The following is a 288,358-nucleotide window of genomic DNA, read 5'->3' on the forward strand; positions in this document are numbered from 1 at the left end:
AGTCCTAGCCAGAGAAATCAGGCAAGAAAAAGAAATAAAAGCCATCTGAATTGGAAACAGAAAGTAAAATACTCTCTATTTGCAGATGACATAATTTTATAGAGAGCAAATCCTAGACACTCCACAAAAAATTAGATCTAATCAATGAATTCAGTAAAGCTGCCGTATAGAAAATTAGCATTCAAAAATCAGCCACTCTATATGCTAACAATGACTTATCTGAAAAGGAAATAAAGAAAATGGTCCCATTTACAATAGCATCAAAAACAATAAAATACTTAGGAACACAATTAACCAAGGAGGTCAAAGATTTCTACACTGAAAACTATAAGACACTGAGAAAAGAAATTTAAGAAGACACAAATAAATGGAAAGGTACCCTGTGTTCATGGATTGGAAGAATTGATATTGTTAAAATGTTCACGCTACCCAAAGCCATCTATAGATTCAATTCATCGCAATCTCTATCAAGATTCCAATGGCAGAAGTAGAAAAAACAATCTTAAAATTTATATGGAACCACAAAAGACCCCAAATAGCCAAAGCAATCCTGAGAAAGAAGAACAAAGCAGGAGGCATCACACTTCCTCATTTCAAGCTATGTTATAAAGCTATAGTAATCAAAACAGTATGGCACTAGCATAAAAACAGACACATAGACCAATGGCACAGAACTGAGAGCCTGGAAATAAAATCTGCATATGCAGTCAACTAATATTTGACAATGGAGCCAAGAACACTCAATGTAGAAAAGACAGTCTCTTCAATAAGTGGTGCTGGAAAAACTGGATAGTCACATGTAAAAGAATGAAACTAGACCCCCATCTTACACCATTCACAAAAATTAACTCAAAAATAGGGTTTAAAGATGTAAATCTTATACTGGAAACCATAAAACTCCTAGAAGAAAACATAAGAAAAAAGCTTCTTGACAATGGTCATGACAATGATTTTTTGGATATGATACCTAAAGCACAAGCAACAAAATAAAAAATAAGTGGATGTACATTAAACTGAAAAGCTTCTGCACAGCAAAAGAAATAATGAACAAAATGAAAAGACAACCTACAGAATGGGAAAAATATTTGCAAACCATATACCTGATAAGAAGTTAATATACAAAATATATAAAAAACTCATAGAACTCAATAGCAAAAAAACAAATAATCCAATTAAAAAATGGGCAAAGCACCTGAACAGAAATTTTTCCAAAAAAAGATATACAAATGGCCAACAGGTACATGAAAAGGTGTTCAGCATCATTAATCATTAGGGAAATGCAAATCAAAACCACAGTGAGATATCATCTCATGCTTGTTAGAATGACCATCATCAAAAAGACAAGAGATAACAAGTGTTGGTGAGGATGTGGAGAAAAGGGAACCCTTGTGCAGTGTTGGTGAGATTGTAAATTGGTACAGCTACTATAGAAAACACTATGAGGATTCCTTAAAAAATTAAAAATAAAACTACCATATGATCCAGCAATTTCACTTCTGGGAATATACCCGAAGAAAAAGAGAACACTATGTTGAAGAGATATCTGCACCCCCGCATGTTCATAGCAGCATTATTTACAATAGCCAAAACATGGAAACAACCTAAGTGTCCACTGACATATATATAATGGAATATTATTCAGCCAAAAAAAGAATGAAATCTTGCCATTTGCTACAACATGGATGGACCTTGAGGGCATTCTGCTAAGTGAAATAAGTCAGACAAAGAAAGATAAATACTGTATGAGCTCAGTTTTATGTGGAATCTAAAAAAACAAAACAAAGCTCATAGAAAAAGAGGTCAGATTTGTGGTTACCAGAGGTGGGGGTTGGGGGAAATGGATGGAGGTGTTCAAAAGACCCAAACTTCTAGTTATAAGATAAATAAGTACTGGGGATGTGATGTACAACATGATGACTATAGTTAACACTGCTGCATGGTATATTCGAAAGTTGTTAAGAGAGTAGACCCTAACAGTTTTCATCACAAGGAGAAAAACATTTTTTCTTTCTTTTTGGTATCTATATGAGATGATGGATGTTAATTAAACTTACTGTGATAATCATTTCACAATATATGAAAGTCAAATCATTATGCTGTACAGTGCTGTATGTAAATTATATCTCAATAAAATGGAAAAAATAGAACTGGATAAAAAAATTAAGTTAATGAGTATCTTTTTCTTCTTGCTCAACAACTTAAAGACTTTAGTTTTTGAACTCTAATCACCCCCTATCAATATATAAGCTGTTGTCAAATTCTTTAATTCTATCTTGTTATTTTCCCACAAATCAGACATTACATTTTTTTTGCGTATAGTCAACATATGTTTAGATTTATCCACATGTTTACCAATATCTTTGCTCACTATTACCTCTTGCATCTCAGATCTGCCATCCAAGATCTTTTCTCATCCAGCTGAAGCATGTCACTTAGAATTTCCTTTAATGAGGGTCTAGTTAAAAATATCTTTATTTTAAATTAAAAAATAATTCTGCTGGGTAGAGAATTCTCTCAGTACATCAAACATAATTTTCCACTGCCTTCTGCTGCCATTATTATTATTAATAAGTTAATCTTAAGTGTAATGGCTATTTCTTTATACATGATTTGTTTTGTTGTCGTTTTCCCCTCCTCACGGACTGCTTTTATAATATTCTTTTTCTTTAGTGTTCTGTAAAATCACGATGATGTGTCTACTGTTGATTTCTTTTATTTTTCTAGCTTGAGATTTGTCAGGATTCTAGATCTTAAAGATGAATGTCTTTTGAGAAGAGAAGTCAAGATGGCAGCGTAAGCAGACTCTGAACTCATCTCCTCCCGCGGAGACAGCCAATTTACAACTACTCGTGGAAAAATTACCCCTGAGAGAGAACTGAAAACTGGATAAGAGCAACTCCTGCAACAAAGGAAAATCCTAATCGAGGTGGAAGAGGCAAAAACTCCTTTCTGGAGAGAAAAAAAGCCGCCTTCACAAGCTGCCAGCTTCACGGCCGCCCAGGAGTAGCCCAAATGCACGCAGCCTCCCTGGAGGATCAGGCCCCTGAGCCGGGGAGCACCCCCGCTGTAGGAATTTTGTGGACCCATGGAAAAACAGAAGACCCCGAATAGCTACAGGAATCCTGAGAAAAAAGAACAAAGCTGGAGGTATCACACTCCCTGATTTCAAAATATACTACAAAGCTTTGGTAACCAAAACAGCATGGTACTGGCACAAAAACAGGCACACAGATCAATGGAATAGAATTGAAAGCCCAGAAATAAACCCACGCATCTATGGACAGCTAATCTTTGACAAAGGAGCCAAGAACATGCAATGGAGAAAAGAAAGTCTCTTCAACAAATGGTGTTGGGAAAACTGGATAGCCACATGCAAAAAAATGAAAGTAGACCCTTACCTTACACCATACACAAAAATTAACTCCAAATGGATTAAAGACTTGAATGTAAGACCTGAAACTATGAAACTTCTAGAAGAAAACATAGGCAGTACGCTCTTCGACATCGGTCCTAGCAACATATTTTCAAGAACCATGTCTGACCAGGCAAGAGAAACAATAGAAAAAATAAACAAATGGGACTACATCAAACTAAAAACTTCCCCACAGCAAAGGAAACCATCAACAAAATGAAAAGACAACCTAACAATTGGGAGAAGATATTTGCAAACCATACATCTGATAAGGGGTTAATCTCCAAAATACATAAAGAACTGATGCATCTCAACAACAAAAAAACTAACAACCCAATTTAAAAATGGGCAAAAGACCTAAACAGATATTTCTCCAAAGAAGATATATAGATGGCCAATAGGCACATGAAAAGATGTTCAACATCATTAACTATCAGGGGCATGCAAATCAAAACTACAATGAGATATCACCTCACGCCCGTCAGAATGGCTGTAATTAACAAGACAGGAAACAACAAGTGTTGGAGAGGATGTGGAGAGAAGGGAACTCTCATACACTGCTGGTGGGAGTGCAAACTGGTGCAGCCTCTATGGAAAACAGTATGGAGATTCCTCAAAAAATTAAGGATAGAACTACCATAGGATCCAGCTATTCCACTGCTGGGTATTTATCCAAAGAACTTGAAAACATCAATGAGTAAAGATATACATGTACCCCTGTGTTCATTGCAGCATTATTCACAATAGCCAAGACTTGGAAGCAACCTAAGTGCCCATCAAGGGATGAATGGATAAGGAAGTTGTGGTATATATACCCAATGGAATACTACTCAGCCATAAGAAACAATGAAATCCAGCCATTTGTGACAACATGGATGGACATTGAGGGTATTATGCAAAGTGAAATAAGTCAGAGGGAGAAGGTCAAATACTGTATGATCTCACTCATTAAGTAGTAGATAATAACAACAACAAACAATCACATAGAGACAGAGATTGGATTGGTGGTTACCAGAGGGTAAGGGGGGAGGGAGGAGGGCGAAAGGGGTAATTGGGCACATGTGTGTGGTGATGGGTTGTAATTAGTATTTGGGTGGTGAACATGATGTAATCTATGCAGAAATAGAAGTATAATGATGTACACTTGAAATTTATACAATGTTATAAACCAATGTTACTGCAATAAACAAAAAATTTAAAAAAAAGAAAGAAAAAAAGAAGATGAATGTCTTTCAACAATGTTGAAAAATTCTCAGCTATTATATCTTTCAATATTGCCTCTTTTCTCCTCCATGACCGTGCTCTGGAAGTTGTTAGATATATATTAGATCTATATGCTCTACCTTCATGTCTCTTAACCTCTCATATTTTCCATTTTATTGTCTTTCAGTGCTACATTATAAATAATTTGTTTGCATATATCTTCAATGTCCCTAATTCTCTCTTCAGTTGTTTATATTATGTTCTTTAATCTATCAATATATATTTAATTCTACTATTCTACACTTTTGGTTCTAGATCTTCTATGTTATTCTTTTTCAAATATGTTTGGCTGTTCTTTATAGTCTCTTGTTCCTTGTTCCTTATATTTCAAGCATTTTATGAATCTCTTTAACCACTTTAAATAAAGTTAACTTTATATTCTATATGTGATGGTTCTATGTTCTATAGGTCTGTGGGTATGATTTGATATTTGTTGTTTTTGCTGGCTTTTACTCAGGGTGTCTTGTTTCTTTGCGTTTTGTAACTTTTCACTGTGAGATTCTCATTTTCTTTGGACCTTTATATATAGGAATTTTTGAGGCTTGGATGAAAGTAGCATTCTTCCATAGAGGATATGCCTTTGCGAATCACCTGTGGGAACTGATGATCAGGGATCTCAGGTTTTAGTTTTTCAGACCTCCTAAGTATCTCGGGTTAGGACTATAAAACTATGTGAAGACCACCTATGGTTATAAATTCTCATGAGAGGTTTATTTTTCCCCTCCACCCAGTGCCAAGGTCAAGCCAGGCAGGTTTCCTTACTATCTCTTTCTCTAAGACAGATTTAATTCTTCTTCATTCTTACATCGAGGGTATGGCCCTTTAGGATACCAGCCTTATGTGGAAATCTCCTATAAGACCCCTCATCTTGGGCAAGCCCTAGTCTTTATCTCCTTCTCCCCTCACCTCTTACAGTCGTCAGTGTAGAAATTCAGTATCCCAGGGTCTGGTAAAATCCTCAGTGCAAAATTTGGCTTTGACACTAATTTACCTCCAGAGTTCCTGCTTTCACTTCCTTTTTGGCTGTGGGTTCTTTACTATCATACTAGTTCAGCAATGAATTTTAAAATATTATGTTTATATTTCACCTGACATTGTTTTCATTGGGAGGGTCATTTAGCATATCTAGTAAGACGTATTGCTAGAAATAGAAGTCTCCAGCCAACTTCTAAAATAACAGTGTTTCCTTCCTATCACATATTTAACTGAGATATTAATAATTCCTGCCCTGCTTTCCTTATCTTATAGGGTTCTTGTGAGTCTCCAATGAGATACTGATATCAAAGTACTATAAGATACAAAGTACTATTTAAATGGCAGTGGGTTGCTATTATAACTAACTGTAAGCCAAACGAGTGGTTTAGGCTTATAGGAAGGAGATTCAAAGTTTAAAGGAGAGAGAACTCATTTCCAGTTGAAAAAATCAAAGAAAACATCCTGCAGTTGCCTTTTGAGCTGAGCCTTAATGTGTAGGAAGGATTTGCCTAGGCAGAAATGGAGAAGGGCATTTCACATGAAGGGCACCACTTGAACAAAGGCTAGTAGAATGTACAGCCCTATTCCCAAACGGACGCCTCTCATCTGGTCTCTTGTCCATTAGTACTTATCCGATGGCACTGCCTATACTTTTATTCCCGACCTAGACCATTAACCAAGTCCATACCACTTCCACCTCAGAGACTCCTCAAGCAGTCATAGTTGCCCACATTTATTCTGGATAGGAGATATGTCTAGCAGGGTCTTTGACCTATATCAAAATTGTCCAGGTACAGAATGGCCCAAGAAGCATTAGTAGAAATATACTCCCACTAAGACTGACAGATGTGTACGAATGATAGGCAAGATGGCATGCTGTAGGGTGGAGGTTGCTATGAAACAACAAGCAATGCAATACTGGATGTGTTGTCAAGGAGGCTATTGACCGGGCATTTGCAAGTAGAGAAAACTCTATTATTAGTCTTTTCTATGATACAGATGCTAAAATGTAGGAATAAGATTATAGGTATTGGAGTGAGATAAAGCTGGAAATTCCCAGATTGACAAAATTCTAGTTTTAGCCAAAAGTTTCACAGACTCTAAGAGGGTATGCTAGAGCTGGAAGAAACTAGCGTAGTCCTTATCTCCCTTGCTCTTCAGATGGGGAGACTGAGGCCCAGAAAGGGGAAGGGGCCTGCTAAATTTTACCTTCTGGTTAGTGGCAGAAGCTGGTATCCAGATTCCTGATCCAATGCTCTTTCCCCCTGACTGCCTTTATAGACAAATATGCTCATAGGTTCTCTGGACACCTGATGAACTGCTGTACCCCAGGTACCTCTAACTAGAGACAGGAGGGAGAGCAAGAGACTTGGCAAGACACTTGGGAGATGGCAGGGCTGGAGAAGACCATTTTTTTCTCCCAACAGGACTCATCTGAAGTTTGGGGAAGAGGCGGCTGCTCTGCAGAAATCATGGGCTCACGTACACCAGACATCACTGTCATTCCTGGAGTGAGTGGTTGTGAAGACAATTCCATTGTGATATAGTTCCTTATTTATTCCTATTTATAACGCTGCCTGCTTTTGAGTTCCTTGGGCCTCTTTGCAAAGACTGAGAAAATCAACCAGCCTTTCAAAAAAGAAAATATAGTGCAGTGATCAAAACTGTAGGCTTTGGCAACAAGTTCAGGCTTTATCACTTAGAAGTAACCTTCGTCTGAGCGAGAAATAATGTTGGGTCAGAGCCTCAGTTTCTTTATCTATATAATGGGAGTAACTGTGCTCAACTCATAGGGTTGATGTGAGGATTATGTAAAACACAATATATAAAGAGCTTAGCTTTAGTATTTCCTGGCCCATAGTAAGTGTTCAATACATATTATTATTATGATTATTATTATATTTCCTTGAGTCAACCTCTGTGTTACCCTCTACTACAGTCTTATACAATATGTTCTAGCATAGCTTCCATCTCCCCAAACTAATCATGTTACAGCTTTGTTCAAAAGTCCTTAATTATCTTAACCCGTGTTCTATAGTCAGTTGTGAGGTGTGGCAAGTGATTTGTTGATATCTTAAACATTGAAGTTGGTGGATAATTTTCTTAAAAATATACTATAGGAGGTTCAAATTTTTCCTTTCTATGCTGTCAGACTCCCTTGTATTTGTATTTGCTTTCTTAAAAAATAAGAAAGAGAAAGGAGCTAAGGAGCTAAGAAAGAAAGAGAGAGAAAGGGGCTTAGTGATAGTGTGTCGGGAATTGCATATAACCCTGGAGCCTCCCTTGAGAGTATGTCACACATGTGGCCATTATTGTTCATGTGTGGCAGCTAAGAATGACTGGCCTACAAGAAGAAATTACACCTCTTAGCAGGACACACAGACTTTTCACAATGGGCCTTAGCGCAGACTCATCTCCAGCTCTTACTCCCCACTAGTTCCTATTTGCTTTGTCTCAAAGCAGAAGCCACGCTCTTTCCTGCCTCTTGGGCATTTACCCATGCCGTTATCTCTGCTTTGGTTGTCTGCTCAGCTACCTTTCCCTCCTACGGAATTTCACCTCATTGTTTAAGGCCTGAGTCAGATGTGATCTCCTCTAGGAAGATGGAATATTGTTTCTTCTCCAGCATTATTTCTGACTTCCTGTTTGAATGAAGAAATGAGGCCCCATGCCCACAGAACACCAATTTGGCTGGTTTCCCACAGCCTGCATTACCCCTTAAGATGATGCTACTGCTCCTCTCTGGGATGCCTTCTGCCATCTAGGAACCCCTAGCCAGTGAATGTCACTTCAGGAAGGTCATGGCACATATGGGTGGGATAGTAGACAGTACATGCTGTCAACACAGAGACTCTTGAACACATTCCAAGAATTGCACCAGGTCTTGAGGTCTTTGATAGATTGGTTTAATGTGAGGGGGCTGAGACTGGAAATCAGGAGATTGAGGGCTTCCAGTTTAGCCTTGGGGCCATTAATTATTCAGGAACAGCCTTTGAGCCAATCACTTTACCATGCTGAGCCTCAGTTTCCCTATCTGCAAAATGGGCTTGATCCCTGGACTGCCCGCCTCCTCAGGATGTTATGACGTTCAGATGAAATCATGTGTTCTGGGAATTGAAATGCTAGCAAGAATTTCTATGGCTCCCCTTTCACCTTGTGATAGACGCCAAACTCTTCAGTGTGACACATAGGCCCTCAATGGCTTTGCTTGTGCCTCCTTCTCTACCTTCTTCTCTCACAGTGACACCCTTCTTCAAACTTTTCCCTTAGGCTAAACTAAACTATTTGTAGTTTCCCTCACAAGGCTGCTGTCTCTTACCCGAGGAAAAATGCCCTTTTCTCCACCCTCAGTCTCATCTTCATTCAACTTGGGTCACAGCCCAGACTTGTCTAAGAAGCCTTCCTTGACCTTCCCACTAGACAAGGCTAGGAATCCTGCTGCTGTACCCCAACAGAACTTTGAACTTCCTTCACTATAGCACCCATTACATTATATTACAATTGTCTGTGTCTTTGTCTGTCTCTCCCACTAGATTGGAGCTCCATGAGGACAGAGATCATGTCTGTCATGTTCCTGTGCAGGGTACATAGTGGTTGCACAAATAAATAGTTGTTGAATAAAGGAAAGAACAAATTAATGAAGGGATGATTCGATATTGTGCCCCTTTGAAGAGTCCCTATAGTCTTTTGAGGTGGTAGGATTCTCTCATAAGGTTAGTCCAACCATGACATTATCCACTCTTCACACTGTGTATAAGCATCAAAAGGGCTTGCTTTCTTTGGGGACAAGTATCACTGCCCAGGTGGCAGGTGATGTGCCTCTCACAGCATCTGCCTGCTGTGCTGGCCTGTCTTCCGGTCTGAAATCTGAAGTGCCCCAATAGGAATTGGTGGGACTGTTTGCATCGAGTCTGGCTTAAGTCAGCTTTTTTGGTAGAGCCTTGTTGGTTGGAAGTCAGACTAAGTTCTCCAAATAGCCTTCTCCTTGCTTGAAGCACCCTGGGAAAGAAGTCGAGGGAAGAGGGAAAGTTGTAGCCTGAAAAAATGGTGGCAGGAGAACCTGAGGATTTGAATTATCTGTATCTGCCTGTTAACTCCTGTTAATTCAGAAAACTACATTTTCATACTTCAGTGTGTCTTTTAAATGATTCCCATTGCTTCTGCAGTCCCTACTCCAGCTCCCCCAGTAATGCTCTCCTTCTCTCACCCTCCCCTGCAGTGGTATGAAGAAAACCTCTGGGAGTGAGTGGTAGGTGAAGTAGGTGCTGCGGTTGGAGTAGAGATCCTTGGGTTGTTTACACAGGAATCATAGACAGGAAGTGGAGGCTCTCTCACTGGGACTCTGAACCAGTGTGCAAGGGGATGGTAGAGGTTCTCAGGTGCCCTGACACCCTAGTATGCTGCCTGCAGGCACAAGAAGGGGATGTGAGCTGGGTGTTCTAGGGCTAGTCCCTTGCCACAGATCCTAGTTCACAGTAACATTCAACAAGGTTTTTGGCCTGGCCTCCTCACATAAAGAATAAGTTTGGGCTAGCTGTTGTCTAAGATCCCTTCTAACTCTAAAAGGCAGCAATTATAAATCAAAGGTTAGCCCAATCTTGCCTGAGGGATGGATGTAGGTGGGTTGGGGGTGGATGTGATGGGTTGAAGTCCCAGACTGGTCTGGCCTAAGGTACTTAATAGACTGTAAACTCACTGAAAGCATGGACTGTGGCATATATAATTCCTATTTATCTCTGCTATTTATGAGATCATCTAACCGGTAAACAAATTATTTCACTTTTGAGCCTCTTCCCCATCCATCCAGGGGTTGACAGCATCTATTACACAGGACTCAATTGTTTTGACCTCCCGCCCCCCAGGGTTCCGTAAATTTTTGTTGAGTACAAACATGGGGCTTTTAGCTTCGAAACTATGTCTTCTAGGGATGATAAAAAGCCATTTCCTTTTCTCTTTATGTCATGATTAAGAAAGGTGTTGCTGCAGTTTGCTACAGCCATGGTGTCCAAATTGGAAGGGGCTTCTCATCTTGTATAGTCCTATTCCACATCTTCAGACACACTCATTTTATAGATGAGAAAAATAAGGTCTAGAAAAGGGCAGAGGGTTGCCCAGTATCATATAGTGAATCAGCAGGCCAGAATCCTAGCTATGCACTAGCTATATGACCATTAGCAAGACACATGTAGGACTCCTGCCTCCAGGCTTTTTTAAATCTACTAGGCGTCCTTGTCCCCCACCCTCTGTGCTTTGCTACCTTTTGGAAAATCTATGGTGGGTACTAATTACCCACTTTAGGCAGGAGCTGAGTGGTAAATGAAACCAAGTAAGGCAGCTGTTATGTCACTCTCTGTAGGTGCAAAAGAACTTAAGCAATGGTGGTTGGAGGGGCTCTTCTAGAGGCAGGCTCTGATTTATACACACAACCCACAAACATATATATTCTCTCTCTCTTACTTAGACATACACAAACACACATCCCAAGAATCTCTGGTTTTCTTCTCTTCTCTATCAAGCACTGTTCTCAGGAAAAATTTCAGAAATCCATCTTTCTGAGGTGGTCAATGACAAACATGGCTCAATGTGGGACTCCCTCTCAGGAGTTCTGGCATTTTAACAGGGAGCAAAGGCAGAGTAATAAGCCCACCAGCTGGGTCACATACATTCTTACTGAATCTCCAACCTAGCCCAGTAAAGAGGCATTATGACAACCCCTATTACAGGTGAGGACATTGAGGCATAGAGAGCTTTCATATCATTCCTTAATACATTTGTCACACCTCACTGATGGCCTGTATCTCAAGATGCCAGAAATTCAATTTGGGATATCATAAGTATTCACACTCAAAGGAGACAGAAGGGAGCCTTGCTTGAACTTTTGAAAACCCCAAGGAAGCCTGGCTTGGATTTTACCTAGATGGTCAAGGACGATATGGCCCCTGAGAAACAGTGAGAATGTGAATATGAACGTGCCCATTACTTTTGTGAGGCTTGGCAAGAACTGTGCAGTGAAGCCTCAATCCATTTTATGCTTCCACAAGGATGAGAATGAGAGTGAACAGCTGGGTTTTGTGTGGCTTTCTCCTGGTTGACAAGCTCAGGGTTTTTGATGAGAGGCTGTAATAGGCCGCCAGTGTCCATCTGTGCTTTCTAGCCCAGACCCTTTGATATTTTGGTGGTCCCAGGTCAACCTATGCTAAGGCCAACACAGGGCAAATTTATAACCCCTGTGCAAAGATTTTTAAAAATACATCAAAATCAAAGTAGCATAAACGGCCACTGGGCATGATACCAACTCTTGACTTCAATAACGACAGCCAATAAAAAAAAGCTAATTAAAAGAACTCTGATGACATTCATCTGAAATTTTAGATTGTTTTATGTTTTAACAAATCAACCACGGTGATAAGAAGACATTAGCAGCTTTTCTTGGGTCTCTTTGTTAACAATAACTCGAGCCTGCAGCCACAACAGGGGGCTGTGGCCAAGTTTTAGCTGGCAGACCAGCAAGCCAATATTTTACACAATGGATGACATTTCTGAAAGCAGAGACAGAGACAAACCCAGAGTCACACATGTATTCCAACAAACAAGTTTCTGCCATTTTTAATTGTATTTAGAGCAACAAAAGATTCCAAGATTACAAAAAGAAAACAGAACACTAGCGCTTGGGGCTGGTCCTGCTGCCCAGTGGAGGCCAAGTGCCGCTGTGAGAATTGAAGCCCCATCGAAAGAAGTTTCAAGCAAAATTAATGATTCTTTAAAAAAAATCTTTATACGATGCTCTCTTTTTTTTTCTTTGTTTTTTCCCTCAACATCGAAAATTAATTCTTACATCTGGTTACATAGTCTGCTCCCGCCTGCTGCCAAATTAATCTCAAGGACAGCACAAGAATGTAATGTCTGAGGCACTCCCTAATCACTGTTCTAGTCTAGGGGAAAGCAGAAAGGTGTCACTGAGAGGTGAGGGGACTGTTTTTTAGCTTGAGTCATCCCAATGGTAGCTACTCTCAGCACTTGAGTGGCTGATGGGATAGGACAATCTCGCAGACACTTCACTACAGGACAGTTAGCACCAAGGGCTAAGGCTGGGAGAGACTGCAGGCCTGGCCTGTCTGCTGTGCAGGGAACAGAGTCCCAAAATGTGAAGCATCAGCCAGGGAGGGCACCACCAGAGAAAGGGCAACATTTCAGAATTTTCTTCCCTTTAGGGTATGTGTGTGTTCCAGTCTTTGGTGGCCAATGGAATCTGTAGCTATATGACAACCTTATTAAGTAGTGCATGTGGGAAACATTTTATGCCACAAGGGCTACTCAGTCCATAGCTTCTCACTTAATTCCATAAAAGGCTAAGAGACAAGTGGAATAAAGAAAGGAACCAGCATCGCTGCTATACCGAATTGGGGTTGGAAACCAATCAATGAATATTACCTGCTTTCTGGCCAAATCAAATGGGGATAAATCAAAGCTGACTCAAAGGCTGTTTTTCCCCTTAAGACTCTACTTGCTAAATTCAAATACCACTCATTTTTGGGGGTGGGAACGTTCCAAATGGTTTGTTACCTCAGCTGAAGTGTCTGGAGAGTAGTGACTAATGTGGATTTTTCTGCCTTCACCTAGAAATGGTTGAGGGTTGGGAGGCTCTGGGCAACAGACCCCAGTGTCAATCTCTTAATTGAAGAAAAACATCCCTACCCATGGGCAGAGATGGACTTGTACCTACAGAAATACAACTTCTAGTAAAATGACAATTTTTTAACAGATGAAAGCACATCTTCATTGTTAAAAGCTTCACATAACATATCCAAAACCAGAATTAGAGCACACAGACACCCAGTAGCAAGAGCACCTCAATCCCAAGTGAGTGAATTACGTGAAAGATGGAGCACTTGCTCCAGGTTCCCAAGTGCAGGAAACTGCCCTTTTCTCACAAGGATGGTGAAGAGCAAAGAATGCCCTTCCTTCTTCTCACTGCCCAGGTCCCATTAGGGGGCCACTGGCTAATTATTTGGGTGGGCCTTTGTCCCCCAGTCTGGGCCTTCCCTATGGTAAATCCCAGTCAGTTCCAATGAGTCTTCACCACCCTTTACACATTCATCTGTCTTGGGCTAGTAAAGTGCAATACGTCATGTACCCTATCCTTTTCCCCACTCTGCTCCTTTACAAGGCCTGTGAGTCAGGCCCCAATAGAGGCAGAGATCTCTTAGTTATATGATCAACCCAGGTGTCTTTTCCTTTCTGAGAGAGCTTCCAAAATGTAACTACAGCCTCTCTCACAAGTACATGGTATCAATTATGACCTGGAACCAAATATAAAGGTGCAGAGAAAGGTAAAGCTATCAGAACACATTATATCTATCTATATATATAAAATTCAATTTTGAAACATGGATACAAATACTCATTTACAATATATTTCAACCTTCTGCCTTAAATCGCAGAGAACTTTTTGTGCCATCCAAAGTGGGCAGAAATGAGAATTTCTGCCTGCTGTCTCTCTAGTGCAAAATCTAGTCCTTTAAATGCTCCCCTTCTCAACAAGGGCTTCACATTTTCAGACAAGCTAACATGGGCACTAGCAAACAGTGGCCAAAACAGCTCCATTTCTAACCATGCAATAATGGAGCTTTAGGAATTTGTTCAGCAACTGCTAGAGAAAAGGAAAGCTAGTTCTGCTTATAAAATCACTTAGTGAAGGACCTATAATCACATTTTTTTTTCAAAATTATTTTCCATTCTTCTAAACATGTATATTGTGGGGGAAAAACCCCACAAAACTCTTATAAGTCAGTCACCAGCAAAGTCCTTCTGTCTGTCTTTGGATAGCTTACCAGAGAGGCACTAATGCTTGTTCCCTCCCTGCCCTTAAAAAATTTGGTATCTTAGCAGATACAGTGTAATCTTTGGTTACATAATGTGATGCTTTCATCTCTTTGTCTTTTTTTTAAACTGCTTTCAAAGATTTTCAAAGAGATTAGTGGTGAGAACAGACCTGCCTATAAAAGGCAGCAGGCGTAGAAACTTCCTTTTACAAGAAATTGCACATGCTAAATGGCTTATTTTGACTTTTAAGTTTGGGATTTGATCCTGTGCTTTAACATTCCTGGTTCCCATGACCCCCTACAGGGGGTCAAGGATGAAGGCCACTCCCTTGGCCCAGTGCCCTCTCACCTGGGCTACTGGCACATGATAATTAGTAGTCAGCCTCTTGTTTTCCCAAGGTCATGCAAGGACCATGCAGGGATAGTTACTGGGCTGTCTGGAGCAAGTCTCATGAAGTGCAACCCTGGCACAGGGCTGGGAAGGGGCAGAGAGAATGGCTTAGGCTTTTGTGCCCTGCCGAATATCAAGGGAGAAAAGGGGTCAAAGCCATGTCTGTGCTGTGCCTAATGAAACAAACACTTAGAAGAGAAGCTACTTGAAGCTCAAAGTTAGGTCATTTGTGTAGTGTGAGTATCATGTGGATGGTGGACATTATTTTCTCTTAAAGTACAAATAGAATACTTCTTGCTATATATATGCATATATGCATTTAGTAGTAAAGTATGGACAGAGAAGGACTCTAGCATCAGTACATTATTTCTGAACCTGGACAATCACCTCAGCAACTACCCAAAGGACAGAGTGAAGCTTTTTTTTTTCTTTTTTAGTACCAGTGAACATATATAAAAATATATATGTTCTGATTTTCTTTTTCAAAGATATATGACAGAATCCTTCAAAAAATCCTTTTCTTATTAAAAAAATGAATTCTCCAAGAACAATGACACTGTCTGTGGCATAGAAAAGCTGTGGAACAAAGAACCCAACCCCATTTCAGCTCAGGGGCCAAGCCTGGGCAAGCTGCCCAATGAACAAGAGCTGGAACCGCCACACGACTCTTTTCTTTGACCACAGAGTTTGTGACCCCGGCAGCTGTCTGCTGCCCAGCACAGACGGGCCCTCCTCCCTGGTGCTCTTTCTTTTTCTCTTATTAATTGTCCATTCCCATCAAGCACTGCAAACCGTGACTTGTCTGGTGAGTGCTCCTCGTCTTCCAGCTCACCAGGTGAGTGGGTCTGGATCGCCGATCCTTCATAGGTGAGCACAGTGTACCAACCACATCTACTCTGTTTGTAGAGCAGAGTGCATGCAAAACGAGACTTCTGTCAATTACATTAGCTGGAACATCAATGGCCAAAAGAAAAAAAAAATCTCCTTTTCATCTGTGGGAGAACAAAACCAAGCTAAAATCTCCTTTGCTCACTGAAACCCCAGTGTAAAAACAGTAGGCTGAAAACCTTGTTTAGGCCATTTTTCCTTGTCTTGCCGTTCGGAAATCTGGAGTAATCCAGTTGTTGCTGCTTTTAATTACACTGCCATTTCACTGGTTTTTGGCTTTCACAAATTAAAAACATTTATATTCATAAAGACAAGAGTCACGATTGGGAAATCCATAAAGATGAAAAATTTGATAGAGAAATGGTAAAGATAGCCTCTAGTACAAGGAGAGGTATTAGAATGACTTAATCGAACCCATGTACCACAAAAGATGAAAATCATTTCAAAAGACATGTAAAGAAACTATTAAGATGTAACCTAGTTTAACTGAAAAGACTGGTGGATTTTTTTCCTGTTTAAAACAGCTAAAAGCGATACTGTGAGCTTACATAAGCCAAGTGGTGTCATAACAAAGAAAACCAGAATTTATCTATCCTACCCTAGAAAGAAAACCTGTCAGCTTTAGTTTTATCCAGCAGTCTTGGATTGGTATATCACCCATCTTAGGTTCCCCTCTCCCTTGTTATTTAAAGAAGCTGTTTTGCAAGTTCATTTGGCTATTAATATCAACACAGAAATCAGGGGAGGAAACCCATGTAGATCATATCATGTCACTCTGAAACTATCTCCTCAACAAGTAGAGTGAACCAACTGAAATGGGCAGCTTGATGACTGGCCCCTAATTTCTTGAGTTTAGCAGATGAATTTAAGAGCTAAGTGAGGAGGCAGTGGCCAAGATGAGAAAGTAGGTGGACACTCCCCCTGCACTGGGGATTAAGGGACAAAGTCAACAGAACAGAGGTGTGCCAAAGGACTATATGAAACCAGTGTCCCAGGAACACACCCTGAGTTCATGGGTGGCAGCCCATTGGAGTCACAACAACCAAACCTTTCCATGGTTCTGTAGTCTCCATGTTTCAGCCTCCCTCTGACACAGAGGCAGCAAGAAAGATGGGAAGTCTGAGTGAGTATGGCCAATGTCAGATCCCAGAATCAGCAACAGAGGAGGAGGATGAGTAAACTCACCAGATGGTGCCCATCTGGCTTTAGATTTTGCCTCTGAAGACTTTAATTTAGTAGTCAGAGTCTCCTCTTGGTTTCTTCTCTCTTCTTTCCATGACTTTTGTAGGTGGATATGCTGGGTGGCAAGGAGAGCATTTATAGAGTTTCTAGTTCTAGTGCCTTCATTCTTCCCGCCCTGGTAATTGAGTTTTCTCTTCAACTCTGGTCTGGGTAGCCCCTTTAGCTGCTATGAAGGAGGAAGTTGGCATTTTTCCACTTGGTGGGACGTTATCATCTCTGGGGGACAAGGGCAAGACGCCCAGGTTGTCCAATCCCATTGATGCCTTCTTTCCAGTTTGTCCAAGGGCTCCAGAAATCTGATAGTTGATGAGAGACTTTTGGTAAGAAGTCTTTGAGCCTACTGGCATCTAGAGACAGATGTCAAGACTGCTGGCTTGCTAGCCGTTTTGGTGGTGGGGGCTCTTAGCAGAGAGTCTGTGAACATGCTGAAAGGAGTGAACAAGCTTCACCACTGTGGCTGTAATGCAGTCTGGTGAAGTTCAGCCCCACAGAACACTAAAGGGAGGGTGGAGGAGCTTGCAGCTGCATGGAGTCAGGCAAAAAATATCGAGGTCTTTTAAAGGTGGGGGCAAAGAAGGATCAAATCTTCAGTGTCCTAAGCAGGATAACAGCCAAGCCACCACTTCCTTTTCCTCTAACTCCAGCCCCAAGCTCCTCCTTGGCCCACAAATGGGAAAGCAGGGCTGGATCTAGATGGGCCCTTTCAAAGGGTCAGATCTCTCCTCTCCTTTTCACTGATCTTACTCTTCACTGGAAGTGGCCAAGTTTTGGCTAAAGAGAACATTCGGTTCAAAGCTCTTAGAAAAGCTACAGAACGTCAATTTGAGAGTGGAGGCAGAGGGTGAAAGAGAAAAGGGATTAGGGGGGAGGCGTTCACATGCAGACAAGTTTTCAAACAAGAAGCACATTTTCAGTACAATGAACTGCACTGTAGTTGAGCAGTCTAGACTTCAGAGGCCAAGGCTGTGGGCAGGTACTGGTGATCCATCTGTCCTCTCCTCTTCATTCTCTTAAATTTGCCCCCTGCCCCAACTCAGCTCTGGGGTCACCTTGCTCTCTAATGGCAATAGCCAATGGCAGAAAATAAAGTCTCCTAGGGAGGAAGGGTTTGGAAAAAAAGCAGTGACTCCCCATGGGCTTGCAATTTTCACCTTATTCTAGTCACTGTTGGCCTCTTTGGGGATTTTGGTTTGTTTTTACACTTTTTAAGAGGAAAAACGCTAGCAAGGTTTTTGTTTTTGTTTTCGTTTTCCCAGATACTCTTAGCTCCCTAAACTTCCTGTGGCATTAGGTAAGTAAACATTTGTGTGGCTGGCACACAGCGCAGTTATAAACAAGCACAACTTGACACTGGGCCACATGAAGATCATCACAGATTTAAAGAAATACACCACCATTCAAAACACAGATAATAGTCATGGCAGGCAGCAGAGTCTGAAAGTGCCATGGGAGGGTAGGACAGGGAGGGGGAACAAAAGAAAGGAGGAAAAGAGAAAAAAGCCCGGCAAACAGAACTCAGGAACATCTTCATGACAGACTATACATCAACAGAGGAAATTCCCCAAGGCACTGCAGAGAAGTAGTACAGAGTTATAACAGGCAGAAGATATCTGAAAAGGGGAGTAGGGTGGGGTGAGGAAATAGGCGCTTCCAAAGCTTCACTGTGTGTGGAAATAGATGGGTTTGACTTTTCCAGAAAGGATCTTGGGCACTTGCACAGAGATGATCTCTGCCATCATTTCTGGAAAGTCCACGCTCACCATGTGGGACTTGATTAGCAGGTCAAAAGTGAACTGATGCAGCTCTCGTGCAATCTGTAAGGGGATAACAGGAGAAACAGAAAACGGGGTTGACAAGGAGTTGGCTTCTGTCGGGTTCTCCCCCCCTTACCTTTGATTCCCTCCTTCTTCCCTGTCCTTGGTCCTCCCTGTGTGTGTGTGTGTGTGTGTGTGCGCGCGCGCGCGCGCACGCACATGTGCATTAAATGGTCTCCAGGGAGTCACTGAGGTCCCCCAAGAGATCTTTTACACCATTACAAGCTCTCTGACTCAGGACTGGGTGTTCCTCTTTCCCAGCACACTCTCTCTCTCTCTCTCTCTCACACACACACACACACACACACACACACACATTAACTCACACGCACATGACTCAAAGAAGAAGGGGAAAACATCTAGGTCTGTTTTGTCTGCCTAGAGAACTTATTTGTTCTAAGCCCCTTCCTTGAATCCCAACTGCTCTGTTCTCAACTCCTCCACTTCTTTCACAACAACCAGCTGGGACATTGTGACCTGTGTTCCTTTCTTTTCCATTGCATTTTCTTCCTGGGCCACACTCAAAGCCAGAAGGGAATGGAAGCACCTCCCAACAGGTGGTGCCAGACCCTAGAAAAGCATATTATCACTTGGCTCTATCAGGCTGCTCTCCCTGCCAAAGCATCCTCCATCGTTTGCTTACAGGCTGCACAGAGTCCAGGAGCTTGGTGAGCTGGTAGAAGCGCCTTGAGCAGGATGTGGGATTTTTTCTCTTGCATGCAATGATACGATCAAGTTCCTTGATGTAGTTCATTCGAAGTTCATCAAAGAATTTTTGATTTTTCAGCCCATCCACTGGAACTGACGTGGGATGAAGACAGAATAGGAAGGGAAGCATGCCCACGAAGGAGCATTAGACAAAGCACCAAGTTTTCTTACCACAAATTTGATCCCCACCCCCACAGGGAGGGAACCATCTACTTGGCTTCCTGTCCATTGAGGTCTGTATGCCCTGGGCCTTCAGTCTGCCCAGAGGTCTTAGGGAAAAAGCTAGCTGGACCCAATCTGAAGGGCATCAAGCAAATAAAATTTACTGAGCCGTTCCTTTTTCTAGTCTTTCTCATCTAATGCATTTATTAGGACCTATGGTTTTACCTTGTCCATGGTCCGGCTCTGATTTAGACAATTAAAACACATGATTTTGAATATAAAATTTTGCCTTCTTTTTCCCTCACAGAGAAGACAGCACTCTGCTTAGAAGAGACATTAAAGAAATGTTCCTTGGCTGCCAAATAAACCCCGTCTGAGTTGTTTACATAGACCTCCTTCTGTTGGCAGAGAAGGCCATTCCTTCCAGGAGGCAATATCTTCTGCCCTGCAAGAAATATAAGGTGGTCCTTGCCTGTTCTATGATAGAAGCTATGGGAAAATTCAGAGACCTGGTATAATCAGCCAAAAAGGCCTTGTCTCAAAGAGAAACTGGGGGTAGGTGGGGATCTAACAGAGATTGAATTCTAGCAAAGAAACTGGTCTCCAGACATGAAATACATCCTTGTTAGAAACAAGGATGCTAAGGGAGTGTAGAGGAGGGAGGGTGAAAGAAGAAGGAAGATGTCTAGGAGTTGACTTCTTTCTGATAACCCTTTAATGATAAAAGCAGCTCTGCTCTGAGCCCCTATGCCCCCAGGGGCATTCCCTGCCCCTCCAGGCACTTACTAATGCTGAACAGCAGCAGTGCCTTCATGCACAGAAATTCTTGGGGGGTGATTTGGAGCCATCCAAATTCTTGAGAGAGGTGCCTCATTCGGACACACTGGCTGTACATCCGGGACTTGTGCATGCGGTACCTGGGAAGAAGACACACAGAGGAAGGAGAGGAGTGAGGGAAGGCTTATAATAAGCCAAGGGAGAATGTCTCTGGTTGCCCTGCCCTCCCCAGGTTCTCCAAGAAGTGCCTGCTGTTTTGCTTGCTTGTGTTTCAGTGACAGGGAACAATGTTGTTTAATTTTTTCCCAAAATCCTGACATTCTGATAACTACTCATCTTCCCCGGCCAGGATATGAGTTAGCACGTGGAATTTCCAGGTCCCCATGCCCCTCTTCTTTACTGAGACAGGGACAGGAAAACCTAACCAAATGAACACAATAGGCGAGGCATACGTTCTCCCTGACTACAGTTCTAACATCCCAGCTAAAGCCAGAGCCAGAACCTACCTCTCAGGCATCCCAACTTGGAGGATTTCTAGGAGACAGGCCTCAGAAATCAACTCTTAACATAAAGACATCGGGATTCCTAAGTGACCACAGTAGTTCATCCTCTCAATTCCCCTGCCTCTTGGCTTAAATGCCATTTCCCATACTAGAAATTTAATCATTTCTTTAAAAACTCCCAGGGAAAGAGATTCCCCATTGTCCTTTCAAAGTAAGTTCTAATGCTCATCAAATCAGCCAGGAAGTATTTCTGAATGTCCAATCTAAACGTCTCCTGCTGAAGGGCAGCCTATTCCCTCATACACTGGCCATTCCTTACCATAGTTTGGGAGTTGTAAACACGTGTGAGCTGCTTTTATTATAGTGACTTGTGAACAGATCACCACGTTATCACCTATAAATGATATAGGGAGGGGGCCAAGCCTTTGACAGCTTCTCGGGGGGAGCAACCTCTCTGTTCCATGAGTGACCATGGCAAGCCTCTGAGAAAGACAGCAAACTCCTGCTAGTAGGCCTTCCTAGTTTTCAGCACTTCAGAAACTCTGTGTGTGTGTGTGTGTGTGTGTGTGTGTATGAGAGAGAAAGAGAGAGAGAGAAATTGATTTTATATCTTGTGGAGAAAGAAAAGGAAATTTGACACCCACTTAAGTGGTGAGGAAGAAGTCCTCCCAGATAGGGCCTGAAGGCTGTGGTTTGACATTTTGGTCCCCAAATCACCAGCCTCCTCCACAAGGTGAGCAGGCCTGGTACTGGCTGGGTGAAAGCTCAGCACTCTATCTCAGAGAAATCTTGGCTGGCCTGGAGAAAGAGGGAAGGGGGCAGATAGTATAGAAGTATTCAATTCAGGCTGGAGCCCAGCTAGAAAGAAAAAGTGTTCAGATAGTATCACAAGTCAATTGAGGAGAACAGTATTGCTCCAAGCTCTTTCACCCTGGAGAATTGTTTAATAAGATCTGCTGACCCTGGGGCCTGGCCCTGCTCAGGTCTCCATTGTACTTCCAAGCCTCTGTTGATGACAACATTGCAGTCTTTTTACCATTGAAATCATGGTCCTGCCGTGGAGGACTGCTGTTAACACTGCCACAGGACCCAGGGATAGAGAAGGTGGGGAAAGGAGAGGAGAAAAGAGAGCAAGACAGGAAGGAGTTCAGAAAGAAAGGGAACAAAAAGCGGGGGGAAAGGGCAAAAAGAATAGGGAGAGAGTTAAAGGAAGGAAAGAAAGAAGACAGTGGAAGGTAGAAAACAAAGGAGCAGGAATGGAGTTCAGAAAGAGAGCAGAAGTAGGTGGAAATAAAAGAGAGTGGATAAAAGGGGAGATAAAAATTGGAAAACATTGAGCACAGTGTCTGGCATATAGTAAGTGCTCAATAAATGGCATGTAGAAAGGTGCCATTATGATACTATTCACCATTCTATGGATGAGGAGATCGAGGTTCAGGGAAGTTCAGTAATTTACCCAAGGTCACACAGCTAGGGTTCAAGCCCATTACCCTCACATTTGTTCGCCACAAAGAGGGGAGGAGGAAAGAAGAAAGCAGGGTTGATGACAGGGTTTGGTGTCACACAGATCAGCAAATGGGTTGGCCCAGAGTCCCTGTCTCCCTTTTTGGGCCTCAGTCTCCTCATTAGTACCTTAAGGAGGCCAGTAGCAATTAGTGGCTTTAACTGGAGAGTTACTGCCTCCCTAGTGGGTGCTATAAATGTGTGGGGGCAGTTTGGGCTGTCACAGTGATTGGGATCCTATTTGATATTTAGGGGGCAAGTTCGAAGGATGTTAAACGTATTCCAATATATGGCAACACAATGAAAAATTATTCCTTCAAAAATGTCAACAGCATCCCCATTGAAAAACATTGGTTTAGATGTTTCTAGGGGCCCTAAGAGCTCTAACATAGTGGGTTCCTACAAAATGAAGGGGGGTGCTATTGTTTCAGGACCCTTGGGCTTGATGGGTCTAGGAGCCTGACCTGTAGGGAGTCCTCTGGTACCTTTTGATGAGATACATGGAAGTGGCCAGAAAGCTGAGGTTGGGTGCCACATATTTATGCAGAGGCATAGAAGGACATGAGGATTGAGAAAACAACCAATTATCACCTTGCAGAGGTTCCAAGGTCTTAGAGCTCTGAATGGGGAGGGCGGTGCAGGTGCCCAGGGAGTTAATTCAATCACTGGAGGACAGCAGGAGAGTGGGGGTGAGAGACAAACAGAAGTGGGCTTTTTAAGGCCTGCCCCAGAAGATGGCATCATAAGTAACTCTTGGGAGATCTGGAAATCACAAAGCACTTTGTGCCAAAAGCCCAATGGATATTCTTAGCTTCTGGCTACCAGGGCTGGCTGGGTTGGAAAAGGGCAGCTGGGGATGCTCATTTTGCCCCACATGGCACTGCTGTACTGGAAGGAACCACTGGCCTACAGATTTAATTTTATTTAAGGCTCTTCTGGGTTAGGGGGCTGGAAGGGAGGGAAGGTCAATTCCTGCCTTGATCAGAGGGATTCTCTGTGGTAAGACTAGCTCAAGGTCCTTGGGAATATTTTTCCGGCCAGTTCCATTCACAATGCCACCAAGGGACCTCAAACAGCAGACATAGAGAAGATCATCACTATTAGGGAAAGAGAGTATCAGAAAGGTACTTTTTAATTTCCTGCCCATTATGGGCCAGACATTTCACATCCATTAGCTCCCATTTTAGTCATAATAACAAATCATTTAAGAAAGTTGTATTTTATTAACAGATGAGGAAACTGAGGGTCAGGGAAGTTAACAGTCTTGCCCGAAGACAATGATGTAGGAAATAACAGAATAGAGATTTTAGCCGAGAAAAGTATAATTCAACAATCTGAGCCCTTGGCCAAATTCATGAAGGATAACTAGAACTGGTGGCAGGGCAAGCATTAATTAAACCTGTTTTTAAAAGAAGGGAAGTAGCTGGGCCATGGTTACATGGCCAGAGAGTGGTGGAGCTGCTCCTCCTCATCACTTACCACCACGAGGCAGTACAAGAACTAGGAGTTACACAGACATACTTTGAATTCTGTTGCCAACATGCACTAGCTGTGTAACCTTGGGTGAGTCATTTTATTTTGTTGAGCCTAATTATCCCCATCAATTAAAAAAAAAAGATTATCTATAAAAAGCGGAAATCAGGTTATCATGAGGTTTCAATGAAAGGATTTAAAAAGTATCTAGTATACTCCTGGCACAAAGGAGTTACTCAACAAATGGTGATTGGCAGCAACCCTCAGTGGTAGCAAAGGGACCAAAGGAACTTTAGCCCTCACAACTAGAGTCTCTCTGCCCATTCCCTATGTTGATCAGAATGAAGGGGAGGGACCTTGACACAGAGTGAGGGGAGGTTCTGAGATACGCTACAAAGCAGGTCAGAAGCATGGCCACAATACCAGGATTGGGTCTTGGGTGGGAAAGGGATGGCTTCAGCACCAACCCTCCTTGCCTCCCACTAGTCGGCCTTTCATCCAGGCAAAGCCACCTCAGATTGGGCAGGCTGGCTGGGGTTTCCACTGCCTCACATACACATCAAATGGGCTAACCTCCTGTTACTCCCATTACCATCATCACCACCAACTGGGTCTGGCTAGGATGCTATGTTTATGTGAGTTCTTGGGTCTTGGGTGGGAAAGGGAAAGGCCCATGAGCACTTACTCATTGAAAACCAGGTCAGGGGCGAAGTAGAGCATCCTGGAGTTGACATTGGTGAAGGACCGCCAGCCCATGGCAAACACCATAAGCCCCATCCAGGAGTACTGAATGACTGCCATCTGGTCGTCCATGTGCAAGTTGCGAAAGCCTGGAGATGGGGCAGAGGCAGTGGTCAGACTGGGCATTGATGGGCTGAGCGAAGTCTAGGCCTCTGGTGGGCTGAGAATCTCTGGCACTCTGGCAGCCCCTGAGGAGCCCCAGGAATGATCAATGCTAGGAGAGCAGGGGAAGAACAAACTATATGGTGGGGATAATATTCCTTGCCCTCCCTCAATACTTCATTGAGCTGCTCAAATGAGATGGTGACGGAGGCAAAAAGGGCATTGTCAGTTGGAAGAGAATAATAATCCAACACTTACTGACTGCTTACAATGAATGAACTCTTTTCTAAGTGTTTTACTTATACTGACTCATTTAATTCTCACAACAATCCACTAAAGTAGGTACTATTAGTATTCCCATTCGTGAATCAGTAAAAGTGAGTTAAAAGGGTTAAAGAACTTGTCCAAGATCATAAGGCTAGTAATTGGCAGATTAAGTTCCAAAGCCAAACAATGCTCTGACTCCAAAGCCCATGCTCTTGATCACTATGCCTTTCTGAAGATGCGGTGTAATAATCATTTCTCCCAGATGAACAGCACTCTTAACTTTACAAAGCTCTTTTCTAGCTATAATCTTATTTGACCCTTCTAACAACCCTGGGAGAGGGATATTATTACATATCAGCATATGGCAGAATGCCTCTGTCAGCCACTGCTTTCTCCATAACCCCTTCAGGCTCTCTCTCTTTTCTGACCCTTTTTCTGCCTCCCATTTCCTCTCCATTATTTTCTATTCAACAAGTACCCTGGCCCCATTAGTTTCCTACTCTACTGCCATTCCTGCCCTACTGCCATTATTATACACAAACTGGCCCTTTATGACCTGCCTCCTTCGACTAATTTCTTGCCATGTGCCTTCTCATAATTTAGGTCCTGGCTATTCTGAAGAACTTACATTTTGCTGAACATGTCATGCTTTCTCATGCCTCTATATGTCTGCTATCTCTGCACGGGCAGTTACCCTTGCCTAGAATGCATTATTCCCTCCCCAGGCTTCCCATCTGATAAACACCTACTCATATTTCAAATCTTCACTGAAAGCTACCTCCTCTGTGAAGCCTTTTCCAACTCATTCAAGCAGAAGACTTAATGATTCTTGTTTTACCTTCTTACTGTACCTTGTGTAACTCCATGCAGTTATAGCACTCATTACACAGTACTGGAATTTATCTATGTACACATCTGTCTCCAAGACTTGGAGCTTCTTGAAGACAGGGACCATCCTTTCTTATTCATCTTTTCCTCCCTAGTACATAGACTAGGCATTTGAAAAATATTAATTAAATGGACTAAGGACTCGATTTTTTTTCATCTTATAAAATGGGAATTATGGCAGAGTAGTATTCCATTGTGTATATATACCACAGCTTCTTTATCCATTCGCCCCATGATGGGCACTTAGGTTGCTTCCAAGTCTTGGCTATTGTGAAGAAATCCAGCCATTTGTGACATCATGGATGGACATTGAGGGTATAATGCAAAGTGAAATAAGTCAGAGGGAGAAGGTCAAATACCGCATGATTTCCTTCATTAAGTAGTAGATAATAACAACAATAAACAAACACATAGGGACAGAGATTGGATTGGTGGTTACCAGAGGGGAAGGGGGGAGGGAGGAGGGTGAAAGGGATAATTCGGTACATGTGTGTGGTGATGGGTTGTAATTAGTATTTTGGTGGTGAACATGATGTAATCTATGCAGAAATAGAAGTACAATGATGTACACCTGAACTTTTTACAATGTTATAAACCAATGTTACTGCAATAAACAAAAAATTAAAAAATAAATAAATAAATAAATAAATAAATAAATAAAATTTAGTGTGTTACTCACACCTGGAAAAAAAAAAAATGGGAATTAGATGATCTCCAAATTACCCCCCTTAAACTCAGAGTACAGAGGCTCCCAGATGTTACCTCCACAATACCACATAGATAGAACAGATGTGGCTATGTTTTCCTGGAGGTTTCCAAACAGTTAGATGCTTAAAGTATCACCTCAGAGCTCATCCCCTACCAGCACCCCGTTTCTCTTCTCCCCAACAGATAGAGAATTGTCTGAAATTTCATCTTGCTATATACTTCATTAAGAATTCTTCCATGGATTTACATAATCCTTCTAACTTTCCTGTTGATGACCCCATTTAACCCTCACAATAACCCTAATGGGAGGCAATGTGACAATTATTTCATCAACAAAGAACCTGAGGGCCAGAGAAGTTAACTGACTTCCCTAAGGTCATACACTCTATATGTGGTTGAACTGGGACTAGAACCCAGGTGTTCTAATTATCTTCTTCAGTGCTTTTTCCACTCTACTGCTGAAGGACATAGCTCAAGAACTACCATGGTCATGAGCTTTTCTTAGCCATAGGCTCAGGTCTGAAGTCTATAATATCTAGACACACTGTTCTGCTTGGTTGGTCCTTGCCCACCCACATACATACCCCATTTCCTTTTCGTTTAGGTCTCAAGCCTACTAGACACCAGGGATTCTAGAGTCCCTCAGATCACCACCCTTGGATACAATCTTAGCTCCCAGGCCTGTGCCTCCCATCTTCACTGTGGTGATATGTTGACAGACTAGCCAGAGCCTCAGACCTCAGAGTATTTCTTGCCTGAAGCCCTTCTGTAGCACAGAATGCCTGGGACTAACTCTTTGCGGTAAGAGACAAAAAGCAGGGGCAAGACATGGAAGATCCAAGGATTTCTTGGGGAGGGGGCCCAGGAGTTTGAACCCCGAACCTCTGGGGTGGGAGGCAATAGGAAGCAAGAAAAGCCTTGACTAGTGGGTGTGTGAATGTGATAGTGCATAGCGGGGGATGAAGATTAAACTGTACAAGTACCAAGGAAGCTGTCAATACTGATGCTTTTTTCTCTCCTTGAGATTTCAGAGAACTAACAAAGAGGAGAAAAAATGGAAAGCTTAGTTCGGCTGTAATACTAATTAACAGTCCTTAGTGAGAGCTGCTTAGCACTCAAGCCTAATTACTGTGTACACATCAGCAACATAGCAGGCTATTTTCCTATAGGTCTAATCTGATTACAATACCTAACTCTGTTCTCTAATGCCCAGCTTTTGAAGCAGGCTGCTCAGATAGCATGGCTATCAAGGAGTGACTTGAGGAAACTGTAGCTCCAGCCTACAGGTTTCCTTCAACACGCATTCACTTAACACCTATTTGGCACTGTATTAAGCTGTTCTGGAGAAACAAAGAAGAGTCGTTCTCAGGTTTTGAAATACACCAAACAGTTTAGTGAGCAGAGGCAGTTTCTTTGGGACTCTGTGTTCTCACTAGAATCCAATCAACATCATTTCTTAGCAATATGCAGTGGAAACGTATCATGTGTAGTCTGGGAGAACATGCCCAAAGAAAGGCCAATTAGAAAATCTTTGCTGCTCTAGTGCACCCAACAGCCAAGGTCTTCAAAGAAGATGATTCATCCTTGGGACCCATGCATGAGCTTCTAGGCAAGCCTGATGGCAGCTTAAATTGATTTTAGTGAAAGCAGTGGCTTAGCACTCAAGCTTCATAATAATCACCCATCATTTACAGAGTATCTACTACGTTTCAGCTGCTGCACTAGGTGCTCTTTATACATGATCTCTATGTTGATAATTTGCAATATAGAGATTGTTCTACAATCTCTACAAATGAGGCAATAGAAGCACATGTAGACGTGATTTGCTCAAGGTCACATAACTAGTATATAGCTAAGATTTCAAACCAGGTACATGTGATTATAAATATACTGTGTATACACAATCTACTCACCCACCCTGAATTAATAGTTATCATCTATTAATGTACCAGGTACTATACTAGGCAATTTACATATATCATCACCATCACAGGTGAACAAAACAAAATTTAATTTTGTTTTAAACACTTAATTTGTTTTAAGGTAAAACAAAATTTATCTGAGTAGGTGCGTAGTACAGTGCCTCACACAGGACCAGAACTCAATCTGTTGAATGAGCAAACAACCTGAACTAGTAGGTTATTATTGATAATATGAAGAACAGTTCTTATGAACGTTGTAACTGGCTTCCTTTTGAAGCTATTCTTTTAAATGACTCAGGGTCAGAGACCATTTCCTTGGACAAGCTAGATGGTGAACTGATGTTGACTTACAGACTTGTTAATGTAAGAAGAGGGCTTCCCATCCTGGGGGTCGGGCTGAGGAAAGCTAGTGACTCGCAGTCATACAAATTCAGCCAAAATGATTTGCACTAGGTTATTGTTAGACCACCAAATTAGAAATCTGGGGATGTGAGTTGAAGTTCTGGCTCCATTTGTTAAGTGACCAAATGGAACAAGTTAGTTAACCTCTCTAAGCCTTGTCATTTGAAATGGAAGTAAGAGTCCTTATACTTTACAAGACTGCTGTGAGGATTAAGTGGAATCATCTATATGAAAAGGTTCTGTATCCTATAAAATGGGTCAATTTAGGTGTTTGGCAACTGCTTGGAAAGATTAAACTGAATGTCTGTTACACACATGACATCAAGACGTCCAGCTAAATAAGTGATAAGAATTAAAGTAACTTTTTATTTTTTGTATGTTTTCCTCCCCGTGTGAACCCTCTGTTTTGGCACAGTGCATATGCAGCCAGAATCCTTGGGCCTTCTTCCCAGCGATCTTATTGGGTAGTCAACCTCAGCTTTCCAAGCTGGGAAGGTGTTAGGGAAGGTCTGATGGCTGAGAATGGGCCTTGTAAGTTGGAAAGACAAAATATGGGCTAGACAGCCAACATACAATGTCTTCAAAGGCAGCAAGTCCACACTATGACCCAAGTGGCCTTGAATGAGACTTTGGCCTCTCACTGTAAAGCCCAGTGCTGCAGAACTACAAGGGCACGATACAGACTATGGGTGGAGTGGGATGAGAAGGAGATTGAAATCAGGAGAGGACCTGGGCTCAAGTTCTGGCCCTGATACTTTCTGATTGTGCTACTGTAGGCCATGCACATCACTTCTCAGAGCTTCAGTGTCTTTATCTATGAAATAGGGAAAAGAATCCCTACTTTATAGAATTCTTATGAGGATCAAGTCAGGTAACACATATGAAACTGCTCTGTTCAATACATATTTTGATCTGAATGGCAGTTCTCATTAGAAGGCAGGTTAATCTTTGACTCCATAAGAAGAGGTTTGGTTGATGTTTCAAAAGAATCTTTGAATCACAGAATTTTAGGACTAGGAGAGTCTTTAAAGAGCTTATGCTTCAATTGTTTCCAAACTGTGTTCCCTGGAGTCCTAAGATTCTGCAAGAGTGACCTGAGGCTTCTCTGTGGGTAGTGATGGAGAGGCACTGGCTTTAAATCAACCAGCTCCACTGGTATCTGTGTAGGATGTTTTTGTGAAACAAAGAGTTTGGCTGCTAAAGGAAACTTTGTGAATCCTTGGGTAGAGGATCTCTGAGGCTTCTTTAAGCTCTAACATTTTAATGATCAGACCTGTTCGAACAACAGATGGCCTATGGAGGAAGTGAGTTCCCCATCACTAGAGGTATACAAGCAGAAGTTAGAAAAACACTTTGTATTTCTTTCACTATCACCTAATATTTCCTCCCACTATGATTCCTAAAGTAGATTAAAGAGCACTACGAGTTCCTTGAAGCAGAATTTGAAAACTATCAATTTAGTCCAAACCACTCTTCACACATTACACAGCTGTAGACACTGAGACCCTGAAAGGGAAGGGATCACACAATGAGTTATCAGCAGAGCTAAGACTAGAACCTAAGTGTTCTGACTCCCAACCCCTTGTTCTTTCTATGACACCATATTATGAGAGTTCTCATGGTATGGCTCCTAAAGGGAATACTGAAGACAGAATATCAGTCAGGCTCAAGATTATCTTTGGGGTACGCATGTGTGTACACATGTAGAGGAGCATCTTAAGGCATATAAGGGTATGTCTATGTGATCTGTGATTATGGGGAAATTTGCTCACTATGTCTGTGGATTGCACATGGAAACATGATTGCTGTGTGCCAATATGAGGCACATGGGACAGTCTATAATGCTACTCTTCTCCTTGGTTTCTGAGTTTCCCTATTTTTAAAGTGGGGATTATACCAATCTCTCCCCCCATAGGGTTATGTTGAGGATTGCATGAGTTAACGAGCAGGAAAGGACTGGACAGGGTACCTGACCCATAGGGGCATTCACTAAATATGATCTCCCCTATCCCATGCCCCCACTTTCCTTTTCCTTACCAGGCAAGGCCTTGGCCCACTTGACCACATGTACAAGCTGTCTTTCGCCCAATTCATTGAGACTAGAGAGCAAGGCTGCAAAGGAGTCGGGCTGGTTGTTGTCATGTCCAGCACACACCACACCAGGCTCGATGGCTTCCAGGACGTTTAGAAAGATGGGCTGACACTCATAGCCTTCAATGTGTGACACCGTCAGCTTCTGGGTTGGCTCCTCAGTGGGGCTGGTGGCTCTGGAAGCCTCCCCTTCCTCCTGTAGTTTCAGATTACCAAGTTTCTTCAGCTTCCGGGCTATTGAAAAGGAAAGGAAACTTTGATTTCTTATCAGTGGTCAAAAACACACAGCACAGCTACCCTGTTAGAAAAGCTGCCTGAACTAAAAAAATAAGGATGTTCCTTCTCCCTGTTCACAGATTCTAAACCCCTTAAGGAGACGTGCTCAGTTTAAACACTGGTTGAAAGAATAATTCATCATTCCAAATCCCTACTAAACTCAAACTTTCATATCATGCTTTCTCTCCAATCCCCTTGCCAAACAGACATAGTATATCCTTGGATTGGGCTCTGCATTGCGTAAATGCAGCCTTCAGTATTCATACCTCAGACGCTCAATTAAATCATTTACTAATATATTCATGACTCATTTGTTCATTCAACAGACATCCATTGCTAGGCCTTCGTTTCTGGGTGACAAAAAGGAAACAGGCACTAACCTAGTTTGGTAGAGGAGAAATAAATGCCCACAAGCAATTCTAGAAAATGTCAAACCAGCAAATGTTTTTTTGTTTTGTTTTGTTTTTTATTCTTTTAATTTTTTTATTTATTGCAGTAACATTGGTTTATAACATTGTATAAATTTCAGGTGTACATCATTATACTTCTATTTCTGCATAGATTACATCATGTTCACCACCAAAATACTAATGACAACCCATCACCACTCACATGTGCCAAATTATCCCTTTCGCCCTCCCCCCTCCCCCTTCCCCTCTGGTAACCACCAATCCAATCCAAACCAGTAAATGTTATAACAAAAGTATTAACAAAAGAGGAAGACAATAGGGGCTGGCCCCGTGGCTTGGCGGTTAAGTGTGCGCACTCCGCTGCTGGTGGCCGGGGTTTGGATCCCGGGCGCGTGCGACACACCGCTTCTTCGGCCATGCTGGGGCCGCGTCCCACATACAGCGGCTGGAAGGAGGTGCGACTATGACATACAACTATCTACTGGGGCTTCGGGGGAAAAAATAAAATAAAAATAAAAGTTTAAAAAAAAAGAGGAAGACAATAATCTCTCTGCATGGTGGCATGTGACCTGGACATTGAAGAATGGTGAGAATTTCACCAGGCGGAGAAGAGTAGAAAGAGCATAAACAAAAGCACTGAGGGGTGTTTGGGGAAAACAGAGACTGATGTGGCTGGAGTGTGTATCACATGTGTGGGGAGAGTGGCTATTTATGAGGTTGAAAACAAAGATCGGGCATGATTTTAAAGAGGCATGTATATCTTAATAAGAAATTTTGGCTTTATCTTATGGGTGATAGGAAAATACAGAATGTTTTAAATCAAGGGAGTGATGTACTTGTGTCTACATCTAGCATGTGTAGCAGAGTGCTAGGGAAAGAGACTAGAAAGGCAGACCTTGGAAGAAGGACTAGACTTGTTCTTTGGGTCCCTAGGGGTACCAGAAAGCATAATGACTTGGATTTTAGTCCTCTCTTTCTCTCTCTCCACACACACACACACACACACATTTTGATACTTAAAGCTCTCTGAAGATTGAAAGGATGCCAGGCACTCAGGTACTCATGTCATTGGAGATGATCAAGCAGAGACTAGACGCACAATGCTTAAGAATTCAAGCAACAGATGAGAATAAGTTAAAAAAAAAAGAATGGCCTCGACTGTCCCTTCCTATCCTCAGACTACAAATTCTATCATCCCACTTTGGGCTCAACGAATGGGAATTTTCTAGTGTTGCAGCATTTCCCATTGAACACTATAACAGCATCAGATATTGTCAGACATTACACCCATAGTTGAACATGCACTGTAACACACATATTGATTTTCTTCTTTAGCAAAGGGCAGAAGAGGAAGTTGAAGGGCTAAAATTCTCAATAGTATCAAATAAATAACAGAATGTCCCTGCTTCTATAATCAGTCTGTAAAATGGGAACTATGCTAGGAGGCAGTCATTAGAAAGGATGATAGAAATAACATTATTTAAAACAACAACAATAATATAAAGCTCAAACCTTAAGAACCATCCTCCCCCATGCTCGCACACACACAATTTAGAGGTCCTTGGGCATCCTGATGTTTACTTTGTGCTATTTTCCCTAGCATTTATATTGGCAGAAATATAAATAATTGAAAAGGTCATAACTCTGAGGCCTAGCATAGACAGTTGCACTGAGGCAGACCATAAACTGCTTGATCTCTAATCCCTTTAAAGTAATAATAATAAATAAAAAAGGTATAAAACAAAGAGAGAAGTGGATTGCTCAACTTAAATGGATAAATACAACAAAACTTGCTGCTGATCTGTTTTTGGCTCCTGCACAAAAATATATTTATCTGGAACTGACTCTCAACTCTAATTAAAAAAATAAGTCCTACAATGCAAACTCCAATCATAGTGCAACTCAGTAAATAAATGCAAGAATAGATCACACATTTGGATTAACAACTAGGGTAGAGGAGGAGAAAATGGTGGGGTTGGTGGTGCAAAAGGAGTATAGAGAAGAACTCAGGGTACATAACAGGAGAGCTTGGTAAATCAACCCAGAGTGCAAGATGACCTTGTCCAACAATCATTTCTGCAGGGCTTGGGCACAGTCAGTAATAAGGAGATATGCATATCCACTGTCAACTCCCACTTCCCACCTCCCACCAAGAGCACAGTCTGGAAGGTATGGGCTGGGCTAGGCTCATCTTCTCCCAGAGCTAGAGGCCTGGCCCCCACAATATCTCATCATCTGGTGAACCCACTGCTGACATGGGTTCTTGTAGGCAGCTCTACAGACTGGCCTATCGGATCTGCTCTCCTGGTACAGTTTCTAGAGGTAGACTCCCTCTTCCTCCTCACTGGCACTTTCTGGCCTTGAGCCCAGGAGTTGCCAGACCAGGTAGCACCCCTTCCATCCTGGGAGAGGACAGAGATGTAATTAGTCCTATGCCTGAGGTAACTAAGAGAAATATGAGTAACTATTTTTTCAGGGCCTTCTATGTGCTTCACTTCATGAACACATTACATCATTTAATTCCACAAGGCCTTAGGAGGTTAGGAATATTTCCTATCCCTGTTTTTCAAGTGAGTAAACTGAGGTAACACAGCTATCAAGAAAGATAACCCAATAACCTGAACCTGGTTTGCTGACTACAAAGCCCATGTTCTTTCTACTATACCATGCTGCCTCCTCAAGGAGTCTGAAGCCGTGAACCCTACTTCTAGCCTAATAGCAGAGTTGAGGAGTAGGGCTGGTGTTCCTTCCATTCTCACCCTTGACTCCAAACTTCAGTAACTAGCATAAAAACCAGAAGGGAAGGGCCGGCCCCGTGGCTTAGCGGTTAAGTGCGCATGCTCTGCTACTGGCAGCCCGGGTTCGGATCCCGGGCGCGCACCGACGCACCACTTCTCCGGCCATGCTGAGGCGGCGTCCCACATACAGCAACTAGAAGGATGTGCAACTATGACATACAACTATCTACTGGGGCTTTGGGGAAAAAAAGGAGTAGGATTGGCAATAGATGTTAGCTCAGAGCCGGTCTTCCTCAGCAAAAAGAGGAGGATTAGCACGGATGTTAGCTCAGGGCTGATCTTCCTCACAAAAAAAAAAAAAAAAACAGAAGGGAAGAGGCAGGAAGCTATGAGAATACTCTAGTTCCGTGCCCAGAGTAGAAACAGGTTTGGGGCACTATAGTGACCTAAAGATTCACAGCATGACAAAATAGGAAGGGTCTTTAGAGATCATCTCATTCAGGGGGTCACAGATTCAAGATACCTCAGAGTCTACACAGGTAATACAGTAGTGGTGTGTGTGTGTGCGCGCATGTGTGTACAGGAGAATGGTGGGAACTCTAGTGAACTGGAGTGAATGCCCTACTGCCTTCCTGCCCCTACCAAGCACACGCACGCACACATACACACACACCGAGAAAGCATTCCCATAATTTTTAAAAGTTTTCCTGAAACTCATCTGTATTCCAAAGTTGAATTCAGTCCTTAGCCACTAGTTTGGGACTTCTAACATTAATCTTATCTTTCAAGTCAAAGAATGGGAGGCTGAGGCCAGAGAGAGGGAGGTCACCTAGCGGCAGAGCTGAGACTAGAACCAGGGCTCTTATTCCTAATCCAGTGTTCCCTGTGCCACATTGGCTCTCTTTTTGACTAACTCATTTCTACTGTATCTCAGTACCTGCCTCTCTGAGCTCCTTCTAGATTTGCACTGTCCAACACAGTAGCCATTAGCCACATGTGGCTACTTAAATTTAATTAAAATTAAATAAAATTAAAAATATAATTCCTTAATCTCACTAGCCACATTTCAAGTGTTCAAAAGCCACATGTGGCTAGTGGCTGCTACACTGGACAGCACATATATAGAACATTCCCATTATCTCAGAAAGTTCTGTGGAATAGTGCTGTGACTCTACACGGTTCTCTGGAGCAGCTGTCCCATTTGTCATGCCCTACTCATGCTATTGATAAAGAAGAAAAGAATCCAAATGAATTTTATACAGATAAATCCATGGGCTTTTCTAAAAGTTGGAGAGACACACAAAGCAATTGGTGTTGGTGTAATCAGTGAGGTACGCTTTGTCACCTCAACTCTCCCACCCATGACTCAGAAGTCAGTGGGGTGATGACTCGTGGACCTAAGCAAACTCCTTGCAATCGAGATCAATATGTGCAGAGACTGTGGGGAGAATCCACCAACATGAAATAATTCCCCTTCTCTGTGTAGTGCTAATGAGAACTTGGCCGGTATTTTCACGTCCTCTTCTTCTATACCTATATGGCATCTGCTTGAGGAAGAGAAGCTGCATTTCCATTTGCCTCTAGGACCTGGGTAACGTGCTGCCCCTGTGGCCACAGTGGCCCAAGCTGCACCAGGTGTTCTGGCCTCTCTGCCTGAAGAGGGTGACTGTACTGAATGTAATTGAAATCAGATTCCATTCATTCTGTTGGGGGATCCTCTGTTCTCTCTCTGCAGCAGAGGCCAGCATGTTGCTAGACGACTTGGAATGCTGGATAATGAGGCTTGCTAGTCTCAGCTGTTACTCAATGCCCAAGGCCTTATTTTCTTCCATGAAGGCCACCCCCACACCCCTTCTGCCTCCTGCACCTGAGCCCCCGTGTCAGACTTAACTCTTTCATATAAGGTATAGGCCTGTCAGCCCCTGTGTTATGGCAGAGACTCACTGGTTTACTTAAATTGAGTGGTGAAGCCAGGAGAAAGGGGACAGTAAAGGTAGATAGTTCTAATGTTGTGTGAGTTGCTTTTCATCTCTTCCCTGTCTTTCAGTCTTAGGTAAGAGCAGTGACAAGAAAAGGCCATTGGCAAGGTACTTCCTTGCCCCTACCTGCTCTTCAGGGGATTGACATGATGCCTGGATACTACTTCCTGGATCTTATGGGGAACTTAATTTTCAGTCTGGTGGCATTAGACTCCTGTGAGGGCTGTCTCTACAGCACCAGAGAAAGATTTTTCATATTAGGTTCCATGCTGTCTCCCTAAGGAGAGGTAGATGTGATTAATCTGTAGCTTCTATAGCCATTGTGACCTTTAGGCACTATTCCTGCCTCATTCCTTGCCATCTCAAGATAGAGGCTTTCTCATTCATGGGCAGGGGAGAGGCAAAGTGAGGTGAAGTTTCCAAAGTCTCAGAAAGTTTGAATCCCTCTCCCTAAGGTCAAATATGTTTCTTTTCTTCATATCTCACCATGGAATATGGAGCATAGAAGAATCACTTTCTGTGGCAGGTAGACTTCTAAGATGGCCCCCAAGATTCCCAACCCCTGCTGTACATATACCTTCTTCCAGTTATTTAGACAAACACTAATCTGGGTGCTATTATAAAAGGACTGGACAGATTTAAGGTCAAAATTCAGTTGAATTTTAAGAGTGATTATCCTTTATGGGCTTGACGTAATCAGATGAGCCTTTAAAAGGGACTAGGCTCTTTCTGGAAAGACATTCATGGAATCAGGAGGATTCAACATAAGGAAGATTCTCTGTTGGTAGCTTTAAAGGTGGAGCAATCCATGTGACAAGAAATGACGGCAGCTTTTAAGAGCTGAGTGGGCTTTGGCAGACAGCCAGAAAGGAAACAGAAACCTTAATCCCACAACTGCAAGGAACTGAATCCTGCCATAATCACATGGGCTTGGAAGAGGACACTGAGCTCCAGATTAGAATGCAGACTGACCAATACCTTGATTTCATCCTTGTGAGATACTGAGCTGAGGATCCAGTCATGCTGTGTCAGACTTCTGACTTTCAGAACTGTGAGCTGATAAATGGGTACTGTTTGAAGCTGCTAAATTTGTGGTAATTTGTTTTGCAGCAATAGAAAACTAATACACTTTCCTTACAGAAGTGTGCTGTAGGGCAAAATAATAGGCTTTGGAGTCAGACAGTCTTGGGTTTAAATCCCAGCTCTGTCAATTACTAGCTTAATAACTTTGAGACCTTTGCTTAGCTTCTCTAAGATTCAGTTTCCTCGTTTGTAAAATGGGGGTGCTGCCACCTCGTTTTTAGGACATTTATGAGAACTAAACGAGAGATAATGCCTGGCACATAGTGAGTCCTCCAAAATGGTTTCTTCACTCTCCACCCCTTCCTAAATAGTAGGGAGTGAATGGCTTGCAGGTGACCTAACTCAGGCATGAGGAGGAAGGGACAGCAGGATTAACAGAGAACCAGATACAGCAGAGAAGGGGAGGGTAGAGTAACACACTATGAAATGAAAAACAGTAACTGAGTTTCTTCTGCAGATAACTGCCTATAAAACTAAATTCAGATCTTAAGTGTAATTCTAAACGTTAAGTAAACATAAAAGTATGTTTGGTGCAGGGCCACAAGTTCTTTGTGAAACCAGTCTAGGCTGTACTCATGTGAATGTATGTGATTATATGTTTGTGCAGGTGCTTATATATTATAACGTTCAAACCTAGGGGTCATGAACTCAAATATCTTCACTAGTCAGGCAGATATGTAAATAAGTAAAACAGCCTAGTAAACATAAATAGGGGGGGCTGGGGACAGTGAAACTGATTGATAATCATGCCAGCCATCTTTCCATCCACTAGGGTTAGAGTCAGAGGATCTCACTGTACAACTTTAGGCTTAGTCAGTCAGAAGAACACTGGATTAGGATCCAGGGGGGCTCAGTGTATGACCTCGGGCACATCCCTTTCCTTCTTTTGCTCTTAGTTTCCTCATATATGTATAACGGGTAGTAGTTAAGAGCAAAGAATCTGGAGCCAGACTGTCTCAGTTGTATGTCTGGCTCTACTGCTTACCAGCTATGTGACTTTGGGCAAGACTTAGCATCTCTGTACCTCAGTTTCCTCATCTGTAAAATGGGGATAATATTAGTACCGAATTTTATAAGGCTGTTAATGAGGAAGATAGAGCCTGGTGGTGTCTGAGAGTAGAGGGAAGATTCTATACCACCGGAAGGGCTATCCCAGACTGATGCATAGTGAATACACCAAATTTAAGGAGGCGGAATGCAATGATGACATCAAAGTCCTAAACTGTTATTCACAGTAAAGGGCTTTTTATTATTGGTGGTGGTAGTTATAGTCTTACAGGATGTGTGAACATATCCCTTGATTTCTCCTACACCTCAGTTTGTCATCTGTATAATGGTGACAATCTGACCTGACTATTGCATAGGGCTGTTATTAGGAGGAAATGAGATGATCTCAGTAAAAGTGCTCTGAATCCTGTAAAAGTGTATGCCAGTGTGTAGGCTAAGACATTTTCCAAGAATAAATCTCTAGCAGAAAACATTGTGAAAAACTGCTTAGGGTAGTAGCCTATAAAAAGTATTGCATTCCAACTTGGGCAACTGGTCTCAAGCCAAATGTTGAGGGCCAAACTGACAGGTTTCAGAATCCTAAGATAATAATAGGACCTAACTCACAGAGTTGTTTTAATTTTCCCTAGGACAATGTATGTAAGGTACTTAACACAGAGTAAATTCTGTAGGTCAATAAATGATGCCTCTTACTCTCGCTAGCTGCTAATACCCACATTGCTCCACTTCATCTCCTTTATCTCAAGCAGGTTAACTTCTTTTTGAAAAAGCTAACTGATAACACATATAGAGGTTCCACAGGGGTTGAAATCAGTTAGGAGAGATAATCACAGTTAGAAGGGTCCCCAGACATCAATCTAGTACATTAGTAGAGTCCCAAGGGTCCTACAAGTTTCTTTAAGGGGCTCTGAGAGGAGGTAAGGTGGGCCTGAGCATGTGGCTCCAGTAACTGCACCTTCTTTCAAGCCAGAGCAGCAGTGTTTTATTCTGTATCTACATTTGAGACTCTGCGTCAGATTTTGTTTGAAGAAAAGGTTCCACTGCCAAGAAAATGTTTGAAGGCCCCAGATTTTGTCTATCCCTTCCCCTCTCATCCAAATCAGTCACTATTTTCAAGATGATTAGACTGAAGGCCAAAACTAAGTCTTTCACAAGGTCACACAGCAAGATATTGGCAGAGCAGGAACTAGAAACAGGTATCTTGACTTCTAGGATGGTAGTCTTTCCATTTCATCAGGTGGACTAGCATGTTAGTCGGGAGAAGGGTCAGTTGGAGATGAGCACGGAAGAACCAGGATAGGGACAAGAGACAGGGAACAGAGCCCAGTCCTTGGCAGGCATGGAATGAGATTAATAGGGGGTGCATCCAAGTGTAAGTGTACACTAATAAGTATAGGCCCAATTCTCTCAGGCAAGAAGGCTCCTTAGTCCTTCCCTCAACTGCCAATCTCCTCCCAGTCCCAATTCTGAGTCAGAGGAATAGCCAGGGAAAAGAGTATAAAATTTTATCTTTCAACGTTTATGTTGGACTATTTAGTCTAATGGTTTTTAGTTCATGGAGGAGTAAACGTAATTAATAATAGAATGATATGCAATGCTGCATATCCTTGCCAAAGCACAGGATCTGGCAGAAACTACTTCTAAGTCTCTTCTTTGACTACTGAGCCAGAAGAAAGGGGCTCACTGTCCAGATGACATCCCAGGGGGTGGGCACAAGGTCATTACCAAAAACCTGCTCATGTGAAATTACAGACCCTGGAAATGCTTTCGTATACCAGGCTTTTCCACTGGAAAAACTAACTCCATGAATTTAGAGCATACATGCTTTTACAATTACATTTAAACTGACATTAAAAACAAATGTGAAACAGTCCAAGCCGAACAGGTCAGCATGACCTGGAAAGCAAACGAGAGAAAGAAAAAAAAAAAAAAATAGAAAAAAGAAAAAGAAAAAAAAGGCCCAATGTTAACAGCATTAATTCTGTCAGTCTCTTGTAAATAAGAAAATACCATTGGTGTATTAATGGCTTTATTAAAGGAAAATTCACTAGCAGAAATATGCAACATTCAAACAAACAGAAAACAGTTAAAAAATAAAGCACATTAGCCTTTCAATCCACATTAGGGAACCTCTTGTTGGCCTGGAGAAGAAAATTCTGCCCCGAGGAGGGGGAAACTCCCCTCCCTCCTGAAGTCCTTCCTTGGCTTTTCTCCAGAATGTTGCTGAATCAGGGGAAAGAGAAAGAACTGTGTGTGTGTGTATCTGTGTGTGTGTGTAGGTGGAGACCGGAGAAGGAACAGGGTGGAAAATGCAGGCCCCAGGCAAGGCAGGGAGATTGCTTCTGACTCTCATATTTGCCTGCTCCTGGCGTCACAGACTCCACATCCACCAGAAGGAAACTGGTTTCAATATGGAGGCTCTGGGGCAGAGACAGAACACAGCAAGATACTCTAAGTGCCTCTTCTCTTACATCAATGCAAAGTTTGAGGCTGGTTTGGGAGAAGAACAAGGTCTCACATCTGATGGAGAGGCAAGTGTATGATGTGAGTGAGTAGTGGGGGAGTGTGAGGGCACTAAGGATAGAAGTAAGAGGTAAAGTCTGATCTATTTTCCTCCATCATCCTAATTTCAGTAGGAAACAAGAGAAGTAGGCACTAGGTCTTAGATTTTGCCTTCCTCTCTCTTTATGAAAGGTTCAAGTGTGCGCTCTTGAAAGCCGTGTCACCTTGACTTTGGGAATAAGGGGAAAAAAACTGTCTGACTCTAGTCTCCTGGTCTGTTTGAAGAGAAGGGCTGGCTGGCTTCTTGGGGCTACTCCTGCAGAAGCAGAAATCTGGTCCTTGTTTTCTGAACTTCTGTGGATCAGCTACTACCTTCAGCTCAGTGATGGAACCTGAGTTTAAGATCTAGTTCTCTGGCAGTGGTCCAGCAGAATGGAGGTAAAGGGAAACTAACAACTTGCCTAATAATCAAGTGAAAATAGCCACAGGAAACTCAGATAGGCACAATGGCTTCTTGTTTAAGGTAGCACCTTGAGTTCCATCAACAAAGCCTCTTCCCAGAAGCACACTGTGGAAAGCGAGCAACCAAGCCAGAGCTTCACTGCATCCTCCTCAGTCAGTACCTGGCTGCCACCATATACAATCAAGAACAATCAGAAAGCACTCTGCTAATGCCAAGTCATATTACAGGAAACAGCAATGATAATACTCACAACTACATGAATGGTAACTGTTGCTACAGTACTCCCCCCCGTCTGTGGGGTATACGTTCAAGATCCCCAGGGGATGACTGAAACCACGGATAGTACCAAACCCTATATATACTATGTTTTTTTCCTATGCATACATATCTATGGTAAAGTTTAATTTATAAATTAGGCACAGTAAGAGATTGACAACAATAACTAATAATAAAGGTGACATTGGGGACATTATAAAGTAAAATAAGGGTTACCTGAACACAAGAACTGTGATACCATGACAGCAGATCTGGTACCTGAGAGGGCTACTAAGTGACTAATGGATGGGTAGCATATATAGAGTAGATATAGAGTGGATACGCTGGACAAAGGGATGCTTCACGTCCCGGGCAGGATGGAGCAGAAGAGCATGAGATTTCATCACACTACTCAAAACAGCATGCAATTTAAAACTTAAGAATTGTTTATTTATGGAATTTTCCATTTAATATTTTTGGACCATAGTTGACTACAGGTAACTGAAACCACAGAAAGCGAAACTGCAGATAAGGGGGTCTACTGTACTTCTAGAGCTAGTCCTCACAACATCCCTGTGAGGTAGAGAAACATCAGTATCATTGGGGGGAGTCATCAACCAAGAGAGTAGCCCCCAGCCCCAAAGTCAGAGTCTGTGTTGAAGAGCGAGGGCTTAAGTCCCTAAGCTTCAGATTCCAGGTGTTTCAGGGCTATCCACTAAAGCCCTCTAGAACAGTCATTCTGAATAAGGCAGGTCAGTCTTTCTTCAGTGTCTGGTCATTTGAGATGTTTGTAATTGCCAACCCGGAATTTTTCTAACATGAAAGAGAGACACTGTTGAATGTAGCAACTTAAAGATGGACTTGCAATTTAGTAGACCCATAATCAGATGCCTAAGTCAGGTCCTCTAATATTGGAGGAAGCATGCAAAATTGGTGAAGGGGGTGGCTGCCATTTTGGACTGAGAGGAGTTTCCTTTTCTCTTTTCCTACCTACCTGTAAGACAGAGGTGAGATGGAGAAATGAAAAATTCTTTACTTGGAGTTTTTTCCCCTTTCTTTTCTTCTTTATTGACAAATATACTAAAGAGCTTGTATATATACTTGTGTGTGCCTGTCCATACACAGTGGGCAAGAGTTAGACGGGCGGAGGTGGGAGGGGCAAGAGAGGATGTAGAGGAAGGGAAGGGAGGTGGAACTTAACAGTCTCATTAGAGCCACTCAGAGCCCTATTTGGTCTTCTGAATTTCTTGCAGCAGTCAAACAAGCCCCTAATATTACAAGCATTATCATTCAGCCTGGAAATGGGAATGCTTCAAAATTAATATCTGTGTGCCTAACAACTCACTAATCAAAGCTTCCTTGTCTCATTTTCCACCATAGGGAGAGTCCTCAGTCTCTTTCAGTTTCATTGTGGTCAGCATGACACACCACACTGTGCAGGCCTGGGCTGGTGACCTTTTGTCTTGGTCAAGATCCAGATTTTCTTCTTAGTTCCAAATGCCAGTCCAAGTTTTCTGCAGGTAATTTCTTCAGGATTGGTGCTTATATTTTTTTTAATTGCTAACTGCTAGAAGGCTGAAATGTCCCTCAAAAATCATTTTTCACTTCAGCCACATAACCATTGGTCCAATGGGGTAATAAATGTGGGAAAGAAAGACATTTCTATGCCTGGTAAATAGATCTAAAAAGTGTAGCAAGGATTAACTGGACTGAGGAGAATGGAACCTGATTCCAAAAGAGGCGATTCAGGGTAGCAATGCCATTTCCAGTTTACTTCCTAGATATCTGTTGTCATGGAAATATTATCAATAATAGACAATCTGAAAGCTCTACTGGTTTCTGGTGGTTGTGTATTTTTCCCCTTAGTTCTACTTCATAGAAACGTGATCCCAAAGGATGTGCAAAAGTCTCTAAAAAAGCATCTTGCTCAGGTAAATTGTCTCTGTATACTTTCAGTACAGTAATAAAATATTTTAAACACTTTTGTGATCTTAAAGAATACATCCCACAATTTGGAAAAACAGGTGACACTCTTCTTAAATCAAAAGCAAAATATTTTCAAATAAGCAGTTATGCTATCAGCTCAAATGAAACTTTTTTTCCTGAATTGTTATATTTGGAAAATATTTGCCTTTGTATATATGACCTATTGTGTACTGTGTACTCTTAGCTTTCTGCCTATTACCTTCAAAAAATATTGCCTATGACATCATTTTACTCTCTCAAGAGCAACTGAGGGATTTTGAAGCACTCACAGCAAAAGTAAACAACAATAAAATCTTTCTGTGCTATTACACTTTAAAAACTCAAGGATTTTAAGTGGAAATTTTACAAGTGAGATACTTATTCAAGTACCAGATATGGGGTATCATCAACTTTGATGATTAGAAAAAATTATTTACCTCTAACCATAGTTTTCTAAAAGCAAACAACTCAGAGACAGACTACAATATATATGTGCTGTTCCAGATAATTTGGTTTGGAGGGATTAAGAAATACAGTCTCTGGTCTCACTATATACAAGTTCACTTGAGAACTTTAATTAGAGAGAAGTATACCTTTTTCCCTCTAATGTGTCACCAAATATGTAGGTAACCAACTGGAAGATGGTGATCTAGGCCATGGAGAACAGATTTCAAGGGTTGATTCAAGGGTGATTCAGAGGCCAGAGAACCAAGGAACCAGTACGAAAAGCCACACTGTGATAGCAGAGAGGGAACAGGCCCCAGTGGTGACCAGGAGCACACAGACCAATTCTCATCCAAAAAAGATTGGAGGGTACAGTGATATTTATTGTGTGCCTACTATGTACCTGTTTCTTTACAAACTTACAACAATTCCGTAAGGAAGATTTTATTATTCTCATAGTGTAGCTGAGGCTCAGAGAGATCTAATGATTTGCCTAAAGTCATCAAGATTCTAAGTAGCAGAGCCAGAACTAGAAACAAGGCCTGTCTGTCTCCAAGTCCATCATGCTATTTCCACTATACCACAGGACCTCTTAAAACAAAAAACACAGAACAAAAAATCCAGAGGCTGTAAATGCTGAGTCGCATGTTGTGCATTTTGATGTCAAAGTTTACAGGGCAATTCTGTTCCTCTGTGCATGCCTCCGTTACACAGATCTGGAACATAAGAGGTGCACTTAGGTATCTGAGAATTGTGTGTGGGGAGTAGTACTTCTCAGAACTGAGACTTACCACTTGCATCTCCAATATGAAGACTTCTAGGGCTCTAATCTAGAGAGTCAAAGCAGAAAGGAGGAAATTCCAGTAACTGAGTTCCACATTGTTGATTCTTTATGATACTCTGCTGCCTGCTGAACAGGATGTAGAGAAGATTCAATCATTGGGTGGGCAATGAGACCCAAATTCTGCAAATCTGGGATTTTTAGGCCTTCTATTTTAGAAATAAGGTTATGTGGTACAACTATGATGAGGTTCTGGGTAGATTCTGGAATGCTGGTCAGAGAGTGCACAAAAAGACTGTTAAATTTTAGGGCAGGATGTCTAGATATCCAAAATATTTAGTGATCACTCTGTGTAACGCTGGAAGTCATTATATTTCTCAGAAATAACTTGTCTAGCATGCCCCTTCAGTCAGGAATATGTATGTGTGGCCATTAAATGACTTGGGAAATAACCTTCTTTGGCCTGGATTACATCCTGTCCTTTGTGTATGACGATAATACTACAGATCCAACATGGTTTACTTTAGTTGCTTTAGTAGCCTCTGGTGCATACTTCTGAGATGTGGTGATGATGGTTTGTTCGTGGTCATAAAAGCATTCTTGATTGATTCTCCTGGTGGGCAATAACATACACATCTACAAAATGGATGAACTGGGCTAGGGGCACTGTTTACCTATAGGAAAGAGTATTTATCTATAACCAAATTTTCCAAAGTGTATTCCAGAAAACAGTGGTTTTGTAGGATATTAAGTATCATGTGAAGAAAGAATTTCTGTGGTTTAATTAAATTTGGGAATCCTGAGTTATCAAGCTCCTCAGGTTACTTTATTGCAGTACTTGCCAATGTCTGTGATATGCTAACATGCACTGTAAATCTTTCTGAGCAGGACCATAATATGCAGGTTTGCCTAACTTATTTGATTAGAGAAATCATTTTTCATGGACTGGTTCATAGAACTAGTTTTCTCAGAAGCCACACTGGAAACCCTGGCCTAGATCAAGGCAACAAACTTATATAAGGGAAGGACTCATGTACATGGTCAGTACTTGCAGTTATCAACCCAAACGAAGGCAACTAAACCCAGGAACTAAGGCTTTAAGCCTAGGTGTTTAGTAAAATTTCATGTTGGAAATTTCTCTCTCTCTCTCTCTCTACTTGGCCTACTACCTCTTTTTCTAAAATTTAAGCCCTCGCCTATACAACATTCATGCTGCCACTAATTCCCTTTTAAAAAAACCAAAGATGCAAATAAACAAAATGATATGTGAACAAGTCTATCCCATGCCATAGATCTTCAACCACCTAAAGTCCAAAACTTTTAGCATAATAACCAAGTTCATTTTCAATGTGGTTTCAGCTTGCCCTCTCCATTTCCCGAGATCTGGCCATATTAAACTACTTGCTATCTCTCAAACCCTCAATGCATTTTTTTAATGTCTCTGTGCCTTTATTCAAACTGTGCCCTTTGCATTGAATGCCCTTCCCCTTCTATCTTACTCGGCTTTTTCCACTCATTTCCTATTTATCCTTTAAGGTTAAGGTGATTCATTATCACCGTCTGTCTCCTCTTGTTTAAGTTTTTGAGGGCAGGAGTTATACCTTATTCATCTCTGATCCCCCCAAATGCCTATCATAGTGTCTGGCACATAGTTGGCACTCAATAAATATTTGCTAAGTGAATAAATAGGTGATGGAATAGATGGAAAGATGGAAGGACTAGCTAGTTGGCTGGTTGGAAGGGTGGATGGATAGATGAATGAATAAATGCTGTGAAACTTGTCTCCTGAAGAACCATGCCATGAATGGCATTTCAGCACTGGAATCACTCTCTTGCATCCAGGACATGTGATCCAGAAGTAGCAATGCTGGGCTGCTCTGGAGCATGGAGAATGATGAAAGAGCAGGCATCAAGACTGTGTTCAACACTGGAAACCACAAGGATGCTCACAGTGTCCATGACGACATCGGACCACGGCTGGGGCCTCCCTTAGCCATTCGCCCACTTATAGAATCATGAAGGTTGTTAAAACCTGCAGATCTGTTAACAGTTTTGAGTCTCAGATGTGGAGTTAGGTTTCCTAATAGAAAAGAGACTTCTCAAATATGCTAGAGTAACTTGTGAAGAAAATATGGCACACCCCAGATTCTCATGCGCTCCAGGGCTTGGTGTTTAATTCTCCTCTTCTGGGGTTTGCCTGCTACCTGAAATTCCTGAAAGGCCTACCATCTCCCATGATACAGGAGAGGAGGGTATAAGCATGGGCCAATGCCATTTATTAAAAGCCAAGAACTCAAAAGTTTTTAAAACACAAAAGAAATAATGTTTGGTGAGGAATAAAAGGAAAAGTGAGAAGGAGAGAAGGGTCAGGGGAGGAGATGGCAGATAAGGGCAATTATTTCTTTCTCATTCCATCTTAGAAACAGGGAGTATATCCTTGGGAAGTGCAGAGAAAAATAAGAGATGGCTGTGCATTTATTCTAATTATGGGCTGTGAAAAAGCTGCAGCTAATTCACCAGAGGAAAGGTCCTTCTCTGGACAGTTGTATTTATAAGTATTTTCTCAAATGAAAAGTAGGCAAAGGGTTTAGATTCTTGAAGCACTTAGCAATATATGGTTTTTCAAAAGCAGCCAAAAATGAACCATGTACAAAGAAAGGCATATCCTTATCATGAATGAGCAGTTGAAAGCAGTCTTTAAGGGAACCACCCTGAGAATCCAACCACCTCCATAATCCTTTCAGAAACACCAAGAGCAGCTAAGAAAAGAAACAATTAACGGGTAGAAAGGCCTAGAAGCAGGAAGGAAAAGGTTATGTGTTTTAAGTATATCTGAGTTGAAGAGATCCCATCACCAAACAGTAGTTCTAACACTATAGAGAAAGCCAGATTAGAGATCTTGAGGCCTCAAGACCAAGCAGCCACCAGCTGCAGAGTACCATCTTCTTTAAGATACAAAGACAGCCTTTCTGCCCTCCACTCCCTCAGTAATCTATCTATCCAGTCTACCTTTAGACACATGATATATCTTATTTAGGTGTGACTTGAGGTAGCTAGAATTACTATGCAAGTCAAAGAACTCAAGTCTAGACTATTTATACTTCTGGGAACAGTGGATAGACAATCCAAAAAAGGGCTGATAGACTTAACAATCCTTTCTCTGTGACTTTAGACATAAAACCACAAAATGGTAGTGCCAGAAAGGTCTTTAGTGAAGCCCACTATCCCAATTTTATGACGGGAAAACTGAGCTTCAGAGGGGCAAAGGGACTTGCCCAAGGCCACATTCATAGTTGTCATTTTAGAATATATTACACAATTTTGAGTTGAGTGATGAAGAATAAAACAAAATTATATAAATTCTCCTTCAAGGTGATCAAAATGTCTATACTAAACCAAAATTTTATGAAAAGGGAAGTCTATTGCTAAAGTACTCAGAAGGGCCACTCTAAATTGATGCTTTCTTTCTTTCTTTTTTCCATTGTTTGAATAAAGATGTGGTATATGCTGAATTTGCAAGTTAACAGTAAACTTGGGAAGGGTTTGCAGCAGGGAAGCAGGGAATGTGGAGATAAGTTTAGCAAAACGGAAAGGTTTGTTTTTCAAACAATGGTGTCTAAGAGGGTAAATATTTGGGTTTTTATTGACATGTTACTTGAACATAATATATGATTCCCTTAATTATTACAATCAGCTTCCAAACAGGATCTTGATGGTACTTTTGGTACAGAATCACTAGAGTGATTTCTGGTGATGCTCTGTCTGTTGCAGCTGTTACATATAACTCAGGGTAAAAGCCAGCTGGGAAGTTCTGTGAACAGCCTTACCAGTGACCACATTGTCATAATAAGCCCTCACATTTGTCTGGCACTTTGTCATTTATGAAGGATGTCCATATTCATCATGTCATCTGATCACCATTACAGAACTATGAGAGTGGTATCTCCAAATTACTGATGAAGAAATTGAGGCTTGTGGGGAGGGGCAAAGTAAATAATAGAGCTGGGCCTTTAACCCAGGTCTGCCTGACTCCAAAGGCAACATCATTTACACAACATCAAGAATCCTTGTATCTCGTAGACATTTCTTGAAGTTTGCCAGCCTGAAGCTCTATTGCTGATCCTGGTGCCTTGTACACAGCAGACATTCGATAAATATCATAGAAACGGAACTGAAAGGAAAGCCAGCCACAGCACTTTTCAGCTTCTTTTCATTGTTTTGACCAAGCCCATTCAAATTTGAGCACTCTATCCAATAAATCAATTTGAAAACTGTACTACTCTCTCCAAGAAATTAATTTACAGATTTATGCCTGACTGTTATATGGAGTAGTGAAATTATCTGTTATACACAGACTCCTTTTCAAAAGGGGTTCACTGTAATCATGTCACAGACTGCTTTATAACGGAGGATGTTGGCTGAGAGATAAAACTAATTTTAATATTTAGACCCAAATGTTATGAGGACTTTTGTTACCATTAAACTTTACCTGTGTCAAAGCAGGCTTGCAATTCATGTCAGCAGATGGAAAACCAAGGGATTCCCTACTTGGGAGCCCCCCTCTCTTACATATAATTCCCAGAGGGCTAAATAATTGAGTGTTGAGTATATCAGAACCCTCAACATGGGGTCACAGCATTCATATGGAGAAAATTTCCTTTTGTCAGTCTCTTTGTCACCTTTCCTGGCTTTCCTTCTGCATTCTCCTACTCCAGTCCTGCTTCTTCCTCTCCACTGTAGACCACAATTGTAGGATTTGTCTGGAGTAAGCCAAGCAAACAAGAACAAGGTTTGTTTTTCTCAGATATTTGAGTCTCATTTGATGTGGCTGCCTGGAAAACCACTCACAGAGCATCTGCTCGCGATGTCTAGGTGTATTAGACACTACTTGAGATGCTTCTGTTGAAACTGTCTCAAATTGAGCCTGGGTCAATTCATTTGTAGTACTTTGGTCTATTTAAAGACTAGTACTGGCCTTTGAGGAGGGCAGGATACAGTTATCCGTATGAAGACTCACACACAGTTAGAAAACAAGTTGGCTTCTATAAATATGCACATAGGCAGACAAGGTATTGAGCACTTCGCAGAAAGCCAGAGATGGACAAGTGTTCTAAATTAGCCTTGAGAGGGTGAGGGAAGAGGGCAGAATTCTAGGCATTTGGGTTTTCCATGGTGATAATGAGTAATCAGGTATGAGGCTACAGTTTCAGGCATTTAGAAATAGGCTTGTCTTTCTTCAAGTTCCATCTCCAAATCAAAGTAGACTAATGAGCTAGCTTTTCTCATGAAAGGTGCATCTTTTTGGAAGCAGCAGGCAGCAGGGAGGACCCTGGCACTGAACAGATGTAAACATGAAGAAATGAGGAATTTGGAGGAGGAAAATATAAGTGTCAGCCAAGCCTTTCTGGAATGGTGACAACACTCATGGTAGACACAGACTAGGGGACAGAGAGCCGTATGATGCGGGTTGCCCTTGAAACAGTTGTATCTTCCTTCTGTCAAGCTACTGTGCTACCGAAAAAAAATGCTTTTGGAAATCATCAATAGATTTGGAAAGAAAAGGAAATGATTAAAAGGCCTGCTCATCCCTGGGAGATATGGGATAGGAAATTGGCTCTGCTTGGCAGCCTAGGCATAGGCTCCAAAGACAAGTAGCATCTCATTCCAGGTGGCCAGCACTACAACATAGGCAACAGTTAACTGAGGGATATTGCTCTGTGTTCAGTACCAGCCTATGTGTGGGTCATCCTGCACCTATGACTGTTCTGGATTCCTTAGTTCTCTCATCTTAGCCACCATTTAACAACATAAGGCCAGTACCATTACGTCCCCTGGGGAACCCTTTATAGTCAAGTCCAAACTCACTCACCCTCAGATGGGTCCTCATCTCTGCTTCACACCTCCTATTCCTATGCTAAGCCCCCGAGAGGGGTGTGGCTTGGTTAAAGATAAAGAAAGTCACCAGCTGGCTGATGGCCACATTGGATATGAAGGGGTTAGCCTGTATCTAGAGCATGGCTGGCCTCCTTGGAAGCATCAAAGAAGGAAATCTGGTTTAAAGAGAGAATGAGAAAATGAGGGAAGTAGAGGGAGAAGGAGTAAGAGGAAGAAAAGTATCATACCTCCCAGAGTCATCCCTGCTTCATAACATTTCCGGAGGCGACAAGATGGACAATTTTTCCTTCGGAATTTATCGATGGTGCAATCATTTCTGCTGGCACACAGGTACTTCTGTTTCCCTGGGAGAACAAATATAAGAGTAGACAGCCCTGTTAATGTGTTTTCAGAAGAGTCTCTCTCCTTGAGTATTTCTAGTCAGAAAGAGCATGAAGAGCCAGATGAGAGAAGTGGACAGAGAATAGCCTCAAACAATTTGATCACACAGATTCTACCTACTAAACCAGGCTGGTTTAATTCGATAGTATAGTGTTTGGTTTTCACAGGTGTTTTTCATAGGGATGAACAATTCAGGTCCTGCTGATACCTCCTTTATTAAATGGACTACTCGCTGTTTTTTTTTTTTAAATAAGATGCTTTACCTTTACTAAAAGCCAAGAATGCCCATGAGAAAATGATCAATGGTGCAAATTGTCACTCCTTTAGCATGGCACAGCAGAGACTTGGGCTCAGGCAATGTTTCCTCCTTCTGAATCCTGTAATCATGAATAGGATCATACCAGAGCTAATAAGATGATTATTTTTCATAATACAAATATAGGTAAAACTTCTAGAAAAGAGAACTCCATGAGATTTCTAATTGTTTTTAAATTGCTAGTGATCATACCCCAAGTCCTGCAGGTTATAGAAATCAAACAGAGATAAAGCCCACTCTTTGTGAAGTGAATCACAGCAAGTAAAAGGAAGTCCTCTGAAGCTAGCGAAAGAAAAACAATCGCTGTCATGCACACTTGGAGTTTTCACAGATACGCAGAAACATATACACACAAACATACACACACACATGCTCAGACCCAGAGATCCTCTCAGTCACAGCTGCTCAAAGAAAGACATGTAGGTCCACTCAAAAACACATATTTTACTAAATACTTTGCCCCTTTGCTCCTAGCACAGGCCTGGCACACAGCAGTCCCTCAATAAACACAGGCTGAATGAATACACAAGTGGAACAGAGAGATCCACAGGCATACAGAGTCACCAGCAGAAATAGAGGTACATACCCTGCTGCTCTGAAACATCAGAACTTCTCATGCTCGCAGCCCTGCCTCAGCCTGAGCTTGTGCATCCCTCACTCCACCCCTTTCTTTCTTCAAGTTCCTGGTATTTTTTCCCTCATTTACTGCTATGCTATAGTTTATGGGATAGACTGAGATTTTAGGGAGGCTTCTTTTGGCAGAAGAGGAATGTCTGTAGTAGGGAAAAGGAAAACAAATGAAGAGCAGAAAATAAAAAAAAAAACTATTTTGATACTATTTGACAGCAGAAAACAAAAATCACATAAATTTAGCTACAGCTTGGCTTTCCTCTCCCTTCACTCAGCCTAAAATGTATAGATCAGGCACAGAAAAACACATCTATTATAGTAGGTTATATTGATGTAGGAGATTCAGTAGTAACCAGGTCAGCAAAACTTTTCTTTTCCTCCCTTCCTCATATCCTCCCTTCTCCCCTTCCTCTTTTCTTTCCTTTTTTCCTCCATCCTTCCCTCCCTTCTTCCCTTCCCTTTGTCAAAGGACTCCAAAATGCTGGGCTTGAAAGAACTGTTAAACATTGTCATAGTACAACCCTTTCATTCCAAGAATGAGTTCTGGGGAGGTGACTTGCCTGAAGAACACTGAATTGGAGGCCACTGAAGGAAGAAAACTACCATTTAATAGGCATCTACTATGAACCAAGCCTGCGTTAAGGGGTTTACATGTGCTATTTAAATGAATTGCCTCAGCTGTGCTTTGAGGTAGGTACTATCATCACTTTCACATAACAGATGAGAAAACTAAGGCCTCTAGGCCAGTACTCTTTTTACCATATCACAGGATTTTATTTGTATAAATAGAATACATAATTTGCTAACAGCTTTTTTTTGCTGCAAACTGAGGACCATAAAATGTGCACAGAAAGGATAGTGCTATGAGTGCCATTCAGCTTTTGGCTGTCAACTTCTAGAAGGCAGGCCCTGTATCCAATTCCAGTGGGTTCATCTCCAGTGCCATGGGTGTTCTAAAACTGGGGCACTCCCACAGTATCAGTGCTGCTGCAATCCGAAAACGAGTTCATCACATTGATTAGTGAAATAAGGTCAAGTTAGGAGTACTTGACTTCTTTGAGGAATCTCTTCTTCCACAGGAAAATGCTAGCTCCTCAACCCCAGTTTGCCGAGGAATGGTTGCACAGCCAACAGAACAGGGCTCCCAGAGGAGTTCTAGATTCCACTTCTGAAAGCGAATCATCCTGTGAATGAGGGCGGTTACAGTGGAAAAATTATGAAAGTGTTTTTTTCAATTGGTAACTCGGATCATTTCCTTAACTATAGTTCATACCTTGTTCCAGAGTGTCTCTTGGCTGAAAACACAGATATCCTTTAGAGTTTACCCAGGAATAAGTGCAAAGCACAGTACAACCAATGCTATTGCATATTAATTCAACATTTACTGAGCATCTATTACGGGCCAGGCACTGTACTAGGTGTTGAGGTTACAGAGGAAAATCTATGCTGAACAAAAATCTTCAAGTCTCAGAGAACAGAGAGAGCACTAGGATAGAAGTCACAAGATTTGAATCCTTGTTCTGTCTTATCACTAATGCACTATGTGACCTTGGACAAGTCCTTTTTCCTCCCTGGTTCCCACTGATAATATGAAATAGGCTGAATTAGAAAATTATTAAAATATTTTCCAGCTCTAGGAGTCTTGAAGAATATCGGGATTTCATCCATAATATATTTGCAGAGTCTTTCATATAAAGGGCAAAAGTATTACCGGTAAGCAAGAAATTAACCAAAATAAGAATCTCTTTTCCCTCTACTCTCTCCTTTTAGGATAGTAACCTACTGTAACATTGTCTCTTATATCTGGAGTCGTGTGGCTTCTTCTCTTTGTTTTCTAAAGCCCTTCAAAAAAATCAAGGCACTTAAGGGGGCTGGCCCAGTGGCACAGCGGTTAAGTGCCCGTGTTCCACTTCGGCAGCTCAGGGGTCACGGGTTCGGATCCCAGGTGTGCACCGACGCACCGCCTGTCAAGCCATGCTGTGGTGGCGTCCCATATAAAGTAGAGGAAGATGGGCACGGACATTAGCCCAGGGCCAATCTTCACTCAGCAAAAAAAAAAAAAGAGGAGGATTGGCATCGGATGTTAGCTCAGGGCTGATCTTCCTCACAAAAAAAAATCAAGGCACTTAATATAGTGTTAGAGAGGCATTGTTATTGCAAGCCATAAGCAACATATGCATAAACAATATGCTTATACACGTGTGTATCCATGTATATGTAAATGCACAGGTGTGTGAGTGGGTACACACACATACAGGGTTTCTGAATTATATTTGTATATATATGTGTATGTGTGATCACATAAAGCATATAACATACTAACACATACAAATATGTACATATGACACATTTGTTTTTTTTTTTGAAGCAGAATAATGACTTGAAAGTTTTAAATTACACTTGATAGTGACAGAAGTGGTTGAGGTTTCCAAAGACGGATATGGAAGGAATCTCCTAAAAGTAGGACTGTGACTCATCTGTACAGTTTGGATTAGGAATAGAGACTGGGGATAGAAAAAACAACCTGTAAATGTTGCCTCCAATCTACTTTTCCCACCTGAATGATCAACTTCTCTAAATGATGGCAGAGCCAATGCACAATCACTGGGTTACTATTACTTCTCTCATATTTATTCTACTTCTGTAATATGGCTGAAGTTATCAGAGTTCTTAACAATAACAATGAACTAAAAAAAATAATATAGAATATACATTGTACATATTCATTTATAAATATTAGATATATAACATAATATATAACATGAAATAACAATAAATTAAAACATAAAATATAAAAGTATAAAATAAAAAAATCCCTCCCATGTGATTTGCTTACAAAGATTGATAACAATCTTGTACAAAGTAAGTATAACAGATTATTATACACCCCATTATATAGCTGAAGAAAATGATGCTCATTAAGATGAGATTGACCTACCTGGCACTACACCATTGATTTCCTCCAAATCACAGTCCATAAGGCTATGAATCTCACAGAGTGGAAAGAATTTTAAACACTATTTGGTCATGCTACACCCACTTCTCCAAACAAGGCTTGAATCCGCTCTGTAGCATCCCTGCAAAGTGGTCCCTAACTCTTTCTTGAATTGCAGCCCATTCTACTTTTGGACTCTGTTATAAAGTTTCTTCCTTCCAGGAAACTCAGTATCTCTCTCCTTGTAGCTCTGACCCATTGGGTCTAATTAGAAATACATGGGCCAGTCCAGTGGTGTAGTGGTTAAGTTCGTGCATTATGCTTTGGTGGTCCAGGGCTCATGGGTTTGGATCCCGGGGGTGGACCTACACACTGCTCGTCAAGCCATGCTGTGGCAGCATCCCACATATAAACATACAAAATAGAGGAAGACTGGCACCGATGTTAGCTCAGGAACAGTCTTCCTCAAGTAACAAGAGAAGGACTGGCAACAGTTGTTACCTCAGGGTCAATCTTCCTCACCAAAAAAAAAAAAAAACAAAAAACACATAATCTTTGGGCTATAAAGTACCTTAAAAGCCTTCTAATAAAATGTCCCAATGCAATGCTTGACACCTCAGTTATGAAAATAGACAGAAAGTATTGAAATAACATGCCACAAGCCACAGGAAATTGGTGGTAGAGCCACTGAAAATCTGGTAATTGCATCCAGTGGAGATGTGGTATGGGTGGGTCTAGTCTTAAGACAGAGCTGTAGTCTCTGAGGGTGTTAGCTATCTTCGTCCATTGTCTAATAAGTGTATGGGCCTGTGGACGCCTTCTCAATATTCAGTTGACAAAAGAAGTGTGTAAGTGAGATCTGGGCCTGCTCCAAGGTAGTCCTAGAAAGTCTTCTGTTCCCATGCTGTAGCCTAGGTGACTGAATAATTAACACAGAGAACACAAACTCCTATCCATCTCCTCCTCCTCAGATTCTACAAACATTACTCCCAGCTCTTTGACACTGTTGACCTCCAACAGTAAAATTACATCAACAACCTATGAGGTCTTCTGCATGCCAGCTGGCTCTGAAATTCTTGACTGCCTAATGGTGTTCTGCATCTTTCTTCATGGTCCTATCCTTTCATCATAAACCTTAAGTATGATTCAAAGCTTCAGCAGGAACAGAGGTCATGAGACAGCCTTCATATATTTTCTCCACAGACTCCACAATTCTATTGTTTTCTGTCAGCCCCATTGGTGCTGCCATGCAGTATGAGTTGAGGTCAACGTCTGATTAGGCTTCTTTCAATATGTTCATTCTGAAAAATACTATTTGGAGCAGAGGAGGCAAGGCAGGGGAGTTACCCACAATCTGTGGCATCACACCATGCAAATTAAGAGATGGTCAAGTCATAATCTTCATTATGAACCTATAGAGAATACTGAAGAATGTAGGACTTCTCATACTTTATAAACAGAGTGTTAATGCAGGACCTATATGAACAAAGCTAAAAACTTTACTGAGGTATGTAAGAGAAGACCTGAATTACATGGAAAGATGTACAATATTCCTGTATGGGAAGTTGCAATATTGCAAGGATGTCAGTTTTCCCCCCAATGAAATCTATAAATTTAAAACAACCCAAACAAAATCTTGACAAAATAATCCCAAAGTTTATGTGAAGGAATAAAATGTGTGATATTGCCAAGACATTTTCAAAACAGAAGAATAATGAGACTTTTCCTACCAGACACTTAAAGTATTATAACCCCATAATAAGTACAACAGTTTGGTATTGACTCCAGTATAGATCCATCAGTGGAAGAGACCAGAAAAGCCAAAAACAAACTCTGTATATGTAACGTATCATTTTAAATCAGTGAAGAAAGGATGACTTATTCACTAAATAGTGTCAGAACAACTGGTTAATCATTTGGAAAAGAGAATAAAGTTAAATTACTAGTTGAAAACAAAATAAATTCCAGATGGATTAAAGATGTCAGTGAAAAAACAAAAATAAAAGGAAATCATTGAAGTATTGTTAGAAAATGTAAGTGAAAATTTTTAAATTTTTGAAGGCAGAAAAGGGCTTTCTAAAGCATGACAATGAAGAAAACATGAATGAACATTTTGATAGACTTGACTAGAAAACATTTAAACTTTCTTATGCGAAATAAACATAATAAAATTTAAAGACAACCACAATCTAAGAAAGACATATTGGCATCAAGTATGTAAAACCAGTGGTCAATTTCCTTGATATATAAAGATGAACAGTACAATAAAATATGGGCAACAGACATGAACAGGCAATTACAAGAAGAAACACAAATGATCAATAGACGTACGAAAATTATTCAATTTCAATAGAAATACAAATTAAATAAGACATTATTTTCACAAGTCAGATTGGTAAAGATTAAATACTAAATACTGGTGAAGGTATTACTGGTGGGAGTGTAAATTTTTTAGAGAGCAATTTTGCAATATATCTTAAAAAAATTTAAAATACGCATAACCTTTAACCAGTGATTCCCACTTCTTGGAATCATAATCAGTTAAGCAAAAAAAGTTCAATGTAGCATTATTTAAACAGGAAATATTGGGAAAATTTAAATGCCCAACATTAGAGGAACGATTAAATAAATTATTTCATATTCACGCAAGGGAATGCTTTGTAGTCAATGTCCTTTTATTTTAACTTGGAAGGATGTTCACAATATACTCTTTTGTTAAAACAACAATAAAAATGAAGTTACCAAACAACATATTTTATTGAATCCCACTTTTAATACCTAAGGAGTTAGGACACATCTATTCAAGTTTTATTTTTCTTTTGCAATGAACCTTTTTTTACAAATGAAATATTACATGGAGGCCCCATATATATAAAACAGATAAAATTAAACCTAATCTGCCTGAAGCAGGCATAGGCAACTTATAAATCCTCCTGCTAGACCTCTCGTTTTCACCTCTTCTCTGCAGCCTTAGCACTGTGGTACACCTTAGAGAAACTCTATAGGACTCCCCAAGGCTTTGTGGAAAAGTTTAGTAGACCTACTGCTTTAGTCCAACCCTCATATCTCCTATTTTACAGATTAAGAAACTGAGACTTAGAGAATGGAAGAAAACTTGCTTAAGGTCATACCATGAGTCAATGTCAAAATAGGGACAAGAATCCAGGTCTTCTTATTCCTAGTCCAGCAGTTCAGTGCTATTCTCACATGAGATAATAGATGTGAAAATAACACATAAAGCATAAAGCATTATACAGATCTTAGCTATTATTCTTATTTAAATAATAAACTCCTTGAATGTCAGAAGAGGCAAGGACCTCTGCAGAGATCATCTAGTCCACTACTCTCATTTTACAGATGGGGAAACTGAGATCCAGAAAGCCGAATGGACCAGACCAAGATTAAACAATGAGTCAATGACAGTGATAGGACTAAAACTCAGGTCTCCTGCCCAACGTATCCTCTGCACATTTGCTTTATTATTTAAAAATCATTTCCATATTCATTATCTTGCTGAGCCTTTCTTCAAAGTAAGGAGGGTACAGACCATCACCCTCAACTTATATATGAGGAAACCTGAAATACAGAGTGTTTACTGATACCAAAGAATATAGCTCAGTTTTAATCCAGGCTGTCATATGCTTTCTACCTAACCACTATAACTGAGCAAATATTTTATTTGCCTCTCTCCTAACTTGTCTGCCCTGTATGTTCTACAGAAACCCACTGCCTCTTCAAAGTGTCAAGTAGGAGTAACATTTGACCTCCCTGGGGAGAGCAATGGAGAGAGGTAGTAACCCACTGTGCTTTGATTGGATACTATTCACGGTGCTTTCAAAGAGGTTACCTCATTTAATTCTTGTCAAAACTCTTCCAGGTAGCTACTATTCCTATTTTAGAATTGAGGAAAATAATAAGACTCACACACTGACAGTCACCAGCTAGTAAGTGGCAGAAGCGGGATCAGAAGCCAGGTCTGTATGACCTGTGAGGTTGATGCTTGCCCTTGTCAATGTGATATCTCTTCTCAAATGGGCCCTATGCTTCAAAGACAGATGCAGTGCAGAATAGTAAAAGAGAACAGAGTAGGAACGTGGAAGACCTAAGGACCAGCCATGCTGTCTCAGTGAATTACTGTGGCCTGGTGTATATCTCTACTTCTCTCTTGACCTTGGTTCCCCTGATCCATTAACAAGAAGGGAATGTGGTAGGCACTAAGAGAACAATAGCAACCTAAGGAAGGTGGGTTCAGAAGTCTTCTATTCATATTATAATTTCTGCTGGGAGTCTCAGAGTCCACTTGAGTGTGACTAAAGGAGGACTGAAGCCAGTCTGCATTCCTATGTTTTTTTTTTTTTTTTTCCAGTCTCAACTCTCTTGACTCTAAGGGCTTCCTCTGAAAAACAAAAACACTATCCTACAGGAAGGAGGATCTAAGTGCCTCTTCCCTGAGTGACCTACATAGACTGGAAACAAGCCCAAGGCCTGTGTGGGGTCATATATCCTATGGACATAACTTCCTCTGGGACTGAGGTGGCCTGGAACCTCTGGTCTAATCGCCAAATGCTCTCTTCTTTGAAAAGGAATCCCAAGCATCGCTGATTCCTAGTAAATTTCTCCTTCCGAGATACTCCTCTTGGGCCTGTGGAACAGGATAGACAACCTAGACAACTCGAGGCACACAGACTTTGCCATGCCAAAAGGAAAGTCTTCTGTTAGACGGTCTTGTAAGGGAGCAGAGTCCCTGTGGGTCCAAGGATACAACCATTCCCCCACCTGTCCCACCCACCCAGAAACACAGGTGGCAGTTAACCCAGTACCACAGATGGGTCCTCAGTCTGGTCCCTCAGCTAATGCTCTACAGGGAGGCTTCTTGGGAGTGGTTATACAGCCATGATCATTCTCGTTTCTTTGGTCTTATTTATGATTAGCTTTAGTGCGAGGGGACAGGAATCAAGCCCAGACTCGTCTTCTTGACTTTCAGTACCTTCCACAATCTGGCCCAAGCTCTATAAAATGGAAATGTAAAGAGTACTGGACTGGCAGTCAGAATAGCAGATATCAAATCCCAGTTCCAATTGGCCTCAAGCAAATCTGAGCATTGATTCCTCATCTAAAAAGTGAGGAAAAAAGTAATGGCATTGTCTACTTCATAGAGTTATACAAAACAAATGATATAGAAGGCATGTGAAAGTGATCTGTAAAAGGGAAAATATTCGATACATTAGAAGAGTTATGTATAATGTTACTGAGTCTATCTTGTTTTCTGTTTCCCTCTATCAGTGACCCTCTTCCGACCATGCTACTCTCTTCACTGTCTCCTGCTCTGGTCACAAACATTCCATCCTCTGCTCCCTGCCTCCAACACACATATGAATACACCTTCCTGCTAAAGCAAACCTGCAGTGTTCAGTTCTAGACCACCTTCCCTAGCTACTGTAGTTTATATAGGCCTCCTGCTTCAAGAAGACAGGAAGTAGAAGTAGGTGAGGCTGACAAGTTAGGTGGTGGCTGGGTCAGGAATAGCCTTGAATGCCATACTTTAACCATGGTATGGTTATTAACCATGAATAACCATGAATGCCATGGTTTAAACCTTAGCACAATGAAGGATTTGAATCTATCACTGAACTCAACTATAGGAGATGTTTAATAATTATGTTCTGATAGTTCAAGAATAATCTTTGAGTGTACACCTACTATGTTACAGGCACTATTTATGAATGAATTTGGTGCGTTCTTGGAATAGCAAGGTGGCCAGTGTGGCTAGCATATGATGAGGGAGGGGAGATGGTAGAAAAAGTTGATTAGATGGCAGAAGCAGGTTGTACAGGGCAGTAATTCACAACCTTGGTTGCAAGTCAGAATCACCTGGGGAGCTTTTACAAAATATTGATGCCTACTTTCACTTCCAGTAGTTCTGATTCAGTTGATTAGGGGTAAGGGTGGGCATTATGATTTTTTAAACATTCCCTTATTGCTTCTCATATGCAGCTAGGAGAGAGAAGTGCTGATGTTGGACCTTGCAGGTGAGATGACTGCTTATGGAGTTTTGCAGCTGATGCTGGATTAATAACAGGATGAATGTTTGACATTGGAATAGCATCTGACAGTTCACAAAGCCCTTTTCTTTTTTTGCTCCTCTTCAGACTAGTGAGGTTCAGGCCACTCAGGTGGTTAGTGTGAAGAACACCAAACAGATATTGTTCCTCTGATGGGATTTGAAAAGACCATCTAGGAGAAGTACAGGCTCCGATCTCACCAAAGAAAACTCTACAAGGATGGGGCCGACGTGGTGGCGCAAGCAGTTAAGTGCATGCGCTCTGCTGCGGCGGCCCGGGTTTGCCGGTTCAGATCCCGGGTGCGCACCGATGCACCGCTTGTCAAGCCATGCTGTGGCGGCGTCCCATAGAAAGTGGAGGAAGATGGGCATGGATGTTAGCCCAGGGCCAGTCTTCCTCAGGAAAAAGAGGAGGATTGGCAGATGTTAGCCCAGGGCCGATCTTCCTCACACACACACACACACAAAAAAAAAAAAAAAAAAAAAAAAAAAAAACACTACAAGGAACAGCCAGCTCACTTCTGCCAAGGTCATTTGACATTTGGTCATACCTAAGTTTTATGTTCTCAAGCTGTCTTTCCTTAGTTTCTGTTCAGTGTTGTGCTGGAGTTGGCTTGTAGTAACTCGTAAAAACCAATTCTGAGCATCTCTTCCCAATTTCACATTCAGTGCTATCACATTGGTAGCTTGAAATTGGTCCTGATAGGAGTATCTACATCATGGAAATCAGCAAACACTAGAAATATCAGGGCTCCCTGTTGCCCCCTGCCCCCTGCCAGGCAGAAATCCAGTTTACTGGCACAGCACTGGTTCTGCCCTTGTGGTAGCTTTATTTCTTTCTAGCTGGGTCTGACCCCCTTGTTCTTTTATCATACACTTACATCTGAGCACACCTCTGGGGTTTGGTAATACAATTGGAACAACAGCTTGTGTAGACTCAATTGCATTTTAGAAACATATTGCCATCATTACATGCTTTACCCAATAGATGTGTTCCTGAACAGTAGTATATAAATCACATTTCTTTAAACTGAATTCTCATTTAAATGTATAGTGGGGATTGACTACTTAAAGAAACTCTGTGTTGAACAGTTCTGTAAGGTCAAGACAATACTCCTTTTTTAAAAGGAACAATAACTATTTCATTCATAAATTTTATCAAATCCAAATTTTGCATAATGATAATCTTACAACCTTTGTGACAATAATCTGGCAAAAGCTTTACAATTAAAATATGCATATGCTTTGACCTAGCACATGTTTGCACATGGGTGACATGACATATAACAAGAACATTTACTGCAACATTGTTTATAATAGCATAATACTGGAAACAACATAAATGCCTATTAATAGATACAGTCATAGGATGCAGCCATTAAAAAAATGAAGCAGTTATACATATACTAAGGTGGAACAATCCATAAGATATGTTGTAAAGTGGAAAAAAAAAACAAGATGCAAAAGAATATGAAACACTAGTTCTGTGGGGAAAATTGATATATTTTCTGTATATGTTTATAAATGCATATCCTATGAATACAAGGGTACACAAGAAACTAATAAACAGTGGTTGCCTCTGAGAAAGAGAACTGCATGCCTGAAGGATGGGGGATTGGAATTATTTTTCACTCTTTAACCTTTTGTGATTTTAAAATTTTGTACTGTGTGCATGTATTGCCTACTCTAAATATACATTTAAAATAATCATAGCTCTGTTATAAAGTTCCCTGTGACCTTGAGACAAATCCTTTCCCCTCTCTGGGCTTCAGTATCCCCATCTACACAATGAGGGGGTTACACTCCATAATAATTCAGAGAGGAAATCAAAAAGGGCTGTTTCCAGCACATCCTAGTTCCCAATTTATAGAGTCACCATTCATAACAGGTGTGTTGCCTATTCACCATACTGTGTAATAAGGGAAGCTGCTCTCCTAATAGGGTCACAGAAAGTGTCTCTGTTATTGACAAAGAAAAAAAAGAAAAAAAAAAAAACAATCAGTTAACAAATGCCTACTGAAAACGGCCCACAATGGTCCAGCTCTATGCTGAAGTCTGTAGAGGAGAAAGAGAAATCATAGCTCCTGCCTTTTAGGAGCTTGCAATCTAGGGGGAGATAAAATAAATACACATGAAGCAGTAATAATACAAAAGAGTATAGGAGAGGTCTGGAATGGGATAAGGAGGTGTAGGTCATGGCTTGACTCCAATGGCTCACTGTGAGGCCTTGAGCAAGTCATTGCTTTCCCTTGAGCCTCAATTTCTTCATATATAAAATGATGGGGGAGTGTGATGAGAATTCAATAATCCCTCAATAAATTAATATTCAGCCCAGAGATTAAGAGACTCTCAAGCATAGACTGTGAAGCTTCTACTACCTGTTCTTAGCTACTTGTTAATTGGCAAAGAAGTATGGTGTGGTGGCAGGAGCATGGACTTAGGAGTCAGAGGGACTGGGTTATGAATCCCAACAATGTCACTTACTAGTTGTGGCAAACAGCATAACCTTGGGCAAATAGCATGACCTCTCTGAATCTGTTTCCTACTCTGTAAAATGGGGATCATATCAACCACCTTTGCAGAGCCATGAGAATTCAAAATAACATATGTGAAGCATCTGGCAAATTTTAGGTACTTGGTAAACAAGAGCTGTTTGAATGGTGTGCATTCTCCTGGAATCATATGGAATGCGGGAAGTGCTGATCAAGGCTGAAGTTACTGCTGAAATCTTTATTGTGCACCATTCAATGTAATTTAATAAGTAATGTTATTTATTTATTGAGTTCTCCACAATAAAGAGCTTTAATCAAATTATTCAGATTTTTCTTCCCACATAGTTCTAAAAAAAAGGTCACCTGAGATCAAATTTGAAAACCGAAATTTAATCTGCAGCTCAGACACACACCTGGAAGATACTCTCCTTCTGGGTGTTGTTCTGATTTGATTTCCTGAATATTCAAAAGCTACTTATCAAAATGATTATAGTATGGAACTTAACCAAAACACTTACATGCTTCTTGACAAGATTAAAGACAGAGAGAAAGAGAAAGAAGGAGGAAGAGGAAGAGGAAGAAGAGGGGGAGGGGGAAGAAGAAGAAAAAGAGGAGGAGGGGGAGGGAGAAGGGAGGAGGCAGGGAAGAGGAGAAGAGAAAAGAAAAAGAAATGAGAAGAAAAGAAAAAGAAAGAAAAGATATATAGAAAGAAAAATCCAAGCCTGGGCCCCACTAAGGACCTATTGAGCTGTGTGACAACTTCAAGAAAAGCTGGAGAAGCTATTACCACCCCCTCGCAAGTGCCTCACTGGGCTCAACATTGCCTATGGTGTCACCACCATGAGGGTAGAAACATTCCTAATGGGAGCAGGGGAGATGTGAACCTGCATCCTAATTATTTCATAGCCACCTTCTGCAAGTCTCTCCCAAGGACCGTTTTGAGTGACTTCCCCTTAGGGAGTCACACTGTGATGGATCCAGAGCAAGAAGCCGCCAAAATTCCTTTCTGAATCTAGGAAAGCCCCACAAAGGTGTCAAAAGATTGAGATGGGACACTCACAGAGGAATCAGTGGAAACTACAGAGACGGGAACCAGTGTAGGATAGTAGGGAAAAAAATGGGTCATTGTAATTTCACAGATTATATTCAAATTCCCGCTCTGACTCTTACTAGCTGGAACTTGGAGCAAGTTAGCTGACTTCTCTGGACCTCAGTTTAGCTCACTGTAAAATAGAGATAATAACTCATGGGTCTGCCAGAACATTTAAATGAAATAACATGTGCAAAACAACTAACACAATGTCTGGCCCTCATAGGCATTCATTAAATATTAAAAGAGAAAGAGAAACAAAGAGGAGTAAATGAATGAGTTTTTGAAAATAGGACCTAGAAGATGTACAAAGAATTGGGCAAAAGAGGGTGACAGCTATTATACCATGTCGTCAGAAGACAAAATAATAGGATGATAATCTGTACAGTAAGAGAAATGCTAACAGCCTACAAATGTTAATTTAAACTCCTAAGAGCAAAGAAGAGTTAGGAGAAGTTGCATTTCACAGAAAGAGTAATCTTGATGGAAACACAGAATTTTAGTAAGTGAACAAAAAAGCACAGGTAGAGTATTCCAGGCTGAGGGAATGATATATGTGAAAAGGCATGGAGGTTGCAAAGAACCAAGATGGACGGATGAAACAAGCTGTGAAACTGATGATGTGTTGGTCATCAAAAACTCTAAAATATTCAATCAGTCTTGACCAAGCACACTGACTCCATTCATTCTTCTTTTCCTTTCTACAAAAAACAAAGGTTTTTCTTCTCACAACTACCTTACGGCAGTCAAACAGGTTTGACTGTTTCTTCCCCCAACCTCTGCTTTGGCCTGCGTTTTAGTGATTACTACCTGAAAGACCAGTTGCTGAAACTTACCAATAGGTGTGGCCAGGAAAAAACCATCTGGAGGCTAGTGGGGCAATAGAAAGTAACTTTGAACCATCAGAGAACAAGAAGGCAGGGAGACTGCATCCATCAAGAAAGGTCCACCCATAACATCCATTTGCCATAATGTATTTTCCTGCCATACACTTGAGTTCCCCAAAGGAATTTTCACCAAAAGTGTTGAAATCAGGTGAATTATGAACAAAAATAATGGTCACTGACAAAATGAAGAGTTTCTCATTAATCTTAAACCTCCTCTATAATGTAGGAACGAAGAAAAGTGAATAAATTACTCCTTTCAATTTGTGGTTTGGAAAGTCAGGAGAACTCAAAGGTACATGTTGCTAGGCTTTCTTTAATGAAAAACAAAATAAAACAGAAAACACCCTGGCCAACTTGAGGAACGTCAGCTGACAAACAGGTCTATCTTCCTCTGTTCTTTTTTCACTGTCCCAAACGTTCCTAGGTATCTGACAGTCTATGTATTTTGGACTATATTTTCAGCAATAAGGGCACCAGAGATTTTCCTGGAAAACATAAGAGTCATCTTTGGCTCCAAAACATATAAAACATCAATAATTCTTAATAATCTAGGGCAAGGAGACTTGAAAAATTCCAGTTTTAAAAGAGGCCCACTCTTGAACATCAGGAATGTAAAATTACCTTCAAGTAATGACAATGCTGAGATTATTCAGGCTTAGCCATTCTCACATTGAGTGTGTCCCTTCTCTGCTCCCTAAACACCCACCAGTAGGAATCAGTCCATATGTATTCAGCGTCTTCCCAAATCATAAACATTTATATCACCTCCACCTTGCATTTCTAGGTAGCTTTACAATTTACAGATAGTGTTCTTATGCATTATCTTCTTTGAACCTCACAACAATCTATGAGTTTTTCAGGGCAGTTATTATTATCATTTTACGAACGATGAAACTGAGGCTCAGAATGGTTAACAGAATTGTCCAAGCTTACACAGCTAAGTAAAAGATAATATCATTGACACAACCAGGTATTCTGACTCTTATTCCTATTATTTTTCCATAGTGTTTCAAATATCAACAAAAAAATGTTAAATTACAGTCACTCTGCTCTGTTCTGGAAGGCATGCAAACCATTTTACCTACTCCATTAAGAGATAATAAAAATATTAAAACCTAGATTTTCTGTAGATCAGTTATCCAGAAAAGATCATTTAGGTGGAACATTTCATTTACCTGACAATACTGGATAAATAAAGAGTTGGAAATGGGACATAATATTCATTATGTAATTCAATGAAAAATTACTAAACACCTAAGTGCCAGAATCTATACTAGACACTGCTGTCTATCCCCATAAAACAGATAAAATATTAAGAGAAATCTGGATAGAATTAATTTATTTAAATATCTATTAAATACTTACTCTATGCCAGGTGCTTGGGATATATCATTGAACAAATAATTTAAAAGACTTATCTTGACTAATATCCACTTCAGTGTGTGGGGAGGTGCAGGAGGGAAGGAAGCAGACAATAAATAATAAACCTAATAAATTAGAATATTAAATAGTATGTTAGAAAGCAACATATGCTATGGACAAAAATGGTAAAGGGGATGTCGAGTGCTCGGAGAGAGTGATTTTAAATTGAGTGGTGAAGGCAGGCTTCATTGAGGTGACATTTGGGAAAAACTGTAAAGAAAGTAAGGGAGTGAGCCCCAGGGATATCTCAGGGAAAAACATTCAAGGCAGAGAGAACAGTTGATGTAAAGTCCCTGATATGGGAGAATGCCTATCATGCTTGAGGATTGGAAAAGAAGCCAGTGCAGCTACAGCAGGGGGAAAAGTGGTAGAAGATGAGGTCTGAGAGGGAAAAACAGTACAGATCATTTGTGACCTTATAGATCATTAACTTATGGGTCAAAGACTTTTATTCTGAGTAAGATGGAGAGACACTGGAGGATTTTGAGTAGAGGGGGAACATGGTGTGGTTTACGTTTTTATATGAATCACATGCAAAAAATAATATCTTTCTTCTTGCTTGCCAAATGAAAAACAACATTGGGGTGAGTGACCTTAGGAGTAGCAGAAGGATCCTGAAAAGTCAACTAAGTTTCAGGGTCATTTTTCCTGGACACTTTAGATATTCACTTTTTTAAAGGTTGGGGATTGCTCAATCAAAACATCTTAGACTGGGGTAATGTCAGAGAAAATAGTAAAGTGAGGAACTCCTAAAATTCTCCCCTCCATAAAAGAAATTAGAAAACTGACCAAAAAAGTTAGAATAAACATTTTCAGAACTCTAGAAATTAACTAAATGCTTGTAGCAATCTGGGGAGCATTTATTCAAAGCTTTGCGACATTTATACTTGCCCTATTGCCCACCACTGCTTCCCCAGCTCCATGAAAACCAACAGTCTGCAAACCACCAGAGGAGGGCCGGCACAGTGGCTTGGTGGTTAGGTGCGTGCTCCACTACTGGCGGCCCGGGTTCGGATCCGGGTGCACACGGACGCACCGCTTCTCCAGCCATGCTGAGGTGGCGTCCCACATACAGCAACTAGAAGGATGTGCAACTATGACATACAACTATCTACTGGGGGTTTTGAGGAAGAAAAAAAGGAGGAGGATTGGCAATAGATGTTAGCTCAGAGCCGGTCTTCCTCAGCAAAAAGAGGAGGATTAGCACGGATGTTAGCTCAGGGCTGATCTCCCTCACAAAAACAAACACACAACAAAAAAAAAAACCACTAGAGGAGGCAGAATGGAGTTGGGATTACTTCCAAGCTCCTTTCTCAGTGAATTGTCATTATTTGACCCATCTAGGGGTTCCCTGAAAGACTCCATTCTCAAGGCTGTGTTTATTTAACCTGACTCAGAGCTTGCCCAGTGTGAACAGTTTTTTCCCTGGGGGAGTTTGTAGAAAATAATCAGAGGTAAATGTTGAATACCAAGGCTGGCTGAGTTGGTGGATAACAATTGTGGCAAACAATGAGCTAACCAAAAAGTTGAAAAAAAAGGTGGGGAAATGAGATGTCATAGGAGGCTCCAACATAGTCCTAAGCATCTGGAATTAGTTCAAAAAAGTCACCAAACAGGCAAACAAGAAAAGCAACAACAAACCATGAGGTTTTGCAGGTGTAAATTCTACCTTATAAGTAATTACGTTAAATAATTGGGTTAAACGCTGCTACTAAAAGACACAGATTTGCAGAATGGATTGAAAAACCAAGATACAACTATAGCTGTCTATAAGAGACACTTTAGATTCAGAGACAAAAATAAGTTCAAAGTAAAATGATGGAAAAAGATATTCTATGCAAACAGTAACCAAAAGAAAGCTGGAGTGGCTATACTAATATCAGACAAAATAGACGTTAAGGCAAAAATTGTGACTAGAGACAAAGACAAACATATTATAATGGTAACAAGTTGAATCTGCTAGGAAGACATACAATTATAAACATATGCACTTAATAACAGAGCCAAAAAAAACAAAGTAAAAACTGGCAGAATTGAATAGACGAATAGATGATTCAACAATAATAGTTGGAGATTTAAATACCCCACTTTCAATAAAGGATAGAAAAAGTAAGCAGAAGGTAAGAAAAGCGAAGTCATGAACAACACTATAAACAAATTAGAACTAATAGACATCTATAGAATACTCCACCCCAAAACACCACAATATATACTCTCAAGAGCACATGAAACATCCTTCAGGAAATAACATATTTAAGTCCATAAAACAAGTCCCAATAAATTTAAATAGATTGAAATTATGCAAAGAATGTTCTGTGATCAAAATACAATGAAATTAGGAATCAATAATGGAAGAGAGTTTGAGAAATTCACAAATATGTGAAAACTAAACAATGCAGCGTAAGTAACCAATGGGTCAAATTAAAAATCACGAAGGAAATAAGAAAATAACTTCAGATGAACTGAAATGTAAAGGCAATTTGCCAAAACTTATGGAATTCAATGAAAGCAGCGCATAGAGGAAAATTTTAGCCATAAATGCCTACATTAAAAAAGAATAAAGATCTCAAATAAATAGCTTCACCTTCTATCCTAAGACACTAGAAAAAGGAGAGCAAACTAAAAATAAAGAAAGAAGGAAAGAAATAATAAAGATTAGAACAGAAATAAATGAAATGGAGAATAGAAAACAAAAATGAACAAAATCAAATCCTGGTTATTTACAAAGATTAACAACTTCACAAACCTTTTAATAGCTTGACCAAGAAAAAAAAAGAGAAAAGACTAAAAATTATAAAAACCAGGTGTGAAAGAAGAGACAATATTACTGAAATAAAGACTATTTATTGAATCTTTTTTACTGACAAAAATCATATTGAAATAAAGAAGATTATAAGGCACAACTACAAACAATTGTATGCCAACAAATTGACTAACACAGATGAAATGAAGAAATTACTAGAAAGTTACAAACTATCAAAACTGACACAAAAATAAATAGAAAATCTGAATAGACCTATAACAAGTAAAGATACTGAATTAGTAATAATAGTAATAATTTCCCACAAAGAAAAGCCCAGGAACATATGGCTTTACTAGGGAATTCTACCAAATGTTTAAAGAAGAACTAATACCAATTCTTCACAAACACTTCCAAAAAAGAAAAAGATGAGGGAATCTTTCCAATTCATTTTGTGAAGGTATTATTACCCTGATAACAAAACAACACAAAGACAGTATGAAATGAAAACTACAGACCACTATCTCTTATGAATATAGAGGTAAATCTGAACAAACCATTAGCAAACAAAACCTACCAATATATAAAAAGGATTATATCCTATAACCAACTGAGATTTATCTCAGGAATGTAAGGTTGGTGCAACAAAGAAAAATCAATGTAATATATAACATTTTAACAGAATAAAGACTAAACCACATGGTGATCTGAATAACCATAGAAAAAGCATTTGACAAAATTCAACCACCTCTCACGATAAAAATACTTCATCACACCAGGACTAAGAGGAAACTTGCTCAACCTGAAAATGGGTATTTATGAAAAACCCACAGCTACACCATGCTAAATGATGGAAGACTGAAAGCTTTCCCCCTAAGATCGGGAACAAGACAAGGATGTCTGCTTTCACCACTTCTATTCAACACTGTACTGGATGTTCTAGCCAGGGCAATTAGACAAGAAAAAGAAATAAAAGGCATACAGATTGGAAAGGAAGATGTAAAACTACCTCTATTCACAGATGACATTATCTTGCAAGAAGAAAATTCTAAAAATTTCACAAAATAACTATTAGAGTTAATAAATGTATTCAACAAGGATGCAGTATAATAGATTAATATACAAATATTAATTTCATTTCTAAAGACTAGCAAGGAATAATCCAAAATGAAATTTTTAAAAAACTCCATTTACAAAAGCATCAAAAATAATAAAATATTGGGGAATAAAGTTAACAAAAGAACTGTAAGACTTGTACATTGAAAACTACAAAACGTAACTGAAAGAAATTAAAGAACAACTAAATAAATGGAAAGACATCTTGAGTTCATGAATTTGAAGGCTTAATATTGTTAACATGACAATACTCCCCACATTGATCTACAAATTCAACGTAATCTCTATCAAAAACCCAGCTGTCACTTTTCCTAAAATTGACAAGGTGATCCAGAAATTCATATGGAAATGCAAGTGTTCTAGAGTAGCCAAAACTATCTTGAAAATGAGGGACAAATTTGGAGGACTCATACTTTTTAATTTCAAACCTTACTACAAAGCTACAGTAATCAAGATAGTGCCATAGTTACATAAGGATAGACACATAGTTCAGTAGAATAAAACTGAGAGTCCAGATATAAGCTCATATATTTATGATTAGTAGTTTTTTAACAAGGATACTAAGACAACTTTATGGAGAAAGAATATTCTTTTTAACAAATGGGACTGGGACAGCAGGATATCTACATGCAAAAAAATGAAGTTGGACTCCCACCTTACAATATATACAAAAATCAACTCAAAATAGATCACAGACCCAAATGTAACAGCTAAAACCACAAAATTCTTAGAAGAAAGCATAGGTATAAATCTTTGTGACCTTGGATTAGGCAATGGATTTTTAGATATGACACCAAAACATAAGCAATAAGAGGGAAAAAATGGATAAATTGGACTTCATCATAATTAAAGATTTTGTTCTTGAATGAATACCATCAAAAAAGGAAAAGACAACTTACAAAATGGGAGAAAATGTTGCAAATCATACATCTGATTAGAGACTTGTATCCAGAATTCATAAAGAACACATACAAGTCAATCATAAAAAAGAAATAATCCAATTAAAACACAGGCAAAGGATATAAATAGTCATTTACTTATAGGAGATACACAAATGTCCAACAACCACATGAGAAGATGAATAACATCAATAGGCATTAGTGAAATGATAATCAAAACCACAACGAAATACCATTTCACACCCACTAGGAGGGAATAATAATAATAATAATTAATAATAATAATAATAATAAAGTAATAGATAATAGCATGTTGGCAAGGATGTGGCGAAGTCCAAACCCTCATACACTGTTGATGGGAATGTAAAATAGCGCAGTATCTACAAAACACACTTTGTCAGGCCCTCAAAAAGTTAAACATAGAGTAATCATATAAACCAGCAATTTTATTCCTAGGTATATACCCAAGAGAATGAAAACATGTCTATGTGAAAATTTGCACACAAATGTTCAAAGAAGTATTATTCATAATAGGGAAAGAATGGAAACAACCCCAATTCACATCAACCCATGAATGAATAAACAAAATGTGGTATATACACACAATGGAATATTATTCTGCCAGAAAAATAAAAGAAGTACTGATACATCCTAAACGGATTAACCTTGAAAACATTATGCTAAGCGAAAGGATCCAGATACAAGAGGCCACATATCGTATTGTTCAATCTACATAAAATGTCCACAATTCACAAATTCATAGAGACAGAAAGCATCTAAGTGGTTGCCAGGGTCTGAGAGGAGGAGAAGTTGGGAGTAAGTGCTCATGGGTACAGTTTATCTTTTTGAGATGATGAAAATGAAAATCTTCTGGAATTAGATAGTGGTGATGTTTGCACGACTTCTCGGACACACTAAAAACCATGGAATTGCACCCTTAAAAAGGGTGAATATTGTGCTATGTGAATTATATCTCAAAAAATAATCCTGACGTGCATTTTGGTGCCAATAATTCTTAGTCTCTGGGAGAGGAGTCAGAAAAGGAAATCAAGAGTGCCTTGTAAGTTGAGGATAAATGATCTAATTTAAAAGCATCCAGAGGTCTTTAAAGATACTCCAAGTCATTAATGAAGGCAGGTCTATCTTTATAAGGTCCTAATAGCAATCTCATACATTTGTAAGATATGTTAACGTTAGCAAAACCCTTCCCATACACCATCTCACAACATACTCATGAAGTAGAAAAGGCAAATACCATGAACGGCTTCGCAGATGCAGAAGTACAAGTCCAGAGAGCTTCAGTGACTTGCCTGGGGTCACATGCTAGCTTTCTTTTTCCTAGTGGTGGTTTTACTCTGCCATCATGCATGCATAAAGTAGATTCTTTTTTAAAAGAAAATGAACTCTAACTCTTCCCAATTTCTCATCTCATTCATCTCATTCCGTCACCCATTTTCTTGCCTCCAGTAACAGCAAGATTCTATTACCTGCAGTGCCATGGGGGTGGGATTTCAAAACAGTCCTTTGAAACTGCAGTCCCAGTATTTCGTAATGAAGATTTGACAGTGGCTAGATCCACACTAAGTCCTTCTTCCACTGTCCTCTTCCCACTTTTCAATCATTCCCTTGTGTCGCTACCATGTGAAGATATCCAGCAGTGTATGAAATATGATAGATCCTTTTATAAAATGAAAGAATGGCTATCTTCCTCATTAGATTGTGAAGGAGATAGCTTATTCCTTTCTGTAATTCTCGTATCTGGCACATAGAAAATTCTCAATATACGTTAGTTGAATGCATGAATGAATGAATGATTGATCTTTTAATATTTTGTTGGCCAAGACAGCTCTCTATAATGTGTTTCTTAAGGAAGCAGCCCAGGTCCTGGAAGATCATGAAGTTTTGCTCGTTTCTTAAAGAAGAGTAGTATCTTTCTGTAGTGAAAAGAATCAATGAAAAGAGCACCATAGTTTTACGAACCCTAAATCTCATTCCTTTCCTCCATAATGGCTGCTTGAAATCCTGGTTCCCCTTCAGTCTTAGTGAGTTTGGTGAGGCTGCTCTGTGGAATGCTGGCTTGTTGCCTCTTGGATGATGGATGGAATGGGTCAAGGGAGGCCAGAAGATAAAGCTCAGCTTGCTGCTACCTCACTGTCAGCCCACCACAGCCACTACTGACCCTGGCAGCTTGGACATCAAGAAAAAAACAAAGAAAAGGACCTTGGAAGCAATTTCGCAAGGTTCATGTGTTAGCCAGGCAGGAATGCCCATGAGCTCAAAGCAAGCATATTAAAGGCAGAGAGATGGCTCCATTTGAGAAAACAGAGTAAGTTTAGAGTGTGATGGGATTGAAAAAGTCCATATATTTATAACTTACAACAAATAAATTCATTCCAATATTGTCACCTCTCTTCTTCAATTTGTATACAACAGCTTAGGAAACTGCCTTGTTTCCAAAGCCATGTCTGCTGGGGATTAAAAATACTAGCCAATAAAATAAATGCTTGCTCTTGGAGCAAGTTTTGCTTTTACCATAAATACTGCAACTTATCGGCACAGGCTTTTAGTATCCTTGCAACTAAGACCCAAAGCTGAGCTGTGATGTAAACGCACTCCTAATGGCCTCTCTTGGCCATTTTCTGGCTACTGCTCACTCGCTGGGAGATAATAAAATTATATATCTGCCTATCCCTACATCATACAAAAGGGTTGGACATATTGTCATCAATTTGGAGGTTATCTTTGTAATAGACTATTTTGGGGGGAATAAAATTCACTTTGAGGAACTCCGAGAGGTACTTCAAAGAGGTAATCATTCTGGTGTGACTGCAGATTGGAGAAGATGTGGCTTACATGTTGAGCTGTGTACATAAAAAACATGCAAATCATGGAGTGATTTGCAAGTAAAGCTGTTTCTCCTATAGGCAACTCCTTGCAAAGGGTTCCAGGGTGGTCAGAGGCAAGTATTTATTTAATAGCCATGACTGTCCTGAACAATGGTAAGGAGATCCCCTAGAAACTAGAAACTAATACTCATATGACACTTTGCAATTTATACAATGTTTTCACAAGCATCTATTCCTTTGGCCTTTTCAACGACTATATTGTCTCCATTTTACAGATGAAGAAACTGAGGCTTAGAGAGGTCAAATGAATTTCCTAAGGCCCAATCTACCACATCCTAGCTGCTTTAAACATCTTTGAAGCTAATCAAAGGAAGGCTTATCTGTAGGATCCATTCTCTGTACCCAGGCGTGAATCAGCAAACTCTGGAATTATATTTCCTAGAACAGTGACGGTCTTCTTAAGGCAATATGCCAATCACATTCTGCTCCTAAGAGGTGTCAGGTCACTCACTGGTGTTGCTAGCAACATGAGTGTCAAACGGTCACAGCATCATAAAAGGGCTTGCTATTACAGAGTGATCTTCCTCTTACTGGATATGTGCGTCAATTTTTGGCATTTTCCTAGGGCCACATAGGAACATAGTGGAAGGGTTAACAAAGAAGGAAGAAGTGTTACCAAGTGAACACTGGGCCAAGTTGACACAGCTAAAAGAGAGCCACCTTATGGGAAGATGTCTAATGCCCAAAGAAGCTCTTTATTGTTTTATCTGGGATTCCAAGGAATAGAATCCTACTTTTATTTTCTGTATTGGATTTCTAGTTTGTTCTCCCTCAGCATTTACTAATGGACATTTTGATGAACGAGAGCTCATCTCTATCATGTTCTGGAAACCCAAAGAATGTGATCTATATTTATACTCAGGGTGAAGAGGGGAAGAACAGTGGGTGGTAGCTCTAGGAATAAAGTAATATAAATTGAGTCCCAAGGGGGAAAAGAAACCCTGGGAGACAGAACTGGAAAACGCTGTCTGACTCCTTACAGAAATCCTCTATCCTCAACCCCAAAGGGTTCCATGTTCTATTCTAACTTGGGAGGACTGTTTTTTCTACATAGAATTTACAGTTCTGGAATGAATCTTGCAGTCTCTCCCTAAATAAATAAACAAAAAAACCCTGAGTATCTGGAAGCCACAACCCTCAAACTATCTCAATGAAGTTAACCAATAGGTCAATATAGCTACCTGCCTCCATATAATTCCTTGAATGCACCTACCATTCCTAAAGATCTGCCCATCACACAGGGCAGTGGCAGCTGGCCTCTATCCTGCATCAGTAGTCATAATCCTGTGTGATGACTGGAGTGAACTTACTTGTATGTGCTGAGTCTGCCATCCTGCCCTGAGTTCTCCCATCCTTTCTGATTTTCTGATGTCCACAGAAGCTGACATGGACCTGCATGTCCCCTTAGGCCTTAACCCCTACAATTCTATCTAAAGCCAACTATTGGTTGCCTAGAACTCATTCATCTCTCTCCAGTATAAAGTAAGGAGAGAGTACTGTTGTACCCACAAACCCAGCATAATTTTAAGTCCTGTTAAGTAGGTGAAACTTGCTCATCTCTCTCCACAACTCTTCCTCTGCTTCTCTTTTCCCCTTCTGTTCTTTCATCCTACCAAATGCTCAATGCCTTAATTTGATCCTTGGCTCCTCAGAGCTTGCCACTTTGATGCTATATCTAAGCCTTCCTATTCCAGATGAGCACCTTATATTCATAACTTGACCTGAACTCTCTGTCCCTTTCAAAATTTATCAGACTAGTGTTCCATTCCTCCAGAGTCCTGCCAAAAAACATACCGACAACCTAATTCCCAACAGTATTAAATGGTAATGGTTGAATGTGTCCCAGGAAGCAAAGTCTTTCAACACAGTTTCACATATGGTGGGAGTTTCAGACACTGTGACAGATCATGCGTGGCAAGATACTTGCAAGCAGAGGGGCCTTTCATAGATTCTTAAGTCATAATACACAATTTTGGCTGTCTATATAGCCATCTGCCTCCCTTTAATTCCTCGAATGCACCTTCCATTCCTAAAGTTCTGCCCATTACATGCTCCCACCCCAACCCCTGCATTTGACCCAGTATTTCAACTGGTAGATATGAGTTCTAAGAAAATTTTAAGAAAAAAGTAATGTACCCAAATACAACCTAAGTACAAGTAAACAACCTACCCAACAATAAAGGCAGGAGGGGAAAAAAAGACTACCACTCTATAAATTATGCATGTGTGAGGGCAAGACCTAAAAGAAATGAAGACACACTTTAATCAGTTGCTGTGTTAAGGTGGTAGGGTTTTTTTTCCACTTAGTAGATTTTATTCAAGGTGAAATAGGCAGCCATTTTTCCATTGATCTGTGTGTCTGTTTTTCTGCCAGTACCATGCTGTTGTGATTACTATACCTTTGTAGCATATTTTGAATTCAGGGAGTGTGATACCACCATTTTTGTTCTTTTTTCTCAGGATTGCTTTGGATATTTGGGGTCTTTTGTTGTTTCATATAAATTTTAGGATTCTTTCGCCTTCCATTTCCTTGAAGAATCTCATTGGGATTCTGATTGAGATTGCACTGAATCTGTAGATAGCTTTAGGTAACATGGACACTTTAACTATGTTTATTCTTCCAATCCCCAACCATCAAGTATCTTTCCATTTCTTTATGTCTTCTTCAATTTATTTCAATAATGTCTTATAGTTCTCAGTGTATATGTCTTTCACCTCCTTGATTAAACTTATTCCTAGGTATTTTATTCTTTTATTGAATTTTCAAATGCGATTGTATTCTTGATTTCTCTTTCTGTTAGTTGATTATTAGAGTATAGAAGTGCAGCTGATTTTTGTATGTTGATTTTGTACTCTGAAACTTTACTGTATGTGTTGATTATTTCTAATAGTGTTCTGATGGATTCTTTATGGTTTTCTATATAGAGAATCATGTCATCTACAAATAGTGACAGTTTTACTTCTTCCTTTCTGATTTGGATCTCTTTTATTTCCTTTTCTTGCCTAATTGCTTTGGCTAAAACTTCCAGTACTATGTTAAGAGTGGCTAGGGGGCCAGGCTGATGGTAGTGGTTAAGTCTGAGTGCTCTGCTTCAACAGCTCAGTGTTCACGGGTTCGGATCCCAGACATGAATCTATGCACCACTTATCAAGCTATGCTGTAGCGGCATCCCATATAAAGTAGAGGAAGATGGGCATGGATGTTAGCCCAGGGCCAGTCTTCCTCAGCAAAAAGAGGAGGATTGGCAGTGGATGTTAGCTCAGGGCTAATCTTCCTCACAAACAAAAAAGAGAGTGGTGAGAGTTGGCATCTTTGTCATGGTTCTGTTCTTAGAGGAAAAGCTTTCAGTTTTTCACCATTGAGTATGATTTTGGCTGTGGGTTTGTCATGTATGGCCTTTATTACGTTGGGGTACCTTCCTTTTATATCCATTTTATTCAGAGTTTTTATCATAAATGGATGTTGGATCATGCGAAATGCTTTCTCTGTATCTATTGAGATAATCATGAGATTTTTTTTATTCTTCATTTTGTTGATGTGGGGGGTGTATCACATTGATTGATTTGTGGATGTTGAACCATCCCTGCATCCCTGGAATAAATCCCACTTGACTGTTGTGTATGATCCTTTTAATGTATTGGTGTATTCAATTTGCTAATATTTTGTTGAGGATTATTGCATCTCTGTTCATCAGCAATATTGGCCTGTAATTTTCCTTATTTGTGTCGTCCTTGTCTGGTTTTGGTATCAGGGTAATGTTGGCCTCATAAAATGAGTTAGGAATCATCCCCTCCTCTTCAATTTTTTGGAAGAGTTTGAAATGGATAGCTATTAAATCTTTGAATGTTTGGTAGAATTCAACAGAGAAGCCATCTGGTCCCGGACTTTTGCTTTTGGGGAGGTTTTTGATTACTGTTTCAATCTCTTTTACTTGTGATTGGTCTAGTCAGATTCTCTATTTCTTTTTGATTCAGTTTTTGGAGGTTTTATGATTCTAAGAATTTATTCATTTCTTCTAGGTTGTCCAATTGGTTGGCATATAGTTTTTCATAGTACTCTCTTATAATCCTTTGTATTTCTGTGGTGTCTGTTGTAACTTCTCCACTTTCATTTCTTATTTTATTTATTTGAGTCTTCTCTCCTTTTTTTCTATTGAGTCTGGCTAAGGGTTTATCAATTTTGTTTATCTTTTCAAAGAACCATCTCTTAGTTTCACTGATCCTTTCTATTGTTTTTTTTTTTTAGTTTCTATTTCATTTATTTCTGCTCTGATTTTTATTATTTCCCTCCTTCTAGTGACTCTGGGCTTCATTTTTTCTTCTTTTTCTTGTTCACTTAGATGTAGTCTTAGATAGGTTATTTGAGATTTTTTTTGTTTCTTGAGGCTTGTATTACTATAAACTTCCATCTTAGTGCCACTTTTGATGCAATGTGGTGCAAAACATGAGTTGGCATGCTGTGTTTTTATTTTCATTTGTGTCCAGGTATTTTTTGATTTCTACTTTGATCTTTATTGATCCAACAGTTGTTCAGGAGCATGTTGTTTAGTCTCCACATATTTGTGATTTTTCCAGCTTTCTTCTTGTCATTGATTTCTAGTTTCATACCATTGTGGTTGGAAAAGATGCTTTATATGATTTCAGTCATTTTAAATTTATTGATGTGTCTTTTGTTTCCGAACATATGGTCTATCTTTGAGAATATTAAATGTGCCCATTAGAGAAGAATGTGTATTCTGCTGCTTTTGGATGGAATGTTCTATATAAATCTGTTGAGTCCATCTGGTTTAGTGTTTCATTTAAGGCCACTGTTTCCTTGTTGGCTTTCTGTCTAGATGATCTATCCACTGGTATAAGTGCAGTATTAAAGTTCCCTACTATTATTGTGTTGCTGTCAATTTCTCCTTCTAGGTCTGTTAATAGTTTCTTTATATACTTTGCTTCTCCTATATCTATATTAATAAGTGTTATGTCTTCTTGGTGGAATGTCCCTTTTATCATTATATCTTGTCCATCTTTGTCTCTTGCTATCTTTTTTGTCTTAAAGTCTGTTTTCTCTGATATAAGTATTGCTACATGTGCTTTCTTTTGCTTTCCACTTACTTGGAGTATCATCTTCCATCCCTTCACTCTCAGCTTATGTTTTCCTTAGAGCTGAGATGTGTCTCCTGGAGGCAGCATATTGTTAGGTCTTTTCAAATTTTTTTTTTTTCCTGGGAAAGATTTGCCCTGAGCTAACATCTGTTGCCAATCTTCCTCTCTTTTTCTCCCTTCTGCAAAGCCCCAGTGTGTAACTGTATATTCTAGTTGTAAGCCCTTCTATTTCTTCTATGTGAGCTGCTGCCACAGCATGGCTATTGACAGACGAGTGGTGTGGTTCTACACCTGGAAACGTCGGGTCTTTTTTTTTAACCCATCCATCCACTCTGTGTCTTTTGATTGCTTAATTCAATCCATTTACATTTACAGCAATTATTGATATATGAGGGCTTAATATTGCATTTTAATCTTATTCATTTTGGTTGTTCTATATTTCTATTGTTTCTTTTTCCTTTTATTTCTGCCTGTCATTTTAGTTTGGTGGTTTTCTGTGATGTTTTTCTCAGTTTTCTCTTTATTTATGATTTGTGACTCTGCTCTGACTTTTTTGTTTTGTGGTTACCATGAGATTTGTATAAAAGATCTCATAGATGAGACAGTCCTTTTTCTGCTGATAGCATCTTATCTCCACTAGCCTATACAGGTTCTGTCCTTTTCCACTTCCCCTTCTATGTTTTTGTTGTCATAAATTATTCTTTTTTGTGTTGTGAGTTTGTGACCAAATTGAAGTGGTTATAGTTATTTTTGATGCTTTCTTTCCCTTTAGCCTTTATAAGTAAATGTTTACTAACTTTCTGATATAGAGTTGCAATTTTCTGATTCTGTCTGTCTATTTATCACCTTATTTGAAGTTTTCTAAACTTTTCCCTTTTTGTTTCAGGTAAGAGAGCTCCTTTCAACATTTCTTGTGAGGCAGGTTGAGAGGCGATGAACTCCCTTAGCTTCTGTTTGTCTGGGAAAGCTTTCATTTCTCCTTCATATCTGAAGGATAACTTTGCTAGATAGAGTATTATTGGGTGACAGTTTTTTTCTGTTTTGTTTTGTTTCTGAGGAAGATTGGCCCTGAGCTAACATCTGTTGCCAATCTTCCTCTTTTTCTTTTTTCTCTCAAAAGCCCCAGTATATAGTTGTATATCCTAGCTGTAGGTCCTTCTCGTTCTTCTATGTGGGATGCCACCTCAGCATGGCTTGATGAGAGGTGAGTAAGCCTGCGCCCAGGATCCGAATCAGTGAACCCCGGGCTGCTGAAGCAGAACACACAAACTTAAGCGCTACGCCACTGGGCTGGCCCCTTGGCTGATAGTTTTTGTCTTTCAATATTTTGAATGTATCATTCCACTCTCTCCTAGCCTATAGGGTTTCTGCTGAGAAATCCACTGAAAGCCTGATGGGGGTTCCTTTTTAAGTTATTTTCATCTGTCTGGCTGCCCTTAATTTTCTTTCTTTGTCATTGACTTTTGACACTTGTAATATCATATGCCTTAGAGAAGGTCTTTTTGCATTAATGTAGCTAGGAATTCTGTTAGCTTCATGTACTTGCATGTCCAGTTCCTTCCCCAGGTTTGGGAAGCTCTCAGCTATTACTTCTTTGAATAAGCTCTCTGCTCCTTTCTCCTTCTCTTCTCCTTCTGGAATACCTATTATCCTTATGTTACTTTTCCTTATTGAGTCATATATTTCTTGTAGCATTTCTTCATTGTTCAAAAATCTTAGTTCTCTCTCCTCTTCTACGTGAGTCATTTCTAGATTTCTATCTTCGAGCTCACTAATTCTCCCTTCCATGTGCTCTGGTCTATTTTTAATGCTTTCTACATTATTTTTCATCTCATTAATGTGCTCTTCATCTCTAGAATTTGTTTTTTTTTTTTTTTAGAGTTTCCATCTCTTTTGTGAAGTACTTCTGCTCATTAATTTTATTCTTGAGCTCATTGAACTGTCTTTCTGAATTTTCTTGTAAATAAACTTGAGCTTCTTCATGACAGCTATTTTGAACTCTCTGTCAGCTAAATTGTATTCTTCTCTGACTTCTAGTTTGGTTTCTGGAGAGTTGTCATTTTCTTTCTATTCTGCTGTGTTACTGTAGTTCTTCATGGTGCTTGATCAGTTTATCCTCTGCTGGCACATTTGTGGTAGGAAATACCTTTCTTATTTGGGTATGGGTTTATTTCCTTTGTTTCTGAGCTGCTTCTGGTTGTTATTTGAGAGCCTACACTTTACAACCTCCATTGCCTCTGCTAGAGGTGTCCTCAGTGCCCTCGTCATGCTGCTTGTGCCTCTGAGGTTGCTGGTGCCTTGCTGCTTACAATGTTGCTGCAGTCTCAGGTGTTACCACTGGCGTCACCAGGCTACGAGCTCTTCTGCTGCTTCTTGGTTTGCCTGGATCTAGTGTTCTCCCAGTGGCTCTCCGTGGGCTCTCTATGGACTTGGATGCTGCTGCCTCGTGTACCACCTGTCCTGCTGCTCCTTGGTTGTTTAGGTGTGCTTACAGCCCCCACTGCCAGGGTCACTGGGTTCATGAGTGCTGCTATTGCTGCTGGAAGTCTGGGGACCCAGGGACAGGTGGTGTTTTTTTTTAAATAAGCCATTAGTAGAAAGTGTAAATGTCCAGATAGGTGATGTAATTTTACAAGTTAAGATTGAAGGGTGAAGCCCTCTAGGCACAATATAATCCAGAAGACCTTTCCAATCCATTTAAAATAAAATCATGGTCTCAGCAAAGTGAAACTTACACTAAGAAGCTCAATCTAGCAGAGGAAAAATGATGGGTAAGTACATTACTGCAAGATAAAGCAGGAAGTGGTAAGAACCATAAGAGAGGCACCCATGAAGTGCTATAGGAGTACAAGAGAGGGTGAAGTGGAGATTCTTGGAGGTGGAGGCACTCAAGTGAGCCCTTGAAGGAAGCTGGGACTTAAGGACATGGAGAGGTGGAGAAAAAGTACTTGATGCAGAGAGAGTAGCTTGAGTAAAGGTGAGGAAGGGAAAAGTGGAATAACGGAAAAAATGGAATAACGGAATCGTTTAACTATTGTAATGCAGCCTCCTGCAGTATTTTGTTATCCTTGGGTGGGAAACAAATACTCAACATCCATTTTAGGGATAGAATGAAAAATGGAAAACAATTCACTGAACTGGAATAAAACTAGATAACACTGGTATTTGGGGGCTTTGATTTAAATCAATTAGTTTCTCCATAATTCTTAACACTGTTTCTTTTGCTCTTTGATTTACATCAATCAATTGGTATATAATCTCTGTGCCATTTTGCACTTCTCTCTCTTATGACACTTATCACAGCAGTATTTAATTTTTATTTTCACATCAATATTCCCCACTAAACTTTGAGATCTTTGAGAGAAGGACTGTATCTCATTCATCACTGAGTTTCCAGCATCAAGCAGGAGGTCTGGAATATACTTGCCTCACTGTGTGCTCATCTGTTCCTCTCACTGGACTGAGACTATGTTTTACTCCTCTTTTTCTCCCTAGCAGTTAGAACAAGGCCTGACACATAATAGATGCTGAATGTTTGTTGAATTGAGATGAATTAGCTTCCTTCCTGTTCTCTTAGTCCTCTGTGCCTCAATTTTCTCATTTGTAAAATAAGGGTAGTAAGAGTATCTACTACCTCATAAGGTTGTTGTCAAGATTAAGTAAGCACTTGGTGTAGTGCCTAACACATAGAAAATGTTCAGTAAATACTAGCTGCTATGATTATCATCATCATTATTGCTTGTTGTTGTTGTTGTTTATAAGGCTTCCAGACCTGCTGATGAGGCCAAGCCCCTCAAACTATGCCAGCCTTGGTCAGCGTTGTCCTTAGGCATGGGGAAGGGGAGCTATGCATGTATATTTTCTCTCTCCTGTCACACCACACTGCTTCTGCTGCACTTAGATACTCTGCGTAGTGTTAAAACCATAGTTGACCTTGGAGGGCATGCCCCCAGACTGGAAACTCCCTGAGGACAGGGCCAGTACACACTCATCTCAGCCCACACAGGGCCTGACACAATACATGCTTATTGAAAAAATGAATGAGTGAAACCTACTCACTTCCAGTCCTTCTTCACTGCAACTAGACTATGAGAATAAAAATGCCTATACTCTGGGGTTCCCTCTATGAGACAGGGCCCACGGAGCTCTGTGTTGCCCACCTCTGTGCTGCCCATCATCACTCTAGCCAACTCATTTTAGGTCTTTGGTACTTGAGAATGAAGACATCTGCAAAGCTGCAAGACTGTTATATTCTGAATTATGTATGAAATACATCATCTTTCTGAAAATAATTACTATCAAATTATCCCCATAAATAGTAAGAGGTGAATTATTTAATTCACACTAGCATTTCTACAGTGAAATCATGAGACCCTTGGAAACATGCTGTAATTTGATGCAGCACTAATTTCTCATTTGTGCACTACGAGGCATTCTCAACAGTGTTGGGTTCACTTTATTTTTGAAAGTCTGGCACTATGCAAGGAAACTTCTAGTTGCCTTATCTCATGTAATCCTTATAACGTCTTTGGGGACAGTCGTCATTATCCCCATTTTACAGGTAAGAAAACTAAGGCTCAGGAAGGAGATGTCATTGGGGGTGAAAGGATATAAAGCCAATCTATGGGAAGCAGAATGAATTCCAGTACATCACCAGGGTTTCATTTTTAACACAGTAGTCATAGGCCATACCAAGGCTAAACTGTCCTGTTTCTGAAAGAAATGCTCCCCTCCCCCCCAAAAAAAAACAAACACTAACACTACATTCCTCCAAGAGGTCCAAAGCACTAAGAATGTACGAGACAGCACTCTAGATAAAAGACAATCCAGCTCAGTTTTAAAAAATATCCATCCGGCTTCAGGAAAAGAGGCCTTAAAAATTTATTTGCACAGGTGCCGGCTCAGGTTTCTATTGAATCTGGCTTCAACATACTTTAATACACGCCTATGACTGGACAAGGGAAACCAATGGCTGAAAAATGTGGAGGATAATTTATGACCTTTGTTAGTTTTTCTTCTGGCCTGTGGCTGTGGACCTGAGTTTATCAGGGAGGTCAGACAAATCTTGTTGGGGATGAAGATACACAGAGAGCTCTGACACCTTTCAAAGCCTGGAAGCCAGGAGAGGCAATGAACACGTGCTTGCTGGGCTGTCTGGGGAATGTTACTCACAGTGCCCTGGGAGGCAAAAAGGAAGAGATTGACCTTTGCTATTTTTATACAAATGCTATTGGCCTGTCTGATCACTAATTAAGTAACACTAAAGTGAAATGGTTGTCTGGGAACCTTAAAGCAACTCAAGTCCTTCTTTAACCACGAGATTACCAGAAACACCATGTCCCATCTTTCCTTTCTGCATACCCAGGGGACACCATAAGTATATGTGTGTCAATGACCAAAGCTTCACTCCAAGAGAAGGAACCAAAACTTATTGGGCATGAGGAGCTGTGTTACACATCATTTAGTTCTTATAATAGCTTTGTGAGCTATTACTATTTTCACAGAGACACAGAGAAATTACGTGACTTGCTCAAGGTCACACATCTATTAAGTCTTGGAGCTAAGGACTGAACTCAGGTCTGCCTATTTCCCAAGGCTGATGCATATAAAGTGAACCACTGGCCAATGGATACATCTGGAGTATCTATAAAATCTTAGAGATTTATTGTTAAAGATTTAGATTGTTATAGATTTATGTGCCTCAGCTCCCTCATTTGCAAATTGGAGTAATAATAATAACTACATCATAGGGTTGATGTGAGGATTGAATGAGAAAATGTCTATAAAGCAACTAATACATATTGAGGGCCCAATAAATAGTTTTTGTTGTTATCTCTTATCCCAGTGCCTGGTATAGGTCTGGTGTACACAATCAGTAAGCAATGACTTTTGAATAAACTGTTGCCATGTGGGGAAATTTCAAGACATCAAATAGCCATTTTGGAAATCCCTGTAGTCAGGATATTCCCTTATGAGTCTATAAATTCCTTATCAAAGACTGGACTAGTGATCTGTAATCTTCTCTGGGTTATAGAACCTCTGAGAATCACATGAAAGCCATGAAAACTCTCCCTCCCCAAAAAATTCATATACATACATACACACAAAACCTTGCAAAAATCTTCACACCAAAAAATGTCTCACAGAGCCCTCCTACCACAGATTACCATTACTACTAATTTCCCTACTAGAAGGGAAGACATGTAGTTACAGAAGATGCTCTCACACAGTGGTGGAGGCAGCAGGGACTAGCAGTGACTGAGCACCTTCTGGGAGCCCTTGCTAAATGTTTACTGTGCTGCTTCACATAATTCTTTGGGGTTCCAAGGTAACAATCTCTGTGGCTCTGCTAATCGGCTGTGAGGAAGGAGAGCCCCTGAGACAAGAAACAAGAAATGGCTGGGAGGCCTTCATTTCTGCCATTTATATGTTCATTCTATGAACCTGGGAAAATCACTTCTTCTCATTTTCCTTGTCCATAAAACGGCTTGGACAGATTTTTAGATCTCTAAGTTCCCTTCCTTCAAGTTTTAACAGGCTAGCATTTAAAGATCCTGTGATTCCAAGCACTGCAAGTCTTTTCATTAAACAACTCATGACTCAATCAACTGCCCAGAAAGTGAAAGAGCTTGTGCCTATGGGGATGTAGGAATGTGCTTATCTAACTTATAGAACTGTGAGAGGCCCACAGTCTCCAGGGCCACATCCAGATACCACAATGAAATCAAGGTCCATCCTCACTATGAGGTGTCCCAGGAGAGGAAGAAAGATGAAAATTTTAAAACCCTGATTGAGGAGAACAAGACTTTGTCTCTGTGACTTTTTAGCTCTGTCTTGAAAGATAATATTTTCTGGTTTCTGACATTAGAGAGGAGGGAAATGGATTTCTCTTGCTCCTGGCCCCATCGAAAACATTCTGTGGCACACTTCTCTGAGAAAGATCAAACCAAAGGGTCAAAGAACCATGAGTCTACCATTTGTATCCATACACCCTGTCTCGGAACTCTTCCCTTAGCTTGGTAATGATGAGCAAAATTCTCATGAGCACAGGTGTTAAACTGTGATTCCTGTTCTATAGTTGTGTGATAAGAGTGAATTAAGAGCTACCAAGCCTGGTTTCATCAGAATCAGAACTTCCCTCTGAAGAGTAGGAGTTGGTGGAAGGACTATGACTCACATGTTCCTGGTCCTGCTTAATGAAGAGAGTTGCTGGTGAACCACCAGCTGTTTTAAGTATTTGGGGCTTTCTTAAGATGACAAGCTCCCTATAATAGTGCTACTCAGTGGCTCTTTGGTTTCTCCCCACAGTACTTACATCTTTCTTAACATCCTTATCTCATTTCTTTTTTTTTTAAAGATTTTATTTATTTATTTATTTTTCCCCCAAAGCCCCAGTAGATAGTTGTATGTCATAGATGCACATCCTTCTAGTTGCTGTATGTGGGACGTGGCCTCAGCATGGCCGGAGAAGCGGTGCGTCGGTGCGTGCCTGGGATCCGAACCCGGGCCACCAGCAGCGGAGTGCGCGCACTTAACCGCTAAGCCACGGGGCCGGCCCCCTTATCTCCTTTCTGACTCTGTTGTTCCTCTTCACTGTTGTCTTTCTAGTTTGCCTAGGCATAACACTTTCCACTTTGGGTTAGTGTGTTTATATATCTGAGGGACAGTTGTGCTGTAGAAGAGTGACTGCTACCTTTGAGCAGAAGACCTAGGTTCAAATTCCAGCTATTCCACTTACTATCTATTGATTAACTGGCAAATCCTCAGTTTGCTTACATAGAAAACCATGAGGATGACCTCTCTCTCTGTTCCAGGTGGTTGGGAAGTTCAAATGGAGAGTGTACATAGTGGCCCTTCATCCACTGAAGAGATTTAAAGATGTACAGGATTGTGATCACTAAGCCCCTTGAGACAGGCTTTGTATCTTGAGTATGTGAGCCCAATACCCCACGTGTAGTAACCATCCAGTAAATGTTTACTGACTAAATACATGAGTAGATTACTACCAGGCCTGTTCTTATGAAGTATTCAGCAGAAGATAGGCACTAGTCTAGCCAGGAGCTGTGGTGATTCCACTGGGGTACCTCAGGAGTCACAGCATAGACTGGAAGCAAAGGGACTAAGAATTAGAATCCTCATTCCCATTATAAAGAGTCATTCACCTCCAAATCTCAGTTTCTTCTTCCTCACAGGAAGAAGTTTCCTCTTCTGTACCCTCTTCTGGTGGGTACAAAGCTCACCTGCCTCCTTGGAATGCTGAGAGCAGTTGCCTAACCATGAAGAGAAGGAGTGAGAACACCTGAATAATAGGTTCCAGAAGTATGCACACATGGCTATTATAATGAAGAGAGTGTTTTTCGAAATGATGGCTTCTCACAGAGTTCAGTATTTTCAGGGACAGTGTGTTTCTTATCATGGGACTAGAGCTCAGAAAAGTAAGAAATAACTCCTACTTCTGAAGAAAAAGTGGGTCTAACACTTACCCTTGCAATACCAGCCAAATGCAAAAATTTACCACCCAGAGTTTCACAATTACCAAGAGCTTCTGTGAGGAATTGAAAAAGCTTCTGGCTATAGTATACGGACGACCTTTAAAAATATAACAGACTTGGGAATAGTAAGGCAAAGTGGAAGGAGGCAATGGACCCAGAAGATCTTGCAAGTGACATAGCAACTTCTTGTTAATCACTGGTTCATAAAATGTACATGCTACAAATAAGCAGGCACAGGGCACTATAGAGCAGCAATGGGAACTTTTTGACATGGCTCCCAAATTGGGCACTAACAAGAGACTTGTGTGGGCATAAACTGTGATGAGTAGAGCTAAATTATTTATTCTGTAGGCTTGTGGACTAGTCTTGTTATGGGAAGGACTAGAATTAAGCTGGAAAATGCATAACCAGAAAGAATCTTGGGGAAATATATGACAGATCCATAACTCAGCTGTATACCTGGGCCCTACTTTTTATAAGACAGAGTGTTTTTCCATAACACTTAGTACTGATAGTCTCCAAAGCCCTTCGTGTTTACCATGTGTGGTATACACGGCATCCAGCAAAACTCATTCATATATATTTCATAGTTATCCACATGCTTACAGTACACAAGTCTAGAAAATATATGAAATATTTTCAATTTCTCCTTGAGTATTGCAAGGGAGAGTGATCTATCAGATCATCAGAAAAAAGTATCCTCTTCTAGCATTCCTAGATTTATTTATTCTTCTTCTGTTTAGTAATAAAAGCTTAGGACCCAGAGGCCATCAGACCAGGCATTCTGCACAAGCAAGATGTGCAAACTTTAACCGGCCAACTCAGAAGAATGTTTAAAATCAGACAATCTAGAGAGTTCCTAAGATACTAGGGGACAGGAAGGAGTGAAATTTACTATGCAGATTTGCAAGCACAGGAGCAACCATCTAAAGCAGGAGTCAACAAACTATAGTCCACAAGCCGAATCCAATGTGCCGCTTGTTTTTGTGTGGTTCAAGAGCTCAGAATGATTTTTAGATTTTAAATAGTTGAAAAAATCGAAAGAAAAATAGTATTTAATGGCATGTGAAAATTAAATAAAATTCAAATTTCAGTGTCCATAAAGTTTTACTGGAATATAGCCACACCCATTAGTTTACGTATTGTCTAGGGCTGCTTTCACGCTACAAAGGCAAATTGAGTAGTCAAGTCAGAGACCATATGGCCCACAAAGACTAAAATATTTACTACCTGGCCCTTTACAGAAAAAGTTTGCCAACCCCTAATCTAGAGTCTGGCTATTACATTTAAAAAAAAAAAAAACAGAGACAGATAAAAGATAAGAGGTTTATCTCTAGGACTTTGTGAAAAGATCTTCTTTAGGACTCGTGCAATCAGGATCAGTTAACTCTGTGGCCAGAGATACCCCATTAAGGTTCTGTTGAAGCTGCAACAGATCCTCCCAGCAGTTAACTTGCCTCTGGGAAATGTTACTCGAAAAGTCAGGGAGTGAAGAGGACACTGCTATGCACCAAAAACTCTCTGCAAGACTCCAAACAAGAAGTAACATTCAATTCCACATGAGTTGAGGTGGGAAAGAGTGGATTTAAAGGACAGAAAAGAGTTCAATGAGGGTTCACTTACATTTCTTCCCTCACAAAAACCTGGGGCAAGAGAGAGAATCAAAGCCATACTTATATAAAATTTGCCAAGGATACTAAATTGGGACATATTGTAAACATCAGTGAGGATAGTGTAATTCTTTGAGTTCAGAATGTAAACTACAGTTTCAATTTTATGATGCGTACCAAACAGCACTCCATGTGTACAAAACAAATGGATGTACAATCTCCAATGTTTTACTAGAAAATGTCTAAAAAATAGTAAATTCCTGAGCACATAATGCACATGATGAATTAATTAACCCTCTTTGAAACATGATGAGATAGAGATGGGGGTTCACATCCTGGTTTTCCAGATGAGAAAAGGGAAAAGAAAGGAAGCTATCCAGTCGTGGTCACAATGCCAGGGGAAGAGGAAATCTCCGAGTCCTGGGTTTTAACCCTGTCCATCCACCATGCACTCTGTCAGCAAGCTCTATCCCCATCTGAAGATTGACTTTTAAAAGAATGGGAGCTAGAATTCGCCATCTGCTAGGAAGGCAAAACCAAAAGTGCATACAGGTATAAATGTAGGTATGTTTGTTGAAATAACAGTGATGATGTTTATAATTTGTAGAATTGTCACAAAAAGTATAAGCTGGAAGGGAATTTTAAAAATATCTAGTTTAACTCCCTTATTTTACAGACAGGAAAAACTGAAGTCCAAGGGAGAAGTTTCTTATCCAAGGCCACAAAACTAAAACCCTTTTGAGTCCCTACCCCTGTGTATGGGCATCACCTTCCTTTGACTACCTGGCCTTTTAGATAGCATCCAATATGTCTTCCCCTTTCACCTCCCTGCTCATCCCCACCAACTCCACCAGCTAGCTGATTCTCCTCATGCCTGTTTCTAACCCACAGACCATCCCTCCAACGCACACACACAAACACATTCTTTCACTAAGTTTCCATCAATCAGATTTTAGTGATTTTTATCCCCATGGCCTAGTACCACTATTTTTTATCTCAAAATATGCACATCCTTCTGTGACTAGCCTCACCCTTACCCCAAACTCCAAGTATTACTGACAATGAGAAAACGTGGGGTTCGCTCCTCTTCTTCCTCCACAACAGGAAAACCTAGTTAGATTACAATCAACTCTTTGCTGAGCTTTGCACTAGTGACAGCATGAAACCCTCATGCTTTATGAACTACCAAAGCTAGAAACGGATTTCTGTCTGATGTGCCAGGCTTCTAAGTCTTATACATGTGCTAGTCCAGAGATTTCTGAAACCATGAGTAAAGTGGTAATCAACACTGTGAATACTCAGTCTTAGTTAACTGACGACGACAAACAAACGACGAAGAGAAAGATCTGTGGTCCCACTCTCCCCAAGACAGGTGGAATTTCAAGTTTCAACAAGGCAGATTCAGAACCATCTTCAGAAAGGCCATTAGGGTGATAAAGACACATTGTAAAATTGGCAAAAAACACAAATCAATAAATGTTGTCTGTGGGTAATAAGACAACCTCCTGCCTTCAAATAGAGATAATGATGGCAGTAAACTCCAGCCACCAAGCTTTGCAGGGACGAGGAGAAAGAAAACACCAATATTTTTTTTTTTGCTTTGTTTTGTGGGTTTTTTTTAAACCACTTTTTCCTGTGCCTCAAAGGGCTTAGGACTGGAACCTGGGGTCCATGTTGCAAAGGAACCAAGGAGCTCCACAGCTTTGAAAGGAATCCATTGGTGATTTTTCATATTTCAAGCAGTCAAGGGCATTTGGCCCTGTGAGCTTACAGAAGCTCATTTTTCTCAAAGAAAATATTACCAAGCTTCCCTAACTTAAGTGGTTCTAGGGTCTGAAGCATTTTGAGACCTTGCTGGATTTTTAAGTGTTTTATAAATTGAGGGATTATCCCTCCCCCCTCCTCTTTTTCTTCTTCTCAAATAGCCCAAGATCCGTGTCATACATAGCAGAGCTCCTCCCAGGCAGCCCTGCCAGCTGCCCTTTTGCCTTCCTTCATCCTTTAGCACTAACTTCTGCAGAAAGCTCCCATGTGGAATACATTATGACAGCAAAATCTTCCCTTTCACAATATGGTTGATCATTTCCCCCGTTTTCCAAAAACAACAATATCGTGACCCAGATCTGTAAAACCCAGAGGCAGCACCAAATACAATCTAATCTATCTGACTACTGAATTCGTTTGTTCGCTTGCTTACTTGAACTTTTTACCCATCTGATATGGCTGCTATTACTGTGGTGTCTGTCTGGGCTTACTACACACTACTACTTCTACTTACTTAAACACTAGCTCTAGATGGGTGCTCTGGTTCATTCTCTGCTCTATTAACAGGGCCTACTGGATGACAGGTCATGGGGAAGAGGCAGGTTCTCACTGGGGAAGTTGGGGTGGTCTGCAGTCTTTGGAGCTGCTCCTCATTTCCTTTTCTGACAGCCATCCTTCTGTAAGTACTCTTAAGAAAGGAAAGCATTGCTCTTTGTGTCTCTTTCCAAACTGCCTAGGCCTAAGCACTGGGGCCCTGGACCTCATACTAGCCCAGCATAAGCAGTAGCAATGGGCTACTTGGTGTTATGAGTGGAACATGCAGCATGTTTTTGGTAATACTAAACGCTAGCTGTCTCCTTATTGCTTTGGGGACTGGAAGAAAACAACAGCTTTCCATTTTATAGGTATTCCTGCCATCTGGTCAAAATGATGAAAATACAGTCATCGTTCCAATCAGCTATCAATGGGGAGACCAGTCAAAGGGCACCCACTTTCTACCTTATCTCTAGATGCCAAGAACCATCTGGTGCTTCTGCTGTCCTCTGATGGGTGTCACAACATTCCTGGTGAAAGGTGTGGCCTACATACCTGCCATTTTTAAGACTGTCCTCAGTGTTTATAGCCCTTACATAAGGAAAGGCTGTCTGTTTTGGTTCTGACTTGGAAATCAACACTTCTAGGCCACTGAGAGGGAAAGAATAGGTCTTGGCAGGAAGTTCTTCCTTTGTGGAAAGTGGGGGCAGGAATGGATACTGGTGTTTAGCAACTGGGTCTGCTCCCAGAGCAGAATGTCTCATCTAGAAGCTGCTCATCAGTGTCCCCTTGAGAAGGAAGCCTTTAGTACAGGATGGGGAGTGAAGTGGATGAACAGGAGGATTAAGCCCAGGCTGACTGGTAAGGAAGGAAGTACTAGTGTATATAGGAGGTCTGGAAATGGGTGTTCCTGCCTTAGGATGTAGGTTGAGCACCTCTGGGGGCTGAGCAGACATGAATTGTTCTAAACTAAATAAGACTAAGGAGCCAAGGTTTGAGCCCACTTAGCCAAATATAAGTTGCAAGTTAGCTTGGGATTCTAGACCAATGGGCGGGCACTGAGGGAAGGTTTCTGGAGAAGAGAATAAAAGTATTTCATCAATCTGAGTCCTTATCTACCTAGGAGCTATTAATGCAAAGAGGCCCCAAGGAGGCAGCAATAGGAGGGAGCAGGTGCATAGACTGATGGTCCACTAAACAGCAAGAACGCTTCCTTTCTAGGGCCGAGGCCAGGAAGCCTTCGCTAAGGAACAGTCTCGTATTCACCACAGAGAACAGGCTGGGGACTCAGTTGGGGTTTCTCCACTTCTAACCTCTCTTATAAGGACAATTTTTTCTCTCACTAGGCAGCAGAGTGGAACACAAGCAGGGAGGAAATTAAATCTTTTCAAATCATTAATTTTTCTTTCATTCCTAGGACATACCAAGCTCCAAGCACCAGCTGGGACCACCTTCATTGCCTACATTACCTGTACTACCAAGGCTCCCAAAGCCAGGGGAGCAGCAACTATGAAAACTTGCTTCTTTAGGCTCTTATGTTCTTTGAGAGGGCCCCACCAGTGACCTTGTCTGTGAGATGATAAAATCCTGGGCCCTGGAAGACTGGTGTCTCTCCCTAGAAGATAAAGGAGAAAGAGAAATAGAAGTGAGTGTGCAAGACCCATTACCTTCAGCAGCTCTTTTAAAGAAGACTTTGCAGCTTCCACAAGTGAGAGCTCCATAGTGACAGCCAGAAGCTTCATCCCCACAGATCAGGCAGGTCTTCTGGGGTGGAAAGTAATAGTCGATGGGCAGAACATGATCCCTGGCAGTCTCCAAACTGGAAAGACGCAAAAGAAACAATGCAACACGTCAGTGGTTGCCAGAAATAGGAGAGTAGAAGTCTGAGATCTTTAGGAATAAACTGCATGTGTAAATTTTTATTATTCATTGCTTAATCAAGTCAGTGTGAGGATAAATTTTCCTGGGACCTCTCCTATGAATGATTGTAGGGTTTCCTGTCATGTGGACGGAGCTTTTTTGGATCCTGCTAAGGGATTAGAGAAGTTCTCTGGGATCAGCCAATCTCATGAGCTATGTCTACATGACAGAAGAATTAAGGCAGAAACCTGAGGTTAGGGTATCTAACTTAAGGTGGTGGTCAGACAACAATTTCAGAGCCCTATGACCTTACCTTATCCAAAGGGAGACCTATGAACAAAACAGACTAAACATCAAAGCAGTTTGATTGCTTTGCTCTAGTTCTCTGAGCCTCACTCTCATCTGTAAATAGGAATAATATCAGCTATCCTACTGAGCTACTGTTGTGAATGGCAGTATAAATTAGAAAAAAAGGATAAAAAGCCCTTGAAATGAATACACAAGTGAGGGATCATGATTAGTATTATCACACCAGTCTTCTTTGGTCTTTTTTTTCCCATTCCCTCACTTTCCTTAGGAGTCTCTTCAGATCACATGGACATCCCCCCATCCTCGTTCTAAAACATAAAGTACCAGAATTCCTTTCCGCCTGAGGCTCTGGTTGAGAAATGATGCACAGTGACGCTGGAAACCTCTCAGGCTACCATCTCAACACTTGGCCATTAAAATACTCACAGGTTCCCTGGGCTAGGATGGAGCTTCAGTGGTCACCTAGTCTAACTGCCTATCTCCAAGATCTGTGTCTGAGTCCTTCCAGGCAGATGTGAAAGAGAGGGCCAGAAAGCCAATCATAAAACTTTAAAGGAAGGGTAATTCTCAGTCACCTATAGCAATTAATTCAAGTTTAAACAAATGGAACATGATTCTTACTACTCAAAGGTCAACTATTTTCTCTCCCATGTCCTATTTCTAAGCATTAGACAAACTTAAGCTATCTATCTCCTGGGTTAATCTACCTCAGGTAGATAACAATTGCCCATGCTTTCATCTACAGGAATTCAGCCACTATTTTTTATGAGTACGTCTTCCTTACTAGGAAAGGAAGGAAAATAAGCCCTAATGGCACCTTGTTTGCTGTGATGGGTGATTTCAGAACAAGTCTGTGAGACAATTTTTTTTCACATTACTATAGAAGATGAAGAAAATCAGACCCAGAGAGGAGAAGCCCAGGACTATTTGACACCAAGCCCAGGACTATCTGACTCCAAATCCAACACAGTTTCTATTACCCTATCATCTTCCTGCCACTCACCTTCACTTTCTACTCCTGGTTCTTTGGTTATCATGCTCAGCACAGTCATCAGAATCCAAAAAAAAGCATGAAAGGTTATCCTCACCTCTACTCCCAGTGAGCAGTCCTGGTAGGACAAGAGCAAAGAAACCTTTCACTCAGGTTACACTTGACAAGCACTTTATCTCTAAGACACAAATATTAGCATTTATTCAAGTCCCAAGTACAACAGAAAGCACTCAAAAAGTTCCGCGGGTATGCAATCCCAGCAGCTGGCTATGGTGGCCCATCTTTTCTCCCCACAAGCCTTCCCTTTCCTACCTTAACTGGAAAGCCAGCAGGAGTCCTCCCACCAAAGCAAGACTAGCAGAACCATAAGTTCCACAGGAAAAGAGCTCACTTCTAATATACAAATGGGCCAAATGCTAAGAATGTCATTCCTTTGGCTAAAAATCTCATTTCCTTAGGTAAAAATCGTGCCCCCATCCTTATTCAAGAAACAAGGAGAAAAAGAAGTTTTTTTTGCAAGTGTCTTCATCCTCTTCCCACTTTTTTTTTACTTCTGTAACTAATACAAACAGTTCAAATAAAATCAGAAGAATATGTATTTAGGCACTCTATGTGCCAGGCTATTTCATATATATCATCTCATGTAGTCTTCCCAACAACCCTGCCAGATAGCTCTGTATCATCCTTATATTGTAGAAGAGGAAACTGATGCTTAGGAAAACTAAATAAACTTGTTTCAGATCACTCATCTAGTCAGTAAAAATGCCAGGATTCCATCCTAGGTAAGTCTGACTCCAAAGTGTGGATTTGTAACCAATGACTAAACATGTTATGAGATTGACGGTTGAAATTAGAAATCTATCTAAATTGACTAAACTCAACTCCTAGCACGTAGCCCTATGGACCAGGCACAAGACTAGGTACTGGAAATACAGTGATGAACAAGATATTATCCTTGCCTCTAATCAACTTATTATCTATTAGAGAAGAAAGACAGAAAGCAAGGAACTGTAAAATAACATAGTAGATGATATAATAAAGCACAGTGCAGATTGCTACAGATGAGGAGGCACATAAAAGAAATGTTTTTTGAAAGGCATAAAGGTATATATAGGTAAAAGAGATGATGATGAGGACAACAATTATTATTATATGATTGCAAAATAAATATTGGATAAACAAAATGGAAACCCGCATAAAGTAAATAAGAGATCTTTTTGGATAGTGCCTTTAAGAAATAGAAATTTTCATCCATACTAAAATTAAAAATACAGTTCAAATTGTTTAAAAGATTCTAATCAATCACATTTATAATCAATACTTAAAGACTGAAGAAAGTCATTCACATTTTGTTTATTAGATATGTTTAATAAAACATGACTTGCACAAAAATAACTATAAAGGAAGAGCAAGAGGACGAAAAATAATGAAGACGATTTCAGAATCTGAATTTTTCTTAACTATAACCCGCTTTGACTAGAGGCCTGAGATATCTCCTGAATCACTAGGCCAGTCTCCGCCTACCTTCTCCCCTCCTCTCTCTGACAGTATTTTGGACAGCACTCTTACTGACCCTGGCCTAGTGCAGACAAAGGGCACACTGCCGGTCTGACTCATGGTCTGACCTTTGGGCACTGGAAATGAAAATTCCAACTGCAGTCCCTCTCTCAGGTTAATATCCCAGAGAAACTTGCACATTTGTACCAGGAGGCATGTGCAGGAATGGTCATAGCAGCTTTGCTTATAAAAGCAGAAATGATAAACATCCACTGACAGGACAAATGATAAATAAATTATGGCACACTCATTCAATAAAATACAATTCAGCTATGACAAGGAACATAATACAGTGACACATAGGTGAATCTCACAAGCTAATGTTACATAAAAGACATAACTCATAATAGCATACGTATGATATGATTCCACTACATTAAGTTCAAAAAGAAGCAAAAGTAAACAACATGTAATTCAGGAATATATATATGTTATATGAAAAAACATGAAAATTCAAGAGAATAAATAAACCCAAAATATAGGATAGTGGTTACCACTGAGAGGAGGCTGGGGGTAATGATATAAGGAAGGATACAAGTTGATTTAGGCATTCATTTAAAAATATTTATTAAGCACCTACTACACACTAGGCACCATTCTGGGTCCTGGGGTTAGAGCAGTGAACAAAAAAATTTCGTTAATGTTCTTGTTCTTTAATCAGGGCTCATGAGTGTTCATTTTATTATTATGCTGTATAACTGACTTATATGTTACATATATTGTTTTGTATGGCTCTAACAGCATATAAATAAAAGAAAAACCTCAGAAGTTTCTAACATCCTCCTAAATAACATCCTAACTGCAAGTACAGCAGAGGTCTGCTTTGAGAACAAGTACGTGCAGAATTTGCAAGCAACATTGTGTTTCTTCCCTCCTCCCTTGGGTTACACAGCTCACTTATTATTCTAATGCAGGGCATTCAGTTTTATGAGTCTGAAGCAAAAGCACTGCTCATAGAATGGAAGTTTTCCAAACCAGTACAAACTTGCTATCCTCCAACAGTTTCACAATTAATTAAATAAAAGCGAACTACTAGAAGATATAGGCCTACAAACACCAGCTCAACCATGGGGAAGTTGGACTCAGATACACTCAGCACCCAGCTATAATCCAGCTGTAATCTCAGTCTGTCTGTCTGTCTGTCTCTCTCTCTCTTTCAGACTTGGGGATACCTTAAAGGGTGTGACTAATTTAAGCAAGTCCCCCAATGATCGTGGAACCAGGGAAAAATGCAAAAGTCACAGACCAGTTTTCCTTGATGGGAGACGAATGTCAACTCAGCAGGGCTTTGGAGCCAGCCAGACCTGGGTTGGAATCCTGCCTCCACCACTGAAACTTGGGCCGTCATTAAGGCTCTCTGAGCTCCATTTGCTTCATCTGGAGAGTGGGGATACTTTCTACCCCAGAGGGCTTTTGTGAGAATTACATTAAATAACACTTTAAGCCCCTCCCTCTGTGCCTGCCACATGGTAGCTGCTTTGTCAGTCTGGGTTGCCTTCACCTTTTGTCTTATCATATAAAAAGTGAAACATCTAATATCTTTAAAACAAACAAACAAAAAACATCTAATATCTTTACATCCTTGGCTATACAGTGCTTTTGGGGAAAGGTAAATACAAGTGGAGAGAATAGGATAAAAAGGTTAGATGTGTAAAAGCATATCTTGTTCATACATACCTCTGTACTTTTCAAACAAGAAGGGATTTAGCAAATCACCAAACATCTTTACATAGCATCATATTTTTCCCGATGTTTCATAATTTAAAATATTTTTTTTATTAATCACATTGTGGAATATAATGACAGCTCCATATGAATTTTTAAGATAAAAATCAGAGTTCAAAATTATTCTCTCCTCATAGATCCATTGTGCTTACTTCTTTGGGGGTACAAGGGATATTTCAGTAGAGAAATTGGTAAAGTAATGGCATAAAACCAGTGGCTTCTTTTCCCCCTGCCAGTCTGAGATTTGAAATTTGATGACTGTCTGTCCAAGAGGACAGTCACATTTTCTTTTAAAAGTATTACCTCACTTTACTTCAGGGCTCTCCAATTCTCTTTAATGATGCCTTTTGTTGAAGTAGGAAGATATATATGTACAAGATATGGTTTTCACGCCCATCTCTGCCATTTTCTAACAGAATGACCTTAACAAGTCGCTTGCCTTCAATTTTTTCACGTGTAAAATGGGTAAAGAAATACAGAACTCACAAGACCATTATAAGTATTTAATGAGATTTTGAAGGTAAAGCAGCCCACGCTGTTGCTGGCACAGTGCTTATTAAATGGCCATTATTATAATAGTCTCATGAGAAAACGGTAGGAAGGAAAGATGGGAGGAGAACTAGGTTCTAAAAAGCCACCTCTGAGGTAGGTATCATTACTCCTACTTTGAAGATATGCAAACTGAGACTTAGATAAGGTAAATGACTTGTCTGAGTTTATACAGCTAGTAAGTAGCAAAGACAGAATTCACACCTGGGACTATTTCCCCCCAAATCCATATTCTCCCACTATTCTAAACTGCCAAGGTCATATAATATTTAAGTTATAGCCTAGTTTTAATTTAATTAGGTTGTTTTTAACAGGTTTATTGATATATAATTCACATACCATAAAATGTACCCATTTTGGCATATTCACATCTATTATCACAAACTAACTTTAGAACATTTTCATTACCCCAAAAAGAAACCCCATACCCATTAGCAGTCACTCCCCATTCCCTCCTCCTCTCAGACCCCGGCAACACTAATTTACTCTCTGTCTCTAAAGATTTGCCCTTTATGGACATGTAATATAAATGGAATCATACAATACCATCTTTTGTGACTTGCTTCATTCACTTAGCATGAGGTTTTTAAGATTCATCCATATTGTAGCATGTATCATTAATTCATTTCTTGTTATTGCTGCAGAATATTCCATTGCTTGGATATAGCACATTTTGTTTATCCATTTATCAGTTGGTGGACATTTGAGTTGCTTCCACTCTTTGGCTATTATGAATAATGCTGTAATGAACATTTGTGTACAGTTTTGGTGTGAGCGTATGTTTTCATTTCTTTTGATTATATATCTTGGAATGGAATCACTAGGTCAAAAGTGACACTTTAAGAAACTTCCAGGCTGTTTTTCAAAGTGGCTGTACCATTTTACATTTTTAATAGCAATGTATAATGGCTCCAGCTTCTCCACATCCAAGCTGTTTTTTTCTGTTTTTTACCATAGTCATCTTTTTTACTAAAGTCATTTACTTAGTCACTTATAGGTGTGAAGTGGTATCTCACTTTGGTCTTGATTTTCATTTCTCTAATAACTAATAGTGTTGAGCATTTTCATTTGTATATCCTCTTTGGAGAAATTGACAAATGAGAAAACAACACAGCCTGCAGAAACCTGGGTTGGTGTGTTCCTGACAAAAGAAGCTAAACTCCCCTCAACTTCCCCCCAGAAGTAAACTTTAGCTGCTTTCTCCTAAGAACAAACAGACATGGCAAAGATACAGATGGGTGCTTGCATCTGACGAGGAGGACAAGGGAACACTATATGATAAGAAGCATAACCAGATCAGTTGAAAGTGAACTGCTCCCCCTAAGGGGTAGTTAGGAGAGGACTGTGATATGATTTTCTTCCTCTCTGAGTCCTGAAAAGCTATACTTTGTTCTCTGTACTTCTTAGGCAATGAGGAAATAGTGGATGTGAAATGTGGTAGTTTCTGCTTTCTGCACAATTTGGAAGCTGAAAAGGACAATATTCTATCCGATGAGGACTAGAGTGGTCTGGGGACCTTTCATGGGGCTAAGTAATACTGGGCGGCCTGGGGCCCTGTGCTCCACTTTCATTAAATGTTCTAGTCACAATTTGCCTAGATGCTTGTGCTATACATATATAAAAACAGAGTGGTCTCTAAACATCTAAACTGATTTGGATGGAGAGAGGAAAAAATACCCATGGAAAGGAAGGAAGCTAAAATTTACTTAAAACTCACCACACGCCAGCACTGTGATACCTATAGTCACACTTATTGAGTAACTACAGTTTCCCATCTATGAAGTGAGGATATTCACAATATTTACTTACCTGGTTGTTGAGTAGATTAAGTGAGCTAATCCACGTTAGGTGTTCTGCACAGTGCCTGGCATGTAATATGCATTGAATAACAAAATAAGCTGCTGCCACCACCACCATCATCATCATCACCATCATCTATGTTCAGTCTATGTTTTAGGTGCTTTCATATCAATTATCATAATGCATCCTCCCCACAACATTGCATGGTAGAGATGATAGATGAGGAAACTGAAGCACAGTGAGACATAGTAACTTGCCTCAGGTTCTGCAACCGGGAAGAAACATAGCAAGAACTAGCAGCTAGATCCATTTGACTATTGCTTCATTGTATCACAGAAGGCCAAAATAAAACTTGATAACTAACTAGTCATAGATGTTCAGAAATTCTGATTGACTTATACTAATTCCATTTGCACACCAGTGTTGGAAGCAAATGTAACTATATCTTGAAACTCCATTTTTATGCCTTGATCAGCTGGGGGTGGTAGCTAAAGCTGAAAAAAACATCAAAGGTATTGTTTGGGATTTGCAGGGGAAAATAAGTGTACTTTTATAAAAGTGTAAATCAAAATGGAGAGTTTTATTATATGCTAAAAGCTCATTTACACTAATGGAAGAAGCACATTTTCTACAACGAGCCCCTCTAACCATGGAACTGGTCTCTCATAGATTTGCACATAGATAACAAAATTGCCACACTCTGTATCTGCTATAGCTCATTGTCTTTATCAAAGTCTTGATATCCATTCGAAAGGTGGCAATTGAATCCTTCTATGGGCCAGGGACACAGAAAAGAGCAGGCAGCCGACTGTGTCTCTTGAGGCCATCATAGGCAGTTTTAAAACGTAATTTGAAAAAATATTCATAAGTGAGAACAATATAGAGTGATGTAAAAACATGGTAGGGGGAGGGAACATAGTTGTTTTAACAGCTATATTGAGAAATGTAATTTATATACCATGAAGTTCACCCATTTAAAGTATACAATTCAATGGTTTTTAACGTATTTACAGGGTCGTACAACTATCACCACTATCTAATTCCAGAACATTTTCATCACCTCAGAACAAAACTCCATACACATTAGCAGTCACTCCCCATTCTTCCCTCCCTGAAGCCCCTGCAAACCTTATCTACTTTCTATCTTGACAGATTGGCCTATTCTGGACATTTCATATAAATGAAATCATACAATATATGGCCATTCATAACTAACTTCCTTCACTTAGCATGTTTTCAAAGTTCATTCATGCTGTAGCAAGTATCAATACTTTTTATGGATGAATAATATTGCATTATATGGATATACTACATTTTATCTATCTATTCATCAGTCGATGGACATTTGAGTTGTTTCTACCTTTTTTTTTTAGCTGCAATTAACATTTATTTGGTTTTGTTTTGTTTATTGCGGTAGCATTGGTTTACAACATTGTATAAATTTCAGGTGTACATCACTATACTTCTATTTCTGCATGGATTACATCATGTTCTCATGTTCACCACCCAAATACTAATTACAATCCATCACCTTTTGGCTAGTATTAATCAAGCTGCTGTGAATGTGTACAAATTTTCTTGTGGACATATGCTTTTAATTCTCTTGGATATATACCTAGGAATGAAATTGCTATATAGCTATACTTATATACCTAAGAGTGAATTGTCATGTTTAGCTTTTTGACGAACTCCCACAGTGTTTTCCAAACCAACTGCAACACTTTACATTCCCATCAGCAGTGTATGAGGGTTACAATTTCCCAACATTCTTACCAAAATTTGTTATTTTCCATATTATTATTATTATTATTGTTACTGCCATCCTAGTGGATGTCAAGTGGTATCTCATTATGGTCTTGATTTTCATTTCCCTAATGGCTAGGGATATTGAGCATCTTTTCACTTGTATATCTGCTTTGGAGAAATATCTATTCAAACCCTTAGCCCATTTTTAAATTGGGTTGTCTTTTTGTTATCAGTTTGTAAGAGTTCTTTATATATTCTGCATATAAGACCCTTATTAGATTTGTGAATTTCAAGCATGCTATCCCATTCTATAGGTTGGGTTTTTACTTTCTTGATTGTAAAATTTGCAGCACAAAAGGCTTATCTTATGTCCTATTATATAGTCTACTCTGGAGAATGTTTCATATTCACTTGAGAAGACTTTGTGTTTTTCTACTGTTGAGTGGAGCCTTCTCCATTTTCCTGATGTATCTGTGTGTGGCTTGAGGAGTGCTTTAGAGTCTGCCTTACATCTTGCTCTCACTTCTTTTTAGTGGGTGCAGCCTAGCACACGTGCACAGCACTCCACAGACTCAGAAATGAGTGTGATCCCGCAAGGTCTATTCTTGGCTGTCTCCTTTCCTTGCTCTCTCTGGTAACCTTCTGGCTGGTCTGGTGTTTTGCTTGTTGCTATTAGTATCATGGAGCTACCAATCCCCTCTTAATTGTTGACCTCCAAGATCTCCATTGTTTTTGACAATGCCCTTAGGCAAGAACTTGTACACACTCTGTTCCAAATAAAGTCAGTCCCTTCAGGCACATCTGTGGAGCTCTCCATCCTAATGACCTGCCTTACTCCCTTGGCAGAACCTCTGTTGTCAATGCAGTGGAGTTGGGGGCCAGGGACAGCAACCTGCTTCTCCCAGAGTGACTCCCCTGCTCTAGGAGTGGACCCTGGGGAGTGATGATAGCCCCTAGTCCTCTTGGCTTGTCTTTTCCAGTATGAAACCCTTCACCCTATGTATGAGCTGGGTCAGGCACAATTAGTGTCCTAGTATTCTTGGCTTACCACCACTGGGGCAGAGCCTTCATGAGTGGAAACTGAGGTTAGAAGGGATTTCCAGTTCTAGCAGCTGTGCCTCTCTAGAATAGTCCTTCTGAAATACAGGGCTAAGGGGCATTAGAGATGCTGATGGCCTGCCTCTCTGGGGGTGAAACTATAGCCCTAGAGCAGGAGTTGTGGAGGAGAGAGAGCCCTCATATTCTTGGCTTCACCTACCTAGAGAACAGCTTCCATCACATGGAGCTAGGGGTGGGGATGAGAGTAGGCCATGGCTCAAATGCCATAGACTCCTGCTGTTCTTACTGAGATTTAATAGATTTTCTTGAATAAATATTTCTCTTTTTACTATATGTCCTTAAGACAATTTCCAGAGATTTTAAATGGCTATTTTTATAATTTTTACCAGTTAAATGGTTGTTTCACTGGGTAAAGGATCTATCATGATCTTTGAATTGCCACTCCAGAAGTCGTGCCTATAGGAACACTAAGTTTTGGAGTGGAAAGATTGTAAAAGGCTTCACAAAAGTAGCAGAAATACTGTTTATTTAAATTGATTTTGTCAGACAGGCAGATGGGCAAAAGAAAATTTCCCCAAACAGTGAAGCAGCATGTACACATGGAAGTGTAAATAAGGCTGGAAAACTCTGCAGAGGTGCTGGAGGTCAAGTGGCTACAGTGAGGAAGCTAGGCAAAGGAGTTTGGACCTTATCCTACAGGCAATGAGGAGCCATGACAGAGCTTTATAATGAGGCATGATCAGTGGCTAAGGTCCCAAATAATTTAAAAGGAATTAGATTTAATACCAGGCTTTGCCAAAGCAGGAAAAGGAAGTGAGAATGCAGTTAGTAGCCAAGCCAATGTTTTTCAGTTCTCATATCTATCAAACCAAAAGTCTACTTAATTTTTGTTAAAATAAATCTACATTTCACACTCATAATTAAAATAATTAAGAAAGTAAAAAAAATGCTCCTTTGGTTAGAATATTTGCATATTTGTTCAACTAAATACCTAAAACACATTTACGTTTAATAGACCATATGCTGATGTTTCTCTAACTAAAAATTAATCTAAAAAATAAAAATAAATCTTTGTTTTAAAATATGTTGTGTACTTGCTTAAAAATGAACTCTATCTCTGAGTTGTTTAAATGTGTATTTTTTAAAGTAAGAAAGCTCTTTTTATGAAACAGTTGGGTTAAACTGAATGATCACTGGAATAGGCATCAAGAGCCCAGAGTTCCAGTCTACATTTTTGCCATTAGCTTGCTGCGGAAACGTTAGAGTCCATTCCCTTCTTTGGGACTAAATTTCTTTTCCTCTGCAAAGAAAAATTAAAAATACATGAGGTGGGGCCGGCCCTGTGGCTTAGCGGTTAAGTGCGTGCGCTCCACTACTGGCGGCCCAGGTTCGGATCCCGGGCGTGCACCGATGCACCGCTTCTCTGGCCATGCTGAGGCGGTGTCCCACATACAGCAACTAGAAGGATGTGCAACTATGACATACAACTATATACTGGGGCTTTGGGGAAAAAAAAAGGAGGAGGATTGGCAATAGATGTTAGCTCAGAGCCGGTCTTCCTCAGCAAAAAGAGGAGGATTGGCATGGATGTTAGCTCAGGGCTGATCTTCCTCACACACAGAAAAAAAATACATGAGGAGAGGAAGGTTGAATTATGCAGCCTCTAATATCCCTTCTAGCTCTTACATCCACAATTGAGTCTTTTTTGGCAAAAATAATTCCAGTGCATGATTTAAATCAAACCCACCTAGAAAGACCTTCAAAGCACCACCTCCAAACTCAAAAGCCATAAAGGAAAAGAATGATTAATTTAACTATATAATTTAAGACTGCTGAACAGAAAAACATATAAACAAAGTTGAAAGATAAATTGGGAAAACTATTTGTAACACATATGAATACACGCCAAATTCCTTTATATACAAAGAGCTCCATAAATCAATAAGAAACAGATGAAAAGCGAAACAACAACAACAACAAATGGGCAAAGGCCAAGAACAGGAAGTTCACATGGAAAGAAATATAAATGGCCAATAAACATATGAAAAGATGCTCATGCTCACTCACAATTAAAAGAGGAAACTTAATGATAAACTGTTTTTTTTTTACCTGTCAGATTTTCAAAGATTAAAAAGTTTAATAACATCCAATGGTTGCAGTTTTTTGGCAAGGAAAGGGGTAACATTTACTGGCATTTAAAATACATACACACGTATCCTACCATTTAACAACTAAGAATTTATATTTGTAAAAGTATGCTAATAAAGATATACAATCATATTAACTAACAAGTGTTAATAGTTTCTATGAGCCTGGCATTTAATGTACACATACTTAAGTTTTTAACGTGTATTGTTAACTCATTAAATCCTCTTTATAGTCCTATGGGATAGAGACCATTATTATCTCAATATTTTTGCAGGAAGACCCTGAGGCATAAAGAAATTAAGTAACTTGCCCAAGGTCATACAGTAAGGAGATGGTGGCACCAATATTCAAATCAAAATAGTATGGTACCAGATCCATTCCCCTTAAGCACCATACATACTGCCTTTTGAGGACGTTAATTGCAGCACTACTTTTAATATAAAAAAAAAGTTAGGAAAAAACAAACTATCCATCAGTAGTTGGAAATGACAAAATAAATTATATACATTCATACAATTGAATATTGTGAAGCCTTTAAGAAAATTAATATAGACATATATATACTGAAATGGAAAAGTATATAAGATCTATTAATTAAGTGAATACAGTAATTGTAGTGTGATAGCATTTGTGAAAAATAATGAGTGTAACCATGGGCCCTCTAGGACCAGTTCAAGTGACTCCATCTTATAAATAGAGTAATTAAGAGTGGTTTTTCAGGAACTGAGACCCCTTGTCCAGTTCAGGCCAGTTGAGACCACCAACCCATCAACTGGGCCTGTGCAAATGCCTGATAAATGACCTTTTTGACGTCAAAGGGCAGAAAACTCTACCCTCAGATCATGGTAATGCTGCCATTTTGTGAACACGCATTCTATGAAGAGCCATGAAGCTTGACTATGCTTGTGCAGATCATCAATTACCTCACTTCTTACCTCCAACCATATATCTCCACATTTCACACTGCCTTGCCCTTCATCCCATAAATTTTGCCCTAAGCCTTAGATCAGGGAGATAGACCTGAGAGCATATGCCCCTGTTTCCTTGTAGATCAATCTAGCAATAAAGCTGTTTTCTTTTCCCAAAAGCTGATGCCATAATAACTGGCTTTTTTTATGTGCATCGGGCAAGAGAACCCCAATTTTGTGTGGTAACATGCATATATTTAACTGCATAAGGATGTTTTTATAAGCACAGAAAATCTCTGGAATCATACAAAAGAAACTGGTCACTGTGCTTAGCTCTGAGGAGTGAAACTGGGGGTGGGGTACAGAGAATGAGTCAGGTCATGAGTAGGACTTTTATAATTTCATACCCTTTTGTATGGTTTAATCATTTTACCATGAGAATGTATTACTTTAAAAAACTAATAAAAAACTTCAAGCTAACTTTAAGCACTCTACCAAAATTTCCTATTTCTTTTCCTATCAAGAGAGAGACGCTCTCAGGAATGGCTTCTATGAATTAACACAAGCATGTGCTTCGGGATGGTTGCTTTAGGGTTTTCAGATGTGCCTTAGGTAGAAGGAGAAACCAGCTAAGCCTAAAAACATAGAAGAGCCTGAAGCTGCTAAGTCTCCTTACAGGTTAGGGAGTTGGGGGAACTTACAAAATGATGAATCCTTCCTTCCTTTCCGGTCTATAAAAATCTACATGTCTCCAGTATTTCCCCACAGTTAAAAGCTTTTTATTGAAAAATGATTCAATTCTCGTTGTCTCTTTTTATGATCCTTAAATTAACATTTAAAAGTGGTGTAAAACCAATCCTAAAAAATCTTCAAACATTTTGTTGTCTATTGAAATTTTTCTAGCATTTTGGAGGGTATATTAAAATTATATCATGTATAAAAACCAAATTTTTCGAGATTATATTGGTGGAAAGTTTGATATATGTTATATATAAACACTTCATTCAAATTGATAAAGAAAACACCAAGAAATCAAAATATAAGTGAGGAAAGATGTAAATATACAATTCCATGTAAGAAAAAGTAAAACTAGGTAAGAAACCACATCATCACCAATAATAAAACAAATGGAAATTGAATCAAACATAAGCTTTTAATGAAAAACAAGATACAATAAAACTTAAAATTGATAATGTCCAGTGTTGTTGAGATTGCAGTGAAACTAGTATAATCACATGCTGCTTGAAGCACTTTAAGTTGATATAAACCCTTTTAAAAGGACTATGACAATAGATTACAGGTTCCAAAAAAACATCTCTTCATACTCTTTGACACAATAACTGGGTTTTTGAAGTTGATAATAACAAATAATTCAACCAAAGCAAATAGCTACACATATAAAAATATTCACTGTCAAGTTATACATAATATCTAAAAATGAGAAATAATCAGATGTCCAACAACAGGAAAATGGTTTAGTATATCGTGGCACATTTACTCTATGGCTGTGCTTTCCAATAGAACTTTCTGTGTTGATGGAAATGTTCTATATTTTCACCAACCAAAACAGTAGCCACTAGACACATGTGACTACTGAGCCCTTGAGTTGTGGATAATGAGACTGAGGAATTGAATTTTGAATTACTTTAATTTTAATTAGTTTAACCTTAAATCAAAGTAGCCACATGTATTGGACAGTGCACCTGTATGGTGTATCAAGAATGAAGTAAAATAAAAAATATGATAATATAATATGTCAAAAGAAAAAAGCAAAATATAAAAGAAATAAGTCATGATATAAAACCGTGTTTTATATTAAATGATATAAAAACACAGGTACATGGATAAATATAGAAAATAAAAATGGCTAAATATACAAACATGAAAATGAATTTTGATAGGGTGATTAGATAACTAGTGATACATTTTACTTGTTTTTAATTTTCTTTCATTATTTTTTCAATGTTAAACCTTCTTAAAAGATTACATTACAGGTCGGAATTTCAACTCTTATGGTAAAAAAATTCTCAAATATGCATTAGATTCACTATTACTGATTCATCAAGTCTGCCAATAGAGCATTTCTTTAAATGATTCTAATCTTCTTTGCCAAGAGTAAAGAGATAAGGAGCCAGGCTCTTCTCAACCCTGTTGTCCTCAAAAACAACAGTTTGAAAACATGATGTGGTCCACAAAAACCAAAACCCAGAGCATTTTAAGCTGGCTCCACTGAAATTAAAATAAAAGAGAATGAAGAGGGAAAGACTATATATCTTGGAACATACTTCTGTTGATGAAATAAACAATGGGATAGAAGGGTTTGAAGGCCTCTTTTTCTTAGAATTTTGAGGTTTAGGGGTGGGAGCTGCAATGATTTCTCACCTCTGTCCTCCATCTCATAAATACCAAAGGCATAATTTCCATGTGACTGTTAACTCCACCGGAAACAGCAAATTGTAGTAGGGTTTCCTGCTACCATAGGCTACTGGTATTTCCATTGATGACAAACAATTTGAAACTAGATTTAAAGATCACGTCTGGTTTCTTGGTGATTTCTGGCCTGTGAAAAACCTGTGGCCCTGCTGGGCATAGTAATTGAAGATTGGTGTGTCTGGCCATTTTGAGTGGAAGGAAACTTGGGGTTCCTGTTGGATCTGGGGGCCTGCACCCAAATTCAGCATGCACACGGCCAAAGTAACTGGATGTGAGCACAAGCCTGGTGATAGCTCATGTAAAATGGGTGTTCTGTCAGTCCCAGAGCCAAAACATGACAAGGGAGAAGCCAATGCATAGAAGTTTCTGGTCCCATTTGTTACATGTTGGAATCTAGTCTGTGAACATTAAATGGGGGTTCATCTGCACAGTTCTGGATGAGTACATGAATCACACTGGACACAGAACATCTGGATGTAGAAGGATTTGTTCTCTTTTATTATTTTTACTAATTCTTAACATTTGAATCATACTTTAAAGTTAACAAAATGCTTTCAAATCTATTATTCCATTCGATGTTCTTAACAACTCTGTGAGGTAGGCACAATACTCAGTACATTAAATAACAGCTGCCCCAAGAACCAGTATTTGTATAGCACATCATCTTTCACGAGTATTATCTCTGATAATACTCACGACTGATCTCCATAACTTTAGGAAGTAGCTAGAAAGTTTCCAACTCCCATTTTTTTTAAATCCTAAGTTTCTCTTATTTTAATGGTAACATTGGTTTATAACATTACATAAATTTCAGGTGTACATCATTATATTTAAATTTCTGTGTAGATTACATCATGTTCACCACCCAAAGACTAATCACAATCCATCACCATACACATGTCCCTGATCACCCCTTTCGCCCTCCTCCCTCCCTGCTTCCCCTCTGGTAACCACCAATCCAAACTCTGTCTCTATGTGATTGTTTGTTGTTGTTTATATCTTCTATTTATGAGTGAGATCATGTGGTATTTGACTTTCTGCCTCTGACTTATCTGACTTAGCATAATACTCTCAAGGAGCATCCATGTTGTCACAAATGGCTGGATTTCATCATTTTTTATGGCTGAGCACTATTCCATTGTGTATATATACCACATCTTCTTCATCCATTCGTCCCTTTATTGGCACCTAGGTTGCTCCAAGTCTTGGCTATAGTGAAGAATGCTGCAATGAACATAGGGGTGCATGTATCTTTATGCCTTCATGTTTTCATGTTCTTTGGATAAATACCCAGCAGTGGAATACCTGGATCATATAGTAGTTCTGTTCTTAATTTTTTGAGGAATCTCCATACTGTCTTCCAAAGTGACTGTACCAGTTTGCATTGCCACCAGCAGTGTCTGAGAGTTCCCCTTTCTCCACATCCGATTTAAAACTTGTTATTTCCTGTTTTGTTAATTATAGCCATTCTGATGGGCGTGAGGTGATATCTCATTGTAGTTTTTATTTGCATTTCCCTGATAATTAGTGATGTTGAACATCTTTTCATGTGCTTTTGGCCATCTGTATATCTTGTTTCGAGAAATGTCTATTCAGATCTTTTGCCCATTTTTTAATTGGGTTGTTAGGTTTTTTGTTGTTGAGATGTATGACTTTCTTATATATACATATATATTTATTTATATATATATATTTATTTATATATATATTATTTATTTATATATTTATTTATATATATATATATATATATATATATATATCTTTCTTTTGTTTATTGCAGTAACATTGGTTTATAACATTGTATAAATTTCAGGTGTACATCATTACACTTCTATTTCTGCACAGATTACATCATGCTCACCAACCAAATACCAATTACAAACCATCACCACACACATGTGCCGAACCATCCCCCCACCCTCCTCCCTCCCCTCCTCCCCCCCAGCAACTACCAACCTGATCTCCGTCTCTATGTGTTTGCTTATTGTTGTTACTATCTACTACTTAATGAAGGAAATCATATGGTATTTGACCTTCTCCCTCTGACTTATTTCACTTTGCACAATACCCTCAATGTCCATCCATGATGTCACAAATGGCTGGATTTCAATGTTTCTTATGGCTGAGTAGTATTCCATTGTGTATATATACCACAGCTTCTTTATCCATTCGTCCCTTGATGGGCACTTAGGTTGCTTCCAAGTCTTGGCTATTGGGAATAATGCTGCAATGAACACAGGGGTGCATGTATCTTTACGCACTGGTGTTTTCAAGTTCTTTGGATAAATACCCAGCAGTGGGATAGCTGGATCATATGGTAGTTCTATCCTTGATTTTTTGAGGAATCTCCATACTGTTTTCCATAGTGGCTGCACCAGTTTGCACTCCCACCAGCAGTGTATGAGAGTTCCCTTCTCTCCACATCCTCTCCAACATATGTTGTTTCCTGTCTTGTTAATTATAGCCATTCTGACGGCGTGAGGTGATATCTCATTGTAGTTTTGATTTGCATTTCCCTGATAGTTAATGATTTTGAACATCTTTTCATGTGTCTGTTGGCCATCTGTATATCTTCTTTGGAGAAATATCTGTTCAGGTCTTTTACCCATTTTTTAATTGGGTTGTTAGTTTTTTTGTTGTTGAGATGCATGAGTTCTTTATATATTTTGGAGATTAAGCCCTTATCAGATGTATGGTTTGCAAATATCTTCTCCCAATTGTTAGGTTGTCTTTTCGTTTTGTTGATGGTTTCCTTTGCTGTGCAGAAGATTTTAGTTTGATGTAGTCCCATTTGTTTACTTTTTCTATTGTTTCTCTTGCCCGATCAGACATGGTACTTGAAAACATGTTGCTAAGACCGATGTCGAAGAGCGTACTGCCTATGTTTTCTTCTAGAAGTTTCATAGTTTCAGGTCTTACATTCAAGTCTTTAATCCATTTGGAGTTAATTTTTGTGTATGGTGTAAGGTAAGTGTCTACTTTCATTTTTTTGCATGTGGCTGTCCAGTTTTCCTAACACCATTTGTTAAAGAGACTTTCTTTTCTCCATTGTATGTTCTCGGCTCCTTTGTCAAAGATTAGCTGTCCGTAGATGTGTGGGTTTATTTCTGGGCTTTTGAGTCTATTCCATTGATCTGTGTGCCTGTTTTTGTGCCAGTACCATGCTGTTTTGGTTACTATAGCTTTGTAGTATATTTTGAAATCAGGGAGTGTGATACCTCCAGCTTTGTTCTTTTTTCTCAGGATTCCTTTACCTATTTGGGGTCTTTTGTTGTTCCATATACATTTTAGGATTCTTTGTTCTATTTCTGTTAAAAATGTTGTTGTGACTTTGATAGGGATTGCATTGAATCTACAGATTGCTTTAGGAAGTATGGACATCTTAACTATGCTAATTCTTCCGATCCAAGAGCACGGAATATCCTTCCATTTCCTTGTGTCTTCTTCAATTTCTTTCAGCATTTTTTTTATAGTTTTCGGTGTACAGATCTTTCACCTCTTTGGTTAAGTTTATTCCTAGGTATTTCATTCTTTTTGTTGCAATTGTAAATGGGATTGTATTCTTAATTTCTCTTTCTGCTACTTTGTTGTTAGTGTATAGAAATGCAACTGATTTTTTTATGTTGATTTTGTATCCTGCAACTTTACCGTATTCTTTTATTAATTCTAAAAGTTTCCTGGTGGATTCTTTAGGGTTTACTATATATAAAATCATGTCATCTGCAAATAGTGACAGTTTCACTTCTTCCTTTCCAATCTGGATACCTTTTATTTCTTTTTCTTGCCTGATTGCTCTGGCTAGGACTTCCAGTACTATGTTAAATAGGAGCGGTGACAGTGGGCATCCTCGTCTGGTTCCTGTTCTTAGAGGGATAGCTTTCAGTTTTTCACCATTGAGGATGATATTAGCTGTGGGTTTGTTATATATGGCCTTTAGTATATCATTACAGGCCAATATCACTGATGAATATCGATGCAAAAAATCCTCAACAAAATACTAGCAAATCACATACAACAATACATTACAAAGATTATACACCATGATCAAGTGGGATTTATTCCAGGTATGCAGGGATGGTTCAACATTTGCAAATCAATCAACGTAATACACCACATTAATAAAATGAAGAATAAAAATCACATGATCATCTCAATAGATGCAGAGAAAGCATTTGACAAGATACAGCATCCATTTATGATAAAAACTCTGAATATAATGGGTATAGAAGGGAGGTACACCTCAACATAATATATTTTGGATATTAAACCCTTGTCAGATATATGCTTTGCAAATATCTTCTCCCAATTTTTAGGCTGTCTTTTCATTTTGTTTATGGTTTCCTTTGCTGTGAAGAAGCTTTTTAGTTTGATGTAGTCCCATTTGTTTATTTTCTCTATTCTACCCTTGCCTGGTCTGACATGGTACTAGAACTTATGCTGCTAAGACCGATGTCACTTCTAGAAGTTTCATGGTTTCAGGTCTTACATTCAAGTATTTAATCTATTTTGAGTTCGTTTTTGTGTATGGTGGAAAATAATGGTCTACTTTCATTCTTTTGCATGGGGCTGTCCAGTTTTCCCAACACCATTTATTGAAGAGACTTTCCTTCCTCCGTTGTATGTTCTTGGCTTCCTTGTCGAAAATTAGCTGTCCATAGATGTGTGGGTTTATTTCTGGGCTCTCAATTCTGTTCCATTGATCTGTGTGTCTATTTTTGTGCCAGTACCGTGCTGTTTTGATTACTATAGATTTGTAGCATATTTTGAAATCAGAGAGTATGATACCTCCAGCTTTGTTCTTCTTTCTTAGGATTGCTTTGGGTATTCAGGGTCTTTTGTTGTTCCATACAAATTTTAGGATTCTTTGTTCTATTTCTGTGAAAAATTTCATTGGAACTTTGATAGGGATTGCATTGAATCTGTAGGTCACTTTAGGAAGTATGGACATTTTAATTATGTTAATTCCTCCAAGAATTAACAAGAGCATGGAATATCTTTCCATTTCTTTGTGCCTTCTTCTATTTCTTTCAACAATGTTTTACTGTTTTCAGTGTACAGATCTTTCACATCTTTGTAACCAAAGATGTTTATTCCTAGGTATTTTATTCTTTTTGTTGTAACAGTAAATTAGGATTGTATTCTTAATTTCTCTTTCTGCTACTTCGTTGTTAGTGTATAGAAACGCAACTGATTTTTGTATGTTGATTTTGTATCCTGCAACTTTACCATATTCATTTATTATTTCTAAAAGTTTTTTGGTGGATTCTTTAGGGTTGTCTTTATATAAAACCATGTCATCTACAAATAGTGACAGTTTCCCTTCTTCCTTTCTAATTTGGATCTCTTTTATTTCTTTTTCTTGCCTGATTGCTCTGGCTAGGACTTCCAATACTATGTTCAATAAGAGTGGTGAAAGTGGGCATCCTTGTCTGTTTCCTGTTCTTAGAGTGATAGCTTTCAGTTTTTCTCCACTGAGAATGATATTAGCTGTGGGTTTTCCATATATGGTTTTTATTATATTGAGGTATTTCCCTTCTATACCCATTTTATTCAGAGTTTTTATCATAAATGGATGTTGGATCTTGTCAAATGCTTTCTCTGCATCTATTGAGATGATCATGTGATTTTTATTCTTCATTTTGTTAATGTGGTGTATATTGTTGATTTTTTTTGGATGTTGAACCATCCCTGCATCCCTGGAATAAATCCCACATGTGTATGATCTTTTAAAAGTATTGTTGTATTTGATTTCCTAGTATTTTGTTGAGGATTTTTGTATCGATGTTCATCAGTGATATTGCGCTCTAATTTTCTTTTTTTGTGTTGTCCTTGTCTGGTTTTGGTATCAGGGTAATGTTGGCTTCATAGAATATCAAACTCCCATTTTATAGTTAAGGAAACCAAGGCTTCAAGTTCTTTCAAAAACACCATGTGGTCTCTTTATATTCAGACATGTTAAAGATATGCACAAAGAGCCAATAGAAGGCATGGACTCTTTCACTCAAATTTTATGTATTTTCAATCCCTAGAAGCATTCAATGAACATACCGCCCATCCTTTTCTGCCTAACTACTGCCCAATTTAGGCAATAGCCTCCTGAATGGTCTCACTACCTCTAGTTTCCCCACCTTGCATATCCCTCCCAAAGTAATCATTCTAAAATGCAAATCCTCCAGGTCACACCACTGCTTAAAATCCTTCTAAGAACATACAAACTAATAAATGCCAAGCCTCACTGGGGAAAACTAATGGTGGAGAAGGCAATACTCATTTCATGCACAGTGTCTGGTATATAAGAAGTGCTTAATATGTAGCAAATTATTTTTTTAAATCCTTCTAAGACTCTATTCACAGACCAGAGTTGAAAATCTTCAGGATGACATTCAAGGCCCTTTGTAACCTAACATAGAATCTTACCAACTACCTGCATTCTGCTTAAGCAACACTGGACTATTTGTCATTCCCTCAGTGTACTAGCACGCTTCTGTGATACTCCTACTGTTTGGAGTGCCTTTCTTCCCTCAACTTGACCTCCTCTGAGAACACTCCCTCATCGCTATTTTCCCTCAGAATTAATCACATTTTCAGCACTTTATATTCACACACACTATGACATTTGTAAAAATAGAAATTTGCTTACATATTTGTGTCCTCCATTAGACTGCAAACACCTAAAGAACAGAAATTTGTCTCATCCATGTTAGCAGAATGCCTAGAACAGTGCTTGGCACACGGCAAGCATTAACACATGCTTATTGGATAATCTGTTTCAATGAAGGGGTACTAACGATCTGTCCATTATATTATCTGAAAAACAGAATATCACATGTCCAGTTAGGGGAAAATACAAACCAGTAAACCTCAGATTTGATGTTTCTGTCCAGTTCCTGAACAGTCTCTGAACAGACAGAAGAAAACTGTATGGTTTCCCTGAGTTAGATCTCTGCTACTTGGTAGCCATAAAGACAAGAGGAGAAAACAAACTGCTTTCTCAGACAAAGAGGTAAGATGACCATTTCATAGCCTGCAGAGTGGCTGTAAAACAAAATGGCAAACCACTCAACAAATGCTTTCTCATAAAGAACGCTCCAGTATGGAATGAACACACATGTACGCCAAGCTGGCCCTCCAGAGAGTCTCTCCACAATGAAAGTGGAACCATTCAAGGAAAAAGGGTGAGTCATTCCACAGCCATGCACACATCTCCTCTCAGAACTAACAGGCAATTCCAATGGTGTTTTCTGTAACACAGGCCACTTGGAGAACCCTTTGGGAATGCCTGAGGCTGAAAACTTGGTGCTTTCCAACGCCTTGAGATTCCTACCGAACTCATTCCCAGAGAAGTAAAGCGCTGTCCTAATTGTTTTTGGATTTTACTTAACCAGCTCCAGACCATAAAATTCCCTTCTCATACTAGTCACTGAGGGTCTAAAGGGAAGGAGACTGTTCCAAGGAGGCCATGACAATCAACCTTACAAAGAACGTTTAAAAAACATACCATCACCAAGTCAAGCCCACTCCTCCGGAGGCAGACAATGGTAGCCTGCAGTGAAAACCATTCTACTGCCAGTATAAAAGGGTCACAGGAGAAAAAGAAATGTAAAGAAGAATTTTTTCAATTTCCTTTAAGTTCAGGACCAAATTTCTTCAGGCAGTGGTTGAATATGCTAATATTAGTGTAAACTTGCTGTGATCTTGTTACAGTCACACACAAGTTGTTGAGAGTCAAGAGAGAGAATTTTCAACAGTAGGAAACCCTACTTTCATTCTTTAGGTAAATAGTCTAGACTGGTAATTATCAAACAGGATGGATTCAGGAGGATATATATCAGAATCTCTAGGAAAAGGTGTCATTCAGAAAAACATATTCAATATCAAAATTGCTTTGCTTATTCAGGCACAATGACTAATTTATTTGGGGATTTCAAACACATAAAAATAAATAAAACAAATAATTTGTACGTTTATTGAAAAAGGACCCAGGCTTATTACAAATGTCAATTCCAGAGCCTCAGTAAGTCTGAAGTGAGGCCCAGGAATCTGCATTTGCAATAGGCACTCCAGGGGATTCTATATAGGCGGTCCTGACATCATATGTTACAAATCCTGGGGCTGGCCCCATGGTGTAGTGGTTAAGTTTGCGTTCTCCACTTCAGTGGGCCAGGGTTCGCAGGTTTGAATCCTGGGCGTGGTATGATGCACCACTCATCAAGCCATGCTGTGGCGGCATCCCACATACAAAAAAAAATAGAGGAAGAAGGGCACAGATGTTAGCTCAGGGCCAATCTTCCTCACCAAAAAAAAAAGTTACAAATCCTGCCATAGACTGTCTAGGAAGTTTCCCAAGTCCCTAGCCTGTAAACGCTACATATTTCCCAATGGATCAGGCTATATGTTCCAGGGGCCAGAGTCAGTGACAAGCAGAGTGTTAGGAAAGCCTTAGAACAGACTCAGAACAAACAAATGTGGATTCCAAAAGTAACTTTCAGGCATTGTGAATTGGAGTCACCCTATTCTCTCAGAGGACAATGAGTGTGTAGAATATTGCAATGCCCAGTGAACTGATCCAAATCTCCAAGGCCTCTCCTTGGGGCAGGTGAGTGCCGGTGACTTGCAGACACCACTACAGTGGCCTTACCTAATCTGCTACCCATTTTCAGTACCAGAAGCAGTGCATGCACACACACATATATACAAGCACACACTTACATCCCACCTGAACTCCTAGTCTTTGATTAAAGAGCAGCTGCAGGGTGGATGGCAGTTCTCCTTATCCTGCATATAAAAGGGTTCTTTTCCCTGACTACTCCTGTTGTCCACCCTCTCAGGAGTGAACTATAATGGTTAAGCAAAAGCTTCACAGCCAAGCTGTCTGGGTACTAATCCCGACTCAGATACTTTCTAGCAGTGTGACTTCTACCTATCTCAGCACCTTACAAACCTCTTGAGCTTTGCCTCCTTGCCATGCTATGACCATTTTACCTCTGTGACTCCCCTAAAACATCGTTACTCTTCTCCTTTCCCAAAAACACTCTCTTACTAAGTCATGTCTTTATCATCTCTCACTTTCTTTTCCTCTTAAATGTCCCCCGTCTCCAGTCTCTGCCTCATCAACCTTCACACTTCACCACCAACCCTTAATCACATTGTTGACAATTTTTTTTTTCTAAATCACAAATCTGATCATGATCAGTTCACCATTCTGTTCCAAAACACATGATAATGTCCAAACTCCTTAACCTAGAAATCAAGGTCTTCTATGATCTGGCCCCGATCCATTCTTTCAAACTCATTTCCTATTACACTTATGCACCCTACATTTCCATTATACTGAACTACTTGTTATTCCCGCATGTGACTTTCTAGATTATCAACACTTTTGCTTGTGCTCTTCCCTTTAGCTGGAATGCATTTCCTTCTCTGTCTCCTACTATTCAAATCCTAACTATTCTTCAAGGCCCAGTTCACAGGCAATCTCTTCTGAACTCTTACTAAACTTCATTAGTTCATCTCAAGGCATCTCCAAGACTCCTATATTGAAGTATAGTTAGTGTGACCTCCATATCTTCTTTCTTCTACTACATTATGTGTTACTTGAAAGCAAAGACCATTCCGTTCTGATTCCGTTCTGATTCCGTTCTCCTTTGTACCATCTACAGAGCTTACCACAGTGCTAGGTAAAGAGGGAGTTCTCAATAAGCATGTAATGCTAATGGACATCCAGACTCCATGTTTTCTCTGCTACAGTAGAATGGCAGGCATACGGGCTGGGTATCCTAAGACCACATCATCGGAAAGTCTACCTAGGGCCAAACTATATTCCTTTACTTTTTCATCTGTGTGTGAAAAGGATTTTTATAGGCCTGGGAGAATCAAAATCATTATTAGTAATACCACCAAAATTAATAATACATGTTTCCTATTACTGTGGAAGCCACATTTCACAACTACAATTTCAAAGGAGTATAGATTATTTCCATTAAGATAGGCAAAAGGAAACTGAGGCACAAGAGGTTTGATAAATGACTTGCCTTAGATCACATGGTAAGTGTATTAGTTTTTTTAACTGCTGCATAACAAAGTATCACAAACTTAGCAGCTTAAAATAGCACCCATTTATTATCTCACAATTTTGTAGGTCCGAAGTCCTAGTGGGTTCAGCTGGGTTCTCTGCTCAGGGTCTCATAAGGCCAAAATCAAGGTGTCAACCAGACTGATCTCTTATATAGAGGTTCTGGGGGAAGAATCCACTTCCAAGTTCACTGGTTGTTGAAAGAATTCATTTCTTTGTAGCTCTAGGTCTGAGGTCCCCATTTTCTTGCTGGCTATCAGCTGAGGATCACGCCTAAAGGCCACTCTCCATGTGGTTCTCTCCATCTTCAAGCCAGTGTTGGCACATCGAATCCATCTCAATCTTTAAATCCCTTTCTATTGTTACCAGGTGAAGAAAAGTCTCTGCTTTTAAAGGGCTGTATGATTACGTCCCCTCTTAAAGTCAACCATGCCATGTAACATAACCTAATCATAGGAATGATATCATATTCACAGGTTCCACCCATACTCAAAGAGAAGGGGATCATACAAGGATAAGGGTCACTGGGGTAATTTTAGAATTCTGCCTATCACAGTAAGTTACTAGTGGAACTAGGATTTTAACTAGGTGGGGAAGACTTTAAACATTCTTGAAAAATACGAAAATTCAATCTGGGTAAAATATTTTTACATTAAAATGGACTGGGTAGAGATAGTTTAGCTTAGCATTCTAAAACAGAAAGATAAATATGAAATAAGGATTATCCTTTCTGATCATATATTGTTTATGGTCATATAAAGGGTCCAGAAAAAAATTTAAAGAGATCATGGCCCTGTCTCCAATTTAATTTACTGCCATATTTTTCAGGACACATTAATATGGTCAAGCCATAACTTCAAAAGGGGATTTGACACTGGTGTGAATATTAACACAGGAAGATCACTAAAATGGAAGGCAAGAGACCTAAATCAGTCCTCCACTGACTTACTGTGTGACTTTGAGCAAGTCTCTTCCACTCCGTGGGCCTCAGTTCACCCATCTGTAAAATGAGGCGGTTGAACTGAATTATCTACAAGCTCCCACTCATTTGAAACAGTCTATGGTTCTACTTCCCATTCATCTCCCTAAACTATTTTTCTGGATTAAAGGCGAACCTTTCAAAAATCTACATTTGCTGATAGGAGCTGAAAAAATGAAACCAACAAAGGGGTCAATCATGTAAACATTTGAATCTGAAAGAAACTTTTTTTTACACTTTTCTGCAGGTCTATAAAGAATAAAATAAATCTAAAAGTACCTACTATACAGTGAGACTCAAAAAGTCTCCTTTCTGAATAATTAACTACATTGTTGAGTGCCTACTTTGTACTTAGTATTTCCTACTACAAGAGGATTTCAAGGGTCAGAAGACAGGTTGGACTGAGTAGATGGCATTTAAGATTTCTTTCAACCCTGAAATCCTAAGATATAAATTCTAAGATACAAGATACACAGCTGTTACTATCAATCAACTTACAACTGTAATGCAGAGAAAGGGAATTATTTGGGAAGCAAAAGGGGCAAAAGTGTGTTTTTCTTGCCTAGTTTATGAATAAACAATAAGAAAAAGGTACAGACTGTTAGCTGCTGCATAACCCCTTATCCCATGTGTTTTCGCGATGATCTGGTGGAAATCATCCATTTAATTTACTTTAAAAGGACACACAATTTACACTTAAAACTTAAAGAACTAAAAATATAAAAACATACCTTTTTACAAAATAAAATCACATATCCTGTTAGAAAAATTATCAGAAATAAATAAGCAGATTTTGTTGAAGAATCTTCTTTTCTAAGTGACCATTGCTGAATTAATAGACAAATATGTCCCCAAAATATCCAATTTAATTGGAGATGGTTTTCCTCCTACTTTTGTTTTGTTCAAAACTTGTAGTGAGCTGCTCTATTTTTAGTACCAAAATTCTTAAATAATTTTCTTAAAAAATTACAAAAGTAATTCATAATCATTGTTTTAAAAAAATCAAATAATACACAGTGTATAAGGTGAACATTGTGGCCTAACTCTCCTCTATCTCACTCCTCAGAAGTATCCACTTTTAACAAGTTGAGGTGTATTCTGCCACAGCTTTTTCTATGCACACATGAACATGCATATATGTACATCCAAATGTAATTTTCTTTCTACAAAAGTCAGATGATACTAAACATATTGATTTGAAATTTGATTTTTTCACTCAACAATATAGTATGTCAGTATATGCATATCTGCCTGACTTAATGGCTACATAGTATTCCATACTATGAGTATACCATAATTTATTTAACAATTTCTCCAGGTAATGAAATGTAAAAATCCTAAGCTTGGGACAAATAAAATAAATAAATAAAACCAATTCATCATTCAGATTTGTCATTTAGCTTCAAACTTATTTTGAAATAAATTAATCAGTACTGTGAAATCTTTAAAATAAAAATCTATATGTAGTACTAAGTAGTAAAAACTGCCTTTAAAATTATATTCATTTGTCAAATACTAAACTTCATGGGTTCCTATTATTTGTACTTTAGAATAAATATTTATTGGGCACCTGTTTGGTGCCAGGCACTGGGCTAGAACAGAGAGGGACAGATATAGGTTCAGAGATTAATACAAAACTTGTCTCCCTCCTCAACGATCTTACATTCTAGTAACTGGAAGACAAATACAGGCTCTAACATTCAAACACAATGTCAGTGCTTTAGAAATTGTCCAAAATGGGCTTTCTGAACCAAGTGACCTGAATCCAGTTTCCTAACCAGCCATTTAAATCACACCCATCCTCAGAATCTGATTTCCCTGGTGAACTCACTATGCCATGATCTATTTACTGAGCATCCTGCACTTTCCATGCAGCAAAAGAACCAAATTATCCCCCACTCTCCCGCACTCTTATGGATGAGTAGATACTTAACTTAGAGCTGAGACTATATCTACCAAAGCTACAAATAGGTAAAAAGCAGAGTATACAGGAGCAGGCAATGCCAAACATGCTACTCACCTCCTTAACTATAAATAGCTGTCTTCTCTAATTAATACCCATTCCTGGTCTATCTGGGTAACTTCCTCTGGCTAATTCCCTCCACCTCCCACTCCCTCCCTCACATTTCTATTTGCTCTAATGATATTTCATGTGCTCCATATTCACATAGAGCTACAGTGACTACATATTGGACAGCATGGATCTAGACTGAGCTCTCTGAGACCAAGGACTACTCTGTTCATTACACGGGCACTCAGGAAATGGTTGGTGAATAAATTACCATCATGCTTATCTTAGGATCAAAAGAGGACATTCTTTGCCTCAAACTTTTCCTTGAGTAGAAAAAAGTAGAAAAAATTGAGGTGAGGGAGTAGATAGGGGGTGGCTAAGAAGAGGGTTGTGGCTCCAGTTGGAGACAAATAATTCCATATTACTAAAATAATATTTGAACTAATGTTCGAAGGGTAAACCAGTACCCTTATTATAGGTAAACTCAGCAAAGAGCCAAAGATTAATCTTCTAATCAGAATAAAAACTAATAACTACAAAGCGCTGCAAAAAACAATAAGCAGTGTTTATTTAAACAGTGGATTTTCAGCACTTTTTGGACTGCTGCCCCAATGGCCCACTCACCTCAATTCTTTCCTCATCTTTACATGTGGCAGTGCTGGGCACTTTCACATCCATTATCTCCTTTAGTTCTCAGAAGAACCCTGAGGGATAATTATAATTATTATCCCCATTTCAAAGATGAGCAACCTAAGGCTCACAGACAAGAAGTGACTTGCCCAAGGCCATAAACATTGTGGTTAAGTTAGTAGTAAAGGAAGCTAGGACTTCAAAATCTTGTCCAAGTATTCTGTGCCTGCAACAGGCTGCCTTTCACCAAAAGCATATTTGGTCTGCTAAGATGATTTTTATCCAGAAGGAATCCATGTCCAATTACAAAGTGGTAGTTGGATAATTCTATTTTTCGTCTTCTAGAGAGCCCTGCTGGAACACATCCATCATAAAAGCAAGGGATATATACAATTTCTATGCCATGACTAGCACAAAGCTCTGTGTAGGAAAGGCGGGGCACCCACTCACCTGAAAAATAGTTACCAGGTCAGCAAGCAGATAGTCATAGGCCACTTTGAGCCAAATGTTCTGCATTCAGCATTAAACAGCTCTCTAGAAAGCCTGTGTGTCAGCTTTTGTGAAGGGGCCAAAGGTGGGGCTAGAAGAGAGCAAATCAGAGCAGTGCCCAGGCTGTGGTAAAGAGTTCAGGAGGTTAACTTCTGGTGATCTGAGGATCCCAGTGTAATAAGTGTGCTCTTACTATAAGTATCTAATGCATTTTTTTACTTAGCTATGCTCCCAAATGGTGAAAAGGAGAGCAAATGGAGATACCAAGCAGGGTCATGGGACCTTAGAGAATGTTCAAGAGGAGTGATAGGCAAATTATGGCCCACATACCAAATCCAGCCTGCTACCTTTTTTGTCAAGTTGTATTGGAACACGGCCATACTCTTTCATTTATGTACTGTCTATAGCTGCCTTTGTGATACAACAGCAAAACTGAGCAGTTTTGACAGAGATCACATGGCCCACAAAGCTTAAAATATTTACTATCTGTGTCACTGTAGAAAAAGTTTGCTGACCTCTGCTCAAGAGAGGTGCCAGAAGCTTTTCCTACATTCGATGAAATGACTTTTTGAAGATGTTCCCACAGTGAGCAAACTACTTTCTAGCTATGTAATTTGAAGCAATCACTTACCTCTCTGTTTCTCCCCCTATAGAATGCATGTTATATGACTGTAAGGCACAGTATAAAACCTAGCTATTGTTTCAGTGCACAGAACAATGCTTGGCATATGGTACCTAAAGAGAGAGAGAGAGAACCAGAACAACTGCTCCTCTTAAAGGAATGATTACTTTTCATTACAAATTAGGGACCACTTTATTGTTTGAACTGCCTGAGAAAATATCCCCACATGTGGCTTTTCAAGTGAGATTTCTGCAGGAATGACACAATTAGTTTCTCTAGAGAAACAGCATGTAATGTGTGGTGCTCAGTAATCTATGTGTGCTTAAAATGTGTGTGAAGATCATGTGGCATGACAATCCAATTATTCATCTGACTAGCTTCTTACAGGGTTGTGTGGGAGAACTCAGTAAACACAGCCTGAACACATGCAGAATCCTCAAAGCAAACAATATGCTTAAAGTGTGGTTTTTATTTAATTGCATATGGAAGCCAAGGTAGATTTTTAAATATTTTAAAAATTATATGTTCAAAATAATCTAAAATAGGACTTTTATTTCAACTCATTCATGTAAAATAGATTTTTAAATGCTTTTAAGCATTATATATGTGCGTATATATAAGTTTAATTGAAAATAAAAATTAATTGAAAAACAAAATAAATAAATACATCATCCAGAAGGCTACACAAACAGAAAATAGTAGTCACCAAAGAAGCCCTCTCCCTGATAGGAAAGAGAACATCATGAGGTTTCAGAGATTTGTAAGCTTTTGATACTAGAAAATTCTTTAAAGATCATGTAATTCTATCTATCGTTTTGCATTTGAGGCCTGGAGGAGTGTTAAATGACTTGGTGCTTAGCAGTAGAATTGAGACTAGATTCCAAGTTTCCTAGATTCCATTATACCAGAGTTTCTCCATCTCCACACTATTGAATTTGGGGCTAGATAATTCTTTGTTCTTGGGGCCTGTTTTTTGCATTTGAGGATGGTTAGCAGCATCTCTGGCCTCTACACTAGATATCAGGATCATTGTCTCTGCCCCAGTTGTAACAAAAATGTCTCCAGACATAGCCAAATGTCCTGGAAGTAAGGGGGGGACAAAATTGACCACAATGAGAACCAAGGAGCTACATATGCTAGTATAACTTTTTTCCCCCAGCTTTATTGAGATATAATTGACATATAACATTGTGCATGTTTAAGGTATACAACATGATGATTTGATACACGTATATATTGTGAAATAATTACTACAACAGGCTTAGTTAACACCTCCATCATCTCACATAATTACACTTCTTTTTCTCTGTTGAGAACATTTAAGATCTACTTTCTTAGCAACTTTCAAGTATATAATACAGTATTATTAACTACAGTCACCATGCTGTGCATTACACTCCCAGGACTTATTTACATTAGAACTGAAAAATTTGTACCTTTTGACCAATATCTCCCCATTTCCCCAACACTCAGCCCCTGGTAAACACCATTCTGCTCTCTGCTTCTATGAGTTTAGCTTTTTTATATCCCACATATAAATGAGAGCATACATTATTTGTCTTTCTCTGTCAGACTTATTTCACTTATGCTGGTAGTAACTTAACAGGGTTTTATTCCCTCTCTTTATGTTTTAAAGAAAAATAAGAGATATTTTTAAAAACTAGAGTACACAGAGGAAAACAGAAAAAAGAGTGAAGGTTCTCCAGATCCCTAGGATTAGTAAAGCACAAGAAAATATAAGATTTTATATACAGTAATTAGAATAAATAGAGAAAGTCTTTCACTGTTTGAATTGAAGTGAGTAGATGGAACAGTCGCCTCTCTGAAATCCATCACCAAATCAGAAATTTCATGACCTAATGAAGTCAAAAGTCCTTCTCACAAATTTTGTGAATTCCAAGGGAAATTTACAATAAAATAATAAACAAAGAGAAAAAAGATTATTTAGATTTAAAATAGTCTTCATCTGAGTTAGACTGAAGTATGAAGATAGCTTTTACAAAACTAACATTATACCTTCCCTTGTGCAGTATTTATAGGTAATGTGATACCATAACCTTTCTAAAAAGTTTTTTTAAAACAGGCTGTGGTAGGCCATGATTCATTTTCTCAAGCTCATTATATTGCTACATTTGTCAACATTCAGTATGAAGGTTTTCTAAATCTTTATTTACTAAAGAAGTAGCTGTGACACAGCATCCATCAACAATCCTTCCACAGTACTTTCTTAAGTGTTCAAGCTAAGACCTTTCAAGGAATCTGTTCGCTCAGAATGTTTTAAAAGAGGCAGGTTTAAGCACTGATGAGGCTCACTTTCATTTAACAGATATTCTAATCTAAATCAAAGACACAACTTGCACAGATCCTATATGGTAACTGTCTTCCTTGGAGTATATTGCCTTCCATATTGGGAAATTATTTAGGAATTGAAAAAGTAGGGAAGTTTTTCATTTTCTAATTATCAGTAGATAGGAAGACGAAGCTGAAGACGGATTGATCCCATAAGCCAATATTTTAAGTTTTTCACACTGATTTGGATGAAAGTTTACGTAGTGATTTTTTTGTTGTTGTAGTTTAACACAAACAACCACCACTGTAAGGTTTTTGTTTGTTTGGTTTGTTAGTGCTATGCTACAGATGCTTGTCTGGTTAAAACATTTATGTTTGTTGTTCAAGATAATTTTTTTTTCATTTTCATGAAATAAAAATAGTATAAAGACCTGCTTCTCAGGGGAAGCTGTTGTTTACCACATATATTACGGAAAAACAGCTCCAATTATCCATAATTTGTCCATTACATTGGAAATGGTTCTCTTCCCAAAGTTTAACAGAGATCTAAAATAACCAAATCATTCCTCAGTTCTCTCTGATTAAAGGCTTTTAGGGCCGGCCCGTGGCTTAGCAGTTAAGCGCATGCACTCCTCTACTGGCAACCTGGGTTCGGATCCCCAGCGCGCACTGACGCGCCACTTCTCTGGCCGTGCTGAGGCCACGTCCCACATACAGCAACTAGAAGGATATACAACTATAACATACAACTATCTACTGGGGCTTTGGGGAAAAAAAAAAAAGGAGGAGGATTGGCAATAGATGTTAGCTCAGAACCTGTCTTCCTCAGCAAAAAGAGGAGGATTAGCATGGATGTTAGCTCAGGGCTGATCTTCCTCAAAAAAAAAAAAATGCTTTTGATGCCTGGAGTTAAATAAATATGCAGAAAGTCACTTTTCTGAGAAATTAATATGAAAAAATTATATTAACTACTGCCTTAAATGTATCATGTACCTTCTAAAATTAAAATCACCTAATGAATTGCAGAAATATGCTCAATGTTATAAAGACATTAGTTCACTTTTTGAGGAAAAATAGTTATAACTGAGGAAAAATCCATATGTATTTGCCATTATTTTATGAAATGGTTTAACACTTTCTTGCATAACAAAATAGTCTGTATCTTTAAAAAAAATCAGATTACTAAGAAATCACTTAAAGAAAACTTATTACTGGAACCAATTATGGAAGACATAAAGCTACCAGTCTAAGAAGTTCAGAAATTCTGGTAAGGGAAAGAATCCAGAGAAGAAGCTAAAAATAAAGGTCTATTTCAGAAAAGATAATTTGGGCTTTAATGAAAAAATAAAAAGGTTCAAAAGAAATCAAATGTGAAGGAGGCTGACTAAGGGAATTTAAGATGCTGTGCCTTTTATGAAATAAAGTGAGAAGTAAAACAATAGTCTTAACAGTGATGAAACATTGGAACTTTGATTCCTAAACCGGCTGGGAATGGACTGAAGTAGATAGAGTTAGAATAGCATTATCAAAGCAAAAGAGTTATATTGTAAACTTTTTGGGTAGTCAGATTATATTCTTTTTCCTTGGCACTATTTACTTTTTTTTTTTTAATAGAAATGCTAGAGTGGCATTTCCTTGGGCTTTTTTAGTTTTCCACTTATTTGCACTGCTACGCTATCAAAACAAGAGGCGCCAAAAGTCAGTTGCTGGTAATGACTCAATGAAACACAGTCTGCAGAGGTAACTAACTATTCCCTTTAGGATATGCTCAAAGCTCTACAGTGATAAGAATATCACAAAAATCTTTACAAGTAGTTAATACTGGCATAATTTAAATAGATTCATTTTCAGTCTTATCCATCATACCCAGTAGATAAAAAAAAGTTTTCCTTAGGAATATTGCTAAAACGAGAAAAGAAATCAACAAGTAATATGATGTGATATGCAATCAACTGATTTTACAATCTCTCAAGAATGCCAAATGTATGAAGGCAAGCACATTTCCTCTATAAGTTCCAGAACTATGTGTTTTTATATACTTCTTAGAAGGGTAAATGTATATAAATCCAACCATATTTGAAATGCATTTAGGGAGCTTCCTATTTAAAAGGAATATTATTCAAAAAATTTTAAGTACATGAAAGTGAGGATAATGGCTCCCTAATTAATCCTTTGTGTAAATCTGGATTTTCCTATATTTTGTTTGCTTAGTGTGAGAACTATCTGCAGAGTTTATACTCTTACCTATTGTTTAGCCTGTGTCTCTGGCAGCTTCAACCTATAGTGGAGGCTGCAGTTGATGAATACAGATCCTCACCTCGCCATGTAAACCTAAAGTGGTTGATTTCAATGGACACCCAAACCTCAAGTTCTTTATTAACAAACCTATTGTCAGTCAAACAGAACAGCAGGGTTTCCAGTGGGCTCTACATCAGCAAAGTGTCACTCTCGAATCCATCACCTTAGTTTCATATTTAGATATAATATTGTCTTTTAAATTCAGCTTGTATCTCCTAGCTTGATTATGCCTCTTCTCAAATTCTCTACTCTATCACTGAAAAGAGAATCACTCGTTAAGTGAAGAAAATATTCCCATTGAGAGTTCTTCTAGAGAGCTCTTCTTTGGTCATTTAGAGGATTGTATGTTTTGCTTACTTAAGAGAAGAAATTATTTTACATGTGGTGTCAGTAGCAGGAACAAAGCAGGGAGCAATGACAACTCAGAGGGAAACTGGAGAGTGGCACTGGTGCCATGATGCCCTTCCAGCCTGGGATTTTCATTTCATGGCTCTTCCCAAGGCATCCCATCAAGCCTTTCTGAGGATTTTATGTTTGGTTAATCAATTTTAAGAGATTTTTTTTTTTACCTACTTTCATGTAATAAACATGTATCCTCAGGAGCTTGCCTCCTCAGAGAGCCCTGATAAGTCTTACTGAGTTTGCAGAGCAGGCATAGTGCTCACCAAGGGGCACAACTTACCCAGCCAAACCCACCTTAAGGATTCAACTTTCATCTGCCATGGGAGCTGGAAAAGAAAACTAAGCCTGCTGCATTTGGAGTCAAAAAGGAGTACTTTATTCAAAACCATATTCAGCAGAAATCAAAATCTCCGATTTATTTCTCACACCCTAGCATGCGATAATCCTGTTACCTCTGAACTCATTTTTATCTGTATGTGTTTTCTTTTATTTCACTCTTTTTTTCTCAACTTTGCAGAGACATGTATTCCGACTCTATTCTCTCCCACTCAGCCAGCAAAATTTTCCACCAACCCATCCCACACTTATTGGTATCAACTGTGACAAGCTGACAGGTCACTTTTCCAGGCCCAAAGCTGTGGTCCCAAATTCTGTTTTTAGTAGTATACTTGTTTCTTGCCCACAGCTTTGACTTTTTCCCCCTCAAGCTAATTTCTTCCAGGCCCATGGCCCATGCAGATACACACGGCTGGCTTAAATTTTAATCTGATACCTTGAAGAAATTCCAACACAAAATGCAGAAGGAGAATTCTGAGATAAGTGTGAGGTTGCAGAAACAGCAAATCAAAGGTCACAGTGACCATTACAAGCTTATTGTTACCCCAAGCAAAAATAGGATTCAGAATCCAGCCAATTTCCTGTCACTTGCATTTTACTATTTATTTGAACAATGGTCAGACACCAAAACTTAATGGAGGAGCACTATCTCTGATTACACTTTGAGACATTATCAAGACTGATGAGTTCCAGATTTCTACTCTGTCTTAAAAGATGGTTTTCCTACTTGGGATCATCTGGGACGGTGGGAAAAAGCATAGTTTACAAAATCCTAAACTAGAAGCAAGCTTTAGAAGTTACCCAGTCCATCCCTCTGTCCAGAATCACATCTAAATCATATATGCTGTACAAAAGGCAAGAAAATAGATGTGTTGGGAGAATAGAGCACAAAGGTAAAAGAAGAATAGCTCTTTAGGTCATAATATCATTTGACCATTTACAAAATGCTTCCCCATTCTTTATCTGACTTTAATTTATCTCCCTAGTGAGGTAGTCATTATCATTAACCCCTGTGAGGTAATAATTATTGTCATGATTTCCATTTCACAGATGAAGAAAACAAACTCAAAAAGATTAAATCACTTGCCTGAGATCGTTAAATGGTGTAGCCTGGTCTTGAACCCAGATCTTCAGATGAGAAGATCTGAGCAATTGCTATTACAGCAAAGAATTATTTTTTGCCAGTGATATATGTGACAATTCAAGGCTTTCACTCTGAGTCCTAAGTTCTTCTTTCTGCTTAACCCTGAAATAAGCCTTCACCTCTCCCACCCTAACCAAGTCCTTGAGCTCCCATATTCTTTTATGACCTAAACCAAACACCTGGCTACATACCTGGCCATGGAGCAATTATAAGGCCCTTGCTGATCATCAAACAGGGGAAGAGGAAGGAAACAAAACAAGAAGGAAAAAGAAAATAATAAGAGTTTTCGTAGTTCGGAAGCTGTAGCTTTAAAAAGCTCAAAAATCAACTTGAGGGGGATAAAATGTTCCTTCAGGCCTCAAGTTTCTCTTTTAGAAGTAGAAAACCTCAAATGAGGGTGGCAACCCAAACATGTTCTAAGCTTCCCTATTGGAATACCACATAGTCATCCAGCCAGGGCCAGGAACCACCAGGCATGCTCCAGGATCCAGCTCCTCCCCCAGAAGCTCAACTCCACCCCTCAGCTGTGTAAGCAAGGGAGGAAAAAGAGGAGAAACTGGCTGCCTGTATCCCATTCACCTGCACACCAAAAATACAGCTGCCATGTCTAATTTTAGGCCTGTCTGCCTTGAGAGTACTCCTATAATTCTCTTTTTATAAAGCTAAGCTCAGGCAATGATCTCTAGGAGGCAGATTTTGCCCTCAAAATGTGTATCAATGACAAACTTACACCTATGGGACTCCAAAAGGACACAGAAGTGAATACAACAAGAAAAGAGGACTCTATTGGCAATCAGAACAAAAGCCAATACAAGTCTAGTCTCAAATCCAAACCAATTAGAGAAGGCCTAAAGGAGGGGAGTTCATTTAATTTTAACATACACACTTTGCAAAGCCTTGAGCTAAAATTTGCTCTGTGTGATATGGAAATGAACAAGGTAACCTACAAATATGGGGTGGGGGGTTGGCTGCCGACAACCAAAGCAGGAGATAAGATACTAGAAATGGACTTCTTAAATGCTTATTAACTTACAGTTAACAAACATTTTTTGAAAGTTTACTGTATGTGACTACCAAGCACTAAAGACAGAGAGGTGAGCATGAACCTTGCTTTCATGAACCTTAGCAGAATAAGAAAATTTGAACAAGTACTTACAAATACGTTAAGAACCACTAAAGGGAAGGAAGCCTAGGGTTACATTGCAGTTTCACTTCCAAAACTTTCCCTGCTGTAAAAACAATGGTGTAATGGTGAGGAATGAGGTGGACAGAATAGGGATCACTCTAAAATGATACACTGTCCACCCCTTGGCTTACTTCTTCCTAAGAACACACTGGGGATGGAGAAGGCAGAAGAAAAAGAAAGAAAGGTGGAAAAAAAAACACAAGGGCCGGAAAAGGAAAAGACAAAAACCAATTGTGAGGCCATGCCTATTTGGTCAATGTCCTGAGGCATCACCCTTGCATCAGCTTGGCACCATCACATTCTGCTTTTTGATAGAGGCAAATTCGCCCAAGCTGGTTATTCAGGTGAAATTTGAAGAGCCAAAGGCACTTTCATAAAGGGTATACAGGGAAACTGCCAGCTAACATTCCCTCCCTCTCTGCTCTTCCAATAAAAACAGGCTTGATCATTTGAGGCTCGGCATGACTAACTGTGAAGTGTTGGGTGGCAGCTGCTGCAATGGCCTGTGTACCCTTAGTGCTTGTCACATTGCCTTGCAAAGTGCCTTGGGATACCTAGAGGACAGAAGGCACCACTGAATCACTCTGATTCTAGTCTATATAAAAGAAACCTAATGAGTTTAAAGGGCCCCTCTTTAATCAAATGGTGTGAGGACAAATGCTGCTTGGGAAATCTACTCCCTGGACAAGTCTGAGCTTAGTCTTTTCACCCTTGAGATGAATTTGGGTACAAGAGGCAGCACAAGGCATGACGCATATGTATGCTCTAAGACCCAGAGTATGCTTTCATATGGAGCGTGCAAAGAGCAATCCGGAGTGCTAGCCAGGAGATTGAGTAACAACCTCTGATACTCTACAGAACATCTTGTACCTGCCCAGTTTAAGAGCCCCCAGAATTGGAGGGGTGGGGCAGAATATAGGGGACCTTGGAAGAAGGAAAAATAGATAATAAGTTCTTACAAGAGCTGTGAATTTTAGCATGGAGCAGTAGGCACACTTCTAAAAGCATGCCTGTGGGTAACTAATGGCTGGGGGGAAAGGGCTAGGGTGTGGGGAAGGAGAGAAGTAATATTTACCAAGTGGCTTCTATGTGCCTGGTGCTGGATCTCATTTTCATTCTCATAACAATCAGGCAAGATAGGGTTTTTTAACTCCACTTCAAAGGATAAGAAAAGTGAAGTTCAGAGAAGTTAAATAATTTGCTTAGGGTCACAATGTGAGTGACTATAACCCAAATCTAACCAGTTCCAAAGTCCATTCTTTTTTCCATTATACCAGGCAGCCTTGCCAGAAGCATTCTAGTAGAATTCCCTATTATGCCAAATGTGGGGATGATGCTCAAGAGTATGTCTAAATCAGAAAATATTCTTGGGCTCACAAATATTTTAAGACATTTTTTTAAAATGCTCATTCACGTAGATGCAGTAATGAATAAAATCTATGCTAGAGCCAGCTTCTATCACCAAGTGTGTTTTTTAAACAGGCAGCTTTGCTTTGAAGGAAAGCATCCAAACTTTATGGCTGTTTTTCTGCACTTGCCTTAGCTTGCCTTCCCCCTGGGAAGCATATGGGTAGCCAAATAAACGCAACGAACATTACTGAATACTTATCTAGCATAAATCATAACTGCCTTCCAGCAAGGATGTACACATTTAGGCAAACATCACACAGGGAACTCCATTCCCCAGTTGATTTTACTGCCTACTGGCTGATCGAGTGTGGTCCAGTAGAAAGAGCAATGGACTAGGAAAGCTAGGAAGACCAGCAAGGCCCTAACTCTCTTCAATTCTGTGAAGGCTAAGAGAGGTGAAGAAGCTGAAGAAGAAAAGTTTGAAGCTAGCAGAGGTTGGTTCATGAAGTTTAAGGAAAAAAGCTGGGCCGGCCACGTGGCTTAGCAGTTAAGTGCGCGCGCTCCACTACTGGCGGCCCGGGTTCGGATCCCTGGCGCGCACCGACGCACCGCTTCTCCGGCCATGCTGAGGCCGCATCCCACATACAGCAACTAGAAGGATGTGCAACTATGACATACAACTATATACTGGGGCTTTGGGGACATAAAAGGAGGAGGATTGGCAATAGATGTTAGCTCAGAGCCAGTCTTCCTCAGCAAAAAAAAGAGGAGGATTAGCACGGATGTTAGCTCAGGGCTGATCTTCCTCACAAAAAAAAAAAAAAAAACAGGAAAAAAGCCATCTCCATAGCATAAAAGTTCAAGGTAAGGCAGCAAGTACTGATGTAGAAGATGCAGCAAGTTATCTAGAAGATCTAGCTAAGATAATCAATGAAGGTGACTACATTAAAGAACAGATCTTCAGTGTAGATGAAACAGCCTTATACTGGAAGAAGATGCCATCAAGGACCTTCATAGCTAGAGAGGAGAAGTCAATGCCTGGCTTCAAACCTTTGTTCAAAATACAGGCTGACTCTCTCTTTAGGGGCTAATGCAGGTGGCTTTAAGTTGAAGCCAATGCTCATTTACCATTCCAAAAATCCTTTTGCCCTTAAGAATTATGCTAAATCTATTCTGCCTGTGCTCTATGAATGGAACAACAAAGCCTGGATGACAGCACATCTTTTTACAACATAGTTTACCGAACATTTTAAGCCCACCATTGAGACCTACTGCTCAGAAAAAAAGATTCCTTTCAAATTATTACTGCTTATTGGCAATGCACCTGGTCTCCCAAGAGCTCTGATGGAGATGTACAACAAGATTAATGTTTTCGTGCCTGCTAACACAACACCCATTCTGCAGCCCATGGATCAAGGAGTAATTTTGACTTTCAAGTCTTCTTATTTAAGAAATACATTTTGTAAGGTTATAACTGCCATAGACAGTGATTCCTCTGGTGGATCTTGGAAAAGTATATTGAAAACCTTCTGGAAAAAGCATTCACCATTCTAGATGCCATTAAGAACATTCATAATTCATGGGAAGAGATAAAAACATCCACATTAACAGGATGTTGGAAGAAGTTAATTCCCACACTCATGGATGACTTTGTAAGACTTCAGTGGAGGAAGTAACTGCAAATGTGATGGAAAGAGCAAGAGAACTAGAATTAGAAGTGGAGCCTGAAGATATGACTGAATTGCTGCAATCTCATCATAAAACTTTAACAAACGAGGAGTTGTTTTTTATGAATGAGTAAAGAAAGTAGTTTCTTGAGATGGAATCCACTCTGGTGAAGATGCTGTGAAGACTGTTGGAATGACAACAAAGGATTTGGAATATTACATAAATTTAGTTGTTAAAGCAGTGACAGGATTTGAGAGGACTGACTCCAAATTTGAAAGAAGTTCTACTGTGAGTGAAATGCTATCAAACAGCATCACATGCTACAGAGAAATTGTTGGCGAAAGGAAGAGTCAATCCATGTGGCAAACTTCATTGGCGTCCTATTTTAAGAAATTGCCACAGCCACCCCAACCTTCAGCAACCACCACCCTGATCAGTCAGCAGCCATCAACATGGAGGCAAGACCCTCCACCAGCAAAAAGATTACAACTCGCTGAAAGCTCAGATGATGTTCAGCATTTTTTAGCAATAAAGTATTTTTTAATTAAGGTTATGTACATTGTTTTCTTAGACATAATGCTATTGCACACTTAATAGACTACAGTATAGTGTAAACATAACTTTATATGCACTGGGAAATCAAAAACATCATGTGACTCCCTTTATTGTGATATTTGCTTTATTGTAGCAGTCTGGAACTGAACTCACAATATCTCTGAGGTATGCCTGTAATGGGTAAGGAAGGATCTTCTAAGTGACAGACCTACAGAGAAGTGCAGGGGTGTTAATATTCTCACCTGGCAAGCCAAGGAAATCAACAAATGAACTGAAATTGAAAGTGGTGAATTCTTACCCTTTTAACAAGGTACAATATAGAGCAGTGTCATTTCTTAGCCCAGCCTTAAAAGAGAAGCAATATAACTGGGGTCAACTCTGGAACAACTGGGTCTGGAGTGGGCTTTACTATGTTTGGCGCCAATCTTACACGGCACGCAACATACAAGAACTATGTAATGCCATAATGCCTTAATAATAAATGGTCTGTGCATGCACCTATTAACCATCTAACTTCATTCTCTAAAATTAGAAGTTTTCATTTGGCTCTCCTTTTCAGAGGGAAAACCGGGAGCCTGAAAGGGTGAAAGTTATTCATTAATTTATGCACTAAATCTTCAAACATTTACAGACTGCCTACTATTTACCAGGGGCATGAGACCCAGAGGTAGAGAAGGCAATTTCTTCCCTTGTAGAGGTATAACAGATGAGTAAATAGTCTCAACACAAGAAGGGGTGTGATAAAGGAAGTATGGACAAAGATGGCATAGATAAGTAAAGTAACATAAAACTGGGATTTTGCCAGTTGATAAAAGGGAAAGAGCTTTCTAGGCAGAAGGAAGAGAACATGCAAGGCCACAGAGAAGTGGAAGGAAATGGAAGTTCTGTGTGGCTGAAGCATAGAATCTGTGTATGCTTGTGTTTTGGTTAGGAGAGAGGAGTAATTGGCAGGAAACGAAATGCTCTTATATGGAAGTGGAAGAGGCTATCATCTCCAACCATGATTTGAGGGGCACATGGAAGATTCTACTCTCCCAAAATATCTACCCTCTCACACTTGCTAATTCCTAAAATTCCATCTTTAGTAATTTATTCTTTTGGATCTTGAGTTCTCTCTCTCCTTCAAGAATTCCCTATTAAAATACAAGTACCCTTGGGAGAAGCCACCAGGAGCCACAGCAGGAATAGTGGAAGTCAGCTGAGAGCAAGGCGGACTTGCAAGAAGTGGACAGAGGAAAGGGTCTGGAGATCTGATGGGAAGGTGTGTAGATACCAAAGATACCCTTCACTAACATTCTCAGTTTTTCACATAAGACAAGCTTTGATACAGAATTATAGAGTGTCTGTTGTCATCAGTATAATATAGGTGATGATTCATGTGTTTTCTGTACAACAGGCTATACTGTGGACTAATCACTGCCCATGGGCTGCCTTGATCCATTCACACCCTCTCCCTATCTCTAAACACTTGGGACCAGTACTAGTATATGTTTTCTGAAGCTGCTTACTAGTGTTAGGAGTAGGCTGTGGTCATGAAGCAAAAGAGGAGTGAGGTTTCTGAGAGAGGACTCAAAGCCTTGAATGAACCTGGACTCATTAACAACTGTACTATAACCTCAGTGCTAAGCAAACTCAGACTTCTCACTCCAGGGATACGCCTTTACATGGACAATGAATAGACCAGGCCAGTCATTTGAGTCATATTAATGTTCACCATGGATTTCCAAGTGATTGTTAGAGTTGACATAATTGATAATGTTTATAAAAGAAGCCAAATGACTATCACACCATGATCCATTTCACTGTTCCATCCCACAGAAACTCAATCCATATTGCTTATTGTTATTGCTAATAATGGTGATACTAAATCATAAAGAATTTTGAGGCCTATGATATGGATAGATATTTTGCTATCAACTTTTGTACTTTTTCACAGGGGAAGTAATTTCTCACTGCTAAAGTGACCCCAGTGAGACTACTATGAGACCCCAGTGAGACAACTTTGAAGTGTTGGCTGACAGCTGGAAAATATTGCTGCTCTCAGTCTCAGAAAGGAGTACAGCCACAGGAGACCTACCCTACCCAAAAAGAATTACATGAGCTAGCCTTGCAAACAAAGAAGGCTGGGAGAGTTGGAAGATACTATAAGAGAAAACAGGAATATGCCACTTTGTTTCTTACATTTTACCCAACCTTTCTATCTTCTATTTCCCAAGAAAAGGTTATCAATGGTTTCCAAATTATTCAATGAAGGGGGATCATCTGACAATAGGAAAGCAGAACAGTTAATTTTCTGAGATTTAAGCATTTATTGAGTGTTTGCCCCATAAATCATCTTATTTAAAAACAATCCTTACCAAGTTCTTTTAAGTGGCAAAACCAGAAGTCAAATACAGATCTGTCTGAATCTAAGTCAGGTAGTCTTTCAACAGAGTCAACAGGAGTTCCCTCTGGAACAAGATTCCAACCTACTTTTCTGCAACATTATCTTCAGAAATCCTTACTCAAAATTTCCTCCAGACCCTATCTGATTCATTTTCCTCTGTAAAGACCATGGCCAGTCTTGCCTTGACCTTCTGTTACACCTCTTGCCTTGAAATCCAACTCCATCCTTTAAGATCTAGCTCAAGTTCTCCCTCATCCATGAACTGTCCCCTGGGTATACAAATGTGGAGAGTAATGGAGACTGGAATTTCTGAGTGGGGAGGGGACCTGGGTGAACAGTGGACATAGACACTACGTATTCTTCTCCAGGATCCCCAATAAGTAGAATCTGCTAGAGAGTTACTGAACACCCAGAAAATGTTCACAGAGCAATTGGGCAAGAGAATTGGCCCCCTTTCCATTTGTTTTATATCTGTTAATTCATTTCTCCTTGATCCTGGAGACAAACTAATCCTATGCTATACAAACAGGCAGTTGCTCAACAAACAGGCAGAAACCAGCAGTAATCTGTGGGCATGTCCTAAACATTAAGACAAAACTAACATCAGAAAAACTCCACCAGGATTGCCTAGGGATTAGGCTATACCTCAAAATGTAAAGGTCACATGTGCATTCTTAAATTCTACCTGCTAGATATAGGATGCAGCTATTAAACACTGTACTGTTCCCCACTCTTCCTTGGTATTGGGGAGTTATACTCTATACTCTATAGAGTATACTCTATAATGACTATACTCTAACACACTACTTGGGGCTTAATTCTTTTTATTGTGGTTGTTCAATATATCTGGTGTGTGATTCATTTGATTCATTTGGTCTGGCAAATGACTGTGCCACAAATTACATAAAGACTTGAATCTGAGTAGGTATCTGTCTAAAGGAGAACTGAAGTGGTTGGCAGAGTGACCACTGGCAAACAACATTCAAAACCAAGCTCTTGATTCACAGTGGAGACCCATCTCCCAAATGACTCCACCAGCATAAACACAGACTCATCCATCAATAAGCAAAAGATCAAGCACCTTTCACAGTCTTGCAGTGCATGGCTATGCGATGGCTGTACAAATATCAAAGAGCTGTTAGAGTAAATGTACCATTTTCATTCTATGACTCCTGACTTTTGCAACAGAACTGGAGATCACTGCCTTATAAAGGAACATCACTTGAAAAGTTTGGGAATTTTTACATAAATCAAACTGAAATGGTGCATTTAAGCAGAATGTGGTTCTTCTGGAGGTATCTGCAATAGAAAAAATCTAGTAAGTGGCTCAGTTGGAGAAACAAGTAATCTCTTACTCTTCAAAGGCTTCCAGCTAGGGACAGAGATTCCACAGTGGTCTATGGTTTGGAATTAAATCATCTTTATAGTTAATACATTCTTTATAAGCAGAGAGGTGTATTAAGGGTTCTATACAAAGGAATTCAAGGTTGATGAGCACCGTCTCTTTTCCTTTACTCATACATGGGCATTGCTATTTGCTATGTCCAAAGACAAACTTCCACTTCTCTCCTTGGGAAAAAGAAAATCCAAGTTTTAGCTGCTCTCACATTTTTGCAAGTTTTTCTTCCAGATTCCCTCCTTGTCGAAAGTCTTCACTTTCTAATCATCTTTGCATACTCAAATCTTTATCTATTCTTCAAGGCTAAGCTTAAATGCCAACTTGGAGCAGTATTGCAAGGGATGGGGGTGTGGACAAGTTCAACTACAGGTTTTCAATTATAGCTGTATATCAAAATCACTGAGTAAATTTTAAAAATACAGATTTCTGGTCTTCATGCCAGACCAAATGAATCAGAATTTCCAGGGATAGGAAAGAGCATAATTATTTTTGATTCCCTAGGAGATTTTGAAGCAGTCGTGATTGAGAACCAGCACCTTCAGTTTTGTGTAATTGACCACGAAGTAGATGTAAAGGCTTAAAATGTTCACCCCCTCAGAAGGACCTAGGCATAAACAATAACAGAAACAGCTGAGGTCAAAGGTTACTCGGTCTACTTAGAGTTGAGTCCACAAGCTTTCCTTTGCAAAAGCTGATGCATAATCAAGAACTCTCCTCCTGTTCAGAAAATATCACCTGCTCCTTCCTGATAGCCAGCAAAATGTCCTCAGCCCAGGGCTCTGAAGATGCCAGGTCTCCTGATCAATGTGATGCAGAGATAATGTTAGAGACAAAAGCTCTGGTCATCAGCCAAAAGAGTCAGGAACAAAAATGAGGAAACTTAGTCCTTGGATTGGTAAGTATATTGTACCTTTATTCCAAAGAATCTATCACACTTGCACAGCCAAGAAGCATCATAGTCAGAATAATAAAAGAGATGCCATATGTGTAAATGTGCATACATTTATCACTACAGCTTTGCAAAATAAATGTCATACTAAAAAGTTATAGGGAAAGTAAATTTTAACTAAACTTGATCTTAAATTATAAAATTGGAAATGCATTCCCATGTTAGGAGGGAGGATCTTTCAAACAAATGAGATCAAGCTTTGGGGTAGCAAAAGAGTTAAAATGAGAGTCTAAACCATCAAGGTAAGCCAGGTACCGGTACTCTGGCACTCACGTCAGTATCTAGGAACTGTACCTTTCACATTCTCCCTTCCAGGAGTCTTGCAAAATTGGACTGTCTTTAACAAATCATTTCTATTCCATCTGCTGCACAAGGCAGGAAAAAGGAAAACTTCATGGAGGGTGCTTTTTTTTTCACCCCCTGACCTCCCATCCCCCCACCCCTGCTGCCAACCTAGGCTTAGCCTCTTACTGGCTATGTAAACTAACCTCTCTGAGATCAGTTTCCTCATTTATAAAATGGGGATAATATTAACTATATTAAAGATTGACTGACTGATGGGGAGGAGAAGAGGATTGATTTTGATTGGTTGACTGATACTAATACTCAGTGAATATCTGCCATGTGCCAGACAAAAACAACACTGTGAGCTATTATCATTTCCACTTTACAGATGAGGAAACTGGAGGCAGAGAGAAATAAAGTGACTTTTCTAAAGTCATGCAGCCATTAAGTTGACTCTACACTGTTTAATAAGCGGTTGTTAGCCCTAGCTATCCATTAGAGTAATTTACAGTACTTTTAAAATATACACATGCTCAAGTTTAGACCTGGAGATTATGAATGAGTAGAGTCAGGTAGGCTTGGCATTGCTTAAAAATTCCATTAACAATTCTCATGTGTATCCAAAGTAGAGAATTCCTGGCTTAGACTTATTCAACTAAGAGTTAGAACATGAACTCTTCCTTATGATTTATTCATTCAACAAATATTTACTGAGCATTTTCTATGTGCCAAGCACTCTGATCGAGCTGAAAATGTATACAGCAGTAAACAAAAGATCGTAGTCTCTGCCCTCATAGAGTTGACAGTCTAGTGGGGGAGACAGATAATAAGCAACTAATGAACAAAATAATTTATAATGAGAAATTAGAATAGGTGCTTCAAAGGAAACAAACAGGACGCTATGATAGGGATTAATGAGAGAGCCAGCTTGAAAAAAGGTGGTCGGGGGGACCCTGTGAAGAGGAGGCTTTTAAGCTGTGATCCAGAGTCAACCATGGGAATAGTCAGACAAAGATGATATCTTTAGATTTAGCATAAAGTACACTTAGCATTCAGGTTATAGATTCATAGACCAGCAATTAGGGAACAACCCTCCATCCCTTGGCCAGAATAACAGTAACACTTTAAAGGCGATTTTATAAGCTTCAAAATTATGAGATAATATTATTACAAAATTAATATTCATAGGGCCGGCCCCGTGGCTTGGTGGTTAAGTGCGCGCGCTCTGATGCTGGTGGCCCGGGTTCGGATCCCGGGTGCGCACCGAGGCACCACTTCTCCGTCCATCCTGAGGCCGAGTCCCACATACAGCAACTAGAAGGATGTGCAGCTATGACATACAACTATCTACTGGGGCTTTGGGGGGGAAAATAAATAAAATAAAATCTTTAAAAAAAAATTAATATTCATAGCTGTTCTTAAACCACAGTTGAGTGGTTTATAATAAAAAAATCCAAAGCTCTATATATTTTTGACAAAAGATATTACTACTTGTTAAAATCATTATTGTGTGCAAGATAATCATTATTATTATGCTATATATCTCCCCTGTAAACACAATAAAAGGCAAATGGAAGGAAAGAGTTTTTTGGTTAGCATTTGGGAAAAATTTCTGTCAGGGCTATGAGGCACCAAATTTCCCCCGGAGACGCGTTTTTTTCCTTGGGGTTCTCAGGGAAAAAGATAGACAGCCATCCGCTTAAGATGAGTTAAGAATTCCTGTGGAGTTGGGGAAGCAGGCTATGACAAATATGTGTGAGAACTGCTGAGTGGTGGCTGAGGAAAGGCCAAAAAAATGGCCACACTACCTTTAGTGTCAGGGTCATATGCCAACGGGAAGAAAGGAGCAAACTGACCACCTGTGGCACTACTCACAGGAGGAAATTATCCAACTTTTCCAATCTATTTTGTAAGGGGCTGAAAGAACAGATAAAAAATTACAAATGTTTCCACCGATGACACCTGAAGGAAAACAAACTTATTTATTGCCTTTAACTGAAAAGAGAGCAAGAGCAAGCAAGAGCAAGAGAGAGCACAAGCGCGCAAGCAAGAGCGAGTGCGAGCTCTAACCAGATTAAATATGCTTTGTTTAATAGCTACGTAGAAACCTGAAGCTCATAATTTTTCCTTCATGTGCCTAGGACGACAGAGAATTGCAGATTTATGAGCTTCATGTTGAAAATCTGTAACAGTATCTTCTACATTATACAAGATTTGTTGAAATAACATTCCAGGGGCTGCTTTCTGGATATTAAAGAAAGTAATGCAAGACAATCATCTACCACATTTTTCACCCACGCATACAGTCCTTCATGTCTATTTTGATCTCACAACACTCTTCTGAAGTAGTGTTTTTAGGTGATACAAAGTAGCCTTGCAAATAGCTTCAATAGAAAGTCTACCAGCCCTAAAGTAGTGTCTGTGCACCCAATCTTCTGCAGTGCTTTCCACAGTTTTCAGTGTCCTTCCAAAGGCAAAGCTGTTCACCAGGACAATTGTAGTATTCAGATATTCAATGACAACGCTATAGGCACATTAACAGACATGAAACTATGAAAAATCTTGTTCAACGTAAGCCACTGAAAGGACCTTTGAGATAAGCTGGTAAAAGAATACATTCCCACTATACATGACATAATGGGGAGAAAAAGAGCTACACTGGGAAATAAGACCTGGTCTCTGGTTCAGACTCTGTCACTGACCTCCTGCATGAATTTAGACAAGTTACTAAATGTCTCTGGGCCTTAGTTGTCTCATCTGAAAAACGGAATTGATACTGACTGCATACCTGCTTCAGAGGCTGTTTATTTGAGTAGACAGTGAAATAACGGGCACTAAGTACTTCCAAAAACACAAAACAGTCTATAAATGTAAGAAATTATTATTATAAGAAATTTCTGCTGGATAATAGTCTCTTCAAAAAATCAGATAGCCAGGCGAAGAAACTATCAATAGCTACCAAGCACTTATGCCTAAATAAAGCAGAAAATAAACGCTCCAAGTCCTTTCATTTTCCCTGCCCATTCTGTCTATGGACCTGCTACCATCTAGATCAAACTGTACCATTAATGTACAGTTTCCCATTAATAAACCCGTCTGTCCCTATCCTCAAATGCAAAACTAGAAGCTAGCTTATTGAGCACTTATGTTCCAGACACTTCATGTACGTCATCTCATTTAGTCCTCACAATAATCTGAGAAGGTGGTTTTTATATATCTCACTAATAAAGAAATGGAGACTTAAAAAAGCAAGGTAACTTGCACAAGGGCACACAGCTAAGAGAAAAACCAATATGCATTTGAAACTCAGGTCTGTAAGATTTTAAAATTTGTTCTTCTCATATGGAGTTCCAGGACTTTCCACTTATGGTCATTTTATTTTTATATTACCAATATAAATTGCTAAGACAAAGGGGGGGGTATCCTTCATGTCCATCATTTCATACACAACTACATAAAGCCCAAACATAAAGCAAATACACTTTGGGGTAAGTCTTATCAGTACTTCAAAGTATCCCAGAGCTTAAACTGAGAGATTTCTTCAGCCAATTGACTCATCACACAGGCCAACATGAATATGCTTATTAGAATAAAACTTACTTTTCTATCACAATTTCATGTGTCCTTTCTCGCCTGTCCCTGCTCAAGTCTGCACAAGGCAAAACAAAAAGAAAAGGTCTCAAACTCAACCAAGCTCAAGTAGAAAGCCAAACAACAACAAAAAATACAGACCTTTAAATGTAGATTCTCCTTGTCCCAGATAAGGGTGGGGGTGGGGGGCTTAAATGGTAAATTTCTGATACATTTCTGACAAATTTCTGTTCCTGGGCTGCCCTCTCAGCAGGGAAGCCAAGGTCACTCAGATTCTGCTGGCATTCACACCCAACAAAGCGATTAATGCAGCTAAAATATGTAATGCCAGTAGAACTACACAAATGCTCACTTGAAAACATCACATAACTGTAAAGTATCATCCTTAAAAAGACAAACATATCCAAAATATGTTAAAATCTTACAACTCAATAATAAAAAGACAAATAACCCAGTTACAAACGAACAAAGGATCTGAATAGACATTTCTTCAAAGAAGATATACAAACAGCCAGTAAGTACATGAAAAGGTGCTCAACATCATTAGCCACCAAGGGAAATGCAAATCAAAAGCACAATGAGGTACCACTTCACACCCACAATGATAGCTATTATCATAAAAACTAAAAAGGACAATAACAAGTGTTGTCCAGGATGTGGAGAAACTGAAACTCTCATTCACTGCTGGTGGGACTGTAAAATGGTGCAGTTGCTTTGGAAAAGTCTGACAGTTCCTCAAAAGGTTAAACACAGAGTTACCATATGACCCAGCAATTCCATTCCTAGCTATATACCCAAGAGAAATGAAAACATATGTCCACACAAAAACTGGTATATCAATGTTCATAACAGCATTATTTATAATAGCAAAAATGTGGGAAAAACCCAAATGTCCATCAACTGATGAATGAACAAACGTGGTGCGTTCATACAATGGAATATTATTCAGCCATAAAAAATGATACATGGTACAATGTAGATAAACCTTGAAAACATTATGCTAAGTGAAAGAAGCCAGATGCAAACGGCTATATATTATGTGATTCAATTTATATGAAATGTTCAGAATAGACAAATCTATAAAGGCTGCCTAGGTCTGGTCTGGAGGGGTTGGGAGGAAATGGGATATGACTGCTAATGGGTACCGGCTCTCTTTTTAGGGTAATAAAAATATTCTAAAATTGATTTTGGTAGTGGTTGCACAACTCTGTGAATATACCAAAAATACCGAATTGTATAGTTTCAACAGGTGAACTTTATGCCATGTAAATTTTCTATCAATAAAGCTATAAAAAGGCAATATGCCTCATATGAAAATCTATCACCAATTCTTCCCAAAGAGAGAACAAAAGTAGAAAAGAAAATAACGGTTATGTAGCCAGACACTATAAGGAAGAGAGAACAACAGAAGGACTCTGCCATCTACACCAAACAGCCACTCTCCTTTGGCATATCTGCCTGAGAAGAGCCCTCTCTACTGATTCGCAGCACACCAGCTCCAAAAACCAATCTCTGTAAAATAAAATCCTCCACTGCTGGGGCCCATTTTGCAGAAAATATGACCTCTGAGACTGAGACCAAGGTATCCCAACTTGGATAAGTATCGGGAGGAGGGTGCTTGCCAGCCTGCCTGTCTACCTTTATGTGTTTGTCTTTTCAAAGAGAAGCTTCACTAGGTGAGGGAAATAGCAAGTGTTTAAACTGTAGATCCCAAGGCACCAGCTCATAATTTAATTTATGAATGTAATTCCCTGACCTTGTCGTCCATGTATACATTCAACATGGCAGCTCATCCACAGGCACAGCAGAAGATGGGTATAACGCCAAGGACGTTAGGGCAGGGTTCAATTAACAGAGAACCCTATTTGTCAACTACATAATGGAATCAAACGGGGGGCATGGTTGCCACCGCTAATAGAACCAACAATCAAAGGGAAAAAGGAAATTTAGGGGAGGGCCACTGAAGGCCTGAATTAAAAACCTGCTCTAACTCGAGATTCCAAAATACCCATATTTCAGCTTGCCATGAGGACTTCATGGTCTTCAGCCATGTTGCTGACATGAGAGCACAACCATTTCTCTTTTTGAAGAAAGAGCACTTTTTGATATACATTCTAAGTTTCCCGGCCTCAATAGTTTGGCAACCAGATGACAGAAAATTTTTCCTGTGTAATATACATAAAACCCCACAGGTTTCTCTGACATTTCAAATATGTTTCTTTGACTCTTTTTTGTTTTCATTCTGTTTCTGACAAGGTGTTTTTCTCTTCCTTTGCCTCTTCATGTGAAACTTAAACAAATAAAGCTTTAGTTGAAAAATGAGCTGATATTTACCAAAATAAAACACACACCAGTTTCCTGTGCAAACAAAAGCAAATCACATAAACAGAATGGTTAGTACTACAGCCCACCTCAAACAGACACCCCAAATGTAAGGGGTAAAGGAGATAACATCTGAAGTTACTAGCAAGCTAAGATGTTGGCCATTATATTTGAAATGCTAATGGGAATTTCCATATTTTTTTCAGTCTGACTTGAGAGAGATGGTGGCTCTTCCATATTGTTTCTCCACAGCTATAAGCCCTTCACAGTATCTCAGCATAGCACTAAAAGTTTGAGTTTCTGAAAGTCCTTATTGCCTTCTTTTAGGTACTTGATCACAAGTATTTCATTTCTCCTTTTAAACAGAAGCACTATTACTCATAATGCCATTCCACTTTGATAACCCATGTAACCCATGGCGTATTTGGTATAGCCACTTATTATATAACTCCAAACAGATCCTAAAGGTACAGTGCAAAAGTTTTGACCACAGCCAGAGCTAAGCTACCTACAATTATTTCTACATCCTCTCAATGTTTTGCAATAGAAAAGAGAACTCTCTGACCTCTACAATTGTCAGGAGGAAAAAAAATAAACACATCACTTTTAAGAAGTCAAGGATTTCTAAGGACTTTTGGATCTCTTTCAAGGTTTCTTTTCAATGGATTGATGGCCCAGTTTTTCCTTTTTTTGCTCCCTCTCCTTTTAAAAAATAATTGCAAATACTTCCTCACTATCTCCACCCTGCCCCCTCCACTGTCCAGTAGGTTACTTTATGGAACTTCAAAAATGTGTTAATTCTTGGCCCAATTCTTGTACCTTCAGCAGCCCTGTCTTTCTCTTCTACATATATTCAATGCACTTGAAAGGAGGCCCAGATCCCATAAGGACCCCATGAGTGCAATTATCAGAGATCATATGTGCTGTCCACATTTTTTTAGATTACAAAAAAGTCTTTCCCTTACCTTTCCCAATGTCACTAGCCAGAAGTCATCCCCAAAGAAAGAAAGAAAGTTGGCTCTGTTATTTGGGCTTACCTTTATGGCTTCCTTACTTTGCTTAATATTGTTTGGTGCCACCAGAAAATCAGAAACTTAAGCTTGTAGTCTTTACCTCATATTGAGAAGTAAAAAAGTCAGCTCTGAGTTTTGCTAGTAATCACATGGCCTTAGGCTAATTGTTTCCATCCCAGCAGTTGCCATACCTGTATGAAGAAAGAAAAGCCCTATGGACATTTCCTCCTCTACTTGGATTAATTGTAGCACTTCTTCTCTAAGAGAGTTTACCTTCTAAAGGCTGAGAAGCAATTCAGAGATATCTAGAAACACTACATTTGATTCAAGCTTTTTTAACTCAACACTACTGCCAAAGTTCTCGGGAGGAGAGCCTCTGTTGCAAAGCCAGTGAAGGAAAGCTGAGAGGCAACAGAGTGAGCTATGATGACAGCCATTTCCCTAGGTTTCAGGGCTGGGTGACATAAAAATCCTCAGCAGATTAGGGAGTGAGCCTAAGCAAAAACTGAGAGCACAAGAGCACACACATGTCCAAACTAGCCCAGTGGGTCACTGGGGCACTTAAATATATTGCCATTTTGACAAAAGGTGTTTTCAGGAATACAGTCTTATCGGAAAGTATATAAATGGGTGCTAACTTTCTTGTTTGAAAGGGTGGGTGGAGAAGGGGAATGAAAGCCAAATCCAACTCTGAGAAAAAGCTGAAACTCATTACCTTCTAGAAGATATGTCAGGTAGGAATACACTTAGTTACTAGTATTTTTTCAAACTACCTTCTACGGGTGGTATCCAATAGGTCTTCCATAGCTGAAGTAAAGTAAATCATCACTTAGAAGAATCATATATCCTAATGTGCTGGCAGGAGCCAGAGATACCATCTACTCTTATCTTTCCTACACGTCCATCACCTTTTCAGATGAGGAAAATAGGACCCAGAGAATGAAAAGGAATTTTATTCTCTTCAAATAGCTGTAAGACTCAGAGCAATGTTTCCCCAACTATGAAATATATACTACTGGTGAGATGATGAGATAAGGTGGCACTGCAGTAAACTTTTTTTAGTAGTTATGCATTTATTTTAATCAGCATTTTAAAAATACAGGTTCTCACAGATTGAGTATTAGATAATATTTGCAGATTATTATTTACATTTTTAGGTGTGATGATGATTTTATGGTTATGTTAAAAAGAGAAAGTCCTTACCTGTGAGAGACACACACTCAAGTATTTACAGGTGAAATATGTCTGGGATTGGCTTTAAAACACTGCAGCAAGAAAAAACAGTGATTGCGGAATAGATAAAACAAGAATTGTAAAATATTGATAATTGTTGAAGCTAGGGATGGGCAAACGGGGGTACATTACGTTGTTCTAATTTTGTGTATTTTTGAAATTTTCTATAATCGTTTTTTTTTAAATAGGGAAGGAAATCTTGGTTTCTCATGTGCAATATTGATGTGAGTTTCTTTTTAAAATAAATCTATTAAGTACAAAAGGCAAATCAATATAAAGAAAGAAGTTAAGTATAGAGCAGTAGAGGTGGTATGCAAGAGAGTCAAAAATGGTGAAGGTGAAGTTCACTGGGAATGAGTAAGGTTCAAGAAACACTGCCATAGATCAACAGTCCCAAGAGAATTATGAGGCAGGAAAGTGTTACTGACAAGTACTATGGAAAAGTTCTTCTCCTCAAAGTGCTCCTAGATGACAATAATTAATTTAACTGGATCTTCAGTCACTAATTGGAGCAATTATATTTTAAGTGCTACTTCTGACTATTGTTTCTAAAACTTTCACAATAAACTAAAATGCCAGAGATAAAACCACCTATTCTACAAATTCGAAATAGATATTTACTCTGGCAATAACTAGCTCCATGACCCTGGGAAAGTCCTTTTGCCACTCTGACCCTCAATTTCCCCCTATATACAATGAGAAGGTGTTAATAACATGCTGGAACTATAGGTTCAAATGTGGTGAGGCAGAACCCTCAATCCACACAGCCAGTGGGTCAGCTTGCAGCCTTGTGCTGTTAGTCACAAAGGCGATAGAGATAGTATCACAAAGGCTTGGCATCAGATGATCCTGACAATATGTCACAGATTTGAAGGGTTGGGGAAGGGACTTTTACAAGTCAGTCAGTGCAGCCCTCTATGGGATATTTCAGAAAACCAATCCATTTGTGCCAAATCTGCTGTCCTCAAATGGACAAATATTACGGGGCTTTTCAGAACAAAGAGGACTACTGCCCCAAATCTCAGAAGAGCAAGAAAAATAAATACCGATCCAGGGTAGAACTGGTTCCTCCATCTTACTCCACCCTTTCTTACTCAAAGCCAAATTATCTAAGGTTAAATGTTACACAAGTACTTTCTGAAGGTATCAATATCTCAGTTGTCTCTGTTTGCTTTTCCTGAACTTGAACATTGCTAATGGCCCTCTGAAAGTGTAGACGCTATTTGAATGGCTTTTTAGACTCTGCTTTGTAAAATGGTTAACCTCAGAGAGCAGAGACCATGGTTGGTGAGACTTCCATGTAATCATAAAACAAATAGGGAGATGACTATGTGCTAGGTTCAAATCCTTACTCTATCACATTTTGGTGGTAGAACCCAAGCCCAGTTAATTTATGTCTCTGTGTCTCAATTTCTTCATTCATAAAATGGGCATTAAGATTAATACCACCTCACTGGGCTGTTGTGAGAATTAAAATGTCAAAGCTCTTTACACATACATAATAACTTTGCAACGAATAAGGTAGGTTGGTCCTGGAAAGCATTTAAGCACAATGGAACAAATTTCAGAATGCTGATTTGGGTATAGAAACTATTTTTGACTACCCATAATATATTGAACTAGCCAAATACATGGCAGAGTTTCCTACTTGAAAAGTGATTTGATAGACTGGTTTGATTACTTTTGTTCCTCAAGGCTCAAGGCTTACCATGCAGTCTAATGATCTACTTAGAACTTTGAAATCCAGCTTCCATCACACTAGTAAAGTTGAAAAAATAGATTTGTTTCACATAAAATCACAATAAATTCCAAGAAGCTGTCCTTTTACTTTTGCATACTAGAATTTTTAAATCTAATATTCTATCAATAAATGGGCCAACATCTAGGACCTCCATTCTTTTAGAGGATATAGCAAGAATCTTCACAATATTTCTTGTAGTGAGATTTTACCTGATATTCTGATTTGAATTTCTTTTTTACAAAAGATTAAAAAGAAAATAAGGAAGTTCCTACACACCTGAGGTCATAACAGCTGTCACTTAAATATTTGTTGACTAACAAAATTGGACACTTTATGCCACATGTAAAAAACATTATTTTTACCATGGATGTATTATCTCAGAAAAGCCATGGCTCCCCCTCAACCCAATAATCACCTGCTCTCCCCAGAAAAGGCAGATTTAAACCTGATCAATATTTTTCCAAACAAAACAGAATGGCCAGGATTTGCTGCAAAAGACTATCTCAGAATATTACTTTAACTGAATAAATTTTGTTTTATGTAAAATCCACCCTATTGTCGTTATTTTCCCTAAATAAGTGAAAAGTTTGTCATATGCAATCATTTGGTAGCTTGAGACATTATACAAATGAGGAAATTGAGGTTTAAAGTTATCAAGGTTGGCTAGAATATGGGGGCCCACATACAAATCTCCATCTTCTGACTGGAGCACCAGAGACTCCTCTGTATTCAAATCAATGTAACAAAAGAAAAACTAAACTCAACTGTCTGAATTATAAAACATGATAGATTTCACCCCTGCGTCTTGCTATTTGCACTATTTTACATTCAGTAATTCAACTAAGAGAGTCTGTTATTATAAAACAGATACAATTATTTAATAATCATGTCAATTGTATATAAGTAGTATGTCTAGGGTGTTTGATAATTTTTAATTTTTAAAAAGTATATAAATATCTCTCCTTTAATCTTATATGAGGATTAGATTAAAATATTCATGGAACTCTATTGATCATAAATCAGTTGACTTCTAGATAGATGTTATTTTAGCACAGTACTAAATTAATTTCCTACACCTAGATAACTCAGGTGTTTCCACTGAGCCTACTAGTCCTCTATTAGTGACCACTTCCTTCCCAGGCTCTACTATAATTGAGAAGGAACTGTACTCTTTAGAATTCTGCATACGTACTAGACAAATGAACAAATGGTGACATCCAAAAAATTATGGCTGCCCCCAGAAAGCACCACAGATACCTGTGAAGAGTACAGAACTGGCATAAAGGGCCCCTGCCCATATCAGTGGATCAATCTGTATAAGAGTTGCAGTGACATTTAACAATCTCTCTTGAATATCTTACAAACAAGTATAAGAAATGGGTGAGCCACATTTGGAAATTCCTTCTTGCAGTGGCAGAATAAGAACCAAAAACAGTATATCAAGCAAAGAAAGAGAAAGCAAAAGAACATAAGTTTTAAATACAGAAGGTAGCCTTCCACCAGAAAGACAAAAGGAGAACTGGCCTCCTCATCATCACTACCCCTCCCTCATTGCCTTCCTTGGATGGACATGGCAGCAGGAAAGATGGGATCCTGCTAAGCTTCTCTCCATGGCCCTCATCTCTCCATTTCCTGTGAACTCCATCTTGAGCTCCCAGCTGACTCCATACAGATGAGGAACATGTCCGTCCCTCTATTATTTTTCATTCTCCATTGTGTCTGTCTGTACTCCTTGTGCTCTAAGTCGACCCCAGAGCCATCTGTAGTAACTCCTCAAAACAAAAAGCCAAATGAAATCAGAAAAATAACACCTTCTAACCCAGTAATGAACATCACAAATAAGACATCACAGTACAAATAGATGCCTACGCTATCAACATGCTGAGTTTCTCTAAGAGCATATAATATCTTATGCAGCTAATCATTTCAAATTTAATTCACTGACACAGTGAAATTAACATGAAAATGTTTACAATGTAAACAACACTCATTTCCCAACAATTCTCCACATACAACTGTCCTGTTAAAGACACAACATGTACAATTCTTTTTTTTTTATTTTTTGTTTATTGCAGTAACATTGGTTTATGACATTGTAAAAATTTCAGGTGTACATCGTTGTACTTCTATTTCTGCATAGATTACATCATGTTCACCACCAAAATACTAATTACAACCGATCACCACACACATGTACCGAATTATCCCTTTCACCCTCCTTACTGACTTTTTTGACATCATACATGAAAAATTATGTACACCTAAGTACCAACATACACCTAAGTACCATGATGGCCAGCAAGCCAGAAAATAAGCAGCAAGTTCAAGACATCTGAGATATCTCACAAAAGAATCCAATGGATTCCTCAGTAAGCAGGTGTGCTTCGTGTAAGATCAATGGGTACATATGCACAGACATATAGCCAACAACACAAAAACAGACATAAGCCAACACGCAGAGATAGCTACATGGAGCTATCTGCTCACAGAAAAACAGATAGATACATGGACCAGCACACATATAGTTACATGCACACACAGAAACAACCAACAGAACTGGATTACAAACATAGACAGTTCTTCCCAAAGCTGATGCACGCAAACTAAAAAGAAGACATACACACAAAAAAGATGTATAGGGCAATTCCAATGGATGAATACAGAAACACAAACAAGCCCAAAATTACAAGGGCCCAGAAAAGCAAGACACAGGGACACATGGTTAGAGAAACATAAACTAAGGTAAAGTAGGCAGATACATCAAAATGTATACACAGAGAGACACATGTAGACAGGGACACTAGGGACAAAGAAAAGGACACAGAGAAGCAGACGTACAAAGAAGGGTTAACACACAAACAGAAATAGTCATCCCAAAACAGGCTTGCATAGGCACACAAATAAAGACCCAACTACACATAGAAGTCCATACATCGACAGAAAGAAAGAGCTGTATACGTAGACACAGGGACACACGGGCTTTGAATGAGAGACATTCACAAAGACAGAAACATGCCCAAACCCAGAGGAAAAAAATACAGGAAAGCACAGAGACACAAGGACAGAAGAATGGATAAAAATAGAGAGGGGCACATTGACTTAGTAAGACGCATGATTATATAGAGACACAGGTACAAAAGGAGAGACATGGTCCCCCTAACAAAGCACACAGAGACACTGTTTCTAGGTCTCTGTGTCACAACTGTTCCGAAATGGATTCACAGTAACAGAAACACATAGGCTGGTACACAATTACATACAAACATCAGGCCAGGACAGGAGTGCAGAAACCCACAGCTATCCTGTACACAAAGCCTGAAAACTGGAGGACATCAAGTGTGTTGCTTACTGTCACTAGGGATCTTGCAGGCAGGCCAATATGCATAAGAAAAGTAGCCTTGGTTTAGGGGATTAAGCACTTTTTTCATGCTAATAATAATGAATTGCTCAACCCAACCCCCTTACCCCCACCTCCCACCTCTCCTACTCCCCCTACCCAGCCACCCACACTGTAGTCTGCCTCAAACCACTGAATGCTAAACAGCTTAACAAGCTAGCTGATCTACATGCCTAATAGATAATGCTGTAGCTGCACCCTATATAGGTCACAGTCCAAACCTCACAACACTCACCACTGTTTTAAGTTTTTAGTCAAAGAACCTCCCACCTGTGAGGCCAGAGTATTATGGGGAAAAGTGACAAGGCATATCAGGAGCACTCTGCATTCATTTTCCTTGTGCCTTGTACAAAGTCCTATCTAAAGCAGGCCTCCAGCACCTTGGGGGAAGGTTTTTGCATAAGCAGGAAGATGAAGCAGATGACCTCTGAGGAATCCCTCTCTGCTCTCAGCATCTATAGAAGAAGAGAGCAGCTTGGAAAATCAGAACTGATAAACCTTATTGCTACCTACAATGAGGGGCAGGGAAGGGGCACATAAGCAAACGTGCCCTCCTCAACCTAATCATTTCTTTGTTAATTAGCAGAATTCACAAATGTGATTTTAATGAGGACAGTGGTATGAAACTATCACATGTAATAATCATCCTCTCCATCTGCCAGGCCTCTGAAAAAAACAAAGGGGGTGGGGAGGGCACATACTCTCACTTTAGCCAGAGCTAGGATCTCAGATCCCATTGTCCCCAATGTATGGTAGAAAGGGTCAAAATCATGGAGATCACAGAACATCTGAGCTGGAAGGGGACTTAAAGAGCATCTAGTACTGACTTGGGAGTAGAAGCACTTGATTTCCAATCTCAATGTGCTGTGACTGACTTTTGTGAACTTTGTCTAATCACTTTTCCTGCCTGGGTTTCCATTGCCTAATCCATACAAAAGGGGACTTACCTCCAGGGTCCCTTCTTAATTCTGACCATCTCTGATTCTTTTGTATAAGCTTGCCCCCTTTCAACCCACTGTTTTGAATTCATGTCCAGAGGAGAACAATTAGTCCTTGGAAAGGGAAAGGAGAGTAATGTTTTTCACCAAGTCAACAAATGCCTGTTATATACAAAGAAGGAAAAAAGCCCCAAAACAGACATGCCTACTTGAAACAAGCCTCAAATGTTAAGTCTGAATAAATAAGAGGGGCTATGGGGAGGGTTATAGGGGAACTTGGAGGGTCTGCTCTGCCTGCCATCTGTTGACCCTGAATGTGTAACCCTCTGTTCACACCTGCTCAGTGCATAAACAGTCCACTGCCCTCAGCCCATAGTTACTAAAATTGTAATGTGGCTTGTACCCACCCCTTAAGGCACACATGTTCAGGCTTTAGCAAAAACAGGACAAGGTTTTATCACTGAAGCATAGCATTTAGTTTGTGGTCATAAAAAAGCAACATTTTAATCTATAAGCCCTTTCTGAGTTTACAAAACACTTTTAGACTTATCCTTTCATCTATAAAATTAGAATTTATGTTCTAATTTACAGATGAGGAAATTCTGACTCACAACTATTAACTTGTCCAAGGTTACACAGATAGTAACCAAGAAAGCCTGTATACAAACCCATTTATTTTAAGCATACATTCACTGCTCTTCCATGTACCCCAGTGTGCTTCACTCATGGTCCTCCTGGTAGTAACTCTCCTCCCACTTTGGTCCAGTAACAGGGAAAGAAAACCCTGACATGAACTCAGGGCTGAAAGGAACTCATGTGGAGCTTCCACCTCCATGTCTACACAAAAAATAGAAAAGCAGGAGGGGGTGTGGCACTTGGCTGAAAGGCTCTTGGAAAAGAAGGGAAAGGAAGCCTTTCCCCATGGATCCTCATTACTCCTAGTTCTCAGGGAATATTGTGGGTAAGTTTATGAAGCTAAGGAAGTAAAATAGAGATGATAAGTTGCCCAGGAAATTCACATCCCAAACTCATTTTTCATGAGTTAGATGTGACTAACTGATTTTCCATTTTACAGTTAACCAAGGCACTTAAGAGCCTGGATTAAGGCTCTGGGCGTCAGTACCCATGAAGGTTGTAAAACCTTTTCTAAGGATTACTTAAGAACATGCTAGAGAAGAATAATGTTGAAGGGAGGCAAGAGTCTTCGGCTAATGGAGGGTAGATTTAATGGCCTCTATTAAAAATAAAGCTGAAGTGCTGTGGAACAGTGAAAACAGCAGTGAGTCCAGAGGACAAAAAGTCAAAAATGGAAATTCAAATCCCAAATCCACTAAGTTACTCACTGTGTGACCTTGAACAAGTCATTAACCTCTCTGAAGTTCAGTTCCTCATCTATAAAGTAGAACTAAAAAGAACTGCCTAAGATCAGACTAAGGATTAAACAAGAAAATACCTTGACAACATCTAACAGCACCTAGCACTGAGAGGTAATGCTCAAAAAAATTTAATTTGATGAGAATCAATTTACCCATGCTAGAAAAGAGCCTTGAGCATCAGGTTTTCAAAGCAAGTAGAATAGTGATGCTCCAGGTCTGATGACCATTTACTCGGAAAAGGATCTAAGATCAGCACTTATACAACAATCCTTGTCACCCCGATCCTCTATAGAATACATACATACAGAGTTGGAACTCACTAGGACAACCTAAGTCCCCCATGGCTCCTAGTTAGCAATCCCTCAGCTCCCATCTACCATCACATGCTTAACTCTCTCTCTCACACCCACACACAGGCTGAAATGTTTCACTTTTGTTCTCAGGAAGACAGGATTACATTAAAAGGCAGTTACTCAAAAGGCTTCATATTTATGTACCCAAAATAAAAGACATCCCCATTTTTAGAAGGGCCGTACTCACTGTGCATGAGGGATATGACTGGAGATTTTGGTAATGGCATTTCATAACCAGCTGCTCTTATGTTTACTACTAAGATGTCAGTCTCCAGTCTATGAGATCTTTGAGACCTGAGACAATGTCTTATTTCTCTTTGTATCCTCAGAATCCAGTACAAGGTGTCGTACAAAGTTGGCACTCAAGAAATGTATCAGTGAATAACATAATGAATTAGTGAATTAATGAATGAAATGTTTATCATGTAACCAGATTGATACTGGTGAGAATTAAAATGATGCTCCACGAAGGACAGAGCAAATCCTTAACTCAAAGCTGGAAATAATGTTTCCAAATCAAATATGTACTCATTTATTCATTTATTCAATAGCAAATCTGGGCAGTTAGCTTGAAAAAAAGTTAGAGCTACAATCAAAAATTCATGTCCAGGGGCCAGCCCCATGGCCTAGCAGTTAAGTTCGACGCACTCTGCTTCAGCGGCCTGGGTTCAGTTCCTGGGTGCGGACCTACACCACTTGTTGGTGGCCATGCTGTGGTGGCATCCCACATACAAAATAGACGAAGATTGGCACAGATGTTAGCTCAGGGCAAATCTTCCTCAAGCAGAAAGAGGAAGACTGACAACAGATGTTAGCTCAGGGTGAATCTTCCTCAGCCAAAAAAAAAAAAAATTCATGGTCCAAACCCTGGTTCCTTCACTTATTGTCTAAATTACCATGGAATGCCCCTTAACTGCCTCTAGTCTCAGTTTCCTTATCTGTGAAATGGGGATGTTGTGCCTACCTCCAAGTGGTTTTGAGAAGCAAAGGAGATAATGTGCCTGAAAGTACTTAGTGAACTTGCAAGCACTTTATTCTTCCTGGGAATTGGAATCATTTAGTCTCAAAATATGTTCAATGACTCCACTCCCATTTTTCACTCCTCCATCATTTCTCATATCAATTGGCTATATAACAAAGACAGCCACGATATTCTCTGAAAACCATCTAAAAACTGAATGCAAAAGGGAAATACAAATATCGAATCATTATGTTGTACACCTGAAAACTAATATACGTCAATTATGCCTCAATAAAAAAAAGAGGGGGAAAGGAAGGCAGAGGAATACGTCTCCTGCCAGCTTCAAGCAACTTTTGGTCTGCCTGATTTCTTCTAGGTCCCTGATATGGCTGCCTAAACAAGTCACTGCTGTCACTGATAAAATATCTTGACACCAAACTTTTACAGTTATTCAAGAAGCATCCTTTCTGGATCCACTCTGGCTGCTCTGCCCACAGGTGGTTTCAGCAAAGTAAGGGACTATGAGGAAGATTTTGATGTGAGGGAGATGGCATGGTGGAAGTGGAGTTAGAGGCTGTACCAGTCATGGAAGACAGACTGAGGAACTAGAGATGGCAAAAGTAAATGAAGGAAGGCAGCAACGGACAAAGAGGAGAGCAGTTGCCTTGAAAGAGAAAGGGGCTTGGAGTCTGTGGAACAGGGTTCAAAGAGGCCAGAACCAAGAAGCAGCTCAGGGCTTTGTCAAATTTCTGGACTATAGGTTTATAGGATGAAAACCAGGGTGACAACTGGCTCTAAGCAAGCTCCAATCTGTACTTACAATGAACACTTGTTAACTGCTAATTTCTCCACTAATACATTCAGAAGTGCAGTGGAGAATAAAGTAGAAAGAAATATGTATCACTTTCCAGCAACTGGCATGCACCCCGGTAACAATGCATGTGACCAGAAACTGAAAAGGAAAGAGGGAAATGAACACATCAAACTGGCACTTTCATACTACACTCAGCTACAAACAGCAGGAACATTACAATTCCAGACAACTGACCCACTGGGACAAATTCTCCCTCCCTCTCATCCTTACTCTTTTATAAACTGAGAAAGAAACCAAAAGTGATAGAATAAGAAGTCTTAATAGATGCTCTCAAGAGTCGTGGGGGCTAGAAATGGGTCACCTTGTCCACCCCCATGGGAGGAAACCAAATAGATTTCACCTCTGAACTTACTCCCCCACAGACCAGGGTATAGTCCTTTCCTTTTACGATCTGCCAGCTTGCTCTTCAATGACTCAGCAGATCTTTAAATATACCCAGGCAAGGAGCTGCTCTGAGACACAGTTAAAAAAATGTTTTAATCTGTTTGGGGTGTTGAGAGGCAGTCAGGAAGATCCTTTGTTAACATGAGATACCCAAGCAAATTCAGCACTGCTGTGAAGCTCTCTGTGCTAAGAGGCTTGTTTTTGTTCTGCTGTCTGCCCTTTACCAGCTGTGTGGAGCACAAGGATGAGAAGGGGGATGGTTCCAGGCCATGGAAGGAGTCAAGGAAATTCTTGCCCAGTGATTCTTGGGGGAAGGGGACCAATGTGTGCAATGGAGTGACTGGTTTAAATGTAAGGGCCCCAAACTCACCAAGGGCGCAGACTTTGCACTGAGTCATTCTGTTCCCTGTGGAGGACCATGATCTCTGGCTGAGAGGAGGGGGCGTCTTCTCACTCTCCCTCTCTTCTCAGACAAGCTCAGTCTTGTACTTTGAAACAAGCATTAACTAGTAAAAGATTTCAGCTGGACTGAGGGAAGTAACTTAATAACTCACATTACCAAAGCAAATCACACTCCCCGTTATCTGCAATGACCTCATGCTTACATTCCAGCCAAAGTGTTTTAGAGACTTGGAGCTTTGTGGAGGGGAGGAACTGACAGCAGAGGCCCATATTCTTCATTCAGCGTCTAGCCTGTGTTTTCCCAAGCTTTGCTTGTCTGGTCTAATAGTAGTAGTAGTCGTCGTCATAGTAATAACAACAACAACAACAATAAATAAGTGCCATTTATCAAGCTTTTATTCTGGGCCAGGCACTGGTCAAGATTTTCACATTCATTATCTCACTTATTCTCACAAGAACCCAAGGAGGGAAGTATTAGTATCATCATTTTAGAAATGAGGAAACTGAAACTAGGGAAGATTAAGTGGCCCAGAACACACAGTTAGTAATTGTCAGAGCAAGGATTTAAACTGGTCTGTCAGATGCCAAAGCCTATGCCTGAACCTCAACATATTATACTTTAGCACTCACCCCAACTTCTTTCCCAAGAGCCCTCAGCCTCTCTGACATTTATTAAAAATCCTTAACTCGGCAAGGTATGCCTAAAATCATCCATATGGGCAATCTGTAGTCATGTACAGGCTTTTAAATTGTTAGGAAGTGACTGTGGAAATCACCTACTGTGAGTCCAAACCCTTTCCCTATATACATGGTTCCCAGTAAGTCCAGGTTCTTAAATGTCTTCAATGAGGGTGAATTACTACTTATGTGATACTGCAAATGGAAAGAAAGGGTGTGATTAATAAGAAGGAAATTAATACTTCAGCATCTACTAAGTGGCATGCCCTTTATCTAAATTGTTTTATTTACTCCTCACAATAATGCTGTGAGGAGAGCATTTTACAGATTAAGGACATGAGGCTCAGAGAGTTTAAGTTACTCACCCAAGGTCATACAGTTGGTAAATGGCTGTGCCAGAAGTGAAAGCCAGGTCCAATCTGATTGCAGTGTCCCTTGTACTTTTCTTTAGTCCCTCCATAATGAGGAGCAAAAGCCCTTGGGGTAAGGAAGGCTCTCAAAATTTCCCTAGGTCCCTGATCTGACAGGGATGGCAAATTCAAATGCCTAGAAGAGCCAAGCACATAACTTAAGTGAATAAAGCAGGTTGTTGGTGTCTAGGCAAACTGGAAAGTACATGCTCCGTCTAGAGGAGCAGTTGCTCCTCACCTTCAGCTGGTTACTGCCATGCAAGAATGTAGGCCCGGTAATGCCAGATCTTCATTCCCAAAGCTGGAAATCGGAATTTTTATGTGAAATGTTAGCAACTAATTTGATAAACACACACACACACACACACACACACACACACACACACACACACACAGAGGCACAAACAAAACTCATCTGGCCCACGCTGGCAACTTCTAATGTAGGGTGAAACCACTCCGAGAAAATGTTTTCCTTTTACTGAACTGTAATCTATCCTCATTGGTTTTGCCCTTTGGGGTACTACGGAAAAATATCTAACTCCTTTATTTCATGACAGTCCTTCAGATATATTGAGACAATATTTATGTCCACTGCTCCCTGCCTGCCTTCCCATACCCAACCTGGCATCTCAGCTTCTCCATGCTTTATAAGAGGAGATGCCTCATGAATACCTGAGTTGAACACCACATTGCAAATATGGTCTTACCAGAATTTAACAGAGCAAGACTATCACTTCCTTTATTCTGAACCCCATATTTCTATTAATGGAACTTATGATCCATCAGTTGTTTTTGGCAGTCACTTAATACTATTGGCTCAGAATCACTTACTAAAGAAATACTTATGGGATACATAATATGTGCCAATCTAAGCTATGAGTTTTGTATATCTTACACAAAGATATACATGAAACAAATCTTTGCCCTAAAAGAGGGTACAATTTAGAAGAATATATAAAACATGCACACAAACAATTATAACTTAAGAAACTAAGTACCATATTGATGGAGAAGGACAAAAGGGATAAATCTAAAAGGTATTTTTTGAGGAATCTCCATACTGTTTTCCATAGTGGCTGCACCAATTTGCACTCCCACCAGCAGTGTATGAGAGTTCCCTTTTCTCCACATCCTCTCCAACACATATTGTTTCCTGTCTTGTTAATTATAGCCATTCTGACGGGCGTGAGGTGATATCTCATTGTAGTTTTGATTTGCATTTCCCTGATAGTTAGTGATAATGCAGAGTGAAATAAGTCAGAGGGAGAAGGTCAAATACCCTATGATTTCCTTCATTAAGTAGTAGATAATAACAACAATAAACAAACACATAGGGACAGAGAGTGGATTGGTGGTTACCAGAGGGGAAGGGGGGAGGGAGGAGGGTGAAGGGGATAATTCGGCACATGTGTGTGGTGATGGGTTGTAGTTAAGTGTTTTGGTGGTGAACATGATGTAGTCCATGCAGGAATAGAAGTACAATGATGTACACCTGAAATTTTTACAATGTTATAAACCAATGTTACTGCAATAAACAAAAAATTAAAAAATAAATAAATAAATAAATAAAAGGTATTAAGCACTGACTCTTGACTTGTACCTAACATCCATCATGTCATCTGATCCTCTCACCCTAAAATATTATAAGCTAGAGATTTCTAGCCTTAGTTCACAGGTGAGGAAACTGAAGCCTACATTCTTTCAACCATATCGTGTCATAGAGATCACTTCTTGATGGGTTAGGGGATGAGAAAATTCATCTGTAGAAGACTGTATTTGAGCTAAGCTTAGAAGAATGGATAGTATTAAAATTGGGATAGCCTTCAAGGCCAAAGGAATAATAGGAAAAACAACAAGTTCAAAGAATAAAGAAGCAAGGATGGTTTAAGGGGACAATGACTAGATCCATTTGGCTTGAGTTTAAGATTTTTGTAAGGGAATTACAGAAATTGAGGCTAGAAAAACAAGCCAGTTCATGAAAAGCCTTGAACACCATACCAGACTTAAAAAATTTCAACTTGAACCTATAAGCAAATGGGAGGAGCTGCGATTTCAAACATTACATAACTTCCCAGCGAGGCTTCTTGTGTGCTAAGCATTGAGAATAGAGAGATAAGTTAGACAGAGTTCCAACCCTCAAGGAGCTTATAGACTAACAGATGTTTAAAAGAGGATATTAACAATATTGTAGCTGAACTTTGGGAAGGTCAGTTTGGTGGCATGAATACAATATGAATCAGAGAGCAGCAGAGAGGACCAGAGAGAGCAGGCATAAGGTCACCACACTAATCCAGGCAAGAGTGATGAAGATCCGAACTCTGGTAGAGGGAATGACTGAGAAGGTTTTGGGAAACAACACCACATTGTTTCACTACCCTAAATCCCAAAGCCTCCAGCACAGCTTTTCCAGGATACTGTGAGGTCATCTCTGATGGGAAACTCTGAACCTGGAAGAATAGAGATGTCCCAAGAGAAGAGCCCACTCTATTCAATTCCACATCTGACCTGGCATATTTTGAGTCAATCTAGCACCCCAGCAAGGCCCAGCAAGTATCCAAAGCAAACAATATATCAACTGAAAATATAAACATGATTAAGATTTTTGGTCTATTATTAGACAGTTGGTGATTGAAATATCTCAGTCTAATTTGGTCTTTTTTATTTAAAAGGCTGATGAAATAGATTTTTCAAATGAACAACTGTAAACTCCCAGACTAGACACTTACTAACTGTTGTATTTTTAAACAAAGATGAAAGGGAAAGATGGGTAGGCAGAGTAAACAGGCCCAAAACATGTTTTGGAATCCTTTCTACACCCAAACATCAAACATCAAGGGATTCCAGCTTTACTCCCAACTCGCGGTTCAGCTTTACTCCCAACTCGCGGTTTATGCGACCTCTTCACCTAATTAGAGGATGGACAATTCTTCAGAGAGGTGGCCCAATATGACCAGTTTGAAAGACGCTTTCTCGTATGCCCTGCCAATTTTCAAAAGAAATGCCTAAGTAGTCATCACTCATATGAGTGGTGAGATTGCACCTTCTTTTATTTTATTTTATTTATTTTTTGTTTATTGCAGTAACATTGGTTTATAACATTGTAAAAATTTCAGGTGCACATCATTATACTTCTATTTCTGCATAGATTACATCATGTTCACCACCAAAATACTAATTACAACCCATCACCACACACATGTACCAAATTATCCCTTTCATCCTCCTCCCTCCCCCCTTCCCCTCTGGTTACCACCAATCCAATCTCTGTCTCTATGTGTTTGTTTATTGTTGTTATTATCTACTACTTAATGAAGGAAATCATACGGTATTTGACCTTCTCCCTCTGACTTATTTCACTTTGCATTATACCCTCAATGTCCATCCATGTTGTCACAAATACCTGGATTTCATCGTTTCTTATGGAGATTGCACCTTCTTTTAAAAAAAAAAGCCTGGACAATAAAGCTGGAAAAAAATTTTAAAAAGAAAAAGAAACTAACCCTGCTGATACCTTGTCTTGGACTTCTAGCCTCCAGAACTGTGAGAAAATAAATTTCTGTTGTTTAAGCCAAAAAAAAAAAAAAAAAAAGCCTGGAGAGAAGCAGACGTTCATAGTAGCCTACTTTCATTTCCATAGTAACAAAAAAGTTATCTGACAATCACATTCATGAGTTCGTATGAGATCCCACACAACCCACAGGGATGTTCCCCTTTTAATTTAGGGCAAATCCCATATGTTGACATTTTTTCCTGACATTTTTGTTCCTTTGTCCAATGTCTGGAGGGAGATGGATTCTGATCACTCTTCCCACTCTCTGTACAATCTTGCTGATGCAGAAAGTTAATTGTTTTAAAAAAGGTGGGGAGCAGGGCAATACAGAAGAAGGAATAGAGGGAGACAAGTCAGTGTGAGAAGGGAGCCAGAGTGACAGAATGCAAAGAGGTCTGGCAGTCTGGTGTCTCAAGTTCAAGCTCTGGTTCTGCTAATTACTCACCATGTGACCTTGGGCAAGTACGTTTCCTCCTAAGAGCCCTTAAAAGAAGCCGGTATATTTTAAGGATAAGAGTTGCTCAGTGTTTGAAGTTCAGGCACGATATTTTTGCATCAACAAAAATCCTGGGGATGGGCCAGCTGGGTGGCATAGTGGTTAAGTTTGCATGCTCCACTTGGCTAGCCCAGGGTTCACAGGTTCAGATCCCGGGCACAGACCTATACACCACTTATCAAGCCATGCTGTGGCAGGTGTCCCACATATACCGTAGAGGAAGATGGGCATGGATGTTAGCCCAGGGCCAATCTTCCTCAGCAAAAAGAGGAGGATTAACAACAGATGTCAGCTCAGGGCTAATCTTCCTCACTCCAAAAAAAAAAAATTCTGGGGCCAGCCCTGGTAGCCTAGTGGTTAAGTTCAGCACACTCCACTAAGGCGGCCCGGGTTTGGTTCCTGGGCGCGGACCTACACCACTCTGTTAGCAGCCATGCTGTGCTGGTGGCCCACATACTAAAAAAAAACAGAGGAAGATTGGCTCGGATGTTAACTCAGGGTGAATCTTCCTCAGCAAAAAAAAAAAAAAAATTCTGTAACATGAGTAGCACTCCTTTCCCTAAATGTAGTGGAAAAGACTATAAGCTGTGGAGATGGACTGCCTAGATTCTAATATAGACTCTTCCATCTACTTGTTCTATAACCTTGGGCATGCTGGTTAATTATTCTGTTCCTGTTTCCTCACCAGTAACATGGAAATGGTAATAGTACCTACCTCAGGGAATTATTTTGAGGATTAAATGAATTAACACATGTAAAGCACATAAAACAATTCCTGACTCCAAAAAATCAGCTGTTTTATTTTTCTTATCTTAGTAGCTCTCCTATAAGCAGGCACTGAATTGCTCAGATTTGTAGTGGGCTTTGAGATTTTCAAACACCTTGGGAACTCGAGGCCTTTTTCATTAATTTCTATAGTTCTGCTTTCCAATCCTTATTGTAAATGATCAATTTCTTTCCACCACCCCATTTGTGTCCCTCTACCTCCACTTTAATCCACAGGCACTCAGCTATTTGGTGAGGATCAGTGGACTATAATAGGCGCAGTGCATAATGAAGTCTACCATTCACCAGTCTTTTGGGATGGTAGAGGTGAATGGCTGGCTAATCTGAGAAGCTACTGGTATTATACAATGGTCAGAACCTCATGATTACAAGCCAGACTTCCTGGGTGTGTACACAAGCTCTGCTGCTTCCTAGCTGTGTGACCTTTGGGCAATTTACTTAACCTCTCTGGGACTATTTACCAAGGTTGTTCTAAGAATTAAATGAGTTAACCCATGTAAGGCACCAAAATTTGGCACACAGTAAGTGCTATCATTATTATTGCTATTATTATAATTCTTTGTTCTGAATGGGGAATCACTTTTCCAACCCAGTCTTTTCCAAGGAAGGTAACAGACAGGTAACCATCAGAACAGGCTCTGATTAAAAGGCACTAGCTTCCTATGTGACTTTGGTCAAGTTCCTTTCCATCTCATGCCTCAGGCACCTCATCCATAAAATGATCTACCTGGACAAGATGGTCTCCTGGGTTCTATGAACTCCTACATCTTATGATCTCAGGACATTTCTGTTCAGATTCTCTGTAGGTTCCAGCTTTGATCGAAGCTCAATGGCCTTTAAAAGTCTGCTTACTGTGTTTTTCATGGGTAAATTATTTTGGTATGGGTTCAGTAAAAACATAATAATAATATTTTGGTTTGATTGGAGGCAGCTGCTAATTTGTGTGGTGTTCTAGTTTTTTTATTCACTATTTAGTTTAATTACCATGTTTAAGATTTGGGCAAGAAGAAGAGACTCACTCTCTCCCCCTAATGAGGTCTCAGAATAACACTGAAAAAAGAAGCACCAAGTTGGAATCCAGGAGAATTGAGTTTGTGCTCTAGTTCTATTGCCAGCTTGTTGCTTCACCCTGGACAAGGCTCTACCTTTCTCTAGGCCTCTATAAAGGAAAAGGAGAAACGGGAGAGGGCACCAAAGGCCTAGGTGATCTCTGAAGTTCCTTTTAATCTCCTTGAAGAGCAAGAAAGCTGAGGGCACTGCATCAAAATTAACTGAGAAGAAGGCATCAGGATGTTCACCAGATAACTCAAACTTTATACTTCCAAAATCAAACGCTTGATTCCTACTGTCCTACACACACATACCTGGCTCCACCTACATACAGTCTTCACTATCTCAGTAAATGGCAATCACATTTTTCAAACTGCCCAGATCAAAAGTTTGGCAACCAGCCTTGACTCCTTTCTTTTTCTCACAATGAATATCTAATCTGTCAGTAAATGCTGTTGGCTCTACCATCAAAACACATCCAGAGTCCAGCCACTTCTCATCTCCTCCACCAATACCACCCTGGTCTAAGCCACTACCATCTCTCATCTGGATCACAGAAGTAGCCTTATCTCTCTGCTTCCCTCTTGCTCCTATGGTCTCTTCTCCACACAGACAATATGTAAACAAACAAATGTATAAATTATCAGAGTGGTAGATGTTATGAAGAAGAAGGATTCTGTTAAAATATAGGTCAGATCATGTTACTCCTCTGCTCAAAACCTTCCAATGGCTCCCCACATCAGAGTAAAAACCAAAGTCATAAGGAAGACCTGTGATGCCTCTCATTAACTCTGATCTCATCTTTTATCACTCTCCACTTATTTAAATGAGCCATACAGGCCTCCCTGCTGTCCCCCATCACACGAAGTATGCTCCTGCCTCAGGCCCTTTGTAATTGTGGTTGCCTGTATCTGGAATAGTCTAACCCCAGATATCCCTATGGCTCACTTCCTCATTTCCTTCAGGTCTCTGCTCAAATATCACCTTCTCAGTAAGGCCTTCCCTGAACAACAAATATAAAATAGTCCCTCCCACCATCAATGTCTATCCCCCTCACTCTGCTAAGTTATTCTTCATGACACTTCTCACTCTCTACATGTCTTCTCTCACTAAACTGTAAAGTCCACGAAGGGAGGAATTTTTGTCTGCCTTGTTCATTGCTGTATCATTGGTGCCTAGTAAAGAATTTGGCATATAGTAAATGTTCAATAAGCATATGTTGAATAAATACAGTCTACAGAGTAGGATGACAAGCATATTGGCACCCAGAACTCCCACACAACCTAATCCAACAGTCTGATGAGTGGATAAGGGACCCAGAAGCCTTAAGAGCTTCACCAGTTTCTATTATTGATACCAGTTAAGGTTTCCTTTGCCTCTCTGAACCTCCTACTTCTTATCTATAAGATGAGAGAGCCGTGTGATAAAAAAAGGAACACTTGATTTGAGGAAAAAAGAGCAGGACTGAAATCTCAGCTCTGCCACTTTGAAGCTGTTTGACTTTAGACATGTTACCTAACCTATCTGAACATAATATTTACAATAGGAATAACAGTATTATAATAGTATGAAGAGTATTATAATACTGTAAAACCTGGGTACTTGTATAGGGTAGAAATGAGGATGAAATGCAATAATGGAATATGAAACTGCTCTGTAAACTGTAAAGTGCTCCTGGAATATGTCCAATGTCACAGTTCCCTCTCCACATTCAGAAAAGGGTATCGAGGAGTCAAACAGTGTTACTAAAAATATTTTGCACTTTGGGAAAGAACATCTCAGATAAAATACTAAGTACTGTGGTAACTTATTTATGGTCTGGTAGGTGGGTGGTTCTGGCTCAAGTTATCCTGTGATGTGTTGAATCCACCAAAGGAGGCCAACCATTCCCAGGGAAATCCTGCCACAGGACACTTGCAGTCCCCCTAGCAGCCAGATCATGGGACTACACTTCTACAAGCAAGGAACTTAACCTGCAGAAAACAGAGCCCATGATTGGGAGGTGGGGGGGTACATTTCAAAAAGCCACATCGTCTAATTCAGCAAAGCCCTTGTAAAAAAAATTGTTCATGCATTCCTTACTCCTAGAATTGTTTGATTTGTGCTTCTCACTTCCCTCCCTTAACCAACACTCTAAAACCCCATTTATACAGAACCTCAAAGTAAGCCACCGTGATCAATGGAAACCTTGAGAGCAAAATTAATAATTCTTGATCTGACCAGCACATTGGGCATCTTCATTGCCTCTCATCCAAACTTAAAGGCATTAATCGCCCTCAATTTTAATTTCTTCCTCATGTTATTGCAGACTTGTATAGTTAAAGACATCAAAACATGTTCCTAATAAGTGCAATGATATAGCCATTAGGTTTGTGTAAGCTGATGGAATCATAAGTTTATGTTTTTATATGTTGTTCTTTGGATAAAGTAAATGCCACCACTCCTTCTGGTGTATATTTCTAGATGAGGAAGAAACTAACTAACTTGACTGGGGTGGCACTGTTGAAAAGGCAGAAATAGATTTCAATCCCTTACTCGAGGTCACTCTTTATTGTCTTTCCAGAGGTACCACCTCCTAGTGTTTGAAATATCCATTGAGACCTATAATCTATTGCTTGAGTTCAATCATGTCCCCACCTAATCCATAAAGGATAAGAGGCAGCCACAGGTAATACTGCTGACTACTTCAGCCTACACTGAACTCATTTCTTTTTTGAATGCCTACATTTAAAAAATCTGTATCATACAATCCAACATATCATCATACTGGCATCACGGTGTTGCCGTTCTGTTTTGTTTTTGGTTTTTAATAGCTATTAGCTCCTTGAGGGCAGTGACCTCAAGATTTTCCCTTAATTGTGTCCCCTTTACTCTGATCTCTTCCTAGCACATAGCTGGGCCTATAATAGGTGCTTACTGAAAAGTGGTTGATTGATAAATACTTTTTGATAAATACTTTTTAAAAATCACTTTATGAGAGTCATCTCTAAAGATAGCTAGGTCACAATAGGACCTTTTGTTTGGTGGCCTGCAGTCCACTTACCATTATCAGGACACAACAGCTATAGCGGTTTAGATATGACCCTTAGCCTAGAGTGTTAATGAGGCTGAAGTTCAGTCCCTTTTTAGATGAATTTTATCTCTGCTTCATGGTTATGAAGTGCATCCCCAAAAAGAAACCCAAATTACATGAGAGTAAATGAACCATTTCCTCATCTAGAAATATACACCAGAAGGAGTGGTGGCATTTACTTTATCCAAAGAACAACACATAAAAACATAAAATTATGACTCCAGCTGCTTACACAAACCTAAACATAAGCCAAATATAGCTAGTGATTTCTCTGGCCTAATTTGCATTTGTTACCTCTTCATGTTAGTTCTCTGTACAGAAATGATTATTATTCAGGTACTTTCAGCAAGGCTGCAGGATACAAAGTCAATATACAAAAATCAATTATATTTCTATACACTGGCAATGAACCATTTAAAAAGGATATTAAGAAAATAATTCCATTCATAATAGTATCAAAAATTAAAATACTTAGGAATAAATTTAACAAATGAAGTGTAAAATTTATACTCTTAAAACTATGAAACATTGTTGAAAATGTGAAAAAGACCTAAATAATGGAAAGACATCCCATGGTTATGGATCAGAAGACTTAACATTGTTAAGATGGCAATACTCCCCAAATTGATCTACAGATTCAATGCACTCTCTATCAGAATCCCAACCAGCTCCTCTGTAGAAATTGACAAGCTGACCCTAGAATTCATACAGAAATTCAAGGGACCCAGAATAAGCCAATAATCTTGAAAAAGAAGAATAAAGTTGGAGGACTCACACTTCCTCATTTAAAAACTTACTATAAAAATACACAGTAATTAAGACAGTGTAGTACTGGTATAAGATCAATGGAATATAGCTCAAGGTCCAGAAATAAACCCTCACATTTACAGTCAATTGATTTTACACAAAGTGTGCCAAGACAGTTAAATGGGGAAAGATTCAACAATCAGTGCTGTGATGAGTGGATAATCTACATGCAAAAGGACAAAGTTGGACCCCTAGTCCCATTTTATGAGTTATATAAAAACTAACTCAAAATTGATCAAAAACCTAAATTTAACAGCTAAAACTATAAAACTCTTAAAAGGAAACTTACGTGTAGATCTTTGTGACCTTGGATTGGGCAAAGCCATCTTAGATATGACACCAAAATCACCAGCCACATAAGAAAAAAATAGATTAGACTTCATCAAAATTAAAAACACTTGTGCTTCAATGGATACCATCAAGAAAGTGAAAAAAAAACTCACAAAATGTGATAAAATATTCACAAATCATAGTTTGTTACAGGACTTGTATCCAGAATATCTAAAAAACTTACAATTCAATAATAAAAAGACAACCCAATTAAAAATGAGCAAAGGATCTGAATAGACATTTCTCCAAAGAAGATATACAAACAGCTAATAAGCACATGAAAACATGCTTAATATTATTAGTCATTAGAAAAATGCAAATCAAAACCACTTTGAGTGGTCCACTTCATACCCACTAGGATAGCTATAATTAAAAAGACAGACAATAACAAGTATTGGCAGGATGTGGAGTAATTGGAACCCTCATATGTTGCTGATGGGATTGTAAAATAGTGCAGCCACTTTTGAAAACAGATTGGGAGTTACTCAAAAGTTTAAACAGAGTCACCATATGACCCAGAAACTCCATTCTTAAGTACCCAAAAGAATTGAAAACATATGTTCACAAAAAAAACTTGTATATGAATATTCATAACAGTATTATTCATAATAGCCAAAAGGTGGAAACAACTCTAATGTCTATCAAATGATGAATGGATAAATAAAATATGATACATCCATATAATGGAACATTATTTGGTTATAAAAAAGAATGAGGTACTGATATATGCTTCAATATGGATAAACATTGAAAATATCATTCTACGTGAAAGAAGCTAGTAACAAAAGACCATATATTGCATAATTCCACTTATATGAGATGTTAGAATAAGCAAGTCCATAGAGACCATAGGTAGATTGGTGGCTGATAGTTGCTCAGGGTTGGGGGTGGGGGTTGACTGCTACTTAGCAGCAACAATTAAATTGTTCTAAAATTGATTGTGGTGAAGTTTGTCCAACTCTGAATATACTAAAAAACATCAAACTGTACACTTTAAATTGCTGAATTATATATATTGTGAATTATGTCTCAATAAAGCTGTTATTAAAAAAAATAAAACTCAGGCACTGCATCATCTAAATTGGCAGCATTCTCAAGTAACCAGCACTTTAGAGGCATAAGCTTATCTAGATGAGTCACTCTCAACCCAGCTGTGGCCTGCAGGTTGGTAGCAGGAATTGAATCAGTGTGAGAGACAAGGGATGGCGGCACCCATGAATGTGCAAGGAATTCTGCATAATTCACAATCTATCATCTCTATGAGTAGCCACTGAAAGTAGCCCTTACTGAGCAACAATTTAAAACATCATCTGTCAGGAGGGAAGCTTTGAGAAAAAGTGCTGCTCTAGAGAGAGAGGTTTCTCCACATGGTAAACAAATGTTATAGAAAACGCAACTATTTCTACTCCCTCAACTAGCAAAGTTGTGTTCACTAAGCACCCCCCTGGCCTACTCAAACTTATTACTTAAGTGCTAGTGAATAAACGGGAAGATGCTGGGTCTTTTCTTTGAAAAGGTTGCTATATAGATATGAGATTTCATAATTCTCTTCAATATGACGAATGCCAACCAATACTGGTAACTGTTCAGAACTTTACAAGCAATGGAAAAAAAAAGTCAGCTTTGTGTTTAGGATGAGGATAACTTACTCTGAATTCAACATCTCAGAACTTGATGGAATGCTGGCAGGGGAAGTCTGAGGTAGAATAATTTAATATATTTCTTTGTTTTCAAATGATTAATTTACATGTAACATCAGCATAAAAAGACACTTCTAGCAAGCACCCTCACAAGCAGATTAGGTACTGCTTTGTGAAAGTGCTGTGGAGGGCCGACCCACACAGAGCTGTCTCAGAGGGAAGAGGGCTTAGTTATTCTCAGGCTTTGAAAAAAGGTGGCCAAAATGGCCAGTAGAGAGAGAGACAGAGACAGCAGCCGGCGAAATACTTCATTAAATCGCCAAGTCCTGAAGCCACCTAGTTCAGCTCCCTCAGCAGCTGTTGAATCAGGCTCTAACCTCAAGGTAAAAAAGCCCTGCTATTCATTTTGTAATCCCTTCAAAGTCATGCAGTCTTAAAAGAGAGGTTCTGAGGTTGATCTGATCTGTTACTCTCCAGATTAAAAAAAAAAAAAAAGTCTTTAGCAGCATGCCACAGGTGTAATAAGAAAAATATCCTGAAAAATGGGAGGAGTCTACGGGCCAGCCCAGTGGCACAGTGGTTAAGTTTGCCCGCTCCGCTTCCTCGGCCCGGAGTTCACAGGTTCGGATCCCAGGTGCGGACCTACATACCCCTTATCAAGCCATGCTGTGGCAGCGTCCCACATATAGAGAAAGATGGGCACAGATGTTAGCCCAGGGCCAATCTTCCTCAGCAAAAAGAGGAGGATTGGCAACAGATGTTAGCTCAGGGCTAATCTTCCTCACCAAAAAAAAGAAAAAAAAAAGTAGAAAGAGTCTACATTTCAATGCCAAAAGCATGAAAGGAGCGGAATGAAAGAAAATCAGGGACAGGCAGCACTTGACAAAACTGCAGACAAAGAGAAAATGGTGTAGGTAGGGGGTGGGGAGAGGTTTCCTTTTCCTTCTCCAACGAACCTCACAAAACTTGAATTTTGTTTGCTTTTTTTTTTCAGAATCATGATTTCAGGTTTGGTTATAAAATAAGCTCCTTGCTTGCCACACTCAGCCAGTATTCTGCTCCCTGCTTAAGCAGATTTCCGAATGTAACTGGTGGTCTTGATATCACCATGAAAAAAATAATAATAATAAAATTGTCCACGTCTCTAGCTTCAACACACATAATCCCACCAAAAGTACAAGTAAGACTCAGGAAACTAAAGAATTCTGTTTTAAATGTGTATATGTACACTAGATAAGAAAATTACTACAGGGAAGAAAAACACTTAAAAGAGAAAATTAAATGTGTCACTAAATTCATTATATTATATAAAAGTTTACAGCTCAAAGAGTAGAAGTCTGATGAGGTAAAATGAGCACTGGCAAGAAAGCACCCCAAAGTGACCCTGCAATTGGAAGGCTGCAAGCTTCTTGGAAAATATCTCTCACTGATGTTAACCTTTGGTTGAGGTGAGAGAAATACTCTGCGGACAAGCAAGAGGAGCCTTTCATCACTACATCTTGTACATATTTCCAAATGGGGAACTACCCAGTGTGGCTATTTGGTCCTCAGTTTCTGATTACTGGTATCCAGACAGAACTCACTAGCTATTTGCTGACCATGGAGAAAGGATGCTTCTTTCCAATATATTGACACTCAAGGCCTATGAACAGAGAGTGTCAGTCTATCTTGGTCGCAAAGCAAACTTCTGCTTTACAAACAGACAAATTGCTCCTCGCAAGATAGTCATATCAAGCTGCCTGATAACTGAGGAGTAGAGAGAAGATAGAAAGGAGAATTAATAAAATGTCTTTTTTTGAAATAACCAATAGACAAAGGCAGGATTTGCCAATCTGAAAGCAGTACTAAAATACTACCTACGATGAAGACCAGAACAAATTACCAAAAGAAAAATTTAAATGTTCTTTTTGCATCTGTATAATTTATCTAAACCCCAACTCTAATTCCTACACAGGCTTCCCTGGGCCTCAACTCCCAAGAATAAATATTTGTCATATTTTTGTGTTGCTTGCTGGGATATAAGGTGCTCTACTTCTGTCAAGCGGGACAGTGGTCAATTAACAAAGTTGTAGTCTTGTTTGATCTCTGAAAGAAGACAGCTCCATAAAATATCATCAGGATTGCACACAAGCCTCATAACTTTTTCCTTCTGTTCAAACCACATGCTAAATTCAGTAAAAAAAAGGAGGGGGGCATCTTCGGCCTCTCTCCTCTTGGCAGAAACAGTGTAGATGTACAGAGTTATTCCAGAAGTTACTAAAGTTAAAAAAAAATCCCTACGCCAACAATTAACTAATGTGTATGAACACACACACAATTGGAAAAGGAGGAATCCAACAGGTTATTGGAAGCCTCTAGAATTTTGAGATTTTTAACTCAAAGTTGGCAGACAATACATGTAATACAGAGAGTATGGAAGTTCTGATTTTGGTTTAAGAATCCCTTGCCTTTCACCAAATTGTGCCTCTACAAAGAGAGGGAAAGAAAAAGAAAGACAGAAAATGTCAACTGGTAGATTGGAATTGATTGCATTCTGATGAAATTGAAAATTTTCAAAAAACTGACTCAAGGATTTTCTGTATCCTAGAAATGAAAATTCTTCGTCAACTCACAAGAGAAGAACACCAGTTTTCCCTTTCACTAGACTCCCATAACCAGTGCAGCAATCACAAACCAGGAAAAACTAAGTAATCTTGTACTTTCTTTGCGTACTGCTAAATTCTCACTAGTTGAGCTCACCAATCTAAGCACATCTTTCTAACAGGAAAGTTTTTCCATTAAGACCTGGGATAAAATCACCTAGCTTACTGCACACCTGATGGAAAGAACTTTTTGTTCTCTATAGCCACTTCCTGAAAATTTCAGGTTATGTCTTTAAAGACACATCTCTTAACAAATATGTGCAATTATTCATTTATTCCCTGTTAACTGAGTTGGGGGGGGGCATGCAGAAGAGGGAAGGTTCCAGTGACTGGGTTTAGCATCATGGTAGGTGAAGAAGCACCTTAGATATTTCCCCTCCTCCTCACAGAAAAGTTCACAGTAGAAGAGGGCTCCACTGACTAGGACAGCCCTAGAAAAAAATTAACCCTACCAAGTAAATCTGTTCTTATAAAATGAAGATGACTTTTTATCGCACGATATACCCACATCACAAAAATTTTTCTAAAAAAAAACCTCCAAATTAACTGGGAAAGACTTTGATGATATAAACGAATCCTTTGAAAATCCTGTAAGCCAAACCTTAAAAACCTAATAGGATGTAAAGCCTGGTAAAAAGCTGTTTCTTCAATGTCCCAGAAAATAATATTTTATGAAGTCCTATCTTCCTCTCTCTTTTCTAACACTATGGTATCAACCTTCCAATAACAAAAGTGTCAGTGAAAGGAGGCAAACCGATGGATTTAAGCTGTCAAACAAAGATGCTAAGGCTAACAAAGAAATTTTGGAAAAGTCACAGATAAAAGAAAATAGCTACAGAGACACAGAACAAGACACAAGTCCATGGGGACATCAGCACCCAGAAGACCTGAGGAGTTAGTTCCCCAGTCAGTATTCCCACCCTCACCGAGATAAACTAATATCTTAGTTTGCTTTCGGGAAAAAATCTTCAACATGGTCTCCAAGAAGCTCAACAACTGTGGTAAGGAAGAATTTTTAATAATCAAGATGAAATTGACCCCCGCTTTTCTCATGGCCTAATTAAAACTCTTGGGCAAGATTATGGCTCACAGGTCCATAACAGTTCTTACTCAATTTGTTAGAGGTAACAGCTCATGTTTTAAAATGTAAGCATGTCCTTAAAATGAAGGAATATATTGAAGAGCCTCATTCCTCCCTCCCAAAAGCAGATTTCTCAGCACAATGGAATAGGAGGAAATCCTTTAAAATTTTTTCCAACACTTTTATAAGACAAACTCAAGTCTGGCTAAATTGTTCACTAAAAGAACATTCTCCACTTTACAGATCTGTTGCAAGCTTGAAGTAGGGGACTGTGGATCTGTTATAATCCACAGAGAAAAAACTTTAGAAGAGAAAACCGACCCACGCAGTTACTTCCAACATAGTCAACCTGTGAGGGCAGATCCTGCCGAGTGTTTACCAAGAAAGTTGTCCTTTGGTTTTCCCCTACCTTTGCCTGCTCCTTTGTGCCTGGTTGGATTCTCTCCGCTGACCTTCAACCCCGGGACAAGTTCTCAGTTGCTGCCAGGAAAGGGGCTTCACCCCTTCTTCACACAGCTGCCCTCAGAACCCAGAGACCACCTTCTTCCCCTAATACGGCACTTCATTTTATCTCTTTGCTGGAAGCGGGCTGAGAGAAGATTGGGCCAGTTTTTTTTGCCTCTAACCTAAGACCGGCCACATGCTGAAGGGCAAACCCTAAGGGACCCTACAAGAAGAAACTGCCCAAATTTCTTGTCCAGGTTCTCAGATTTGGGGGAGGAGAGAAGAAAAAGTAGCGGAGGGCTTAAGAGCTTTATTTCCAAAAGTGGCCTTTGCAATTGGGTTTAAGTTTAGAGCCCTCGGGACATGAGGAAGCGAAGATTTTAGGAGGCTGGGTTTGGGAGGGTTCTCTAGGAATCTGGAAAGAAACGCACCAGCACCCAGGGCTCGCAGCGCCGGAGATTGGGGCGCACAGTGGGGGTTCGGAGCGCGAAGAGCGAAGATCGAATCTTTGGCAGGCCAGGAGTACGGCGAAGGCTCCCGATTTACGGCGGCTCTTCCTATGCAACCCTGTTGAGCTCTCGCAGGGGCAGACTGTTTGCGCGGGGAGGAAAGGATAGATACCCCAGAACACAGACCGACTCTAGGCTGAAAGACGTTTCTAATAAGACAAACTTACCGCATGTCCCCGTAAGGTCCGGAGTAGTTCTCCATCCACGGACCCATCTCGCTTTTGACACAACTGGGACTTGGATAGGGCACTCTGCTCACCACGCCGCCAGGATACCACACATCGGGTGGAGGGAAGTCTCCCTCTTGGCCAGCCAGCCCCTGAGGTGGCCGAGGGTAGCCATAGGGGGCTACAGCCCCTGCCTCGCCTGCGCTGCCGCCCCCGCCCCCGCCACAGGGCCCATAGAGCTCGCCTTCTTCCGCTGTGAAGAGAGTGTGCCAGGAAGAGGAGGAGGTGGCTGAGGGTGAGCCTGAGCCCGGTCCTGCTGCACCCCCGCCGTGCAGGCCCGCCAAGTCCCCATACCGGCATTGCGCCGCCGCGGCCCAGGGGCTGCCATAGTCCAGCGGGTTCTCCAGCTTGATGCGGGCATGAGGATGGGGAGGCGGCGGAGGGGGCGGCGGCCCGGTCAGGGCTAGCGGAAAGTTGTAGTAGTCGCGACTCTGATAAACTGTTGCCTCGTCCGGTGCTCCAGGTTTGTAGAGAGACAGGGTGGATGGCAGATCAAGTGTTCCGGAGCTCCCGGCTTCGCCGCTGCCAGAGCAACCCAGGCTCTCGCCATCCAGCCCTTTGGCGTAACCTGCCCTGAAAGGGGGATATTCAGCAGTCTCTTCGGTGGTGCTCTTGCCTGAGCCGTCATCCAGTAGAGAACCTTTGCATTCGGCCAGCGGGGCACAAGAAGTGGGACGCACAGAGGGTGGACCTCCCAGGAGCGGGGCATACATGCAATCCCCCCGAAGCTGTTCCCCAGGACTCAGATGCTCCAATGCCTCCACACCCAAGCCCATGGACACCGACACTGCCTTACATAATTCTTTGGCACTGTCCGAGATGGTCGAACTGCCCCCTAGGTAACAGTCCTTAGAGGAGGTGGGAGCCCCAGAGGCCTCCCTCGCTCTCCCGCTGCTACTGCCTTCGGATACCGCCTCCTGCTGCTGAAGGAGTTGCATGGTACCGGCCTCGCTCAGTATGTCTTTAAGATCGGCAGAGCAGCTGCTTAAGCCCGGGAAAGTGGGGCCCAGCAGGGACAACGTGGATGGGGCAGCTGAGTCATCCTCGTCCCGAGGTGCTGGTGGCTGCTGCTGCAGCCCCTTGCCGGCGGCCGAGGCGGCTCCGGGCTCTGGGACGCAGCCGCTCTCTGGGTGGCCCTCGGGGGCTGACGGCTGTTGTGAAGGCTGCTGTTCCTCGTCCAGGGCCAGGTAGCCTGTGGGGCCTCTGCTCTGGGCTTGGGAAGAGCCATCCTCACCCTGCTGCTGCTGCTGCTGCTGCTGCTGCTGCTGCTGCCGCCGCCGCCGAGGGCTGATCTCCTGTTGCTGCTGCAGACGGGCGCCGGGAGGTGCTGCGCTCGCGGCTTCAGGATGCCGGGGCCCTGGATTCTGGATCACTTCGCGCACACTTTGGAACAGGTTCTGGAAAGCTCCTCGATAGGTCTTGGACGGCGGCCGGGGGTAGACCCTCCCCAGCCCTAACTGCACCTCCATCCTTGAGCTTGGCTGAATCTTCCACCTAATTCCTTTATCCCGCCTCCCCTTCTTTTGCTGAGAAGAGTTCAACAGGCTGCGATGCGGTAGTCGCTGCAGCTAGCTGCCCACCTGCGGGAAGCTCCTGGGAAGGAAACTTGCAGGAATAACCACGCGAAAGTACTCTGACAGCTTCCAAGTCTCATGCAGAGGAAAACACGCACTGGACACGGTCTGCCCTGCTAGGCTCACAGTCTGTTCCTAAATACTTGGAGAGTAGATTCAAAAGATGCTCAAATCTTGGAGGAAAAAAAAAAAAAAAGGAAAACCCTCCGCCTTCCAAGTTTAGTGTCCACTGAAACAGGTGCAAATAGGAACTGAGTTATTTTCTTTTTGTTTTGTTTTGGTTTTGGTTTGTTTTGCGGTTGTTTGTTGTTGCTGTTATTTTGGCTACTGAAGCCCTGACTGCCTTTTCATCCTTTGATCTCTGTCCTCGCAAACTGGTGGGGGAGGGAGGGTGAGCGTGCAGGGGGAGGTGGAGAGGGAGCGAGGGGAACCTGGGAGCCCGCCCTGCGTGCCGCCTAACTAGCCAGGTCCCAGCTCCAGTGCTGAAGCGGCTTCCCGGTCGCCTGGCTTCCCAGAGCTGTCTTCGCAACGTGCAGCTAGCTCACCAGCTCGTAGCCAAAGGGAGTTACCTCTCTGCAAATTCCGGCTGGCCGCGCTGGGCCGACTGGAGGGGAGGATTATTGGGGGGGGGGCGGGCAAAGAGGAGCGGGCGGAGGCAGCAGGAGAGGAGACTCGGGCGGGGGGGCGGGGGGAGGGTAAGAGGACAAAGGCAGCCGTCAGTCCTACCCAGCACTTTCTTCGCTTCTTCCGAGTCTCTAGCAGCTTTTAAAAACTTCACCGAAGAGGAAAGGGCAGCTCTGGGGCAGCGGCTTCGAAGCCGCCGCGCTGCAAGAGGCGTTGGCTGTCGCCAGAGCCGGGCTGGGGTTGACGCGGTGCCTCCCTTCGGCTCCTGTCCCGCACTGGAACGGCTAGCTCGGTCAGTTTCCCTCCGTCGCTTCCTGTGCCTCCAGGCTTGCTCGGGACCCTCGGGCTCTCCGAGCAGGCTGACTCCCCAGGATCTCAGAGGGGGCGCTGGGAGGTGGAAAGCAAATGCAACAGTTTGCGAGTCGGGTCCCGCCCCCGCCGGGCCGGCCTCCTTGCCTTCCCACCTCCTTTCTCCCTCTCCTCCCCTTTTCCTTTCTCCCCTCCCCTCACCGCGCGCTAACGCCGGGTGGCTTTGGAGAAACAAGTGCTGGCACAGCGTGGGTGAGGGCAGGAGAGACTTGCTCAAGCCCAGGAGGACCCCAGCTCCCTGAATACCTCCTGCTTCTTTGACCAGGTTTTAGGCTCTTCAACACGGAGCTTTATTTTGACGACAGGGCTACCGGAGCTCCCGGAGGCCAGCACTTACCAGATTTGGTTCCGAAGTCCAATCTCAAAACAGACACTGTGCGTGTGTGGGAAGAGAGGGAGTGGGAAGGGGCAATAGGAGTACCAGCTTCTTTGGCAAGGGGCTATGTTCAGGGCCTACCGAGAAGCGCAAAGGGGAGAGTCTCCTACAAAGTAAAGAACAAGCTAGGGCCAAACCAGCCAATACTTGTTGAAACCTTTCTGATTTCTCCATAGGGGTAGATTGAGCCTCGTGGCATGGTACCAGTTGCTTTACCCACCCTCTGCATGGGTACCAGAGTTCACCTCTATCCTCTTCTCTTCCCTTTTTCCTTTCTGGAATTGCGTCTAACCACACACCTCTCACCTATCCAGATGTGCAAAGGCAAAATCACTCAGACAAGCAGGCAAACACACAGACACCGGAAACACTTGTCATGTACACAGGGACCTCAATTTTGTCCCGGATTTTGCAGACATTTGCTTATATACAGGCACTTGCTTTTCCAAATTGCCTTTGCATATTTTAATCTTGCAAACTGCACTATTCAAAGGATAGAACCTACATAGGACTGCTTTTCTTCCTCTTGGTGGACAGCCGGGAGTGGAGGGTGACGTGGGATACTGCAATTGCTCGGTTGTGGAGGAGGTCCTATTGTGCCTGTGTAAAGATGAAGAGGCAGGTGGAAATAGAAGAGTAGAGGAAATGGAAGGGTAGACCTCTAGGGCAGGAGGTTTCTCTTCGTGTCAGCGGGGTCCCTGGGACTCCCTAGCTTTTAAATTCCTTAGAACTCTGGACCTGGGCAGGGTCTATCTGTCCCAGAAGGCTAGTGGAGATTTTCCCCTGGACCTCTTTTACTTTTTACAAGCTTCTACAGAGTCTTATCTTGTTCACAGCCAAGCATCATGGGCATTTACTTACCCTGACCAAAGGAGGTAACTTAATCCTAAAGGCAGGGAAGAGTGGGCTTGATCAGCACTATTTTCCAGATAAGACATTAAAGTAAGGACATAATTTTTTTTTTATGTCCCACATTAGTAGAACCTAAACTAGTCTTCCATCTCATTGCTATTTAAGCTAGACTTATCAATATCAAGGCCACTTGGGAAAGGGCTATAAATGAACCTTCCAGAATGCAAAGGCCTGAGGAGCTTTTCACCAGAGGAGGTAAAAAATTATCCCCTGGGATTTTAATGGAGTCAGCCCTGCCTGGACATATTCCAAATATACCCCCCTTTGTTGGTGAGGAATCTCACAAATCACCCCTTATGGTAAAGAAGCAGCCTTATTCATAGAGACGTCAAATTGTAACAAGGCTAATTCTCAATTCCCTATTGTAGTGGGAAACAGGACTATATAATTGAAATGCACAGATACTTAAAAAACCTTATTTGAGTAGTCATCACAACATCTAGTATCACCAAAGATTTTAACTAGGATTGCTCAAAAGGAATTGAGTCAGCTGGGCTGTCAGGAAAGTACAATGGAAATAACATAGGTCTCAGAGCCAGAACTGTTTGTCTACAGACTGCAATGAATCTCTTCCTCTCCCTCAGCTTCAGTTTCTTGCTCTGTGAAATGGGGAGAGGAGGAGATAGAGGCTGGACCAGATGGTCTTTCTAACACTGACAATTTAGAGTGCTGTGACTGACTTTTTTCTTTTTATTTACACCCAATAGAGTATGGGTATGAAGCGCGGTGCTAATGGTAGTGAAATGACCAATGGACAGTGGGGAGGAGGGTAGTTATAAGCAAAGAAGCCTAAAAAAATAAAGGTAAGAAATAATTGTCCAAAGTTGCCAGTTGAATAAATGGCAGCCCAGCAGACATTCAAACCCAGATCTGAAAGATTCCAAAGTTCATATTGCTTTCACAGTGCCAAAATTGTCTTCACAGTTTTCTCATCAGAAAATTGTGGTCAATAATACCTACCCTCAGAAGGCTGATGTGGTAATTAAAGGAGATCATGTGTATGGAACAACTTCATAAACTGGAAAGCATTCTACAAATCTGAAAGATCACTTTGTTATGTTTTATTTTTAAAGGTGGTGCTATCAACATTTATATTGTCAGAAAAGGCTACCTGCTGTGAACATAATAGGGGCATATACTTTGTTTTGAATTTTGGACTCTGATCTCCCATCTCAAATCTTATTTTCCTCCCATTGCTTTTAAGAAGATCAAGAGACGTATGTGCTTATACCATCTTTCTTCTTCTCTTCCTCCTTTTTTTTCTTCCTCTTCTTTGCAGTTTTTTAGCAATCAAGTAAGTAACCAGTGGTATCCTCTCAGGACATTCGAGTTGTGGCTTTTTGCCATGGGCTCCCTCTGCAATTTCAGGGGGGCTTTGTTAATGAAATTTTCCCTAGCTCCTTGCTCTGGAAAGCCAGCATTAGCTGACCTTTGGAAAATAGTGGACATTCTCCAAGTCCTGTGGGTTTTATTTCCTAAATATCTCACAAATCTGCCCACTTCTCTTCATCTCTGCTACTGCCAACCTAGTTCAAGGTTCTGTCCTTTCTCACTTGGACTACTGTGAATGATCTCCCTCCTTCCACTCTTCTTACTTTCCTAGAGTCAGTTCTGCATTGAGCAGCCAGAGGGATTTTTTTTTTTTAATTAAGACAATTTTTTAGAGCAGTTTAAGGTTCACAACAAAACTAGGGGAAAAGCTCAGAGATTGCCCATAAATTCCTTGCCCTCACACGTGCATAGCCTCATAATCAACATCCCCCACCAGAGTGGTACATTTGTAACAATTGATTAACCTACATTGATACATTATAATCACCCGAAGTCCATAGTTTTGCTTACATTAGGGTTTACTCTTAATGTTGTACATTCTATGGGTTTGCACAAATGTATAATGACATGTATCCATCATTATAGTATCATACAGAGTATTTTCACTGCGCTAAAAATCCTCTGTGCTGTGCATATTTATCTCCCTACCCCCAACCCCTGGCAACCACTGATCTTTTTACTGTCTCCATAGTTTTACCTTTTCCTGAATGTCATATGGTTGGAATCATACAATATGTAGCCTGTCAGATTGGTTTCTTTCTTTTATGCACTTAAGGTTCCTCAATGTCTTGTCGTCACTTGATAGCTCATTTCTTTTTAGTACTGAATAATATTCCATTGTCTGGATGTACTGTAGTTTATTTATTCATTCATCTATTGAAGGACATCTTGATTGCTTCCAAGTTTTGGCAATTATCAATAAAGCTGCTAGGAACATTCATACATACATCTTTGTATGGATATATGCTTTCATTTCTCTTAACTATATATTTAATAATGGAATGGGTGGGTCACAGAGTAGGTGTATATTGACATTTGTAAGAAACTGCCAAACAGACGTTCAAAGTGATTGTACCATTTTACATTCCCACCAGCAGTTCTTCCCCATCCTCACCAACACGTGGTACGGTCAGTCTTTCTAAATTTAGCATTCTGATTCAGTGTGTAGGTATTTCTCATTTAATTTGCATTCCTCCAATGAAAAATGATGTAGAGAACTTTTCATGTGCTTATTTGCCATTTGTGTATTTTCTTTGATGAAGACTCTGCTCAGCTTTTTTGCCTATTTTTTTAATTAGGCTGCTTGTATTTTATTATGGAGTTTTTAGAGTTTTTTACATGTTCTAGGTACAAGTCTATTATCAGAAATATGATTCACCAATATTTTCTCTCAGTTTGTGTTTGTCTTCATTGACTTACCAGTATCTTTTTAAGAGCAGAAAATTTTAATTCTGATGAATTCCACTTTATCAATTTGTTCATTTATGGATTATGTTTTTGGCGTCAGATCTAAGAAATCTTTTTCTAACTCAAGATCACAAACTGTGTTTTTAAAAACCTGTGTGTTTTTTTTCTAGAAGTTGTATAGTTTTCAGTTTTACATTTAGATCTGTTATCCATTTTGAGTTAATTTTTGTATGAATATCTAGTCCTTTTGTATATAAATGTCCTATTGTTTCAGCACCATTTGTTGAGAAGACTATCCTCTCTCCTCTTAATTTCCTTTGGACCTATGTTAATAATTAACTGTCAATATATGTTTGTGTTCGTTTTTAAAGTTGAATCTGGTCATATCATTCCCCTACTTAAATTCTGTCTCTGGTTTCCCATTGCTCTTGGACAATTGTATAATTGTCCAAATCTTTAACCAGACCCTACATGATCTGATGTCTCTCCACCTCTCTGATTTCATCTCATACCACTTTTCCTCCTGCTTTCTGAGCTCTGCTGGCTTTTATTCAGAGTTCCTCAAATGCTGCATGATCCTTCCTGTCTTTGCATATGCTGTTCCCTGTGCCTGAAATGCTGGTTCATCATTCTCTCCATTCATTTAGTTAATGCCTATGCATATAGCACTTCCAGGAAGACTTCCTGGACCTCCTAAACTAGCTCAATTTCCCCGTTCACCGACCTTTAAATATGTTTTAACAGTACCCAGTATTTGTCCTTTGGAGGACTTGTCACAAATACAATTAATATTAATTGTGCATTTAGTTGTTTAATATCTATTTTCCTCACTAGATGGTAAGTTTGTTTCCTGAGAGCAGGGCCATGTTGGTTTTGTTCATCATTGAATCCTTAGGACTCAGCCTGGTGTGGCACATGGTCAGTGCTCAATAAATATTTATTGAATAAGTGGATGGATTCTATTTCCACAGAATTAAAATTCTATTTCCAAACTATGCATTTGGCTTTGGGGGTTTAAAAATACCTCTGTGGTTTCAGCACGCTTTAGGAATGTAATAAAACTTTTCTCTACCTACAGGTACTGTAGAGAATCCCTCCAATTCATGTATTGAAGGAGTATTTATTAAGCACTTACTGTTTGCCAGCCTCTGTGCTAGGCACTAGGGATTCACTGATAAATAGGACACTGTGGACTCTGTCTTTGAGGAGTTCATTTATGGTCTAGGAAGGAGAGTGAAGAATCATTTAAATGACTACATTTGAATTGGGCTGGAAATGAGGAGTGGGGCTTATGAATAAAACCTCAGAGTTTTTCCCTCTGCTTATTTGTGGATATTTGCTATTTCCTCCGCTTAGAGGGTTATAAAGGACTACTTTCTCATCTCACATTTTATTCCTGCCCCTCGGTGTTGTAGCCTCCATCTCATCTTATCCTTTCCTAAAGCTCTAGCCCTAACTTCTCCCCTGACCACCCTCTTCCAGGCTATTGCCAAAAGAATCAGAATCATAAAGTTCTTTCTAAAAAGATAATTCTAATAGCATTGCTCCTCTGCTCTATAACCTTCAATTACCTATACCAGGGGTTTCAAACCCAAATGTCCCCTAAGTAACAAAAGTGAGTGAAGAGAACCTGGTATTAGAGAGACAAAAGCGTATGGGGTGCAGGCTGTGGCCAAAGAGAGCAGATGCCCCATCTAAAGGAGTCAGCCACCACTCAGCTCCAACTAGTTGTTGCCAGGCAGGAATGTGGCCTCAATATTCCAGATGTGCCATTATTTTTAAGAACAGCATTCCAGACTTTAATGTGAAATCTCCTGACATTTTAAAAAGTTGACAGTTAATTCAATCAGTTTAAAATTCAATCAGTTTAAAAACATCATTCAGACCAACCTTTTTCAGGCCAAAAAAACAAAACAAAACAAAAACATGTCTGTGGACAAAATTAGTTCGTAGGCTGCTAATCTGCAACCTCTGGCCTGCAGGTTCAAGTCCAAGTACCCTAGCCTAGCCTTTAAAGCCTATCACAATTAGGCCCAATCTCTCTCTGTAGCCCCTTCTCCCATCTTGTTCTCCTACCAGCCACCCACCTCTTCAGCCATATTGGACTTCCTGGGCTCCCTCTGAATATATCCTACACTCTCAGGCCTGCCTACCTTTGGGTCATGCTGTTCTCTTTTCCTGAAATGTTACTCCCTCTCTTCCCTCATGACCAAATTCAATATATCTTTCAAAACACAGCTCAAATGTTGAGTTCTCTGGGAAGCGTTCCTGGATTCATTAATCATAATTAATTTATATAACACTTTATTCTTATCTCTTTTAAAACACTTATCACAATTGGATATGTTATATATATCTTATATAAATTTTTCCTCCTCCACCAGGCAATATCCCCCACCTTGTGTATTGCCATTCATTCATTTTTTATTTGTTCAACAAAAGTGTGGAACTCCTACTGTGTGCTAGGCACTCTACTAGGCACTGGGACTAAGACCTTTAAATGTTCCATTTAACCAAAATATAGATATAAAATGTTAAGTGCAAGCAGACTACAAAAGTGGTATGAGAAAGAGACAGATTTGTCCATACCTCTGCTATTTGACTGTAAACAATGATAATACACAAAGAATCCACTGTGATACAGTGGCATTACAGGACATTGATAATTATGTTATTTTGTATAAGAAGCCAGGTGAGTAGGGGTTATTCTATTTTGTAGAGGGGGAAACTGAGGCTCAGAAATATTAAGTAATTTGTCCAAAGTCAGACAGCTGATAGGAGGCAGGGCCAATGCTATGAACGTAGGTGTTCTATCTCAAAGCAGATAACCTCTTACCAGTATGCCTCGGCTTCCTCTCTGATGCTCTGGCAAGTTGCCCTGTCCATTCATAACGTGCAGACCAAACGTTAGATGAGCAGGGGCAGTATTGAATCTATGCTATAGCAAGGCATTTTGTAACAAGTTTTACAGTTACATTTGATGAAGAATAAAACTACTTTCTACTCCTATTTATGTGCTATGTGACCTTTGGCTAATCTCCCAGTTTGGGCCTCCTTTTACTTTTTTGTAAAATGGAGATAATAATAATTTCCTTCTTGACAATTTGTTGTGAAAACCAAAAAAAAAAAAAAAAAGCAAAGGAAATGTGTAATAAGAATTATCATAATACTTTTTCCATTATGCGCCAATATGTATATTATTTGTAACACTTAGCTCTCCAAGGGAAGTATTATTTGTTTGTTATTATTCCCATTTTAAAGATGACAATATTGAGGCAGAGCTAGAACTTGAAGCTTGCTTTGTTTCCCACAAAAGACAGTGTCATATTGCTTCTCAGGCATTAGGCAACAGTTAATTACTGGTATCATCTGTATAGTGCTATTTACTTTTCAAAATGCCTGATGGTATTTGACCCCAAGTTCAGGTGCCAGGGATAACATTTGGATTCAAAGTTTAAACTCCACGTTTAAAAGATTTCAAAACACGTGAAGCAAAGGTCAACAGTTGGAAATCATTTCAGCAAGACCCCTCTTTCTCTCCACCCACATATCACCCTTCCCCAGCAAAAGGGCCCTATCCCATTCTACTGTAGAAATGTCCTTTGCGACATTCATTGCTGAAAAACACGTTTCTAGATGGCACCATACAGGGAATCTTGGCTTGTATTTGTTTTGGCTTTACCAGGTACTGAGGAGGGAATCAATAGCAGCCAAAAGGGAAAATGACCATCAATCAAAGAACATATGTCACCTATGGGTCTTTAAGAATGGAGTGTTCTCGGGAAGTCAGAATGAGGCCAAAAGATGCACTTGAGATCATTGCTATCTTTCACAGTAGCAGAGCCTCCTTGTAGAGTTCAAAGCTAAGTGAGGTGAACCACTGAATGACTGCCATCAGGTCCATATTGTTTCTCTGGGTTAACAAAAAAGGGGATGCCGTCACCCTATCTCCATGGTGTCTCTGCGGCTTTGGGCCCTTACAGCAGTGACCTTTGCATAGGACAACGTGGTTCACAAGGAATATTTGCTATAATACCTCAGTCAGTTTTCATAGCAACACTTGAAGTTAAGCAGGGCACAATTAGCTCTGTTACACAGAAGAGAAAACTGCCCTCTGAATCTGAAGTGACTTGCCCAAGGTCATTCAGCTATTCAGATGCAGAGAAATAAGGGCCAGCATTCTCCTTTGTCAGAGTTCTTTCTTCCACACAAGAATTTTCTGTAAGTAGTTCCTCTCAACAAGTAATACCTTGTCCTCAGACACACATTATTTGCAGCTAACTGAAAACTTTGGTTAGGGTTGAACTAGCTCTATCTTGAAATTGGGACAAATTCTCTGGAGTCCAGTTTCCTGGCAGCTGCTTCTGGGCACTGGTGACAGTGAAGTCACAAGGGGGAACTGAGGATGTGTTATAGGTGGAGTCATACAATCCCTTGCTACTGCCTTCCTCTACACACCTCCTCCTCAGAGAGGTATGACCTCACAAGTCCCTGAGAAAATGCCCCCTACCCCTTAAGTTCCAACCTGACCCACGGCAGCTAACTCCTTTGAATATCATGAATCAATCTGCGAACATCAAAAATTTATTTAGGGGCCGGCCCCATGGCTTAGCAGTTAAGTGTGTGCGCTCTGCTACTGGCAGCCCAGGTTCGGATCCCGGGCGCACACAGACCCACTGCTTGTTGGGCCATGTTGAGGCAGCGTCCCATATACAGCAACTAGCAGGATGTGCAACTATAACATACAACTATCTACTGGGGCTTTGGGGAGAAAAAGGGAAAAAAAAGGAGAAGGATTAGCAATAGATGTTAGCTCAGGGCCAGTCTTCCTCAGCAAAAAGAGGGGGATTGGCATGGATGTTAGCTCAGGGCTCATCTTCCTCACACACACACACACACAAATTTTAAAAAAAATTATTTAATTTCTGGCTGAGTTGAAATGTAAATCCATGAAAGGAAGAGGCATCATACTCTCATACCTTGGAAAGTGGAGAGTTATTACTAGGAATTCTTATACTTTACCTAATGAATCACAAATAGTGCTGTGATATTTGTCAGCTGAAAATCTGTTACTTTATTTAGATAGATGATTCAAGCTTGTGTATACCGGAATTATGATTATTATGTTCAAAGCCATAAAGAAAAGCAAACAATATTTTCTAACAGCCCAAAACTGATTACATTCTCATATAATTAGAAAGGATGCCAATTCTGGTTGTTTTCCTTCCTGAATCAACTTAAACCTAGGACTAAAGCAGATTCAAATACAATGATCAAATACTAGCTTAACAGCAATAACCTCTTTGTCTCCCATCCAACATTACTATTCCTTAGTCACCTGCTTTCTAATGTTGGCCAAAATGGCATGCCCAGAAAACCTGTCTGCAAAGCTGTTAAAAGCAGCCTTATCACAGATGGCAAACCAAGACAGGGATATGGACACAAAAGTAATACAGTATTGTAAGAGCATTTGGATTGTGTGATCAGATTGGAATGAAAGGGCCTCATCTAGGAATAACTAGTTTGTGGTTCTCTTATCAGTCTATGCAATGGACTATAACAGCTAATGTTTATTACACACTTATTATATGCTAGCCATCCTTTTAAGAGCCTCACATGAACTAACTCATTTAAGAGTGCTTATTCTGTGCTCAGCCATTCTTTTAACAGTTTTATGTAAATTGACTCATTTAATCCTCACAATAATCCTATGAGAAAAGTACTATTATTACTCTTATTTTACAGAGGAGGAAGGCGAAGCTCAGAGAAATACTGCAACTTGTCCAAGCTCATACAACTAGTAAGTTATACAGTCAGGTTTGGAACCCCTGCTATCCTGACTACTAAATGATGTTTGCATATAATCTGCAAGGTCCTTTTCTCATTGACAAAATGCGAGAAACTCTCAACGAGTGACTGACCTTTCCTCAGTACCTACTATGTGCTAGGCATACCTTCAAGAAGTTCACAATAGAAAAAGACCCAAGCCCATCATTAGCAACGTTAGTAGAATGAACTTTTATTTTGTTAAAAAATCAGAACGATAAGGACATGCTCAGCATTTTAGAGTTTTCAATGCCTTTTTTCCCCCTCTAATCCTAGCAACAACTCTACGAGTTCAGGAAGGTATTTTTGTTCTCATTTCACAAATGAGACAACAAGTTCAGAGAGTTTAAATTACTTTCTCAAGACCACACAGGTTGCAATTTGTAGAGACAAGATTCAAACATCTTCTGATTCTACAAATTGTGTTCTCTTAAACTACTGTATGCCATGCTGCTTGAAATGAATGTCTCAACCACCTTGGACTCAGAGTGACTATGCTCAAATGCTATATCAGTGGCTTTAGGCATATAGGTTTGTCACTCAGGTGGTTAGAGGAAACATTTTGGCTTTTTTAACCTGCCATCTCTATCAGTGAGAATCACTAGTACAAAGCCAAGGCTCTCCATCTTGGGCTGAGACCACAAAGTTCGTGAATAACCCAAAATCATAACACCTTGATATGTGTTCTAGTTCTGATATTGACCTTTGATAAGTCTTTGCCTTGCTTTGTGCCTCGGTTTCTACAGGTTTCTTAACCATGCAAATAGCACCTGGTCTACAAGTTCTGTCATTAAAAGGATCATATGTGGTCAAGTAATAATATAAATAAGAGCAGAAAATACTCATATAATGGTAGGATTGTGTGAATATAAAAGCTCAATAATGATTTGCCTTTGCTTTTGATAAGTATGGAGCTTTACTAGTTAGGAGTTATGGTTGCAAGTAATAGAAATCAAGTTGAGCTCACTAAAGCAAAAGGAGAAACTGAATAATGTTTCTTTGCAGAGCTACTTATAATTAAACCAATATGAATGTTTCACAGAACCAGAATTCTGCTGGGCCTCAGGAAGAATTAGAACAAAGGACTCAATGCTGTTAGGACTCTCTCTCCTTCTATTGTCTCTGCTTCTCTTGACATATCTTCTGCTTCTCCTCTCTCTACAGACCACTTTCTCCATTCTAAATCCACATGGGAGAAAATGGCCACTGATAACATCTCTACAGTTCAAGTTAGCAGCAAAATGGGCTGGAATCTCTTGGTCCAAAAGCCCAGATAAGGACTCTTATTGTATAAGCTGGGGTCACATGCCCGTCCTTGAGCAAATTAAGTGTTACCAGGGAGTGAGATCACATTGTAGGATCATAGTAGCTCTCAGTAACCAAGTGAATGAGGTGATTTCTTTCTGGAAAAAGTGAGGGACAGTTCCCTTCAAAGGGGGTTTCTGGGAAGGCAATCAAATAAATAGGTTTCTTCTACACAGACAAAGAGTACACATTTTTTGCCAGCTAATGCAGCCTGAGGACCTTACTAGTGAGATTTGGAGATGGGTTTCTCTGCATGTACCAACAGATCTGTGTCCTCCCCCAACCATAACAATGGCTCATAAAAGATCTACGCTTTGGGGCTACGAAAAAGGGTTTCCAGGGATATTGGTCATCACGTCTCCATCCTCTTTCTTTCTAGAAGAATAGATGAATCACTAGTGTTCTAGTGAACATACTTTAAGAAGTCATTTAGCTCTGACATTTTATCTTTCTATTATTGTTAGGTCTCCTATAGTTGGACCAGTCTTCATCTACTTGGTATGATTTCAGAGGAACCTGAGCCTTATTGGTATTCCCCAGGATTCTACCATTAGTGCTCTATTCCTTTATCTTAAGGCTAAGCCCCCAATTCAATGCCCCTTTCTTTGGGAGTGGTCATCCATGAAGTTTTTTCAGTCATTGATACACTGATATGAATAAGTTAGCTAGATCATTTCCTTAGAGAAGATTCACGTAGAGGTGGGAGAAGGGAAACAGTTGGAAAGGCAATGTGAATATGGGCTTCCTGGAAGGGAAGGGGGAAAGTTGAGTACAAGAAGGAATGACCAGAGGCCCAAAGACAAAGGCTTTCTCCTTCACTATTACAGAGAGCCAGATCTCCCTAGCTGTACAAAGTGCCTGGGTACTTCCAGCAGCTGGGACTTGAAATTGATGACATTCTCATATTAACTCCAGTCTTGCCAGCCTCCTGGTCAGGATTCTGTGATAATATGCTCTCTGGTACCTATAGCTAGTAACTCATGCTTTTTAGCCCCTCTTGCTATCAAATAGGAACACAACTAATAATAATTTCACTAGTACAGTAATTTACAGTTCACAAGAATGTTTCCATGTGCATTATCTACTCTGATTCTCACAACTTCCTGATAAAGTATGTTGGGCAATGACTATCACTCCATTGAGCAAACTGAGGCTCAGTCAAATTAAGTATTATAAGCACAAAAAAATCCATGGCTTGTACACTCTACAAAAATAAAGGTCTTGTTGGCTTTGTTCACTGCTCTATCTCCAGCCCCTAGCACTGAGCCTGACACTTAAGAGAAAATCAACTGTAATTCGTTGAATGAATTTCCTTCACTTGGGTCCATATCTTCTCTGACTCTCAAACCTATATTCTATAATGCCAGGGAACTAAACAAGAACTGATATTTGAGGAAAACTTCAGGTCCTACATATACATATTTTATTTAATCCTCATGAGAATTTTGCAAAGTAGGGATTATTCTTTCTCTCTGAGCCTTGGAGAGGTATAAGTTCTTACAGCTAGGAAGTGACAGAGCTGGGATTTGAACTCAGGCAACTTGTCACAGCCTTCAAGACTGCCTCCATATAGAATTGTAATGTCAGTGCTCCTTATTTCTCAGAGTTAAGTGTGAGAGGAAGATGAGTCCTTGCAAGTCACTGAAGGGATCAAAGTGCTGGGCAAAGTGAGAGAGGATAATTAGTGTTGCTGGCTCATTCTGTCAAACTTTATTTATTTTTCCTTATTAAAAGTTCACTTTCCCTAAAATTCATTTCCTTCAAGAAGCTCACTTTAAGTGTGGAGGACTAACAGTGCCTGAAGCCACCTGCCTGCTGGCTCAGGTCCTTCTGAACATCTAATAAGCTCATAACAATGTGAGAAGAAAGAAAGTGTTATAGAAATGGCCACCACTCAATGATGAAACTCAGTTATGATTAAATCAAACCATTGACTGTGCAGTAGAATAGCAGTAACAACAATAAAAATACTTTTAATCGTTTCTATGTGCATTGTAATTTATACTTTGTAAAGTTCTGTCACTTCGAGTAATTCATTTCAGGGCTTTGGTCTCCCATTCTCATACTTCTTTATCACCTTCTTTGAATACTCAAAACCAGCTGGGTTTTCACTTATCACATTTTGCTCAAAAGTTTGTTTCTTACTGTTGGTGCAAACCAATGATGCTTCGTCGTGCAACATCTTGAGATGCTCTGCTCACATTATTTCTTCTCTCTAAATGCCCTTCCTCCTCTCCCTTCTCTCTTTATCAAAATCATACTTATCTTCCAAGACTCAGCTCAAAGCTCACCTGTCCTTTGAAGCCTTCCAGGTCCTCCCCAGCTCACAATGCTGTTGTCCTTCTCAGAAGGCCTGGGACACTTCTGCAATTCACTTGGCACTTAACAGAGCGTGCCTAATGTTATTAATTTTTATGTATACATCCTTTTTACTCAGCAAACAATTAGTGCCCAATAAATATTTCTTGATCATATTGCTAATGCTCCCAATAATATACCATGAAATCTCTGAAATGTAGAAAAATAAAATTTACTTTATTTCAATTAAGAAATATTTAATACTTACTCTAGGGGAAATATAACATGTAATAGAGAGAGCCTTAGATGTGGAATGATAACCCTGAGTTGGAGCTCTAGATCAGTCATTTTTCAGCTGTGTGACCTTGAATAAGTCCCTTTACCTCACAAATTTTTCAGTTTCCTCAATTGTAAAAAGAGGCTAGAAATAACTTCCCTGCATAGTGTCTGGCAGGTAGCAGATCCTCAATAAATATTTTGCAAAATAAGGAATCAATATTTATTTCATAGAGTTAGTGTGATCATCAAATGGGATCATGTATTCAGGAATGCTTTGCCAACTATCTCTGTAAAGAAAATATTCAGTGATCACAATTACACAAATGAAGAATGCTTGGTGTGGGGACCTACCAACCAAATTGCTGGCAAACTCCTCCAGGGAGATAAAACCAACACACAAAACACAACAACTAGAAAAATACTAGATGGATCAGAGTAATATAAAAAGACTTCATGGAGTTGTGAGACATGAGCAGAGTAGGGTGCAAAGCCAAGCCACAACAGAAAGAAAGGTTTGAAGGGATGCTGAAGATGGTGTGAATGGGGTACAGAGTGTGAAGAGGGCACCTCAGCTAAAGAAAAAGGTGTGTAAAGGAGGGCTAAAAGAAAAAAACTGGTTGGATATGACAGGGACAAATTATGGAGAGTCTTGTAGTGATTTGGGCAGAATGATGTGGAATTGAGATGGGAAAGGACAGGAAGCTATTATATATTTTTGAGCTGTGGAGTTATATGATGCAGGTGATCTTTAGAAAGATACGTTAGACAAATTGGAAGATGCAGGAAAACTGGGTTCATTGAGACCATTTAGGCAGAACTTGATTTGGTCCAGGGCTAAGGTATTTGCATTTCTACTATATAACACTATATTCTAATTGTTGGTTGTCTGGGGTCTCATGTAAAAGGGTCTTAGTTGCCAAAAGTTTGAAGTATTATGCTTGCTCCTGAAACAGGCAGCATAAGACCCAGATAAGGAGAATTACCACCCAACAACTTCCACCAACTCCCATAAGTGGCTTTGTATTCCTTCATTTACCACTAATTAGGTGCTAATAGCCCCACCATTAGCTGCCAGAATCCTGAGGCCATCACACCCCACTAATTGTCACCTATAAGGAATATTAAAGTGAGTGCTGCTGGTTCTGAAATCCTATGGTTTCCTCATTTGCAAAATGGAGCATCATAGTATAGTGGGAAGAATCCCCAATTTGTAATCAAAGAGACCTAGGCTCAAATTCAGACTACTGCTTTCTAACTGTGCAACCTTGGGTAAGTTATTTAACCACTTTGAACTTCATCTGTAAAGATGAAGATGATAATACCTTTCTTCAATAAATAGTAATTATGCACCTAATATGTGCCTGGTCCTGTGTTAGGTGCTGGAGATACGATGGGGAGTATACTAGTTAGGGTTAAATGGCTGATGTAATAAACAAACCACCCAAATTTCCGTGGCTTAATGTAAGAATATTTCTTGCTCACATGACAGCCCAATACAGATATTCCTGCTCAGCAGACAGTATTTCTCCACAAATTGTTTCAGGGATCCAGAAGCCACCCCTAGGTAGTGGTTCTCAACTTTAGCTACCCATTAGAATCTCCTAAGGAGCTTAAAAAATACTGATGGCTGGGTGTTCACGTACAGAGATTTCATTGGCCTGGCATGCAGCAGAGATATCAGAATTTTTTAAGTTCCTGGGTGATTATAACATATAGTCAAGTTTGACAACCACTGCCCTAGTGCCTCAGAAGCCTCTGCACCCAGCAGGAAAAGTACAAAGAGAGGATAAAGAAGGCACACCTGCCTTTTAAATGTTGTGGCCTAGAAATGATACACATCACTTCTGTTCATATTGCATTAGTAAGAACTGGTCATATGCCACTTTTCCCTTTCCCGAGATGTTAGGAGGGCTGTGAAATATAGTCTCTGGTTGGGCAGCCACCTCTCAGCAACAACTTTATATTATAGACATATCATAATCAAATACTCATGCTCACTCGTGTAAAATTGCAATTATGATAAGAGAAACAAAGAAAGGTACTGGTGCCATGAGTGTGTAACAGAGAGACTTGTCATGGACAGTGAAGTCAGAGAAGGTAACCTTGATAAAGTGATCATTGAGCTGAGATCTGAAGCATTAGTAGAAGTAGGCAAAAACAGGTGGGAAGAACTGTCCAAAGAGAAAAGCATGTGCAAAGGCCCTGAAGCTCACTAGAACATGTTTATCATAAGAATCAATTAAGATGGTTTATACAAAAGAGGATTATAACAGTAAAGCACTATGCAAATGCTATCATTTTAAATTATCATAATTATTTATTTTCACACTCTGTTCTGAAACCCTGACACTCATTTCTCTGAGCTCAGCCAACCCAACGTTGTCCAACCTTGGAAGGACAAATGGGCCAGGGTTATAGAACTTTGGAAGTAGTGATAATGGAGTCAGAAAAGAACCTGGGTTCTGTTTTCACATAAATGAAAAACATGCAAATGAAATACTCACACATTCTATTAGCTATCATTTTGTAGATGTTATAAGCTTTTCCCCTTTGCTGCGAGGCAGCTAAGAAATGTCCTGTTAATATAATTCCTCTTTTTTTAACCTGGCTTGTGCTATTGTGGCTTTGTTTTCACAGCAAAATTCAGGAAAACACCTTCCTTTATTAGACTGGAAAATATCAGACAGCAGGTCTCTTGCGGTATGAAAGTTGCAAATGAATGAACCCTATGGAATTTAAGTTACAAGGCTCACTTTGTGAAATATTTTGTATGGGCTTTCATGGGCTACTGGGGCTAGGCAAAGTCAAGGCAATGCAACTCCAGATGCCACTGTGCCTCATTGTTTAGATATGAAAGAGCAAGAGAGAGAAAGCTGTTTCCATTTTGAGTGAGGAGTTCTGAAGTGTCTCTTAGATACCTTTCCCAATATTCATCTATCACAGGGACTTGGCATCTTTTTCTTCTAGACCCAAGTGCTTTATCTCCTTGCCATAGCCTCTGTACACATCTTGGAGATAGGAATGTGAACCACAGGAATAATATGATCCTAGAAAATTGGATCTGGGAAGGGAAAGAGGTTGATCACCTTTTAGGAGATCTGTTGAACTAATATATAGCTTGGGACACTGAAGCACAGAGATAGGAAAAGAAAACTGCAGTAAGCAAATGGCAGCACATGGACTGGAATCTCAAGTCTTGTCTCACCCTCTAATCCCCACTCCTGATTGATGCTTTTTCTACTACACTCCACAATTAAATTCTTCTAGTGTCCAAATGACTAGAGTGGTGTGTTGTTAACCTTCTGTTTCAACCAGTTGATCCTTAGATTTCTTCAACAAACATTTATTGAGTGCTGACTGTGTGAAGTGCTGGGAATATATAAATAAATACATAAGGCATCTTCTTTTTTTTTCAAGCAGCTCACGCTAAGTGGGGAATACTCAGGGAATCAGAGACGTTACAACACTGTGTGATAAAAGCTACATGGCATAAACAGGGTGCTATGGGAATACAGGGGAACAACAGAGTAATTAGAGGTCAGGGATGGCTTCTCAGAGAAAATGATAATTGACCTTGCTCTCAAAGAATTACTCTGGATTCAGCAAAGAAGGGAAGGAGAAAGGGACCAATTAGGAATAGGGAATAGCATGAGCTTTAAGTGAGCGAAGAATAGTGAATTTTATGTGGCTAGAGAGCAGAGTGGGTTGAGAATAGAAATTTAGGTTAGAGCAGCTTGATGAGAACCAAATCAATTAATTCTGGCTTTATTCTGTAGGCTTCTGGGAAAACATTGCACATTTTAAAGTAAAGTCATGACATAGATTTGTTTATTCATCCATACATTCACTGCACTCCAAGTAATCATTCAATTGACAAATCTTCCCTGCTTAAAACTCCTGACTGGCTCCCCAGTTCCTTTAGAATATAAGGTAAGCTCCTTAATGTGACATCCAGTACTCCCGTGACTATTTACCTATCTACCTCCCTCTCATTGCTCGTTAATGCTTGTACTTTAATTTTCCTCTCTTCATAGTTTCTTGAGCATAGAGTGCTGTTAGACACTCTTTTGCCTTTGCTCTTGTTATTCATTCTTTGACATTTATTTCTCACTGTTTTCCCCCTAACTAACTCTTTTGAACTGTACCTGTTGAATCCTCCTACAGGAAGTCTTCCCTGATGCCCTTAGGCTGGGTTGGGTGCTCCTCCTCAGTGCTTTCAAGACATCAAGTTCTCATCTCTTGCCTATCATTAATCACATTATATTGAAATCATCTGTTTACTCCTCTGGCTTTGTAAACAGTCAGTGAACTCCTGAAGGGCAGGGACTAGGCCCCAGTCCACTTTGTACCCTTAGTTGTTAGTACTGGCCTGGCACAGAATGATTGGTCTCATAAGTACATGTTGAACTGGACTGAGAGTTGGCCAATTAGAAGCCTTTGGTAGCCTATCTAGGTTCCCATGACTCTGAAATCAATTCAGGTCTCCCTTGCCCCAGAGCCAAGGGCCAAAGTCAATATAGGACCTTAAGCCATGCCTGAGGGGCTTCTGAAATCAGATTATTTTAAGAGAGTCAACTGGTTTTGGTTAAGGTGAGGCTGGCAGCTGAATTTCAACAGTATGCAGGTAGCCAGACACAGCTAAAAGCCAGGAGCTAAGGAAACATTTTCTCTCCCTCACCTTTGACTCCTGACACAAGCGTTGAGGTCGCCTGGCTTATCCTGGCCTACAGTCCACACAGGAGGCAGGTCAGAGAGACGGGACCAGCTATAGGGTTGACTGGAGCCCCAGCCCAAGCCCAAACTGGCTTACATGGCTGCAGCTCCCTGCTGTCAGGGTGCTACTGCAAAGAGGGACATTCCGAGCAGTCCACAGCTATACCTTATGTGGAATTAAAAGTATAGACTCCTTCCAACTCCCTATCAAGAGAGAGGGTAGAGTCCCCTCAGAAGCCCTGGGGAAAATAAGCTCAGAATAAATTTCTTTATTTCCCTACAACTCCCACTTCTAGCTAGGGCCTTCACAGCACCAGAATAACAGGATAGAAAATGCTAACAAAATCAGTTAAATCAGTTATCTAGCCCTAGAAAACAAATGTATGTGTAAAACCACTGTGATTATTATTTTCCACCTATGTTTGTTTGTTTTTTCCAGATTTTAGTCAAACCGGTTTCTGTGTAGACAAAGTCTAAATGCCAGCCCAAAGACAAGGTATTGCTGAGCATGGTTCTCTTAATAACATAAAGTGCTTCCCTGCTAATAACCGTCTTCAGAGTATGGTGTGTGTACAGGGGAGGGAAGGAGAATGTACTGAGGGCCAGAGAGATGAAACAGCCAACACTTCTCTTCTAAAGCAACCCAGGCATTCAGTATTGGCCTTGGGCAAAATCCCACCAGACGTTATAGGCTCTTTATTTGGCTTTTGCTATTTCAGCAAAAGGAAAGTACAGCCACTCAATTACCACAAATCTGTAAAAGATCACATTGTATGGTAATAGTAGTTCTGAGAGGAGGCCTAGACCTCACAACTTTCTGTTCTATCCAAGTCCAGTGTTTTCTCTACCCACCAAGGATTTGATCTTCAAAGTATTTTTTATAAATATTAACCAGTGAAAGCTCTGATTTAACTGTGTGGGATGAGAGCAGCAAGTCATGCACTGGTTGAGTAAATAAATATAAAGTAGCAAAAAGCCAAGATGGGTTGTTAATTCTGGTCAAAAGAGATCATGGACTGTCAGGGAAGGTCAGTGAGGTTCACAGAAATAATATCCTTTTGAAAGATTGGTAAAAGTTCATCTAGTCAATTCCTCTGTCTCTAAGAAGTCGTCATCTAAACTAGTAAAGTCTTTGAATGGTTCTTGAGCATCATTAGGAGACTTTTATTTTCTCTTCCTACAGCATTCCACAATGTAACCATTACACAGGGAATTATAGTTTAATAACCATTAAACCTATCAGGTTTTCTGTCAAGAGCCAGCTTGAATTTTGACTCACCAGCGTGTTCTGGTCTCTGTGTAAATAGGGAGCAGGAATGGCTTCATGAGGGTGCAACCTGTGCAGTCACACAAAGCTCCATAGTTAGAAAGACCTGGGCTTGGTTTAATGACGTGCTATTCCCATCATGAAATTTTAATAATTTTAACACGGGGTCACACATTTTCATTTTGTTCTGGGCTCTCCAAATTACGTAGTCTGTCCTGGTAGCTTCACATTCTCCCTGACCCTTTGCATGTCTGTGTTTCTGAAAACATGCACTGCCAATTCTGAGCCCATCTAGCATGGGAGATACAGGAAGTGGTATTATGAAACTTTAAAGACATGTCTGAGGACATTGCAAATCTGACACTCCTCCCCCAGATTGCATACAGCAGAGAGAACAGGTGTTGGTGATTTCAATTTAGACACAACTTAGGGAAATCATGGCCAGAAATGAAGTTCTATAAAAAAAAAAAACTTCCACAGTGCCTCATATTTAACCTCTAGCCATCCCCATTTTGAATGTACTCAGGGTACTTGTTGAAACAAAGAGAAGTACCTGAATGCCAAGCTTCCAGGCTCTGCCAGGCCTGTGAAAAACACACAGGACTCTTTCCCCTTTGTACTTTCATTGGTGGGAAAGGTTCTAGAAACTGGTGTTGGCAGGGCTTTGGAGTGGTGCAGGAGGCAGAACCCAATCCAACTCACTCTTTTCACAGCTGTCCTGGCTTCTGACAGCTGCAAAAATTAGTTTTTGTCAAGTATACAGCTCTGACTCCAAACAGGCCACAGAAGAAACAGGCCCCTGGGCAGCCAATTGCATAGTATTTAGTTCCTGACCACAGGGCTTCTTGAATGTTCACAGTTCTTCATTAGAGAATGTTCATTCTAAACTTGACAATTAAACTAGTGCTGCTTGGCTTACTCCCTAGAGTAACAAAGCAGCAGCATAAGAGGTTAGGGGCAAGACACAATTAACTCCTGTGGAGGTTTGAAGGCATTTTTCCTTGGAGTGTACTATACGGGCTTTAGTCCATGTAGAGGAAAAAGGGAGGAGAGCCAGCCAGCACTTTCACAGCTTTCATATTTTGTGTTTCATATTTATAGTTTTTCTGGTTACAGACTTGTCCTAGATAAACTTGAGAGTCTTTTCTGGCCATACAACCCTGATACTAGCTATAGAAAATAATCCTAAGAAAATACAACCTGGCTCGAAAAGTCCCTGAGTCCACACCTAGGCTTTTCTGTTGGAGTTCCAAGCTATATTTACAACATTCTAGGAGATCTAGTGTGTGTTCAGGGCTCTGAGATAATCTTGACAAAGGTTATGTTGAAGAGAGAAGTCTTATTTCTGTTCATCTTCCAGATAGAGCAAAATAGAAAAACAGAAGACCAAGCTTGTGTCTGCTCTCTGTCCCATAGTAACCATGTGATCCTTCACCTCTCAAAATCTCAACTGATATTATGACATTGAAAAATGGTCAAATTTGCCCAGGAAGAGATGGGGGCAGGTGGCGACTGTGGGAAGAGCAGGCCTAGCATCAGCAAAGGCAAAGGCTTTAGGCAAGCACAGATTGTGTGTGTGTGTGTGTGTGTGTGTGTGTGTGTGTGTGTGAGAGAGAGAGAGAGAGAGAGACAGTGGGCAGTTCAGATTGAATAGAGCACAAAGTGAGGAGTCAGCTTGCTCAAAGTCCCAAACAAATATGTCAGAGATGCTGCAAGTGCCCAGTTTTTTCTATCTTGCTATCTGGATCCTTGGCTTTAGGGAAAAAAACGAAGCAGTAGTAATCTTGTACCATCTCATGATTCCTATTGTCATCAGGCCTTCCCCTTGTCTGTTTTACTCAGGCCTGGCAGGGGACGCTGCCTGGGATCACTTGTTCCTGGCTACAAGGAAGCGATAAGCTAGGCTGAGTAGTAGGATCTATAGTTTCTTAACATCAAGTGAAAAATGGACATTCACTTGTGGACATGATGGGTCCTAGAGAGCCACTGTTGTTTTTCTCAGCAGGCTTGGACCAAATGTCACCTTTTGGAACTTTCTGCAGATGTTAGCACTGTGCAATTAGTCCCAACTCTACGTCTGATTCATCATGAGATCTTGGGCAGGATACTTTGCTTTTCTGGGTCGTTTCTCATCTGGAAACCAAGCATTACAAAAGTGAGAGAATTGTTAAGCAAGCAATTCATTAACATCTAAATGCAAAGAATCTATCAGTATATAAGAATGTGCGTACAAAACAGAGTTGAGGCAACAACAGTGGAAACATGGTGTTCAATTCAGTCTGTTCCTGTTAGGTATTGGGTAAGTCCCTTCCTCCTTCTGAGCCTCATTGTCCTCACTGTAACACTAGAGTGGGGATGGGGTGGGATTGAACTACAGAATCTCAAGTACCTCTAAGCACTGACATCCTATGAATTTGTGCAATAATGTTAAATGAAGAAAGCAGATCATAAAAGCATGTACATGAATAATTCTGTAAAAGTGTATTTATGGGCACTGACTAGAATCAGAGGAAAGCTCAGACTGATTTAAATAACTGCGTTAAAAGTGGAATGTAAAAAAAGGTGTTAAAAAAAGACTTTTTTCCTGTGTACAATAATATTAAAAAAATAAAATTGAGTATCTACGGACAGATTTCTAAAGGTTTACCCAGTTCTGATATTCTAGGATTTAATCTTCTAGTATATTTCTTTGGTAAAAAAATGAGCTGTGATTTCTTGTCTTTTTAATAATAGCCATTCTGACAGACGTGAGGTGATATCTCACTGTGGTTTTGATTTAAATTTCTCTAATAATTAGTGATGTTGAACATCTTTTTTTTTAAAATTTTTTGTTTATTGCAGTAACATTGGTTTATAACATTGTATAAATTTCAGGTGTACATCATTATACTTCTATTTCTGCATAGATTACATCATGTTCACCACCCAAATACTAATTACAACCCATCACCACACACGTGCCGAATTATCCCTTTCACCCTCCTCCCTCCCCCGTTCCCTGTATGATTTCCTTCATTAAATAGTAGATAACAACAACAATAAACAAACACATAGAGACAGAGATCAAACATCTTTTTATATGCCTATTTGTCATATATCCTTTGGAAAAATTGTCTGTTCAGATCCTCTGCCCATTTTTTAATCAGGTTGTTTATTTTTTGTTGTTGAGTTGTATGAGTTCTTTATATATTTTGGATATTAACCCCTTAACAGATATATTATTTGCAAATAACTTCTTCCAATTGGTAGGTTGTCTTTTCACTTTATTGATGGTTTGTTTTGCCATGCTTTTTAGTTTCACGTAGACCCATTTATTTACTTTTTCTTTTGTTTCCCTTGCCTGGGAAGGCACAGTATGCAAAAAGATACTGCTAAGACGGATGTCAAAGAGTGTACTGCCTATGTTTTCTTCTAGGAGTTTTATGGTTCCAGGACTTACTTTCAAGTCTTTAATCTATTTTGAGTTAATTTTGGTGTATGGTATAAGATAGTGGTCTACTTTCATTTAATAACAAGTGTTGGAGAGGATGTGGAGAAAAGGGAACCTCTGTACACTGCTGGTGAGAATGTAAATTGGTGCAGCCACTATGGAAAACAGTGTGGAGATTCCTCAAAAAATTAAAAATAGAACTACCATATGATCCAGCTATTCCACTTCTGGGTATTTATCCAAAGAATACGAAAACACTAATTCAAAAAGATATATGCACCTCTATTTTCAAAAGATATATGCACCCCTATGTTCATTGCAGCATTATTCACAATAGCGAAGACTTGGAAACAACCTAAGTGCCCATAGGCGAATGAATGGATAAAGAAGATGTGGTATATATACAATGGAATACTATTCAGCCATAAAAAGATGAAATCTTGCCATTTGTGACAACATGGATGGACTTGCAGGTATTATGCTCAGCGAAATAAGTCAGACAGAGAAAGACACCATATGATTTCACTCATATGGTGCAAGATAAACAAACACACAGATACAGAGAACAGTTTGGTGGTTGCGGTGGGGGGTCGGGGCAGAGAGCAAAGGGGATAAAGGGACACATTTGTATGGTGATGGATGGAAACTAGACTCTTGGTGGTGAACACGATGTAGTCTATACAGAAGCTGAAATATAGTGATGTACATCTGAAATTTATATAATGTTATAAATCAATGTTATCTCAATAAAAAAAAATTAAAAATGAGCTGTCAGTATCAATAATCTCCTGATACGTTTTTAATGCCTCTTCTACCTTGAACTTATTTTACTGTTAGATTTATAATAAAACTTTTAATGAAATAGTCCAGGGGTTGGCGAACTTTTTCTTTAAAGAGCTCAATAATAAATATTTTAGGCTTTGTGGGCTATTCGGTCTCTGTTTCAACTGCCAAACTCTGCTACTGTAGCTCAAAAGCAGCCAGAGGCAATATGTAAAGGAATGAGTGTGGTTGTGTTCCAATGAAGCTTTATGTACAAAAACAGCCAGTGACTATAGGTTGCTAAACCCTGAAATAGTTGATAATAAAATCCAAAAGTATAGAATAGTTAGCAAAATGTTCAATATTTATACATACCATAGATGTCTATGAGTTTTAAATCTTTAAAAGAGAAAATATCCTAAATATATAGTTTTATAGACAATTTCACATCGTAATCAAGTTCTCTTCTGACAAAATTTCTCAGCAGCTACAGGGTGTAAGTTATGGTAAAGTTTGCACACCCATACCTGGTCTTGCCTGGTGTGCCATGATCTTTCTGCTATTGCAGGCTCTGGCATATGTGAGTTACACAGAATGCCAAGTGGAAATAGAAAAAAAAAAATCATTTTAAAAAGCCTTCGAGGGACCGGCCCCATGGCATAGTGGTTGAGTTCAGTGGACACTGCTTCGGCAGCCTGGGTTCACGAGTTCAGATCCCAGGTGCAGGCTTACACCACTCCTCAGCCATGCTTTGGTGGCGACCCACATACAAAATAGAGGAAGGTTGGCAACGGATGTTAGCTCAGGGAGAATTTTCTTCACAAAAAAAAAAAAAGAAAGCCCTTAACCTTTCCTGGTGGCCATTGTGGCCATTCAGGCAAAATAGCAACGCTACACTTCATATTTCCTGATGAAAGGCTCACCTGGGTCAACCCAAGAAGTACCTTGTGAACTTATCCCAAAATTAGTCAAAATAGGGTTATTGACGTATTTGAGCATATACATGTCACCAAAGTTCTGTGCCATTTTGGGTATGGGAGAAAGAGCTGATATGTAGTTTGGGAGATGTGGTTTGGATGATAAAATATTTGAATTTCTGGCACATTTTAAGGGTTTATAGAGATGTTAGGACAGACTATTTGCAATCAGGATTATCCTGAATCCCAATACTCTAGTGACGTCGTGTCTTTATATGTTGTTTTATATGTGTTAGTCTTTTCTCCTCTAATAGGCTGTAGGATTTATGAAGACAAAGATGATGTCTAATGTTTCTTTTATCCTTAATGTAGTGATTAGCACTGTGTGAAGCACATAGTGGGTGCTCAAGGTTTATTTTGGAGCTTACTGAACACCCAAACTATTCCAGCATCTGGCACATAGTTGGAGAAGTTGAGAGAGACAGTAGTTAGACAGGAGTACAGACACTAAAGCCAGATAGTCTGTGTTTTGATCCTAACTCTATTATTTCCTAGCTGTGTGACCTTACACAAGTTATATAACCTCTCTTGTGCCTAAGTTTTCTTATCTTTAAAAGGAGAATAATAATAGTACCTGTCTCATGGGTTGTTGTAAAAAATGAGTTAATATGTGCAAACTCCACAGAATGCTGCCTGGAACATAATGGGCACTATAGATATTACTGTTATCATTAATATTTGTTGAATAAACAAAGGAATGGATAAATGAAGTATCTAGTACTTATGGACTTAACATCAACCATATAGAGATTCATTATATGTTTAAGGGTGTGGACTAGCAATGACTTGAATAACATTTACATTCATCAATGAGAAAGATCCTTTAGCCCAAGGATTCCTTGCAACTGACTTACATTTCCAAAACTTGAGCTGTGGCCTGTTGAGAAACAGCCGGTCAAATGAGGGGAAGGTAAAAGGGCATATATGTGTGTGTATGTGTGTGTCTGTGTGTGTGTCTGTGTGTGTGATTCTTGGAACAAAGGCCTGGAGCAATCCAACTTTTGAAAATGTGCTCTGTGAATGCCTATGGCTGGAGATGAAAAGGTAGTCTTCCCATATGTTCAAAAGACAAGAGACTTCCTAATTGCTCAACAGACATTTTGTTCACACATGAAAGGCATTGATTCCTGAAAGTGCTGTGATTTTTTTTTTCATTTGAAGGATGAAGGATAGGTGCATGTGTTTTCTCTCCCTTTCTTCCTAATGGATTTCTAAATGACTATTTTTACATTTGCCAGGAGACAGTGTGGTTTAGTGAAAAGGCCATGGGCTCTGCAATTGGGTTTGAATCCCAGAGCTGTCACTTACCAGAAATCCCTTGAGCTTTTTGATCCTCAGTTTTATCATCAGTAAAATGACAATAATATGATGCATCTCACAGATGTGCTGTGACAATTGAATGTGAAGTGACAATGGAATACTATGATGTATCTGTATTACACAGTGCAGTAGGTTAATAACTTTAGAGTCAGACAGTCAGGCACTGGGAAAAGTGCTTTAAAACTATTACCTCATTTAATCCTCACAGCAACTCTAAGGGGGAGTGCTGTTATTATTATAGAAAAGGAAAGGATATGACAGTCTTAACTTGTAAAAGTAACAAATTAGGGAGTGATTTTGCTTTCCAAAATAAGTGTTTTTATGAAGAACTATAGCCATGAGCACCCTCCCAATCATGCAATTTCCTTCTTAGAGGGTGGATCCCAGAATTAAGCATATAATGTTGGTATGGGCAGATTAATACAGAAGATGTAGCTGTTAGCTCCCTCTTTCTGAACACTGAGTTTCTGTTGAAATTGCCTAACGTCGCATTACATTTGTTGGCAACAGCACATTGTTGATTAACAAGGAGTTTACCATTATTGACTAAAACCACTAAGTCTGTTAATATGTATTGCCGTAAAGCATCATCTCCCTGCCAACTCATGCAGTTAGTTATTTGGAATCCTTGACAGAACTATACAGTTATTCTAATTAAATTTCATCTTATTAGATTTATACTTATTTTTAGATTCTCATTTGGTGATATAATATATGTCTGCCTATTATCTATTTGTCTGTCTGTCATCTATCATCTACTTGGATGTCTATAATCCTTTCTTCTTTCCATTCATTAACATGAATCCAGCACCTCCTATATGCCAGGCATTCTTGATATGGATATTAGTGATCCAAGAATGAATTAAATATCTGTTGCCCTCAAAGAATTCCCATGCTTTTGGGCAAGACTCATTATACACAATAAATTTGAGAACACAGAGGTAGGAACCACTAAATCTGTCCAGGAAGAGGTGTGAGATTAGAGAAATCTTCATAAAGCAGATGATGTTTAAGGCAGGATATGAGAATGATAATAATAGGTACTATTTACTAATTTAATGAATATTGACTGATTTATCTAATGATCAATTATTGAATGTTAACTATATTTCTGGCACCATCCTGGGGGTTGGGAGGTACAGTGGTAAATCACACAGACCTGGAGCTTATAGTCTAGTGTAATTACATGATTATAAGCTATTAAAAGTGAGGGGTATCATAGTATAGTGCTTTAAACGCATGGATTCTGGGACCAGACTTCCTGGGTTCAAATCCATAGCTCTACTACTTACTAGATATATGATCTTGTGTAAATAACTTAACCTCTCTGTGCTTCAGTTTCGTCATATGAGAAATGGGAATAAAAGCAGCACCCACTTCTTAGGATTGTTATGAGGATTACATTGGATAATAATCTCAAGTGCTCAGAATAGTTCCTGGCAAATAGCAAGTGCTATGTGTTTGTTATTACTATAAGAGCACAAAGTGCAGCAAAGAAGAAATACTGGGGCCTTGGAAGCATATAGCATATAACAAAGGAAGAGGGGCAACCTAGTTTGGGGATTCAAGAAAGGCTTCCTGAGGAAGTGACAATTAAGCTGAGACCTGGATCAGGGAAAGCTTCTCAGAAGAAGGGACATCAAAGATGACACATCTGAAAGGACAGTAGGAGTTTGGGATGCCAGGTCCTTGAGAGCTGGTTTAAAGAGACTGGTCTTTGTTATAAGGAAAATGGGAAGTCGTCAACATGTTTTAAGCAGACCAGTGATATGATAAACTTTGAATATTGGAAAAATCATTTTTGCTATGTGAAATAAGAATAGATTAGAGTAAGAGAAAACTAGAAGCAGAGATACCAGTTAGGAGGCAGTGGCAAAATCCAGGTGAAAGATGATGGTGACTGGGACTAAGGACATATCAGTGGGAATGAAGGGATGTGGATAGATCTGAGAGATAGTCAAGAGGTAGAAATGTCAGAAAGAACTTAAGAACTAAGTAATTTAGTGTGTGTATATGTGTGTGTGTGTATATGTATGTGTGTTTATCAGGGATAGAGGGAATGATGAGAGAGAGGAAGGAATTAAGGATGATATCCAAGTTTTTTGCTTTGAGCAACCTGGTGAATGGTGAGGCCATTCACTGAGGAAAGAGAACTGTGACGGAGAAGCAAATTTGTAAGTAAAAGAGAGGAGTTCTGTTTGCTGAGCTCTTAATATGTACTAGATATCACATTATACACTTCATATGCATTATCTTATTCAATATTCAGCAGCCCTGTGAGATGAGAATTAGCATTTTACATTACCATTTTTCAGATGAGGAAATCGAGGTTTAAAGAGGTTAAATAACTTGCTCGAGATCACACAGTTAAGTAAATGGCAAAATTGGGATGTGAACCAGGGTCTGTCTGACGCCTAAGCCCGTGTTCTTTCCACACTTCCCCATAGTCTCAGAGAATGACTTTGATCAGCCTATTCAACCAGCACCAAACACCCGACCTCTTCCTTGCCGCATTTCTCAACATCTGCCCCAATGACTAAAAAAAATTCCTTAAATGTAAGTGAACTGTCCAAGATTAAGTCAGCTCTGATTTTGCAACCTAGGAAAGTGGGAAACTTGCGAAACCAAAGTAATGACTTCTCTGAGTAGAGAACTCAATGCAAGTAGCTTTTCTTCCACCTAACATTGCCCCATCACTGCTAGCAAAGTCAGTTTTCTTTCTGGCACTCCTACTCCTCTGCTTTCATCCTTCCATACAACTGCTGGCACAATCATGTTCCTTACAAGTGATGATTGTTTCCTAATCCTGAACTGGTACAGACAGTCTGGCAAAGGGATTTTGTGTTGTGTTCAGCTGTAAAAGGAAGTCTGGTAGATGTAATTTGAATGCCAAAATTTTGGAATTTCTGAGACATTTTGAGCATTTTGGTGGTTTCTGGGGACACTAGGACAAAATATCTGAAATCAAGGCTGTTCTAAAAAAATCCAAGTCATTCGTTTCCACTCCTCATATCCGTAACTACAAATTAGATCAACATACCTTTTTGATTTTCCTCCACATCCTTGATAAATCAGTGAATGGGACAAGGCCAAAGCTTTTTAGTTAGGTTCATGTCAGCGTGTTATTTAATTACTCATCACCTTTCAGGGTTGGCCCTCAGTCAGTTGTGAACCCTAAAAGTATTACCCTGTAGCCTCTATCTAAAAAGATTAGCATGAAAGAGCTTGCCAAATGCCTTACTGAAGTTCCACACTCTATTATTCTGTGTGGGTACCTTGTTAAAAACACTAGGTTGGTTTGTCATCACTTGTTCTTAATGAATACATGTTGGCTTCAAGTATACACTTTTTCTAATTCCTCAGTGGTTATTCTTTGAACAAGTCATTCTTTGAATCTCACCTGAGATCAAGAAGTTTATTTGTGGTTTATCAAAAACACCGTCTTCCCCTTTCTGATAATGCTTACTGTTAAACTATCTTCAGCTTTCAAGCTTCTCTGCCATCCTCCAGGGATGCTTAATACCAAGTGGTTTGACCTTTCCTCACAATTTCTTGGTATGTGATTTTTCTGATTTGGAAGCCTTGAACTCATTTAAAGCAATTACATCCTCTTTTGTCATTTGTATTTTGAGTACTTCTAACTAGTGTTCATTTCACTGTGTTTAGGCCTGAGGACCATTCTCCTTGTCACTCTATTCAACACTGGTAGTAGGAATTAATTTCTCAGATTAGCTAGTTGTCTCCCAGAAAAGAGCAGTGCCCTGAGTGGTGAGATAGTATAACAAGTCTGTAAAAGCTCTAAGACTTGTCTGTAACGGTCCATCTGCAGGGCAACTGCTAGCTCATAAAGCAACTTTGTGTGAATTAGCAGAAGTCATTACACTTTGCCCCACCTCTCACATCCCAGACAGTCCCAGCTCTGCTAGTGAATGGTTTGGTGAGTGGACTATGCCTTTCTGCAAATTAGCAAAAAGTGCCCTTACTTTGGGGAGATGCAGCTTGAAGTCAGGGCACTTAGGACAAGTGGAATGGGGGCTGGATTTGGGCCCTCAGTTGTGCTCTCCTTCAGGCCCCCTTGTGCAGTGAATAATCTGCAAAACATGGTGGATCCTATCTGTGATGGTAAGAAGAAATACCACTAGATAAAATAAGACCATTGTCAAAGCTTCCTTATATCGATGTTGCTAATGGTTGGCTTGGGGCACAGAATTCAGTTCTCATCTTAATTTCTTAAAATTATATCTGTGCTTCCAGAGAAGTTTCTCTATGAAGGATTTATCTCAAGGGAATTTACAGAGACATTAATTCCATGCAAAATGGATGAACTGATTTTGATTTCAAAACAATGATCCAGAAAAGGCCCTTCAGACATTAAAAATAAAAAGAGATTATTTAATGGGACCAGACTGTCCTGTCTGATCAAGATATCTCCTGTAATGTCTCTGGCAAATGACTAGAGTGGAAGAGATGGCCCTTTCTAGTGGGGTCAGTGGTTCAAACTATGGGCTCTTGAGTCAAACTACCTGGGTTCATAACTTGTTTCTGCCACTTCCTAACTGTGTAACCTTGAGCAAGTCATTTGATCTCTGTCTCAGTCTCTTCATGAGTCAAATGAAGATCATAATAACACCTACTTCATAGATTTGTTGTGAAAATGAAATGAGATAATACATGTAAAGTGTTGAGTACAATGACTGCACTTGATGAACATGTAATATTATTAGTTATTAGTATTAGGCAGCAGTTTTCATCGAAGTACAAACTGTCAGACCTGGAACAGAACTCAGAGGAACCTAGTCCACTCCCGTATACGTAGATTGAATAGAGTTTCAGAGAATCTGAATGTCTGAACCAGAAAAACTCTAATTGTATAGGAAACTGAGTCTTATCAGTGAAGAGATTTGGCCTAGGTCACTCAGAGAGTTAGTGTGAATTAGTGTGAAACTAAACTTTCCTGCCTCCTAACCCAATGTGCCTGCCACTGCATTGTTCTGAACTGGGATTGTAGAGTTAGAGGACAGATGAAGGTAATTATTTAAAAACTATAAACCAAGGAGCCTGTTCTTTCTCTCCAACTCTCCTCAGGGACCTACTTTTATTCCCTGAAGGAAGCCACGACCGCTAATGACTTAATGGTTTTACTGACCCAGAAGTGAATAGCAAAGAAAGCATGGGGTTTGATCTCCAGAGTCTTGAATTTTAGTCTTGATTCTGCCACTTAACTAGCTGTGTGACATTGTGACAAGTCGCTTGCTCACTTGGAGCCTCGGTTTCCTCATGTGCAGAATGTTGATAAAAATAGCTGTCCTGCTTTCTTAACAGAGTTCTTGGAAAACTGAATGCAGTAATGTATGTGTATGCCAAGTGCTATCCAAATGTTGGGTGATATTTTTATTGATTGTATCATGTTAATGCTGGTCATGTATGACATTTCCCAGAATGTGTTATTTAAAACGCCTTCACAGGGTGCAGGGGGGAGGTGGTCAATTTGCTTTTCCAAGTATACAAACATCCTCCTTCTCCTTAAATTTGGGAGACTGTGTTTGATTTCCCCACTGGCCGTATCAGTGACTGGAGATGTGTGCTCCCAGTGTTTGTGAGGGATCACTAAAGTCTAGTCTCTCTTTGTATGCTCTTCAACAAAATTTGGATTCTGGAGCCCAGGGATACAAAAATTATATCACAAACACATATAAAACTGTTTCCCACATATAATCACTGTTAATAGTTTGGAATACTTTCTTCAGACTTGTTTTATTCCTAATACATATAAATATGTGTATGTCTATATATTTGCATATATAGCATTTTATTTTTATAGTAATGGGATTATACTATTATAATGTTTTATCATTTCCTTTATCCACTTAATAAATCTTGAATACATTTCCATTTGAGTACAAAAGATTGGCTTCATTCCCTTTAAAAATGACATAGTATTCCATTTAATTAGTCCCTTATTGATTTATATTTAGGTTGTTTCCAACTTTTCACAATGTCAAGCAATTCTACAACTGGAGATTACTCTGTCTCTGTGTGTGTGTGTGTGTGTGTGTGTGTATCTTTACGTGATTATCCAGATATTTCTGTAGGACAAATTCCTATACAATTTTTGGGTCAAAGAGTGTGGACATTTCAAATTCTGATAGAGACTAGCATATTGCCCAATTTATACTCCAATTGTCAGTCAATTGAAGAACTAAATTTCACACACATTCTTTTTTTTTTTTTTTTTTCTTATTGCTTAATATTTTTATTTGAGAAATGTATTGGGGTGATGTCATAATAGTTTCTTTTTTTTTTTTTATTGCAGTAACATTGGTTTATAACATTGCAAAAATTTCAGGTGTACATCATTGTACTTCTATTTCTGCATGGACTACATCATGTTCACACACATTCTTTAATCTATGCATTTGATAGGTGAAAAATCTCATTGCTCTTTTGATTTGAAATTAAATATATGAGCTGCACATCTCTTTGTATATTTAATGGCTATTTCTATTTCTTCTGTGAATTTTCTTTTTCAGTCCGTTGTCCATTTATCTTTAAGAGTATTAATTGTATTTGTTATATAGGTTGCAAACATGCTAAAATAAGAGCCAGTCCATGTGAGAGAAAAGAGACCCAGACAGAGAATCAAGAGGCTTGGGTTATAAGCCCCATTTAGACACTAACTTGCTGTGCAACCTTGAACAAGTCAGTTAACTTATCCATGCCTCATTTTCCTCACCTCCAAGATGGATTAATAATGACTATTTCATTCTCTTTGCTAATAGCATTCCTATAAAGCTCAAATGAGATTTTGTTACAAGTGCTTTGTGAACTGAAGAGCCATATGAAAGTATAAAGCAATCTTGGCAAATAAGGCAGCCAGCCTGAAAACTGACAGAATAAACAGAAAAGTCAATTAGGATGCAAAAAGCCATAAAATTTATTTTAAAATATATTATTACTTTAAAAATCTTAGAGTTAAAAGCAATTAACCTCTACAGAAACATTTGCACAAGTGCAAAAACATATATAAGTATATATTCATATATACATATATGAAGATGTTTAACATAGCATTAATTATATTTGTGAAAAATTGGAATTCTTATAAATATTTACTAATAGAAGATTGATTAAATATATATTTCTCCACAATGAGTCAGTGCAGTCACTAAAATGGAATAAGATTGATCTATATGTGTTGACAAGGGAAGATGTCCAAGATGTGTTATTAAGTGCAAAAAGCAAATTGTAAAACATTAAGTATGTATGATCATATATATGTAAAATAAACAATAATATTTGTATAGGAATATATATTACATATAAATATGTAAAGTATCACAATATAATAAATAGTTATATATATAATTATATTATTTGTCCATACAATTATATTATATATATTATATTATATATTTAATCTAGAGCAGGGCTCCTCAAATGACAGCCCACGGGCCAAATTCAGCCACACCACCATTTTTGTAAATGAAGTTTTATTGGAACACAGCCATGATCATTCATTTATCAATTGTTTCTGACAGCTTTTATGCTATGGCCCCCAAAGCCTAAAATATTTAAAAATTAAATATATAGATTCCTGACGCCTAATCTAGAGAAATGTATACTGTACCATTAAGAGTTGTTACCTCAGGGTGGTGTAAGTATGAGAGACATTCACTTTCTAGATATGCTTCTTCACGGGAAGGCTGTACTCATCATCTGATTTCCTCAAATGATTGCATCTTACATAATTATACTACTGATATCAAAACCAAGAATTTTACATTGGTAGAATGTGTGTAATAGCTCTGTCATTTTATTGCTGTGTAGATTCATGTACCATCACTGCAATCAAGATAGAGAACAATTCCATTACCACAAAGATCTCCCTCATGTTGCTCCTTTACAGTTACATCCAGGCTTTTTCTCAACCCATTATCCCTAACCCCTAGAAACCACTAATCTCTTCCCCTTCTCTACAATTTTGTTATTTCAAGAGTGTATATAAATGGGTAATACTGTATTTGACCATTTGAAACTGTCTTCTTCCACTCTGCATAATGCCTTTGAGACTCATATAAATTGTTATGTGTATCAACAGTTCATTATTGTTTATTGCAAAGTAGTATTCCATTGTATGAATGTACTATAGTTGTTTATTTACTCACACACTGAGGGACAACATATATACACTTAAGTGTTCCAATCTATTTAGAATTAATATTCTACCACTTTGAGTACAATGTAGAAACCTTACTAGCATATAGGTCCCTTTACCCTTCCTTTATATGTTTTAGTTATCATATATATTACATCTACGTACATTGAAAACTCCACCAGATAGTGTTACCATTTTTGCTTTCAATTATCTTGCATACTTTAAAGAACTTAAAAAGAGAAAAATAGTCTATTATATTTTCACAGATATTTATCTTCTTATTGTTCTTTTTTCATTCCTGACATTCCAAGATACTCCCTGGAATCATTTTCTTTCTGTCTGAAGAACTTTGTTTATCATTTCTTTTAGAGCAGTTCTGCTGGTGATGAATTCTTTTATTTTTTATTCATCTGAAAATGTTTTTATTTCAGCTTCGTTCCTAAAAATTATTTTTACTGTGTTTAGAATTCAGGTTAATAATTGTTTCAGCACTTTAAAGATGTCTTTTTGCCTCCATGGTTTCTGATGAGAAATATGTAGTCATTTGAATCTTTGTTTCCCCATATAAAATGCATTGGCTTTCTCTAACTGACTTCAAGATTTTTTTCATTACCTTTGATTTTTAGCAGTTTGAATATGATGTGTCTACATGTGGATTTATTTGAGTTTATCCATTTGAAATTTGGCTGAGTTTCTTGAATCTGTAAGTTTATGTCTTTCAACAATTTTGGGAAGTTTTCAGCCATTATTACTTCAAACATTTTTGTTCTACATAACAGTCTTGCCCTTTCCTTTCTGGGACTCTGATGACATGAATATTAGACCCTTTAGTGTTGTCCCACAATACTTGAACCCCTGTTCATTTTTCTTTTCTCTCTTTTTTCTTCAGAGTAGATAATTTATATTACCCTGTCTTCAGATTCACTAACTCTGTTCTCTGTTATCTCCAATCTGCTATTGAATGCTTTCAGTCAGTGTCTTAGTTATTGCATTTTTCAGTTCTAAAATTTCCATTACACTCTTTTTTATAGCTTCTATTTCTCTGCTAAAACCTTTTATCTTTCCATTCATTTTCAGAGTGTTCTTATCCATTTCTTGGTTATAATAGCTATTTTTAAAGTGTGTTTCTGATAGTTGTAACATCTAGTTCATCTTAGGATTGGCATATTTTGATTGTTTTTTTCTCTTGAGAATTGTTGAGATTTTTCTAGTTCTTTGTATGTTGAGTGATTATTATTGTAGGCTGGACATTTTAAATATTATATATGAGACTCTAGGTCTTGTTTTAATTCTATTGAGATTGTTAATAAATTTTTGTTTGTTTTAGAAGGCTTTAGTTCTCAAGTTCTGATCCACCTTCTGTGGACTGTGGTTCGAACATCAGTTCAATTTTCAAAGCCTTTGAAATGCTATTCATTGATTTTTTGAGGAATCTCCATACTGCTTTCCATAGTGGCTGCACCAGTTTGCACTCCCACCAGCAGTGTATGAGAGTTCCCTTCTCTCCACATCCTCTGCAACACATGTTGTTTCCTGTCTTGTTAATTATAGCCATTCTGACGGGCATGAGGTGATATCTCATTGTAGTTTTGATTTGCATTTCCCTGATAGTTAATGATTTTGAACATGTTTTCATGTGTCTGTTGGCCATCTGTATATCTTCTTTGGAGAAATGTCTGTTCAGGTCTTTTGCCCATTTTTCAATTGGGTTGTTAGTTTTTTTTGTTGTTGAGATGCATGAGTTCTTTATATATTTTGGAGATTAAACCCTTATCAGATGTATGGTTTGCAAATATCTTCTCCCAATTCTTAGGTTGTCTTTTCGTTTTGTTAATGGTTTCCTTTGCTGTGCAGAAGCTTTTTAGTTTGATGTAGTCCCATTTGTTTATTTTTTCTATTGTTTCTCTTGCCCGGTCAGACATGGTGCTTGAAAATATGTTGCTAAGACCGATGTCGAAGAGTGTAGTGCCTATGTTTTCTTCTAGAAGTTTCATAGTGTCAGGTCTTACATTCAAGTCTTTAATCCATTTGGAGTTAATTTTTGTGTATGGTGTAAGGTAAGGGTCTTCTTTCATCTTTTTGCATGTGGCTGTCCAGTTTTCCCAGCACCGTTTGTTGAAGAGACTTTCTTTTCTCCATTGTATGTTCTTGGCTCCTTTGTCAAAGATTAGCTGTCCATAGATGTGTGGGTTTATTTCTGGGCTTTCGACTCTATTCCATTGATCTGTGTGTCTGTTTTTGTGCCAGTACCATGCTGTTTTGGTTACTATAGCTTTGTAGTATATTTTGAAATCAGGGAGTGTGATAACTCCAGCTTTGTTCTTTTTTCTCAGGATTCCTTTACCTATTTGGGGTCTTTTGTTGTTCTATATAAATTTCAGGATTCTTTGTTCTATTTCTGTGAAAAATGTTGTTGGAACTTTGATAGGGATTGCTTTGAATCTATAGATTGCTTTAGGAAGTATGGACATCTTAACTATGTTAATTCTTCCAATCCAAGAGCATGGAATATCTTTCCATTTCTTTGTGTCTTCTTCACTTTCTTTCAGCAATGTTTTATACTTTTCAGCGTACAGATCTTTCACCTCTTTGGGTAAGTTTATTCCTAGGTATTTTATTCTTTTTGTTGCAATTGTAAATGGGATGGTATTCTTAATTTCTCTTGCTGCTACTTCGTTGTTAGTGTATAGAAATGCAACTGATTTTAGTATGTTGATTTTGTATCCTGCAACTTTACGGTATTAGTTTATTACTTCTAAAAGTTTTCTGGTGGATTCTTTAGGGTTTTCTAGATATAAAATCACGTCATCTGCAAATAGTGAGAGTTTCACTTGTTCCTTTCCAATTTGGATACCTTTTATTTCTTTTTCTTGCCTGATTGCTATGGCTAGGACTTCCAGTAATATGTTAAATAGGAGTGGTGACAGTGGGCATCCTTGTCTGGTTCCTGTTCTTATAGGGATAGATTTCAGATTTTCACCATTGAGGATGATATTAGCTGTGGGTTTGTCATATATGGTCTTTATTATGTTGTGGTACTTTCATTCTATACCCAGTTTATTCAGAGGTTTTATCATAAATGGATGCTGTATCTTATCAAATGCTTTCTCTGCATCTATTGAGATGATCATGTGATTTTTATTTTTCATTTTATTATTGTGGTGTATCACGTTGATTGATTTGTGAATGTTGAACCATCCCTGCATACCTGGAATAAATCCCACTTGATCATGGTGTATAATCTTTTTAACGTATTGTTCTATGCGATTTGCTAGTATTTTGTTGAGGATTTTTGCATCGATGTTCATAAGTGATATTGGCCTCTAATATTCTTTATTTGTGTTGTCCTTGTCTGGTTTAGGTATCAGGGTAATGTCGGCTTCATAGAATTAGTTAGGGAGCTTCCACCCCTCCTCAATTTTTTGGAAGAGTTTGAGATGGATAGGTATTGAGTCTGCTTTGAATGTTTGGTCGAATTCACCAGGGAAGCCGTCTGGTCCTGGACTTTTATTTTTGGGGAGGTTTTTGATTACTGTTTCACTCTCCTTACTGGTGATTGGTCTATTCAAATTCTCTATTTCTTCTTGATTCATTTCTGGAAGGTTGTATGATTCTAAGAATTTATCCTTTTCCTTCAGATTGTCGAATTTGTTGGCATATAGCTTTTCATAGTATTTTCTTATAATCTTTTGCATTTCTGAGATGTCTTGTAATTTCTCCTCTTTCATTTCTGATTTTATTATTTGAGCCTTCTCTCTTTTTTTCTTGGTGAGTCTAGCTAAAGGTTTGTCAATTTTGTTTATCTTTTCAAAGAACCAGCTCTTGGTTTTATTAATTTTTTCTATTGTTTTTTTAGTCTCTATTTCACTTATTTCTGCTCTGATTTTTATTATTTCCCTCTTTCTACTGATTTTGGGCTTTGTTTGTTCTTCTTTTTCCAGTTCCTTTAGGTGCATTGTTAGATTGTTTATTTGAGATTTTTCTTGCTTGGTGAGATAGGCCTGTATTGCTATAAACTTCCCTCTTAGAACTGCTTTTGCTGTATCCCATAAATTCCAGCATGTCGTATTTTCATTTTCGTTTGTCTCCAGGTATTTTTTGATTTCTCCTTTGATTTCTTCGTTGACCCAATCATTGTTCAGTAGCATTTTGTTTAATCTCCACGTATTTGTGGCTTTTCTAATTTTCTCCCTATAGTTGATTTCTAGTTTCATACCGTTGTGGTCAGAAAAGATGCTTGGTATTATTTCAATCTTCTTAAATTTATGGAGACTTGTTTTGTGGCATAATATGTGATCAATCCCGGAGAATGTTCCATGTGCATTTGAAAAGAATGTGTATTCTTTGGTTTTTGGATGTAATGCTCTGTATATATCTACTAGGTCCATCTGTTCTAGTGTGTCATTTAAGGCCAATGTTTCCTTATTGATCTTCTGTTTGGATGATCTATCCATTGGTGTAATTGGAGTGTTAAAGTCCCCTACTATTATTGCATTAATGTCTATTTCTCTTTTTATGTCTGTTAATAATTGCTTTATATATTTACGTCCTCCTATGTTGGGTGCGTAGATATTTACAAGTCTTATAGCCTCTCGTTGGATTGTTCCCTTGATCATCATGTAATGTCCTTCTTTGTCTCTTTTTACAGTTTTTTTTTAAAAGTCTATTTAATCTGATATGAGTATTGCTACCCCAGCTTTCTTTTCATTGCCATTTGCATGGAATATCTTTTTCCATCCCTTCACTTTCTCTTTGTGTCTTTAGGTCTGAATTGTGTCTCTTGTATGCTGCATATATATGGGTCTTGTTTTTTTATCCAATCAGCCACCCTATGCCTTTTAATTGGAGCATTTAGTCCATTGACGTTTAAAGTTGCTATTGATAAGTATGTACTTACTGCCATTTTAAACCTTTTTTTTTCTCAGTTTTAGTAGTCCTCTATACAGAATTGATGGTCTCTTTACTTTGACCTCTGTCTGAAAGCTCTACTCTTTAACTCCCTTCCTGCCTCATTTTATGTTTTTGATGTCATATCTGACCTCTTTTTTGTGCAATTGTATCCACTACTCTCTTTTCATGGAAATAGATAATTTTTCCTGTTTGTAGTCTTCTCTTTTCCCCTTAAATCAGTCCTTTTAACATTTCATGTAGCACTGGTTTCTTGGTGACAAACTCCTTTAATTTTTGCTTGTCTGGGAAAATTTTTATCTCTCGTTCTATTTTGAATGATAACCTTGCCAGGTAGAGTATTCTTGGCTGTAAGTTTTTTCCTTTTAGCTCTTTAAATATATCGTGCTTCTCTCTAGTAGCCTGTAAGGTTTCTGCTGAGAAGTCAGCTGATAGCATTATGGAGTTTCCTTTGTATGTAACTTGTCTTTCTCTTGAGGCTCTTAGGCTTCTCTCTTTATCTTTAATTCTGGACATTTTGATTATGATGTGTCTTGGCTTGGGCCCCTTTGGGTTTATCTTGTTTGGTGCTCTCTGTGCTTCCTTTACCTGGATGTCTGTTTCCTTCCTTAGGTTAGGGAAGTTTTCATCTATTATTTCATCAAATAGATTCTCTGCCTCTTTGTGTCGCTCTTCTCTTTCTGGGACACCTATAACATGGATGTTAGTGCAGTTGATGTTGTCCCAGAGGTCCCTTAGACTGTCCTCACTCTTTTTAATTCTTTTTTCTTTTAACTGTTCAGCTTGGGTAATTTCTTCTAGTCTTTCATCCAGCTTGCAGATCCGTTCTTCTGTATCCTCTACTCTGCTTTTGAGTCCCTCCAGTGAATTTTTCATTTCCAGTATTGTATTCTTTATTTCTGATTGGTTTTATTTTATATCTTCCATTTCTTTGTTGACATTCTCTCTGAGTTCATCTATTCTTCTCCCGAGATCAGTCAGCATCCTTAACACTCTTTGTTGGAACTCTCTGTTGGGTAGGTTGTTCATTTCTGTTTCACTTCATTCCTTTTCCAGGGTTTTGTCCTGTTCTCTTACTTGGAATGTATTCCTTTGCCTTCTCATTTTGCCTCTTTCTCTGTGCTTGTGTCTGTGTATTAGGTAGGTCAGCTACCTCTCCTGCTCTTGGATAGGTGGCCTTATATATGTGACGCCTTAGGAGGCCTGCAATGTGCTTCCCTCATTTCTCAATATTCCAGGAGTGACCCCCATGTGGGCTAAGTGTGTCCTTCTGTTGTGGCATGTTTGCTCTCCCTGTAGGTCCCCGGGGAGCCTGACTTATGCTCCTGGCCAGCTGTTGTAATGCTCAGCTGCTTGTAGTTGCCGTGGGCCCTTCAGTCTCTTTATCGAGTATGGGAAGCCCCAGCACAGTTGGCTGCAAGTTCTAATACCACATTTGTGTTGCAGTATTTCTTTTAGGTAAGTAGTCTCCCAGCGTGCCAGGTTGTTAGGCTCAGGGGCTTACAATTGCTGTAAGCCTCCGGTCTTTAGGTCTCTTGTCAGCTCTCTGAGGATTGCAGCTCTGTGGGGCTGGCCTCAGGCATGGGAGCACCCAATTGTTTCAGGCTTTGGAAGGTGGGGCAAACCCCCTATGTGGGTCTTTGAGAAGCACAAGTCTTCTGTAGCTGACAAGCCCCACTGCCCACAGGTCCACACACACAGTCAACACAGTCCTGCCCCATGTGTGCACCCTGACCTCCTCAATTGGACCCAGTCTCTCCCGGCGGGAGCCCCACTCACTCCACCACCGCCCCACACTCTCCACCTGCTCCTTGTGCATGCCCTGCCCCACTGAAGTGGGCTCAGTCTCCAGGCTGCAGAGAATCCAGTCACCAATCTATGCAGGCCCACAAGTTGCCTGAGGGCTTGTTGTTGGGTGGGGCCAGTCCCTAGGGTGGGCTGCTTGCCCTGGCTGAGCTGGATTAAATCGGTGCTCTAGTGGATGGGGCAGACCCTGGGCTAGCAGGCCCCAGGGAGAACTCCAATGGCGTCTGTGTCAGCATGCCCACACTAGGCCACAACAATGGCCACTGCCAATGTCCCAGTCCCTGGAGAGGTCTCACCTGTGACTGCGATGCATTCAGAGCATATCAGGTGAGTCTCTTTTCCCCAAAGGGCTGTGCACCTTTCCTTCTGGTGATTTTAGGTTGCTTTTTGAAATGGGTGAGTTTGTGCATGGGCCCTTTAAGAGCCAGTTTTAAATTCTTTGTGAACCAGCTTTTCTGGGGGTACTCCCCAATATTTTAGTTGCAGGCAAAGTCACATATTATGCCACTCGTCTGGATTGTGCTGGGTCCACAAAATGCCTACAGCGGGAGCACTCCCAGCTCAGGGCCCCTGCTCCTCCAGGGAGGGCTGTGTACCTTTGGGCTGCTCCTGGGCGGCTGTGAGGCACTGCTGCTTGTGAAGGTGGCGTTTTTTCTCTCCAGAAGGGAGTTTCTGCCTCTTCCACCTCAATTAGGATTGTCCTTTGTTGCAGGAGTTCCTCTTATCCAGTTTTCAGTTCTCCCTTGGGGTAATTTTTCCACGAGTAGTTGTAAATTGGCTGTGTCCATGGGAGGAGATGAGTTCAGAGTCTGCTTACTCTGCCATCTTGACTTCTCCCCCCTAGTTTTTTTTTTAAGTGAAAAAATTATATATACACTAGGATTATAATCTTGTAAAATAGGTATAGATACAAAAGGTAAAATTTGCTTGGGAGCTCATAGGATTATGGTTATATGTTCATACTTTTTTCCTTTTAAAAATCTCCTTTTATGTTGTAAGAATATTAAAACTATCATTACTATGTCATAAACTATATCATAATATATCATGACCTATATTTTTTTAAAAGTTCTCTTTTTAGATCTTTATGAGAATAAGATAAATTCAGTTATTAGCTTCATACGGAACTTTAAAAAATTATATTCATTATTTTCTAAATCTCAAATCTTTTTTTTTTTTTTGAAAATTGCCTGGTGTCTGCATATGACCTTAAGCATAACACGACACAAACCTACTCTGCAAATTCTGAAGCAAATCATGTACAATTTTGACCACCTACCTCTTCTCTTCTTCATGTTTCCTTGTCAGTCTGAATGAAGAGGTTTGTGAATTTGGCCAACAGCTCTTCAGGATTGAGTCTTCTAAGTAATCTGGGTAGCTCCGTTTGGGACACTGGAAGATTTCTCTTACTTACTTGTTAGTGTTTTCTCTGAGAGTCAAGGAGGGCAACTGAGTCTCCTGGCTAGAACAGAGAACCAGGATCCAGGGTGCCCATCTCCTCTGGCCAGATGCTTCTCAACCTTGATACTTGACTTAAACAAGACCTTACTCTCTCAGGATCACCTCTTCCCAAGACCTTGGCAATTGACTTCCACACACATATGCTGATGACTCTGTAAACCTTAAATTGTGGGTGCCAATTGTTATTCACCACTGTAAGTATATTTGTTTTCTCCCCTCTCCTCTAAAATATCCCATTTAAAGAGTATTACTTTGGCAATTAAGATGACTAAGACAAAAGGTACCAATAGCCATTCTAGAGATATGATATAGTACGTTTGCAGAAAAAGATTTTCAACTTAAGTTTTGCTCTTCCAAAGAGAAGGTTTTGTTAGTTTTATTTTCTTTACCTTGTTTTGTTTTGTTTTAGTAGGTATCAGTTACTTAATTTTATTTTTCCCTTGTCCAAGATGCTAGCCTCATCCTAGTTACCTGAAATATAGACATTTTCAAATTCAGCATATCTCAAACTGCCCTCATATTCTCTCTAAAACATGGGGGCACCCAGAACTTCTCATAATTTGCCTTATATTATATTTATCATGTTTCTACTCCATTTTATTTCCAGCTTTTTTATGATTGGTACTGTACCTTAATGCCCTCAGAAACCCCAGGCATGTTATACATGCTTACGTGGGATGAACTCATTTGTGGGTTTAGGTTAACTGAATTTTTTAAATTGACTTTACTTTTTAAAACATTTAATAGACTTTATATTTTAGAGCAGTTTTAGGTTCATAGCAAAATTGAGCAAAAGGTACATAGATTTCCCATATACCTTCTGCCTCCGCTAGACATTATTTTTAAAACTGTTTTAGATTTACTGAAAAATTGAGAAGATAGCACAGAGAGTTCTTATATAGCCTTCACCCAGTTTCCCCTATTATTAACATCTTATATTAGTATGGCACATTTGCTACAGTTAATGAGCAAATATTGATACATTATTATTAACTAAAGCCCGTAGTTTATTCAGATTTCCTTGGATTTTATGGCATGTTCTTTTCTGTTCCAGGATCCCATCTAGGATGCCACATTACATTTAACGTCCTGTTTCCTTAAGCTGACTATGATAGATTCTCAGACTTTCTTTGTTTTTGATGACCTTGATAATTTTAAGGAGTATCAGTTGGATATTTTATAGAATATCCCTCAATTTGGATTTGAAAACCATAATGTTTTTCATGGTCAAACTGGGATATGGGTTTTGTAAGGAAGCCCACAGATGTGAATTGCACTTTGCAACATCATATCAATGTCATATACTATCAACTGATGATGTTAACTGTGATCACCTGGCTGAGGTAGTGTTTGTTAGGTTTTTCCATGTTACTTTTTTCCCTTTTCCACACTGTTGTCTTTGGAAGGAAGTCAGAATGCGCAGCCTATACTTAAGGAATAGGGAGTTTTTCCTACCTCTTTGAGAAGGAAGTTTTACCACATTGAGTAAATTAAATATCCATTAGTCCTTACTCATATAAATAAATAATTGAATAAACAAGTAAATGGGAAAGAAGGACAGTTCCTCCTTACAGGAAAATTTCAATTAATACATATGGAAAGGAAGAGAGAAATAGAGCTTCACCATTTGGAAAGAAATAATACATGTTGCAGAAAAGACAGATGCTAAAATTAGTGGGCCACTGTTTGAGGAGAAACAAGACCTGCATAGTATCAAAGTATTTCTCCCAATATATGTATCAACTATATATCAAAGGGAAATACAGTAACTTCATAGTGGAAAAACCCTGAAGACATCACCTTAATTAAGTGATCAAGGTAAACATTACTAGCAATAAGACATATTGACATCATGAACCTCTTGATATGATGCACTGAGAAAGAATTTTTGGTATTACTTTTTTTTTAGAATCTTTGGGATTTTCTACATAGACAATCATGTCATCTGAAAAGGTAGTTTTATTTTTTCCTTCTGAATCTGTATACCATTTATTTTCTTTTCTCATATTAGTGCACTAGCTAGGATAGGCAGTACAATGTTGAATGGAAGTGATGAGAGGAGACATCCTTGCATTTTTCCTGATCTTAGGGGGAAAGCATTCAGTTTCTCACCATTAGGTGTGATGTTAGCTGTAGGTTTTCTTTAGATATTCTTTATCAAGTTGAGGAAGTTCCTAGTTAGCTGAGAGGTTTTTTTTTCATGAATGAGTATTTGATTTTGTCAAATGCTTTTTCTGCATTAATTTAAATGATCATGGGATTTTTCTTATTCAGCTTATTGGTATGGTGGGATACACTGAATGATCTTCAACTGGTGAACCAGCCTTGCATATCTGTGATAAATCCCACTTGGTTGTGGTATATAATTCTTTTTTACATTGTTGAATTCAATTTTGGTAAGATTTTGTTGAGGATTTTTGCATCTACACTCATGAGAGATATTGGTCTGTAGCTTTCTTTTCTTGCAATGTATTTATCTGGATTTGGTATTAGAGTAATGCTGGCTTCGTAGAATGAGTAAGGAAGTATTTCTTCTGCTTTTATTTTCTGGAAGAGATTGTAGAAAATAGGTATCATTTCTTCCTTAAATATTTGTAAGAATTCACCAGTGAAACAATCTGGGCCGTGTGCTTTCTTTTTTGGAAGGTTATTAATTATTCATTAGATTTCTTTAGTAAATATAACCCTATTCATATCACAGTCATGCATCGCTTAATAATGGGGATAGGTTCTGAGAAAGGTGTTGTTAGGCAATTTCATCACTGTGAAAACATCACAGAGTGTACTTACACAAACCTGGATGTACAGCCTACCACACACCTAGGCTACATGGTACTAATCTTATGGGACCACTGTTGTGTATGCAGTCCATCATTGACCAAAACATCATTATGTGGTGCATGACTGTACTTCTTTGATAGATCCAGGCCTATTTCAGATATAGGCATATTCAAAGCTTTGGTTATTTGTGTATTTCAAGGAATTGGTCCATTTCATCTAAGTTATCAAATTTGTGGGCACAAAATTGTTCATAATATTCCTTTATTACCCTTTTAATATTCATAGGATCAATAGTGGTGGCCCCTTTTCCATTTCTCATATTAGTAATTTGTGTCTTCTCTTTTTTTCTTGGTTACTTGGCTAGAGGTTGACAATTTTATTGATGTTTTCTCTATGTTTTCTTGTTTTCAATTCCATTTATTTTCTTCTGCTTGCATTATGCTCAAACTGCTCTTCCATCTTTAGTTTTATAGGTGGAAGCTTAGATTATTGATTTTAGATACTTTTTTCTTTTCTAAAATATGAATTTAATACTATAAATTTCCCTCTAAACACTATTTCTGCTTTGGAGATTTCTTTGATCCATACAGTATTCAGAAGTGTGTTGTTTCATCTCCAAATATTTTGAGGTTTTCCAGCTCTCTTTCTGTTATTGAGTTCTAGTTTCCTATGTGGTTTGACAACATGCTTTGTATGATTTCTATTCTTTTACATTTGGGAAGGTGCATTTTATGGCTCAGAATGTGATCTATCTTGGTGAGTGTTTCATATGAGCTTGAGAAGAATGTGTATTCTGCTGCTGTTGGTTGAAGTATTCTACATATGTCAATGAGATCCAGTCAATTGGTGGGGCTATTGAGCTCAACTATATTCTTACTGATTTTCTGCTTGCTTGATTTATCAATTACTGAAAGAGGAGTGTTGAAGTCTTGAATTATAATAGTGGCTTTGTATATTTCTCTTTGCAGTTCTATCAGTTTTTGCCTCAATTATTTTGACGTTTTTTTGGTAGGCGTACATGTAAAGGATGTCTTGTTTTCTTGGAACATTAACCCTGTTAGCATTATGCAATACTCCTCTCAATCCCTGATAATTTTCCTTGTTCTGAAGTCTACTTTGTCTGAAATTAATATAGCTACTCAAGCTTTCTTTTAATTAGTGTTAGCTAGTGTTAGCTAATTAGTTTGATGGTGTATCTTTCTGCTTAACTATTTTTTCATTGTGGCTGTATACTCACAACGTAAAATTCACCATTTTCACCATTTTAAAGTGTATAATCACTGGCATTTAATACAATGACAATGTTTTGCAATAATAAGAACTGTTGGGTCTCAGAACATATTCATCACCCCAAAAGGAGGCTCCATAATCATTAAGCAGTCACTCCTCATTACCCCCTCCTCCTGGCCTCTGGAAACAACTAATCCACTTTCTGTCTCTATAGATTTGCCTATTCTGAATATTTTATATAAATGGAATCATGCAATATGTGGCCTTTTGTAGCTGGCTTTTTTCACTTAGCATAATGTTATCAAGGTTCATCCATGTTGGAGCATGTATCGTTACTTCATTCTTTGTTATTGTCAAATAATATTCAATTGCGTGGATATACAACATTTCGTTTGTTCATTCATCTGTTGACGAACATTTGGGTTGTTTCTGCTTTGTGGTGATTGTGAATAATGCTGCTGTGAACAGCAGTGTATAAGTTTTTCCTTGAACACCTGTTTTAATTCTTTTGGATATATACCTAAGAGTGGAAATGCTCAGTCCTAAGCTGAGTTTAATACTTGGAAGAACTACCAAACTGTATGCTATAGCAGCTGCACCATTTTCTATTCCCATCAGCAATGTATGAGGGTTCCAGTTTCTTCACACACTTTCCAAAACTTGCTATTTTTTTTATTATTATAGCCATCCTGGTTTATGTGAAGTGGTATCTCAATGTGGTTTTGATTTGCATTTCCCTCATTACTAATGATGTTGAGCATTGTTTCATGTGCTTGTTGGCCATATGTACCTTTTTTTAGAGAAATGTCAATTGAAGTACTTTGCCTATTTTTAAATTGGGTTGCTTGTCTTTTTGTTGTTGAGTTGTAAGATTTCTTTATATATGCTGGATAATACACCCTTATCAGATATATAATTTGAAAATATCTTCTTCCATTATGTGAATTGTCTTCTATCTTTCTTGGTAGTGTCTTTTGTTGCACAAAAGGTTTTAATTTTGAGGAAGCCCAATTTATCTATTTTTTCCTTTGTTGCTTGTTCATTTGGTGTCATATCTAAGAAACCATTGCCAAATCCAAGGTTATAAAAACATATCCCTATGTTTTCTTCTAAGAGTTTTATAGTTTCAGCTCTTATGTTTAGATCTTTTATCCACTTTGATTTTTGTATATGGTGCAAGGTCAGGGTCCAATATCGTGCTTTTACATGTGGACATCCATTCATCCCAGCACTATTATTCTTCTAAGAGTTTTAGTTCTTATATTTAGGAATTTTATCTACTATGGTTATTTTTTAGTATGGTATAAGGTGAGGATCCAACATCATTCTTTTAAATGTGGGTGTCCATTTGCCGCAACACCATCTGTTGAAGTGACTATTCCTTCCTTATTAAATGGTCTTGGCACCATTGTCAAAAATCAATTGACCAGTGATGTATGGGTTTATTTCTGGACTCTCAAAATTCTATTCCAATGATCTATATGTTCATTCTATGTGAGTACCATACTGTTTTGATTACTATAGTCTTGTAGTAAGGTTTAAAATTGGGACGTATGAGTCTTCCTAATTTGTTCTTCTTTTTCAAGATTGTTTTGACTACCTGGGATGCCTTGTAATTCCACATAACTGTTAGGATCAGCTTTTCCATTTCTGTAAAACACGTTAGAATTTTGATAGGGATTACATTGAATCAGTAGATTGCTTTGGGGGAGTATTGCCATCTCAAAAATATTGTCTTCCAATTCATTTATGTAGGCCTTCTTTAAGTTCTTTCAGCAATGTTTTATAGTTTTCAGTCTTGCACCTCATTTGTTAAATTTATTCCTAAGTATTTTATTCTTTTTGATGCTATTGTAAGTAGGATTATTTTATTAATTTTCTTTTCAGATTGTTCATTTCAAGTTTATAGAAATACAATTGATTTTTGCATGTTTATCTTGCACCCTGAAACTTTTGCTGAATTAATTTATTAGTGCTGATTAGTTTTTGTGTATAGATTCTTTGGGGTTTTCTATATATAGGACCATGTCATCTGTGAATAGAGATAGTTTTACTTCTCCTTTTCAGATTTGGATGTCTTATTTCTTTTTTTGCCTAACTGCTCTGGCTAAAACTTCAGGTACCATGTTGAATAGCAGTGGCAAAAGTGGGAGTCCTTATATAACTCCCGATTTTAGGAGGAAAAGCTTTTAGTCTTTCACCATTGAATGTGATGTTAGCTATGTGTTTTTCATAAATGTCCTTTATCATGATGAGGAAGTTCCTTTGTATTCCTAGGTTTCTGAATGTTTTTATTATGCAAGGGTATTGGATTTTGTCTAATGCCTTCTCTGTGTCAGTTGAGATAATTATGCATTTTTTCCTTCCTTCTATTAATGTCATGTATTACATTGATTGATTTTCATATTTTGAACCACCCTGAAAATCCTGGGATAAATTCCACTCAGTCATGGTTTATGATCCTTTTAAGATTCTGTTGAACTTGATTTGTTAGTATTTTGTTGAGGACTACTGTATCTATATTCATAAGTGATATTGGTTTATAGTTTAGTTGTGTTGTCTTTGCTTGGCTTTGGTGTCAAAGTAATACTGGCCTCATAGAATGAGTTACAAAAATCAATAAAACCAAACAATGATTCTTTAAAAAATCAACAAAATTGATGAACATTTAGCTAGAATGACTAAGAAATAGAGAGAGGAGACATAATTAACTAAAACCAGAAATAAAAGTTGGAATATATCTATGGACCTTACATCAGTCTATCTAAAGATTTGTCAATTTTGTTGATCTTTTCTAAAAACTAATCTTTGGTTTCATTGATTGTCTCTACCATTTTTCTATTTTCTTTTCCATTTATTTCTGTTCTAATATTTGTTATTTCCTTTTTTCTGCCAGTTTTGCATTTAGTTTGCTCTTCCTTTTCTAGTTACTTTAGGGATAAAGTTAGGTTGTCGTTTTGAGACCTTTCTTCTTTTTTAAATTGAGGTAAAATACACATAACATATAATATTTATCATCTTTACCATTTTTAAGTATACTGTTTAGAAGTGTTCACTAAATTCACATTGTTGTGCAACCAATCTCCAGAACTTTCCATGTTTTAAAACTGAATCTCTATACCCATTAAACATCAACACCACATTTCCCCCTTCCATTAGCCCCTGGCAACCACCATTCTACTTTCTGTTTCTATGAGTTTGACTACTCTTGATACCTCATATAAGTTAAATCATATAGTATTTGTATTTTTGTGACTGGCTTATTTCACTTAGGATAATGTCCTCAATCTTCATCCATATTGTAGCATGTGTCAGATTTTTTTTCCTTTTAAATTTAATATTCCATTGTGTATATATATATACCACATTTTGTTTATCAATTAATCTGTCAATGGACTTTGAGTTGTTTCCACCTTTTGGCTATTGTGAATAATGCTGTTATGGACATGGGGGTACAAATATCTCTTTGAAACCCTGCTTTCAATACTTTCAGATGTATACTCAGAAGTGGTATTGCATGAGTTATATGGTAATTATATTTTTAATTTTTTATATTTTCAATTTCTTGAGCAAGTGCCATACTATGTTTCATAGTGGCTGTGACACTTTACATTCTCACCAACAGTGCACAAGTTACCGATTTCTCCACATCCTCTCCATTACTTGTTATTTTCTGTTTTTTTGGTTTTTGTTTTTGATAGCAGCCCTCCTAATGGGTATGAGGTGGTACCTTATCATGGTTTGATTTACATTTCCCTAATGATTAGTGATGCTGAACTCTTTTCATATGCTTGTTGTCCATTTGCATATCTTCTTGAGAGAAATATCTATTCACATCCTTTGCCCATTTTATAATGGGGTTATTTGTTGTTGTTGTTGTTATTGTTGTTGAGTTGTAGAGTTTTTATATACACTGGATATTAAACTCTTGTCAAATATATGAGTTGCAAATATTTTCTCATATTCTTTAGGTTACCTTTTACTTTGTTGATTGTGTTCTTTGATGCACAGAAGTTTTTATTTATTTAGTTCAATTTACTTATTTTAAGTTTTATTGTCTGTACTTTTGGTGTTATGTAAAAGAAATCATTGCCAAATGCAATGTCATGAAGATTTCTCCCTTATATTTTCTTCTAAGAGTTCTATAGTTTTAGGTTTTATGTTTAGATCTTTGATCCATTTTGAGTTAATTTTTGTATAATATGTAAGGTAGGGGTCCAATTTCTTTCTTTTGCATGTGAAATACAGTTTTCCCAGTACCATTTGGGGAAAAGGCTGCCCTTTTCCCATTGAATGGTCTTGACACTCTTGTCAAAAATGTTTTGACCATATATGAGAGGGTTTATTTCAGGGCTTTCTATTGTGTTCCCTTGATCTATATGTCTGTCTTTATGCCTGTACTACACTATTTTGATTACTGTAGCTTTGTAATATGTTTTGACATCAGGAAATGTGAGACTTCAAACTTTGTTCTTCTTTTTCAAAATTGTTTTGGCTATTTGAGGTCTCTTGAGATTCTATATGAATTTTAGGATGGATTTTTCTATTTATGCAAAAGATGCTATAGGAATTTTGATAGGGATTGCATTAAGTCTGTATATTTTGATTTCCTCCTCATTTCCCTTCCCGCATATGTACGTATTATTTTCCGGTGTTACCGTGGGGTTTAGTATTAACATCCTGAATTTATAGCATTCTACTTTGAATTGATACAAGCTTAGTTCAATATCATACAATTTATCAGCTCCTATACAGCTCTGGCATCATCTATGTGGATATTGTCACAAATTACATCTTTATATATTGTGTACCTATTATGATAGATTTACAATTACTGTTTTATGAATTTATCATTTAAATTACATAGGACAAAAGAGGAGTTATAAACAAAACATACAGTAATACTGGCTTTATATTTAACTATGTAGTTACCTTTACCGATGTTCTTTATTTCTTCATATGACCTCAACTTACAGTCTAATATTCTTTCATTTCAGCCTGAAGAACTCCCTGTAGATTTTTTTGTAGGGCAAGTCTACTAGAAAAAATCTTCCTCAGCTTTTTTTTTTTTTTTTCCCTGGGAATGTCTTAATCTCTCCTTAATTTTTGAGGGATAGTTTTGCCTGATATAAAGTTCTTGATTGAGTTTTTTCTTTTAGTACTTTAAATATGTTATCCCACTGCCTTCTGGTTTCCATGATGTTGGATAAGAAATTGGCTGTTAATCTTATTTAGAATCCCTTGTTCATGTTTGTTGCTTTTAAGACTTTTCTCTTTGTCTTTGGCTTCTGACTGATTAAAATCTATCTCAGTGTTGGCCATTTTTGCACTTTTCCTACTTATAGTTCTTAGATATGTAGATTCATGTCTTTCACCATATTTGAGAAATTTCAACAATTGTTTCTTTCAAATATTTTTTCTGCCCCTTTCTCTCTCTCTCTCTTTTCCTTTTGATATTTAAAGTCTTTGTCTACTAAGTCTAATGTCTAGGCTCAGGGAAGGTTTCTGTGAGGTTTTTTTCACCTACAAATGGGCCAAACTTTTCTGTTTCTTTTTATGCTTTATATATTTTTTTGTTGCTGAAAACTTGACATTTGGAATATTACTGTGGAAACTGGAAATTAGATCCTTCTCCTTCCCCAGGATTAGTTGTTGCTTGTTTGCATCTGTAGCCATCTGTTTGTTTAGTGACTTTTCCAAGTTATTTTTGCAAAGCTGCATTACATGTTGTGTGTGGAGACTGAAGTTTCCATTCCATTATTTCACCATCTAGCTGGAGTTCTGGCATAAATTTTCTTAAATGCCTGGAGACAAAAAGAAGGAAAAAAACACAAATAATACTCTCCTGGTCTTTATAAAATGGCTCTGAGCTGGGGCAGTCTTTTAACACTTAGCTTGGCTGCCTAAAACTCCGCCTTAGCCTTTATCTCCTGAATGTGTAGAGTGCATAGTTTAGCCAGAGTTGAAAGCTCTGGTCCCATCTGGTCTTTTCTGCACATTTTCTGTATATATATATACAACTGTATCTGGTCCTGGACATATATGTTGCATTAAATCTTCCCTGGTATATATGAGAGATTTTCAAAGCCTTATTATCCCATGTATCTTTTTCCCCAGCCTCTTCCATCCCAGGCTTTGTAGTCTGTCTGCTGTTTATCCCATCAACTGTCCCTTGAACCAGTAGTATGCTGGTAGTATATTTCTTTAAAAATTTTTTAAGAGTTACAACCTGGGCAAGTGACCATAGCCCTGAGAGAATTCTGTGGGGAACCTAATAAAGTCAAGTCTTTGTTCTGGTCTCTAAGGGAACTGCCAGGTAGCTCAAAATGTGCATCCACAGTTTTTTGTATTCAGATTCCACTTTACCCCTTTGGCACCAGCAAGCCACACCAAGAATGAGGAATGCCAGCAAGCTGGGGAGTGAGATATTGTAGGTGGGTAAGAAAAAATGCTAGAATGCTCTCTTCACACATTGCAGTGGCTTCTTCCTTCAATAAGCATTGCCCCAATTGCTGTAAATTTTTTACTACATTCTAAAAATTTCCAAAAATTTTGAATTCCAAAAACGTTGATTCTGGTAGTTTTTGCCAGCTTTAATGATTGCTTCAGTGGAATAACCAATTTTTGGAGCTCCCTACTCCACCATTTTCAGTTGTGCCACACATCACTTTACTTTTAACATATCTGAGTCTTTATCTTTAAACTAGGTTTCTTGTAGACAACACATAGTTGGATCTTGTTTTTTTATTCACTCTGACAATCTCTGTCTCTTAAGTGGTGTATTTATACAATTCACATTTAAAGTGATTATTCATATGGTTGGATTAATATCTACTATATTTGTAACTGATTTCTGTTCATTACACTGTTCTTTCTTTTTGTCTTGCTCTTTTTCTACTTTGTTTTTTTTTTAGAACTGTGTTTCTTTTTTTTTTTTTTTTTTAAAGATTTTATTTATTCAGTTTTTTCCCCCCAAAGCCCCAGTAGATAGTTGTATGTCATAGGTTCACATCCTTCTAGTTGCTGTACGTGGGACTCGGCCTCACGTTGGATGGAGAAGTGGTACCTCGGGGCGCTCCCGGGATCCGAACCCGGGCCGCCAGCATCAGAGCGCGCACACTTAACCGCTAAGCCACGGAGCCGGCCCAGAACTGTGTTTCTTTTATTAAGGAAAAGATATACTCAGAGTATCTAGTTTTCTTTGATTCAATTTAGAGAGGTTTTTATTTTTTTTTTAATTGAAGTATAATTGATATATACCATTATATTAGTTTTAGGTGCACAACATCATGATTCAATATTTGTATATATTGCAAAATGGTCACCACAATGTCTAGTTAACATCCATCATGACACATAGGTACAATTTTTTGTGTGTTATGAGAGCTTTTAAGATTTACTTTTTTAGCAACTTTAAATATACAATGCAGTATTGCTAACTATAGTTACCATGCTGTGAATTACATCCCCAGGAATTATTTATTTTATAACTGGAAGTTTTAAAAAAATTTTTCCCAGTTTTATTAAGAAATAATTGACATACATCACTGTGTAAGTTTAAGGCATACAGCATGATGGTTTGATTTATATATATTGTAAAATGATTACCACGATAGATTTAGTTAACATCCGTAATCTCATATAGACACCGTAAAAGTAAAAGAAAAATGTTTCTCCTTGTGATGAGAACTCTTAGGATCTACACTCTTAACTTTTCTGTATGTCACAGAGAAGTGATAACTATAATCATCATGTTGTACATAACATCCCTAGTATTTACTTATCACATAACTGGAAGTTTATACCTTTCCACCACCTTTCTCCAATGCCCCCCCACTCCTGTACCTGCCTCTGGTAACCATAAATCTGATCTATTTTTCTATGAGTTTGGAATTTTGTTTTATTTTGTTTTGCTTTTTAGATTCCACATATAAAGTATTCCAGTATTTCTCTTTCTCTGTCTGACTTATTTTACTTAGCATAATGACTTCAAGGTTTATCTATGTTGTCACAAATGGTAGCATTTCTTCATTTTTTATGGTTTAATAGTATTCCATTGTATATATACCATAACTTCTTTATCCATTCATCCATTGATGGATGCTTAGGTTGTTTCCATGTCTTGGCAATTATAAATAATGCTGCTATGAACGTGGGGGTGCAGGTATCTTTTCGATTCAGTGTTTTTGTTTCCTTTAGATATATTCCCAGAAGTGGAATTGCTGGATCATATGGTAGTTCTATTTTTAATTTTTTGAGGAACCTCCATACTATTTTCCATAGTGGCTGTACCAATTTACAATCTCATCAACAGTGCACAAAGGTTTCCTTTTCCCCTCATCAACTCCACCATTTGTCATCTCTTATCTTTTAGATGATGACCATTCTAACATGTGTAAGGTTAGGTCTCATTGCAGTTTTAATTTGTCTTTCCGTAATGTCTAGTAATGTTGAGCATCTTTTCATGTACCTGTTGGCTATTCATATATCTTCTTTGGAAAAATGGCTATTCAGGTCCTTTGCCCATTTTTAAATTGGATTATTTGGTTTTGGGATATTGAGTTGTATGAATTCTTTATATATATTGGATATTAATCCTTTATCAGACATATGATTTGCAAACATTTTTCCCATTCCATAGGTTGTCTTTACACTTTGTTGATGGTTTCTTTTGCTATGCAAAAGCTTCTTAGTTTGCTGTAGACCCACTTTTTTATTTTTTATTTTGTTGCTTGTGCTTTAGGTGTGATTTCCAGAAAATCATTACCAAGACCCATGTGAAGGAGCTTTTTTCCTATGTTTTCTTCTAGGAGTTTCATGATTTCAGGTCTTTCATTTAAGTCTTTAAGCCATTTTGAGTTAATTTTTCTGAGTGGCATAAGGTAGGGGCCATGTTTCATTCTTTTACATGTGAATATCCAATATTCCAAGCACCATTTATTGAAGAGACTGTCTTTTCTCCATTGAGTATTCTTGATTTCCTTGTCAAATATTAGTTGGTTGTCTATGCTTGGGTTTGTTTCTGGACTCTCAATTCTGTTCCATTGATCTATTTGTTTTTATGCCAGTAATATATTGTTTCAATTACTATAGCTTTATAGTATAGTTTGAAATCAGGAAGTGTGATGCCTCCTGCTTTGTTCTTCTTTCTCAGGATTGCTTTGTATATTCAGGGTCTTTGGTGGTTCCATATAAATATTAGAAATTTTTTTTTCTATTTCTGTAAAAAATGCCATTGGAATCTTGACAGTGATTGAATTGAATCTATAGATGGCTTTTGGTAGTATTAATATTTTAATAATGTTAATTCTTCCAATCCATGAACACAGCATACTTTTCCATTTATTTGTGTCTTCTTCAATTTCTTTCATCAATGTCTTATAATTTTCAGAGTAGAGATCTTTCACCTTGGTTAAGCATTCTACTAAGCATTTTACTCTTTTTGATGCTATTGTAAGGGGAATTCATTTCTTTATTTCTTTTTCAGAAAATTTGTTGTTAGTGTATAGGAATTCTATTGATTTTTGTATTATAACTGGAAGTTTATACTTTTTGACTCTCTTCACTCATTTCACCAACCTCCCATCCCCTGTCTCTGGCAACCACTGATCTGTTCTCTGTATCTGTGAGTTCATCCTTGTTTGTTTGCTTGTTTATTGTAAATTCCAAATATAAGTGAGATCATATTATATTTGATTTTGTCTCTCTGAGGTATTTCACTTAGCATTATGTCCTCAAGACCCATCATTGTTGTCACCAATGTCAAGATTTCATTTTTTATGGCTGAATAATATTCCATTGTGTGTGTGTGTGTGTGTGTGTGTGTGTGTGTGTGTATACCACATTTTCTTTATCCATTAATCCATAAATGGGCACTTAGATTGCTTCCATGTCTTGGCTATTATAAATAATGCTGCAATGAACATGGGTGTGAATATATCTTTTTGAGTTAATTTTTTCATTTCTTTTTGCTAAATACTCAGAAGTGGAGTTGCTGGATCATGTGGTAGTTCTATTTTTAATTTTTTGAGAAACCTATATATTGTTTTCCATAGTGGCTGTACCAATTTACATTCCCACCAACAGTGTGCAAGTGTTCCCTTTTCTCCACATCCTTGCCATCGACGTGATCTCAGTGTGGTTTTATTCGTATTTCTCTTATGATTTGTGATGTTGAGCACCTATTCATGTACCTGTTGGCCATCTATATGTCTTATTTGGAAAAATGTCTATTCAGCAAATTTGCCCATTTTTATATCTGATGGTTTTTGATACTGAATTGTATGATTTCATTACATATTTTGAATATTAACCCCTTATCAGATACATGGTTTGCAAATATTTTTTCCCATCCTGTAGGCTGTCTGTAGCTTGTTAATTGTGTTGATCATTACCTTTGCTGGGCAGAAATGTTTTAGTTTGATGTAGTACTTTTTCTGGTTTTAATCAAACATTTTATATGATTCCATGTTCTTTCTTCTTATAACATCAATTATACTTATTTAAAAAATCTAATGGTAGAGACGTCAGCATCATGGCGGAGTGAGCTTTCCCGTGAATTCTTCCCCCACAAGATACAACAAAAGCAACAGCCACAGACCAACAACGGAATCCCAGACAGTGAAAACCTAGAGCAGAGGGATTCACACTGCTGCACATCTGAGAGTGGAACGTGCTGGGCCCCCGGAGGAAGTGGGGAGAGGTAAGGAGAACTCCGCTCCCTCCCCATCAGATCAGCGATCCGGGTCCGCGCGGCTCCCAGAGAGGGGGGAGGGGCGGCCCTCGGTGGGAAAACTGTAGCTCTTCGGGCTCTCTCAGCCAGTGGGAAACTCCCGCACTGAGGACTCAGAGGAGCCACAGGGCTACCATCAACATCTGAGCACTCCAGAGAGCGGATAAAGAGGGGCAAACGAGAAGCATCCCACGTCAGGGACCCAGAGGGCAAAAGAGAGAGCTCCCCCCTCCCCGCAACCCGGAGTCTGCAGCTCGACCAGACCTAGCGATCCGAGGCAGACCTGAACAAACTGCACTGGACCCGTGGATCGCAGTGGGGAAAAAAAACAAAACAAAACAAAACTGCGGATCGCAGCAGAAAAACTGGGGCAGAGCGCAGGGGGATTAGACTACACAGCCCTTTACCACCAGACAGTGGCGACAGGTGGAAATTGCAACCAGAGACTTCCAGGATGAGGAAAATCAAAACCAACACAGGAACCACAATGCAAAAATATATGAAATCACCAGACCAGGAACAAAATGACAAGCACCCAGAAATCAACCCCGAAGACAGAAATCCATAAACTAAATGACAGAGATTTCAAAATAGCTATCATAAAAACACTCAACGAAATACGAGACAACACAAACAATTCAATGAGATTCGGAGTTTCTTCACAAAAGAGATTGAAATCATAAAGAAAAACCAATCAGTGCTGATGGAGATGAAGAACACAATGGAGGAGATAAAGGAGAATCTGGAATCTTTAAAGAACAGAGCTGACAATATGGAGGAAAGAATTAGTACTTTAGAGGATAGGAATACAGATATACTCCAGATGGAAGAAGAGAGAGAACTAAGACTAAAAAGAAATGAAGAAAGACTCCGAGAAATATCTGACTCTATTAGAAAATGTAACATAAGAATTATAGGTATTCCTGAGGGAGAGGAGAGGGAAAGAGGAACAGAGAGCCTATTCAAGGAAATAATAGCTGAGACTTTCCCAAATCTGGGGAAGGAGCAGGAAATACCAGTAAGCGAAGCCAACAGGACACCTATATACATTAACAGACAAAGGCCTTCACCACGACACCTAGTGGTAAGGCGAGCCAGGGTCAACGACAAAGAAACAATATTAAGGGCAGCTAGACAAAAACAAAAAATAACGTACAAAGGAACTCCCATCAGGCTCTCAGCGGATTTCTCAACAGAAACTTTTCAGGCTAGAAGAGACTGGAATGATATATTCAAAATACTAAAAGACAAAAACTTTCAGCCAAGAATACTCTATCCAGCAAAAATATCCTTCAAATGTGATGGAGAAATAGTAACTCTCCCAGATAAACAAAAGCTAAGGGAGTTCATGGCCACGAGACCCCCACTACAAGAAATACTCAAGAAGGCCCTCAGGCCTGAAAAAAAGAAGAGAAAGGGAACACAAAGCTTGGAGGAAGGAGAAAAGTAGGTAGACAATTCAGAGAAATAGTAGATCTTTACCGGAATAGGTTAGCAACCACTTAAATACTAAACTCAAAGATCAAAGGAAGAAATTCACCAAAAATAAATTTAACCTCATCACTGTAAACACACAGCCACAACACAAGATAGAATAAGGTATAACAAGAGCAACTTAGAAGGGGAAGAGGAAAGTGACTGAATAGAATTAGTATAAGGAAATAGGAGGCTATCAGATAATGGACTATCTCATACACAAGATTTTTTGCCCAAACCTCGAGGTAACCACTAAACAAATAATCAAAGCAAAACCACATATGATAAACAAAGAGAAAACTAGAAGAATCATAAGACAGAACAACCAAACTGAATTGGCAGTCTGAAACAATTGGGACAAGAAACAAAGGAAATGCAAAAGAACCAGAAAATAAGTAACAAAACAGCAACATTCAGCCCTCATATTTCAATAATTACCCTAAATGTAAATGGATTGAAATCTCCAATCAAAAGATACAGAGTGGCAGGATGGATTAAAAAACAAGACCCAACAATATGCTGCCTTCAGGAAACACATCTTAACACTAAAGACAAGCACAGGCTCAGAGTGAAAGGATGGAAGACAATACTCCAAGCTAATGGCAAACAAAAGAAAGCAGGTGTTGCCATACTCATATCAGACAAAGTAGACTTCAAGATAAAACAGGTTAAGAAAGACAAAAAAGGGAAATATATAATTATAAAAGGGACACTCCATCAAGAAGACATATCACTTATAAATATATATGCACCCAACATAGGAGCACCAATGTACATAAAACAACTATTAACAAACCTAAAAGGAGAAATCAACAACAACACAATAATAGTAGGGGATCTTAACACCCCACTTACAGCAATGGATAGATCATCCAGACAAAAAGTTAATAAAGAAATATTAGACTTAAATGAAAAACTGGATGAGATGGACCTAGTAGACATATACAGAGCACTCCATCCAAAAACAGCTGACTACACATTCTTCTCAAGTGCACATGGAACATTCTCTAGGATAGACCATATGTTGGGAAACAAAGCAAGCCTCAATAAATTTAAGAAGATTGAAATCATAACAAGCATCTTTTCAGACCATAAGGCTATGCAACTGGAAATGAACCATGAAAAAAAAACTGGGAAAGTGACAAAAATGTGGAGATTAAACAACATGCTACTGAACAACCAATGGATCATTGATGAAATTAAAGGAGAAATCAAAAACTATCTGGAAACAAACGAAAATGATAACATGCCATATCAAACCATATGGGATGCAGCAAAAGCGGTCCTGAGAGGGAAACTCATAGTGAAACAAGCCCACCTTAACAAACAAGAAAAAGCCCAAATAGGCAGCCTTAAATTATACCTAACAGAACTAGAAAAAGAAGAACAAACAAAGCCCAAAGCCAGCAGAAGGAGAGAAATAATAAAAATCAGAGCAGAAATAAATGATATTGAGACCAAAAAAACAGTAGAAAGGATTAATGAAACAAAGAGTTGGTTCTTCGAGAAGATAAACAAAATAGACAAACCCTTAGCCAGGCTCACTAAGAAAAAAAGAGAAAAGGCTCAAGTAAATAAAATTAGAAATGAAAGAGGAGAAATTACAACGGGTACCATGGAAATACAGAGGATTATAAGAGAATACTATGAGAAATTATATGCCAACAAATTGGACAATCTAGAAGAAATGGATAAATTCTTAGACTTATACAACCTTCCAAAACTGAACCAAGAAGAAATGGAGAATCTGAATAGACCAATAACAAGTAAAGAGATTGAAATAGTAATCAAAAACCTCCCAAAAAATAAAAGTCCAGGACCAGATGGCTTCTCCAGTGAATTTTACCAAACATTCAAAGAAGATTTAATACCCATCCTCCTCAAACTATTCCAAAAAATAGAGGAAGATGGAACACTTCCTGAATCATTCTATGAGGCCAACATCACCCTGATACCAAAACCAGACAAAGACAATACAAAGAAAGAAAATTACAGGCCAATATCGCTGATGAACATTGATGCAAAAATCCTCAACAAAATATTGGCAAACCGAATACAACAATATATTAAAAAGATCATACACCATGATCAAGTGGGATTTATACCAGAGACGAGGGATGGTTCAACATCCATAAATCAATCAACGTGATACCTCACATCAACAAAACAAAGAATAAAAACCACATGATCGTCTCAATAGACGCAGAGAAGGCATTTGACAAGATACAACATCCATTTATGATAAAAACTCTCAATAAAATGGGAATAGAAGGAATGTACCTCAACATAATAAAGGCCATATATGACAAACCCACAGCCAACATCATACTCAACGGGGAAAGACTGAAAGCCATTCCTCTGAGAACAGGAACGAGGCAGGGCTGCCCACTCTCACCACTCCTGTTCAACATAGTACTGGAGGTTTTGGCCAGAGCAATTAGGCAAAAAAAGGAATAAAAGGAATCCAAATAGGTAACGAAGAAGTGAAACTCTCACTATTTGCAGATGACATGATTGTATATATAGAAAACCCTAAAGAATCTGTTGGAAAACTGTTAGAAACAATCAACAACTACAGCAAAGTTGCAGGGTACAAAATCAATCTACAAAAATCAGTTGCATTTCTATATGCTAATAATGAACTAACAGAAAGAGAGCTCAAAAAGATAATACCATTTACAATTGCATCAAAAGGAATAAAATACCTAGGAATAAATCTTACCAAGGAGGTGAAGGACCTATACAATGAGAACTACAAGACATTATTGAGGGAAATCCACGATGACATAAAGAAATGGAAAGATATCCCATGCACGTGGATTGGAAGAATAAACATAGTTAAAATGTCTATATTGCCTAAAGCAATCTACAGATTCAATGCAATCCCAATCAGAATCCCAATGACATTCTTCACAGAAATAGAAAAAAGAATACTAAAATTTATATGGGGCAACAAAAGACCCCGAATAGCTAAATAAATCCTAAAGAAAAAGAACAAAACAGGAGGCATCATAATTCCTGACTTCAAAACATACTACAAAGCAATAGTAATCAAAACAGCATGGTACTGGTACAAAAAGAGACACACAGATCAATGGAACAGAATTGAAAGCCCAGAAATAAAACCACACATATACGGACACCTAATTTTCGACAAAGGTGCTAAGAACATGCAATGGAGAAAGGAAAGTCTCTTCAATAAATGGTGTTCGGAAAACTGGACAGCCACATGCAAAAGAATGAAAGTGGACCATGTGCTATCGCCATTCACAAAAATTAACTCAAAATGGATCAAAGACCTGAAGGTGAGACCTGAAACTATAAAACTCATAGAAGAAAATACAGGCAACACACTATTTGACATTGGTTTTAAAGGAATCTTTTCAGATGACATGCCTACCCAGACTAGGGAAACTAAAGAAAACATAAACAAGTGGGACTTTATCAGATTAAAGAGCTTTTATAAGACAAATGAAACCAGAATCAAGATGAACAAACAACCAACCAGCTGGGAGAGAATATTTGCAAAACATACATCTGACAAGGGGTTGATCTCCATAATATATAAAGAACTCACACAATTGAGCAACAAGAAAACAAACAACCCGATCAAAAAATGGACAGAGGAAATGAAGAGACACTTCTCCAAGGAAGATATACAGATGGCCAATAGGCACATGAAAAGATGCTCAACATCACTAATCATCAGGGAAATGCAAATCAAAACAACACTAAGATACCACCTCACGCCTGTTAGAATGGCTATAATCACCAAGACAAAAAACAACAAATGTTGGAGAGGATGTGGAGAAACAGGAACCCTCATACACAGCTGGTGGGAATGCAAATTGGTGCAGCCTCTATGGAAAACGGTATGGAGATTCCTCAAAGAATTAAAAATAGAGATGCCCTATGACCCAGCCATCCCACTACTGGGAATCTATCCAACGCACCTGAAATCAACAATCCAAAGAGGCTTATGCACCCTTATGTTCATTGCAGCATTATTCACCATAGCCAAGAAGTGGAAGCAACCTAAGTGTCCCTCGACTGACGATTGGATTAAGAAAATGTGGTATATATATACAATGGAATACTACTCAGTCATAAAAAAAGACAAAATCGTCCCATTTGCAACAACATGGATGGGGCTGGAGTGTATTTTGTTTAGTGAAATAAGCCAGAAAGAGAAAGACAAACACTGTATGATCTCACTCATATGTGGAATATAAACCAACACATGGACAGAGAAAACTGGACTGTGGTTACCCGGGCAGTGGGGGTGGGGGGTGGGCACAAGGGGTGAAGGGAGTCATATATGTGGTGATGGACAAACAAAAATGTACAACCCAAAATTTCACAATGTTATAAACCATTAAAACATCAATAAAAAAAAAATCTGAAAAAAAAAATAAATAAATCTAATGGTATCCCTAGAGTCTGAAATATACATTTCCAACTAATCTAAATCCACTTTCAGATAATACCGTACCAATACATGGGTAGTGCAGGCATCTTATAACAGAGTATTCCAAATTCCTTTCTCACCTCCCTTATAACATTGCTGTCATTTCATTTAACTTATCCATATGCTATAATCACTCAATAGATTGTTACAATTATGCTTTGAACAAAGAATTAACTATTAGATCAATTAAGAATAAGAAGAATAAAACATTTTAGTTTACATTCTTTTATTCCTTTTCTGTTGTTCTTCCTCTTATGTAAATCCCATTTCTGACATTTAATTTTTGTTCTTCCCAAGGGACTTTTACCGTTTTTTCAGGGCATATATGCTGGTGATGAATTCCTTCAGTTTTTGTTTGTCTGAAAATGTCTTTATTTCTCTTTCATTTTTGAAGGATAATTTTGCTGGATATAGGATTCTAGATTGCTGGCGGGCTTTTTGTTTGTTTTGTTTTACTTTCAGCACTTTAAATATTTCACTCCACTCTCTTCCTGCTTGCCTGGTTTTGACAAGAAGTCTGCTGTAGTTCTTATCCTTATTCTTCTATATGTAAGGATTTCCCTTCACCTCCCTATCTTCTTTCAAGTTTTTCTCTTTGCCTTTTGTTTTCTGCAAATTGAACATGACATGCCTAGATTTAGATTTTTTTGGTATGTGTTCCGCTTCATGTTCTCTGAGTTTCCTGAATCTGTGGTTTAGTGTCAGTTAATAAATTCCCGGCCATTACCACTTCAAACATCTGCTTCATTCTTTTTTCTCTCTCATATTCTAATTACGTATATGTTACATCTTTGAAATTATCCACAGTTCTTGAATATTTAGTCATGCTTCTTAAATTATTTTTTACTTTGCATTTCAGTTTGGGAAGTTTCTATTGACATATCTTCAAGCTCCCTGATTCTTTCCTAAGCTGTTTCCAATCTACTGATGAACCTGTTGTGGGAACTCTTCATTTCTGCTACAGTTTTTAAAATTTTCTGACACTTCTTTTTATGTTTTATTGAGATTTCCACATCTCTGCTTATATTACCCATCTGTAATTGCATGTTAATTATGTTTTTCATTAGAGTTCCTAACATAGTAATCATGGTTATTTTAAGTTCCTTGTCTGGTCATTCTAAAATCTGCATCATATCTGAATCTGGTTCATACACATCTTTTGTCCTTTCAGACTGTGTTTTTCTTGCCTTTTAGCATGACTTGTAACTTTATTGTTTGTTAGAAGCCAGATATGATATCATGGTAATCCAGGTTCCTATTAGGTAATAGAAATTGAGGTAGATAGGGCTTTAGTGTAAGTTATCATATTAATCTGGCTAGGAGTGAGCTGTTTAACATTTACTGTAGCTGTAGGGACCAGAGGCTTCAATTTCATCTAGTGTCCTTGTTTTGGCCTCCCTTATTGTCTTTGGGCTTCTCCAAGGGTTCCTTCTTAAGTAGAATCAATGACTTACCATTCTTTCAGCTGTAATCTTCTATTACTATACCAACTATACCTGTTCATGTAGTGGTAAGCTATGGAGTAAGGGGAGTTCTATAACCTAATAATTACTTATTCTCTTTGTGGGCCTATGTAACTTTACAAAATATTCCTTAGCTTTTTTCCATTTGTAGGTGAGACAGGAAGGTTAGAGGGGCCTGGATTTGGGTACGTGTCCTTCTTTCAGGTTGAATAAGGCTCTGGTAAAGTCTTTTTTTCTTGCAGAATAGCCCTTTTTGGAGGACACTCTGTATGCATTTAAAAATAGTTAATTTTCCCTTTTCTTACCATAAACTGAAGCATATTTTTCTTGGCTCTTTACTTTGAGAATGTGGTGAGATTCTTGGAGGTATAACCCACGTAAGTGTGGAGCCTTCCTAAGACTTCAGCCCCAGGAGATTTTTGCTCTTATAGTATTCCACACTCAGCCACTAGCAATTTGTTAAAGTTACCATTTAAGTGTTCCTACTGATTTGTGGCTCCAGTGGCTTCTGCTCTATGCAAGCTAATCTCAGCTCTGATTTTCTTTAGTAATTTGTACCTCCAAATTTTGAGGTTGGTAATTACTCTAAGACCTCAATTCTCTAGTAAGTCCAAGAAAAGTCATTGATATTCAGTTTGTTTAGATTTTTTTCTTCCAGCAAGAATGACAGTGATACTTCCAAGCCCTTTACATGTTAGTGCTAAAACCAGAAGTCCAGATTAACTTTTAAAAATATTTTGTTTTGAAATAAATTTAAACTTATAGAAGAGTTGCAAAGATAGTACAGTGTTCACATCTATACTTCTCCTAGCTTCTTGTAATGTGAACATCTTATATTACCATGGTATAATAATCAAAACTAAAGAGTTCACATAGGTCCAATACTACTAACTTGACACTTCTTTGGATTTCTCCAGATTTTCTACTAATGTCCTGTTTTAATTTCAATATCCAATTCAAGATCTTATATTACATTTATTCATCATGTATCTTTAATCTCCTCCATCACTTCAAAGAACTAGGTGGCCTGGATTGTCCCCTTGCCACTGATGTCTGGGTGTCTGGGGAACTCATTTTGTAGCTTCGTCTTGAGCTAAAGATACTTGTATTTGTAGCCTCAAGCATCACCATAAACTACTCGGACATTGAGAACCATAATTTGGAATCTAAACATCTGCTCAAGAGTGGATCCCACGAGCCCAGAGTAGAAGTGCAAGGTTTCTGCAAATTTGGAGTCTGCATGTTTAGTTTTATAAGAAAGTTCTAAATTGTTTTCCAGAGTGGCTGTAGCATTTCACATTCCTGTCAGCAATGTATGAATCATTCAGTTTATCTTCATCCTTGCTAGCATTTGGTGTTAAAACTCTTTTATTTTAGGTATTCTGATAAATGTATAGTGATATTTCATTGCGGTCTTAGTTTGAATTTTCCTTATGGCTAATAATGTTAAACATCTTTTCATGTTCTTATTTGCCATCTTCAGTAAAATGGCTGTTCCTGTCTTTTTCCTATTTTCTGATTGGATTGTTTGTTTTTTTACTGTTGAATTTTGAGAGTTTATTATATATTTTATACACTAGATTTATTTTGGATATGTGATTTACAAATTTTTCTTTCTCTTTGTTGCATGTCTTTTTATCCTCTTTACATAGGCTTTCACAGAGCCAAAGTTTTAAAGTTTTGCTGTTAAACATGTGTGATATATCTATGTTGTTGAAGGATAGTCTATTGTACTTCCCCATATTTTTGCTCTATCCATTGTTCATTCTTTCTTCTTTTAGCTCCAAGATTTCTTCTTTTATAATTTCCTTTTTTGTTTAAGAAACTTCTTTTATCTTTTCTTTAAGGATAGAGATGATAGAGACAAATTCTTTTAGTTTTCCTTCATTTGAGAATGTCTTTATTTCTTCTTCATTCCTCAATAATAGTTTTCCTGGATACAAAATTCACAGTTGTCAGTTCTTTTCTTTTAGTAATTAAAACTTTTTGTGCCACTTCTTTCTGACTTCCATGGTTTCTGATTAGAAGCTGTTGTTATTCAAATTGATGTTCTTCTATAGGTATCATGTCTTTTCTCTTTGGTTGCTTTCAATACTTTTCACAAGTTCAGTTATGATATGTCTTAGCATGGATTTCTTTGAGTTTATCCTGTTTTGAGTTTGCTCAGTTTCTTGAATCTGGAGGCCTACCTCTTTCACCAAATTTGGGAAAGTTTCAACAATTATTTCTCCAAATACTCTTTCAGGGACACTCTTCCTCTTCTTTTGAGACTCTGATGATATGAATGCTGGATCTTTTGTTATTGTCCCATAGGTCCTTGAGGCTCTGTTCATTATTTTTTTCTCTGCAGTTCAGATTGCATAAATTCTATTGTTCTGTACTCAGATTCATTGATTCTATCCTCTCTTGTATCCACTACACTGAGCCCATCCAGTGACTTTTTAAAAAATTTCAATTATTGTATATTTTAGTTCTATAATTTCCAATTGGTTATATTTTTAACTTATATTTCTTCATTGATATTTTCCATTTTCTAATTTTTTTCAAGAAAATTTGTAATTGCTTGTTGAAGCATTTTGATGCTTTGATGATGGCTGATATAAAATCCTTGTCATGTCTTTCCAACACTGATCCTCTCAGTGTTGGAGTCAGTTGATTGTCTTTTGTTATTCAAGTTGCAGTTTTCCTGCTGCCTGTTATAATGGGTGATTTTTTTTATTGTATCCTGACATTTTCATTATTATATTAGGAGACTCTGGGTCCTATATAAATCTTTTATTTTAGCAGGGAGTCACCCTGTTCAGGTACAGCACACAGGTCCTGGCCTACTTTTGTGGGCTGTAGTCCAATAATATTCTAAGTTTATGAGCCTTTATGGTAATATTTTGGTCTACTTCATTAATATAATAGTTGTGGGGCTCCCGCTGGTCCCTGCTGATGCTGCTTGATGGAGTGGAAGGAGCTTCTACACGCTTGTGCTTGTAGGTGTGGGAAAGGAGTCTCCTTCCTTTGGGAACAAAGCATACTTTCCAGGCTGGACACTTACTGTGGTGACTACCTACTGCTTTGGGGGAACAGAGAGCTTTTCCTGAGTTAAAGCCACTTTTTTGGTATGATGGCCCTTAAGATGACCCCCTATCCCCAGCACAAGTTTCTCTGGGTACATGAGAGGAGTCAAGTGTGGCAGGGAAAGAGAGTGTTTCCCTGTCTGAGGCTGGTTTTGTGCCATTATACCCTGTGCCCTTGCCTCTAGTCATGCTGCATTTATAGGTGGGGGAGGGGGGTGCCAGAATCTGCGGGAAAGGAGAGTACTTCTTGGGTTGGCACTTGTGGTGGGATCATCCCTGCTGGTGCCCACAGTCTCTGGTGCTCTTTGTGTGAAGGAGTAGTCTTTGTGTGTCTTTAGAAAGTGGAGGAATATCTCAGATCCAGCAGGTAGAGAGAACACTTCCTTATTGTTAGCAGGGAGAACACTTCCTTATTGTTAGCAGGGGTTCCAATTGATCTCCCTTGCCTGGTATATTAGGCAATAATCCCTTTAAATCTGGGGAAGGGATACTTCTACCTGCCACTTTCTGTTGCTAGCTTGGGGGTAGAGACATATCAGGCCTGGGTCACCTTCTTCTGTTGGATGGGGGTAGTAAGATACCCTGCTGATGTGTTTTCCTCCAGTCCTGGGGTCCCTAACTAGTTCTCCTACGTCTTCCCCCTTTTAGCATTCTCTTTTCAATGTCTCTTGAGTTATTTGCAGGATTTATAGGTGTATATAGAGGTAACCAGCACAGAGAGACAAATTTATGCCATCATCTTGCCTAGATCAGAAATCTCAATTCTATGGGCTTTGGCAATTACATAGAGCTAGGTGTCTACTATCACAATTCCATACAGAACAGTCCCATAACCCTAAAAATGCTCTCGTCTTGCACCTTTGAAGTCAACCTCTCCTTCCACTCCTAACCTCTGACAATCATTGATCTGTTTTCCATCCCTATAATTTTACCTTTTTCAATATCTCATGCAAGGGAATCTTCCAGTAAGTAAGCTTTTGGGTCTGGTGTTTTTCACTTAGCAAAATGCATTTAATATTTATTAACATTTGGATAGTATTCCATTATATGGATGCACCACAGTTTGTTTCTCCAGTTCAGATTAACTGTATTGTTGTTGGGATTTTATGGTCAGTTCTTGGGAATGACATATTGTCTGGGTCTCTGTGCTGCTTTCAAAGCCATAATTTAGACATTGATCCACTATTCTGAGTCCTTCGGATAGGCAAGCTTCCTTCCAATCCATAGGCAGGGCAGGGATTATTAGCCTCACTTTTCAGCTAAGGAAACTATGGCCAAAAGATTAAATAACCTGCTCATAGTAACAGAGAAAGTTAGTGGAAGAGCCAGGACTTAATTCTCACATTTTCTGATTCCCAGTCCAGTACTGGAAAGCATGCACAGGAGAAGACTGAATATGACTAAAAGACTTGGAAATAGGCCCTTAGGGAGACTAAGTATTGAAGTATTTGGCCTGAATCAGAGAGGGCTTAAAAATGACTTTGAAAACTCTCTTTAATCATATAAAGGGTCTGCAACTGAGGTTAAAAGATGACCAGATAGTCTTTAAGCAGCATCAGGAGAGTGCTTAATTAGACCTCACATGTAAAATGGGAGGCCTGGAGTCATTTTGCCTTTAAAAGTAGGTTAGAGAAAAACAAGAATATGTTATAGAAACACACCTGCCTCCAGGCTGTGGAACAAGGATGAGAGGAGTCCTAAGAATCTGTCTATGCTTCTATGTTTCAGCATCTGTGGTTTACTAAGAAGGTTCTAGAAGAGAAATGAATGTTTTCACTGATCCACAACTGTGTGTAAAATCAATGGTGCCTAGAATGTCAGGGCTAGAAAGAATCTTAAAGATCATCTAGTCCAACCTCCCTACTTCAAGGATGAGGAAACTGAGGCCAAGTGAAGGAAAATGACTTTCACAAGGTCAAATAGGGGAATTGGAAGCAAGATCTCCCAACTCGCAAGTATTCATATTGATGTGTTCAAAAGTTCATCATCTGGAGACCCATCCATTTGCTAATCACTTCATTAAACAAATGTTTACTGACCAAATATCTGCCGGGGTTTTGGATTTCTTTAGGCTTCACTAACCTGTGGTATTAAATATGGGCACATGAAGAATATAGGAATAGTATAAATTTCACTGGTTCTTGTATCTATATAACTAATTAAAGACCCCAAACTCTTGGCAGTCTATTTTTTAAATATTTCCAGGGCTCTGACATATTTCACGTGTATTTATGTCCACTCTTACTCTTCACTACTTCTGTTCTGTCTAGTCCTGTGGCTTCTGCTGTGCAACACCAATGGTGCCTTCATTATGCCAAAGATACTAGGAGTCCTAAGTCAAAGAAGAGGAAAGTGCTTTTCCTCCTCTTGCACTTTGCCTCATTAGAGATACCCCTAATCAGCACTACTGAGCTCTTAATCATTCAGATTTTTCAGCAAGCTCCTCAAACCTGCCACCTTTTTCCTTCAGAGTGAATCTGATATAAGGAAGCTCCTTGACCCTTTTGTGCATAGGCCTCTGGCAGGACTGCCCACCAGTTTACCAGACATGCTACACCTGTCTGAATTCTAATTTAGATTCAAACTGGAAACTCCCCGATCTCCCTTTCCCTCTCCTCCTCACTCAGAGTTGAGCAACTGGCACCTAAATGAAGACGTCAGCTACCATGGGCCTCCTGTGAATTCAAATGGCTGGCACATTTCATTGTATTTTTGTATCTCTTTAGATCAGTGGTTCTTAATGGGAGCAATTTTGCCCCCCAAGGAACATTGGCAATGCCTGGAGACATTTTTCATTGTTATACATGGGGAGAGAGTGCTGCTAGCGTCTAGTGAATAGATAGCAGAGATACTGATAAACATCCTACAATACACAGAAAAAGTATCCCACCCCCTACCCACTCACATACAACAAAGAATTATATGGCCAAAAATGTCAGTACTACTGAGGCTGAGAAACTTTATTTTGCAGTAGGACCAGGGTCAAGACAGGCCTAACACTTACTCACCCATACACTCCATGATCTTTGGATTATGCAGAAAAACTACAGTTGAGCTACCATTTCTGGGAATATATATACCAATAATAATAACAACTAAATTTACACAGCACTTTTTATGTGCCAGGTATAAAATATTTTTTGCAGGCCCACTATGTGCTAGATGCTATTCTAGGCAAAGGATGGGCAATTGTTTTCTGTAAAGGGCTATATAGTACATATTTTAGACTTTGTGGACCATGCTTTACATAGATTATCTCATTTAATCCTCACATTAACTCTATAAGGAAGTTACTGTTATTAACCTCACTTTACATTTGAACAAAGAAAATTTTCTAGAGGTACAATGTAGGATCCTGCCCTAACTTGGAGATCAGTCAATCAATACTCATTTACTGGAGAGGCCCCTGTACTAGACGTTAATATTACAGAAACAAATGAGACACAGCCTTTCGCTGAGGGAAGCATGACCAATAAAGAGCTGCCCATTGTGCTTAAAGCATCATCCCAGGTCTATACTAAGGCCTACCAAGCCCTACATGATCTGACCCCTGATGGTTGCAGGATAATTCCCTAGATTCCAATACCATAACATTAGAGGGTAGACTTCATGGTCTCTTGCTCTGACATTTTAATATTTTGTCCTTTCATCTACTTGTATCAAGTGTTATCTGTCATGGCCTATAAATCTCCTTGGGAAAGGGACCTGAGTATTAATTTGGTACAGAGCTTACACACAGCTAGTTCCCAATTACAAAGTTTTTAATGGTAACGGCAGCTATATAGTGAGTGGATACCAAGGAATGAGAGAATTAGGGAGGACATAAGAGGCAATGAGATGGCTATTGGAAATGTACTGACTTGAATTTGGTGGGGCATATCTGGGATGATTTCATGGGGCCTTTTTGCGCCGTATAGAATTTCTTTCAATATGTCTGGCTGGAGTTTCAATCCTCTTGGAAAGAGAAAAAATGTCCATAGGTAACTTTGTCTCTTGGCATCACTGGCGATTAGGTAAAGAAGAAGAGAACAGATGAAGATAAAATGGAGTAAGAGAGAATAGAAGAAAGAGAAGAGAGGACATGAGAAAAAGGGAAGAAGGATGAGAGGATAATATGAAAGAAAGGAAGGAGACAGAAGAGGAGGAGAAGGCAAGAAAGATACAGAATAAAGGAGAAGAAAGCAGAAGAGAAGTAGAGAAAAGGAGATTAAAAGGTGAGGAGAAGCAGAGATGATGAAAAGAGAAAGAAAAAGAAAAGTGGCTAAACGTAGGAAAGAAAATATAAATCCAGTCCTTTGTAACTGAATGATCACCAGGTGCATAAAGAAAAATCCTAATTATAGTTAGTACTCTCAGATGCTCACAGCTCCATGGAATAAGGTCCTCTTGAACTTGACACAATTTCTAACAGAATAAAGTTGGTCTTGGAAACACACTGTGCCAGAGAGAATGGCAGTACATTACCATGGCTTTTATATGTATCAGCATTCTTCCTTGCTGGAACCAACACCCATGGCTCAGGCAGATAAACATGAAATCCTAAGCAGCTGCGTTTTCCTGGAGTAGTTACAAAAATTTGAATTTCTACCTCTCTGGGTAGTTATAAACCAATGTTACTGCAATAAACAAAAAATTTAAAAAAGTGAAAATAATATAAAGAACTCACCCCTTCAGTTGTATTCACTCTCTTGTCAGTTTAACTCATTCAGAGAAGAATCCTTTCAGTGTATCCCATGTGTTTCATACAAGTTGCAGTCCTCTCTTAAGGAGGTAGTGCCTAGGATCCTGGTCCTGTGGAATGAATGAGAAGTAATATTCTCATCAGGTTCTTTAGGATGCTTTGGTTCCAGTTTCCAATCTTAATGAATATGGACCACCAATCTTTTGACTCATGAAACATTATCACTAGGGGAACATTAAAAACCATCTCTTTCAATGCCAGCCTGTCCACCGCCCATGTACATACAATCTCCCATTTCACAGATATGGGAGTGGACTCACCTAGGTCTCTTGACTCCTGGGCCAGTAGCTTTTCCATGGTCTCATGTGCTGCCAGTAGTGCCAATATGAACTATAAGAAAATAGACAAAGCTCATTAGAACTCAGACTAGAAGTTTGGACTGCTGCATGGACCCCAACTTCCTCTTGTTATACCTGCCACTGGCCAAGTGAAAGGATTATATGGCAGCAGATACCAGAGGGAGAGAGGTAGACTAGGTAACAGAGGAAAACCTTCTAATATAGGGACTCTGCTGATCTCGAGCATGGGGTGGGAGGGGCTCAGAATAAGATGTCTCATGAAAAAAAGTGAAAGTGGACATGAGATGGCTCTGAGATTATCCAAGAATCTGAATAATATGTAACAGGTGCTTTACCTACTTTATCTCATTAAGTCTTTACATTGACGTATAATGTAGGCATTATTAACCTTATTTTAGAACTGAGGAATTGGGATTCAAAAAGGTGGAGCGACCACACCAATGTCACAGAAGAAGTGAGAAAGATAGGATTTGAACTCTGGGCCCTCTGACTTTAAAGGCTTCCTCTCTTTCTACATACACCAATTTCCCAACAGCCACTATTTTCCCTTTAAAAGGCTACTTAGACAATAATGGAAATGAAAAATTCACTAAAGGGTATCAACAGCAGAGAAGATGACACAGAAGAAGGGATCAGCGGCCTGGATGAAAGAGTAGAGGAAATCAGCCAAGCTGAACAGAAAAATGAAAAAAGAATTAAGAAGATCAAGGACAGTCTAAGGGACCTCTGGGACAACATAAAGCATACTAACATCAATATTACAGGTGTCACAAAAGGAGAAGAGAGAGACAAAGGGTCCAGAGAATCTATTTGAAGAAATAATAGCTGAAAACTTCCCTAACCTGAGGAAGGAAAAAGACATCCAGGTACAGGAAGCACAGAAAGCACCAAACAAGATGAACCCAAAGAGGTCCACACCGAGACATATTATAATTAAAATATCAAGAACTAAAGGTAAAAAGAAAATCTTAAAAGTTGCAACAGAAAGGCAACAAGTTACATGCAAAGGAAATCGCATAAGGCTATCAGCTGACTTCTCAGCAGAAACCTTTCACAGACTAGAAAGAGGTGTAACAATATATTCAAAGTGGCGAAAGGAGAAAATCTACAGCCAAGAATAATCTACCCAGAAAGGTTATCATTCAGAATGGAAGGAGAGAGAAAGAATTTTCCAGACAAGAAAAAGCTAAAGGAGTTCATCACTGCTAAACTGGCCTTACAAGAAATGTTACAGAGACTCATTTAAGTGGAAAAGAAAAGACCACAAATGGAATACGAAAGTTACCAAACAAAAATATCACTGGTAAAGACAAATATACAGTAAAGGTAGTGGATCTACTACCTATGAAGCTAGTAGAAAGGACAAAAGACAAAAATACTAAAAGTATCTATTTCCATGATAAGAGCTTAAGGCATACACCAAAATAAAAGAGGTAAAATATGATATCAAAAACAAAATGTAGGGGGGAAGTAAAAGTGTAGGGCTTTTAGTGACAGGTCAAAGTTTTTTTTTTTGTGTGTGAGGAAGATCGGACTTGAGCTAACATCTGCCAATCTTCCTCTTTCTTCTGATGAAGACTGGCCCTGGGCTAACATCAATGCCCATCTTCCTCCACTTTATATGGGACGCCGCCACAGCATGGCCCGACAAGCGGTGCGTTGGTGCGCACCCGGGATCCAAACCGGCGAACCCCGGGCCACTGCAGTGGAGCGCACGCACTTCACCGCTTGCACCACCGGGCCAGCCCCAACAGGTCAAACTTAAGAGACCATCAACTTAATATAGATTGTTATTTACGTTAAGTTATATATAAACCTCATGGAAATCACAAACCAAAAACCTATAATAAATACACAAAAAGAAATGAGAGAGGAACCCAAACATAACACTAAAGAAAGCCATCAAATCACAAGGGAAGAAAGCAAGAGAAGAAAGGAAAAGAGAAGAAGTACAAAATCACCCAGAAAAAAAAGTAACAAAATGGCAATAAGGACATACTTATCAATAGCTACTTTAAATGTCAATGGACTAAATTCTCCAATCAAAAGATATAAGGTGGCTGAATGGATTAAAAAAACAAGGTCGATATATATGCTGCATGAAAGAGAAACACTTCAGACCTAAAGACACTCACAAACTAAAAGTAAATGGACGGAAGAAGATACTCCATGCAAATGGAAACAAAAAGAGAGCTGGGGTAACAATACTTATATCAGACAAAATAGACTATAAAACGAAAACTGTAACAAGAGACAAAGAAGGGTACTACATAATGATAAAGGGAACACTCCAACAATAGGATATAATACTTCTAAATATTTGTGTGTCCAACATAGAAGCACCTAAATACATAAAGCCATTATTAACAGACATAAAAGGAGAAATTGACAGTAACACAATAATAGTAGGGGACTTGAACTCTCCACTTACATCAATGGATATATCATCCAAACAAGATTGATAAGGGAACATTGGCCTTAATGTTAGACACATTAGACTAGGTGGACTTAGTAGATATATACAGAACATTCCACCTCAAAACTGCAGAATACACTTTCTTATCAAATGCACATGAAACATTCTCCAGGATAGATCACATATTAGGCCACGGAACAAGTCTCAATAAATTTAAGAAATTGAAATAATACCAAGCATCTTTTCTGACCACAACTGTATGAAATTAGATATCAACTAAAGAAGAAAACTGGGAAAGCCACAAACATGCAGAGGTTAAACAAAATGCTACAGAGCAACTATTGTGTCAATGAAGGAATCAAAGGAGAAATAAAAAAATACCTGGAGACAAATGAAAATGAAAATATGACATACCAAAATTTATGGGATACAGCAAAAGCAGTACTAAGAGGGAAGTTTATAGCAATACAAATCTATCTTAAGAAACAAGAAAAATATCAAATAAACAATCTAAAAATGCATCTAAAGGAACTAGAAAAGGTAGAACAAATGAATCCTAAAATCAGTAGAAGAATGAAAATAATAAATATCAGAGTGGAAATAAATGATATAGAGACTAAAAAGGAATACAAAAAGTCAATGAAACTAAGAGCTTGTTCTTTGAAAGGATAAACAAAATTGACAAACCTTTAGGAAGACTCACCAAGAAAAAAAGAGAGAAGGCTCAAATCAATAAAATCAGAAATGAAAGAGGAGAATTTACAACAGCACAGAAATACAAAGGATTATAAGAGAATACTACAAAAAACTATACATCAACAAATTTGACAATCTAGAAGAAATGAATAAATTCTTAGAACCATACAACCTTCTGAAACTGAATCAAGAAGAAAGAGAGAATCTGAATAGACCAATCACAAGTAAAGAGATTGAAACAGTAATAAAAAACCTCCCAAAAAACAAAAGTCCAGGGCCAGACGACTTCCCTGGTGAATTCTACCAAACATTCAAAGAAGGTTTAATAGCTATGCTTCTCAAACTGTTGCCAAAAATTGAAGAAGAGGGGATGCTTCCTAACTCATCCTATGAGACCAACATTACCTGGATACCAAGTCAGACAAAGACAACATGAAAAAAGAAAATTACAGTTAATATCACTGATCAACATAGATGCAAAAATCCTCAACAAAATACTACCAAATCTAATACAATACATTAAAAAGATCATACACCATGATCAAGTGAGATTTATTCCACTAATGCAAGGATGGTTCATCATCCACAAATCAATCAATGTGATGCATCACATTAACTAAATGCAGAATAAAAATCACAGAATCATCTCAATAGATGCAGAGAAAGCATTTGACATGACACAGCATCCATTTATGATAAAAACTCTGAATAAAATGGGCATAGAAGGAAAGTACATGAACAGAATAAAGTCCATATATGACAAACCCACAGCTAACATCATACTCAACAGTGAAAAACTGAAAGCTATCCCTCTAAGAGCGGATATAAGACAAGCATGCCCACTTTCACCACTCTGATTTAACAAGGTATTGAAAGTGGAGCTAGAGCAATCAGGCAAGAAAAATAAATAAAAGGGATTTAAATTGGAAAGGAAGAGATAAAACTGTCACTATTTGCAGATGACATGGTTTTATATATAGAAAACCCTAAAGAATACAGAAAAAACCTCTTAGAAACAATTAAAGAATACAGTAAATTTGTAGGGTACAAAATCAACATACAATAATCAGTTGTGTTTCTATACACTAACAATGAAATAGTAGAAAGAGAAATTAAGACTGCAATCCCATTTACAATCACAACAAAAAGAATAAAATATCTAGGAATAAATTTAACCAAAGAGGTGAAAGACATGTACACTGAAAACTATAAAACATTGTTGAAGGAAATCAAAGAAGATACAAATAAATGTGAAGATATTCCATGCTTATGGATTGGAAGAATTAACATCGTTTAAAATGTCCATACTTCCTAAAGCAATCTACAGATTCAATGCAATCCATATCAAAGTCCCAATGATATTTTAGGCAGAAATAGAACAAAGAATCCTAAAATTTATATGGAACAATGAAAGACTTCGAATAGCCAAAGTAATCCTGAGAAAAAAGAACAAACCTGGAGGTATCAAACTCCCTGATTTCAAAATATACTACAAGCCTATAGTAATCAAAACTGCATGCAACTGGCAAAAAGACAGACACATAGATCAGCAGACCAGAACTGAGATCCCAGAAAGAAACCCACATATCTATGGACAGCTAATTTTTAACAAAGGAGCCAAGAACATACAATAGAGAAAGGAAAGTCTCTTCAATAAATGGTGTTGGGAAAACTAGACAGCCACATGCAAAAGAATGAAAGTAGACCATTATCTTACACCATACACAAAAATTAACTCAAAATGGATTGAAGACTTGACTGTAAGACCTGAAACCATAAAAAACTTAGTAGAATACACAGGCAGTATGCTCTTTGAAACCGGTCTTAGCAGTATCTTTTTGAAAACCATGTCTCACCAGGTAAGGGAAACAAAAGAAAAAATACACAAACGGGACTATATCAAACTAAAAATCTTCTTCACAGCAAAGGAGACTATCAACAAAATGAAAAGACAACCTAAAAATTGGGAGAAGATGTTTGCAAATCGTATATCTGATAAGAGGTTAATATCCAATATATATACAGAACTCATGCATCTCAACAACAAAAAACCAAATAACTCAAAAAATGGGAAAAGGATCTGAAACAGACATTTTTCCAAAGAAGATATACAGATGGCCAACAGGCACGTGAAAAAATGTGAAACATCACTAATTATTAGGGAAATACAGTTCATAACTACAATGCGATATCACCTCTCACTTGTCAAAATGGCTATAATTAAAAAGAAAAGAAATAACAAGTGTTGGAGAGCATATGGAGAAAAGGGAACCCTCACACACTGCTGGTGGGAACGTAAACTGGTGCAGACACTATGGAAAACAGTATGGAGATTCCTCAATAAATGAAAAATAGAACTACCATATGACCCTGCTACTCCACCTCTGTGTATTTATCCAAAGAACATGAAGACACTAATTTGAAAAGATATTTGTGCCCCTATGTTCATTGCAGCATTATTCACAGTAGGCAATACATGGAAACAACCTAACTGTCCCTCAAGGGATGAATGGATAAAGAAGAGTATATATATCTACAGTATAATACTACTCAGCATAAAAGAGATGAAATCTTGCTCTTTGTGACAACATGGATGGATCTTGAGGATATTATGCCAAGCCAATTAAGTCAAACAGAGAAAGCCGAACACTGTATGATTTCACTCATAAGTGGAAGATAAAACAACAACAACAAACAAACACAGAGATATAGAGATTAGATTGGTGGTTACCAGAAGGGAAGGGAAGGGGGAAGGATGGAAGCAGTAAAACGGCATATATGTACAGCGGCAGATGGTAATTAGTCTTTGGGTAGTGAACATGATGTAGTCTACACAGAAATCAAAATATAATGACGTACAGCTGAAATTTATACAATTTTATAAACCATATTACCTCAATAAAAGAAAATGAACTTAAAAAATAAATAAAAGGATAGTTTGAGTTCTCAGAATTTGGAAGAGATAAGATCATAGTACCGGGGAATGTCAGAGCTGGAAGGGACCTTTGAGACCATCTATTTCCATGTTTTTCCAACCTTCTCTCCTCTAAGAACCTTTTGGATTTAGTTTTTTCTCTCCTCTTTTGAGATAATTTGTCTTTTCAATAAAGAGTATTTATTAAGCAATAATTAACTCGTGTTCCAATTTTTATTAATCAAAGACATATATGGGTTGCACAGGGGGATGTGTAGTCCTCTAAGATAAGCACGACTATCACTATGAGCTGCCACTAAATTTTTCAGAAATAGACCTTAAAACTTTTTCAGTACCAACATGGCTATCATGAAATACTCATGGAGTAAATCTCTCATTTTGCAGATGGGAAAACTTAGGCTCAGAAATGTCATGTGACTTGTCTGGCCTCACACATCTAGTTAGTGGTCAAGTAGGCACCAGATTCTTATTTTCTGTCTCCCACATTAGACCAGCTCTTCCTATGCCAGGCTGCCTCTCTCCTGAGAGAGCAATTTGCTCTCAAGCAATTTGTTCTCATGTTTGTATTCTTCTTGAGAATGCTGTATTTTCTGGGCTCCACCATTTCCTCTGATGGAAAATATTTCCACGTAGTAAGTTTTTCCACAGTCTAAGTTTGTTTGATTTTGTCCCTTGAGGAGAATTCACAAAAGGGTTTAATCTTACTTATTACCTTGCTGCTGTTGAATGGGATAGTATGATGGAAGGCATGGAGAGTGAGAAAGGACACTGTGACAGCAGCCCTATTAGAACTGGTGGGTCAGTCTAAAGGACTGACTTTCCTACCCCACTTGATGAGTAGAACTCAGAACTAAGGACTGCAAGGAATTCAAAGAGAAAAAGCAAACACTAGCCGTGCCTTTGAAGAACTACCTTTCAGCTGAGGAGTTAGTATCCCCACCTGAAACAATTCAGGATTAATTACAAATAATCTAAAGAGCAAACTGGTGTAGCAATGTTTGATAGTATCTAACATGGTAGTTGATACAGAGGTAAGTGCTCAACAAATAGGTGTTCTTTTTTCCATTGAAGTAATTTTACTAATTAACCAATTGACAAATATTTATTTGGGCCCACCATGTGCTAGGCAGTATTCTAGACGAGAGATGAGCAAATGCTTTCTGTAAAAGGCTAGATAGTACATATTTTAGACTTTGTGGGCTATACATCTCTGTTTGCAATTATTCAATTGTATTATTGTAGTGTGAAAACAACCATAAACAATACATAAATGAATGAGCTTGCCTGTGTTCCAATAAAGCTTTATTTCTGAAAACATGATGAGCCACATTTGGCATTCAGGTCATAGTTTTCCAGCCTCTGTTCTAGATGCTGGAGACATAGCAATGTACTAGTAATAGAGGCTTCATTTGCAAGACACTTACAGTCTAGCAGACAGATATATACACTGAGCAAATCATTACAGGAGTTATGAGTCTTCTCTGAGAAAAAGCATTTGGTGCCATGAAAGCAAAGAAAGAGGGGATCTAACTTAGTCTGTGGAGTCAAGGAAGGCTTCCTTGAAGAGATGACATTCAAGGTGAGGCCTAAAAAATGAGTAAGAGTTTTTTAATTGAAAGGTGGCAGGAAGAACATTTTAGGTTCAGAAGCAAAAGACATTTAGTTGTCATGTATCCTTAGGCTCCTCTTGGCTGTGACAGTTCTCTCAGACTTCTGTTGATGACTTTGACAGTTTTAAGAAGTGCTTGCCAGATATTTTGTAGAATGTACCTCTATTGGAATTTGGTTGATGTTTTTCTCATGATTAGACAGGGATTATGGGTTTTGGGGAGGAAGACCACAGACATAAAGTGCTATTTTCAACACATCATGTCAAAGATACATACTATCAACAAAACTCATTACTGTTGATGTTGAGGTTGATCTCCAGGCTAAGGTGTTGTTTGTCAGGTTTGAGTTTAATTTTAAGTGCAAAGAGTAGCCAGATTTCTGGCTTGAGCACTTGGGAGGATTGAGGTGGCATTTACTGAACCCAGGATACTACAAATGACACAGATTTCTTTATTTTGGGTTGGGTAATGGATTGGAAGAGTTAGATTTTAAACATGTTGCATTTGAGGTGACTGTAGAACATCCAGTGGTGATGTTGAGTAGGCAGTTATATATACTGTTTTGAAACTCAAGAGGAAGGTCTGAGCTTGAGAGGATTCAGCATGTAAAGGCCATGGTCAGGGATGAGGTTACCAGGGAGAATGTGTAGAGTCAGCAAAGAAAAATGCATAAGGCAGAGCCCTAGGTGTCCACTATAAATGTTAGTAGAAGAGGAGACTTCAGTACTGAAAACTAGAGGGAGCAGCCAGAACGGTAAGAGGAAAATCTACGGAATATGATGTCAGAGAAGCCAGTGGAAGGAAGTATTGCAAGGCAAAGTGTTCAAATCATGCCATGAATTAGAAAAATAAAGCCTGAAAAGTCAACACTCAAGCATTCAACAAATATTTATTGGGTACCTACTTTGTGCCAGGCACTGTTCTAGGTACTGGGTAAATATTGATGAACAAGATGGGCAAAATCCATTGGATAGACTGAGAAGTCATTTTTCATCTTAGCAAGAGTAGTTTCAATAGAGTAGTGTGAGTTGATGCAACCCAGAGTGGGTTGAGAAATGAGTTGCAGGTGAGAAAACATAGATAAAAAGTGTAGCCAATTCCTTCAAGAAGTTTGGCTTTGAAGAAAAGGGGAGAGATAGGGTAGTAGCTGGAGTGGGATATAGGATGCAGAGGCTTTTAAGGTTGGAACAGACTTGAACATATTTGAAGGCTAATGGGTAGGAGTCTATAATGAGAGAGTTTGAAGATGTTTAAGATATGGAATAGTCACAAGAGTGAGGCCTTTGGGAAGACAGAAAGCTTGGAGTCCAGAACACAAATGGAAAGCTTAGCCTCAGATATCAAGCTCTCTGGGCAAATTATAAGCTTCCTGAGAGCAGGCACGTGGTCTCATTGTCTTTATATCTACAGTGTCTGACATAGTATCAAGGCTTTCCAAATTTTAGTATAATAAATAAATAAAAAGAAGCAAGGAAGGAAGGAAGAAAGGAGGGAAGGAAGGAAGATTCTGCATTTTGCTTTAGGAGAATCTAACTAGATGTTACAGAAGAGATTCTTTGTTAGATGGGAAGTTGCAACAGAGCTGTAAGCTCTCTTCCTGTGTGTCTCTTCCTCCTAACACTCTGAAATGTTAAGATGCTGCCTCCTGCTGAGAATCCCTCAGCCTGAACTGGAGGTACAAGCCTTGTTGGTGGGAGATAGAGATACCAGCTCTAGAGAGGAGCTGGAGGATTCAGGAGTCAGGCTGGACTTGCCTGTGAGGGCCTGAAACATAAACCTGTGCATAGACTGAGAAATTATCTTTATCCTGGCAGGGTGAAGCAGTCTGGGTCTTGCTCAATGGCCTGTTTTGGAAGGAAAAAGTGGTGTACTCCCTTAAGCCAGTATTGTTGAATTTCTACTAATATTTTGCACGGTCTCTCTAGACTAGGCTGACTGGCTCTGTGAAATAGGCAGGGCCAATTAATGTGTGGGGAACTATCCATCCACCCAGGTCAGTGTGGGCCCTGGGGAAGCCCATCAAGTCTTTTTTTTTTTTTGACAGTGTAGTTGTTGCTGTCATTTCTTGAGATACTAGCTAGATGGGAATGGTAAGGATGACAGGAAACTTTCTCAAACTAGCTTATCTGAGAACTCAAATTCAGGGATTTGTTCCTCTCAGGAATCTAAGGCTCTAAATGACACTTATGACTAAAAATGCCACCATATTTATGCAAGTTCTTCATCTCCCCTGGATTTGCTAATCTAAACCTCTGAACACAGTGTCAACTTGACCTGAGATACGTATGATTGGGCCTTAAAATCTGAGATAGAGTACACAAGACCTTTAGAAACTACCTAATCCAATCTATTCATTTCAGATGGGAAAATAGGCCCAGGAAAGGGAAGGAATTTGCTCGAAGTCATACAGCTCATAGATTCATAAACTGTTAGAGCTGAAGGCTTCATGAAAAACTTATTAAACTTAAATGGACAAGGAAGACTTGGATTCAAGTCCTGGCTCTGCCAGTGACTAGCTGTATAACTTGTGGCTTGTTATACAACCTCTATCATCCTTAGTTTCCTTAAGGGTGAAATGGGTAGGTTAATAATGCTAATCTCACATGGTTATTTTTATAGGTTAAGTGAAATAATGAAATGATATATGTTACCATACTTTGCCTGTAAAGCACTAGATACTACACATTTTAGATGAGAGAATTGAGGCCCAAGAAAGCAGAGTGACTTATTGCTTGCTGAAATATCAATAGGTATTCTGGGAAACAACAAGAGTTCCATAACCAAATAAGTTGTGAAACTCTGTTCAACTAACTTAAAAATGTTTATGTAAGGTAGGACATATTAGAGCTTTTGATATGCTAATGTGTGTTGTGAGTCTCCAAGAAGGGATAGACTCTGGACAAAAATTAGAGATAGTATTTACTTCAAAATATAGTTATGAGGTTTAAATAACAGATATGAAAGTGCCTGGCACATAGTAGGTACTCATTTAGTTTCCCTCCTCTCTTTCTTCTCTCCCAATGCCCTGTGCCTCTGTTGAAAGCGGACGGTATAGACACGCCCTAGAGATAAACTGGCAGTGTGTGATCCATTATTTTAGCCAGAAATACAGGATGCCCCCAAACTGAAAATCCTGTCCAGTGACAACCAAATACTATACTGGATGCCTCATGACTTCTGGTGACCCCTTGATCTTGTGTGGCTCCAATCTGTGAACAGTCACTATGGCAGGTGGTAAAGCCCCTTTTTGCTTAGGTCATAATGCAGCTAGGTGCTTTTCTTTTACAGAGCACGGGCTTCCTGAACTGATCATCTATTCTAATAATCTCTCTAAGGCGTCAGAAAGAAACCTGTTTACTCATCCAATTCAAACAAACAGTTACAACTCAGCTATCTAAAAATCAGCAGAGCCCAGCACACTGACTCTCTTGTTCAAGGGTTGATAGTTGTCTGAATTACTTTCTGCAGACATTGAAATTCCTCTTCCTCATCCATCAGAATCTCACCTCCCCCTCCCCACATCTATTTCTCTCTCTCCTCTGCCCTTAAGCCAAAGTAATACTTTTCTTTGCCCTCTGCATAATCACAGGGCAACTCATTCCAGCAAGTGGGAATAATTACAGCTAATCCAAGCTGGGTAGTTGTCACCCTTGAAAGGGCTTCTGATTAGAGGTGTCTTCTGATTGCCCCATTGAATAGAACAGCAAAGAGGGTATGCAGCTCTCAAGTGCTGTCTGACGTTAGCCCATTCTCAGATACTGTCTTCACAAAACTGGCTCAGACTTCTTAATATCCTCCTTGTACTAACAGTTTATTCTGAGCTTCAGACATGATCTGAATTATTCCTCAGTTTCCTGAACCCCGTGATTTAAGCATGCTCAGCAATGTCCCCAGAACGTTGAAATCTAAACCTTATGCCTGAGAGTAGGAGAAAGCAAGCTCTGGGCTCACTTACATCCCGTGAACAGTTTTGCTAGCAGCCAGAGCTTTGAAGGTCAAATCTGTCCTGTCTTAGGAGCACTTCTAGCTGGAGATCTTGAGGGTATTTAATTTATTCATTCATGCTCTAAAAACTGGCCTGCTCTGTGCCAAATAGCTAATAATAATTGAGTACTTTCTATGTGCCAAGCATCACTTTAAGCACCACGATATACATTGTCTCATTCAATCCTCAAAAGAGTCTATGGGGAGGCACACATTTTATTGCCATTTTTAAAACGAGGAAACCGAGGCCTAGAGAGGTAAACCACTTGCCTCGGTTTTATTTCAAGAATGTTATATAAAAGGAATCATACAGTGTGTGGCATTCTGATGTTGGCTTTTTTCAGTCAGCATAATTCTCTGGAGATTCATCCAAGTCATTACATGTATTACTAGTTTGTTTATTTTTATTGCTGAGTAGTATTCAACTGTACGGGTGTAACACTTTGTTTAACCATTCATTTGTTGAAGGACATCTAGGTTTTTTCAAGTTTTCGGCTTTACAAATAAGGTTGCTATGAATATTCTTCTACAAGTTTTGTGTGAACATAGGTTTTCATTTCTCTGGAATAAATGCCCAGGAGTGCAATTGCTAGGTTGTGTGGTAACTATATGTTTAGTTTTATAAGAGACTGCTAAACTGTTTTCTAGAGTGGCCGTAGCATTTTATATTCCCATTGGTGATATATGTTTGATCCATTTTCTCCTTATTGTCATCTAAAGTTGGTATAGTCAATGTTTTTTTTTTATTTTAGCTATTCTGATAGGTGTGTAGTGATGTCTCATGATTTTTCTTTACACTTATTTAATGGCTAGTGATGTTGAACATCTTTTCATGTGCATATTTGCCATTTGTATATCCTCTTCAGTAAAGTGATTGTCTTTTGCCTATTTTCTAATAGGACTGCTTTATTTATTTACTTTTATTTTTACTTGTTGAGTTTTGAGACTTCTTTATATAGTCTAGATATTATTTCTTTGTTGGATATGTGGTTTGCAAATATTTTTTTTCTAGTCTGTAGCTTGTTTTCATCTTCTTTACAAGGCCTTCACAGAGCAAAAGTTTGTAATTTTGATGAGGCCTAATTTATCAAGTTTTCCTTTATGGATCCTGCTGTTGGTGTCAAGACTAAGAACATTTTGCCTAGCCCTAAATCCCGAAGATTTTCTATTTATTTTTTCCTAAAATTTTATGTCTTTTTATTTTTACATTTAAGTCCATGATACGCTTTGAGTTAATTTTTGTATAAGGTGTTCGATTTAGGTTCAGACTATCTTACACCTATGAATGTTCAATTGCTTCAGTACCATTTGTGTAATTGTTGACTTATTTTGCATCTGTGTTAAACATTGGTTTGTCGCATTGTGTAGATCTATTTCTAAGTTCTGTATTCTGTTCCATTGATCTTTGTCTATGCTTCCACCAATATCACACTGTAATGATTACTATAGCTGTATAATAGGTCTTAATATGATTTCGAGTGATCCCAATCTTTATTCTTCTTTTTCAACATTGTTTTACCCATTCTAGGTCTTTTGCCTTTCCATAAAAATTTTAGAATAAATTTGTCTATGTCTACAAAAAAACCTGGCTGGAATTTTGATAGGAATTTCATTAAACTTATAAATCTATTTGGGGAGAGAATTAACATCTTTACTATGTTGAGTCTTCCAATCCATGAACATAGCATACGTCTCCATTTAGATCTTCTTTGATTTCTTTCATCAGTGCTTTGTAGTTTTCAACACACACATCCTGTACATCTTTTGTTAAGTTTATACTTAAGCATTTCATTTTCTTTGGAATGATTGTAAATGGTGGTATGTTTAAATTTCAGTTTCCACATGTTCATTTTAGTATATAGAAATGTGATTAATTTTTGCATGTTGGTCTTATATCCTGCAATCTTGCTGAACTCACTTATTAGTTGTAGGAGAATTTTTGTAAATGTCTTGGGATTTTCTACATAGACGGTCATATCATCCACAAATAGGGACAGTTTCATTTCTTCCTTTCCAATCTCTATGGTTTTTATTAAATGTATATCATTTTTTTTGTGTGTGTGAGGAAGATCAGCCCTGAGCTAACATCTGATGCCAATCCTCCTCTTTTTGCTGAGGAAGACTGGCCCTGGGCTAACATCTGTGCCCATCTTCCTCCACTTTATATGGGACGCCACCACAGCATGGCTTGACAAGTGGCGCATCCCGTGCGTGCCCAGGTCCCAGCGGAGCGTGCGCTTAACCGCTATGCCAGCAGGCGGGCCCCTAAATGTATACTTTTAAAGACAACACTTCCATGTTCTGCATTGCTGATTTCTCAAAATGCAATTGACTTTTGTATAGTGATCTTGTATCAGAAATCCTTGGAAAGGTCTCTTTTCAATTTTGATAAGTCATCTGAGAGTTTCCTTGGATTTTCTATGTGGACAGTTATATAATCTGCAAATAATAACAGTTTTTTTTTTTTTTTTACTTTCCAAATCTTATTAGTTTTTTTTCTTCTCCTACTGTTCTGGTGAGGACTTTCAGTAAGCAAGAAAAAGTGGTAATAGTAGTTACCCTTGTCCTGTTCCGTTTTAGAAGAGATATTTTTAATGTTTCATCATTGATATGATATTTGATGTGGATTTTTTTACAGATATCCTTTATCAGATTGAGGAAATTCCCTACTACTCCTTTTTTTTGCTAACAGTTTTTAATCAGAAAGAGATGATGAATTTTATCAAGTATGTTTTCTACTTAATGAGATGATCATATGGTTTCCTCTCTTAAGCTGTTAATGTGGTAAGTCACATTGATTTTTCTAATGCTGAACCCACTTGCATTCCTAATATAAATCCAACATGATTTACTTTTTGTTGAATTATTAGATTCTATTTGCTTTTTGAAGAAATATGTTCGTGATTGAAAATGGCTGTAATTTTCCTTTAAAAAATTTTGACATATTTTTTGTATAATATTTATGTTATACTCACAAAATGAATTAACGAATATGCCTTGTTTATTCTGCTTTCTTTTCATGTAAAATTGGAATACTCTATTCTTTAAATGTTTGGTAGAATTTGTCTATAAAATCATCTGGACCTTATATTTTCATAGTGGGAAAAATTCAACTACTCATTCCATTTGCTTAATTATCATTGAAGCATTCAGATTTTCTACTTAGTCTATCTTGATCTATGTCCTTTTCTAAGAATTTATCCATTTTAACATGAGTTTTCAAAATTTTGGCATAAAATTATTCATAATGTTCTCTTATTATTGTTTTAATATTATCTGCCTCTATAGTTACAGCTTCTTTTTGGTTCCCGATATTACTTATTTGTGCCTTCTTTTTTTTTCACACATAATTTCACCAGAGGCATGTAAACTTTCAGTAGTCGTTGTGAAGAAACAGCTTCTGATTTGATTGACCCTCTATTGTACCTTTGTTTTCTGTTTCATTAATGTCTGCTCTTATACTTATTTCTCTCCTTTCTTTCAATTTATTATTTTTATACCTAAAATTTAAAATCTAATGCTTAAATCACCATTTTTCAATCTTTACTCATTTCTAATAAAAGTTTTATGGCTATAAATTTCCACCAAAGTACTGCTTTAGCTGCATTCCACATATTTTGAAAAGTCTTATTTTCATTATTGTTCAAATAAATATTTTAAAATTTACATTTAATTTCCTCATTGGCTTTTGTTTTATTTAGAAGTGTGTTCCTATATTTTCAATTGTAAATTAGGTTATTTGTTTATTATTGATTTCTAATTTAATTACATCATCAGAAATGTTGTCTGCATGATACTAATTTGATATATATTGAAATATTTTTATGGCCTAGTGTGTGTTCAGTTTTTGTAAATGTTACATATATGCCAAAAAAGAATATATATTCTGCAGTTCTTGGACTCAGTGTTCTATATTTGTCCAGTAGATGAATCTTGTTAATTGTGTTGATTAAAAAGTTTGTATCCTTCTTTATCTTTGGTTACTTTTACCCTTCAATTATTGCAAAATAGGTATTGGTAGATTTTTAATTTTTCTTTGTGTTTCTGTCAATTCTTATATTGTATACATTGAGGCTATGTTAATACATTTATAAAACTTTAGAATTCTTAATTTGCTGAATTTAATCTTTCTTTAGTATGTCATGACCCTCTTTATCTCTGGTAATGCTTTTAGTGTTAAAATCTAACTTATCTGATGTCAGTAGAGTTAGCCTCACTTTTAATAGTATTTTCCTCGTGTCCCTTGACTTTTAATCTTTCTGTGTCCCTATGTTTTAAGTGTTTCTTTTGTAAACATCATATAGCTGGATTTTAAAAATATGAACTCTGAATTGTTGTATTTTAATTGAAGTGCTTATTCCATGTACATTTATTATGAATAGTTATATATTTTTAATTCATTTCTACTATCTTATTTTGTGCCTTGTATTTTTATCTCTTTTTTTTCTTTCTAGTCATGCCTTAGAACTGTGTTATTCTCCCCTCGTCACCCATATTTCTGTTTTGCTCTACTTGTTTGGAAACCATTCACTGCATTTCTACCATTTTAGTGGTTGCCTTAGAAATGTGAACAAGTATATTTGAGTAAAAATAAATTTAATGTTAATAAAAAATTATCCTCTATTTGGAATGGTTCAACAATGGTCACTCCTTCTTGATTTATATGACTTTAATATCCAGGAATTTGGTTCTTTTTTATTGATTTTATTAACAAATTAGACATTACTATATTGCTTTATGCAACCAATGTTTGTTTATATTTACCAAATGATTATATTTTTTCCCTTATCATTCTTGTTTGGCTCACCATATCTTCTGGTATTCTGACTTCATTCTCTGATTATCTTCCTTCTTTCTGATAGGCATCTTTTATATGTTTCCTTATTGAAGGCTTTTATTTATCCTTTGTCCTTGAAAGACAGTTTCTTTTGGTATACAATGCTAAGTTGACAATTTTCTCTTGCCACTTTTTCTGGCTTCCTTTGTTGGGCTTGAGAAGACTGTTTTTAGTCTAATTGTCATGACTTTTTAGGTAATCTGTCTTTTCTCTCTGGAGGTGTTTCAGGTTTTCTCTTTATTCTTAAGGCTTTTCATTTTCACTACAATGTGTCTATACGTGGCTTTTATTTATTTATCTTGTTTGGGATTTTTTATTTTTTGGTGGTGTGGAGGGGGTTTTCTGAATCTGTGGATTGATGTCTTTCATAAATTGTGGAATATTCCCATTTATCATCTCTGCAAATATTGTCCCTTTCTCATTCTCTGTACCCTTTTTTCCCCCTAGAATTCTGATTAAATACATGTTAGACCTTTTATTCTATCCACCATGCTTTTTAACTTCTCTTTCCTATATTTTATGTCTTAGTCTCTCTGTGATGCATTTTGGATAATTCATGTGTAACTTCCAGTTCACTAATTATTTTTTCAATTTTGTCCATTGATTTCTAATTTTAGTAAATAAAATATTTTTTTCCCTTAGAGGTTCTATTTTTCTTTTAATAATATCTGCTCATTTCTGATAGTCTTCTGTTCTATTATCATGCTTTTACTTATTTAAACATATCAAATCTACTTATTTCTTTGCAGTAAGTCTAGAATCTAATATCTTTCTGAGTCTGTGTCTATAGTTTATTGTTTCTACTGACCTTTTTTTTTGTGTGTGTGAGGAGATCAGCCGTGTGCTAACATCTGCCAATCCTCCTCGTTTTTTGCTGAGGAAGATTGGCTCTGGGCTAACATCCGTGCCCATCTTCCTCTACTTTATATGGGATGCCGCCACAGCATGGCTTGCCTAGCACTGCGTCGGTGCATGCCCGGGATCAGAACCGGAGAAACCTGGGCCGCCGCAGTGGAGCGCGTGCACTTAACTGCTTGTGCCACCAGGCCGGCCCCTGTTTCTACTGACTTTTGCTCCTGGTAGCTTGTATGCCTCTGTGTTTTATGATGTTTTTTGAAAACCAAGAGCTAATGTTCCTTGTGACTTTCTTTTTAAGGTGAATTCTTTGAGACCAGACTTTAAAGTGTGTTTTTCCTAACAGAATTTGCATTTGCTTTTGCTAATACAATGCTGAGTACAAGAGGGAAGAGGCATGGTGTAGGGTCAAGAACTTGCCAATGAAAGATTGTGGTTTTACTCATGTAGGCATCAACTTGGTCTTACAAGTATACTGTGTATGAGAGTATGGTCAAGATGGTAAAATTTCTACTGAAATGAGACATGGCTGAGATGCAACCACATTAATATACTTGATAATTATTCTCCTATTTTTAATGTCGTATATCAGAAAATTATGATTACAACTTTCACAAACTTTAAAGACAAGAAAAGAAACAATGTAGTTAGTGAACTTATATGCCAAATGAGAGTAGCTTTACTGTCTATTTTCCTAATGGTAAAATAAGAAAAAAGAGAGCTAGACTCAAGAGTCATATTAAAATAAGAATTTATAATTATTGTGTGACATTACTGTTTTTGCATATTGCTATGACTTTCAGAATAAAAATTATCAATGTCATATATACGTATATATGCACAATTTATATCTTCAAATGCCATGATAAATTGAAAGCTTTATTTCAATTTTCTAACACTTGCTTTTGTCAAACTCATGTTCGTCTTTGATGTCTTTCAAGTGTATGATGTAAAATTCTAGTATTTTTGGAAGTGTACCACAAACACTAAATGTTTGAGGAACGCTAACTAAAGGACAGTTTGACTTCCTTTGGCATATTTCATATTCAACCTTTGTTTTTGGGCTGAAGAAGATGTGTACAAGGGAGGTAACTACCCTCAGCCTCCACCTAGCATCATGCCATTTAACACTGACTATAAGGAAGGTTAATTAAACATTCTAAAGATGAAGAAACAGAGTCAGAAATAAGAGATGGAACAAATATTTGTACCAGGCTCTAAAATTCAGGTGAATTTGTGGTTAAGAGGGAGAAATAAAGATAGAAAGAGGTTTTATATATTACCAGAGCATCCTGGCAGCATTCCTCTAAATTGTTTCTAGCATTTCTGTCATCCACTACTAAGAGTTTAAAAATAAAACTAAAAACGAAGTGGCCTTTTCAATGTTCAGGAAAATTAGCAATATAGAGTTTATTCCAAGCTAGCAACTTACAGGGGACACTATTTCTTAGTCAGAGAAATTGCTACTTGGGTGGTAGCATGATGTAGCATTATTAAGAACAGAGGCTTTGAAATAAACAATACCAAGTAAGAATTCCAGCTCTACCTCTTATCCGGCATGAATAGCTTTAAATAAATTTCTCAGTCTCTGGACTTAATGTTCTTATCTGTAAAATGGTGCTAATAAAGTAGTTACCTCTTAGGATTATTGTGAAGATTAAATGAGATAATGCATTTAAAGCACAGTGCTTACCATGTTGTCAGTATTCACTAGAAACAACCTGTCACTATTATTAAAAAGATGATGATAATGATGATTGTGATGATGAAAATGGACACCCAATTTCTAGTGTCATTTTAATGATGATGGACAACTCAACCACTTGACAAAATAATTGTAGAGGAAATTCAGGATTCAACCTGTTGTGTAGGGGAAAAGCATAGAATTTTAGAGTCAGAAGGCCAGAATTTGAGTCCTGAATTTGCCACTAGCTACTTCAGTTATCCTGTTACCTCTCTGTGCCTCAGTTTCCCTATCTGTGGATGGCTATTCTTTGAAAGAGCAAATGAGATCATGGATGTGAAAGCACTTTGCAAAGTGATAACCATGAGGGGGTTATTATTAAAATGAATAAGGACTGGACTAGATAAGCTCAATTCTGAGATTCTATAAGTTTATGGATTTATTTCTATTCACAACTTTCCCCTTCTTAGTGAGGGCATGGACCTTGGTATTGAAAGGACTGAGGCCCAGCAGAGAAAGGATCATGCTATTGCATCAAGATCTGGGGCCCAAGTGGAAGACAGCTGAGAGGTTAGGAATGGGTTAACATAGAAACAGAGGCAAACGTTACAAAACGAATTACTTGTTTCGTTCACACTCATTTACTAATTTAATCATTTTAATAGTTCTATAAGGTAAAGATAATGATGGCCATTTTATTTGTTTGGAAACATTTTTCTTGTGGCTATTATTTCTATTATTTGCACAACATATACCTCAGGAACATGTACCACCACTAATTCCAAACTAGGGAAAACCATTTTCCTGCCACTACATTTCTTTGGGGATATTGGGATTCTTCAGCTATAGCTATGAATAATATGTGCTTTGATAAAAACATCCCAGGAAGAGGAGAAAATAGAAGGAAAATCATCCCAATTCCATCACTTCATTATGGCTACCATTAACATAGAGATGTATTTTCTCCTCCCTTTTTGTCTCTGAATATTTTCACATAGTTTCAGTCATAGGTACCATTTTGAGTCCCAGTTTTAGTAAATTCAATATTGCAAGTATTTTCCAATTTGATACATGGTTTTGATATTCATAATATTAATGGCTGAAAAGCTTTTCAATGAGAGATTGCAGTAGAATTTCTTTACCCCTTTCCCTATCATTTATTAGACCCACTTGCTGTGCAGATGAAGACAATGAAGCTGAGAAAGGTCAAGCAATGTTCCAAGGGTCACATAGTTAGTGACAAAGTCACAATACAAAGCCAAATATTTGTCACAAGCACTTTTTTCTTTCTACTAGGCCTCTCTGCCTCTATTTCACACAAAATCAAGAGATGAGAAAGTGTGAAGAAATTTGGATGTTATCCTACAGAGAAGGACAGAGTGCAAGTATAGAGAGGAGATGTTGGGGACACAACAATACTCAAGGCACCTGTCTGAACGAAGGCTCTGGATTTTCATCTATAGAAGACGCCTGCATCCTCCTTAACATACCAAAATATTTCCTTTTAGACTATTCCATTTATATTCTGGAGTGATGGACATGGTTTGAAAAACACCATGAAATCCAATCTATGTACCAAAGGCCCTTTTGTTTTCCCTTTTATATGGAAATATTATGGTTGTATTCTTGTCATTTGACACTTAGTCCTCAGTCCCACTAACCCTCTTTTGCTATATAAGGCTTGTCCATTGAATTTCAAAGAATCAATTGCCCTGAGATACTGGAATGTATAGAATGGATAGAATTGCAGAGCCCTAGGATTTAGAAATTCTAGTTCATTCTGAGAGTGGGGATGATCAGGGAAGTGCTAGCAATGGTCAGACTCTGGATCCAATTTACTGGGTAGAACCCATTGAGAAAGAGTGGGGAGTTTATTGAAAGAGCAGTTTCTCTGGCTGAGATAGGCCAAGCCACTCCTCTGCTCCCAGGGGCAATGGGAATTAGGCAGAAAAATAATCCTATGTCTACTATCTCCTGCTTTGTTTTAAGCAAATATGATACAGCCTTGCAAATAACTACTTGTTTTTTGCCCAGTCAATAGAAATGTGTTCCCAGCCTGGGGTAGAATAGGAACAAAATTTACATTCTTCCTACTGGGAATCCTAAAACATCAGTGCTTACAGAACTTCCTGAAACCATCTAGTTTTTACCCTTCACGTTATATATGGGGAGACTGAGGAAAAGATAGGGAAATTACTTGCCTAACATCACAGAATGAGTTAGTCACAGAGTTAAGAATAGAATTAAATGTCCTGAATCATAGTCCAGTACTTTTTACATTGTACCATAGACCCATTCCTGATGGAGCTAAATGGGATGAGTTGGTAGACAAGAAAGAGGTGAGCTTTGCTCTGTCCATACAATCCTTGTGACTTTACATACATGATCACTTCTCATTGCCACAACAATTCCTTTAAATAGAATTATAATAATACCTGCTTCAGAGTTGTAGTCAGATTAAATGAATTAACATTTGCAAAGCATTAAGAAGAAAGTTTGGAGATTGACGTCAGCAAAATGGTACAACAGGAATCTCCAATTTCTCGTCCCCCCACAGAAAAATTGGAAAAACAACCAGAACTGTCTGAATCAACTTTATAGGAGGTCTGAAAAACAGAAAAAGAGTTACACTAACCAAGCCAAGTCAAGTCAAGAAAAAGTCATGTTCAAAATGGTAGGAATGCTTTGTGGTGTTTTTACTTGCCTTTGCCCTCCCCCCTCTCCAATGCAGCAATCTTCGTTTTGGGCAGGTGGAAGCTGGGTTTCCAGTTCCCTCCGTGGAACCAGAGGGCACAGAGTGTACTTTCATCTGTTTTAATAATTCTGTGGACTATCAAAGAGAATAATGCAAGCTATCAAAGAGAATAATGCAAGGTGCTTGTCTCTGTTTTGCATAACCCAGAAAACTGGTAGGAAATGCTGCAGGCATTGTTCATAAAATATGAAAATTAGACTATAAACCCACAGATGCTTGGAGCAAGAGGTTATAGTTTCAGACATACAATGGACCATCTAACACCTGAAGGAGAAGCTGGGATGAAACTCTTTGGGTAATTAGGACATTCAAATGCAACCATTTCTCTTGAGGAATTTAGAAAACCATGAGCATGCCAACAAGATGCATTACCATAGAAGTCCTGAGAAGACCTTAAGCTTTCACCTCAGCCTGATTCCTAGGCTCAGAGAAAGCTTAACTAAGTGGAGAAAGAGTGCCCTAGCAGAATGCCAACCTGTAAAGACTGGGAGAGGTGGTTGTTCTCTCTACTTTGTTTTTTGTGTATTTATTTCTCTGGATTCCAAGGAAATCTCTGTCAAAACAGTAGCTAAAATGAGCAAAAGGAACAGTGACTTCAGTGATAACACATGATAAGGAATAATCTTTGCAAACATAGTTTGGAAAAATATCAAAACAAGGGGACTACTACAGCTTTTAACAATAAAAAACCCCAGCAAACACTGGAGAATCATGGGAAACTGGTTTCCATTGTTGCCACATTATAATAGTTAAATGACCAATTGCAAAAATAAGAAAAATTATAAGACATACAAAGAAACAGGAAAACATGGCTCATTCAAAATAACAAATAAATTGACAGAAAATATCCCTGAGGAAGTTCAGACAGCATATTTACTAGACAAAGACATTTCAAAAGTTGTCTTAAATATGCTCAAATTGCTAAGGGAAAACATAGAAAACTAAAAAAGAAATCAGTAAAATGATATATGAACAAAATGAGAATGTCAACAAAGAGATAGAAATTATGAGAAAAAGCAAGCAGAAATTCAGGAGCTGAAAAATGCAATAACAAATAAAAATTCAGTAGAGAGACTCAACAGCAGATCTGAGCAAACAGAAGAAAGAATCAGTAAGCTTATATGTAGGGCAATTGAAATTATTGACTCTGAGGAGAAGTCAGGAAAAAATAATGAAGAAAAGTGAACAGAGCCTAATGGATTTGTGGGAAACCATGAACAGAATCAATATATGCATTATGAGAGTCCCAGAAGGGGAGTAGAAAGAGAAATGGGCAAAAAAATTATCTGAAGAAATAGTGGCTGAAAACTTTCCCAACTTTTTGAAACACATGAATCAACAAAGAAAAAAGAAGTTCAACAAACTTCTAGTAGGATAATTCAAAAGACAGTCACACTGAGACACATTATAATCAAACTGTCAAAAGACAAAGACAAAGAAAGAATATTGAAAGCAGCAAGAGAAAAATGACTCGTTCTGTATAAGGGATCCTCAATAAGATTATCATCCAATTTCTCATCAGAAACCTTGGAGGCCAGAAGGCAATGGAATGATATATTTAAAATTCTGAAAGAAAAAAAACTGTCAACTAACAATTCTATACCCCAAAAAACTGTCCTTCAAAAGTTATGGAGAAATTATGACTTTTCCAAATAACAAGAGATGTTGAAGTTCAATACAATTTGACCTACCCTATATAAAATACTAAAGGAAGTCGTTCAGGTTGAAATAAAGGGTTGCTAGATAGAAACTCAAAGCTGTAGGAAGACAAAAACATCTTTGGTAAAGGTAAATATATGGGCAAATGTAAAAGAAAGTATTAGGATAATCTTGGTTTGTAACTCCATTTGTTAATTTCTACGGAGTTTAAAAGATAAATGTATAAAATAAAGAAAAATATATGTTATTATTCATATAACACATAAAGATTCATGTAATTTGTGGCATCAATAACCTAAGAGGAGAACAGATATGTGTAGGGGTGTAGTTTTTTAAACAGTTGAAGTTAAGTTGGTATCAATTCAAGTTACATTGTTATAACTCTACCATGGTATATACAATCTCAATTAGAATCACAAAGAAACTATCTATAGAATATACACAAAATGAATGAGAAGGGAATTAAAATGTGTCACTACAAAATCATCAAAACACAAAAGAATTCAGTAATGGAGGAAATGAGGAACAAAAAAAGCTATAAGACATAGAGAAACAAGTTGCAAAATGGCAGTAGTAAGTCTTATCATATCAGTAATTACTTTAAATGTAAATGGATTAAACTTCCAATTAAAAGATATAGATTTGCAGAAGGGATAAAAAAACATAATCCTACTATATGCTGTATAGAGGGAGTTCTTCAAGTTGAAATGAAAGGGCATTAAATAGTAACATGAAGTCATAGGAAAGTATAAAACTCACTGGGTAAGGTAAATATGTAGACAGAATACTCCAATAGTGTAATGGCAACACATAAATTACTTTTAACTCTAGTATAAAAGTTAAAAGACAAAAGTATTAAGAATAACTATAACTACAATAATTAGTTAATGGATACACAATATAAAAATACATAAACCGTGACATCCATAAGGTAAAGTGTGTGTAGGGGAGTAGAAGTGTAGAGTTTTGTGTGCAAGGGAAAAGTTGATATCATCTTAAAATATGCTATTGTAAATCTAAGATATTTTTTAAGCCTTACGGTAATCACAAAGAAAAAACTTATAGTATATATACAAAGATAAAAGGAAAGGAATAAAAGCATATCACTACAAAACATCATGAAATTACAAAGGAAGACAGCAAGCAAGAAAGGAATGAAAGAACTACAAAACATACAGAAAAAAATTAACAAAATGACAATAAAGTACTTACTTGTTAATAATTACTTAAAACATTTTTAATAGTATATTTTATTTTCTTCCCTATATCTAAAACATTACCATTTCCACATGTAATCAATATTAAGGAATTGTAAATGAGGTATTTTACATTTTTTTTCAGACTTTCTTTGAAATCAGGTATGTACTTTAAACTTACAGGAAATCACAATTCAGAGGCTAAATTTCCTTTTTCAGCATAGATTAAAGTGTTTAATTGTTTAAATAAAAACTGTGTACATTTAAGTCATGCAACATGATGATCTTATATACATATACATAGTGAAATGATTACTACAGTCAGGCAAATTAACATATCTTCCCCTCACAGTTACCTTTTTTTGTGTGTGATGAGAGCACCTGAAATCTACTCTCAGCAAATTCCCAGTATTCAGTTCGGTATGATTAACCATAGTCATCATACTGTACATTACATCTCTGGACTTTTTCATCCTACATAACTGCAGTTTTGTACCTTTTAACCAACCTCTCCTCATTTCCTCCACCTCCCTGACCCTGGTAACCACTGTTCTACTTTCTGCTTCTATGTATTTGACTTTTTTAGATTCCACATATGAGTGAGATCATGCAGGTTTTTCTTTCTGCAATTGGCTTATTTCACTTAGCATAATGACTTAAAGGTTCACCCATGTTTTTCCAAATGGCAGGACCTCATCCTTTTTTAAGATTGAATTAATATTCCATTGTATAGATATACACCACAGTTTCCTTATCCATTCATCTGTCCAAAGACACTTTGTTTCCATATCTTGGCTATTGTAAAGAAATGCTGCAATGAATATGAGAGTGCAGATACCTTTCCAGGTGCTGATTTCAATTCTTTTGGCTATATACCCAGAGTAGCAATTGCTGGATTATATGCTAGTTCTATTTTTAGGTTTTTCAGAAATCTCCATACTGTTTTCCATAATGGCTGTACCAATTTACATTCACACCAACGGTATACAAGGGTTCCCTTTTTCCCACATCTTCACCAACGCTTGGTATCTTTTATTGTTTTGATGATATCCATCTTAACGGGTGTGAGGTGGTATCACATTGTGGTTTTGATTTGCATTTCCCTGATAATTAGTGATGTTGAGCACCTTTTAATATACCTATTTGCCATTTATATGTCTTTTTTTGGAAAAATGTCTATTCAAGTCTTTTGCTCATTTTTAAAACAGTTTTATTTTTTACTATTGAGTTGCATGAGTTGCATATGTATTTTGGATATTAACCGTTTAACAGATATGTGGTTTGCAAATATTTTCTCCAAATCCATAGGTTGTCTTTTCATTTTCTGGTTTTTTGCTTCACAGAATCTTTTAAATTTTGATGTAGTTCCACTTGTTTATTTTTCCTTTTGTTGGCTAAGATTTTGGTGTTATATCAAAAAAATCATTTTCAAGGTCAATGTCAAGGAGTATTTCTGTATGTTTTCTTCTAGGAGTTTTACTGTTTCAGGTATCATGTTTAAGTCTTTAGTCCATTTTGAGTTTATTTTTGTGCATGGTATAAGATAAGGGTACAATTTCATTCTTTTGCATTCCCAACACCATTTATTGAAAAGACTATTCTTTCTCCATTGTGTATTCCTGGCACCCTTGTCAAAAATTAGTTGACCCAATATGCTTGTGTTTACTTCTAGGCTTTTTATTTATTCCATGGATCTATGGGTCTGTTTTTATGCCAGTGCCATACTTTTTTAATGCAAATAGTATTCAAAAGACAGCTGGGGCAGCTATACTAATATCAGACAATGTAGACTTTAAGTAAAAAAGTGTTACAAGAGACAAAGAAGAACATCATATGTTGATGAAAGGGTCAATTCATAAAGAGAATGGAACAATTATAGACATATATGTACCAAATATCAGAGAGCCAAAATATTTAAAGCAAACATTGACAATATTGAAGGGAGAAATAGACAATTCTACAATAATAGGAGACTTCAACACACCACTTTAAATAATGGGTAGGAAAACCATACAGAAGATCAATAAAGAAACAGAGCAATTGAACAACACCATAAACCAGTTAGATCTAATATACATATACGGAACACTCAGTCTACAACAACAGCCTGCTTTAGCCACTCTATGCAATATATTACTGGAAGTTATAGGCAGAGCAATTAGACAAGAAAAAGAAATAAAAGACATCCAAATCGGAAAGGAAGAAATAAAATTTTCTTTGTTCCCAAATCACATGATCTTATATGTAGAAAACCCAAAGAATCTACAGAAGAAACTGTTAGAGGTAATAAAAAAATTTAGCAAAGTTGCAGGATACAAAATCAACACAAAAATTGTATATTTCTGTCAATAATAATGAACAATCTCAAAAGGAAATTAATAAAATTCCATTTATAAGAGTATCCAAAATAATAAAATGCTTAGGAAAAATTTAACCAAGGAGGTGAGAGACTTGTACATAAAATAACTGCAAAATATTCTGCAAAAAAAAATGAAATAGCACATAAATAAATGGAAAGACATCTCATCTTAATGTATTGGAAGACTTAATAGTGTTAAAATGACAATACTACTTAAGGCAATATACAGATTCAATGAAATCCCCATCACTATATCAACAGTGTTTTTGCAGAAATGGAATAACTCATCCTAAAATTCTTATGTAATCTCAAGAAACCCTAAATAGCCAAAACAACCTTGCAAAAGAAGAACGAAGTTGAAGGACTCATACTTTCTGATTTCAAATCATACCACAAAGCTATACAAATTAAAACAGTGTTTAATGGCATGACAGACATGTAGACCAATGGAATAAAATAGAGAGCCCATAAATAACCCCTCAAATATGGGCAATTAATTTTCAACAAGTTTGCCAAGACCATTCAATGGGGGAAAGGACAGTCTTATCAACCAACGGTATTGAGAAAACTGGATATCCACATACAAAACAATAAAATTGCATCTTTAACTTACACCATATACAAAAACTAACACAAAATGGATCAAAGACCTCAGTGTTAGAACTAAAACTCTAAAACTCTCAGAATAAAACTTAGAGTAAAATCTTCATGACATTGGATTTAGTAAGGATTTTTTGGATATGATAGCAAAAGGAAAAGCAACAAAAAGAGAAAAAAGTTAAATTGGACTTAATCAAATTTAAAAATTACTGTGGATTGAAAGTCACTATGAAAAGAGTGAAAAATCACCTATAGAATGGGAAAAGATATTTGAAAATCATATGTTTGATAAGGGATAAATATCCAGAATGTATAAGGAACTCCCACAACTCCTACAAGAACTTAACAACCCAATTCATAAATGGGAAAAGTACTTCGAATAGCCATTTCTCCAATGAGGATATACAAATGACCAAAATTCACATGAAAAGATGCTCAACATCACTAATCAAATATGGAAAAACTGGAACCCTGGTGCATTGCTGGTGCAAATGTAAAATGATGCAGCCACTGTGAAAATCAGTATGGAAGTTCCTCAGAAACTTAAACATAGGATTACCTTATGACCCAGGATTTCCATTTCCATTTATACATCCAAAAGTATTGAAAGTAGGGTCTCAAATATATTTTTCCACAGCAATGTTCATAGCAGTATTATTCACAACAGCCAAAAGGTGGAAATAACCCAAGTGTCCATCAGCATGTAAATGGATAAATAAAATATGGTATATAACATACCATGGAATATTATTAAGCATTAAAAAGGAAGGAAATTCTGACACATGTGACAACACGGATGAACCTTGAGGACATTATTCTAAATGAAATAAGCCAATTACAAAGGTACAAATAATGTATGAGTCCATTTACATGAGGTACCTAGAATGGTCAGATTCATAGAGACAAAAAGTAGAATGGTGGTTGCCAGGGACTGGGGGGAGGTGAGAATAGAGAGTTATTGTTTAATGGGTACAAAAATCTTTTTGAGGATGATTAAAAATTTCTGGAGAAGGATAGTGGGAATATTTGCACAACAATGTGAATGTACTTAAGGCCATTGAACTGTGCATTTAAAAATGACTAAAATGGTAAATTTTGATGTATATATTTTACCACAATAAAAAATCAAGATGAAGAGAAGTTTGTACGTAACGCTGCCATTTGAGTAAAAAAGAGAATAACAAAAAATTTAAAAATTAATAATTTTTAAAACTTGAAAAACATGAAAATTGTAGAATTTCATTATAAAATATTCATACAATATATTGAAAAAAGAAGAAGCAAAAATCACAAGTAATTTCCTACTAAGAAATAATCACTCAAAATTTTGGTATATCCTTCTAGAATTTTTAAATGTATATACACAGACACGCAAACTTATACCATGCATGCAGGATTATAACTTGTTTTTTTTCATTTATCTACTCATTAATGTTGTTCCATGTAACTGTGTAAAGGTTCATGTCATGATTTTAACGGCACAATAATATTCCATTGAATTGATATGCCATATTTATTCAACCCCTCCCCCACATTTCAATAAAAGCTTTATTGAGATATATTTTGAAAATTTAGTCCTTTAAAGTGTACAATTCTGTGGTTTTGACTCTATTTACAGAGTTGTGCAACCATAGCCACGATAAATTGTAGAACATTTTCTTCACCCCGAAAAGAAAACCATACCCATTAGCAACAACATCCCATTTCCACACAACCACCCCCAACACTAGGTAACCACTAAGTTATTTTCTGTATCTATAAATTGGCTCATGCTGGTCAATTCATATAAATGGAATAATAAATATGCAGTCTTTTGTAACTGGCTTCTTTCACTTAGCACAATATTTCCAAGATTCATCCATGTAGTAGCATATATCAGCATCTTATTCTTTTCTGGGACTTAATATTCCATTATTTTATTTTTTATCCATTCATTAATTGAAGGATATTTGAATTGCTTCTACTTTTTATCTATTATAAATAATTCTGCTATGAACATTTGTGTACAAGTTTTTGTGTGAACGTATGTTTTTAATTCTCTTGGGTATATACTAGGAGTGGAATTTCGGGAATTGCCAAGCTGTTTTTCAAAGTGGCTGCAACATTGTACATTCCCACCAGAAGTCTATGAGTGTTCCTATTTTTCCACAATCTCACCAACACTTGTTATTATCTCTGTTTTTGATTATAGCCATCCTAGTAAATGTGAAGTAGTATCTCGTTGTGGGTTTGATTTGCATTTTCCTAATGACTAATGATGTTGAACCATTTTTATATGTTTATTGGCTATTTATATGTATACTTTGGAGAAATGTCTTTTAAGATGCTTTGCCCTTTTTAAAATTAGATTTTTGTCTTTTCATTATTGAATATAATTGTACCCTACATATTCTAGATATAGGTCCCATATCAGATATATGATTTGTAACATTTTCTCCCATTCTATAACATGACTTTTCATTTTCTTGATGGTGTCCTTTGAAACACAAGTTTTTTCATATTTTGATGATTCTAGTCAGCTATTTTTTCTTTAGTTGCTTGAGCTTTTAGTGTCATATCTCAGAAACCATTGCCTAATCTTAGGTCAAAAATATTTACACTTATGTTGTCTTCTAAGAGTGTTATAGATTTTGCTGTTACATCTAGGTATTTGATGCATTTTCATTTAATTTTGTCTATGGTATGAGGGAAGAGATCAACTTCATTTTTTGCACGTGGTCATCCAATTGTTGTAGCCTGTTTGTTGGAAAGATGATTCTTTTCTCCTTTAATTGCATTGGCACCCTTGTTCAAAATCAATTGACTGTAAATTTGAGGATTTATTTCATAACTCTTGGTTCTATTCCATTAATCTATCCTTTTGCCAGTAGCACACAGTCTTGATTACCACTGCCTTGTAGTAAATGTTGAAATCTGGAAGTGTGAGTTCTCCAACATTGTTCTTCCTTTTCCAGATTGCTTTGGTGATTCTGGGACCCTTGCATTTCCATAAGAATTTTAGGACCAGCTTTTAAATATCTGCAAATAAGTCAACTGAGATTTTGATAGAGATTGCCTTGAATTTGTAGATGAATTTGGGAAGCATTGCCATCTTCAACAATATTGTCTTCCAACTCATGAACATGGATATTTTCTTCAAGTATTTCCACTTATTTAGTTATTTTATTTCAAAAGTGTTTTGTGGTTTTCAGAGTATAAGTATTATGTAGCTTTTGTTAAATTTATTTTAAATATTTTATTGTTTTGATTCAGTTGTAATGGAATAATTTTCTTAAATTCATTTTTGTTATGCTTATTGATGGTATTAGAAATACAATTGATTTTTGTATATTGATCTTGTATCCTGCAATCTTTCTAAACTCATTCGTAAATTCTACTATATTTTATTTGACTCCTCAGGTTTTTCTATATACAAAGTGATGTCACTTGCAAATAGAGATAGTTTCATTTCTTTCTCTCCAATCTGGATTATTTTTATTTTATTTTCTTGCCCAATTGCCCCAGCTAGAGCTTCCAGTACAATGTTAAATAGAAATGACAAGAGAGAGTATCCTTGTCCCTGATCTTAGGGACAAAGCTTGTCTTTTACCATTATCAGCTGTGATTTTTTTCGTAGATTCTCTTTATCATGTTGAGGAAGTTCCTTTCTGTTTCTGTTTATTAAGCTTTTTTTTTATCATGAAGAGGTGTTAAATTTGATCAACTGTTTTTTTCCACATATATTGAAATGGTCATGTGATTTTTGTCCTTTAGTCTATTCACGTGGTGTATTATATCAATTGGTTGTTATTTGTTAAGCCAAGCTTGTATTCCTGGGATAAATCCCCCTTGGTAATGGTGTACAACCTTTTTTATATTGCTGTTTTTTTTATATTGCAGTTTGCTAGTATTTTGCTGGGAATTTTGGTGTCTATATTCATAAGAGATATTGGTCTATAGTTTTCCTTTGAGGTCTTCATTAGATTTGGTATGAGGGTAAGTTTGACTTCATAGAATAAGTTGGATGGTATTCCTTCCTCTTCTATATTTTGCAAGAGTTCATGAAGAGTTGATGTTAGTTCTTCAAATGTTTGGTAGAATTTGCCAGTGAATCCATCTTGTCCTGGGCTTTTCTTTGGGAGAAGTTTTCTGATTACTAATTCAATCTCTTTACTTGTTACAGGTCTATTCAGATTGCCAATTTCTACTTGAATCACTTTTGATATTTTAGAACTTTTTTGGAATTTGACAATTTTATCTGTCATCTAATTTTCTGGCATATAGGTTCACAATATTCCCTTACAATTCTTTTTATTTCTGTAATATTATTAGTTATGACAGTTCCTTCATTTATGATTTTAGTAATTTGAGTCCTATCTCTCTCTTTTTTGGTCAGTATAGCTAATGGTTACCCATTTCATTGATCTTTTTGAAGAACTAACTTTTGGGTTAATTGATTTTCACTTTTGCTTTTCTATTCTCTATTTCATTAACTTTTGCTCTAATTATATTAGTTCCTTTCTTATGCTCGTTTTGGATTTTGTTTGCTCTTCTTGTTCCAGTGTCTTACTGTGGAAGTTTAGGTTATCAATGAGGTCTTCCTTCTTTCTTAAGGTAGGGTTTTACTTGTATAAATTCCCCTCTAAGCACTGTTTTTGCTGCATCCAATTTTGTTGTCTAAATCTCTCTTGTCATTTTTGTTTCTCCACTTCTCTTCTGCTTTCATTTGAATTAAGTGAATATATTCTAGTGTAATGTTAGTTCTTTACTTTTTTTACCACATATTTTTTGAGTTATTTTCTTAGAGATTGCTCACCATATCCATCTTAACTTTTAAGAACACACTTTAGTTTTATATTAGCTTAATTCTAATGATATATATTTCATATAACGCACTATTTCCTTTCTGCTTCTTTGTGCTATTATTATTATAGTTATTACATCTCTATGTGGTAGAAACTTAACAATATATTATTATAATTATTAATTTATATAATTTTATGTCTATTAAAGAAGCCAAGGAAAGAAAGAGGACAAGTATATATTTATAGATTTTGTTATATTTACTATCTTATTTATCATTTCTGGTTTTCTTCATTTGTTTCTGTGGGTTTGTGTTACCATCTGCTGTTGTTTCCTTACTATAATACACTCTGCTCTCACACACCTCTTTGTGATGCTATTCTCAAATATATTACATTTCTAGATGCTATATGCCCCCAAATACAATTACACACATATTGATTTATACAATTGCTTCTTAAATCAGTTAAGAGAAGAAAAAATATGAATTTTTACTATCTTTTATCATTATATAAATACCTTTACTGATACTCTTTATTTTTCATGTAGATTCAAATTTCCATCAGGGTTTAATTGCTTTCAGGCTGAAGAACTTCCTTTGATATTTTTTATAAGGTGGGTCAGATAGCAACAAATTAATTCAGTTTTTATTTATCTGGGAATGTCTTTACTTTGCCTTCATTATTGCAGGATAGTTTTGCTGGCTATAAGATTCTTGGTTGACAGTCTTTTTATTTCAGTACTTTGAATATGTCATCTGAGTACGTTCTGACCTACAGTGTTTCTAATAATAAGTCAGCTGTTAATCTAATTGTAGTTCCTTTACACATGACACGTCATTTTTCTCTTGATGCTTTCAGGATCTTCTGTTTGTCTTCGATTCTCAGTATTTTTACTATGATGTGTCTGCATGCAAATATCTTTGTATTTATCATTCTTGGAATTCATTGAGCTCTTTATTTTTTTGGTGAGGAAGATTGGCCCTGAGCTAACATCTGTGCCAATCTTCCTCTGCTTTGTATGTGGGATGCTGCCACAGCATGGCTTGATGAATGGTGTGTAGATCTGCACCTGGGATCCAAACCCACAAACCCCGGGCCACTGAAGTGGAGTGCATGAATTTAACCACTACGCCACTGGGCCAGATCCCTCCCTGAGCTCTTGAATGCATAGATTATGCATTTCAGCAAGTTGAGAACCTTTCAACCATTATTTCTTCAAATCTTTTTGCTCCTCCTTTCTCTTTCTCCTGTCCTTCTGGTATTCCCATTACATGTATTGTGGTGTGCTCAAGTATGTCCCACTTCTCTGAGGCTCTATTTATATTTATTCATTCTGTTTTTTTCTCTGTTCTTGGATTGCATAGTATCTACTAATCTATTTTCAAATTTTCTCATTCTTCTGCCAGTTCAAATCTACTATTGATCCTCTCTAATGAATTTTTAATTTCTGTTATTATAATTTTTAACCCCAGAAATCATATGGTATTTGACTTTCTCCCTCTGACTTACTTTGCTTAGCATAATACCCTCAAGGTCCATCCATGGTGTCAAAAATGGCAAGATTTCATGTTTTTTTATAGCTGAGTAGTATTAAATTGTGTATATATACCACATCTTCTTCATCCATTCATCCACTGATGGGCACTTCGGTTGTTTGCAAGTCTTGGCTATTGTGAATAATGCTGCAATGAATATAGGAGTGCATATATCTTTATGCATTCCTGTTTTTGTATTCTTTGGATAGATACTCAGAAGTGGAATAGTGAGATCATATGTTTGTTCAGTTATTAATTTTTTGAGGAATCATCATACTGTTTTCCATAGCACCAGTTTACATTTCCACCAGCAGTGGATGAGAGTTCCCTTTTCTGCACATCCTCTCCAACACTTGTTATTTTTTGTCTTGTTAATTATAGCCATTCTGATGGGCATGAGGTGATATCCCATTGTAGTTTTGATTTGCATTTCCCTAATAATTAATGATGTTAAACATCTCCTGTGCCTGTTGGCCGTCTGTATATCTTCTTTGAAAAACATGTCTATTTAGAGCTTTTGCTCATTTTTTAATTGGGTTGTTTGTTTTTTTGTTGTTGAGATGTAGGAGTCTTTATATATTGGATATTAACCCCTTATCAGATATATGGTTTACAATTTCTTCTCCAAAGTGTTAGGTTGCATTTTGATTTTGTTGATGGTCTCCCTTGCTGTGGAGAAGATTTTTAGTTTGGTTTAGTCCCATTTGTTTATTTTTTCTTTTGTTTCCCTTACCTGGTGAGACATTGTATTTGAAAAGATGCTGCTAAGACTGATGTGGAAGAGCATACGGCCTGTGTTTTCTTCTAAGAGTTTAATTTTTTCAGGTCTTACATTAAAGTGTTTAATCCAATTTGAGTTAATTTTTGTGTATAGTGTAAAATAGTGGTCTACTTTCATTCTTTTGCATGTGGCTGTCCAGTTTTCCCAACACCCGTTTGTTGAAGAGACTTTCCTTTCTCCATTGTACGTTCTTGCCTCCCTTGTCAAAAATTAGCTGTCCATAGATCTGTGGCTTTGTTTCTGGGCTCTCAATTCTGTTCCACTGGTCTGTGTGTCTGTCTTTTTGCCAGTTGCATGCTGTTTCAATTACTAAAGCTTTGTAGTATATTTTGAAATCACGGAGTGTGATACCCCAAGCTTTGTTCTTTTTTCCCAGGATTGCTTTGGCTATTCAGGGTCTTTTGTTGTTCCATATAAATTTTATGATTCTTTGTTCTATTTCTGTGAAAAATGTCTTGGGACTTTGGTAGGTATTGCATTGAATTTGTAGATTGCTTTAGGAAGTATGGACATTTTAGCTACATCAGTTCTTCCATTCCAGGAGCATGGAATATATTCCCATTTCTTTGTGTCTTCTTCTGTTTCTTTCAACAATGTTTTATAGTTTTCAGTGTACATGTCTTTCACCTCTTTGGTTCAATTTAATCCTAGCTATTGTATTCTTTTTGCTGTGATTGTAAATAGGATTGCATTCTTAGTTTCTCTTTCTGCTATTTCATTGTTAGCATATAGAAAAGCAACTGATTTTTGCATGTTGATTTTTTTTCAGGTTTATTTATTTATTATTTTGTTTTTAATTTATTTTTTATTGAGGTCACATTGGTTTATAACATAAATTTCAGGTGTACATCATTGTATTTCAACTTCTGTATAGACTACATTGTGTTGACCACCAAAAGTCTAGCTGCGATCCCACCGTATACATGTGCCCATGTACCCCTTTTGCCGTCCCCCAACCACTTCCACTCTGGTAACCACCTGTCTGTTCTCTGTATCTGTGTGTTTGTTATTGTTGTTTTATCTTCCACATAGGAGTGAAATCATACGGTATTTGGCTTTCTCTGTCTGACTTAATTCACTTGGTATAATACCCTCAAGGTCCATCCACGTTGTCCCAAATGGCAAGATTTCATCTTTTTTTGGGCTGAGTAGTATTCCCTTGTATGTTATGTAGCACATCTTTATCCATTCATCTGTTGATGGGCCCTTAGGTTGTTTCCAAGTCTTTGCTATTGTGAATAATGCAGCAATGAACATAAGGGTGCATCAGTGATAAGGGTGGACATAAGGGTGAATCACTATCTTTTCAAATTAGTGTTTTCCTCTTCTTTGGATAAATACCCAGAAGTGGAATAGCTGGATCATATGATAGGTCTATTTTTATTTTTTTGAGGAAACTCCATACTGTTTTCCATAGTATCTGCACCAATTTGCACTCCATCAGCAGTGTGTGAGGGTTCCCTTTTCTCCATATCCTCTCCAGCTCTTGTTATTTCTTGTCGTCTTCTTTTTTTATTGATGTTTTAATGGTTTCTAACATTGTGAAATTTTGGGTTGTACATTTTTGTTTGTCCATCACCATATAGATGACTCCCTTCACCCGTTGTGGCCACCCCCCACCCCCACTGCCCCTGGTAAGCACAGTCCA

At 38.6% G+C, this 288,358-nt stretch overlaps 1 protein-coding gene and 1 pseudogene across 2 annotated transcripts; both read right to left on the reverse strand.

Annotated features, from left to right (window-relative positions):
- Nucleotides 1–11,980: 11,980 nt before the first annotated feature.
- Nucleotides 11,981–179,263, reverse strand: AR (androgen receptor). Of its 2 annotated transcripts, XM_004439897.3 has the most exons (8): nucleotides 176,606–179,263; nucleotides 93,890–94,041; nucleotides 51,081–51,197; nucleotides 31,001–31,288; nucleotides 24,619–24,763; nucleotides 20,464–20,594; nucleotides 19,451–19,608; nucleotides 11,981–18,807 (listed from the first exon to the last, which is right to left on the reverse strand). In XM_004439897.3, the coding sequence occupies exons 1-8, from the start codon at nucleotides 178,132–178,134 to the stop codon at nucleotides 18,652–18,654; spliced, it is 2,676 nt and encodes an 891-aa protein (XP_004439954.1). In that variant the 5' UTR covers nucleotides 178,135–179,263; the 3' UTR covers nucleotides 11,981–18,651. The 2 variants fall into 2 exon arrangements, with proteins under 2 accessions (XP_004439954.1, XP_087283245.1); XM_087427119.1 differs by lacking the exons at nucleotides 11,981–18,807; nucleotides 19,451–19,608; nucleotides 20,464–20,594; nucleotides 24,619–24,763; nucleotides 31,001–31,288 and adding an exon at nucleotides 46,368–47,717.
- A 65,635-nt stretch (nucleotides 179,264–244,898) lies between these two features.
- Nucleotides 244,899–245,098, reverse strand: LOC106803448 (selenoprotein W pseudogene; annotated as a pseudogene).
- Nucleotides 245,099–288,358: the final 43,260 nt, after the last annotated feature.

This window comes from Ceratotherium simum, chromosome X, assembly GCF_057802395.1.
Source record: "Ceratotherium simum simum isolate JZ-2026a chromosome X, ASM5780239v1, whole genome shotgun sequence".
Lineage (NCBI taxonomy): Eukaryota > Metazoa > Chordata > Mammalia > Perissodactyla > Rhinocerotidae > Ceratotherium > Ceratotherium simum.

What these genes read in the sequence shown, in the direction of transcription:
- AR (XM_004439897.3), bottom strand. Translation starts at nt 178,134, where the DNA reads ATGGAGGTGCAGTTAGGGCTGGGGAGGGTCTACCCCCGGCCGCCGTCC. An exon ending in CTTTAAAAGAGCTGCTGAAG is followed by an intron (nt 51,198 to 93,889) that starts GTAATGGGTCTT and finishes TTGTTCTCCCAG; the next exon opens with GGAAACAGAAGTACCTGTGT. An exon ending in AGCAGGGATGACTCTGGGAG is followed by an intron (nt 31,289 to 51,080) that starts GTATGATACTTT and finishes CCTTTTCAATAG; the next exon opens with CCCGGAAGCTGAAGAAACTT.